The sequence below is a fragment of the Enhydra lutris genome, unplaced genomic scaffold (genome assembly GCF_002288905.1).
Source record: "Enhydra lutris kenyoni isolate GAN:26980312 unplaced genomic scaffold, ASM228890v2 scaffoldscaffold13, whole genome shotgun sequence".
Lineage (NCBI taxonomy): Eukaryota > Metazoa > Chordata > Mammalia > Carnivora > Mustelidae > Enhydra > Enhydra lutris.
Window position 1 is genome coordinate 50,742,778 of NW_019154097.1, and position 286,641 is coordinate 51,029,418.

The 286,641-nt window shown below is 46.8% G+C and overlaps 5 protein-coding genes and 1 long non-coding RNA gene across 12 annotated transcripts; 2 read left to right on the forward strand and 4 right to left on the reverse strand.

Annotated features, from left to right (window-relative positions):
* The first annotated feature begins 22,805 nt into the window (after positions 1-22,805).
* On the forward strand, positions 22,806-91,803 carry LOC111145506 (BAI1 associated protein 2 like 1). The gene is made up of 15 exons (XM_022500398.1): positions 22,806-22,847; positions 25,187-25,262; positions 30,454-30,540; positions 66,639-66,700; positions 66,810-66,881; positions 68,188-68,325; positions 68,999-69,151; positions 70,873-71,040; positions 73,690-73,837; positions 75,852-76,059; positions 76,719-76,796; positions 78,156-78,336; positions 88,055-88,060; positions 90,720-90,757; positions 91,217-91,803. Exons 1-15 carry the CDS (start codon positions 22,806-22,808, stop codon positions 91,290-91,292), a joined length of 1,533 nt encoding a protein of 510 aa, XP_022356106.1. The 3' UTR covers positions 91,293-91,803.
* A 1,368-nt stretch (positions 91,804-93,171) lies between these two features.
* Positions 93,172-102,173, reverse strand: LOC111145757 (brain protein I3). The gene is made up of 3 exons (XM_022500942.1): positions 101,873-102,173; positions 101,224-101,326; positions 93,172-93,586 (listed from the first exon to the last, which is right to left on the reverse strand). The coding sequence occupies exons 1-3, from the start codon at positions 102,012-102,014 to the stop codon at positions 93,454-93,456; spliced, it is 378 nt and encodes a 125-aa protein (XP_022356650.1). The 5' UTR covers positions 102,015-102,173; the 3' UTR covers positions 93,172-93,453.
* Positions 102,174-111,345: 9,172 nt separating this feature from the next.
* On the reverse strand, positions 111,346-121,511 carry LOC111145759. 2 transcript variants are annotated; one of them, XR_002640496.1, is made up of 3 exons: positions 120,928-121,511; positions 116,223-116,367; positions 111,346-113,345 (listed from the first exon to the last, which is right to left on the reverse strand). It is a non-coding gene; the product is annotated as an uncharacterized LOC111145759 (long non-coding RNA). The 2 variants fall into 2 exon arrangements; XR_002640495.1 differs by having other exon boundaries at positions 115,563-116,367.
* A 79-nt stretch (positions 121,512-121,590) lies between these two features.
* Positions 121,591-146,645, forward strand: LOC111145565 (tectonin beta-propeller repeat containing 1). 3 transcript variants are annotated; one of them, XM_022500500.1, is made up of 25 exons: positions 121,591-121,714; positions 125,166-125,504; positions 125,982-126,164; positions 126,418-126,540; positions 127,025-127,150; positions 129,012-129,186; positions 129,292-129,392; positions 131,374-131,475; positions 132,749-132,894; positions 134,860-135,347; positions 135,485-135,630; positions 136,451-136,606; positions 137,095-137,244; positions 137,362-137,519; positions 138,403-138,530; positions 139,432-139,534; positions 140,688-140,784; positions 140,853-140,932; positions 141,835-141,891; positions 142,316-142,493; positions 142,815-142,950; positions 143,820-143,912; positions 144,515-144,621; positions 144,775-144,894; positions 145,027-146,645. In XM_022500500.1, the coding sequence occupies exons 2-25, from the start codon at positions 125,280-125,282 to the stop codon at positions 145,237-145,239; spliced, it is 3,591 nt and encodes a 1,196-aa protein (XP_022356208.1). In that variant the 5' UTR covers positions 121,591-121,714; positions 125,166-125,279; the 3' UTR covers positions 145,240-146,645. The 3 variants fall into 3 exon arrangements, with proteins under 3 accessions (XP_022356208.1, XP_022356210.1, XP_022356209.1); XM_022500502.1 differs by lacking the exon at positions 141,835-141,891; XM_022500501.1 differs by lacking the exon at positions 121,591-121,714 and having other exon boundaries at positions 125,218-125,504; positions 145,056-145,217.
* A 470-nt stretch (positions 146,646-147,115) lies between these two features.
* Positions 147,116-149,685, reverse strand: LOC111146020 (basic helix-loop-helix family member a15). The gene has a single exon (XM_022501386.1). The coding sequence runs from the start codon at positions 149,646-149,648 to the stop codon at positions 149,085-149,087; it is 564 nt and encodes a 187-aa protein (XP_022357094.1). The 5' UTR covers positions 149,649-149,685; the 3' UTR covers positions 147,116-149,084.
* A 2,116-nt stretch (positions 149,686-151,801) lies between these two features.
* LOC111146192 (lemur tyrosine kinase 2) lies at positions 151,802-235,356 on the reverse strand. Of its 4 annotated transcripts, none has more exons than XM_022501631.1 (14): positions 235,248-235,356; positions 211,482-211,603; positions 208,060-208,204; positions 200,130-200,203; positions 196,320-196,438; positions 196,051-196,138; positions 183,633-183,766; positions 172,329-172,413; positions 170,960-171,081; positions 166,072-166,221; positions 160,955-163,937; positions 157,107-157,239; positions 156,567-156,809; positions 151,802-155,623 (listed from the first exon to the last, which is right to left on the reverse strand). In XM_022501631.1, exons 1-14 carry the CDS (start codon positions 235,333-235,335, stop codon positions 155,595-155,597), a joined length of 4,515 nt encoding a protein of 1,504 aa, XP_022357339.1. In that variant the 5' UTR covers positions 235,336-235,356; the 3' UTR covers positions 151,802-155,594. The 4 variants fall into 4 exon arrangements, with proteins under 4 accessions (XP_022357339.1, XP_022357340.1, XP_022357338.1 ...); XM_022501632.1 differs by having other exon boundaries at positions 211,482-211,598; positions 235,240-235,356; XM_022501630.1 differs by lacking the exon at positions 151,802-155,623 and having other exon boundaries at positions 156,268-156,809; positions 200,130-200,200.
* Positions 235,357-286,641: the final 51,285 nt, after the last annotated feature.

Genomic DNA, 286,641 nt, shown 5'->3' on the forward strand with positions numbered 1-286,641 from the left:
GCCCAACGTGTCGGGAGGGCGTAGGAGAAGGGGGGGGAGGGGGGGGGTCTGTCCTCTCCCTGGGGGCTGCGTCCTCCGGCCGGCTGCCTTCGGAGTCCGAGACGCGCCGGCGTGGCCGCGGCGCCCGAGGAGCAGCTCTTCGTTCCTGCGGGCGGGGACGGGGCGAGCGCCGTGCGGGGCTCGGGCCGCGCCAGGGGCGCCTCTGGGGGGCGTCGCGGGCTCCCGGCGTCGGCTCCCGCCCTCCCGGACCCTGGCGCGCGCGGCTCCCCGAGCCGCTCGGCCTGGACACACCGACTGCTCCGCGAGGTTGCGGTAAAATGGACCTAACCTACAGGAGAGCGTTGACGGTCACTCTCTTAAGGCGGTTCTCCAATAACAGACACAGATTTAGGATTAGTGGCCAGTTTAGGAAGTTTAAGTACTCGTAAATGAATTCCAGTTGAAATAAGATATGTGCTTAATCATCGGCTATTAGTAGACGACAAAACAACTTTTGTTTTAATTCGGCTTGGGCTCATTGAACACAAGCTCTCCAAATTCATTTGTAGCCATTTTTAAGGCCAACGGCTTGGTCACCTTTATAGATTATTTTTTTTAACCCTAAAATTGGGTTTCTAGATGCGCAAAGGCTGAATACCTGAAATCAGAGGGGTTTATTGACTGTTGTAGGATAAGAATAAAGAAGAGCATGAAAATATATTCATAATCATAAAAAAATTTGAACCTTCGGGTTCAAAACAATTGATTCCCTTCGTCTGGATACACGTATCGGTAACGTGAATTACACTTTTTGGCTAGATACGGTGGACACAGTTGACACAGCATTTTTGGTCTAGGTAAGGAACTGTGTTGTCTTAATGGAGAGCAATTTTTAGAAATCCCGGAAATTGTTGATTGTTAAAGTTTTACATTTGTATTGAGCTTGTTAATATTTCCATAATCCTGAAGATAGTGTGGCAGGCAGTGTGAGGTGTTGACAGTGTGTGAATAAGACACTCTTAGATTTAGGGAGTTGGAGCTACTCTGATGACTGTCAGTTAAGGAAAAACCGTATCCAAGCGAGGAATGCAGATCGTTGTCGATTTCAGGCAGTCTTAAGTATCTAGTGGGGCAGAAAAACATGTGAACACCTAAGTTGCCTCCAAGGAGACAGGCACATATATCTTTCCAATCTGGGATGATAGATCAGTTTGAGACAAGCAATCAGATGCTCTGAAGTAACTCTTTTTCTCCCACTTCTTCCTTTTACTTTAGCAATGACTCAGTGGAGGGGCTGTCCTCCAGTGAATTACAGTGCCACAAGTGCCAACTCCAGAGAACTAGGGCAGGATGCAAAAGTGTAGATTTCAGTTTGGGTTATACATATTTATAGACATTAGGCAGTGTAAATCATTTTCGTACTTTGCAAAGTTAAAGTGAACGTCAGAAACTAGTTACTGACCACTTTCCATTCCCAGGTGTCTTAAAACATATTAAAAGCTCGCAAGTGTCGATTGTGACTTTAATCACCATTTTTTCTTTAATGTTTTGGGATTGTGTTTTTTATGTTGAATGGTGGTAAAAGAATTTACAGCTCCAGACAGCAAGTTTATGTATAGTCTATGAAGTGAATACTGCTGGCTCATGCTTTGGCTATGATGGAAATGTGTAGTGAAGTTTTACATTCACAAGTCTGATTGAAAGCCTGAAAACCTTCACCACCTCCTCATTGAGTTCTTCCCTACCCCACCCTCTGACAACCAAAGCTGAAAACAATTTAAGTTTAATATCATAAAAAGAATCTCACAGTGTGATGACTCTAGTTATTTTATTTAATTTGTTTATTCATTTTATTTTGAGAGAGGGAGGGAGCAGGGCAGAGAGGGAGAGAGAAAATCTTTTTTTTTTTTCTTTAAAGATTGCATTTTTTTAAAGATTTTATTTATTCATTTGACAGAGATCATAAGTAGGCAGAGAAGCAGGCAGAGAGAGAGGAGGAAGCAGGCTCCCTGCTGAGCAGAGAGCCTGATGCGGGGCTCGATCCCAGGACCCTGGGATCATGACCTGAGCCAAAGGCCCTAACCCACTGAGCCACCCAGGTGCCCCGGGAGAGAGAAAATCTTAAGCAGGCTCCACACCCAGCAAGGAGCCGGGATGAGGGGCTCCATTTCATGACCCTGAGATCTTGACTTAAGCATAAATCAAGAATTGGATGCTTAAATGATTGAATCTAGTGTTTTGGGTTTTTGTTTTGTTTTGTTTTGTTTTTTTTTAAGAGATTTCCTTTATGGGACACCTGGGTGGCTCAGTTTGTTAAGCAGCTGCCTTCAGCTCAGGTCCTGATCCCAGCGTCCTGGGGTCAAGTCCCGCATCAGGCTCCTTGCTCGCCGGGGAGCCTGCTTCTCCCTCTGCCTGTCACCCTGCCTGTGCTCTCTCACGCTTGCTCTCTCTCTGACAAATAAATAAAATCTTAAAAAAAAAAAAAGATTTCCTTTATGTTACCTAATAACCTACAGTGTTTTACTAATGGAAACATAACCTAACCAGATGCATTGACAATAGCACCTGGAACTGAGATTTAATGACTTGCTAGTATGGATTTTAGATTTTTTTTTTTAAATACTCAAATTTCTCCAACTTTGAAAAAAAGAATAAATTCTCTGGAAGAAGTGAGGGATTATAAACTAGTGTAATTCTCTGTAATGCAGTATCAAATATCTTTCAGTATTTATTTACACATTTGCTCAGTTCTCTAAAATGTGTCCTTAGACAAATGATTAGTGGAAACCCATGCTGAATCCCAGGAGGATGTGTGTTTTATGGCTTCACAAACAAATGGTATGATAATAACCCCCCAAAAAGTCAAGTAATGTTACCATTGCTAATTAGAGGTCAGCCAAAGATCCCTCCCCATCTCTACATAGTATGCCCATAATTTGCCCTTAGTGCTTGCTTGTGATTTTGCATGGTTTTCTGATGAGTACATGCTTTAGTGGTACAAGGAAGAGGTAAAGTTAAAAAAAAAAACAAAAAAAAACCCTTAAGTAAGAGTAACCACACCTTCCTAGAAGTTAGAACAGATAAAGTCTTAGGAAGTTGAGGAGGAATGGGTATGATGTCATCCATCCCTTACCTACCTTACCCTTGCTAAATAAGCAGCAATGAAGGGGGAGAAAGTCACTTAAAAAGGAGGGGGAAAGGGGCAGGTAAGTCTTTGTTTAAATGTCACCTGCTCAAACAACTCTTTAAAATTGTTTAAAATTGCCATCCATCTCCCAATCCCACTGACTTTACCTTTCTCACATAGTGCTTAGTATCTTAAGATATTCTGTATGACAGACTTGTTTATCTCTCATCCCTCTCCAACTAGAATTCGAGTGCCCAGAGGAGAAGAGCTTGGCTTTGTTACATTCTGAATGGTTACTGACAGGTAGTAGGTGTGTGAGTTTGTTGATTATATGAACATTTATTTATTTAGTGAATACCTATGCTAGGCTCCCTCACATCCCTTGACACTTTCCATAGAGCATTTGTTTCAATCTAAGTATATATCATCCCTCGAGGTGGATGTGGATTTTGTTTACTGTTGAGAAACACACACCCAAAAGTCTAGAGGGAGCAGTGTCCACGTGCCATTTTCCCCGCCAGCCTCCATTCATCTCCTTTTTGTATAGTAGTTTAGTTTCTAGCAGTCAAAAAATGCACAAATCAAATGCCTTTTCGTATTTGGTGATCTAAGATATCACCAGAATTTTCTGCCATTTTGTTCATCATCTTTGTTTTGAACAAAAATTTGTTTAATAAAAAAATGAGGTACTTTTGTTTTATCGAGTCAAACAAGCCTCTCGTCATGTATACTAGGTTTTGTTTGTTTTTATTTTCTGAACTTGGGTTTAATTGGGGATATGGAAGTAAAAGTCCCTGCCTAGATGGCTTCCAGTGCAGATTATGGTATACAGGTCTAGCTTGTGAAGGTTTCATTCGCCTTGTGTGTTTATTGCTGTAGCTGTATATACTATTTGATATCTTCATCTGTTCCCATATAATACTACTTTCTTCAGGTTTGCTGAAGATAAAATGGGATTTGCAGAAGCCCAGACAGCTTGCTCCTGGCTCCATGATGACTATAAAAAGGGACAGTAAGAATCAGGTGCCAGGTAGCAACAGAAAGAGTTGCCAGGTATCAAATATTAAACTGAACAGCCCAGTATTGTAGCCTTTTGTCTGGTAAAATGAAAATACAAAGACAAACAATGGTTGTCTTTTTCTGTCATAACATTTTTTTCCTGATTGGAAAGAGATTTTAGAACTGTGATACCATTATTGCTATGTAAGACAGAGCAGTGTCCTTTATAATGAAGCTTGGGAAGCTGGGACCACTTGGCCAGGTGACACCATCCAGAAGTTTGAGGTTGCTTTTGAGTTTACATTTGTGATATTATTCCAGTATTGGGCATTAATTCTTTCCTGGCACTTATGTTTTAACGAGCCACAGGCAGACCTGCAGGGGAAACCTAACGTGCATGGAATTTCAACAAATTGGACTTTTGTTTTTATCAGCATTCCACAGTTATTTATTCTGTACTTCAAAAGTAAAAATTATTATAAAAGCTACACAAACATTAATTGAACTTACCTGTAGACATTTGCAAATGTATTTCTTAAACTTTTTTTTTTTTTAAAGATTTTATTTATTGACAGAGAGAGATCACAAGTAGACAGAGAGTCAGGCAGAGAGAGAGAGAGAGGGAAGCAGGCTCCCTGCTGAGCAGAGAGCCCGATGCGGGACTCGATCCCAGGACCTTGAGATCATGACCTGAGCCGAAGGCAGCGGCTTAACCCACTGAGCCACCCAGGCGCCCCTTTCTTAAACTTTTTATTGGACTATAATAAATATATCGAAAGGTGTGCTTTGGTGTATATAGCTCACAAAATCGTCAAAAAACTGAACATGTGTGTATAACGAACACACATATCAAGATGTAGACTATGACCAGCCTCCCTGAAGTCCCTTTTGTGCCCCCTTCCAGTCAACGTGTTACCTCCAAGATAACTACTGGCCTTAACTTCTAAGCACTGATTAGTTTGGCCCATTTTCATCTCCCATCTTTCACCCAGTGTGTTTGTAAGATATACCCCTGTCAGAGTAATTGTAACTCCTTTTTACTATTGTGTAGTAAGTAGTGCACTGTGCAATTACATCATGATTTATCTATTCTCTTGAGGGACTTCTGGATTGTTTTCAGACTACAGGATACTGTGATTAGTGAGGCTATGAACATTCTAGTCCATGTCTGGTGGGCATAGGCCCTCATTTCTCTTGGGTATGGACATGGGAGTGGAATTGCTGGGTTATAAAGTATTTGAGTAAATACTTTTCTGCTTTGGCAGAAACTGCCCAGCAGTTTTCTAAAGTGGTTGTACCAGAGTTCAGTAGCTTGTTTTTGGCAACAGTTGATATTCTCTTTCCTTTTAATTTTAGCCACCGTGGTGGTTCTATGCAAATAAAATTTTAAAATTCAAAACAAAACTGTTTTCCCCAGGTTTCGTTCAATGTCTGCAACCACAGCAGAAGCCCAACTCCCTGGGAGATACTTCCTGTCAGAAAGTAGAGCCTAGGACCTAGGGAACATGGGTCTGAGAGAGGCCATACAGCTGTGGTACTCAGTAGAGTAAAACATAAATTTAAGTTTAATAGACTCTAAAACTGTCATAGTTGCACACATCAAAAGGTTTTATTGCATAAGAGGTTTTGAGGGCATAGATGAGCCATGCTTTAACAAACTGGAATGCTGGGGGAGGGGGTGCAGAGTTATGGTTAATTGAGTTTTCTTGTTCCTTTGAGTATTAAAGTACCTTTCCTTTTCTTTTCGTGTGACTTTTCTAGGAAATGTACCTGCTTTATGTTATAGGCACAATTGACTAATTTTTAAAAAAGAATTACAGTGAGTTAAAATTAAATTAAGAGGTTTCAAGACTACTACTTTGTGAAGGAAACGACAGTTTTAATTTGGGTCTTTCCCCCCACTTAGATTGTACATGCTTGAGAACAAATCCCCCAAATCCTACTTCTTAGCATTTACCACTTTCATATTTTGTTCTTTATGTGTGTGTGTTGGTTTTAATCTCAGAGGATTTTTAAAACTGTATTTTTCTGATACTAGAAAATTTCCAAAATTTCTGTGACTATTCACAGGGAAAGTAAAAGTCCCCTGAATCTCACAACCCAGAGAGAATACTGTTAATTAAACTCTTACTGTCACACTTCCCGACAGTTTTTAGTCCATCTCTGTGTCAGTCAGTAGCCTGTGCCTCAGCAGCTTGCTGACTCCACAGTACTCTGTTCTCTATCAACAATTTATTGATCCAGTCCCCTTTTACTGGACATAAGATCGTTGCCAGCACTTTGCTATTAAAGCACTGTAGCAAGCATCATTGTAGGTAAAGCTTTGCACAAATCCGGGATGTTTTCCTTAAGCTCAATGCCCAGAAGGGAGTTGTGGGTCAAAGGGTAGTTACAATTTAAAGCATATTTGCCACACATTGCAAAATGCCCTCCGGAAAACATGCCCGAAGTTATGCTTAATCTGATTTTGTGAGAATGCATCTTTCCTGAACCCCAACTAAGTTGGTCTTTTAAAGCCACTTCCTTTTGTATAACCTATATAGGTTTGGTTTTTTTTTGTTTCGTTTTGTTTTGTTTTTGTAAAACACATAGAGCTATACTGTTTAGTAGCTTATGGACATTGATTGGGACAATACCTGAGATTTCATATCTTCTGCTGTTGGGTATAACTTCCCCCATAAACTTTGTACATAGAGATGTGTGCAGAATAATTACACTCCTGTGGCTCTTCAAGCCTGTGTACTTTTGTTCTTACTTTCCTCAGCCTTGATTTTAAACTCCTATTTCTGTTTTCCAGACCTTGAGTCTGTCTTTTTGGTTATTATTTTAGGGACTGTGTTCTGGTTTTAACAGCTGCTTCAAGTCCTTGTGGTTACAGGGGAGACTTGTGTAAATGAGATAAAAAGTTGCTGGTTCCTTTCTTATTCAAAAATAAATGAAAAATATTACCTGAAGGTAATCCCAATCCAGGGAGCAAAACAAATGAGCCCCCCTCAGAGATCTAACTGATGGCTCATAGCCTTCTGAAGCTACCTGTGCTTTAAGGAGAGCAGCCTGGGCAGTAAAGATGGCCTCAGGTTTGTTGCTTAAACTTTTTATTTGGTGCTTTGGAGGTTGAAAAGTCCCTAAACAATAGCAATTTCTTCACTAAAAGTACCAAAGTATAGCAGTGGTTAAACTATAGGGCAGGGGAGGGAGACTTTTACTTGTCACTTTTACTCCACCTTCTAGAGTATTTATACTCTCTTTGTGTGAATGGATTACTTTTATAATTTTAAGGTTTAAAAGGGCAGAAATTGATGTACCACTTTTAATGGGTAAAAAGCTTCAAAAACTAAGCTAAAATGTGCCTTTTTCTTTTTTTTTTAAATATTTTATTTATTCATTTGACAGAGATCACAAGTAGGCAGAGAAGCAGGCAGAGAGAGAGAGGAGGAAGTAGGCTCCCTGCTGAGCAGAGAGCCTGATGCGGGGCTCTATCCCAGGACCCCGAGATCACGACCCGAGCCAAAAGCAGAGGCTTTAACCCACTGAGCCACCCAGGCGCCCCTAAAATGTGCCGTTTTCTACCTGTTTTGCAAACTAACCTTTCAAAGATAAGCTTAATTTATTTATTTTCTTAAAGATTTTATTTATTTATTTGACAGAGAGGGAGATCACAAGTAGGCAAAGAGGCAGGCAGGGGCCGGCGGCGGGTGGGGGTGGGGGGAAGCAGGCTCCCCGCTGAGCAGAGAGCCTGATGCAGGGCTTGATCCCAGGACCCCGAGATCATGACCTGAGCCGAAGGCAGAGGCTTAACCCACTGAGTCACCCAGGCGCCCCTCTAAGATAAGCCTAAAGTCTCACTGTTTTTCTCTTAATTACTACTTATGGGAATGCATTTTTAACATTTACTAACCTGAGACTATGAATGCAACAGAAAAGAATGCAACAAAACTGAGAAACCCAAATTCCAGTCCTTAAACGGTTATCGCTTGAGTCTTGATCCTGATGTTGCAAGAAGCTGATCCCTTCAGGTGCCGCTGTATTCTTGAAAGGCGTAAAGGCATTAATAACAATCACAAGAAAAGGTACAGAAGTGGTAATAATAACCTCTCAGAAATAAGGCTAAAAGTTCAGATGATTAAAACACATTGTGTAGAATAATAATGGAGAGATTTGGAATTGGGGATCAGAGCAGATCTCAGGTGAAGCATTTTTGTATGTACTTAATGTCATTTTCCTCCATTTGACCTTGTGCTCCAATTTTTTCATCTATAAATAAGGACTATAGTAGTACCTACGGCTGGTTATTGTGAAGATTGAACGTTGTAATACATGAAAGCTCTTAGAACAGTGTGTTAGCAGTAGTAGCCTGTGTTTACTGGAGTGTAGACACTAGGAGAGCATTGATTTTCATCTATTTTGTTTACTGCTTATCCCCAGTATCTAGTAGAGTGACTGACATAGAGGCAGAGTTGAGTAAATATTTGATAAAAGAATAGCGTTGAAATCATTGGCACGACTTTTTCTGCCAATGAGCTATACCCTTCTTGAGGGTTTTTTGGTTGTTTTGCTTTTTTTTTTTAATCCCTCACTGTGCACAGTAGTAGTCAGAAAAAAATCTTGAATAGATACTGAAGATCTGTGGTTATCACACAGTTGTAGCTAAAATCCTCACCTTGGTGGCCAGGGGGACTGAGCTAGCTCTGGTAATAATGGCTATGATGTTTTGAGCATCTGTTATGGATGTGTCAAGTTTGCTATCCACATTCATTCTCCAGCTGTTTTTTTTTAATGCACCACAGTTGTGCCAAGCACTGTGGTTACCACTAGGAACCACATTGGAGAAGGGGAAAAACAAACAAACAAACAAACAAACAAAAAACCAGCCTGTGCTTTTCTAGAGTTTATAGCTTATGATAGGACAAAAATGCCAAGGTTTTAGTCTGTCCAGCCTTTCCCCTCTACCTTGGCTTGCCTGTATCAATTATGTTTCCTTGCTCCTCTCCCCACCCTCTTTCCCAGAGGGGTCCTGCCTTTACCAATTCAGTTCTTTGAACTTTGTTTTGTCTCACTGTTGGAAGAAAGAAAAAAATAAATGTATGTGCAGGTTAAGTTCAAGAGGTTTTAAGGTAAGTTGTAAGAAGTCTTTCAAAAATTGGTAAGAGAATTAGATGAGAAACAAAACCAAAAAAAATAGAAGTTTTGATTCTCCTTACTGGTATCTGAGAACTACATGTAATGAACTTGAAGTATTTTTAAATTATTTTAGGTTTCTGAATAATATTTCTCAGATTGCAAGGGCTGCAGTGTTTTTGTTTTTGTTTTTGTTGTTTTGTTTCGTTTTGTTTTTTAAGATTTATTTATTTAGAGAGAGCTAGAGTGGGGGCAGGGGCAGAGGGAAAGATTCCCAAGCAGGCTCCACACTGAGCCTGGATCCTGACGCAGGCTGGATCCCACAACCCTGAGATCATGACCTGAGCAAAAATCAAGAGTTGGATGCTGGATGTTTAACTGCCTGAGCCACCCAGGTGCCCCAGGGTTGCAGTTTTAATGCAAAACAAAATGACCCATCTCACAGGGTCTGGGTGAGGGAAGTTCAACTAGAATTACTCAAGATATGGTATAAGAATAGCATTTGGAAAGAACTGGTGAATTACAAAAAGAATGTCACTTGTATTTGAAATTAGCGTTTACTTTGATCTAGTAAAGTTCCTGTTACCTGTTAAGTACTTTAAGGGCTTTCTAAACAAATGCGACCCAGCACATGAGACATTCTTTCCTGTAAATTCATTGCTTGCTTTTTATTCCAAGACACACCTTTTAAAAACAATAAGTAGGCAGGTAAGAACACTCAACCAAATAGTCTAGTGTGCTCTATAGCCTTCAAAGTATTTATCTGTTGACAGCTGATTGGAACCCAGCAACTTAACTGCTGTTTCCTTCATAGATACCATGTATCTGTGAGAAAGTTATATATTTCTTTCTTTTTTTTTTTTTTTTTTTTTTTTAAGAAGGTTGTATTTATTTATTTGACAGAGAGAGAGAGAGACAGCGAGAGAGGGAACACAAGCAGGGGGAGTGGGAGAGGGAGAAGCAGGCTTCCCGCAGAGCAGGGAGCTGGACGAGCAGGGAGCTGGACGCAGGGCTCCATCCTAGGACCCCGGGATCATGACTTGAGCTGAAGGCAGATGCTTAACAACAGAGCCAACCAGGTGCCCCAAAGTTATATATTTCTAAGTGATATTCAAGTAATATTAAAGATATTTGCATTTCTTATTCCACCATGTCAGTCTGGATTGCCTTGGTACTTTTTTTTATACCTGTCTCCCTATTAGACCATGCATTTTCAAGGGCTAGAATGCTTTCCTCATTCATCTTTGTGTTCTGTATGTCCAGCATGAGACTGGGTTCACTATTTACTGTAGGTATGTAATGAAGATTGAACACATACATAATATAGTTGTTTCAAAGGCCCAAACATGAGAAGTACTATACAGAGTTAGTGGAGTGAAACCTAAGTACACATTATCTTGTACTTGCCACAATACCCTTCCTGCCCCCACCACCCATCGGGAAAAATACTGGAAGAGGCCCATTTGCAGATTCTGATTGAGACTAATGTAATAGTCCTCTTGGTACTGTAGCTGTTAGGGAGGATAGTGTTTCTGTTCTTCCAAATGGGAACATGCATCTCTGGGAGCCAAGCAAAAATGGATGTGGATTTCATCATAGTTGGAATTTCAAGAAGTGATTTTTACTTCATTCTCCTAGGTACTTCTCCCTCTGAAGTGCAAGGTCCAAAAGTTTCTTCAGATCTGGGGCAGGGTCCCCAAATCCCTTGTTCGGTTGAGGCCGGTGTGGGCCAAACATGGTTACAGTGTCTGATAGCTTGCTAATTGCCAAGGCTAGGAATGCCTGCTTTCGGCCCCAAAAGCTTTCTTCACACTGCCAAGAAATATATAACTCTATGGAGTTTTATATACATGTCGCCTATTGGACCTTGGACCCAGTATAATTGTCTGCACTTAAACTAGAAGGAAAAGTGGTTTCAGATAATTCTACGACAAATGTAAAACTTTTGTCTATTATTTAAAATAGAATGAAACTTTGTAGTGTTGAGCAGGATTCAGGCCATTACTTTTTCTTTAAGTTACTTTATCAAGGATGGTCATGAACTCAGATTGCCTGTAACATAGTTCTCCCTCCGCAATTAAAACAAAACAATTGAGTGCCTAGATTCTTATACTAGTTTACTGGGTGGGATAGCTCTGGGACTTAATATTCTTGAGAGACTTGATAATTTCATGCAAAAGTCTTGAATAGTTATAAGAGCACATGTCTTACTTTATCCCGCCAGTGTGGGATCTTTTTGTTTGCTTAACTTTGCTTTTTCTTCAGAAAAATCTTGCTGCCTTAGTGAGTAGGGAATAGAGAAAGTGGAGTTTATCAAAGAAATCTGAAATAAAATGCCATGAAGCTGTTATTGTTTCCAGCAGTGTAGCCTAAGAGGTAGCAATACATAGTTTTCTGGATGATCATACTGGTTCTCATCTCTTGCTTGGTTCTTAAGGAGCTCATGATCTAATAGGTATTTTCAGAACACTCGGAGAATATTCTTTCAGAAGCTAAGCCCAAAGAGCTCACCCTGTGCTTTGCTGGTCACTAGTCCAGTGCTCAGATCATGTCTCAAGGGATGGAGTCATGTAACTCTGAGGGTATCATGGCTTCATTTCTGGCATGCCTTTTGCGCTCTGACGGACCACTTTTGCAGAAATAATTACTTACAAACCAAAGCTTGGATATGGAGGAAGGGAAGAAAGAAAAGGAAGAATGCAGGCAAAACAACTTAGGTCATAGAGAGAAACTTTCATGGTGAATTTTCTCTGTGGGCTAAAGATTTCCTATGAAACTACCCTTATAGAAGAACCCAGAAATGACTTTTTTTTTTTTCTTTTGCCTGGAGAAACATTTGTCCAACTCTTCCCCAGTCATAGCTGGAAAGGCAGCTGCTAATCCAGCAAGGAGATTATTCTCAAAATAGCTGGGTTATCTTTTTCTACTAATGGATCTAATTGAATATCACTCTAGAAGGGGAAGTTGCTGCTAACAGCTACGTGGGAAAATGCTTGCAGACCAGTAGCACTTTTCTGGATGGTGCTGGACCCGTGTTCACATAGTGCATGTCCTGCATCTCAATACACGTGGCTCTCCATGGGCAGGCTAGTTAGAAACAACCAAGGAATGAACAAAGACACGTAGCTTTGCAGCATTCCATAGCATTAAGAGTTTAAAGCCTGAGCCCTTAGCAGCCTGGAACGTTAGGAAGAGTCAGGGCTTTTGTTATTGCTGTTTCTTTCCTTTAAAAAAAAAACCAAACACAGCTTAATTGAGGTGTAATTCATTAAAAAAAAATCACTCCTTTTAAGTGTACAATTCAGTGATTTGTTTCAGTAAATTTACAGAATTGTGTAACCACCACAATCCAATTTTATAACATTTTCATCATGCCAGAAAGGTCCTTTGTGACTGTTGCTGTCGTTCCTCATTCTCATTCTGAGCCCCAGGCAACCTCTGATATATTTTTGGTCTCTTTAGTTTGTCTTACTAGGTATTTCACATAAATTGAATCATATAATTGTTAGGTCCCCCAATAATGGGTCCGTGATTAAAGGAGCGAGACTGATAGAAAGTAAAGGTCAAGCAAAGCTTTATTTCGCGCCAAGCATCAAGAATCAGACCGAACGTTCGGGGCCGTGCCTCTTACAGAGAGAGGGTGACCTTTCTCTGCTTCACAGACTAGCTTTTAAGGGCAAAGGCCATGTGGTTGGGCCTGCCACGCACAGGTGGCCAATGAAATTGTAACACACAGAGAAAGCTGCACAGTCATGTTAGGTCGTACATAAGTGACCAATTGAATTGCAATTTACCCTAGTAGATATTTGAATTAGCCTATCACCTTGGTCAGAATTGGTGCCCAAAAGGTTTCCCAAAGGGTGGGGCCCATACTCCTTGGTAACTAGGGAGACAGTATGCACTTCCCCCACTGATCGGATGTCTCTACCTGGGACTGTTTTCCGGGACTTGTTTTTAAGTAAGTCCCTTGGGGGAAGGGGGGCAGGGACAGTTTAAGGGTTAAACAACAAGGTTATTGTTTAGCCTGGATGGAAGTGTTCTTGCTAAAATAAGTCCTTACAATAATATGTGGTCTTTTATTACTTCTTTCACTTAGCATGATCATGTTGTGTGTATTGGTACTTTATTCCTTCTTATGGCCGAATAATCATTTATGGATGTACCATGTTCATCTGTTCACCAGTTGGTGGACATTTGAGTTGGTGGACTTGTTTCTAAGAAGGTGCTTTTTTTTTTTCCCCAGATTTTATTTCATTTTTTTTTATTTTGGGGATGGGGAGGAGCAGAGGGAGAGGGACGAGCAGACTTTGCATTGAGCACCATACCTGATGTGAGGCCTGATCCCAGGACCCTGAGATTATGACCTGAGCCATAACCAAGAGCCAGTTGCTTAACTGACTAAGCCACCCAGGTGCCCCTAACAAGGTCCTTTTTTATTTATTTATTTTTTTTTTAAAGACTTTATTTATTGGAGAGAGAGAGAGAGAGATGATGATGAGAGAGGACAGGAGCAGGGAGGAGAAGGAGAAACAGGCTACCTGTTTCTGAGCAGGGAGCCTGATGTGAGACTCGATCCCAGGACTCCAGGATCATGACCTAAGCCAAAGGCAGTCGCTTAACCAACTGAGCCACCCACATGCCCAACATGGTACTTTTTTTTTTTTTTTTTTTTTTAAGATTTTATTCATTTGACACAGAGAGAGAGATCACAAGTAGGCAGGCAGGCAGAGAGAGAGAGGGGAGGAAGCAGGCTCCCTGCGGAGCAGAGAGCCCGACTTGGGGCTCGATCCCAGGACCCTGGGATTGGGATCATGACCTGAGCCGAAAGCAGAGGCTTTAACCCACTGAGCCACCCAGGCGCCCCCAACATGGTACTTTTTTAAGGGCCACATTACTGTGTGATACTTAAAAAGTAATTTAGAAGTCAGCTTGGAGAGTGGGACGCCTGGGTGGCTCAGTTGGTTAAGCCACTGCCTTGGGCTCAGTTCGTGATACCAGGGTCCTGGGATCGAGTCCCACATCGCTCTCCTTGCTCAGCGGGGCGCCTGCTTCTCTGTCTCTGCCTGCCACTCTGCCTCCTTGTGCTCTCTCTCTCTCTGACAAATAAATAAATAAATATGATCTTTAAAAAAAAAAATCAACTTGGAGAAACAGGATTAGGAAGGCAAAATTCACAAGGAAAACCCTGACATTTTCAGATTTTGTAAGTTTGTTATGACTTAGTAGTTACAGGGCAGAGCCTTACAGCTTTTGTGACCCTCTGTTAGAGCTGTTACTTTGAGGTAATGAAGTTGCAAGCGGTGTTATCTATCACCTCATGCCTGATTTTCCTAGCTAATTGGCCCACTGGGTCACTGTCTGTTGAGTGTGTTCAGAGGAGCTGCGGGCACAGGGTGCAGCGGATTCAGCCGTGAGCACATGTATCTCTTACGGAACAACGACAGCAGTAATGAAGAACTGCTGCTGCTGCTGCTGCTTCTGAGTACATTTTGGGCCTTAAATGATCCAGGCACTGTCCTTGATGCTACAGGTCGTCCTTGGCCTTTTATATGCAGTTCCTACGGAGGGAGCAATAAACAAATGTGCTGTATCCTGTGAGGTCGTGAACAGCCTTCTGAAGCGAGAGAAGCACGGAGCGGAGGTAGAGAGAAGGGAAGGCGGAGCAAAGTGTCTCAGAGGTTTGGTGCTGAGGACTGGTGGATGGGTGTCCAGGAAGAGTCTTCAGGCTGAAGGAGAGCAAGTACAAAATCCCTGTGGTGGGAAATGGCTATGGCCTGTTCCGAGAATAGCCCAGAGGCCATCGTGCTTCGAAGCACAGTGACTGGAGGCAGGGGACAGAGTGGCCAGAGTCCAAACCTGCTTAATTATGGGAAATATCCAGGCTTTGTGCCCTACCCTGCTGTTAAGGATAATGCTCTCGGGGCGCCTGGGTGGCTCAGTCGGTGAAGTGGCTGCCTTCGGCTCAGGTCCTGATCCCGGGGTCCTGAGATCGAGCCCTGCATTGGGCTCCCGGCTCATTGGAGGGCCTGCTTCTCCCTCTCTGTCTGCCTGCTGCTCTGCCTACTTGTGCACGCTCTCTGTCAAATAAATAAATATATATATATATATATATATATATATATATATATTTTAAAAGGGTAATGCTCTTTGATAACCTTAATCTATGACAGACAGTTGAGCCTAAAACCGTTGTAATATACGGGTAAACTACCTTTCATCATTTCTCCTCTCCTACTTAGATATTTCCAGTCATTTGTACTTTTTTAATGCTGACAAGGAAGCAGTGAAAGTTATTTTACAAAAGGTACTGTTTTTCACTCATCAGATAGGAGAAATGTATGACGAGTGTTGGCGAGAGTGTGGTAGAAGAGTACTTTCGTACAGTGGCTGTAGGAGCACACATTGTTGCAGACCCTTTCTCCAAAGTATGTGGTGGTGTCTTTTTTTTTTTTTTTTTAAGATTTTACTTATTTGAGAGAGAGTGAGCAAGTGAGGGAGAGTGAGAGTGCAAGCGTGCACGGAAAGGGGGGCAGAGGGAGAGGGAGAAACAGACTTCTCGCTGAGCAGGGAGCCCCATACAGGACTCAATCCTGGGACTCAAGGATCATGACCTGTGCCAAAGGCAGATGCTTAACCAACTGAACCACCCAGGTGCCCCTGTTTAAAAAATCTGTCACATACCCTGTGCTTCAGCAATTCTTTGTCTAGGTATTTTCTTCATACCTGTGTGTACAAGGAGACGGGTACAATCCCTTGCCACATAGTTGTAACTTGTAAGCCATCTAAAGCCATCTAAATGCCACTCAGAGGAAATAAACAAATTGGTTTACTTGATTGTGAAGGCTGAGAAGTCTGGAATTAGAATTAGAAGCTTATATTGCAGTCCCCAGGCGGAATGTCATCTTCCTCAGGGAAACCTTAGTTTTATTCTAAAGGCTTTTCAGCTGATTAAATGATGCCTACCCAGATTATTGAGGATAATGCTTAAACTGGTTGTAGATGTTAACCACATCTATAGAATTCCTTCAAAGCAACACCTACATAAGTATCTAATTGACTGGGTACTATACCCCTGTCATGCAGACTCCTAAGGCTAGCCATCACAATGGGATACCATACAGAAGTTAAATAGTTTAGACTAGTCAATATTTAACAAGGTGGACAGGTCTCAGGAACATAACACTGAATTTAAAAAAAAAAATGTAAGAGTGAAATGTATTATGATACCATTTATTAAAATGCATAAAGGAAACTTGTGTATCATTCATGACTAAATACTTGTACATATAAAAGTGTAAAATAGAAAATGAACAGCATTTTTTTTTGTGTATGTATGTAAAGATTTTATTTATTTGATAGAGAGGCAGGCAGAGAGAGGGGGTGGGGGGAGCAGGCTCCCTGCTGAGCAGAGAGCCTGATGTGGGGCTCGATCCCAGGACCCTGGGATCATGACCTGAGCCAAAGGCAGAGGCTTTAAGCCACTGAGCCACCCAGGCCCCCCAATGAACAGCATTCTTAATTGATGGCTCCCTAGGGAGACTTGACTAGGGTGGTTAAAGCATCCTGTGGTTTGGTAATGTTGTTCTGAAGTGTTCTAATTCCTTGATGCTGAAGGAAATCAATATGGTAGTGTTAACCATTATTCCTAGGGGGAATCTTTTTTATTTTATTTATTTTTTTAAGAGAAAGAGAAGAAGGTGGTCAGATATTTGTTTGCTTGGGTAGAATTGGTCAATATTGTGCTGCTGCACGATATTGTGCTGACTCATAAAAAGTCAGGAGTACTATTACAAGAAGTCATCTAAAAAGAAAATATCGTAGAGGGGCACCTGGGTGGCTCGGTGGGTTGAGGCCTCTGCCTTCAACTCCGGTCATGATCCCAGAGTCCTGGGATCGAGCCCCACATCGGGCTCTATGCTCAGCAGGGAGCCTGCTTCCTCCTCTATCTCTCTCTGCCTGCCTCTCTGCCTACTGTGATCTCTCTGTCAAATGAATAAAATCTTTAAAAAAAAAAAAAAGAATAAAAAGAAAATATCATAGAGACTCCCATAATTTCTCACACTAGAATAGTGCTCTGTCATACAGGTATTTTCAGTTCACTTTATTGAACAATCTAGTTCGAGGAATTGTATTGAGTCCTGAGGGATGAGTGCAAAGGTTAGCAGGAAGGCCGCCCGGGCATGACCTGTGGGATCTGATTCAGCAAGGTTTTTAAATTTAGCATCTCAAAGCTTTGGTGTCTCATCCATAAAATGAAGATAATAATAACGATGTTGTTAGGATCTAATGAGACAGCCCATGTAAAATGCTAGGCACAGAGCCTGAAAAATAGTAGCACTCCATAAACGTCAAATGTATCCCACAGGGAAAAAAAAAAAGAATAAATTGTTCTCAAATGAGTAAAAAACATAATAACACCTTCAATTTCCTTTGTACCCCACACTTTTCTAGAGGTTTTTGTATTCATGGTTTCTCTCATCCTGATGTCACACTTAAAGGTAGAATAGCCAGTATCATTTACTTTCATGTTACAGACAGGAAGTGAGGTATCTGGAGACATCTGTGGAAATGGGAATGTTCATCCATTTGAAGAGTTGACTAATATTTTAAACTTTTGTCTTGGAATATTAATTATTACAGTTGATTCAGTGTGCACTGATTGACAAGTGCTTGGAAGAGCACATCAGTGTTCCATAAATACTTATTATCTCATTGAATCTTTATACCCCTTATGAGATCCAAATGATCATTATTTACATTTTATAGAGGAGGAGATTGAGGCTTAGCAAGGTAGTGATGTGATTAGCTCAGGGTTTTTTTTCCTTTTATTCTCCAAAGTTTTTTTCATCCCATGTTCCCCTGGCCCATTACTGGTGGGATGGCAGGTTACAAATGATAGATAATACAAATTGATACATACTGCAAGTTGATAGCTAGTAGCATAGATAGATAATATAGATTGAAGGAGAACCCAAACACTATTCACATTTGGCTGATAAGCATTTTTGTGTTTTATGAATTTGAAGCTTAAGTACTTCTGCTGTAACTTAATACTTCAAACAAAACATCTCTGTTGTCTTATTTTCCTTTACTTGGCTTATGCTCCCCATTCAAGATGGGTATGAAAAATAGGACTCTTCTGACCATCTGCTAGCCCATAAGCAGCTGCTTTATTTCCAAATTTACTCACTAATATTTTCCTAAAGGCAGGGGGTATAATCAAATACTGATGATGTTAGTCCAGGAACAGCAGCTTCCAACAACACAAGGAAGTCTTGAAGAAGTAAGATTTTCTACAAATGATGTCTATCTAAGTATTCTCAAACAGTTAATCCTTATTAACAGATAATCTTGTCACATGAAATTTAGAATGCGTCCTGATTAATTTAAGCATTTGATACTGCTGGATTAATTTGTATGAGATTGTATAGAATAAAATAATATGGGAAATTTCAAGGATAAATGTTACCTGAAGCGCATCAAAACTCCATCTTAGAGATCCTTAAATCACTTTTAAAAGCTTATTCCAGTGTAAATATTACCCACATTTTTCAAATGAGAAAAATAAAACACTAAAGTAGCAAATAATTTGTTCTTGGTCATGTAGAGAATTGGAAAAAGGAATGTAAAGAAACCAGTTCTCAGAAATTTAAAGTCAGCTCAGTTTAACTATCTGACTAGTCATAATTGTATTAATTTATGCTTCATAGTCTGTAGTTCCCTACTGGTAAAGGTAATAATTTTTCAAAAATGAAAGAAAAATATGAATGGTGAGGAAGTTAAAGCCATCATGAGATCGCATAATTATGTTTAAAATTATAATGTGTTGGTCTACAGGAAGCAGAGGAAAAAAGCATGAGATAAACGGACCAACTAGAAATCTAGCGGAAAGTGCCTTCTAGGTTCTGAATGGTCTGTTCCTCACCATTTTATTTGGAACAGCTAATCGTTAGTTCTCCAGTCCCGTTGATTGAACCTAGAACCTAGAACCAACTCTTCTTCATAGGAGACTCAGTACAAGTAGAACAGTGATGTCGCAGGTGTTTTAGTTTAGACTACCCATATTGCTCTCTGAATGGAAATGAAACCCATTCTGGTTGAAACTGGTTTGGCAAATTACCCTCCTTGCCAGGCAGTAACAGGTAAAATACATACGAAGCTTTTGCTTTGATTATAACAAAATAGTGTTTCTTGGACCATTAGTACCTTTTATAATTTATTTTGTTTTTGTACTTTGTATCTTAAACCTTTTATTCTTAGTGCCAAATCTACATTAAAATGGATTTGTCCATTATTACTGGTGATTTTCTTAAAATCCTAGACTATAAAAAAAAATTGGGTTCTTAATAAGCCTTACCAGAGCATATGACCTTTGACCCAACAGCTGCCCCCTTTAAAAAAAAAAAAATGGGACCCATTCAATTCACAAAGACAGCCACTGCTACTTATAAAACTTTACAGATCGTGGAATTCAAAGGCAGACTGCTTTTTTGTTCTTGGATTTAAAAATACATGTACTTTGAGCTAAAATAACTAGATTAATGGCCAAGAGCCAGGGTAGAGATGGATTTTCCACTGTTCAAAGGGGCCAGAGTTTCCAGGGGAAAAAATTTCTGTAGCTAAAACTAAATAATAAGGAATTGAAGTATATGTTGAACTTTCAAGCTTAAAAACTTGTATTTTTCTCTGAAGCTTATTGTAGTCCCTTGTTTTAGTAGTTAACTTTTTTTTTCCTCCAGTAGCATCATTGGGATAGTGGTTTATGCTTGGTGTTAACTTTGGAAGTTCTCATTAATTCATTGTTTTTCATATTTTAAGATAGGACTTGCATGTAAACCTTTCAGGAATTATATCAAGAAACCAAATTATATTTTCCCCTTATTTGGCTGAACTAAGAATAATCTTAACACAGATCTAGGGTTCTTTTTATGACTGCTTATATGCTGGTAAGGGGGTTAGCTCTGTATCTGTTTCCTTATATTCTTATCCACTGAGACTCAGCATCATTAGGATAAGAATTTAAAAAAATTTTTTAAAGTTTTATCTTTTAATTAAAACTTAGGTTTTCGGGGTGCCTGGGTGGCTCAGTGGGTTAAAGCCTCTGCCTTCAGCTCAGGTTATGGTCCCAGGGTCCTGGGATCGAGCCCCACATTGGGCTCTCTGCTTGGCAGAAAGCCTGCTTCCTCCTCTCACTCTGCCTGCCTCTCTGCCTACTTGGTATCTTTGTCTGTCAAATAAATAAATAAAATCTTTAAAACAAAAAACAAAAAACTTAACGTTTTCAATACCAGACTTGGTCTCATAAGATTATTATAAGAATTTTTTAAAAGAAATATTTGAAAAGTAGTTTTATCTTTTTATTAAAAAGTAATTATTTTCTAATGAAGTTACTAGATTTTAAAAAATTACTGAAACTCATACATTGCTGATGGGAATGTAAAATGGCACAAGCACTCAGGGAAATAGTTCAGCAGTTTCTTAGAAAGTTGAACATACAGCTACCATGTGACACAACAGTTGAACTCCTAGATATTTATCCTGGAGATATGAACACTTATGTTCACAGAAAAGCCCGTATGTGATTGTCCATGTCAGGTTTATTTGCAACTGCAAAAGACTGTAAACAACTGAAATATTCAGTGGGCAAATGTATAGATTGTGATACATTCATGCTATGGAGTACTACCAGCCAAAAAAGGGGATAAATTACTGATAACTCCCAGCAACTTGGATGGCTCTTATGGACAGTGTGCTGAGCGAAAAAAACCAGTCTCAAAGGTCACATTCTGTATGATTCCATTTATATAACATTCTCACACTGATAAAATTACATTGATTGAGATCAGTGGTTGCCAGGACTGTTGAGGAGGGTGTGGCTATAGAGGGGTAACATGAGGGAGGTCATTGTGTTAATGGAATATTTCTATAACTGTGATGATACTTAAATCTGTATATGTGGTAAGATTTCATGGGAACAATGCACCCTCTCCCCCAAATGAGTGATACAAAAACCAGTAAATACAATAAAGTCTGTAGTTTAGCTAGTAAGTGTTGTACCATTGCCAGTTTCCTGGTTTTGATACTGTACTATGTTATATAAGTTACATTTAGAGGAAGCCTACCTGAGAATTCTGTGGAGTTTCACTTCTGTGAAGTTACAACTTCTTGTGAATGTTAAATGATTTCAAAATAAGCTTAAAAACAAAAGTGGGACTTGAGAAAAGATGATGGACGTAGCAGCTGTGGCCACAGGTCCGTGTGATCAGGTATTGAGCCTTACCGTCTTACAGAGAGACTGGTAGAGGAGTCATCCTTGGCTTTGGGGCTTTATGGCTGTTGGTCGTGAATGGGGCTCAGACAAGGGGCTCTAAAAACACGGGATGCATGGACTGCCAGTTGAGCAAAGCAGATTGGCCATTTTTCCCCCTTTTTCTTCTAAGAATGCATTGAATTGACAGCAACGGATCTTGAAAAGGAGGTGAGGGGGGTACCATAAACCCATGGTGTTAAGGCTTGAAGAAGACTTTAAGAAGACTTAGCAGTTGATAAAAGACCTAAGAAGATTTGGGGTGATAGAAAATGGACAGAGGAGTGGTAGCTGCCTTAAGAAAACCTAAAGAATCTGCAGTGGGAGAACTGATGAAGGCTGAACCATTCATCCCCAGAGGCTGAGGAGCAGTCCCACAGAAGGTGGGGATGGAGGAACACCCAGGGCTAGAGTAGGAGTTACACAGTTTGGTTAAACTGCTAGTTTTCCTTTCCTACCCCAACCACCAGTACTACCAGCAGCTCCCTCTGCCTGGCAGACTGGAGATTTAAACTTAGGGTATGTTGAATCAGAGGAGTTCTCCATGTGGAAACACCATTTCCAGGAGGAAATAAATCCTGGAGTTGGAGTAGAGAGGAGGGTAGTTCAGTAAAAATCAGTCCAGTAAACTGTGGAATTCCCAATCCACTCCCCTTCGTGATGGGGAAAGCTGAGCCGGTGATTGTCTCTTCCTCTACCCTTAACAGAAAATGAGAAACTTCTCTGAAGAGACTCAGTGGACCCTGGTTACTGTCACAGGGCCAGTTTCTCTATAGCTGACTTGTCCAATCACTCCAAATGAACCTGCTAGTCAACAACCACCCTTTGTTTACACCCACACCCACAAGCTTCAAGCCACCATTCTAGGGCTTTACTCTCAAATACGAACTGGCGATCAGGTATCACCAGATGTTTGAAAGCCTCCAACATAAAAGACAGATGGATACCAAACAGTGAAAAGAAACAGTCAGGAGATAATATGGGAAACTGGAAGGTATTATTTTCAGTTTATTCAAATTAGAGACAATATTCACAAAACAAGAACAGGATGCTTTTAAAAAGGAATAACCAGGGGTGCCTGGTTGACTTGGTTGGTTAAGCATCCAACTCTGGGTTTCAGCTCAGGTCATGATCTCATGGGTCATGGAATTGAGCTCTGCACTGGGCTCCACACTCAGCGGGAGAGTCTGCTTGAAGTTTCTTTCCTTCTGACCCTTCCCCTGCTCTCATGCTCACTCACTCGTGCTCTCTCTCTCAAATAAATCCTGAAGAGAAATGGGGGTGGGGCATGGGAGAATAACTAAAAACTCTGAAAGAGCCCTAGTGGGGACTCTGCTCAAGATTCTGTCTCTCCTCCCTCTGCCCCTCCCTGCCCTTGCATGCACTCCCTGCCTCCCTCCCTCTCTCCAGAATAAATAAAAAATGAAATAACATAATAAGAGTTGGAATGTGAAGTTACCTGTCAGAAATGGGGAAATAAAAGTGGAAAATTAGAGAAAAAAGGTAAAATGATTAGAGAAGAAATCAGGATATGTAAAATATTCATCAGAATTCCAGAAATTAGGGAGAGAGAAGAAACAAAATAGGAACATTTTTCAGACCTAAAGGATGTAATTTTTTTTATATGGAAAGGGTGAATCAAGTGCCCAATAAAGTAAATGAAAAAATTCGCACACCAAGACAGACCACTATGTAGTATACAGGGCTTCCAAAAATAAGCATCCCCCTACAAATTCCTATACAAAGGAAGAAGAAATGATGGCTGACTTCTCAATAGCAAAACTGGATGTTAAAAATAGTGGGGCAATATCTTTAAAATTCTAAAAGAGAATCACTTGAGCTCTGTAATACTCTACCCAGCAAAATATCAATCAAATATCAAGGTAAAGGTAATTTCAGACACATGGGGACTCAAATTTATCTCTTATGCATCATTTCTTAGGTTGCTCTTGGAGAATGATCTCCAGCAAATAGGAATAAATGAAGAAAGAGGAAGGTGTGGAGTCCAGCTAATGAGAGCTCTAACACAGGGGATGGGAAAGGGATATGTAAGGGTAACAGTGTGGCAGGGACAGTCAGGCCAGACTGAGCAAGAGGACAGAGAGTCCTTGGACGAAGTTCTGGGGGAAAATGGAATGGAAGCTTAGCTGACAACTTTGTGTGTTAACTTTGTGCGTTGAGAAATACTGATAGACTTCTGCTAGATGTGGTAGAGCATGTCGAAAAATTTAAGGTGGATTCATGGAAAACTAAGCGAGGAGGAGGGGGATGAAATGATTGTTAATCCCAGGAGAAACAAAGACTGTACCAAGAAAGGAAACCTAATCCTTAGTACATTCCTTTCATTGTATGACCGATATTTACAAAGTCCTAATAACCCTGACTATCGACTTACCAGGAAATTGCTGTTTAATTATGTAGGAAGGATTGAAGTAGGGGAAGAGGGGTGGTGTGGAGAGCTGAGCCCTCATCTACTATAGTAGAAAGCCAGTGGTTATCATCCAAAATTTGAAAAATCAAGAATATTATCCCAAACTTTGGAAATAAATACAAGAATAGCGGGTTAGTTGAAAGTGCTCTTGGGAGTAAGTTCAGGTTTGAGGGAAGGTTGAGCCTGGGGTTGTTTTTCATGATAAGCCTTTATCACTGTTTGATAAAATAAGTTATTATGTTCTCTCTGTACTGATTTATAAAGGAGAAGCTTTTTATCCAGCAGAGCATGTATATCAAGTATCTGCCTCTTTGAATGTTGGGTATTTTTCATTCTTTTTATTGCTTGGTCCTCTACAAACAGGGTTCACATTTTGAGGGGTGGGTAAGGAGACTTGAGTGGTCTGCCTGGAATGATTAATGCTGTGAAGCTCATTATTCATAGGTGTAATGTATTTGTAGATACATTCATTCGCCATGTGTTCTCAGTCAAGAAGTCAGAGCCCATAAGAATGATCTATTGTCTCTACTTTGATTTCGGATATTTTAAGTTTAGAACAACTGTCTAAATAATTGACTGTCTCAATACTTACCATAGTATTTGTCTCTATGTTTATGACTTTATAGTGCTACAGGAATGACACTTTTAGAAATGAAAACCATAACATTTTCACAGCTATGACATCATGAAATCCAGGATAGGGAAACCGTGCCTTCCCATCTACTGTGTGCATAGGACCTACCACTTGGTGGTTACTACATGAGTACTTACTGAATGAACAAGATCTCTTAGAAATTTCTGTTCAATTGGTAACCAAGACATTGCTCATATAATTAAGTTTCGATCATGTGCACCTGTTTTTAACACTAGCCTGACAACCATTAACCTACTTAAAACCCAAAGGAAGCATCAGCTTCTGGGCCCATAGTCCCTGTGGGGTATGCTTGTAGGTATGCATGTCTGCTACTTGCTCCATTTACAGTAGGTTCTGGGCAGCCCTTGGGCAATGGAAAACTGACAGGATTACACACGCCTTGCTGGTGCAAGAACCCTGTTCCATCCGTAAGGAAATATATGCTTTTTATTATTTCGGAATAAACGTTCATGGCTTTGTAGACTGTACTGTCAAGCATACTTAGGTATCCCAGGCTATTTAGGGACAAAATCTAAAGATGATTTGATTTACTGTTTGCTTACTTATTAATTTGTTTGTTTTATTTGTCAGAATGTTATGGAACAGTTCAATCCTGGGCTACGAAATTTGATAAACTTAGGAAAAAATTATGAAAAAGCTGTTAATGGTAAGTCTCTTTTTTGAATTTATAAATATAGTGCACATAGAAAAACTGTTTAGTCGATATTTTACTTAATTATTTTGAAGTGCTTAATAGCGAAATTTTAAAATATCTTTAAGTTGGTAGAAATTATTTAATTCTATGGAAGTTTGCAATGATAGGATATTAGTGTATTTGAAATGAATAAATGGAAGACGATGGAACAGTCTTTTGACTGTTGTGATACATTTAATGATCAAATCATGGTTATTGATGTGACTCAGTATTTTATATCATTACTGTCAATATGTTTTCCACTTTGCAAAGCAAATTCTTTGTGAACTAATAACATATGAAATGCGTACTTAAAATATTTATTAGTATTTTGTAGCAGAGGAATTGTTCTCTTTATAAAGAATTTCTTGCTTTTGGGTGTATAACTTTTGATAGTGATATCAGCACATTTTTATCCTGAATGGAAAAACATCTAAATTAAAGGTTGAACTTAGATTCTCATTTCAAAATGAGTGCTTCCTGTAAAATGAATTCAAGCATTTGCTATTGTCTCTCTTTGTGAACCAGACTTGCTTGCTAGTTTCAGGAGGTTTCATTTGAGAAAGCTGACCTGCATCTACACATGCATTTCCCTACTAGAAAGTGAATGTTATCAATGATCACCTTAAAAACTTGAGATGCTGGGGCGCCTGGGTGGCTCAGTGGGTTAAGCCTCTGCCTTCGGCTCAGGTCATGATCTCAGGGTCCTGGGATCGAGCCCCACATCAGGCTCTCTGCTCCGCAGGGAGCCTGCTTCCTCCTCTCTCTCTCTCTCTGCCTCTCTGCCTACTTGTGATCTCTATCAAATAAATAAAATATTGTTTTAAAAAAAAAAAAAAACTTGAGATGCTAATAATCACCAAATTCTAACATGGTCAAAACAATTCTCCTTATGTAACAAGCGTCACCCCCAAAATATTCAGACCCCAGTTTCACCCTCTACCCTGGTTCACTAAGGCCACCAAGTAATGTGAGTAAATTTAGTTTCCAATAGTTTTAGATTTGAAGACTTCAGATCAGGATTTGTGTCTTTTATGTATAGCTTGTTTCTCCTATTCACCATGGCCCACTTTTGGCTGCTCCCTCTTGAGATTTTTGAGAATAAACCCCTGGACTTACACACTTTGAGCATAAGCGTGCCCCAGGAAAAGGGGGTATGGTAGCTAGACTTCGGATGACAGGTGTCCAGTTGTCATACTCATAGAAAAGTAAAGTGCTTATTTACTATCTTCAGTATCAGTGATTTCTGTAGGTAACCCCTCACCCCTTCAAAGAGCAGGACGGAGACTTGTTTTAGAATTCTTGCACAGCTGACTCTCCCTTGATGGCTGCTTAGTCACAAGGCCACAAAGTCATTGCCTTAGATGCCCGTGTGAAGTAAATCACCATGACCTGCAGTGTTTTGTTTTGTTTTTGTTTTGTTTTCTTTCTAGCACTTGCTACCTCTCTGAGGCAGTTATATAAGGTGACTCAAGGACCTGCCAGCAGCTTAGTCTCTTGCTAACAAGGCTTTTCCCCAAAGGGACTATTCTGCACTTTTAAAGTATTCCCAGTTTTTTTTTTCTTGCAGGCCATCTGTTTTTTACTGAAGCCATTGAGAAATGAAGATGAATTTGTAAAGTCCTTGGTAAGAATTTGTAGCATAGTTTAGGATGCTAGATGTGCAGTCAGCACTTAGGTCATAAATCAAGACAACACGCAGAGCTAACAAAGAGCACGGAATGAGCAGTGTCACAGGAATTTGAATAGTGAAGGTTGGTGGGAAACAGAGCAGGCAGTGGGCCTTGTAGGAGGTGTGCTAGCTGACAAATGTTAGGTTTCAGGCAGAAAAGACCTCATCCAAGCCTAGATCTGAGGTCCACACTGGTATGGGTGGGAAGCTGTTGGGAAATAATAAAATGCAAGTGGAGTAGGGTCAGGTTCTTAATGCATTTGAATGCAGCATCAGTTACCTGTTGTCAAGTTATCAAGGGTCCCTAACTTGGTGGCCTAAGACAACAATATTTTATTATTTCTCAAGATCCTGTAAAGGCAGTGCAGTTCTCTAGCCCCCAGGGGTTCCATCCTACAGCTGTAGTCAGCCAGGGATGCTGGGCTCCTTCCCTCCCTCTTGGGAGCATAGCAGGCTGTTGCAAGAACGCAAACACCTGAGGGAGTTATGCTTGCTGGCATCCCATTGGCAAGTCAGATGACCAAGCCACACAAGATATATAGGCGACTACAAAGGTTGGGAATTCTGGGAGGTGTGGTTTATTGAAGGCCATTACTGTACAAATCTATCATGAACTCTGTGGCGTATGGGCTTACACTATGGGCAGTGGAGGCTATTATAAGTTTTGATCAGAATTGTAACCTAATGAAATCATATCTTAAGAAAAAATTCTCTGGCAGAAGTACATAGATTGGTGAATTAGTCGGTCAGCCACTAAAATAGAACAAATATGCTTTGTTTCCTTAAGACAATAAATGGTAGAAACTCTCTTAATGTATTCACAAAGTGGGGATGGCAAAATTATGAGAATACTGTTTGATTCTTTATTAAGTTCTGGATAAATTATATAGTTTTTAAAGTTAACTCCACTTTATGGTAAAAGCAAGAGTATTTTGCCATTCTGAGGTTAGTTTTAAACATAAGTCATCAGTTAATGAAAAATGTCAATGTAATGCGTGAAGGCAAACCAAAAATTTTGTTTATATATTGTGTAAACCTTAATGCTGTTCTCCCACTGATCTGCTTTTCAGCTTTATCAGTATCTTAAAATTTAAAATCTTCACATTAAAATATTGCACATACTAGCGTGACAGTTTATTGGCTACCAACCTTGTTTTTAGGTGGAGTCTTCCCTTTTTCAGTTATAGCTGAGATCAAAGAGTCAAAAAGCACTATAACTGAACTGAGGAGGTGACCTTTGCTGTAGTTTCATGCACTCCCTCTGATTTGCCACTGACCTTGGGCATGTCCCAGCATATCTCCACTCCACTCTCCTTCATGAAACAGGGTGATAAAACCACTGACCAATGTCTTCATATTCTTGAAAAACTTAACTAATGGCATGGAAGGTCCACATAAATGCTACTTGTTATTGTTCTTTTTTACAATTATACTTTAAGGTTATTCTCAGACTTACGAAGTAACTGTATAATAGAGTGTTAGAGTTGTTAAACTTGTACACATATAGTAAAAGCCAAAAAATCTGTAACTTTTTAACTCAACAAGAAATGCTGAAATGGATGAATTTGCCATGAAAATACTACTTTTTTGGCCAGTAATATCTTCAGCTGGACTTGTACATAATTTGTTCTGTGACCTCCCCCTTTTTATACTTGAAATGCCTTTTTAATTCACCATTTTAAAACAATACCCATCATAAAATAGGGGGAAAGTAGTTGGTTTGGCCTCTGGTTTTCTTCACAGTAAAAGGAAAGGAATCTTAGAGATTCCTAAGGGCTCTTTTAGCTCCAAAATTCTGTGTTCTTCAAAGTTCATCTTTGAGTGAAGTAAAACAAATTTTCTTCAAAATCACCCTAAATAGGCTAGGTCTTGCTGAAAAGCCTGGTGGTTGTAAAATGAAAGAAGGAATTTGTATTAATAACTTTTTATTTGTTTGTTCAGTGGTCATGCTATTAAGACATTTTATTTTTATTTTTTTTTAAAGATTTTATTTATTTATTTGTCAGAGATCACAAGTAGGCAGAGAGGCAGGCGGGGGGGAGGGGGAAGCAGGCTCCCCATGAGCAGAGAGCCCGATGAGGGGCTCAATCTGCGGACCCTGAGATCATGACCTGAGCCGAAGGCAGAACACACTGAACCACCCAGGCGCCCCATTAAAACATATTATAGATGACCGTCCTTTGTTTCAGAAAGGATAGCTACCTTGCCAAGGAAGTCATGTTATTAGAAGTGAAGGTGGAATTCAAACTCAGGTTTCTCTTGCCCTCAGTTCCTCTCCCCAAAGAAAAAGAAAGGAAAAGAAAAATCAAAAACAGATTTTTGTACCTTATAATATAGTCATCAGAATCAATTTGAAAGGAGAGCTACTATTTTAAGATGATTAGTTTCTACAGCAATGAAAGTTTCCCTTGTCTCTGCCAGAAAGTTGGTGGGGGCAGGATAGAACCTTCAATTATTTTTCAGGTCATTCTTTTGTGTTTTTAGAATGATAATGTATTTCAAATCTCGTAGGTTTTTTTCCCTGACAACAAATATATTATTGGTTGTGGCTCAGAATACCTTTTTCTTTCTTTTTTTTTAAAGATTTTATTTATTTGACAGGGAGCAAGCGAGAGAGAGAGAGAGAGAGAGAGAGAGAACAAGCACAAGCAGGGGGAACGACAGGCAGGGGAGAGAAGCAGGCTCCCCACTGAGCAAGGACTCTGATGTGGGGCTCAGTCCCAGGACCCTGACCTGATCATGACCTGAGCTGAAGACAGAGGCTTAAAACCGAGCCACCCAGGTGCCCCTCAGAATACCTTTTTCAGGGGTGCCTGGGTGGCTTAGTTGGTTAAAACCTCTGCCTTTGGCTCAGATCATGATCCCAGGGTCCTGGGATCGAGCCCCACATCGGGCTCTCTGCTCAGCGGGGAGCCTGCTTCCTACTCACTCACTCTCTCTCTCTCTCTCTCTCTCTCTCTCTGCCTACCTCTCTGCCTATTTGTGATCTCTGTGTGTCAAAGAAATAAAATCTTTAAAAAGAAGAAAAAAAGAAAGACCAGGTTCCTGGGGCACTGCATACAAGTTCTTCTAACAATGCTGCAGACCTATAGAGCTGTAGAATAACCGGCTGAGGAAAGATTTCTTGCTGGAGTGGATGTGTTGCAGCCCTAATTTGATATTGAAAACACATCCACTCTGGAACTGGCATCATGATGAAAGCAGGGCCTTTTCTGGACTTCCAGAGCCTGCTATTGAAGGTTCCCCGGGATCCTAAGATGAGGATCTGATAGGGTTTTCCACTGAGTGGGGGCCTCTGGAAGTGCAGTGGAGAGATCCCTGTCCCTGGCACAGCTATTAAGCACCAGCCCCACCTTCTGAAAGCCACCCTTGGCACAGCCCAGACCTTCCTGTAGCCAGAAGGGACTGAGAGGTATTTGGAAGCAAACCTCCATGGCACTTTCTCTTTTCTTTGTCTAAGTGATGATTTTTTGTGTCACTTTCCTTGTCTAGCTATGATCCTTGCGGGAAAAGCCTACTACGATGGAGTGGCCAAGATTGGTGAGATTGCCACCGGGTCCCCCGTGTCGACAGAGCTGGGTGAGCCGACTGTCCATTATATACAAACACAAGTCAAGCTGGTTGCAGGGCCTTTCCTCCTGTGAGCCCTAACAGGAACATATGAAGTGGCCCAAATCCAGAATAGTAAGAGCTAGCCCAGTACTCCAGTGTGTTCGCTTCTAGGATGATCGAGTTTGCTGTGTCTGTGGAAAGTGGAGGCTTAGTTAGAGGGCAGGCCAAGGCCAGTGGCTGGCCTCCCTGCTCCCTAGGAATTGGGCTTCTGCCTCTAAACTTGGGGCCCTAGCCCTTCCGCTTGGATCCCTGGAGCATGAAGCCCAGGGAGCTTTGACCTACATTCTTAAGGAGATGGGCACGGTGGGCCTCCTGACTCTGGCAGGAGTGTTTCCTGTGACTCACCTAGCAGAAAGTCAGACTCCTTTACGTCCTGCTCTTGGCTCTCGCTGCTTCCACAGTTGCTCTCAGTTGTGATTTTTCCGGTTTTGCTGGTATGAATTGATCTCCTGTGCGCACCCGAAGGGCAGCCACACCCTCAGCACCACCAGCCTCCGAGGGTATCTAGGTTTCTGTCTACAGAGTCCGTTCACTGCGCCCTCTCCTAAGGGGGGAAAAGTCGCTGTTTTTCCTTTTCTAATAGCCCCACACATAACCATCATTTTAAAATCTTGATTAAAGAATGAAATATGTTTTATTTTAAATATGTTTTATTTTACGAGGGGTAAGCTGTCTGGCTTCAAAATGTCTGCCATAATTTGAAATGTTCAGAATAGCAGAGGAAAATATTGGTGGAGTGTGTGTATTTAAAGAAAAGTGTTTTGGGGCACCTGGGGGGCTCAGTGGGTTAAAGAAAAGTGTTTCTCCGATTAAAAAGCAGAAAGGGAAGCTGGGGTCGGGGGGAGCTTGTGGGGAGCATACATTTAGGATTCAAATAATTCACATCATTTCTGTATAAAGTGTCTTAAGTGTTTTCAAGATTGCTTGGAGAACTCTTACCTGACCCATAAAAGTGGAGGAACAAATTCAAGGTGTGATAACAGTGCTGGGATTGGGGGCTGGGCTGCAGGATGTGAAGTGGAACTGGGCGCTCAGGAACATTCTCTGACAACTTCGGTTCTTGAAGGGTTTGTAAAGAGTCTTGAAACCTAAGCCTGAAGTGATGTCGTGTGATAAATAAGTCCATACTGCTCTATTTAGTAAAATAGAATAGTTATATGCAGAAATTTTTCAAAGCCCTGACTTGTGTTCGGTTGGTGCCGTCACTTGTGTGTGTTCTGGCAAGGTATGGACTCTAGAAACTCGGTCCTCACCAGAATCCGTTTAATAAAATACATGCTTCTTTGTGTAGACAGAAGCAGATAGTAAAACTTACTGGGATGATGGAGATGATTAGAGGTTTCCAAAAATAGGATTAAATTAAAAAGAAACATCCTATTTGTGTCAGGCACCATGGGAAAACGTATGACCCCTACATTAAACCATATGGTGCTCTGATTCACCATCGTTCAGTTTGCCTTTTTAATGTTTTATGGTTCTCGCCACTGTTTAAATAAGATTTCTGTTCCACACCTTACTTTATTCAGCTGTGAATTCATAACGTTGAGTCAGCCATTTCCACAGCAACTGTGTTGTTGCAAACACGGGCTGAAAACTTCTTCAGTTTGGACAAGGAAACTACGTCGCAGTGGTGAGATTTCTTTCATGTGGATGTGCGTTCTCTTTGGAGGGAATGGAAATAACTTCTGTGTTTTATTTTTGTTTCAAGTTGCCTTTTTGCTTATAGTCCCCACGTCATATAGTTAGTAATTTTCTGCTCATCTGCAGCAATTTTACAATAAAGTGCTGCTCTAGCAAGCTTTGCTTTTGGACGCCCCGTGTTTAACTTGTTTTCATGTGCCTGGTTTTTTATTTTGTTTAAAGTGTAGGCTAAAATACTACCCTATGTCTGTTTAAATCCCATGTATGAAAGACTAATGAAAAATTCATAGATGAAAGAGCCCTAAGGTAGATTCTGTTTCTCTCATTTTTCAAGAAGGTTTTTTTGTCTAATTACGGACTTTTGGTGTTGGTATTCCTACTTTATTATGAAACATTATAAATCCCATCTGATAAAACTGAAGGGGCATTTCATATGTGAAGATCATGAATCAATTCAAAATTTTCATTCTTGAAGAGTATTGTCTCTGAAAAACCTTTGTGTGTGTCCCTCCCCTCCATCCCCAGCAAACCCTAGTTTTAACCCACTGAGCCACCCCGGCGCCCCAAAGATTTTATTTATTTATTTGACAGCAAACACTAGTTTTAAAATTTCAGTTTAAAAATTTTGCTCAGGAAGGAAGTGAAAGGGATGCTGAAGAATTCTTATCCTTTCTAAAACTGAGATTATAAGAGTAGTTTTCATTTTAATATTGAATTCAAATATTTTTTAATGTTGCTGTAGGACAACCTTTGTGATTTTACATACTTTTTTACGTGAAGTTTCTGTTATTTATTCTGATACTTTTGTACTTTGGGAGGTGGATGAAGAAAATATCCTCTAGGTAAAATATTGACCTAATTCATAGAAATTTGCTGTGAGGATTCTACTTGGAAAACCTGGCCAAATGTATTATGAGTGTTAATTACAGTGGCAGAACTGAGCATTTCAGTCTCTCTTCTCACATTAGGGGGAAAAAAGATCTAAAAGCTGGAGGGAAAAGGTGATTCACCTTTTGCTTATTTTATACTTGTCATTTGGATTGGCATCCACTAGGAGCTGTAGCCATGCCATTTCTGATTCCTGGCTACGGGTGTTTCCATTTAGATATCCCTCTTAACACATCAGCTCACCAAATACTATGTGAATAATTTTAAGGTGCTCTTGCCTAAAAGTAACACATACCCAATTAATAGTGGCTTAGGCATAAAGGATGTTCATTAGCACACATAAGAAGGCCAGAAGTAGCAGATGCCTACTTAGGTAATGATTACTAAGAGCTTAGGTTCCTTCTCTCTTTCTTTTCATCCTCAAGCTCAACTCATAGTACCAAGATGGCTGCCATTGCTAGTCTTAGGCATCACATCCTCTCTCCTCCCATTGTATCCAAAAGCAGGAAGAGGAATTTCTTCTCAGTTGTGCCCTTTACAAAGAGGAAGCCTTTCCCTGGCAGCCCCAGCACATAATATCCTCTCATTTCTCATGACCCTGCAGCCAGAGAGCTTTCCCCAGCATTGTTAGCCAAGGAATACATCTGAGGGGGAGAGGACATAGCTGCTAGGAGGACAGGTATTAAAGGTCTTGTTTCAGCAATTTTCAGTGAAAGGAAAGGCCTTATACAAATGTCCTTGCTTTAGCTATGCCTCGAACTGCATAGTGCTTCTGGCATTCTGTGTCTCTGTGGGATTATGTTTTTCTCCCACATGGAGTATGGTTTCACTAGCATGTATATACCTCAGACATTACAATTGTTACTTCTCCTGGATACTTGCTTTTTCTGCTGAAAACCATAGCCATCTTTTGCAATCTGTTCCTATTTGGGACATGGAAACAGAGGAAGAGTTAGGGATTTTGGGGCAGTTTCTGGTTTTCTGCCCTTTTGTTTTTCTTTTCAGCCTTTGGGTGACTTGTAATCATGAACTCTGAGGTGCATTTTCTCTGCCTCTGCTACTTTCCTTTCTTTCCTCCTCTCTTCTTCCTCTCTGCCCATGTGTCTGTGTGACCTTACAGCCTCATTTTTAAGAAACTGGGGGACCAGAGGAAAAAAGTCACCTGTAATTTTACCACTTTGACACAAGTACTTTGTCACCACTATATTCTTTTCTGGTCTTTTCTTCTCTTGAGGATACTCATATACAGCATGTCTCACGGCATATGTCGGGTGCTGGCTCTGCCCGGCACAGGGCCCAGCGCCTGATAGGTGTTATTTAATCTCAAACACCCAACAGCCCTGAGTTGGGTGTAGACACTTTCACTATCTCTCTAGGTGAGACCTGGAAGGGAAGGGTGTGCCATAGATCATACAGTGGGTAATAGGTGGTTCAATTTTAGATTCTGAGTTCCTTGCCTTTGCACTATACCATGCTTGACTGAGGCAAAGAGAAAAAGAGCCAGCCAGCCAAGAAGGGGCCGCTGAAGAGGAAGAAGATGGGAACCCCACAATGGGGACCTTTTCAAGAGGGAGATGAGCAGGAAGCAGTGTCAGTGGCCAAAGACTGCAGAGAGGCTGGCAGCTGTGGTGATGAGAGGTCACTGGTCCCCTCGGAAGGGGTGGTGATTTCACTAAGGTGCTGACCGGAAATGCCAGGTGTCATGTTACAGGGTTAGGAAGGATGGAAATTACAGAGAAGTTTACATATATTTATGTATACATATACACATGTGTGTGTGTAAAATGTATGTTAGATAATATAGCATATATGGCTTTTATAGGTCCTGCTTGACTTTTGCACTTGCACTTCTGTGCCTCATACAGAAACTTAGATCTCATTAAGTGCCTGCCTGCTGTGTGTCCTGTACTTCATACACTGCCTCATCTCATCCTTGGGAGCCTCATGGATGAATTTTTCCTTCATGATTGGCAGGGTGGGCAATAACCCAGTGTTTTCCTTGATGTGACTAATACGCCCTAAGGGTAAACTTGGCAGTCACCTTCTTCCACCTGGTGGGTAACCACGTTGGGTCCTGAGTCCCTGATGATGTGCTCTGTAGCCAAGCAAGACAGAATAAGGGTTATAAGAGTTGGTGACTCCTAGAGAGTATGGTAGGTGACATCGGTGTCAATGTGGGTCATAGAGTGCCTCCCTCCCCAACTGAAGCATAGGAAAGATCCTAGAACCTAGGACAAGGAGGCCAGGCTAAATTTTATTTTCCCTTGAGACGCTGGCGGATAGCAGGATGCCCAGCACCTAAGAGATGCTCAGTGAGCTGCTGTCGACTTGTGTGACTTCGGGCAACATTTCATGTCTGTGAGCCATTGGCATGCCCACGGGGGATGACGGTAACCCCTTCTGAACTGTGTGAAGATGAAATGAGATAATGTGCCTTGTGGACTCTAAAGTTGCGAAGACCAGAAAGATGACTCTCTGCTGCCACTTCTTATGCACAAATATTTGAGAACTCAAAAACCGTACAATTTTTTTCATTGACATTCTCTTGTGTAGCGTTAGAGTAGGTGATGTAAGTGTGTAAGCACATACATTTTCCTTGATTATTCCTGATTATTCATGAACCAGTTTTTCGGTTCACTCCATTGTATCTTTGTTTTCAATTTCATGAATCTGTACTCTTACCTTTATTTTCTTTTTTCTACTATCTTTGGGTTAATTCTATTGGTATTTTTCTGAATTCTGAAATTCATTAATTTTACGTACAGACCTTGTTTTGTTTTTTATTATTTTTTTCTTTTAAGATTTTATTTATCTGAGAGAGATCAGAGAGGGAGAGGGAGAAGTAGACTCGCCACTGAGGGTACAGCCCAGTGCAGGGCTCAATCCCAGGACTCTGAGATCATGATTTGAGCTCAAGGCAAACACTTAACTGACTAAGCCACCCAAGCACCCTGCAGACCTCCTTTTAGATGGCAGTGCAGGACCATAAAAATGACCATGCAAGTTAAAAACCATCGAAAGCCTTCTTAATAATCAATGGAGAAAATTAAGAATTGTCCCATGACCTTTAAAAATGTTTGTCAAAAACACTAAAAATTCTTATTCTCAGTTATAAGTGTATAGGGAAATGAAAAATATAGTAAAATTAGTATTTATTTGGTACACAGTAGTTTAAAGCATTAGAAACACTGGTAATTAAAGCATCTTTATTTGTAAAACGAGTGGTTTCAACACTTGTCTCCTCCTGTAACTCAGGATAAGGGACAGGCCTCTTCTCTGTGCTTTTGCGGGTTGTCATGCTCTTCCCTAAACTTGCATCAGTTTCCAACATTTTATCCTTTGTGATTTCGATGGGATGAGATACCCTCGAGAAGTCTTTTCATGTGAAGTTTCCTTTGATAGCACTTCCTCTGAAACATCTTCATTGTTCTCACAGCTGCTTTGCTCATTGTGTTAAGTTCGGGCTTCACTCAGTTCTTGTGGCCGCACATTCAGAGTCTCCCAAATGACCACAGTGTCAGCACTCCCACAGCCAGCTACTTCTTTAACTCTGTTTACTTTTTTTTTTTTTTTTTAAGAGATTTTATATATTTGTCAGAGAGCGAGAGCGCAAGGAGGGGAAACAGCAGGCAGAGGGGGAAGCAGGCTCCCCTCGGAGCAAGGGGTCCCATGCAGGACTTGATCCCGGGACTCTGGGATCAAGACCTGAGCCCAAGGCAGACCCTTAACCGACTGAGCCACACAGGCGCCCCAGCTCTGCTTACTCTTGTTATTACTATCATTCATTTCTTTGCTGTACTTTCTCTTTCAGTGATGCATTTTTAAAACCTGTCACATGGGTTTATCTCTGGGAAACGAGGCAGCACAACCACTGCCCTCCTTTGCTGTTTTCTGTGCCATACATTGTAGCATTAGAAACACTTCTTTTCTGTGAATGGATAATATTGTATAGGTATATGGTGTTTTATTTGTCCATTTATTGGTTGGTGGATACCTGAGTTGTTTCTGCTTTATAACGAGTAGAAATAATGTTGCTGTGAACATTTGTGTACAGATTTTGCGTGTAAATGTTTTTCTTAGATGTACACTTAAGAGTGGAGTTCCCGGCTCATAGAGTAACTCTCAATTTAACCCTTTTCAGGAGGTGCCAAGCTGTTTTTGAAAATGAATGCACTGTTTTACATTCCCATAAGCAGCGTGTGAGGGCTCAATTTCTCTACATCCTTGTTAACACTGTCTTTGATTATAGCCATCCTAGTGAGTATGAAGTAATATCTAATTTGGGTTTTGATTTACATTTCCCTAGTGATGGAGGATGATGAGCATCTTTTCACATTCTTACTGGCCATTGTGTATCTTCTTTGGAGAAATGTCTATTCAGATCCTTTGCTTACCCTCCCCCCTTTTTTAAGATTTTATTTGTCAGATAAAAAAAAGGGATTTTATTTGTCAGAGAGAGAGGGAGCACATGAGCACAAGTGGTGGGAGCAGCAGGCAGAGGAAGAAGTAGGCTTCCTGCTGAGCAAGGAGCCTGATGATGACCAGAGCCAAAGGCAGAGGCTTAACCAACTGAGCCACCCAGGTACCCCATCCTTTGCCAATTTTTAATTGGGTTGTCTTTTTATTATTGATTTTGCAAGTTAACTTTTTTACGATTTTATTTATTTATTTGACAGAGAGAAATCTCAAGTAGGCAGAGAGGGGGAAGCAGGCTCCCCACTGAGCAGAGAGCCTGATGCTGGGCTTGATCCTAGGACCCTGGGGTCATGACCCGAGCCTAAGGCAGAGGCTTAACCCACTGAGCCACCCAGGCGCCCTGCAAGTTAACTTTTAATTTGGGTTTTGTTTTCATGTTTGATTCCTTTTATTATCTATGCAGTAGTTCCACTGTGTGAAGTTCTTGAGTTGTAAAGTTCTGTTGATGGTATTATTGTGCCTCTTGATTCTGATTCATGAAGGATTCTTTCTCTTTATAACCGTTTTTTTTATCATCTCACAGTTCTCTCCTTATGTTGGGGTAACACCTATGGAGGGTGTAAAAGTTTTGTTCCTACTGAAACTCACCAAGAAATGAAAAGGGGAAATGCCAAGCAATGGTGGGACTTCTGTGATTTAAATATATTTAAATAATATCTTAAATATTAGTAAATAACATATCTTCTTAGAACATAAAAATAGCTGATATAATATGACATCATTTAATGAAATTCTTGTAAAGTATTTAGAATTTTCAAAGCAGTAGAAACAGCTTTCTATTTTCTGTTTTAGCCATATGAACAAAGGTATCATGCAAGTTTCGCAGGGTGAAGTGACTCAAACATTATGGAAAATATTTTAATGTAAATATCCAAAACTTATAAGTTATTTTATCTGAAATCTGAGAAATAATAGCATTTTTTTAAAAAGATTTTATTTATTTATTTGTCAGAGAGAGGGAGAGAGAAAGAAAGGAGAGAGCACAAACAGGGGGGAGTAGCAGGCAGAGGGAGAAGCAGGCTCCCCACCGAGCAAGGAGCCTGATGTGCTACTGATTCCAGGACCTCAGGATCATGACCTTAGGGTAAGGCAGATGCTTAACAGATTGAGCCACCCAGGCATCCTGAGAAATAATAGCATTTTTAAATTTTCTGTAAATCTGCCAGAAATACATCCTCCCCCCCCCAAAAGCCCTATTCTGGTCATTTTCTCTTAAAAATGAAAGTCTCTTTACGAATAGGCTGTTCCATTGTAGAGAATACTCAGAAAATGTGTCATTGTTTTTTTTCTTTTTTTTTTTTAAAGATTTTTTTTTTTTTTTTTAATTTGACAGACAGCTCACAAGTAGGCAGAGAGGCAGGCAGAGAGAGACAGGAGGAGGAGGCAGGCTCCCTGCTGAGCAGAGAGCCCGACGCGGGACTCGATCCCAGGACCCTGAGATCACGACCCGAGCCGAAGGCAGAGGCTTTAACCACTGAGCCACCCAGGCGCCCTGTCATTGGTTTTTTTCAACTGCAGTTGAAAGTAAAATAGTAGTGATTCAAGAGAATTATCACATTTTAGTCATTTTTATGTTAAATGCTCTAAATCACTTGAAGATTACAATAAGAATTAGCATATATTTTTGAAGTCTCTTTCAAATTCATTTTGCTAAAGTATCACCTTTTATTAGTTGTGCTTTTTTTTTTTTTTTTTTTAAGATTTTTCATTTATTTATTTGAGGGAGAATGAGTGAGAGAGAGCATGAGAGAGGAGAAGGTCACAGGGAGAAGCAGGCTCCCCAAGGAGCTGGGAGCCCGATGCAGGACTCGATCCTGGAAGTCCGGGATCATGACCTGAGTCGAAGGCAGTTGCTCAACCAACTGAGCCACCCAGGCGCCCTATTAGTTGTGCCTTAACTGCAGGGGCGAACAAACCCGAGCCAGAGGGCTGGCCAGCGCCTGTTTGTAATTACAATTTTTTGGAAGCTGACCACACCCACTTTCTTACGTGTTGTCTGTGGCTGCTTTGAGGCTACTGTGGCAGAGCTGAGTGGTTGCAGCAGAGAAGTTTGTCCCACATGCCCCAGCTGCTTTCAACCTGGCCCTTTATAGGCCTTTTCCAAATAAAAAGCAGTTCCTTACCACCTGCTAAGTGCTTGGGTTTAATTAACATGCATTAACAACCACAGCAGTATGTCCGCAAGAGCACAACCATTTTGCCTTGTTGGGAGGAGCTAACAACAAAGAGCCAGAAACCAGAGCTCTTAGTCAGGATTGGTAGGTAAAATATTTTAATCCACTGTGTTTAGTTGTTAAGTCATAAATTACGTGAAGAACTCATTGTCAGGTATGTGCTTGTAGTGCACACAGAAATCTTTACTCCGTGTACACAGTTCACCCCAGGAACAGTACTCATTTGAGAGGGAACCGAAATGTGTATAAAAGTTCCAGATTTGCCCCTAAATCAAAAATGTTTATTTTAAAAACTTAGAAAATATTGAAAAAAGTAGAAAGGGAAAACAAAAATGGCCACAGGAAAATCTTTTGGCAAAATATTTAAAAGAAAGTTTGAAATTGTTTTTTCATTTTTAAAGCATGGATAAATAAAGCCCTTTATCATTTATTTCTCAAGAAATAATGGGAGACTTTCTTTGGGGACTTTAGAGATGTACTATGAGGTTCTTACAGCTCGACATTAAATAAATTTAGACTGTTATTTTGTTCCTGTTTAGTTAGCTATTGCATTATTTTGAATCATTTATTAATTTTTTGGCCCAGTTTCTTATAATCCTCTGTTTTGTGTCCAATTTATCTCATCACCAAGAAACCTACAAAAATCACAGGTTTTCTTTTGTTATTGATACAATGTTTATAGGTCATGCAATTGTTTATTTTTTTAGATCATGCAACTTTAAGAAATACATTTGTTATAGTTTTGTCAATGTCAAAATCAGTCTTGGGTCTTAAAAATAAGAGCAGAAAAAAGTATTTGAAGTATCTTTAAAGAAATTTTATAAATTTACAACAATATAACAAGTATATTTCTAAGGTCTGAAGAAAGTAAAAGAATTCATACCAGAATCAATGAGAGAGCTAAGTTGAGCCAAAACAGTTATTTTTTTTTTTAAATTTCTATATTTTAGAGAGAGAGCAGGGGCAGAGGGAGAGGGACGGGGGAGGTAGATTCCCCACTGAGTGGGGGACCCGTATGCAGGCCTTGATCCCGCAATCCTGAGATCATGACCGGAGCGGAAACCAAGAGTCAGACGCTTAACCAACTGAGCCACCCAGGCACCCCCAGAGCAGTTATTGTTGACCAAAATCCCTCATCTTTTAGTTGCAGGTTAGGCTCCCTTTAGAGATCAAAATCCTTCCCACAAAAATAGTGAACAATCAATAGAGAATTTATTTTATTTGCTTAACATAGTACCTGCTGTATGCAGGTGCTGTTCTAAGCATCTTACAAATTACTGACTTCCAAACTCATTGTGATAGCCCTCTGCAGTGTGTAGTATTATAATTATTTCCGTTTTACAGATGAGGACACTGGGGTACGAAATGAGTAACTTGCCAAGGTCACCCAGTTGGTTAATGGCAGTCCGCCAGCTATATGATTTAATTTTCTACCTATCAAAATGGTGTACTTTTTCTGACTTGCTATATTTTATGGCAGTCAAGATATCCTATCCTGCTCATTATAGTTTGGCAGATAAAAGGTTGTGTTAAATAGTGAAGCATCATGTAGTCTGAAACCAATTCAACACGTATAATTCTGCATTTTGTGTTTTCATCAGATATTATCAGGATTTTCTATTTTGTACTTCAGAGCATTTATAACATGACTGTTATTTTATTGTTATTTTCAGTTTGGGATTTAGAAAAAGATTATCCTGGAATTGCACCTGTGAAAATTACTTTTGGACTTTGCCAAGTGACTTTTATCATTTCAGTTTTCAACTGTCAAATGCTTACTCAACACGTCTTTCTCCCTTTGGGTACAAGAAAGACCTTAGCTTTAGTAATGATAGAGAAAGATAGTATTGTGATTTATAAATAATCTATAAAATATCTGTACACACCTACCATGTAAGTCCCCATATCATAGGAATACTGGTTTCTGTATAAATTCCTAAAACTTTAAGAGGAGGTTCTGTATTATAAATTGTACTTTACAAAAACTATTATAAGAAAAGCATTCTTTTTCTTAGCTTTGAGGTAACTAATTATATGTGCAAATGAAGTACTCTAATTAATTAAAACTAGAGATGTAAAAGCTAAGTTGTCAAATCAAGATTAGTCAGTTTAACATTTAATGCTTCCTCATTGCATGGTGAGCACATCCTGAATGTTAATCTGAAACATCATTGCCTGTTTTTCATAACTTTATTATATTATACTTACATTCTTGTAAATTTTTGAATTTTGAAATATGTGAAGGGAAATTTTGCTTGAACCCAATTTTCACAATTATTCAAATTGGTCGTCTTCTTGAAAGATGCCGTGTGCACTCTCAACACAAGATGGAGAAGAGTATAGGAGACCCTATTCTCATGTTCTCAGCCTTAGCCCAAGAACAGCTGGTCCGGGGGCCTCAGCAACTGCACAGGCCACAGTGAGGGGCAGTGCCTTAGAAGATCCAGGGGGCTCTGCTTCACCACCACCACCATCATTGTTGATGGGAACTAGTCACATCCTCTTCCTTATGCTGGAAGATGTCGTACTGTGTTCGTGGCACTGAGCTAGGCCTGAACTTAGGTGTCAGAAATAAACTCACTAAGTTCTAATACACAAATAGAGGAGGGGAAGGGACTTTAGAGCATGCCAAGAAAAAGTGGCTCTGGTCAGATGCACAGGAAACAGCAAAAAGGGTGCGGCCCCTGTGACTGGTTGAGGAAGGAGGATAAGTAAATAAAAGGGAGAAGAATCTGCCAGAGATAGGTGTAGTTAGAATCATGATGGGATTGGCGCTTGGCTTGACCCTGCCCAGATACACATGGCCAAGCCGACGGTGATGCCAGGGTGGAAAGTGACAGCCATGGTGTGGGGTTTTCGGTAGGTTCTTTGCTAGTACAAAGAGGGTTCTGACAGTTTTTGATCTTTAGCTCCTTGGTAATGTATTTTCTTAGGTACTCTTTCCTGTTCCAAATGACTTAACAAAATTATTAAAAGTAAGGATGCCAACAAGCACATGCAAAGATAACCAACGTCATTCGCTATTAGGGAAACGCATATCATAACCACAGTGACATACCACTTCATGCCCAAAAGACTGGCTATAATTTAAAAGACAATAACAAGTGTTGGCAAAAATTTAGAGAAATTGGAATACTTCCTTATATGCTGCTGGTGGGAATGGAAAAATGCAGCACCTGTGGTGGAAAAGAGCCTGGCAGTTGCTGTGGGCGGAGGGAGGGATGTATGAGGAGTGACGGCTAACGGGTACAGCATCTCCTCTTCAAGGGGTGCAGTGCTTTTGAACGGGACAGTGATAGCATTTGTACAACATTGTGAATGTACTAAATGTTGCCACTAATAAATTTGTGTTATGTGTATTCTACCATACAGACATACAGAAAACAAAAAATGCGGGGCACCTGTGGGGCTCAGTTGGTTAAACGACTAACTCTTGATTTTGGCTCCAGTCATGATCTCAGGATCATGAGATCGAACCCCACACCAGGCTCCATGCTTGGCACAGTCTGCTTGAGATCTCCCTCTCCCCTCTACCCCTCTGCCCACCCAAGTGCTTGCTCTCATGTGCAGTCTCGCTCTCTCAAATAAATAAATGAAATCTTAAAGCTTTCTTTTTTTTCTTTTTTTTTTTTTTTTCTGAGAAGTTGCCAGTATAGGGTATTCTGATTCATACTATAAACAATATAGTAGATTAATTCAAGAGGCCAATTGCACCTGCTTCCTATTCCCCTTGAAAATGCAGGCAACCCAACAGCAGTGTCACAAACATCTAATTATGACCTGTTCTCCTCAACTTTTCAATAGAAATAGGCAAACTTGAATTAGGACCTCAGTTGGTCAGAAAATTTTTTTTTTAAAGATTTTATTTATTTGACAAAGAGAGATGAGAGAGGGAACACAAGCAGGGGGAGTGGCAGAGGGAGACGCCCGCTTCCAGCCAAGCAGGGAACCTGATGCGGGGCTTGAACCCAGGACCCCGGGATCATGACCTGAGCCAAAGGCAGACACTTAACAACTGAGCCACCCATGTGCCCTGGTAAGAAATTTTTGAGACTGTCTGCTCTGTGCTATACAGCACGTCTCACATGAACTAGCTCCTAACCTCACCATAACCTGGGGAGAGTTTTAGTTGGCCCAGACCCAATATGAATAGCACAGTAAATGAATTTTGTTGGCGGTCATGGAAGTTCAGAATTCAAAAGTCTCATTTAATTCTCACAACAGCCCTCTGAGGTAGGGATAGTATTTCCATTTTATTGACAAGAAAACAGAAGCTTAGCTTAAGTAACTTGTCAGACTTAACACAACTAGTTCAGGGTGAAGCTGGGGGTCTGTTGATTCCATGGGGAGTGGAGGGCTTTCCCAGACTCAGGGAGCAGAGGCACAGCACAGCTTTAAAAATCTTGTACTTAAGTCTGAATTTGTGATTTTGTAGTCCTTAAAGAGGACCCCACAGAAGTTGAGTTTCTGTGTAAGGAACAAATTATGAAAGTAGTTTGAAATCTAGAAGACTGGACACATGACAGAAGGATTTAGATCCTCTGTGCGTTGTTTCTTTTTCTTAAGTCCAGTGGAAAGAAGAAACTGGAAGCCAGAATTTGATTCTGTATAGAAAATAGCCCTGGGACATGTCCCTTTGTAAAACTGAAAAGGAGCTGTGACTATCATGCTTCCAACAGTATCTCCAGAAGGATTCTGATGCTGGGGGAAGTGTCCTGACCGCCATTTAGCAGTGTCTCCTGGAGAGGGGAGGCTGGTGAGGCAAGGAATGTGAGAAGTGGATATTCTCTAGGATGAGCTTAGAATGATTTGTTGATTGACTAAAAGAGCAAATAAGATAAGGGTTTGGGGGTTCTTCCATTCTAATTCTATGAACCAGGTTTCTCTAGGCTCTCTTAAAAGTGTCACTTCCAATTTACACCATTCATAAACTTGGTCCCACCTTCAAGGTATCTACAACATAGTAAGGGACATTATGAAAATATATACATACATACCTGTAATACCGGACTGAGTGCTAGAGTGAAAGATACACAGGCTACAGGATTTCATGGGAAGAGGTGCTTACACCTGAGTTGGGGTGAAGAAGGTAGAGGGAAACCCGAGTGTCAGGGATGCTGTAACTTTGTGATGGTCCACACTGGAGGTAGAAAGGTGCTGGTTGATAGAGGGAGCAGTGTGGGGTGGGGGCTGTGTATTTCAATTTGCCTCCTCTAACTTAGGACTAATGGAGAGGATCATGGGTGTGATGGGGACAGATTAGAATTGAGGCCTTGTTAGTTTGAGTGCTAGGCTACAGATTGTGTTGGTATGCCTCATTTCAAATTGAAATAATTAGGATTATTAAGACTAAAAAATTTTGAGTTATTAAAAGCTGACTAATATTTTAGGAGCATGGGTTCAAAGACAAAATTAAAAGGTGACTACAGAGCAAACTGAATGGCAAGCCCTTCACTGCTAAGAAGTGGACTCATAACAAAGAGTCCAGAATAAGTCTGTGCCTGGGACTCCTGAACGCAGTGACGCTGACACCTGTGTGACTCAGGCATTTTAACTCAGCCATGCCCGATGGTCGGCTCCCATTTGTGTAACCGTGGAAATCTGTGACATTACTAAGGTCTCTCTTTTCTGCGTCTGTGCGCACGTATATGATTAAGTATTTTAATCTCTCACTTTTCTACTCAATCCTCCCTAACTTCCCATTTCAAATTAATATTTTAAATAACTTGTGGTCTTCGAAGAAGTTTAGGACTGTACTTTCATTTTACAATGAATATTAAAATACACTTTTAAAAAATTAATGCCTTTACTGAAAAATGAACCTGATAAACACTTTTTCTACCTCTATTTTCAGATGTCTGTTTTTACATAAGTAAACCTGTGACTATATAAACTATTTTGTGTACCACTTTTTTAAATTAGGCATTCTACTTCTGTTTCTTTGAATTAATAAATAATCAGTTTACTTACTGTTTTTGATGGCTGCCTACATTTTGCTACTTTACATTACCAAGATGGAGAGCCTGTGCTGGGACGCGGATGGTGAGTGTTGTGGTATCAGGATGAGTACAAGATTTGTTTCTTCTTTGCTGTTGTGAAAAATTGTCCCTTAACTGGGAAGAAAAAAAAAAAAAAAGTCATCCTGTGGTATTCTGAAAAGCACATAAAACCGAATACTTAGTACTTAAGGGATTATAGTAGTTTTTCTTCCCTCACTTAAATCACAATATAAATGAGCATCTACTATCTGGTAGGTGTTGTTGTAGACACTAGGGAGAATACATAGAAGTCCCTGCTGTCCGGGAACTTACATTCTAGTGGCTGGCAAATGAACAGGTCTAATATGCCAGGTAGTAAAAAGGTAAGGTGCTGAGTGATAGAGGGAAGGGGTGGTATGGGGCTGGTTTAGGGAGAGTGGTCAGGGGCATGCAGTAGGGAGGGAGCTCCACAGGCAGCTGTCTGGGGAGACCATTCCAGCAGAGTCCAGCAAGTGCAAAGTTCCTGAGGCCTTGTGAACTTGGGTCATGGTGTCGAAGCCAGTCTTGTTGAGATGCAGTTAAGGATAGAGTGGGAGGGGATGAGAGTGGGAGGGGAGGAGTCTGTAGGTATAGCAGGTACGAGGGCGGGGCCAGGTCAGGTAGGGCCTTGTGGGTCTTGGTAAGAATGTTGCCTTTTAATCTGACTTGGGGGTGGGGAGCCTCTAAATGTTTTGAACTCAAAGTGTGACTTGGTTTGACTTACATTTAAAAGCTCCTTGCTGGCTTGTGTGCAAGAATAGAGCGTAGGAGGATGGAAACAGGGAGACCGGTTGGGAGGCTGTTATACCAGTACAGGTGAGAAAGAGTAGTGTCTTGGACTGGGATTGAAGGAGACAGTGAGGTTTGCTGTGCATTAGATGTCAAGTGTGGAGACTGGGGTGTGGTGGTATGGGGTCAGGGTTTGCTTTTGAGTGGATTTGGGACACCTATTAGACCAAGTGGAAATGTCGAGGCAGCTGCTGGAAACGTGAGTCCGGAGTTCATTGTGTGAGTATGTAGTTCTATATCCCTGTGAACAAGTCAGGCCCTGTTTCGCTTGCCCAACGACCTTGACACTTAACACTCCATGCCCTGGGGCGTCCCTTGGTTGGAAACCAACAGTTACTGAGGACCACAGCATGCCAGGTGCTTCCCTTCTGTCTTCTTGTTTGAGTCTCGCCAGGTCCTGTAAGGGACTGTTTATTTACATGTCCATCTTACAAATGATAATTGCAATGGATAATTATCTTTTTGTGCCTCCCAAGCTCCTTTGCTAAAACATTTTTAGTTCCAAAGTTCATGCGCATGGAGCAGGTAGCCATTGACCACGCTGTTTGACTGGGAGTTAGGTCCCGTGTGTGTGTTTGGACCTTGATCGGTGTTGAGCAGGGCTCATTTTCATGGGGTGCCTTGGGGAGTCATTCTCACCGCTTTGGTTTTACTTCTTGCATGACCTAAACACTCTGAGCTGAAATAGCTTTAAGCAACCAGGCCCCCCCCTCACCCACTGATACTGCCCAGCACCCGAGGTAGCCCGTTCCATTTTCAGGAAGCACTAGTAATTAAAGTGTCCTGGCTGATGCTGAGTAGACATTTCCTTTCCCTGTAATTCACACACACTGGGCATCATTCCATCCTTGGGTACCCAGTAGAGAAAATGTAATTTCTCTTCTACTTGGTTTCTCGTTGCATATTTGAATGAGGATGCAGAGTAGTTAAGAGCACAGGCTTGGGGTCAGATGCGAGTTCAATTTCCACCTCTTAGTGCATTTCAATTTGCCTCCTAGAATTTAGGACTAATGGAGAGGATCATGGGTGTAATGGGGACAGATTAGAATTTCAGTGCCACCTTTTAGTTCTCATGTAAACATGGGAGAATCATCTAACCTCTTAATGCCTCAGGTTCCTCCTCTGTACAGTGTGGGTAACAGCAGTACTCCCTTCTAGGGTGTGAGGACTAAATAAGGCTGTCTCTGTAAGGCACTTAGCACAACACTTGGTACGGAGGAAGGACTCCGTCGGTCCCATGCAAACTACTGCTCTCTCTGAGGATCTTACAGTCGTGTGCTGGTGCTTGTCCTCTTCCCTCTAAGGTCGAAGGTGAGGACAACAGTTGAACTGCACAGTTAGTCTCTTTTCTGTGTTTCAGTTGTTGTAGATTAAGAGATACAACAAAATGATTCTGTATTTTGTAGAATCTACCTTAAATTCACATCATTATAAAACCACCCAACATCTACATAGGGTATGTGGTTTTAGATCAAAGGAATAAATGGCTTTCCACCCGAGAGTTGGGAGCAGTAGTCTTTTTTATTGTTTTTAAATTTGCTCAATTAGAATTGGTTGCTTAAAACAACCAAAACCCTTCATTCTTCTGAAAGAAATTCTTCAGTTAATTTTTTTTTTTTTTTTAAGTAGGCTCCATCACAGGGCCTGAACTCACGATCCTGAGATCAAGACCTGAGCCAAAAATCAAAGAGTTGGACACTTAACCAACTGAGCCACGCAGGCACCCCTTCACTTACCATTTTTTTTTTTTAAGATTTTATTTGTCAGCACACACAAGCAAGGGGAGCGACAGGCAGAGGTGAAGCAAGCTCCCTGCTCAGCAAGGAGTCCTGCGGAGGGCTTGATCCCCTTAAGGAACCGTGATCTGAGCCAAAAGCAGACACTTAACCAACAGCCACCCAGGCTTCCTACTTAGAATTTTTGAGATGGTTTTACTTAGTAATTCTGAACTGAAATAGTCTTAGTGCCCTCTTTACCTATGTATTTTCCTCTCTTTGTGTTTTGGGGTCCTGTTTCAATTTTTTATTTTTTTAATTTTATTTTTAGAGGGGGGCAAAGGAGGAGGGAAAGAAAGAATCTTAAGCAGGGGTTCAATCTCAAAACCCTGAGATCATGACCTAAGCTGAAATCAAGTTGGACACTTCACATGTCCCCCTGTTTCAGTATTTTTAAGAACTTTAAAAAATTTCAGGTGTAGCATTTTTTAGGGTTGCATGAAAATGTCTATAGTTAATTAGTGATCCCATATGGAATAACTAGTTGTCAGTTTCATTCATTTTTTTTAGTTTCATTCATTATTGATAATACACCTGCTTTCATTTTTGTTAGTATCAAAATGGTTGTATTTTAGCCTTAATCTACTAATCGATGAAAGAGGAAGATGAATAATTAATGTTAACACACCTCAGTATAATAGCTTGTAGAAAAGTTCTAATCTTCTGATGCTTCTTTACATTCACATGTAAAGAAAACAATTGCTTGTAATCTGTATATGGATGCAAAATTGATAAATTATTTCTCTATGTTATATAATTGATAAGCTTGAATAAATTAATGTCAACCTTTTAGCTAAAATAAGAGTGGTACATTAAAAAACCCACCTTGGGAAGTATTTTTCCTTCATTGCAAATCCTGTGCTCCACCTTGACAGTGCTTGTGTACAGCATATGGGCTAAATTAGTTTAATAGCTAATCAAAAATGAAGTGGGTAATAAACATTTAATGTGCTTCCTGAATCAAGTTTGTCAATCCTAATGACAGAATTAGCACCTGAGCTCTGAATCTTCCCGTACCTTTACATAATACTTGGTTATAATTTTCAGAGAGGACATCTCTGCTAGGTCCTACCTTAGGTATGGACAGACCAGATTGCTGGTATTAGGCACGCGTCTGTTCTCTGCCTCACTGAAAAGACTTGAGTTTAAAATATCTAGATGTTTTCTTTATTTAAATTTTTTTATTTTAAAGATTTTTGTTTATTTGAGGGGGCAAAGAGAGCATGAAATGGGGTAGGGGTACAGGGAGAGGGGAAAGCAGAGTCCCCTCTGAGCAGGGAGCCTGCTGCGGGCTCAATCCCAGGACCCTGGGATCATGACCTGAGCTGAAGGCAGACGCTTAACTGACTGAGCCACCCAGGCGCCCCTCTAGAATGTTTTCTAATGATAATTCCATTGAGATTTTAAGTCCTTGTGCAAAGATAACAGTAATATTTTCTTTTTAAACCATTTTTATATATAAATTAAGAATTCATATGTTGTACAGCGTTTATTGGTTTCCATTTATTCTTCCTTCAAATCTTATTATGAGTTATTTCGTTTCTTAAAAAAGAAAAAAATTGTTTAGTGTGGCTGTCTCTAGCTACCTTCATATTTCACTTTTCTTTTATTACAGACTTCCAAAGTAAATGGTTTATACTAACTTCCTCCTTTTCTGCATTATCTTTCCTTTCTCACTTTTTAGCAGAAATCAGGAAGCTGGAAGGACGCTTACTCTGTTTAGCCTGCATCTTGCTCTTGGCACTTTTCCCTGTTAGGACCCTTCATCCTCACAACCTGGGTTGCCAGCTGTCCAGCCCTGAACCCACATAGTCTGGTGTACTGTAGTTTCTGGTTTGGCAGAATGAAAATTTTATAAACAAAAATGTCCCTTGTTTTTTGGGGTTTTTTTGGTGAGGGGTTTCCTTAATGGGTTGTTTATGGCTCCGGATTCTGAGACCAGACCTCAGTGTTCTTAAGCCTTGGTGACAGAAAACAAAGGCGGCCAGAAATCTGCTCTGGAGGCTCCAAGGACGGAAACCCGCCTGCATGGTGCCGGCCCTGCCGAGAGAACTTGTTCTTCCGGGGCTGAGCTTCTTCAAGGTGGATGCCAGGTGCTTACACTCCAGATACAGCTGGGGTCTCTACTTCCACAACAGAAGCTTCTCCAATCTAAAACCAGTTGTTAAGCGGGGCGGGGGGTGGGGGGGCGGGGTGGAGAGGGCAAGTTGAGGACCAGGCATAAAGTTTCAACAGAAATCATTCTTCCTATAGGAATTTCTGTAATACCTGTGTGTTCAGCAATAAATTCAAATATTACAGATACCACCTCATGATGGGTCGAACTTGCCAGAGTTTTCTTTCCTTGCCCCCACTGTACTTCTTTATATGTTCTTTCACGGCAATTACCTTTCATTCACTTATTCAGTGTACTTATTTATTGATCAGACTTTTAAGAACTATTACGTACCAGGTGGGCACTGGCATTACATAGGTGACTGGGATCAGAAGATGAAGTTCTTGTCCACGAGTAACTCCCAGAAATATTCAGACACTGCCTGTGTTTTCCTCCGAACTGGGTACTACTTCCTAATTATTGCTAGTTCCAGATGGCTGTTCTTTTGTTTTTGATAAATTTGCTTTTTTTAGAGCAGTTTTAGGTTTATAGAAAATTGAGCAGATCTTACCCGGACTTCCTACAGACTCCTCTCTCCCTCACTCAGTGATGAACCAATATCAATATATTGTTGTCAACTTACGTCCATAGAAGGTTTACTGTTTGTGTTAACATGTGTTAACATATGGTCTAATGACATATGTTCATCACTGCGGTGCCCCTCCCCCCCCACACACTCTTTGGAAGCCACTGATCTTTGTATTGTCTGTGTAGTTTGCCTTTCCCAGGATGCATTTAGTTAGGATTTCATAGTACAGAGTCTTTTCAAACTGGCTGCTTTTACTAAGCAGTATACATTTAAGCTTGCTGCATGTCTTTCTGGGGCTTAATAGCTTGTTTCTGTATTATCCCCGAACAATAGTCAGTTGTACACATGCACTACAGTTTATCCATTCATCTTGGTTGCTTCCAAGTTTTGGCACTAGGAAAAAGCTGCTGTTAACATTCGTGTACTGGCTTTTCTGTGGACAAAAGATTTCAAGTCATTTGGGTAAATACCTAGAAGCCCGGTTACTGGATTGAATGGTAAGACCTCATACCTTTGTGAGAAACTGCCATGTTGCCTTGCAAAGTGGCTGTGCCGCTCTGCGTTCCTACCAGTAATGAATGAGAGTTCCTGTTGCTCCACATTCTCAGCGTTTGGTGTTGGCAGTTTTCTGGATTTTAGCCATTCTGATAGGTGTGTAATGGGTGTCTCGTTTTAGTTTGCAATTTCCTAATAGTATATGATGTGAAGCATCTTTTCACATGCTTATTTACCATATGTTTATCTTTTTTAATAAGGTGTCTGTTTAGTTCATATTTTAATTGAGTTTGTTTTCTTTTTGTTTTAATGGTTCTTTATGTTTTTTATCTTTTAGTATCTATTTGTATATATTTTATCTTTATGTATCTTTTTGTCTTAATGGTTCTTCATGTGTATTTTGAATATAAGTTCTTTATCAGATATGTGCCTTGTAGATGTTTTCTCCCAGTCTGGCTTGTCTTCTCATTATCTTAAGAGTGTCCTTTACAGACCAGCTTTTAATTTTAGAGAGGGGGGAGGAGGGACCGAGGAAGACAGAATCTTAGGCAGGCTCCATTCCCAGCGCAGAGTCCCACATGGGGCTCAGTCTTACAACCCTGAGATCCTGACCTGAGCTGAAATCCAGAGTTAGATCCTTAACCACCTGAGCCACCCAGGGCCCCACAGACTGGTTTTTAATTTTAATGATGTCCAACTTAACCAGTTTTTTTCTTTCGTGGATTATGCTTTTGATGTTGTCTCTAAAAACTTACTGCTAAACCAAGGTCATATAGATTTTCTCTGATGTTCTTAGAGTTTTATAGTTTTTCATTTTGCATTTAAGTCTATGATAGATTTTGAGTATAATTTTTGTGAAGGTGTAAGGTCAGTGATAGGATCACATGATTTTTATTTTCTTCTTTAGCTTGTTGATGTGATGAATTACCTTGATTGACTTTTGAATGTTGAACCAGTCTTGCATACATAGAATAAATTCCACTGGTCATGGTACATAATTCTTTTCATACATTACTAGAAATTGTTTGCTAGTACCTTGTTGAGGATTTTTGCATCTCTATGAGAGATACTGGTTCATAGTTTGTCTTTCTTGTTTTTTTTTTTTTTTTTTTTTTTTTAAGATTTTATTTACTCATTTGAGAGAGAGGGAACATTAGCTGGGGAGAAGGGAGGGAGAGAGACAAGCAGACTCCCCACGAGTGTGAAGCCCAGCATGGGGCTCAGTCCCAGGACCCTGAGATCATGACTTGAAGTCAGATGCTTTAACCAACTGAGCTACCCAGGCATCCTTTTCTTGCTGTGTCCTTATCTGGTTTTGGTTTTAGGTTAATGGTGGCCTCATAGAATAAATTAGAAAGTGTTCCCTTTGTTTCTATTTCCTGGAACAGATTGTAGAGAACTGGTATCATTTCTCCAAATATTTAAATATTTGGTAGAATGCACCAGTGAAACCATCTGGGCCTGTTGATTTCTGTATTTGGATGATTGTTAATTGTTGATTTGATTCCTTTATTAGATTTGGCCTATTCAGATGATCTGTTTCTTGTATGAGTTTTGGTAGATTGTGTCTTTCAAGGACTTGGTCTGTTTAATCTCAGTTATCAAATTTGTGGCATAGTGTTCTTTATATTCTTTTAATGTCCAAGGGGATCAGAAGTGATGGCCGCTCTTTCATTTCTTTCTTTCTTTTTTTTTTTAAGTTTTTATTTATTTATTTGACAGAGATCACAAATAGGCAGAGAGAGAGAGAGAGGGAGAAACAGGCTCCCTTCTGAGCAGAGAGCCCGATGCAGGCTCGATCCCAGGACCCTGGGATCATGACCCGAGCCGAAGGCAGAGGCTTAACCCGCTGAGCCACCCAGGCGCCCTGCTCTTTCATTTCTGATACGAGTACAGGTTTGGTTCTAGATATTGTGGGTTTGGTTCTAGACCACTACAATAAAGCCAGTCAAATACATTTTTTGGTTTCCCAGTGCATATAAAAGTTATGCTTACACTTTACGGTGGTCTTTTATGTGTACAATAGCATAACGTCTTTAAAAAAAGTACATACCTTAATTTAAAAATATAGCTTAAAAAATGCTAACCATCATGTGAACTTTCAGTGGGTTGTAATCTTTTTGCTGGAGGAGAGTTTTGCCTCGATGTTGATGGCTGCTGACTGATCGGGGGGTGGCTATTGAAGGTTGGGGTGGCTGTGGCGAGTTCTTAAAATAAGGCAACAGTGAAGCTTGCCACATCAGTTAACTCTTTCACAAATGATTTCTCTGTGGCATGTAGTGCTGTTTGATAGCATTTTGCCCACAGTAGAACTTCTTTCAAAATTGAAGTCAATCCTTCAATCCCTGCTGCTCCTTTGTCAACTTAGTTTTTTTTTGTTTTTGTTTTTGTTTTTGTTTTTTTAAGATTTATTTATTTATGAAAGAGGGAACACAAGCAAGGGTAGCAGCAGGCAGAGGTAGAGGGAGAAGCACGCTCCCTACTGAGCAGGGAGCCTGACACAGGGCTCCATCCCAGGACCCTGGGATCATGACCTGAGCCGATGGCAGACGCTTAACCATCTGAGCCACCCAGGCGCCCCTTGTCAATTTAGTTTGTGTAATATTCTAAATCCTTTGTTGTCATTTCAACAGTCTTCACAGCATCTTCACCAGGAGTAAATTCCTTCTCAAGAAACCACTCTTTGCTCATTCATAAGAAGCAGATCCTCATCCATTCAAATTTTATCACAAGATTGTAGCAATGCAGTCCCACCTTCACGTTCCACTCTTGATTCCACTTCTCTTGCTGTCTCCACCACATCTTCAGTGACTTCTTCCACCAAAATCTTCAACCCTCAAAGTCATTCATGAGGGTTGGAATCAACTTCTTCCAAGCTCCTACTAATGATATTTTGAAGTTTTCCCATGAATCACAAATGTTCTTAACGATATCTAAGAGGGTGAATCCTTTCCAGAAGGCTTTCCATTTACTTTGCCCAGATCTATTAAAGGAATCCCTGTTTATGGCAGTGATAACCTTATGAAATATATTTCTTAAATGATAAGACTTGAAAGTTGAAATGACTCCTTGGTCCATGGGCTACAGAATAGATGTTGGGCTAGCAGGCAGGAAAACAGCATTAATTTCATGGCACCTCTCTATCAGAGCTCCTGGGAAACCAGAGGGCTTGTCAATGAACAGTAGTATTTTGAAAGGAAACTTTTTCTCTGAACAGTAGATCTCAATGGTAGGCTTAAAATATTCTAAACCATAATGTAAATATGCTGTCATCCAGGCCTTGTTGTTGCATTTACAGAACAGAAGCAGAGCTAACTTAGTATCATTCTTAAGGGCCTTAGGATTTTGGGAATGGTAAATGAGCATTGGCTTCAACGTAGTTACTAGCTACATTATCCCCTGGTAAGAGAGTCAGCCTGTCCTTTGAAGTTTTGAAGCCTGGGATTGACATCTCCTCTTTAGCTATGAAGATCCTGAACGTCCTAAATGGGATCTTTCTTCTAATATTAGGCTATTTCGTCTACACTGAAAATCTGTTGTTTAGCATAGCCACCTTCATGAATGATCTGTCCTATCTTCTGGATAACTTGCTCAGCTTCTGTATCAGCACTTGTATTTCTACATCACTGTGTACTTTTATGTTATGGAAACAGCTTCTTCAATTAAACTTCATGAGCCAGTCGGTGCTAGCTTCAAGCTTTTCTTCTGCAGCTTCCTCACTTCTCAGCCTTCCTGGCCTTAGGGAAGGTTAGAGCCTTGCTCCGGATTGGGCTTTTGCTTAGGGGAATGTGGTGGCTAGTTTGATCTTCAATCCAGACCACTAAAACTACCTCAGTATCAGCAAGCAGGTTGCTTTCTTTTCTTATCATTTGTGTGTTCACCGGAGTGGCACTTTGAATTTTCTTCAAGAACCTTTTATTCAAGAACCTTTTCTTCGCGTTCACCACTCAGCTAACTGTTTTGGTGCAAGAGGGCCTCACTTTCAGCCTATCTTGGCTTTTGACATGCCTTCCTCATTAAACTTAATCACATCTAGTTTTTTATTTAAAGTGAGAGATGTGTGGATCTTCTTTTCACTTAAACACTTTAAGGCCATTATAGGGTTATTAATTAGCCTGATTTCAATATTGTCTTTGTCAGGGTTTGGGGAAGCTTGAGGAGAGGAAGTGAGGTAGGGGAGCTGTTGGTTCATGGACTAGTGAGAGCACATTTATTAAGTTTGCAATATTATATGGATGAGGTTCATGGTGTCCCAGAACAATTATAATAGTAACATCAAAGATCATTGGTCAGAGATCACCAAAACAAATATAATAATAATGAGAAAGCTTGAATAATTTTGAGAGTCACCAAAATGTGACAGTCACAAAGTGAGCAAATGCTGTTGGGAAATGGCACCAATAGACTTACTTCACATGGGGTTGTCACATACCTTCCAATTTATAAAAAATGTAATATCTGGAAAGTGTGATAAAGCCAAGCATAATAAAACAAGTTATTCCTATGATTTGTGTCTTCTGTCTTTATCTCTAGGTTAGCCCAGCTGGAGGTTTACCAGGAGTATTTTAAAGAACTAGCTTTTGATTTCGTTGACTTTTCTTTGTTGTTTTCCTGTTTTCATTTGTTCCTGCTCTAATTTTTATTAGTTCTTTTCTTCTGCTTGCTTTAGTTTAAATTGTTCTTTCTCTTTTTCCTAAATTGGAAGCTCTTATTATTGACTTTGTGTCTCTCTTTTCTAACATACACATTGAATGCTATAAATTTCCCTCTAAGTACTGCTTTTGCTGCATTGCACAAACTCCCTTTGAAATGAGGCTTCTTTTGTTCATTTTCATTTCTTTATGTAGATTCAAGTTTCTGGCCTATGATTTTCTCTGGAAGAATCTCAAACTTCAGTTTTCCTCTGATGTCCTTGTTTTTATTTCCCTCTACCCCCTCTTGTCTTTAGGTTTCCTTCAAAATCCTTCCAAGTGAAGTCAGATGTAAACCCTGTTGATGGGTGATATAAATAGTAAAGCAATTGAGAAGGCAGATAATTCTATAATTTTAGATTTAAATCTCCATTTTTTGTTCTGTGGGGTGTTCTTAATTTTTAGTGGGTCACAGTACCTGTGGTATGATCTTCAGAAGAGTTTCTTAGCCTTCATTTCCCCCTCCCCCCAACTTACTTGAGACAGGAAGGCTAGAGGGCTAGATTTAGCTAATTGTCTTCCCTCAGTTCAGATAAAGCTTTAGTAAAACAGTTTCTCTTGAGGACTAGCCTTCCTTGTACAGGACAGAACAAGAACAGAGCAACACTGGGTGGATTTCAAAATGGTTATTTTCCCCCTCCCCTACCAGAAGCCCCAGGATTTTCTCTAGTCTTCATAGTAAGAACTTGGTGGGGGCTTCTAGCAGTAATAGTCATGAAAGTGTGAGACTCCCCCATAAGACTGAGCACGCTGGAGTATTTAACTCAAGCTGCTCCAGGTTGAGCCTCCAGCAACTATCAGTTACAGTTGCAAAGTTTCTAGCAGTACTGGCCCCAGTATTGGTTTCTGCTGCCGGTAAACTATGATTCTCCATATTGCCGGTCTCTGGTGGCAAATCTTTACCTGTGAACATAATTCTCTAATGAATCTAAGAAGCACTATTGTTTTTCGATTTGTTCAGCTTGTTTCTTGATGTGAATAAGAGAGTGATGATTTCCAAGCTTTTTACATGTTGGAGCAGAAACCAGAAGTACCCCCAGCGGTTCATTTCTAACCAACAGTGAGTGGTTGGTCAGATGTTACCTGTTCTCTAGTGGGTGATTCCTGATACAGTTTAACTATAGATTGTCAGTACTTAAAACTGAGGTGTCAAGTATTTTGTTTAATAAAGGGAAAGGCTAGGAGGTGGAGGAAAGTAGAGTATACTGTATGTGTTCTTTTTTGATAATAGGAGATGGACAGTTTCTCCTTTGGGGACCCTAGGAATGGGGGAAGAAACATAAGAGGAACACTAAGCTGAGTTTAGGAGAGGTAGGTGTCCATTTGTCTTTTTTTGTAAGTTTTAATGTGAGTTAATTTAAGTTTAAGATGTTTAATTCTGAAACATTTTAAGCATATTAAAGTATAGGAAAGAATACATAGATGTGTATGTATATAAGGAACAAAAAATGTTGAAACAAATGTGGTAGCTAGTTCTAAGTTGACGCCTTGTATGTGGACTTCATTTCCAGAAGACAAGTACTCACCCAAAAAGAAAGCCATATGGGTCTGTTTTGGGGTATTATGCACTATTGGACTGATTTGCTACTCATGTCTGGATGAACACACCTTACCAAACAGTACTTCTCTTCAGAGCACAAGAAAGCACTAAACTCACCAATCCTGTGAAGCACATATTTAGTTACCACCATACGGCTGAGAATACCAATGCTCCATGAGGTTACCCGGAGAGAGGAGGTGAAGGAACTTACCAGAGGCTTGTCTGGCACCATTGCATCTTCCTGCAGATGCTCTGACCTTTGCCCAATTTTTGTGCCCCTGAAGTTCTCTGTGGGTGATTACAGTCCAGAGCACCTCACTTTCTGAAAATGCTTTCAGTCTTTTTGCTTTCACAGCACTCCATTCTTTTCCACCTTCCTTGACCAACCTTTCATCTTAACGAGTTCTTCTTCCTAAACATCTTGTGTTCTGTTCCTGAGAGATCAGCAGTAGCTCCTGGCCTTTTATTACAAAAGAACAATGTCCTTTGGGCAACCTATTCTAGGCCGATACATAAAAGTTCATTTGTTCTGTGTCTAAAAGGACTCCTCTCCTCTCCAAGAGGGAAAAAAATGTTTAGGTTTGTAGCTACAACTTCTGTTTGACTCTGAGAACTCAACATACTTCTTCATCAACCAGCATGGGATTGACCACCAGAGGAAGATGAAATAACTTTATTCTTCTTCAAAAATAAATAAATAAATGAATTTCATACTGACTGAAGAATTGGTAGGAAATAAACCTGTATCAGAAACCCTAAAAGGGAATGAATGGTCAGGAACACAAGATCTTACCTCTGAAATGCCAGGTCTTTGTGATTAGATTCAGGAGGTACTTTCTTGGCTAGAATGCTGTCTAAGTCATTTTGGGTGCTGTGAATATCAGATCTGGGCATAAAGTGTTCATCTTCCTCTCATTTGTGACACTAATTTTGATGGCCTAGTGAAGGGTTTGTCTGATTTCTTCACTATAAAGTTAATTTTTTTTTCTACTACTGCTACTACTAAATTATGGGGGGGGCACTTTCAGACTATGCAAATATCTTATTCCTCATCAACATTTGTTCCTTAGATTTAGCATCTGTTAATGAATTTTGCCCAGGCCAGTGTTTACTTGTTATTGCGTGATGGTTTTCTAACTCTAACACTCCCTCCGTGTTTACCATTTGGCACTTGGCGTTTTACTTTTAGCGGGAACCCTGCTTTCTTGCCTCTTTATTGTTGTGGACCTATGGATTCCAAGATTTTTTTCAATGATTTAAAACTTATTACTGGGCACCTGGGTGGCTCAGTGGGTTAAGCCTCTGCCTTCGGCTCAGGTCATGATCTCAGGGTCCTGCATTGGGCTCTCTGCTTGGCGGGGCGCCTGCTTCCTCCTCTCTCTCTCTGCCTACTTGTGATCTCTCTCTGTCAAATAAGTAAATAAAAAAAAAAAAATTAAAACTTATTACTGTCCTTAATTACTTTGGTGCTCAAACTGTCCTGTATTTTGGCCAGTAGGAGCTCCTTCAGGCTGACTCTCATCCATTCATTCACTCATTTATTCATTCATTTATTTTTGTGTACTTCCTCACTTTCTTGCATAATGGTATGTTCCAGGCTCACTTTGTCTCTTCTCAGGTGTGGAATCAATGGCCATTTTTTTCTGAGGAGTGATACTTCCTTTTATAGTGGAGAACGATATTAGAAGGTACAATTTGAATATTATGTATGCTCATTGCTATTGAGGTATCATCTTGGTCCTTTCAGCAAACAGAGCTAGGAAATATATACATATATATCATGTATACTGTAAACATACATATATACAAAAACAGACCTATGTATATACATATATATGCATATATACACTTGGACATACAAAAATAACCATATGCACTTATATATTTTGGAAATGTGTGTGAACATTGGCTCCCAATAACCTTAACATATTTATATATTTTCTCAATCTATGATATATCTAAAACAGTTCTGGAATTAAAATTTACATCCATTTAATATAACACTGTATATTAATTATACTTGAATTCAAAAAATAAAAAGGAAGTCTTGGGTGCCTGGGTGGCTCAGAGGGTTAAGCTCAGGTTGGTGATCCAGGGTCCTGGGATGGAGTCCTATATTGGGCTTGCTGCTCAGTGGGAAGTCTGCTTCTCCCTCCCTCTGTCCCTATCCCCAGTTTGTGCTTTCTCTCTCTCCCTCTGTGTCAAATAAGTAAATCAAATCTTTAACCAAAAAAAATTTATTTAAAAAATGAGGATCCTGAAGAGATAATTTGCACACCCATGTTTTTATAGCAGCATTACTCACAATAGCCAAGAGGTGGAAAGAACTCAGGTGTCCGTCAACATTTTTTTCCAAGTGATGAATGGATAAATAAAATGTGGAATATCCATACAGGGGAATATTATTCGGTCTTAAAAAGAAAGGAAATTCTGACACATCCTGTAAGGTGGACGAACCTTGAGGACAAGGTACTAAGTAAACCAGTTACAAAAGGAAAAAAGTTGTATCAATTTATAATATATTACAAATTATTTATATTAAATAAAGTATTATTAGAATTATAAAATAATATATTTTGGAATACCCCCTCCAAAAAAACCACTAAAAGGAGTACAAAGTTTATAGGTTTGCCATTCACCCTGTCTACTGATTTTTTTTTCCTGTGCTGAATATTGTGATAAAATATTGTAGAGACTCAATTGTTTGATTGTGAAGTTTTATTCTAGTAGGCATACTAGTGGATAACCCTGATTTGTAGAGGCTTAATCGTAGATTTTTTCTGGTGGTTCCCTTAGTCCTATGATTTAGTCTTACTCCAAAGGTGTGTCCCTACTGGATGTCAAGGGGAAGTCTGTGGTATTTACCAAGCCTTTCTCACTTGGTGGGACTTGAATTCCCAACTCTGTATTCCTAGTACTGTGTGTCTACTGAGAATCTCTGCTAAACTCCACATCTTTCCAGTTGCTGATTTTCTTAGAGTCTCACCCTATATGTGTGCAATTTAGGTGTTAGCCAAGGATTTGGTAGGAATTTATATACAGATTTTGGGTCTTGCTCCATTGTATAAGTTTATTCTACCATTTATCAATTGTAGTGTTTATAGATGTTTGAGTTGTTTCTGAATTGAAGATACGAATAAAACTGCTATGAACATTCTTGTGCTCGTCTGTTGATAAACAAATGTGCTCATTTCTCCTGGGAATATATCTAGGAGTAAAATTGCTAGGTCACAGAGTAGGCAGATTGGTTTATCAGATACTGTCAGTTTTGCCTTTTATGGAATGTTTTATAAATGAAATCATACAATATGTAACTTTTTTAGTCTGGCTTCTTTCTTTTACTGTATTTTGGAAATTTATCCATGTTGTTCTGTCAGTAGTTAATTTCTTTTTATTATTAGATAGTATTCCATTAAATTCTTGAAATGAGTGTTTAGAGCATTTTTTTTTCACCCATTCTTTTCTGATATGCATTTGAAGGCTACAAATCTCCTCTAACTACAGCTTTAGTTGCATCTTACATGTTCTTATATACTATATTTATTATTTCACTTCGAAATAATTTTAACTTCTATTGTGATTTCTTCTTTGACCTGTGGGTTATTTGAAAGTCTGTTTCTTCATTCCCAGTATATGGACATTTTCTGGTTACCTGTCTGTTAATGATTCCTAGTTTAATTTTGCTGTGGTTAAAGAGCATACTCAGTATGATTTCAGTCCTTTGAAATACAGTGAGCCTTTCTTTTGATCCCTTTTTAACATACTGTTTGCTTTAAAAATGAAATTACCAGATACTGTATTCTATATATGTTCACTAGATCAAGTGTATTTATCATTCAGGTCATCTATATCTGTAGTGATATTTTTGTCTGCTTTTGTCTCATTTACTAGGAGAAGTATATTGAAGTCTCCTATAATTATTATTGACTTATCTATTTCTTTTCATAATTCAGTTTTAGTTTAAATATGTTGAGACTATGTTAATGATGCATACAAATAAAAAAGTTTTCTATCTTCCAGATGAATTGAACTTTTTCCCATTATGAAATGATTGTTTTTATATCTAATAATGTTTCTCACCCTCTTTGACTACTTTGCCTTGTTTGGTTTTAATAAGCCTACATCAGCTTTCTTTTGGTTAGTATTTGCTATGTATCTTACTCCATCCTTTTACTCTCTATCCCTGTATTTAAGGTATATCTCTTATAAGCAAAATATAATTGTATGTTGTTTTTTTTAATCCTAACAATCTTTGTCTTTTAATTGGATTATATAGTCCATTTACATTCAGTGTAATTACTTTTTGCTCTATCTGTGTTCACGTCTTCAGTTGACCTCTTTTTGACTGGTTGTTTTTTTCCCTCTCTATTCACTTGGTAGTTAGATGCTTTATTCTTTATTCTTTTCATGGCAACCCCAGTGGCATTTTTTCTTATCAAAGTCAGATGCGACTTGGCACTTTACTTTCATCTCAGACTATGAAAGAACTTTGGAACACTATATAATTCTAATGTATAATTTCTGTTTGTCCCACTTGTTTTCATAGGATGTTATAAATCACAATCAGTGGTAGAATAATTACAGTCTCCATGCAAGACATTAATTAGAACTGTGGTACTACCACTGGCTAAGTCAGAAGCTAGGCATCTGGAGGAATATTGGATGAAATGCTTACCCGATCGTTTTTTGTTTTTTTTGTTTTTGTTTTTGTTTTTGTTTTTGTTTTGCATTGTTCCTCTATGCATGCTGTTACTGGTATAGTACTGACACTGATCAGAGGAGAACACCTCTGACTGCATCTAGGGACTGTGGGTGGGCAGCTACTGAGGGCTATTCTTAGAGGCGGGCAAAGCCTTTCAAGTTTAGTCACATGTTCATGGTTGCTAATCTGCCTCTGTACTAATTCAGTACTGGTGACTCTAATCTGTAGGATACACACTTGTGTATCTAACATATCCCATCTGCGTGTAGTTTCCTTTTGCTTCCATTATATTTTCTCCTTATCACATTTGATATTTTGAGAATTGTCAGAAAAAAATATACCCTTTTTCTAACTACATTTTTGGTCAGGTTTACTTTAATTCATAAAATGCGTGTAACTTTAGGTCCACAATAGGTTGGCTTCCACCTTGTCATTTTTTGTCTGATTCCACTTGAAATAACATGGAGGATGTAATGTGTAACTCAGTCAATGCTCTGTGCTTTCTGGAAATGGAGTATTCTGATTATCCATGATTGAATATAAATGGAAATATGTATGCCTGCACATTTAGCACCTGTTCTATGCTGCTCATGTCCATTAATACTCTCCATTTGGTTTCTCTAAATTTATACCACGAATTGATGAAGAATTATGTAGCAGAAAATATATTAATAGTCCAATGACTAATCTATACTTCAAATGAAAACTTTCTATGTGTTCTTATCAGTAATACTCTCTAATTTTATTTAACTGGTTAAAAGTCCATTCTGTTTATTGACTAAATTCATATCTTTATATAGTATTGTCCAAATTTTTAGACATGTTTGTTCATAGCTCCTAAAATTGGAGTGATATCACTGTCAGCTATTTGTATGAATTTTAGGGGAAAACTGATGGTAGACATTGACTTTTAGCAATGTCAAGTTCATGATTTTGAAATATGTATATATTTAAATTACTTTAATATTGCCATTTAAGAATGTAATTTACTCAGACTGAGTCATATTACTGTACTTACTACGTGTTTCTTCCCAGAATGTTTACTCAGAACCTAAAAGGGAAAAAGGAAATGGTTGATCCAGTACATACAGTGCTATGATTTCTGAGACCAGCACATTGGTTCCTGTTTGGGTGTGTATTTAGTTCTGCTCCATTAGAATCTGGGCTGTGCTCCACCCGCTCCTTGAAAAAAATTTTTTTCTTCTCAAATGTAATTTATGAAAAATTAGGTTACAGGGCTAGGAGTAAATAAACGTGTGTGATGCCACATTTTAGACATAAAGTAACACTTGCTGTATTTAAGAATAAACTTCTGTAGAGTGAACATAAAGGCTGTTTTCATTTTCTGTTTCAAGATACACTTTTGGCAGCTCCCATAATCACAGTAAAGATGTTTTCTAATCCTTCTTTTGACCAAGGACTGCTGCTGCCATAAAGTCAGCATTTAAATTCCACGAACTGTGAGGGACAGGAATAACAAGGATAAGGTCAGGTGTTCCGTTCCTGCCCACAGAGTGAATGGGCTGTTTCAGTGAGCCTTTCCACCAAGCTGCCTGAAGGGAGAAAACTGCCCCGGGTGGGAGGGGCCTCGGGCCTGAGCACCAGGTTCGGCAGTGCTGCCTTTCACCCGAGAGCCGCACTAGCACATGCTTTAGTTTTGGCAACATGCTTCCCAGAGATCCACATTATACAAGGTTGTAGTGATAAAATTCATGATGGTTTGGGAGGAAAAATGAGTGCCTTGAATGTAGCCTGAATCACTGTGATTTAAGCACAATTATTTTTAGACTTTTTTTAAGAAGTAGATCTGACTTGCCAAGAATGGAGTGCTTAATTTTCAAGTAATTGAAGTGGAGATTTTGTTGCTGTTGTTTTTCATCTCCAGCCAGGATTTATTTATGGGTTTAAAATGGATGTGAAAGTAACTCAGACTATTTCAGTATCTGAAATCACTAAATGATAAAATGATGTATTAATATAATTATATTCTTGGTCATGTGAAGGCTTCCTTTGTGAAGAACTCTGATTTGTTTCATGTTGAGCTTTAGGAGAACATAATTATGGGAGAAATGAAGTCGGTGTCATTCAGGATGGAGAGTGGGTATCTTAATACCTTGGTGTGGTAGGGGTGAGTGCTGGGGATGTGTCTGCCCTCACTCTCAGGTTTATCCAGCAGGCTGTTCTGTTAGAGGTTCCTAGAACCACAGGCTGCTTAGGGACTTATAAGTTATGTACCTATAACCTAATGAGGAGACTCTCTGCCCCCATCATGCCGTGGTTATTTTAAGCAGCGTTGTTCACAGTGGGCTTCGTGCTGAGGAGTTGGTTTATCTGGGACACCATGGGGACTGGGGAAATGACCTGGTTCAGTTGATTTTGAGGGATCTGTGGCATCCCTGAGGAAGAGGGTCTGGAAGAGAACAATTTGGGAGTCAAGAGAAATGATAAGAGCTCGAGGGGCAAGACCTAAGAGGTCCAAGTGGTGGGTTTGAATGTCCAAATGGTGGGGGACAGACTAGGGAGCCTCTTTCCCCACCCCTCATGGGACAAATGATTGGGCTCACAGAGACTTCAGAAGCCATTCCCACATACATTCTCTCCCAGGCAGGGAAGGGCTGGCACATTTGTTGTTCAAGGAAGCAAGATGAGTAAGGGGCGTGATTTCACCCTCGAGGCTGGCCCAAGTGATGACACACATGCACAAGGGAATGAGTCTTTGTTGTTGAGTGTGACATATGGGTGAAGTGTCAACCCCAAGTGACCGGCTGTGAGCTGGCAGCCAACAGCTGGGATTGGAGAATATGGGGTAAATTCACTTTTAGACATGTTGAATGTGAGGTACATAATGAGACATCCAGGTGGACATGTTCAGGAAGAGGCTGAATTTCTTAGTCTGAAGATGGGGTAGGGGGACGAGACTGGCCGTTGAGAGTCATGTGTCCTTTTTTTTTTTTTTTTTTTTTTTTTTAAGATTTTTATTTATTTATTTGACAGAGAGATAGTGAGACAAGAAACACAAGCAGGGGGAGTGGGAGAGGGAGAAACAGGCTTCCCGATGAGCAGGGAGCCCAATATGAGGCTCGATCCCAGGAACCTGGGATCATGACTTGAGTCTAAAGCAGACACTTAACAACTGAGCCACCCAGGCGCCCCGAGAGTCACATGTCTTAACTCTTTCTAAAACGGAGCACCATAGTATCATCTGTGTAAAGGTGATAGCTGAAGTCACAGTCTAGTTGGTATTCTTTCTCTTTCCCTGTACCTACCACAGTCTTAATTTTAATTCTTCATCTGGAGCATTTCAGTTTACCCAAGGAATTCCTACCAAACTGTGGGAGGATCTACCCAACACATTTTGTTACACATATGGTCTGGTGATTGTTCCAAATGATGCTGTTTGAACACATATGGTCTGGTGGTTGTTCCAATATGATACTATTTTTTCCAGTTCTTAGTTATCAGACCCATTTGGTTCCTATAGATAAGTGAACAGGGAGAGGCTCTTGTTCACCTTTATCAGAGTTTAGGAGCAGAGATGCATCACACTGTCTCAAACTGCAAGAGATGTACTTTGGAAATCAAATGGTTGTCTTGCTCCTTTTGGAGTAAAGCTCAATTCTGGAACATTCTCCATATGACTGTACTTGTTTCAAAGAATTGATGTAGTCCCTGGAGATATGAGGCAGAGCACTGTCCTTGCTGCATTTTCCCATGGTATTAATATTTTCCAAAATGATATAAGAACTAATACGAGAAAAAATAACCTTTATCTTTTATGCCTGACGGATAATCAGATTACTCTGGGGATTAGATAAAAATAAGTCATTTGTTCCTATAGTTAGTTACTATAATGACCATGATAATCTTGCATAAGAGAATTTAAAAATCAAATCAGATAAATAGATTCAGCTTAGGGAATGAGAAAATATAGAAAGCATGATATGAATTTGAAGACAAAGTTGGCATTCTTTGGATGAACAGTGTTGTAGAGTAAGTTTGCTAGGTCCTGGGTCCCTCTGGCATCAGCCCAACCACGGGCATGCAGTTGGTATTTCTGACATGCCAGGGCCTGATGCTTCCAGGCACCAGAGGACAGCAGTAGATTGTGCTTCATTCCATTATTTTACTTTGTTTAATATCTTTACAAAATCCACACAGTGACTTTTCTCCTTAACATCTGGTTTTCTTCACAGGCCATGTTCTCATAGAGATTTCAAGTACCCACAAGAAACTCAATGAGAGTCTTGATGAAAATGTATGTAAACTATTTTTATACTTATAAAATAAAGTATATTTAATTTCTAAATTTTATGTTGCTTAATGTCTCAAATCTGGTGTGACTTTTTAATTGCTTTTGTTAACAGTTCAAAAAATTCCATAAAGAAATTATACATGAGCTGGAGAAGAAGACAGAACTTGATGTAAAATACATGAATGTGAGTACATGGTTTTTTCCACCTCCATGTTTGGAGGTGGGTATGGATCATGGGGGCCTGGCGTTCTGGGAGGCTGGGCCCGCCTGATCTCTGAGCCGGAGGAGAACTTTCTCTCGCTGTTTATCCAGCAGCAGAAAACATAGACAGAGCTTAGTGTTGAGTATATACACAGAAGGCATGAAACTGACAAGGTCCCTTGGAGCTGGGTGCCCTGTTTGCTTTAACACCTGGGATCTTTATTAAAAAGCAGAGAGGAAAATATTGCAAGGAATCCTCCTGCTTCTAGAAAGCATTGTTTTCAAAGAACACGGGTATAGGGACAACATCTGCATCTGTATTAGTGTAGCTGCAGCTGTTGCTTTCACAAACCAGCACTTCACGATGTGGGATGTGGGTGGGAGAACACCATCTAGGGCTCCCCGGGGCTCCCAGGTCCATTCAGCAGAGACTGCTCCTGTGTGGTGTCCCTTGCCTATCACCAGGTATTGATGACTCCAGCTGTTTTCTTCTTCTGCCTGACCCTCCAGCCGTGTCACATGGCTCTTTCCATCTCTCTTATCTGCTATAGAATAGCTGCTTTCTTTGCCATTCAGAGTCCCCTTTTCACCAAGACCCCCATGCAGCAGTAAGCGGCGTAGTTACCCTGAAATCACCCCACTGCCCCTGTGTGCCTGTGCTCTGTGTACTCTGGAGGAAGGTGGCAGGATAGCCGACAGCGGCTGAGGGGGATGTAATGGCAGGCATTTCCCATACATTATCAGATTTTTATCCCTACAGAAACTCCATAATGTAGCCATTCTTATCCTCACTATACAGATTAAAGGGAAAACATGAACTTTAGAGAAGTAAATAGTTGCTGAGATCACACAGGAAGTGAAGGACGTCACCAGAATTCTAACCCAGGTCTGTGAAGCTCCAAAAACACCTTGCTCCACAGCACCCACGATAATCTGAAGTGCTTGCACTTGTTCATTCTGTTTTTTAAAATTGTAAATCATAAAACAGAAGCATGTGACTTACTATTGTTTTTTTAATCATCAAAGCATTTAACGTTCAGTGTCCTAAAAAATTTGAGAAAACAAGGAATAAAAGAAAAGACGTTCTTTTCTTCTAAGAGCTCCCCTTGGGGTCAGTGGCCCCTTGTATGAACAGGGGACTTTAGGTCAGACAAAGCTACATGCTGAAGGGAGGGAGCGGTATGAGGTGAGGGTGTGCAGGGCGACGCCCAGTGGAAATGTCAGCCTCTGTAACTGCCCAGCAGCTGGGGTAGTGCTGCACTCAAATCAGCACAACGTTTAACTTACAGGCAACTCTCAAAAGATACCAAACGGAACACAGGAATAAATTAGACTCTCTGGAGAAATCTCAAGCAGAGTTGAAGAAGATCAGAAGGAAAAGTCAAGGAGGACGAAATGCACTCAAATACGAACACAAAGAAATTGAGGTGAACTCTTCAGCACTATTTTATTTTGTTGACAATTTGTACACTATACAGGGATGCTTACCTAGCTCAGTCGGCTTGTATTTCATCCACTCACAGCTGTGCTGCTGTTGAAGTTAAAAATGAGCATATTTTACTTGGTTTGAGCTGAAGGCCACAGAGTTTTCCAGAGTTAATAATTAGCCTCCTAAAAACATTGGGCATTTTCTCCTGATTTGGGGGCGGTGGCGGGGGGAGGTGTTGGTAAGAGATGTGCCATGATTAGCATTACTCTCCCCATGTTACAGATGAAGAAAATGGGGCTTAGGCCAAGTCACGTGGTTGTTACTTAGAACTAGGGATTAAATTTGAACTTTCTGGTTTCAAAGTCCTTGATTTTCCAATAGAACACAATCTTATCCCTGAAGTATGAAGTAATATTTTGTGCAGATTGCCCAGGGCAGAATGTAAGGCCTTTGGCAACGTCCTTCCACACGAGTCAGGGATCTTAATGAGAATGGTGATACCTGCTCAGGTCGGGTTACAACTTTGTTATTTTATCTCATGTTTATCTGCATTTAGTGTTTACTCCATTTCAAAATAAACCAAGTGTAAAGATGGCACAAGATAAATGTCTGGCTGTTCAGCTATTTGATTCCTCATGACATACTTGTATAATTATTATTTATTTTCCTAGTATGTAGAAACCGTTACGTCTCGCCAGAGCGAAATCCAGAAATTTATTGCAGATGGTTGCAAAGAAGCTCTACTTGAAGAGAAAAGGCGCTTCTGCTTTCTGGTCGACAAACACTGTAGCTTTGCAAATCACTTACATTATTATCATTTACAGGTGGGTTTGTGACAGCAAGTTTTGTTGCGTCATTAATAATTTAATTTCGTATTCAAACGCCCTTGGAATGCTTCGCTTTCCACATGTGTCCCAGGGTAAAGCGGTGGGCCTAGTTTGCCAAGGAGAAGAGATGCCCAAAAAAATACCTCTTGGCCCATGTGGTTATGTAAACGTTCAGAAATGTGGATGAAATGATTAAATATTGCTTATAAGATTAATTTGGTAGTATGTATTTAGAATCTTTCATAAAATAACGCTTAATAATCGAGAATTAGTACTTTTTTCTTTTCTCACCTACAAGTCAGCTTTTCTCAGACTCTTTCTAATGCATCCTCAGCTCAGTGTCTTCACCAGAGCCATGGGATGAGTCCCAGGGGCCCCAGGCCCACCCCACCTGGGTAGTTTGAGTGTCTGCCTTGGGAGTCCATGCACAGAGGTGTCCCTGGAAGTTCTGTCCCAGCTGCAGACCCACTCACAGCATCAGGACAGTTGTGGTTCCTTTTTCATTCCTCTTTAAGGTGTTTCCTCGTGATCTCATCACCTGTGGAAGTGGCTTTACTGCCCTCCTTCCAGCACACATGGTTGTGAGGTTTTACCCCCAGGAATCATTAAAAGATACATGTTACTTTCCTTTCGTTTTTTTTTTTTTTTTATTATTATAAATTTTATTAGGCCTGTATAAGCATCTAAAACTAGCATTGAGTGAAGTCAAATATTCATTGTTATTTATAATAATTTAGGGAGTACTCCATGGTAGAAGCTTCCTAAGAGCTTGAAAATAAGGCAAATTCCTCTTTTTCAGGGGAAAAAAACTTGGCCTTGTGTGTACCCATCGGTCATCTGTTACACATTCCATAAAGTTTTGCAACTTTAAGGACCATTCATCTACCAAATCTAAAGCCCTAAGATCTAACATTGTTACAGGAAAGGAAAGAATTGCGGTATTGGACGATCACTTTGTACTCAGTTCACCAGTGTCCATTTCCATGGTGAGGGTGTCCTGGACAGGGTCATAAGTTAAGTGACCCTGAAGCTCTTCCTGTAGCCTAGCCCTGCCAGTGATGCGGTGCTAACTCTGTCGCAAGGCAACCTGGCCTGTTTGCAGAGAGCTCCAGTTGGTGGCAGACGCTTATGCTTAACCTTGGATTCCAGTTACGCTTTTTAGCAACAAAGTCCACTTCTTTTCTCCACTGGAAGAGTCTTCACCTCTCTGAAACCCACTTCTGTGCCTTCCCTTTTTCTGGCTCCAGCATCCTAGTCCTTTTAGTGGCTCTTTGGACAAAGCAGGCCCAAGCAATCAGCGTGTCAGGGCTACAGTCCGAGGCCATCAGTGGTTTGGGGTGAGGGTTTTGCCCTCTGTTAGGAGTGGGAGGAAGAAAACACTGATCAGCATCTCTGGGGCCACTCGGGAAACAGTGGGGCTTAATAAGATTGCTCCACCCTTCCATTTTCCCATTTGAGCTCATTCTGTGTCAGTCTCCAGCTCTGCCTTCACTCCGAGGGAGAGGGCAGCTCGTGTAGAATAGGGGCCCATAGCTCTCACAGCAAATAGCACAGGGCGGAAGCTCATAGATAGTTAAGTGCTCCCTGAATTTGACACAGAGCTCTCACACTTCTGGTGGCAAGCCAGTAAAACATAATCACTAATATCTGACGTGACTTTTCTCAGCTCCTTGAACAGTACACATTTGTGTTTTGTTATGTTTCCCTCTGATTCGCAGTCTGCAGAATTACTCAATTCCAAGCTGCCCCGGTGGCAGGAAACCTGTGGTGATGCTACCAAAGTGCCTGAGAAGATCATGAATATGATCGAGGAAATAAGGACCCCGAGCTCCACCCCCGTGTCCGGGACACCCCAGCCCTCACCGATGATCGAGAGAAGCAGCATGGTAGGGATGGCTTCTCTCCGAGATTTCAGTTGTGTGTTTACTGATCGGACTGGGGCCAAATTTGCACAAAGGATAAAGGCCTTCAGTGGTGGCAGTCACAGGTCCTTCCCTCTTCTAGGGCCTCCCTTGTCTCACCCTGATCCCCTTACCTTCAGACTTGACATTAGCTGAGCAGTGCTCAGCACTGCGTAGTGCTGTGTCCAAACTCTATTATCCTTGTTTTGGAAATGTTATTGTTACTGTTTTTAATTGTAAGGATTCTAACTTCATAAGTTTATCGCCAGGGAAGGAGGCATAGGTGTCTTAGAAAATAACTAGCAAAGGTCTGGTGCCATTCATCACAACATAAGGCACTTCAGAAAAAAGTAGCCACCAAAGTATGCAAGGTAATGAAATCAAACATTGTAGTTTGCCGCTGCTTGAACCTTGGCTTTATTACTTTTTGCAGACATGGAAATTTGGCTCCTGTGCATAGTTTATACACATGGGTCCACCCTAACCTCTGAAATGAAAGCAAAGATGCTCAAGGCCATTCGACAACCTACAGAATAGATCCATAACCGCATGGGGAATAAGAGAAGGGGCTGTCAGTGGGCCAGAAACGAGTATCAAAGAGAGAAAGGCAAGATCAGTGTGTGGAGAATCAAGAGAAAAGAAAATCTCAGCCCCGAGCACCTGCAGGGCAAGACTGTAGCAGAGGGCAGAGCAGTGAGCTCAGAGCCAGTGAGTGTAAGAGAGGGCAGAGAATGGCATGTCGCGTTCCTGTATGTGGTCGGTTCTAGACGGTTCTAGATGATTCACATCCTCTAAGCTGCTCAGTTTCTTCCTCCTGTCCCAACCAGTAGGCAACAGGGGCTTTTGTCCACTGGCTGAAACTGTGTTTCTGCAGAAGAGGCCAGGCACCTTCCTGGCTGTGTCTTCCCTGTCCCCACCCACCTCACTGCGGTTAGTCTGCGATAACGAAAGTAGGCGGTATACAGACTAGGATAAATAGGCAAAAGAATAGGCAATGCTGTACAATACAGAGATGGACAGATAACCAGGAATCCCTGAACAAGTGAGGAAAACCAATATCATGAAAAGACACACTGAAAGAAGAAACGGGAATAACCAATATTGGAGGCAACAGAGGCAGTAGGGCAGAGGAGAAATCTTAAAGAAATGAAAAGATACTATGTCCCCAGAGGAGAATCAGCTAAATATTTTGGAAGTTAAAAATGGATTATTATTCACAATTGAAATGTCTGGGATTTGCTCCAGCATATTCCAGGCACAAGGGAAGATGGGTGTAGCATATACGAAACAATATTGGCCATGAATTCTTAATTGTTGGAGCTGGGTGTTGGGTACAGGGAGATTTATTGTGCTGTTCTTTCTCCTTTATACATGCTTGAAATTTTTCTAAAATAGCTTTTTAAAATTTTCCTTCCCCTTCCCCCCCTTCTACAAAGAACATAAACAAGAAAACCTCCACACCAATGGATGGGCTCATTAACGGAATGGAACTGCTTGGGAAATTAATCCAAAGAGCTCTCCCAAAACACAGAACAAAAACAGAGAGAGGATGTAAACATAATGTTAGACAGATTGGAGATACCCAATTGCCTTCTCACAATCATCTCCAGATGTCTAATGGGGATCTCAAACTCAACTTGTCTAAAACCAGATGACTGATTTTCTTACTCTAAACAGGCTCCTCTGGTCTTCCCCATCCAGAAGATGGCAGCTCCATCCTTCCAGTAGCTTGGGCACAAATGTGGACTTCTCTCCCTCTCTCTCCCCACTCCCTGCCTCCCCCGACCCCACAGCCAAACCCTGGGCATGTCCTGTTATTTCCACCTTCACAGCATATCCAAGTCCAGCCACTTCTCACCCCTCCACTGCCCTGAATATGGTCCCTGCAGAGATTACTGTAGTTGACTCTGCCTAGTCTTTAACACAGCAGCCACAGTGAGCCTGGACAAATGGGAAAAAACAAAACCTTGAGAGATTGTGGTCAAGTTGCAGAAGGGGCTAGAGAGAAATTTCTAAAAACTTCCAGAGGGGGTGGGAAATAGATAACTTAGAAAAGAGAACACCACTGGTACCAGATTTCTTTTTATCAAAACAAGATGTTAGAAATCAATGGAGCAATGCACTCAAAATTCCTTGGAAAAGTTATTTTAAACATAGAATCCTAGGGCACCTGGTGGCTCAGTTGGTTAAGTATCTGCCATCAGCTCAGGTCATGATCCCAGGGTCCTGCTTCACAGGGAGTCTGCTTATCTCTCTGCTCCACCTCCCACTCTCAATCTCTCTCTCTCAAATAAATAAATAAAATCTTCTTTAAAAGATAGATTAATGTAGAATCCTGTAGCTAAGAAGCACCTAAGAGGGAACCTAAAATCCATAGAGACAGAAAGTAAATTAGTGGCTGCTAGGAGGTGGTAGGAAATGGGGAGTAATTGCCTTAAAAAAAAAAAGAAGACAAAAATGAAAAAAAGAATGTGATATTCTTGAAATAATAATTCAGAATGGGGCATTGCCATCCAACCAAGAGAACTTTGGGAAGAAAGTGGAATTTAAAGCATGTTAAAATAGTCCTGGGAATCTCTATAATTCCATCGCTGTGTTAACACTAATATTAAACTAATGAGGAATTTTTCACAGGTTGGGAAAGATTATGACACTCTTTCTAAATATTCACCAAAAGTGCCCCCAGCTCCTTCAGCCAGAGCGTATACTAGTCCTTTGATCGATATGTTTAATAACCCAGCAACAGTTGGACAGAATTCAGAAAAGATAAAGAATTCAACAGGTAAGATATTTATTTTGATTTCTTTTAAAATACATTTTAGGGGTGCCTGAGTAGCGCACGCAGTTGGGCATCCGACCCTTGGTTTTGGGTCGTGATCTCGGGGTCGTGGGATTGAGCCCCCAGTCATTCTCTGGGCTCAGTGGGAAGTTGGCTTGAGATTCTTTCCCTCTGCCCCTCCCTCTGTTTGCATCCCCCCTGTCCCAAATAAAGTCTATAAAATTAGCTTGGTAAAAATAAATAAAGCACCTCTTTAAATTTTTTTAATATTTTGGATAAATGTTACCCTGAGGTAGAGGTAAATAAACATATATGGTAGCACACATTTAACATTGCCTTGTTGAAAAAAACATTTTTAAGATTTTATTTATTTATTTGACAGACAGAGATCACAAGTAGGCAGAGAGGCAGGCGGAGAGAGGGGTGGGGGAAGCGGGCCCCCTGCTGAGCAGAGCGCCTGATGTGGGGCTCGGTCCCAGGACCCTGGGATCATGACCTGAGCCACCCAGGAGCCCCCCCAATTTTTTTTTTCTTGAAGATTTTGTTTATTTGAGAGAGCACGAGCAGGGAGGAGGGGCAGAGGGAGAGGGAGCCTGATGCGGGGCTCAGGCCCAGGACCCCAGGATCATGACCTGAGCTAAAGGCAGAAGTTTAACCAACTAAGCCACCCAGGCACCTCTGCCTTATTGAAACTTATACTTCAAAGTAAGTAAAGGTCTGGGTTTATTATAAAACGATAAGACATTTTATAAGTGACACATTTCTTCGACAAATTCTAATTCCATGTACTGACTGATGTTTATAGGAAGGAAACTTACTATCAAAGTTGTTACATTTTAAAATGGGATATAATGTACAAAGAACCTCATATCGTGTGCCATATTTGGTGGCAATTGTAATGAAATTTCTTCTTCAATAAAACAAACTATAAAAGTTCACGTGACAAAATTATGGTTATTCATCTTACCAGTAAGCTTAGTATTTTTCATCATGTCAAACAGAGAACTTCATGCTTTCTGCACACTTAAGTTCTAACTGCTTAAATTTCTTAACTCTGTTGATGGTTTTTCAATAAATCAGGATAAGTTACTGTTTGCAGAGATTTCGGAGCTTTGCTTAGGCTCCGCTCTGTGTAGACAGAGTCTGGCACCCAGAGACCCCTCTCCGTGTGGGGTATCTCACGGGCCTCTAAGGCATGAAAGTCATGGCGAGCGATCGAGATCAAGCTGCGTGCTAGAGAGAGCCCACAGACTGCAGCATTTGCAGCTGCTGAGTGAGATCAGAGAGGAGAGTTTCAGGAGAGCAATTTTGTTTCTTTGGAGTGGTCGGTATCAGCTGGTGCGGGAACTGAGACCCAAAGGTATAGCAAGGCACTCTTCACATGGTGCAGTGACTGTGGAGTCAGGCCACCCACACCCCATGCTGGCTGCTAGCTGGGATCCTGGTGAGTCACTGCAGACGGTAACCGATAGCTGCGCCTTCCCTTAGAAGCCGTGAAGCATTGAGAGTGTGGACTGGCACTTAGGGAGGGTTCTATAAACGTGCTGGTCCCTGCTGTATTTGCAGGTGAGATGTTGAGCAGTTGCACATTGAGAACATCTGCATTTCCAGTCTCCTCTTGTTCTTAGTGGGATTTGCATTGATGCCCTACGCTGCCTTGGGGTTCGTGTTGGGAGAGGAGGGCAAGGAAAGCATCGGACTCTCTAGTGATACGTCATTTTGCCTCTGATTAAATCAGAGTGCGGGTGAAGCTTGCCACCCACTGTGTCCTCTCCGCCTGGAAAAGAGCATTTAGCCCCCAGGGTCCTCCTTGGTGGGGGACCTCAGGCTGCGGTTCTGCCTCAGTTCCTCATGGTCCCTGTCCATCCAGGCAAAGTTGAAGGTGTGGAAATACAGCACACGCAGAGCAGCAGCAGGAGTGCTGGCAGGCAAGAGTGGGTGGCTTTTCTAGGGTTTGTTTGTTTGAACTTGTTATCAGTCCTTGAAAGGTGACCACTGCTGTGCTCATTTTCACCAGATTCTTCAGATGATCCCAGTTTACAGCGATCAGTTTCTGTTGCAACTGGACTGAACATGATGAAGAAGCAGAAAGTAAAAACCATTTTTCCACACACCGCCGGCTCCAACCAGACCTTGCTCAGCTTCGCCCAGGGAGACATCCTCACGCTGCTTGTCTCTGAGGAGAAGGACGGCTGGCTTTATGGAGAGCATGACACCACCAAAGTGTAAGTCACAGGACAGACGCTGTCCCCACAGCGGTCAGGGCTGCCCAGGGCTTCAGAGAGCTGTCATGTCTCCTTTCAGTGGCAACTTGTCTGTGTGGTCACAGGAGCATTTTTACCAAAGTTAGGTTCATGGTTTAGTTATGCTTCTAGTTTACTTCATTGCAGTTACTCTGTCCCAGGCTATTTTCTGTATGTGTTTGTGTGTCTGTGCATATATAGATGAATTTGATACTTGAACAGGTCATATGAAGTCACCTCTGAAAGTAGTTTAAATAATTCTTGTTTAAAAAAAAAAAACAACCTTGGATTTCTCAAGGATAATCTGCACATCATGTGGATTTTGTTAAGATTTAGCTCATAAATAGTTTAAATGCCAGCATCATCATTTCAGCCATGAGTATGTGCATAGGCCTTACTATAAGCTGGTTAAATTGGTTTTCTGGGTAGATTATTCGGCTATTAAATAAATGTGGAAAAAAGCCAAAAAAGTAATCCAAATGAAACTAATGCTGTATATAAAATGCACATTGTGTGATGTGGTGAAAATGGACTGGTCTGCCCCTGAGCTATGTCTGAGCTGTTCTGTACCCTGCTTATCCTTCACTTGTCAGCTGCTGACCCCACAATCAGGCCTTTTTTTCCTCCTTCCTCACCTGTAGGAGGGGCTGGTTCCCAGCATCCTACACAAAGTTGCTAGAAGAAGATGCAAAGGAGGCCATGAGCGTGCCCACACCAAGGTAGGACCTGACTGTGGCTCCTGTTTCCCAGTGACAAAAACTCACCTTTGATCTCGTGTTTCTGGGCATATCAGAATTCTATCTAGATTGTGTAGTAGCCCCACAGGGAGACCTCCAGTCATGTAGGAGAGTACAAAAGGAGGACTGTTACCCCACAGTTCTTCCCTTTGTGGTTTCTGCTCTGGGGACATGCTCCCAGACTCTGCTCCTCACCCTCCTGTCAGCCCTCTGGAACCACCCACTGCCTCCCCAACCCCCACCCCCCACCAACTCACTAAATCCAAGGTGAGCGTCATCGCCATTACTGCTTAGGAAGTGCCAAGTTGCCTTACGCTGACTATCTTGTTTAATTCTTATAACAACCTTATGAGGTAGGTCCCCACTTTAAAATTGAGGACACTGAGGCACAGAAAGATGGAGCCAAGGCTGGAACCCAGGAAGGTCTTTTCCACGCCTAGCTATGAATATTTATATGTGTGTCAGCCGCTGAAGTTGGTTACCCTGTGGGTCCTCAGAAGTGACACATCCAGGGGCACCTGGGTGGCTCAGTCGGTTAAGCGTCTAATTCTTGATTTCAACTGAGGTCACGATCTCGGGGTCATGAGATCCAGCCCCAAGTCAGGCTCCCTGCAGGGCATGGCGTTTGCTTAGGTCTCTCTCTCTCTCTCTCTCTCTCTCTCGCTCTCGCTCTCGCTCTCACTCTCCCCCTTCCCCTTCCCCTCCCCCCGCTCCTCCCCCCTCTACCCTTCCTGCCACAAGAAGGAAAGAAAGAAAGACACATCCACACTGCACTTCTCATCTTTACCCTAAACTGGCTTGTCCTCAGTGTTTCCCATCTCAAACCCTCTAACCCATCCAGCTGTCCCTGCAGACCTTTGAGCACCACACTGGATGCCCCCTCCAAGTCCTGCTGTGTGTCATCGTCCCTGGCAGAACAGCTCACCTGCCGCCAGGCCAAGGAGTGAAAACTGCATTTTGTATTTATGATGTTAAAATGCTGAGGGTTCTTTTGGGGGTTTTGTTTTGTTTTTGTTTTGTTTTGTTTTGTTTTTCAAGTCTGAAATGCTCAACGCTTTGGTAAGGCTTTTGCTATAGTCTTCATTTTCTTACTGATCTTAAACTAATCAAGAGCCAGTTCTTAATTCAGTTTTTTTGAGCATACATTTATAAACCAGTAAAAACTTCACGGTATTTTTCTTGTAGCATATTGTGTGCACACACGCAGGTCTCGTCCTCCCCTCTCTCAGGCCCTGTCTGATTGTTCATCTCCTGTAGTTCTGGCCTTGGGATATTTAGGGTGTTTGAGATTCAGGTGGCAGGATCTTATGTAACTTGTATTCTCTGCTTGTTGGTCGGTAGCCCGGCCCCGGTGAGAAGCATCAGCACGGTGAACTTATCTGAGAAAAGCAGTGTCGTCATCCCCCCACCTGATTACCTGGAATGTTTGTCCTTGGGAGCAGCTGCAGATAAGAGAGCAGATGTCTCCAAAAGTATCTCTACCTTTAAAGCACCGGTGTCCAAGCCAGAAGCCACATCTCCTGTGAGTGAAGCTGCGGGGTAACATGCCGTGTACCCCGACCGTGAACGGCGGTGGTGTCCCTGGGATGGGGTGGGGGCTGGCACTCTTTCCTGTCTCTTCACTCCCACCCTCTCACACAGCCGTTCAGCTTCCTGAACTTAAGTCCTGGTGTTTGTTATTTTATCTGTAAATGTAGTTCCTCCGATGGTATCAGGTATATTCTCTCCTCGCCTTTAGTCCTAGCGGCAGTCTGTCAGTCTCCTCACCACTTTTTCTGTATTTTCTTTAATTTTCATACCATTTCCTGAAGGAAGACGAGGGTAAAAGTGGTAACTTTATCTTCGTTGTCTTCAGAAAATGCTTGCTTTGTACCAGGTACTGGGTAAACAGAGTATCATGTACACTCTCTGTAATCCTAAATAACCCCGTAAGAAAGGTGTTGGCTTTCAAGGTATAGAGATACACAGGACCAGTTTGGGGCTCTTTTGGAACTTATAGTCTAGTGGCGGGAAGCAGACGATGAGAAATAACAGTTACCAGAGATGGAAGCTGTGCAGAGAATTAAAACAAGGTGAGATGACAGCGGGTTGGGGCGACAGCTCACAGGGATGTCACCGGTGTGCTTGCAGGTGCTTATGAAGGGGAGCAGCATTTGGGGAGGGGGTGGTGTGGAGCTGGACCTTGAGGGGAGACAGGCCTTGGTCGCTGGCATCCCGGGGAAGAGAGCTTTAGCCGGGGTGACTTCCCAGAGGGACTGCACAGCCCAGGGCAGTGCTCCCTGCGTTTTCCTATTGATCCGGGCAGCACACGACTGTGTCTGCACCCCTGAGGAGGGGACATTGAAACTGAGACCTGAATGGCAAGGAGTCCATCATGTAGGGGTCAAAGGGAGGAGATTCCCGGACGCAAGGAGCAGAGGAGGGCACGTACTTGGCCCACTCATAGATTCCGAGATGACGGAGAATTGAGAAAGTGGGGGGTCCATGTTCTCATTTTTTTCTCGGGATAGGTTCTACTGTCAAGAAGGGGAAGGATGGAGGAGAGGACAGTGACGGGGAGGGTGAGAAGAGCACACATAGTGTGTGGGGCCGGGAGCAGGGAAGGCAGTGAGCAAGAAGCCGTGGGCGCGGGCAGAGGTGCGCACAGACTGGGCAGTTCCTGCTTGAGGATGGCGACTGGGTGGGGAAGCGAGGGCATCAGTGGGGCGGTGGGCGGGGAAGCGAGGGCATCAGTGGGGCGGTGGGCGGAGCGAGCAAGTGTAAAGAAAGCGAATCCGTGAAACAGGTGTTCTGAAGAGTGAGAACACGTGTGTGTTACAGAATATGGGGACTGCGGGGGTAATGCTGATACCCATTTACGGTTTGGGGTCATGATTGAAAACGAAGCCAGACAGTGTGGTGGTTCCTCCAGTATGTAGCTGCTCGGGCTCCGCCGAGAAGTACTGAACCGGTCGAGGGTTACCAGGTGGTGGTGCTGGGGGAGGAGCAGGGAGTTCCTGGTGTTTGCACAGGTAGGGTTGTGGTGTCCCACACCCTGGCATTCAGACGGGACCATGAACAGATCTGGAGGGTGTGGGAAGGGAGGCACAGTGGGGCGTGCAAACCTCTGTGAGGCTGCATGGTGGCTAGAGTGCAGTGGGAAGGAGCCTAGGAGCTCAGGGTCAGAGAGTGGGCTAGACTTCCGGGGGCTGTACCGCTGAGCGTCGTGCCCAGGGCTGCACGGCCGCCAGACGGCCCCAGAGCCTGCCTCACCTGTGCTTTTGGCAGCTTCCTCCCAGAAATAACCCTGGGTTCTGTTGGCGGTCCGCAGGCAGTGGGTGCATTGATACCGGCTACTCTTTTATTTTATGGCCATTGTATGGTCCTTTCTGTAGTGCAGGGAGAGGCATCTCCCTGCTTCTCATGGGATACGTGGCTCCACAGCTCTGCCCCATCGTCAGTGCTACTGGTGGCCTTTGTTCAGCTGGGAATGGTGTATGGGTGCGGTCTCTGGAAACACACACATGGAATGGGAACTCGTAAAATATGCCTTGCATTTCGTTGTGAGCCTTCAGGTGTTTTGGAATATGCCTACCTCATCATAAACTGCAGTGGTGCGTTCTGACCTGGAAAATGCAAGGTTTTTCAATCTCACTCAAAAATGTCTTTGGCTCAGGGCGCCTGGGTGACTCAGTAAGTCAAGTGTCTGCCTTCAGCTCAGGTCCTGATCCCAGGGTCCTAGGATCGAGCCCTATGTAGGGCTCTGCTCTCAATAGAGAATCTGCTCCTCTCCCTCTGTGATCTCTCAACGTCTTTGGCTTCTCAGATAAGCACACTATATGATACATTGTTTATTCCTTTATCGTTCCAAGTTATCCCAGATACGTAACAATTATTTTCAAGAGAATGACACACAGCTGTTGAAAATGGAGCTTTTCCATTCTGTCATCATGGAAGAGAAATTGCTTGGATGGACAAAGATATCAAATGCTGTTTTATTAAATGCCCTAGAACATTTTAAAACGATATTCAGACTCTTTGGAACTGATCTTAAGACATTTTTAAAAAGCAAAAATTCCTTTTGCTGGGATGGGAAAAAAAAAATCCTTAAAACTGCATGTCTCACAGCTCAGGATCCAGGAATATGAGGTATTCCATTCTGGGGTGACCTGTCTATAGCGCCTTCTCCTGTTTTTGATTTCCAGCTTTTTTTTTAAGGGAAAAATTCAAACATAATAAAAGGTGGAAAGAATAAAGCCTTTTTTTTTTTTTTTTTTTAAAGATTTACTTGAGAGAAGCACTCATGTATGTGCATACAATCAGGGGAGGGGCAGAGGGAAAGGGAGATAGGATCCCAAGCAGACTCCAAGTTGAGCACAGAGCCTGAGGTGGGGCTTGATCCCACAACCCATGAGATCATGGTCTGAGCTGAAACCAAGAGTTGGATGCCTGACTGTGCCACCCGGGTGCCCCCCAAGTCTTTTTTCATCTTGCCCCTGGCCGCACCCAGATCAATTTGATGCTAATTCCAAACTTCATTAGTTCATGTCTAAATCCCTTAAATATAATAATACCTTTTATTTTTACATGACCAAAACACCAATTATCATAGCTTTAGAAATTGGCAGTAATTCTTCAGTATCATCAATCAGTCACTTCAAATTTCTGATTATCTTATTAAAAATTGAACAGTATCGTTCGAATCTGGATCCAGGCCAGCTCCATACATTGCAGTTGGTCACTGAGTCTCATGACGAGTGTTTTTTAATCTAAGGTCTCCCCTTCTCTTTTTCCTCCTAACTGATCTGGGAGAACCAGATTATTGGCCCTGGAGGGTGGCCCCAGCCTGGATTTCGCTAAATGCATCCACCTGGGGTCCTTCAGCACATTCCCCTTTCTCCTGTGTCCTCCACCTGGATCGGAGTCAGTGTTACTGTTTTCTTTCTTTGCCGGTTTTGTTGGTTTTGTTAGAGCATTTCATCGGTGGTGGTAGCAAGTCCATCCAGAGGGACACACCTGTCTGGTTATCTCTTCTTTTGTGATATTAGCAGCTTCGATAATAACCACCTCATTCCATTACTTTAAGGTTGTGTCTTTTAAGATAAAAGAATCTTGCCCCAAGTCATTAATACTGAAATTATAAGTGAAAACACTGACATTTTAGGGCACCTGGGTGGCTCAGTCAGTTAGAGGTCTGCCTTTGACTCAGGTCATGACCCCAGGGTCCTGGGATTGAGTCCTGCATCAGGCTCCCTGCTCAGCAGGGAGTCTGCTTCTCTCTCTCCCTTCGCCTTCTACTTCCCCTGCTTCTGGGCTCACTTGCTTGCTCGTTCTCTGTGTCAAATAAATAAAATCTCTAGAAAAACACACACACAAATTTTAGCCAACACAGTCTCATTTTAAAGAACAGTTTAATTTTCAGTATTTTTACCGTATTGGTAAAGCTTTATGACGGAAGCATTGATGCAGTTCTTACTATACTGAATTGGATACATTGAAAAATCCTATTTATTAGTATATTCAAAAATTATATTATTTAGCATTTGGCAGTTTAAATTTATTTTAAATTTATTTTTAAATTTTATTTTTAAACAACTTTGGCTGGATCAGAATAGACTGGCCATGTCAGGGGGCCGCCCCGCAAGTGCTGAGACTATCGAGTAAACTGAGGGTTTGGGGCAGAGTGCAGCTTTAGGCATGTAACTTTCTCCTGAGGGCTGGGGTGGCGCTGCTGCAGGGGGTGGGCCTGTGTCTCTGGCCACCTCGTGGAAGCTGCTGCCCTTCCAGCCTCGACCTGGGTGCAGGAGTCCTTGGCTCACTTCCCGAGTGCACCTGGTCCTCGGTGTCCCAGGGCTGCCTCCAGACAAAGCTCCACACCCCAGGCCCCCCTCCCCAACACAGACCACTTTCACTGACCAGTAATCTATAGTCTCCTCACAGAGCGCAGACCTGATGGCTTCACTGGTGAGTTCTGCTCTACATGCAAAGAATAGCTAACACCAGCCTTCTCAAAGTTCTGCCCAAAAATCGAAGAGGGGACACTTCCTAACTCATTCTGAGGCCAGTGTCACCCTGATACTCTCTGGTCAGGCCCATTTCTGTCTTTAGGCTAGAAGACTTTAGTCTTTCCATTTTAGCAGCCTTTAATGTTTGGTTTCATATAACATTTAAAAGCCCAAATATCTAATGAAGATGCCCTTCTTTTGTGGATTCCAGTGTGATTTTAGTTGTCATTGATTTTGTGAGTGTCAGAACAATGAATGTTGATGAACTCTTTTCTTAATAATTGAGACCTTCCGTTAAGAAGGCATGTTCAGCATGGGACGCCTGGGTGGCTCAGTCATTAAGCGTCTGCCTTCAGCTCAGGTCATGATCCCAGGGTCCTGGGATCGAGTCCCGCATCGGGCTCCCTGCTCAACAGGAGGCCTGCTTCTCCCTTTTCCATTCGGCCTGCTTATGTTCCCTCTCTCGCTATCTCTCTCTGTCAAATAAATAAATGAAATCTTTAAGAGAAAAAAAGAATTGTACACTTTAAAAAAAAAAAAAAAAGGCGTGTTCAGCACTTCACAGAGGTACAGAGTTAGTACCTGCAGTGCGGTCCCCTAACCTGGGTAACTAATGTTCTGCGGTACCAGACTGCTGTGACCAGCCACACTTCTTTCTTAAACACAGCCAAGCGGCCGGTGAAGGTGTGCTGCCTAGAGGGGATCCGTGGATCAGAGTGAGACCTTCCCCCTGGAATTCATCCATTGAGCATTGACTGACAAGCTCCTGTGGTCCAGGGAAACAGAGAGGAATAAGGCAGGCCTAGAAGCTGAGTCCATTGAATGGTGTGTTTATTGAAGCTGTGCAAAGAGGCGACAGAGGAGGGAGGGAGGGAGGGCTCAGGCTCCTGGCAAACATCAGAGGGGGCATCTTGGAGGCAGGTATTTGAGCCAAGTTCTAAAGGAAGAGCTCTGACAAAACACAGAGCCTTCCAGATGTGTGTTCTGGGAACTGAGGTGGCTGGGTATGGTCCAGGGCCATAGCCAGATAAGTGGTGGGATGGATAGGCCAGGAGAGAAGCACACCGAGCCAGGAAGTGTGGGCTACATGTTATCCTTCCTCCATCCTCCTGGGTGGTATCTGCAGGTGGTGGTATCCTCGGGGTGCACCCTGGAGCCTCAAGATGGGGCAGGAGGCTGTGCAGTTGTCCAGGGAGAGTGGGCAGCGGGAGTCATGATCAGTGGAGATGGGAAGGGGTGACAAATTAATTCAAGAGGTAAGGACTGACAGAGCCAGTGACCAGCTGGTGTAGCCTACTTGGGAGAAACCATTGTTCTCTCTTAACTCTGGAAGCAGTTCTGGTTTGCTCATGTTCATGTATTTTAGAGCTGCTTTTTTTTTTATTTTTTAATTTTGAGCTCCAGATTTTTGACATGCAAACATTAAAAAAGGAAAACATTTTTGGGCAACCCTCTCAGGTCCCCTCCCTCCTTGGGAGCTTTGTACTATCATTCGATAAACTTTCCTTAAAAAGGTGGGGGGAGGGAGGAAGGAAGGAAGGGGAAGGAAGGAAGGAAGGAAAGAAGGAAGGAAGGAAGGAAATTCTTATCTGCACTTAAGTTACACATGTAACTACTAGAAAAACATTTGTTTGGGGGGTTCTGAATAATGCAAAATAATCAGGGCCCTATAAGTATGATCATGAAGTTACTTTATGGATTTTTAAAGTACCTACAATTTGAAAGACCCGTCTTCTCACTTTTGGGAAAAAAAAGTAGTTTTCTTCCATGGATGGAAGAAATTTCATTATTTGTCTACTGTATTAAACATAGAAGGAAGTGGCATTATGGTGAAAATCTTTTCTAAAATTCTAATACGGGGGCACCTGGGTGACTCAGTTGATTGTCTTCCTTCAGCTCAGGTCATGATCTCAAGGTCCTGGGTCGAGCCCCGTGTCAGGCTCCTTGCTTAGTGGGGGGCAGGGAGAGTCTGCTTCTCCCTCTCCCTCTGTGCTCTCTCAAATAAATAAAATCCATATAAATAAAATTTTTCTAAGAATCTAAAAAAAATAGAATTATAAATAAATTGATAAATTATCCCACTCTTGAGACAGAAATAAGGATGCTCTCCAATTAACATTTATTGATAACCGTGCACTTAAGTAAACAGATAAATGTTTTTTTTATCTCAAATGTTGCCATTTGCTGGATAAACAGATGCTGAAAAGAAGTTTCCTTTAAATCCACCTCGCAGTCACAGCTGCAGGTCTAAGTTAAAGAACAAAGTCCGAGTTTGTAAAAATTAAAATATCTAATCATGACACCTTATTTAAAATAGCTTATTTAAAAGTAACACTCTTCCTGCTTATAAAAATAACCCAGGGAATTTTTGTTTTGCTCCAAAGTATCTGTAATTTCACTTCCAGGATGACCACAGTTAGCACCACATTATATCTCCTTTGAGAAAACTATAGGCAAATTAATTTTAAATATTTTATCCTCCCTTCCCAGCACCCGCACATGGGAGAATCAGAGCATTTGCTCCTATCAGAAAGCATCTGTGAGTGCCAGACGAGCCCCAGAACTGCCCCGGCTGGTGTGTGATGTGAACAGGGCCGATTTCTGACCTCCCAGGCTGGGAGGCCAGGGGAGAGGGGGAAACACAGACGGAGAGCAGCAGGCCCCAGAGGTCCTTGCCCCGACTGGTCCTCCAGTTCTAAGACCTCGACTGTCTGCTTCTCAGTGCCCCACCCCCATCTGAACACTTGGTAAGACAAATACCACTGTCCTCTTGTGCTGTTCCTGAGGCATCAAGAGGTTGCTTTTTTTGTCTTTGTGATCTGGAGGATAATGGAAAACAGTTAATGAAGGTCACAAGAAACTATTAATTGGCTTTTAAAAATCAGCAAAGGCCACAAGGTTTGAGGGCCTCCCTGAGCAAGGCTCCCCCTGCCATGGCTTCAGCGGCTCCCTCCCCCATCACCCTCTTCAGGACAGTCACTGTTCCTTATCTATAAGACCATAAAGAGGGTAATAACCCAAAAATAAGTACACAGTGCTTCACAGATGCACAGTGAGATTAAAAGACTGATTTATATTCCACTTCTATCACGAACATGTTTTGAAGTAGTATTTCAAGATCCTCTGCAAACTGCAGAAAAACCCCACAACTCCATCACGGGAGGACAGCCCGTGTGCCTCCGCTGCGGACCCCGTTCTTTCAGAGGGGCTGCTGCCTCACTATCTAGTCAGATCTGGGGCTCCAAGAACAAAACTGAAACACGTAGGCCCGCCCCAGGGAAAGACAGAAGAACTGATTTGCTCCAAAGAAATGACCTCAGGAGCAGGGGAAGCTCCTGTCATCAGAACAAGCCTCCCAGTCTCAGTAGCCTCTCGCAAGAGCAGCCGGAGGCACAGGATCTAATCCTCCCATATCAGGGCCTGGGCAAAGGCGGTAAGTGGAGAATTTATGGCCAGACAGAAATGTCCCAGATCTGGGCTGCCCAGGACAGTAGCCGTTGAGCACTGGAAAAAGTGGATATGCAACTAAGGAGTTTGTGTTTGTATTTAATTTTAATGCGAATAGTCATAGGGGTAGTGGGGTATACCCATGTTGGACAGTCGGGTACAGAGCGTCCAGAACAGAACGGTGTTCCGTTTAAAAGCCGCAGCTAGGAATGTACTGGTTGAGAAGCATGGAGCATGACTGCGGCCTGCCCGGTAGCCCCTGAGGGCTGGGCATATGGTCCTAGAATTTTGTATCTCAAAAGTTCTTCCGCCAAAGAGCTGATCATTTATTTTTCCTAAACTAAGATGTTTAAGCCTGCTGATGATGGTAGGGAAAGGTACGTCCTATGTCAGCCAAATGCTGGGATCCACGGCAGCTGGTAAAGCATCTTAATGCTTTTATACGTATTTTTTGATGTACAGCCGTTCGTTAATGCCAATTACATGTAGGGTTTTGGTGAAGCACCAGGATCCTTCGGCTTAAGTACACCGAACACCCGGGCCTGGGAGCCGCCTACTGTAGAGGAGGGTGTGCTCCTGCATCCTCCACCCCACAGTTCTGTGGCGGCCCCGGCATGTTCTGCCTGGGGGCTGGGGGGCAGGTCCCCGGGACCGAACTGTCACCGCAGCAGAGTTGTTGCACATGGAGAACTGGGCTCTAAAACGCTCCTGGAAAACTCAGCCCCGCTCCACACACACTTGCTTCTCAGAGCGATCGCCGCCTGAGCGAGAGGCCCGGGGCGCGGCTTTGTCTGCACCCACTCTCCAGGGTGGGCACCTTGGTTTCAAAAGAGCCCTTGCCCCGGGGCGGTTGGCTCTTCCCTGTCTGGCCTTCAGTGTCCCCATTTGAGGAATAAGGGGTTGAACTAGTTCGGAGGTGATGATTCAGGAGGTCCGTGCCGCCCGCAGCCGAGAACCAGCATCGGCCGTGAGCTGTCAGGGCTGCTGGCGGTGCCGTTAAGAGCCGAGCTCCAGCGGCTTCAGACCAAGGGCACCACCGGTTCCATGGGAGCGGCAGCCCAGGGAGCGTCGCTACGGAGGCTGCCTCAGGGCCCTCTCATCACTCATCTTGGCTTCCGGTATGTGGGCTCCCCACTCAGCATTCTCACTGGGCCACAGAGGTCCCTGTCTCACCTAAGTGTCTACCTGTGGCCAGAAAATGGGCTACGCTGGGTGGACTCAGCTGACCTGACCACCCATAAGCCGGGACCAAGGAGTCCCCTTGAAGGCACATGGGCACGCGGTAGATACCCGAGCAGAAATCTGGATAGTGGGAGAGGGAGGGGGAACGGACAGCCTGTGACAGTGCCCACTCAAGGTGGACTCGGCTTTCAGGTCGTCTGGGGCGAAGAATCACAAGATGCGTCCCCTTTCTGCCTTTTCCTACTCAGCCATCATCATCTGGCTGTAGGCTGTTGCTGGTCAGGCCTAAGGCCTTCACTGCCCTTACTGTCTTATGGGCATCCCGGTCCGTGCCGATGACATGCCTCGCCCGTTTGGGTCCTGGTTTCGTCCCTCGATAGCCCCGCCTTGTTGAGGTGCTGGTTCCCTGGAGGGGACGCCTGGCAGTGCCTACGAGCCGTGCCTACGAGCCGTGGGTTCCGGCTTTCTGTGAGCTGTGTAGTGCGGACTCCCAGCAGGGCCCGCGGGGTGTGACTCCTTCTGCCTGTTGCCTTCGTGACCTTGGGGGGCTCAGCTCTGCAGACACGCACTCGCACGTGCTGTGTGCCCGGAGCTGTGCATGTAGAGAAGGTGGCTCCTGGCCTGCAGAGCCCCGTCAGCCTGTGCGGAGAGGCCGAGGGCCCACAGGAGCCCTGTTGGGACAGGCCCGGTCCAGGGACCCAGGACAGAGGACAAGACAGGATTGGGGAGTACAGAGACCAGGGACCCCAAGCCCCACCACACGGCCCAGGGGAGGCAGCAGAGGGACAGGCTTGGTTGGAACGTTTGGAGGCAGCACAAGAGATGGGGCTGTGTGGTCAGGTGTGAGGTGGGAAGATCCTGAAAACGCTTCTGAGCGGTGTGACATTTGCTCCCTGATGGAAGGAGGGCAGTGCCACGTGGCCTGGAGGCGCGCTTCACTGGCAAAAAAGGGAGCGGGAGGAGGGGCAGGTTTGGGGACAGCAGTCAGTTGTGACCACAGCAGTGGGCTCAGTGCAAGTGGGTTAAGGGAGAAACCTTTCTGAAAATGTCTGTGTTTTTGTTTTTGTTTTAAAGTAAACACTGAAGAATACCATATATGGAAAATGTGTGACTTTTCACAAAACAGCATGTAACCAGCACCAGATCAAGAACTAGAATGTTATCCGCCAGCGGCCTCCCCCAGCACACACACCCCGTCCCCTCTCCCAGTCCAGACTGGCCCATCTGGTGTGGTCCTCCCACGAACCCCCCGTGCAGCGTGCCTTCGCGGCGCCCTGTTGTCGTGAGGCGTTCACCGGAGGGAAGGCAGTCGTCCCTTCTGCTGACAGACGTTTACGCGCTTCTGACGGGACTGCTCGGAGTGTCCTGGCTGGGCGTGGGGGAGTGGGTCTCGGCCCGTGTGCACGCGCGCTGCTGGGACCAGGGCGCGGGGTTCCCACCGGCCCCAGGTTTGCCCCAGCACTAAATGGCTCCAGGCTGTCCTGAGGGACTCTCGCCGTTCTCCCTCAAGTCGCTGCTGCTTCTTGCCACTTGATTTTTGGAGGACTCGGACGCCCCTCTGCCGCCGTGTGTTTCCCTCAAATGTCTGGGCCAAGTACTCGGACGGCAGAGCTCATGAAAATGTAGCCAACCTCGCTGCACCGCTGAGCTGCGCCAGTCGCGGCTCAGGAGGCCCTCCTGGGAAAAAGCCGTCCGTCTTCCCCCGGAGGGCTGCTTGTGGGTCCTCAGGGAGAGTTGTGTGTCTGGTTTCCAGTTCAGGGTGCAGAGCTGTCCTCGGACTTGCAGGTACACCTGGCAGGGAGACAGTGCCGCCCCCAAGGAAAGGGAGCAGGAAGGTGGTTTCCGGTGAGACTGTCAGAGAGCAGGAGGGCTGTGCGCCTCTGGGGCCAAGCACATGCCCCCTAGAGGCCACACCTGGGGAGTCTGGCGGGGCAGGAAGTGTGCTTTCCCGGCGGCGAGGCTGCAGGCCGCCTCCTCCCAGCGGGACCTACAGCCTCCCCTGCAGGGGGCTTTCTGCCCAAGGCCCTACACCGCTGCCGCCGGGGTCTGTGCACGTGCAGCGCTGCAGGGCAGGCATCCTGGTGCTTTTTAAATAAATTATAAATTAGTCTGTAACCATCCTGAAGTATGAGCACTTCCCCACTAATGACTTACTCGGACCCCTGCTGGGGAAGCACGGCACGCCGGAGGAAGAAGCCGGAGGAAGAAACCAATTTGCAGCCATTTAAAGCCCGATTAGGGCGTGCTGAGGGGGCAGTGGAACGTTGACACGGCATCAGGGTGCCTCCTAATGCTGGGGCTCCCCGCTGGCATGACCCTGCTGGCCCCAGGGCTCAGAGTCAAGCTCTGAGGTCCTCAGAGGCACAGAGACAGCAGGCGCGGGTCGGAAGTGGCCCAGGTGCCCGCAGCCCTTCCTCTGCTTCGGGAGTCTATGTCCAGCACCCAAGAGCAGCATCCAGGGAGAGCGCTGACCTGGACTTCCTTCTCCGAGTATGGCCTTTGACCCCCCAGGCTGGCAGCAGGAGGTGGGAGGAGCTTTCAGGTCCTGAGACCACAGGAATCCCAGGAGCTTTCAGGCCTGTCAGGTGTGGCCCAGGGACCTGTTGCTCGGACGGTGTTACACCGCCCTCTCCTGGGCGCCACCTGGAGAATTAGCCCCACAAGCTCGGGCCAGTCATTTCTTGGAACAGCCAGAGCAGATTTAAAGCAAACGTGTAAAGCCCGCAAGCTTACAGAGTGAAAGACAGAAGGTCCATACTCACCCCTGGTCCCAGCCACACTGGGAGACCCCTAAGCCCCGGCTCTGGCGGTTCCTGAAGGCAAAAACAGTGTTGCCATCGTTCCATCTCCTCTTTGCCTTCTGGAACTTTCTGCCAGATCTCTGGCTGCCTGTTGGCATCAGTCTGGGCACCAAAACCCAGCAAGGTCTTATTTTTACTGTCTTTTCATGGCATCATTCAGGATGAGGCTCCAAAAAACCAACCGCGGCCACTACAGTCACGCGGCCGGAGCGCCACTGGTGAGGAGCCGCATGTCCTGGCCTCAGGGTCTGAGTTCTTCCAGCGCTTGTGAGGGTCCCTCGTTGTCTTAGGTCTTCTGTTCTTGCCCTGATTCTTTATGTGACTTTAGACACTGAGATGGTCTCAGATGGACAGAGACTGCAAGGCACTTTGTAGAACAGGCATCAGCCAGCGATAGAGACCCTTATGCTTGAGATGGCTTCACCTTCAGGTCTTGTGAAAAATGCCCCAATTTCACGAGCCTTCCGTAAACTTCGTCTTTATCTTCACAGAACAATGCAAATGGGACAGCAAAGCCTCCTTTCCTCAGGTATGTTGAACTTAGTCCATGGGGGCCTTCAGTGAGCAGCCCAGGAGGCACGACCCTGAGGCGCCTCAGGCCTGGGGCGGGGGGGGTCTGAGAGGGATGCGGCCACCTTCTGCTCATCAGTCTGGGGAGGAGGGCCTGCAAGCTCTGCCATCTTTGCCCGGGACCCCGGGACCTGAAGGGGGACGGTGGGGAGGAAGCCTGGTCACAGGTGCGCTGGGCAGCTTAATCCAGACCCTGTCCTCGGTAGTGCTCCCACCCCAGCATCTACAGCTCTGGAGAGCTGAACGGGTGGGTGGCAAGGAGAGAACTGCCACAGAGAAACGCTCGTGTTCAGAAAACGTCCAGAATTTTATACAGAAGCCATAGAATTTCAGAATGAGGACAGTAGTTCGTAGCGTTTTTAAAATGAAATTTCCATCTCGTAGTATTTCTGCAGCCGTCTTTTTCCTCCCCTTGCAGCGGAGAAAACCCCTTTGCCACTGTGAAACTCCGACCGACGGTGACAAACGACCGCTCCGCACCCATCATCCGATGAAGGCGGGCTTGGGAACGCCTGTTCCTCCGACATTAAGTTCCCACTTGCAGAATGACCGCTGTCGGGCGCGCGCTCTAACTGTGGTAAAGCTTCGCCAAAGGGTGCCTGGTTTTAACTCTATTCTACTTGAGCAGATCAACGCGGTCTCTCAATTTAACATAGTTGGGTTGATACTTCTTTATCTTCTTAAAGACAGAAATGTAATAGTTTAGTGATCGACTCAATCATTTAAAATATCTATTCTGTTCACCAGAAGGCAGTAAATTTGGTTCCAATCCTTACTGTATCATTTTTTAAATGTTCTGATTTTTTTTTTTAATAGCCAGAGTAAGGGATAGTCTGTGCTTTCATGACTGGCTTTCCGCACCCGGATGCGAAGGAGACCACAGTTTCGTTTTATAAAGCATGTGCTCTTACCTAGCATTATGACGTTTATCTAAAAGAAATGATGTGTAAATTTGCAGCTTGGCATGCAAATCCTAACTGTAAGCAATATAAATTATGAGATTATATAAAAAGCTTTTAACTTAAAAATTTTAAACTGTTTAATCAAATGTAGAGCTACATAAGGTGGAGGAATCCCCAGGCTGCCCTCGACTTAGACGCAGGTGTAGAGCACACAGACGTTTGGCCTGCTCCTGTCACGGCCATGACGTCCAGTACTCCTGCACCTGCAGAGCTCCCGGGCTCGGCGGGTCAGAGTTACGGACCGGACTGACCAGTGACAACACACCAGGCCCTGCTGCACTTGGGCCTGACTCCGAGCGTCCCACGTGCGGGCGAGGGCCTGCTGGGAGCAAGTGTCCCCGCGGCGCTAGCTGCCCGAGGTTGCCTCCGTCGCTGGTGAACTCTGAAACGTCCCGGGGGCCAAGTCTCTCCATTTCTGAATCGTCCTGACCCCTGCCCCTCCAAAGAGCACGTAGGAAGCCAGAAGCCTGAGGGCTGTGGCCCGAGAGGGGAAGGTCTGCCTTTCGTCTGAGAGCTGCCATCATGCCCTCAGAATCGGGAAGCCCGCGCCAGTGGCCGCCTTCACCTCTGGCCGCCAGAGACGCGCACTGGTTCGGAGGAGGGCAGCAGCGCGCCGCACGGCCGGCCCCTGCGCTGTGCGGGCGCGAGGAGGGCCTCGTTTATCACAGCAACTTGGGTCTCGCCATAAATCCAACCTTTTTCTGTAAGCTTCAAAGTGGTCACAGTCAAATGCAGGTAAACCAGTGGAAGCGTGGGACGTTTCACGTTCTTGGTCCTGTCCTGCCTGCCCGGTGAACCCGGCCACCCCACCCAGGGCCGAGCTCTGTGGGCAAACGCCCGTCCTGAGCAAAGACGCGCCAGCCGGTCCAGTAAAGACAAGACAGAACGACATCTCACTCGGGGTGTTGTCGTGGTCCCCTGTGTCGTCGTCGTTTCCCCCCCCCCACCCCAGCTTCTCCCGCCATCTGAGTAAGAGGAGGGTTCATGGAAACGCAGCGGTCTCTGTGGTGGGGGTGAGGCCGCCCTGACCTCCAGGGCTCTGCTCTCCGGGATCCTCAGGCTTTGTTATGGAGATTCTCAGGCGCCTGGGTCTCAGCCCTCACAGAATGGGGGGGGCACTCACCTGCCTCACGAGGAGGGGAGGGGGAGGGCTTCTTAGGTCCTGGCACAGAGGTGCGTGCTCTGTAAATGTCAAGGTGTTATGTTTTGTTATATTAATAAAATTTGGAAAGCACACTCGAGAGCTGTGGCTGTCTACGGAGGCCTAGACGAACACGGGCCAGGAGCCGGACCGCGCTGAAGCCCGGCGGCAGGGACGTTGCTCTAGTCTGTTTGGTTACAGGAACTTTCCAACGTGTACACAAGTTTGTACAGCAGCGGTGCGTGCGCACTGAAAAAGCAGAACCAGGTGAACAATGGTATGAATTTCATTTATTTAAAACAGTATTTCTCACCTTCCTCAAATTGAAGACTGCAAAAAATAAAAGCAGTGCTTGAGCTGTCATTCACCCCAGAGCAGTGCTGCTGTGTCCCCACGCTGTGACCCCTGCGCCCACGAAACCGCAGCTCGCGCCACCGATCTCCCCGCGCTTCACAAAACAGTCCTGAAAGCTGAATCAGTAAAGCTACTGTACATGACATTTACATCAGAAAAAGACAGCCGGATGGAGGAAAGCCAGGCGTGGTGTTCCCTTTAAGTGAAGTTTGCTCCACAGTTAGGGCATCTCCGCTTCCTCAAGGCAAAACAGCAGATGAACCCAAATGGGAATAAGATGATGGCCAAGAAGATGCCCAGGAAGGTGAAGGAGTCCTCCAGAACCCCGACTCTGTGGAGAGAGGAGAGGGGCACTCATGTCAGGGCCCTGGGCAGAGCCACACCTAGGGAGGCCCTTCTGTCCTCAGCCCCCCACACAAGAGGGGACAGAGACCGTGAGCACGTGGGGCCTGCGGTGCCTCAGTGACCGTGTCCCCAGCTGTCTTCGCCCTTCCAGCAACAAACCCACCCAGCTGTCACGCGAGCGGGTTACGCAGGAGGCGGCCAGCTACTGCTCTCCGCCGCCACTCCAGGGAGAGTTACCGGAAGGAATCATCACCTCTTGACAAGAACATTCACTTTCCATGTTACCTACTATGTTATCTCCGCCGTTACAAAAGGGGAACAAGAAGCAAATGCTAGTTTCTGTAAAAATCCTAGACCAAGAAATTAGACCAAGGAATCTGAATCATTTTAGGGTATTTTTTTCCCCACTGTTGAAAAATTTCATTCTTCCATCCTCTAGAGGGAAATTTGAAAAACTGGTATTAGAATTCTGTTTGGGGAAAGGTTACCATAAATTTTAGTGAAGGATTAAAATCAGCCATATTTACAAGGTCTCTAAGAAGACCACTTATCTTGAGAAATTTAATCTCCATTTCTTCTTCACAAAGTCAAGTTTATACCTTCAGGGTGCACCAGACACGTGCCCAGGGGCTGTTACCCCAACCATGTGCTTGGAGTGTAGGTTGAATGACCTGAAGTCACCGCTCCCATTCCAGGGTCACTTTCAGAGGCCCCAAAGGTGGGAAGTAGGAGCCATGTGCTCAGCTCTGTCACTGCTTCTTAGGCTACTTCTGGAAAGTTCTGGACAGAGCTGAAATTAAAATAACAGCCAGCTCAGCCCTAATGAACAATGCCTCACATTCCAGAGAACCAAGTTCCTCCCTAGGCAGCCAGGGACACCTCCAGCCTCATCCACCACGCTGTGAGCAGAGAGCCCTTGTGAACAGGCACTTCACCAGAATTCACCAGAACAAACATGCCAAAGCCCCCAGGGCTAGTACTGAGGAGGAAGAAAAGGGACTTCAGGGAGGAGCTCCAGGGCTGACAGGAGGTAGACCAGTAAGCAGACACCCCCACCCGCTCCCTGCTGCCCTCCCAGAGCCCGCCTGCCAGCGTGGGGCGCGAGCCCCTCCCTCCTCGGCCCACACCTCCGCTCCTTTGTCTTCAAATGCTGCGGAGGACCTCCTGTGCCCACAACGCTTTGGGAGCAGCTGCCCCTCCTTTTGCCACCTTGTGCGCAGAGACGGAAGGTTCAGCTCAATAGAAGGTCAAGTGTCAAGGTGAAGCAGCCACCAGAAGGCTTCCAACACTCCAAATGCCAAACCTGCCACCGCCCCTTCTGATCACAGTTTCCTGCCCACAGCAGTGGCGACCCCGCTGGGCCAGGGCTCCAGCCCGCGCCCTCTGTCCTGCCGAGCAGGCGCCAGGCCAAGAGTCACGAGAAACAAACTAGACTGAGGAAGCCTGGTTTGCAGCAGCTTAAAGCAAAGTCCCACGCGATGCCCACTTCCCGTCCTACCCACTCAGGAAGGAGCTGCCTAAAACGTCTGCAAGGGACAGGACCCTGTAGCGCCGCTGCCCAAGGGGCTCGTCCTAAAACACCAGCTCCCCCAGTAAGCTCTGCAGAAAAGAAAAGGAAGTTTTTTAGTTAATTTGAGGAAACTCTTCCCCCATCCTGGAGTCACAGCGCAGGAGTCCGAGAAACCCCGAGGTAAAGACCCTGTCGCACTGTTCCAGTGGGCGCTTCCGTGGACCGTCCGGCCACAGGCAAGGCCGGACCCGAGGGGGAGCCAATCAGGCCTGAATTTCCGTCAGCAGAGTTGCCTGTTCTCGTCTACGTTGCTACACAAGTCTTGTAATCGGAGTCCTCTAAGGACTGCCAAGGTCGCCAGGTCCCCACACTGTTCCTCAGTCCCTGGTGGCTGTCCCTGTCCCTGGGAGCCAGACTCAACGGTGCAGACCCCACCTCGCACCTGCCCCGCCTGAAAAAGCGCCAGCAGCCTTGCTGCCCAGGGCTGAGGCTTCAGGGAGGTCCTGGGCCACACACGGGGACAGGAACGCACCTGCTCTGTCCACCGTCCTCGCCAACAGCTCCTGCAACTATGGAAGCTCATCAAGCCACTTTCCCAGCAGCTGGAGGTGGCCTAGGACACCCCCCCCTCCCGGCTCGGAGCTTTGGTACCACCCAGGTCCCCCTGTCCGCCTCTCTCTCAGCCTCTACCTAAGTCCCACCCATAGTCGAAACCCCAAGAATCCCACCAGTTCACGCGCAGTTAGAATGCCCAAGGGGAAAGCGGAGGGCAGCAACGAACCAGGCCTCACAGCTGGGTCACAAGCACCAGCTGAGAACCTTCCAGAGAAGCGTGCCCTCTGTAGGAGTGTGGAGGAGGCCTTGCCCAGTGTCCCCTCCAGGGGCAAGTGAGGCCCAAGGACAGGGACTTACCTGGCCAAGCACCCACCCAGGCTGGACACTCCAGGTCAGCCCACTTGCGGATCGAAGCTGTTAGCACAGCCCAGAACCCAGTGTGTCCGCTCGAAGGCTCCAAATGTCTGGGAGGAGGCCAGGCCCGAGGCATGTCCTGCTGTCCTCCAACCCTCCGCACCCAGAGCCGTCTCCCCGCAGTGGAGGGGCGGCGGGGGCAGGAGCTATGGGTGCGGCCTAGCACACCTCCCTACACGGGGCGCCCGGCAGAGGGCAGGCGGCTGTCGGGCAGCGCGCCCACCTGCGTCTCCGAGACCGGGCTCTCCGCGGCCCGCAATGGAGGAAACGCGGGGGGCGCGTGCACCCCCAGGCCCTCTCTGCCCAAGCACTAAGCTTCCCAGCAGCAGAGCGGTGGGTGACGGCCGACGAGGGCCCCCGCTCCTCTGTCCTGCCTGAGGAGCACTGTCCGACGCATACGGGGGCGCCCCTCCCCTGGCCCACCTGCCCGGGTCAGATGGCTCACCCCACCCGCCTTCACCGCACTCTAAACACGGCCTGGCCGCAGGTCCCCGGGAAGAGCAAGGGCCTTTCCCTTCAGGGACGAGGGACCATCCCCTCCAGCAAGTCCGCGACCCAACCACCTTCCACAGGGTAACGACCCGAACCCGACACACTTTCAAGCCAGTGGGAGCCTCCAAGCATGGGGTCAGCCCTCAGGTACCACACTCGCCACCCAGGAGTCCACACGCCTCTTCCAAATGACAGAAAGCCCTGGGAGAACTTGACTATAGCTTTGTAGCGAACGCGCCTGGCAGCCACCTCTGACCTGAACGACCTCATGGCCATTTGCGGTCGTAATTCATCCTCTTCACGTGAATATTCATGTCTTGCTGCAAAAATAATGTTCTCACCATGGGTACTGCCCCCAACTCAAAAACCATGCTGGCGTAACTTACAGTTTTTAAAGATCCAGAATCTTCAGAATAGAGAAACGCAATCTGATCTCTGGGCCACTTTTGATGGAGCAAGACTCCAGGTGGCAGAACAAACCCGTCCCCAGTGCCTGTCCCCATGAGGCACCCCAGAAGGGAAGGGACGCCCCAGGACAACCCTGACCCAGGCTGCCTCCTGCAAACGGGGTCACACACTCTTCCTCTCCGACTACCCCCCACTCCTGCCCCGAAAAGCCCGGGTCAGTTCCGAACGAGCTTCAACTCTCCACTGGCTCAGAACCCAAACCGACTGAGCAAGCCGCCCCCGCTGAGGCCGGAGGCCCGCCCCACTCTTGAGCAACAGGGGGGGGGGGGGGGCCAGGGAAGGATGTGGAAACTGGAGAAACTGGGAACTGACAAATTCTGAAACGCTTCTTTAAACTCCTGACTCCGACCCTGTGGAGAAAGCGGCCACTTGCCGTCTGACCAGGGCGGGCCTGGGTAAGGTTCTCGGGGAGCAGAGGACGGGGCTCCCAACTCCCGAGGGACAGCAGACCGGCCAAGAGAGGCCGAGGGGAGTGAGGGCCGAGCGGCCCCGGGACCGACCATCAGCCACCAGCAGACCCCGCAGTCCCGAGGCCGCCTCCCGTATTCCTCACGGCAACCCCGCCCCAGAGCCCCGGGGCCTTCGGGGCCACAAGCTCCAGCAGGCCCCGCTTGTCCTGGCTGCTCAGGACACAGGGCACGATCCACCCCCAGGAGCAATCCCAGACAGGCCCTCCCGGGAAGCCCAAGTCTCCTCAGGGAAGAGAAAGCAGAGACTTCGTCCCAGCGGCCTTCAGCCCGGAGCTGAGGCTCGGGGACCAGATGCCCAAAGCACACAGCCCACCGCAGACCTCACCCCGCTTGGAGGCGCCCCGTCTGGCCTTCTGCTGTCCAGCAGCCTCCACTACTCACGGGCCTCCCGGAGCAGAAGCGCACAGGGCAGGTGCCCGGGGGTGGGGGGCGGCCTGCAGGAGGTGCTGCGGAGCACCCCAGCCCGGGCCTGCACCCACAGAGGCCCCAGCACTCGCGAGCTGCGCACCCTGGCCAGCGCCGCCCAGGGCACGAGTCCCAGGCACTCCCAAGTGCTGCCCTGTCAGGCTACAGAGAACCCACAAGCCGGAGGCCGTGGGCAGGGCCCAGCCCACCCCTCAGGGCAAGGCCAAGGCCAGAACTAGATGCCCCATGAGCTGGGGCCCCAGTAATAGGAAAGCCCCTCCCCACCCCCCGCCTGCGGCCCACTATCAGACACCCTAGGTTCTGTCACAGACACCTTCCTCTCAGGACCCCTCCACACACCCACCCTGTCCCCCCATGCCCTGGATGTAGCCTCAGCCTGCCTCTGCCCCCCACCAGGGCTCTTCCAGGGTCGCCAGCCCCCTCCCCGCGGACCACCCCAGGACCTGACCGCTCGGGCTTCTGGGTAAGCACCCAACCCTGACAGCTGTTCTTGAGCCTCTCTTAGCTTCCAAGGCCCCACTCATTTCTGGATCTCCTCATACCGCTCCAGTTACCCCCAAAACTAAATACCCAGAGACACCCGGGCGGCTCGGTGCCTGCTGCTTTACACACGCTCTGGCCTCTGACCCATGCTGCCCATCGAGCCTTCCCGACAGGCTGCCCCGCACAGCCCACGGTGAACCCAGCCAGACCCGGGCTCCCAGACTCCGGGGGGTGCCACCTCCCCCCTCTGCTGCATCGAGGGACAGCCCACGCCCCCCAGGGGAGGATCGGCCGCAGAGAGGCCGGGCCTGGCCAAAGCCCTGGCTGGGCAAGAGGGCGCCGAGTCCAGACAGACGGGGGTGAAATGAGAAGCACGCGCACCCGCCGGGCTCCAAAGAAAAGCGTTCTCGGAGCCCACTAGAAAGGGAAGATGGGGTCAAGCTGCTTAAGATGATGGCCGAGCTGACAAGTGACACAGGCCTCTTACGCCAAGCCTCACTCAGAAGGAATCACAGACGTGTGACTTGGGCAAATCCCTGCCAAGCTACCAGGGAGGGAAAGGGAACCCAAGCCCCGATGCCAGACAGTGCCCTCACTGGACTGTGCCCCAGGGGACACCTCTCCACTCTCCCCATAGGGGAGCCACCCCAGGGCCATGTACCCACTCCCCAACCACAGGAAAGCTTCCTTAGGAAGCACCCGGCCTCCCCCACCTTCCCACTGCCCATCTCCCAGGCCCCCCGCCCGCTGCCTGGGAAGCCGGCCCCACACCCCACCACTGCAAAGGCAGAGAAAGGCCTCCCGGAGCCAAGGGGCCACCCGCTCTCCAGCAGCAGAGGACACGGCGGGCAGCAGGTGGGAACACTCATGCCCGAAGTGCCCAAGTGCTAGGGGGCCCTTACTGCCAGCATCCGTCCTTCTCAATCCACAGACAAGAGGGATGACGGGGACAGGCCAAGAGGGAATCAGAGCCTTTGGCCCCAACTCAGTCCCCAGACTTGCTCTCAGAGCTCCCCCCTCCTCACTCCTACCACCCAGAGACAGGATAGTGATCCCCACGTGAAAAAACCCATCCCCGCGGCGGGTGCCGCGTACCTCAGCCTTCAGGAAGCTGACCTTGATCCAGATTCTGCGGGACTAGGGCTCTGGGACCCCAGTCAGCAGAAGCCACAGGCCTCTGACTCTGGGGAACGGGAAGTAGCCGGGGAAAGCGCTCCCCACTCGGGAGCAGCCTCAGGGGCCTTACTGCTACTCTCTCACCCCAGACGCTTGGGCCAGGAAGGGCTTCACAGAGCACCCCAAGACACCCCCACTTCCCGGGCAGGAAAACAGAGCCGAGATCCGAATGCAGCGCCTGCAGCAGGCTGGGCACCGGCTGGGATGTGACACTCAACCATGGCATAGAGACACTGAAATGCCAGCCAGACTGCTCTGCCCCAGACACCTTTCTGAGCCTCCTCCTAAACTGGGGAGATCACTCCAAGATTCTCCCGCCCAAAAATAGGTCCTTGGAATCCTCCAGCTAGCCCGACTAGAGACTCTGTCACCGCAGGACTGTGTACACAGCCAGGGCTCTTAGCACCCAACACCAGCCTCAAAGCCAAAGACACGGAGTTTCCCATCACCCCCTTCTGCACACAAGCCCCCGTGAGTCCCAGGGGCTCTCTTCACAGGCGACCCGGCCCCAACCCCTGCCCGGCCCAGTAGCATTCCTCGAGCTCTCAGGCCACGTCCCTTCTTCCCACCCTCGTGCCTTCAAATCCCAACAGCTGTGATGCCCCCAGGCGCCCACAGAGAACGGTGTCCACGAGGGTGCAAGTCATGTCTTTCCCCCAACCCCCTTCACGTTCCCCCAAAAGCCGTATCAAAACACACACCTGTCCTGAGTTTACAGACGAGGTCCCTGTCCCACAGGCCCCCGCTACTAGGCACACGGTTGGCTCTGGAGTCCAGCCTCCTACCCGCCATCTCTGTGCGGCCCTCCCTCTCCCACACAGTGACCCCTGTGACTCTGAAACCTTTAACTTCCCCCCTGACTCCACTCTGGGCCTTCCAGATACACCTTTGACGTTAAGTCTAAATGTAAACCAGCATTTCTCAATTTCATCTCGGAGACTTCGACTTCCTTCTGCCAGACAAGCTGAAGACCCGCACTCTTGCATCAGGCAAGCAAGGACCAAGTCTCAGCTGAATCTGAACCCTCACGACCCACACACAACAAGCACGTAGCTAGCTGCAGTTCCGACACCATAAGGACAGTTGTGAGACCCTGGAGGCTTTGGTTTGAGAATACGAAAAAGAGCTCCTGCCCCACACAAAGAACCATGGTGTTTCCATCACCCTCCAGCTAACGGCCTGGCGTGGGTGTTGCTCCCCTGGCCTCCTGGACCTCCGGATCCCTGGACTCTCTGGCCATCTGAGTCAGGGCTCTCCTGCCAGGGCACTTTCAGCTGCCCTTCCCAGGAAAAGGAAACCTCCCACCACCTTCAAGAATCAACTTTAGTGTACGAGCTGCCCAAGCGAGCACCACCTTCAAGAATCAACTGCTGGTCCCAGAACCAGGGACAGCGCGTGTTACCATTTCTGCATCCCACTCAATTGGGACTCAGGGACCCCAAAACCACTCAACTCTGCAGGAAAGAAAACCCCTCCCTGATGACCCATGAAACAGTGTTGACACCTAAGGACAAATGAACCCACTCTCTCCCACACCGCAGGTCAGCAGCTTGTCCCAAGACTGACCCACCTCCCAGCGAGTCTGCCCTTCCTGAAGCTCTGGGGGCCAGCCCCCGGCCTGTGACATACCTGCAGACTGGGCAGCCTCCAACGACAACGATGGAATTGGCAGGGTACCTGGTGACATTTCGACTGTGGATGTTGTAGACCCTGGGGTGGTGGGTGGGTATCCCTGTGGGCAGGAAGGCACATCAGAACGGGGCAGGGAGGAAAACTGGGAAGTCTGAGGGCTACTTCTCCTGCCGTCCCCCCACCCCGCACCCAAACTTATCCTTTCCAAAATCCAGACAACGGCCCGCCTGTACTAAGCGCCCGCTACGGGTTTTACCGGGAACTAATTTACAGACGGCACCTGGTTAACTAAGTTAATAGGAAACAAGGCCACGGCGCTTCGCGGGATGGAGGGCCCAGGGCTCGCGACCCCCAGGCCGGCTGAGGGCCCGATACCGGGCTCCCGGTGCGAGAGACTCACTCGCCCCCCTCCACGCCGTCCCCACGAGCTCGGCGTCCCCTCGGCAGCGCCCGCATCGGCACCCCCCCACTCTCCCGAGCACGGCCGGGCCGCGGCCCCGGCCACAGCGGCGTCCGGAGAAAAGTTGGTTTCGGGGTTAAAGGTCGCCACAGGTCCGGGCCCAAAGTTTGGTCCTAGGGCTGTGGGCCCGGCGCCCAGCCCCGACCCCGGCCCTCCCCGGCCCTCCCCGCCGGCCGCCAGGCGCACCTGTGACGAGGTAGGGGTAGGGCGGCGGCGGGGGCGCGGCGGGGATGGCGCCGTAGCCGTGCGGGCCGCACGCGAAGTCGCCCTGGCCGGCCTCCAGGTTGTAGGCGGGCGGCCGCTCCTGCAGCAGGGGCTTGTGGTCCATGGCGGGCGGCGCCCACCGCGCCCGGCCCGGCTCCCGCCCGGACTCTCGCAAAGACTCCCGCTCCCGCGCTGGCTCGGACTCGCGCGGACGCCCGGACCCGGCGGCGGGACCCGCTCCTCCCGGGCGGCGGCAGCGGCTGCGGCTGCGGGGCTGGGCCCCTCTCGGAGGCGGGCGCCGCGGGCTTCCCCTCCGCGCCTCCCCCCCTGGCCAGTCACAAGACCCGGGTCACGTGGCGCGGCTCCCGGCGGGGGAGCGGCGCGGGGCGGGGCCGGAGCGGCGTCTTAAAGGGGCCGCGCCCGCCCCTGGCCGCCCTGTCGGACACTTGTCGGCCTTGACCCCGCGCTCTTCCCCGCCCCACCTCCACGGCCCAGAGACCGCCGCCTGAGGGGACACTCCGCGCCACAAACACGACTGCAAAGGAGATTTCGCACTCGGGTCGCGACCTCTATGGCCCGCGGACTCCGCCCCTTCCAGCGCCTGGGCCCGCTCCACCCATCTCCGAGTGAAGACCCCCTTGGCCAGCTGGACATCTGATTCCCCGAGCCCACTCACCACCGGGAAGTGTAGGGGCCCGGGGCGGCCAGGAGAAGAGGCCAGAAGGGGCGAGTACCCCGGCCGTCTCCTGGTGGTCACCGCTCCGGGGCAAAGGGGCCGGAGGCTCCGCGTTCCGAGCGACCGGGGATCCCAATCAGGGCGGCGACCCGGGTCAGTGGAAGCGCAGACTCCTGCAGAAAAAGCAGCACGTGCTTTTTCTCAGCCTTGCCTGCTCACGCTCAGCTGATATTCATTCCCTCGGTTTTCTTCTTGATAAATTGGGTAATTTCTAGGAGTTGTAGCCGCTGATAAATAATTCCCCGCTTGGGGACAAAACTCTAAATATTGAGCACCTACTACGTGACAAGCACTGTTCCTCCGTCGTTCGTCGGTTTTGCTAATCGTCACAAAACCCCGGGAGATACTTATTAGCCCTAGTTTGCAGCCGGGGACCGAGGCTCAGACAAGGGGAGTGGCCTAAACTTGACGCAAAGACCAACCACTAGGTTGGGTTCCCCCACTGTAGCAGTCTCATTGCGGCGCGCTAATGCTTGGTGGGTTTGTAGTAACACTTGGAAAAGAAGGCTCTCCAAGCTTAAAGCCCCTTACATTCGTGGCTCCTCTAGGTCTTTCCAGGGCCTTCTGTAGCCTTTGGTGTTTCCCATCTCCTTTCATGGGACCTGCAGAGTGATCCAGCAAGAGGACAAAGGACAGCTCAGACCCCACCATATTTTTAACTTTTCCTCAGAGACCGTCTTATCCCTGGGTCACAAAGTTTAGCTCTTCAAAGCCCACTCCTGTACCAGTCGTCATCATCATCTCGGCATCCTGTTGGGGAGAAATGAGGGGCGGGCCTGACTAGCATTAGGGGAGAGCCAGGTCAAGAATGGAGACGGGACAAGAGTGGCCCAAGACTTTGTAGCCAGCAGGGGTGCTGGCCTCGGAGAGAGATGGCCCCATAGTGTGAGAGCCCCACCAAGGAAGAATAGGGGTGCATCCCCAACCTCACCAACCAGTGAAAAGTAGGCTTGGGTCAAGCCTACTAACATCTGGGCAGCTGTGGACACCCGTACGGGCCCCTATCATTCCCGGCCTTGCAGCTGCTCATGAGGTAGTTCAGTGAGGTCCTTTCCGTCCAGACTAAAGTTGGTTGATGTCCTTTCAATTTCCTGATTAATTTTCCCTTCATGATATGCCTTTGTTTACTAACTCAAACTCCACAGAATCCTTGGCCTCTGGCTCCCTTCTCCTCCAATGATTGGTTCCCCCACCCCCACTGCACCCCAGCAGTGTCCCCTACCTTGGAAATCCATATTCATGAATGAGGGTGTGAGCTTGGGATTTCCCAACATCACTTTGGTGGACATTGCTCACAGACACAAAATAGGTCCTGCCGCATCATTCAGGAGCAAGTTGAATGTGACCTGTTATCCTGGGTTCTGTCTTGAAAGGCCTGGGGGGTAGGGTAGGGACAAAAATGACAGGCGGGGGACACACAAAAGAAGCCCTCTGGTAGGGAGTGATAATAAGCTCACAATGGCAGTGCAGCAAGGCTTGTGCAGTGAGAAGGTTAGAAGTACCCCTGAACCCTGGGTACCCTAAGAGGGCCAGGGCAGAAGTGCCGTTTAGAATACCAGTGGTGGGGTGCCTGGGTGGTTCAGTGGGTATATCCTCTGCTTTCAGCTCAGGTCATGAGCTCAGGGTCCTGGGATCGAGCCCTGCATCCAGCTCTCTGCTCAGCCGGGAGCCTGCTTCCCCACACTTCTCTCTGCCTACTTGTGATCTCTGTCAAATGAATAAATATTTTTTAAAAAAGTATTTATGGAGCACATACTCTGCCCAGGATGCAACAAAACTGGCAACATCCTGCCTTGTGGAGCTACACTCTAATGGGGTGGAGGCGGTCTCAGAGAGTGGGGAGTGCTACAGGGTGGAAATGAGCAGGGTCAAGGGCATGGGGGTGAGGTGGCCAAGGTGGTGCACTGGTGTGTGATCTCGCATCGGTGTTTGGAGTGGGTGCCTTGAGAAGGTGAGCAGAGCCTGGAGGGAGGTCGGAGTTAGCCGTGAGACCAGAAGGACCAGCTTCTGATTGTGCTCTGAGGGGAAGGAAGATAACAGCATTTGTATGACCTGATGGGAACTATCTGCATAGGAAGGAGGAGGATGTGGGAGAAAGAGGGGAGAAGGGGCCGTGCTGGGATCCCAGGCTCACCCACAGAAACGGGAGAAGGTGGAGCACGTGGGTGCCCACGCGGCTGGACAGGGGTGGGGCGGGGGGTTCGGTCTTCTGACTGCTTCTGTTTTCTGTATGACACGGGAAGCAAGGTCAGCAGTGAGACCGAGGCTAGGGGAGCGGTGCTGGGGTTCCAGGAAAGAGGAGGAAGTAGGGGAGTCACTGAGGAGAATGGGCACTTGGCTAGGCTAGAGAGCCAGGCTCTGACCACACGGCAGTGTAAGAGCGGACCGAGGTCAGTGATGCTACGTCAGAGCGGGACCGGGAATCATCTCACCCGTGTTACTAAAAAGAGACAAAGCAAACCAAGACTTAATACCCTGCCACACTGCAGTTTCAGCCCTTCCCAGGAGTGCAGTTTTAAACCAGTCAATCTGGAATCTCCTGGCCAGCAGCGGTGAGGTGACCCCCGGGACAGAACCCTGCTATCCCCCTAAGAGGAGGCTCTCTCCTTGCCCTGTCCCCTTCTGCCTACGAAAGTGTCTCCCATTTTGTGCAGCTCTCCGGACCGCCTTTCTATCTGCAGGATGGGATGCTGCCCCCTTCACAAGTCACTGACTAAAGTCAATTTGATCTTTAAACCTACTCAGTCGAGGTTATAAACACCTCAGTTCATCCCTGGGGCCATCCCATGAAGTAGAGTGGCCCGCCCCTCCACTGCTTGACTCAGAGAGGTCCAGTAATTTTTCTAAGGTCTCTCAGCCAGGAAAGGTGGATCTTCCGATCCCACATCGGCACTCTTGCCACTAGCAATCCTTATACACTGCTTCCACACAAAGTGCACCAAAAAGCCAGCCACTGCTGATTTTTACCAGAAATGCTCTCCGATTGTAGAAGACTTGGAACATATCTTCCTCTGAGCACATTTTTCAGAGAGCTAAAATTCTACACGTTTATCTCATGCGTACATCGTTTTGTTTTTTTGTTTTTTGTTTTTTTTATTTTGTTTTTTTTTTTTAGTCTTGCCCCATCCATAAAAGTGAGTAAATGCGATTTTTAACTGCTATGTGTACAGGTCTTAGGAGCATTCTGCAAGGGACCTGGTCAGGCAGTGCACGTGCTGGCCCCTGCCTGGGAGGTGCCACTGTCCTCCAGACCTTGACAGTCACCAAGGACTGTCCTCAGATGTAGCCAGGGGAAACCAAAACAAGAATCGTGCCCTTTTTCCAAAACGCTGATCACCCATCAGGTGAGTGTCTTGCACATTCAGGAAATTAGCATCTCGCATGGTTGGGATTGTGGTTTAAAAAAAAAAAAGTTGAGAGAGAAAGAAAGAAAAAGTAACAGCAGCAGATATTTCAAAATCCAAGGCGGTAACCAATTACAAGCGCCTGGCTCAGAGAACGCACTCACTATTTGCTAAATGTTTATCTTAGATAAACACTAAGTTTTAAGTTTTATGGGAAGTCTTCTAATTCTACTAGGCAAATATTTCTAAGTATTTCATAAATTAAGTACATACGTTCTATGCACACAGGTGACAATTTTATGCTGGGTCACATGGTAACTCTCATCATAATATATATTACATAATATATATTACTAAATAATATATATTACCATATTTAAATCCAAACAACAGCCTTCATTCTCTAAGAAGTGGTCCTCCCTCCATCAGTCTACCTGGTAGAACACACTCATACAATGAAACATAGAAAATGTCTCTGTAAGTCAACATTTTCCAGCAATTCTCACAAGAACAGAGAGTAAATTCTGGATAGCAAGTTTCTAGCTAAGTAAGTTTCCAAGCAGCTGTAATCAAACCCCCTGAAAAGCAGCTTCGTATTAATGGATGTAACCGGTGTATCTGGACTAATAGGCAAAAACAGGGAAGTCAAACACATTTGCGGCAACCATGTGCAAAATTAATCTAATGCCTTTTATAGTTAACAGAACATGGTGCTTTTCCAAGACTTCTTGACTGGGGGCCGGGGGGGTGGGAGAGTCCAAAAAAACTACAAATTTGGATGTTGAGGGCGGCACACAGAGGAAGTGGGCTGAGGTTGGGACAATAGCTGGTTGCTGTCCAGATTTCCACAAACAGAACAGCTCTCAGCTGAGCTCATCACTTAACCTTTGTAAGCCAGGCTTCCTTAACAGTAAGACTTGAAGCATCCTCTCAAAACTCTAACAATGTCTCTTCTGTGGGGGCATTTCTACCTTCTCACCTTCCACAATGACAGTATCCCCATTTCTGAATGGAACTTACCGGGAGAAACCCAACCTTTGTCACGCTGTTAAGTGTTGGGTACTACGTGGGGATTCAGATCAGGGCCAGGATAGTCAGATTTTATGACCCACAATTGACATATACGGAAAGCACCTATCTCTCCACTAAGTGAGGCCCATTGTGGTTTGGGATAGGGTGTTCTCCCTGTTTCCCCAGGTGCTCAAGAACCACTGACCTTGCCCGAGATCATGCGGCTGGTAAGGATTTAAACCTAGATCCTCCCACCTCCAGAACCGAGCTCTGGCCCACAGGACCACGAAGTGCATTCCTCTTCAGGCTAGAAATAGGTCTGGATCATTCTAGACAGCCATTCCTGGTTTTAAAAAGCCAAGAGTGCCCAGAGTGTAGGGAAGATGAACATGACTGACGCCCTTCGGGACCTCACTCAGCGGTTTTCGTGATTACTGAGTATCATTCAGCGGGTGGAGGGGAATGTACCTCCAGAACTTTTCTACCCTCTTCCAGAAGTCAGTGGAAGTTACTCAGATGTGCATAGGTATTTCCCTTTGAACTCTGTCACCATTGTTTATGACAGTAAAGAGAAACCAAGTGCTTGTTACCATTTAGCACAGCACCGAATTCAGTGACAACTGGGCCTCTTTGGTTGGGGGAAAGCACAGGACCACTCCCAAACTAAGATGAGAGGTCACCTCCTTAGAGCCGTGAGGGACCTCTGTGAGCTGCCCCAGCTGGTGATTTTTACAGCCCCTTGCAGGGCCTCTAAGGGTTCTGACCTTCCTTCTCTCAGCCTTTATTCTGTTTAACCAGTGACACCCAGAACTTGGTTCTTCTGCAAGCCGCAGAGTGATACAGAAAAGGCTGAGGCTTTGACATGGTTTCGCAGTTTCATGAAGGAGCTCTGTGAAACCAGCCAGCTTGGAGGGCTGAGGGGGCTGAGGTCCCCTAGAAGAGAGGCCACCTCCGCTGCAAGGGCCCTCCCCATCCTCAGTCCCTCTCTCCTGGCCAGCCCACCCCACCCTGTCCAGTGGCCCAGTGGCCCCTACCTGCCGCTTGCACCGTTGTCATGGCTAGCTTCAGGGGGCTGCCCCTGGGCACAGAGAGGGAGCCTGAGGACGGGGCTGGGAACAGCCCCCTTATGCTCCAGCAGAAGACAGGCAGTGGCTGACATGAAGGAGTGATGGAGGAGAAGGCCCCGGGGGAGGAGCCATCGCGGGGCAGGGAGGCCCAGGAGGAACCAGGCAGAGGACAGAACACAGCCTCACAATCCTTCCCTGTTCCAAGATTCTCAGGTTCCGAGCATGAAGTCCCACCACTAGGTACCACCCACAGGACTTTGCCTCTGGCAGTTAAGACAAGCCCATTTAAGATCATTGCCAAGGGCATTCTTGATTAAATCCATGACTTACGAGAAGTAGGAACTGTAGAGCTATCCAAGTAAAGACAAAATGTAACTGGCACCAAAGACAAAGGCCTATGTCCCATTTTGTCCTGTGTCCCTGTGTCCTGTGCACCTGTCAGTAGGGACAGGTGCAGCAGGGGATTGTAGCCTGCACCATGAGGTGAGAACGGCCCCCTGAATTCCAGGAACCAAGCACCCTTCGAAACCATCATTCATTCATTTCTGTGGGTCATTTCCCTGACCTTCCTCAGTCGAGTTCCTTCTGGGGTTCCAAGGTAGACCTAAGATAAAGGAAAACTACTCTACGCCTCCACCAGGAGAAAGCAGGTACCCAGAAGCTGTGCGTAAAGCTGGTGTCAGGATCCAGAAGAGCAAGGGCTGCTGGGAAAGGCCCCACAGGGCCCACTCTGTCCATGGTGGGTCCTGTGTTCACTGGTCACCAGCACTTCAGCCTGAGTACTGTGGGCCGAAGGCTGGAATGGTGTGAAATGTGGACCGGCTCTGCACTGCACACCGCACACCATGCTGCCTGCGAATCCGTTTTTCAAACCTGAGCTCTTATCTGAGGATCACATCATTACAGTGAACAAAACCAAGTAGTGGAGAACAATCTGTGGTTGGCGGTGCTATCCATAACACAACCCTCGGCCCTCTTTAGCTTCAGAGAAGCCCCCCACAGTGAAAACACATCCTCCACCCACATGCCTACACACTGGAACCAAGACCTATACCGCCTGTCCTTTTTAAGAAACCCCCTGAATAGCCCGAGATGTAACTGTGAGGTCTTTCTTTTAGAGGTGACGGAGCCTTCTTGCCCATCTCAGGGCTAGTGGCCTTTGTCACCTGGCTTTCGTCACCTCCAGGCCTCCAGAGGGGGTCCCAGCCCCTAGTCCCTCGGGGCATCCCTCCCACCAAGCCTGGGAAGAATCACCCTTCAGAGCCACCGCACTCAACCACGCCAAACAGCTCCTTGCTTAAACCCAGCAACGGTTCCCCAGTGCCTGCAGCACAAAACCCCAGCACTATGGCGTATCGTCCAAGAGCTATGGCGCCGTGAGCAGCACGCTCTACATGGCTTAGTCCTTCCCTCCTCCTCGGGGCTTTCCACGTCACTCACTTGGCATCTTTTCCTGGGACCCGAGTTGATTGGTCCTGCTTCCCACGCAGAGAGTCCGAGAGGTAGGGCGGGCCACCCTGCGGGTTTCTGATTAAGCACACGGCCTCCAGGAGATCAAGCTGTCCAGATTCCAGGCCTCCATTTCCTTGACCTACTGACATGGAGCCCACCTAGGCTTCAGTTTCCTTACCCGTCAAATGGGGTAAGAATTGTAGCAACCACATCGGATTTTTGTGAGAGGTGAATGCGTTTGTGTGGGGGGTGGAGGGCACTGAGTGTCAGGCAGTGGTGCATGGTCTCTGTCTCCGAGCACTGGGTGCTGCCCGGAATCTTGTACAGGAATCTGCACATCAAACACCGACATCAGGTAAAGAAGGACAGTCCCTCTGCACCCATACGTATCACAGTAAAGTTTAGAGCAGATCTCTTCATCCTTTCCCAGGGGTTCCATGCATGTGTGATTTCCCAGAGCTGACTTCTCCCCTTGTGGACAGTCTACGTTTTGTTGTACAATTTGCTTTTTCTTCTCACTTGAAGATCTTTGCACCTCCATGGAGATGCCCAGGCCCTTTGTCCTCTTACTACAATAGAAGAGATGTCCCTGTTTGTTGGAAGGCCAGGCCCCCACTGAAATTCCGGAACCCAGATTCTTCCCGAGCTGACTAGGTTCCTAACTGTCCCAGAGCATCAAGCATGAAGAGGACACCCACATTCCCTATACTTTTTTAACGCTCAGTGTAAGCTCTTATGAACCAAATTGTACAAATCTTTCTTTTTACATCTAAAACCCAACTAAAGTAATTGTCTCCAACAACTTAACCTGTAGTTATAAATATGGCATGGTTAACTACTGCAAACACCACAGACAGCACAGAAGGCATAGACTAATTTCCTAGGCTAAATATCAACATCATCTTCAAAATTTCTTTTACTTTTTAAAAAACCTATCATTCTAGGATTATAGCTATATTTATTTTTATATTTTTCCAGGGCTAAAGGCCCCAAACAAAAAGAATACCATCTCTAAGCAGCTGAATTAAAGCATTTTGGTTACAGATGGATTCTTGGCGAGGGCTGGATCTAGGCCATCAGACTAAAGTTGCTTTTTAGAAATGCCATTTCCTGCATTGGTCAGATCTAGAAAACCCACACCTTTCACACAGGTTTTAGTTCTTTGCAACCTTATGTCTCCCCTAAAATTATGTTGTTTTTTTAAGATTTTAAGTAATCTCTATACCCAATGTGGGGTTCAAACTTACAACCCTGAGATCAAGAGTCACATGCTCGGGGCAACTGGGTGGCACCGTCGGTTAAGCATCTGACTCCTAATTTCAGCTCAGGTTATGATCTCTGGGTTATGGGACTGGGCCCCGCATCGGACTCTGAGCTCAGTGGGGAGTCTGCTTGGGATTCTCTCCCTCTCCCTCTGCCGCTCTTGACCTAGCTCCCTACTCCCCTTACCGCTCAAGTCACCTCCCACCCCGCACGCACATGCACTTTCTCTCTAGAACAGTCGCATGCTTTACTGACTGAGTCAGCCACACACCCCAAAAATGATACATTTTTAAAATCTTGCCGGATGGTATTCCAAAACCCACCTCTGGGTTTTTATGATTGATTAACCTAGTCCTGTCATGACAAAACAGTGACTTCACCTGTCAGCGTTACTAAACGTTTATGTTTGCCTTATTAGCATTGTTTTAAGTGTTTTTTTTTAAAAGATTTTATTTATTTGAGAGAGTGAACAAGAGCAAGAGAGCATAAGCAGGGGGAGGGGCAGAGGGAGAGGGAGAAGCAGGCTCCCTGCTGAGCAGGGAGCAGGACACGGGGCTTAGTCCTGGATCAGGACCTGAGCTGAAGGCAGGCACTTAACCAGCGAAGCCACTCACACACCCTGCCTTATTAGCATTGCACAAAAATTAGAAAGGCCTCTAGAAATTTTATCATCCAGAAATGAAGGATTGAATCTTCATGGTGCTGTCTTCCTTTGACACTTGGGTGAATGACATTATTACCTACCTGGGAATGCGTGGTGAAGCCCGTTCATTACCCGGCTTTTGTGTGTGAGCACTGGGGCAGGCACCTGCCCGTTCTCAGGAATAATCACCAGCACTGACTGGTCCTGCTTTTTCTGGGGTCACTGGCTTTGTTCCTTGGTCCCTTGCATTTAGCTATTTCTACTTACACTGACAAAAAAAAGTACAAGGCACTGCTTTATCATTGGGGGAAATCAACATGCACACATATATTTCTTTCTTTTTTTTTTTCCACACATATATTTCTAAGTGTGTATACCTACATTAGAAATCTCTTACTGTATTCATTTTCTAAGCTACACAACAAAGTACCCCGTATTTAGCAACTTAAAACAATGTCCATTTCTCATCTCACAGTGTCTGTTGGTCAGGAGTCTGGGCACAGCCTTGCTAGGTCTTCTGCTCAGGGTCTCTCAAGCCTGCAGCCAACATGTCGTCAGGCTATGTCTCCACTTGGAAGTGTGAGTGGGGAAGAATTCACTGCCGGGCTCATTTGACTGTTGGCTGGATTCGTTTCCTTGCAGTTGACTGCTGAGGGCCCCAGCTTCTTACCGGTTGTTGGTCGCCCTCAGATTCTAAAGGCTGCCTGAGTTCCCCCGCCACGCGGCCCTCCCCAGAGGCCGTTTACAACATGGCTGTTTGTTTCTGCAAGGCCCGCAGGAGACAGTGTCTAGCCTCAGGAAAGCCCAAGTCCCGCTTAAGAGGGCCTTTATCTAATTAAGCCAAGCTTACCCAGGATCATCTCCCTTCTAATTAACTCAAAATCTACCGATTTGGGACCTTAATTACATCTGCCAAATCCCTGCATCTCTGCAGGATTCTACTAGCTAGAGGAAAGCCACAGGCCAGCCCGCATCAAAGGAAGGGACAACAGAGGGGGCAGAGATCATGGGGACACTCTGGGGTCTGTGTCCACGCCTACTTAGTGAAAGCAGTGACGTTAAACAATCTCTTACAGCTACGCTTGTGCACACTTGGGAACGTGTCCCTTGGGCTTCGTTACGAATGCACGGCTCTGCCCTAACCCCAGCCGCCCTCTCCCTCCAGGCTCTCTGAGCTCACTGTTACTCAGTCTCCTGTCTCCCCAGCTCCAGCCACCCTGCCTCCCTGGTGGTCCTGGGCTGTTGCACTTGACATTCCCACTATGCACTGCACTCGTGTCCTCACTCCTTTATTCAGGCCCCTGCTAAGATGTAGGTCCATCAGAGAAATCCTAAAACTGTGCAGGGGCAGATTAGTGATGAAGAACACAGGCTTTGAGGCCACACGCCTGAAGGCTGAATCCCAGCTGCCTCTGGGCAGGGTGACCTCCCCACGTCCCAGAGTCATTCTTGGTCAAGTAAGGACAACAGTCTGGGCCCTTAGAATGGCCTGGCTCATACACCTAATTGTCCACCTCCCTCCTTTCCACCTGGGCTGAGAGTGGACTCCTGCGTGGTTTCAGGGCCGGCCTGCCTGCCTTCTTGGCTGTCCAGACACCCTGGTCAGGGATCCCACCATGCTCCCTTCCCTGGTCCTTTTTGGTTTCTGGAGAAACTTCCTTTATAAACTTCTTTCAATTTCATTTCTTTTGGAGCAGGAGATGTATTGGCTGCCTATGGAGGCCTCTCCATATCTAAATCAAATTCATTCTCGCTCCGATTTCTCCAAATCACTTCCACTACCTATCCCACCTCCAACCACTCTCCAGTATTTACTAAGTACTTACAATGCCTAAAGAACTATACCAGGTAGTGAAGTAGCTTGTCAAACCACCCCGAAGTTCACGTTCCTAAAGCTTCCTTTGATGATCTTCATCATTTAGGGATATAGTGACAATAACTGCAAAATACAAATTGGGAAAAGATCACAGAGCACTTCACCCTTAAAACACACACTTGGAAATACAATGGGGGACTAGAAAGAGGAATTCAGGAATTCTATAATAAGACCTAATGTTAAGGGCAGTAGTAATATACACCTGACTTTTTTTTTTTTTTTTTTTACATTAATGGATTGATTTTAGAGATAGCATGAGCAGGGGAAGAAGCAGAGGGAGAGGTCCAAGAAGACTCCATGCTTAGTGCAGAGCCCAACATGGGGCTTGATCCCATGAACTTGAGATCATAACCTGAGCAGAAACCAAGAGCCAGACGCTCAACCAGCTGAGTCAAGCAGATGCCCCCAGCTGTTTTAAGAGATTAGACTACAGGCTCTTTCGAGCAGGAGCCTGGAGTATTTAATTTTGTACCTGCACCCACTGTCCTTGGCCTGCTGTTGACTGGCTTGAAAGTAACTCAAGAGCTGCTGTTGGGACTGATTCTTGTGTGAGTGACCTCAGCAGGTTCCCTGCGGCCCTAGCGACTGCACATATGACACCAGCAACTACACAAGTGGGTGAGGACACCACCACTGGTGACTGGGGTTTGCTACCCATCTCACCCCCAGGTCCAAAGCAACTCAGAAGGAATAGTGGAAATTGGGTGTCGTCCAGGGCACCGGTCCCAGCCCTGCCACTGCCTGGCTCTACAGGGAAAATGGATATGACCATTTCTAACCATTCAGTGTGTGAACTACCTTCTGTTGCCTAGAAGATCTGGGAATCTTGGTAGGGCCCCTAAAAGGTGAGATCCTTGCTCCCTCAAACCCCAAGTCCCTCAGACATAGGCAAAGCAGTTGATGTTGGCCAACTGGATACTTGAGCCTGGGACTTTGGGTCCGCAGTGAGGGGCTGAGAGAACGGACAGATTGGAATGTGTGCCGCCGGTGGTGGGTCCAGAGCGGAGTGGGGGCCATGGCACCGGAGCAACACCCAACAGCGCCAATGCCTGCACCCTGGCGAGGCTGGCGCTGTGGCAAGAAGGGCACGGCGATGGTGGCTCTCGGGGCCCGCATTCCTGCTTGTTTGCTGAACATGGTTTTCCAGCCCGCTGTCGATGCTGTGAGTTACACAATTCCCACTGCCATGGATACCCTTCCACCTTTCAGTCTGCAACCCCCCAAATTTGAAAATTAGCGGTGTGAACACTAGCAAATTACTTTTTCCTTGTGCTGTCAGATGGGGCTGGTGACAGCTACTGGGACTGTCCCAATATAGACAGTGCTCTTCTTTCCCCTGGGAAGCTCCCAGAAAAGATGTGGCTGAGGTGGGCTCAACTTTTTAAGAATAAAAATGAAATGGATGTCAATTTGTAGCATTTATTAACTTGGTTTTATGTATATATTTCAAATCAGAGATACACGTATAAAATGTTTAGAAAATGTTTTTTCACTCTTACTTTTCTGGAAATGCTTCAAACATCTCCTCGTGTCACTGTCACCATGGTGTCACTATCATGCCAGCGTTCTCCTGTGCCCTCAGATTTCTATCATTTTTTCTTTTCTCGGGGTTGTTTGAGTTACAAAATTCTTGAAAATCCTGTGTGATGCTGTCACTGGCAAGTTAATCTCATTCATGTAAAACTAGGACTGTTGCTTTCACCATGTGTCCTTTGGGAAAAAAACCTTTTAATTTAATTAATTATTTTAAATGCTCAGGGTTTTCTGGATTTTTTCTTGAGAGAGAGAGAGAGAGAACATGAGAGGGGCAGAGAAGCAAAGTGAGAGGGAGAAGCAGACTCCCCACTGAGCAGGGAGGCGGAGCCTGCCCTGAGGAGGGGGCTCAATCCCAGGACCCTGGGGCCACAACCCAGGCTGAAGGCAGACGCTTAAGCAACTGAGCCATCCAGGCACCCCAAAACGAAACCTTTTTAAATTATAAAATATAATAGAAAAGACTGAGACATAAATATTGTGAATTATCATAAAGCAGAACTTATATAATCACTGCCCAGGTGAAGAACTAAAATACTGGCAGCAATCCCAAAGCCTCAGTATGTCCCTTTGGTCCTCCAAAGGCATCACATCCTAGTTTTTATGGTAATGTTATGGTAACCATTTACTTATCTTTATATTTTTACCATAAACATATGTCGGCAAACATAATTCTTGCCTATTTTTGAACTTTGCATATAAAAGGGGCCATATGTACTCCTTTAGGATAGCTTTTTTTCTACTCACCATATGTTCTAGGTTCATCCATGTTATTGCATCTAGTTGTACTTCATTTTTGTTTACCAATAATATTTCCTGTATGACTACATCACATTTGTTCATACATTCCACTACCGACGGACACTTGGAGCTATTAGAAACTGCTGCTAAGAACGTTCTCACATGTGCTCCTGGTGTTTCTATTAGTAAAGGCACTGCTGGCCACGGGGAAGGCCTATCTTCAGCTTCACTAGATAGTATCAGACTGAATTCCCCAGTGAGAGCACCCATTTGCACTTTCACTTGGCCTATGCGGTAGGCAACTCCTTGTGGCTTTAACTTGTATTCTGCTTACTGGTGAGGTTGAGCACTTTTTCCTGTTTATTAGCCACCTGTATTTCCTCTTTCTTCTTATGTGCCGTTCAGGTCCTTCACCTTTTTCACAATTTAAATGTTTATCTTTTTCTTACTGATTGGCAGGAGTTCTTTCTATGTTCTGGATCCTAGCCCTTTGTTGATTATGCGTGTTGCAAATATCTTCTGCTCTGTGGCTTGCCTTTTTACCCTTTTAATGGTGTCTTGATAAAGAGAAGTTTTTGATTTTAGAGTAGTTGAATGTATCCATCTCTTCCATTATAGTTGGTGCTTTATACATCTTTTTTTTTTTTGGTAGAAATCCTTCCTTACCTCAAGATCTGTGAGATATTTTTATTAGGGGGCACTGGGTGGCTCAGTTGGTTAAGTGTCTGACTCTTGATCTTGGCCCAGGTCTTCATCTCATTGTTGTGGGTTCGAGTCCCGTGTTGGGCTCCACACCAGCTGTGGAGCCTACCTTAAAAAGAAAAAATTTTAAAAAAATTAAGTTTTTTCTTGTATTATCTTCAAGAAATTTTGTTCTTTACATTTTAAATCTATAATTAGAGTAGCCATATATCTAGCTTTGTAACTCCTGTCCTGGCATCTCCTCTAGTTGGCATCTCTTCTAGTTACCATCTCCTTTCACTCTTTTGAAGTGTCTAAAAATTTCCTTAAGCGTTTCTTCTTGGAACAAGTTAGCAGCAGTGAATTCTAATTCTAGCCACAAGAGCTTACTGGTTCTTGGACAGGTATGGAGAAGCATATTAGAATGTCTCAAAAGAGCCAGCTTGGGCCTGGCTTTCATCCCTAGTGGTTGGGTGGCACCTATCCTTGATGCACTGCCTGCCTGGAAGAGATGTGGTAAGCCCAGCAGAGCTGAGGCCAGGAACTTCTTTATCAGCCACCACCCAGGGCCAATCCTACCTGTGCGGCAACCATCAGTGGAGCTCCATTTCTGTGCTGGAAAGAGAGCTGATGGGGTTTGAGATAGGAAACCTCACTCCAGAGTTGGTTAATAATAAATTTCCCTTGTGTAAATGATTATAAAATGCAATGAAAGACATTTTAAGTACAAGTGGCTTGTTTGACAAAGTATATTTCTGGAATCAAATATACAATATGTTTCTTTTACATACAACATAGACTACGGTTTGGCTTTGCACATTCTGTGTGAGTCTGCTGCCCTTAGAAGTGTCTGGGGTGTTTGGCTGACTCAGTTAGTACAGAGGGTGGATCTTGATCTCCAGGTTGTAAGTTCAAGCCCCACACTGAATGTAAAGTTACTTAAAAATTAAAAAAAAAAGAAAGAAAGAAAGAAAGAGAAAAAAAGAAAGGAAAGAAAGAAAGAAAGAAAGAAAGAAAGAAAGAAAGAAAGAAAGAAAGAAAGAAAATAGTTGTTCCAATACTGTCAGCCAGTAGTCGTCACGGGGTCTGGTGCAGAGTGATACGTACAGGAAGTGCAAAGGAAGTATTGTATGAGAAGCTTCTGACCCAAGAGATAAACAGATCTGTACACTTGCTGGTACATAAATATTAAGGACTTAAAGGCATGAGTGCCAGCTTTACGTTGCTTCCTGGAGCAGAGTTCATGTGAAGCAAATTAACCTGAGTTTTCTTTGTCTACTCCTGACCCATGTACTTTACCACTGACCTTATCAGTTTATCCTCCTTAACCTCAAATGAACCACCTTTATACACACAATTCAAATACAACCCTACAGGTTATAGTCTTTCCTGGCTTCTAATGTAGTTCTCTACCCACCATTGGACCTTTTCAGCTCCAGTGGAAAAGGTCTCTTGGCTGATTTGAATCCCCAGCAGCACTAGGACTAACCTAATGTAAGCACTCCAAAGATGGCTGTTGAACAAACACTTGACTTGGCCATGTCTGTGTGAATTTGTAAAACTAGGCAGAGATGAGACAACTGGGATGGTTTCTAACCCCTGGCTTCCAGGTTTAGCTCATTGTTTGTTTGAGTTTTAGATTTTAGGTATTGTAGGTTTCCTCTTAGAAATGAAAACATCACTTCTTCACTTTAAGGCCCTGTTGCCTATGTGAATCAGGACATACATATACGTGAACTTTCAGTTGTCCTTTTCAATAGTTGGTTTCTTCTGCCAGAGATGGTGGAAATATCACATTTTTAACTGCTTCATCTAGCATCTGAGTAACTGTACAGTGTGGATTATCAGGAGTGAGTCACTATTGACTGAGCAGTGAGAAGGCGTACGTAGCTGAAGTCCAGGAGCAAGGCTGTTTGGGGTCCTGCCTTACCAGGTTCTCACCAGACATTTGACTCATCAGCTTTACATAAGGGTGGAATGACTGTAAACAGAATTAAAGTGAAAGTATCATGAACCACTTGTGATAAAGAGCTTACTCCTAGCAAATGAGTTTCCATAGAGAAAGGAAAAATCCAACAGTAGTCAGCAAAAAGAAATCCCATTAGAAAGACCTTAGAACAACCTTACCACATCCATTTAACACATGTGGAGCCTACTGGAAGCCATGTTAAGAAAGGGCCAAGGCAGCCATGCTTGTTGGTGGTGGAAGTGGGGGATGAAATGGACAGAGAGCGATGTGTATGGGTCAGTTCTGCTAATCTCTGCTGTATTTTGCTCAGGCTCTTCCAACATTTTTCAGTGCATGGCTTACCCAGTATATGGGGGCCTGCAGGAGGGATATTCATTCCTTTAATAAAAATCAAATACCTATTATATGTTAGGCAATCACTAAGCCTCGGAAATTCAATAGGAGTAAGAAAGTCACTCCCTGGGGCACCTGGATGGCTCAGCTGGTTAAGCGTCTGCCTCTGGCTCAGGTCATGATCCTGGAGTCCTGGGACTGAGCCCCATATCGGGCTCCCTGCTCAGCAGGAAGTCTGCTTCTCCCTCTGCCTCTCTCCCTGGCTTGTGCTCTCTCATTCTCTTTCTTTCAAATAAATAAATAAATAAATAAAATCTTTTCAAAAATCATTAAGTCACTCCCTCAAATATACTGCAGTGTGGTCAGGGATACAGATAGAAAAACAACTGTAAGACAGTATGTGGGGGGCTAGAATCAAGAACATATAAAACATGAGGACAAAATAACCCACATCTGCTTTCCTTTGGGTTTAGTAAGAGCTGACCTTTGATCTGAGACTTAAGGCTGAATGAGAACGGACAGTGGAAGGAGGATGGTAGGGCATGTGGGACAGGAGGGGCTGTGTAGAAGAAGTTTATGGGTCTGATGGGGCCGGGAGCACAGCAGCAAGTTCTGCCAAGGCTGGAGCTTAAAGGTTCACAGAAGCTGCCACAGAATTGAGGCTAACGTGGAAGGTAGACATGGTGAGGAAGAGCCAGCCAGTTGGAAAGCCTGAGCTCTCTCCTGTAGCGGACGGGCAAGTGTTGGGGAAATCCAGACCGCCCGGCCTGTCATCTTCCCAGCTATTCCTCCCTGACCCAAGTATGAGAGATGGATACAGTAATGTCCATCATCCTGAAAGCAGACCTCTATCAACCACCTGGAATGCTGCTAAACCCACTACTGCTTCTAAAACTCTTAAGACTTGATGCAAATGGCCAAGTGCCTTGTATCCAAATATGCAGAGACTATAGTAACAATACTAGTAATATGTGAGTGCTTGTAAGCGCTTTTCATATGCTTTCTCACTTCGTCCTCCCTCCAACCCAAAGACAAAGGTGGTGTTGTTTCCATTTTACTGACGAGGACACAGGCTCGGAGGTGAATGACTTGTATAGTAAGTGATGGAGTGGGGATGTGAACCTACTGTGTCTGGCCCAGAAGAGAAGTGGCAAGGAGGATAGACGAGAAACAAGAAACGAAGATTAAAACAAAAGTGCAGAAATGGGAACAAGCTATGGTGAGGGCATAAAAATGCAGGCCTCCTGACAACTGAAGAGAGTCGTCAGCTTTGCAAAGACTGAAAGGACTGGGGTTGGAGGTGGTGGCAGAGGGAGGACTGTGGGTCCCCAGAAGTTCCACTGCATCAGACTCTGAGTCTGACAGGGAAACTGGTATTAAATTCCATCACAGCACAGGAGCTCTGCAAGGCCACAGAGCACTTCTAACTCAACACTTCTTTTAACGTGGACACTGAGGCCAGATAGGAGAAATGGCTACAAACTGTCACCGACAGAACAGTGTACAGGTCCCTCTACCTCCAGACTAATGCTTCTGCCGTCTGGCAGCCACTTGTCCTCCTGCTAATAAATATACCCTAATTTTCCTCTGGGGAACCAGCCCCCTTGTCTCACTGAACCATCCTGCCGTGGGTCTTAGTCAGCTGGGGCTGCTCTAACAAAAACCTCACAGACTGGGGGGCTGAGACCACAAACACGGATCCCTCGAAGTTCTGGAAGCTGGAAGCCCAAGATCCAGGCACCATCAGGTCTGGCGTCTGGTGACAGCCTGCTCCTGGTTGGTGGACAGTCACCCTCTCACTGTATCCTCACAAGGGGAGGGGGCGTGGCCCTTTCTGTGTCTCTTTTCATAAGGGTGCTACCTTCTTAGGACGGACCCCCATGACCCAATGACCACCCCCTCCCAAGGCCTCTTCACCAAACAGCATCCCACTGAGGATGAAGGTTTCCATGCATGAATGTCAGGGGGACACACACAGCGCATTGACAACCCACATCTCCAGACTAAGCCAGTCCACAAAAGCTACACTGAAGGCTACACACAAGACCACAAAACCATCCCGATGACTCAGAGGCTTTTCTGCCTCCTACCCCCGCCCCGCCCCCGCCCCGCCCCCGCCCGGTGGAGCAGGCCCATGGGGAGCTTCTGCGGCTGGTCTGCATCCTCAGAAAGGAGCAAGAACGAGAACCAGAGCGGGAGGAAAGGGAACTAGGTCCAAGCCACAGTGTTTCGGCCTCTAAGTCCGGCTGCACCTGGCCTGCCATCAGCCTCGTGTCCTGTTTGGTTTTTCCTCTCCTTCCTAACTGCGGGGGGGAGTAGGGGGAGTGGCCCCCCGGGGTGCCGGGCCTGAGGGACGGAATGAGCGCCAGCAGGCAGCAGAGCACTCACATCTGGGCTCGCACTGGGTCCGAGGCCGGCCACCTCCCGTCAGGAGTCCTGTCACCGGCACCAGCGGCGTCTGTTACCGCCACACCATGCCGTCCTCGAAGAAGCACAAGTTTGGAGGAATTCTCCCAAGAAGATTAAAGCTTTCGGTCTGTGCGCTCGAGGACGACACGTCCGTTAGAAGGGGAACCACCTAGACACCTGTCCACCTGCGCCCGCCGGCTCGCCTCCTCCCGCCTCCGGTCGCCATAGCGCCGCCCCCCGGGGCCCCTCCCGGCCGCCCTCTCCTCGCCTTACGTTCTGAGAACCCAAGGCTGGCGGGCGGGTCCTGAAGGGCCAACGGGCCGGGTTCTGAGGTACAACCGCCCGGTCCTGAAGGGACGACGGGCCGGGTTCTGAGGTACGACGGCCGGTCCTGAAGGGACGACGGGCCGGGTTCTAGGGGGCGGCAGGGGGTCTCTGGGAGGTTCTGGAGGCGTCGGTGGTCTGCGAGACCGCTTGGCTCCCCGCAGCGCGCACAAACCACACCGCACCAGGCGGCCGCAGCGCCTACTCCACGGCGCCCCCGGAAGTGGGTGGGCGCGCGACCCCCGGGCGGGCCCGTGATGCGGGGCGCCTCAGCCAATCGCGTGCGCCCGGCCTTGCGTCACGGCGAGGCCGGCCAATGGGCGCGGGCCTCACGGCCGCTTCCTGCCCGCCCGCTAGCCCTGGCCGCCGGGGGAGGGTCGTCCCGCTAGCCCCGCAGCGGACCAGCGATCGCCGCGACCCCGCCCGCTGGGCACCCTCCCAGGTGAGTGCGGTGGGATGGGCGCCCCGGCCTCTCGGGACAGGTTGGGGCGGCGGAGGGCAGGGGATCCTCTTCTCCCTGCCGCTGAGTTGGTGGGAAGAGGCTGTGCTCGTGCGATTTCCTGCACACCCTGCGGGGCGCCGTCGCCGTCCCTCGGAACGCTCGGTGACGCCCCCGCTCCAGCCTTGGCGCTGGAGTGACTTGGGGAGCGGGTTTTTGGAGCCTGCGGGTTTAGAGGATCGGGCAGCGAGGAGCCCGTTTGTCCCTCCCCTAGGCAGCGGTAGGAGCAAATCTGCTTGGCGGATTAGCACGGGCAGACGGTGAGGGCTGGGCGCTCCCGCTGTGCCTCTGGTGGCCGGGCAGGGGCCCCACCTGTCGCCCAAGTGCACGGAACCGGAATGAAACCAGGCTGACCCGCCGGCGATGATGCGGGGTGGGATGGGGTGGGGTTCATCCCCAGATTGCGGGCTCGGGGCATCTCCTGCCCAGTGCGGCCGGTGGACCCTGCTTCGGGAAGGACTCGACTACCGGGCATGTCCTGCCATTTTCTCCCGCGTCTTTGGACCCTGATGTCGCTTTCCAACAGCCCCCGCAGGTGGCAGACAGTAAGCGACCATCAGAAGTCAGGGCTCTCTGTTTGCTCAAGGGGTGGGAGTGCCAGGGTGTGATAGAAAAACCAACAGGAAACCTTTCAGGAAGGAGCCCTAAGGCAGACTCCGGGGAATAGATGCTCCGGGAGCTCACTTGGTCCCTTGTGTCCCTCCCTCTGCCATGCCCTGGTCCTACTCCCCCCTACCCTTACCTTCTCTTGAGTACTTTTTGGTCTCTGAAGGGATCTGTTAGTAAACCTCTGCAGAAAGGCAGATGGCTCTGACAGTGGTGAACAGGTGACTTCTTCGTGGATTGACTGAAGCTCCAGCAGAAATTCATTGTACAGAAGTTCTCCATGAACCCAGGATTGCTTTCTTGGGAAGCGTTCACCCTAGCTCTACAAAACAAGGAAATCCCAGGATCCCAGAATCATGGGACTTAACGCTCAAACCTCCCTTTTAAGAGTCCTCTGACCTAGTGACCCCAGTGTCCCTGGATTGGTCACCTCACAGCCAGGAAGTGGCATATGGGGAGCTGGGATGGCATCCTGGCAAGAAGAGGGGTGAGGCTGACCTAGAATGTTCACCCCTGTCATCTTTAGCTGAGAAGCGATGGTGCCTTTCTGTCCACTCTGAAGTGAGTTTGCAGACATAACCCCCATCCTGTCCTTTCTCTGCAATTAGCTGCCTGAAAGATTCAATTATGTCTATATGGAAATTAGTGCTTAGTCATTTCTCTGAAGGGAAGTGTACCAAGTAAGCGAAAGTTGCTGTTCATTGAACTCAACCTAGAGATAGCCTGACTTCATTGGTTTCTTGTACGGTGAACTCTGACCTGAGAGATGGCTTTGAAGAGTAGATTTAGGAGCCAATTCCCTTCACCCCCAAATTCTTCCTTTTCCACCTAGCAGCTTATGATATTCAAACACATGGCCAAGTTTAAAGAATTATAAGCCTACCATGTCGCCCAAGTGCATACGCCCACCACTTAAATTCTGCTGTTGATCTTTGTACTTGTTTTATCCCATACCTATCCACCTATCATGACCTTACTTTAAACCTGAAGTCATTGATGTCATTCAGCTTCCCTGGGGCAGTATTTCCATCTGAGCAGTGGATGGAGGCAGTAATGATTATCCGTCCGCTTTGGGTGACCACCCACTATACATGCAGAGTACTGTTAGGTGCTTTGGAAATGAAGAGGCTGAAGACTCAGCCTGAAGAGAAGGATTTGATTTTTTTTCTGTTTTCTAAGGGATGGGAGATCAGCGATAGTTTGTTAAGAGCAGGTGCCAAGTAATAAAACAATCCCAATAACGCGCAGAGTTCTTGCTGCGGACTCAGCATGTTCCTAGGCTCCATACCTGCATTACCTCACTTCATTCTTTTTTTTTTTAAGATTTTATTTATTTATCAGAGATCACAAGTAGGCAGAGAGGCAGGCAGAGAGAGAGGGGGAAGCAGGCTCCCTGCTGAGCAGAGAGCCCGATGCGGGGCTCCATCCCAGGACCTTGGGATCATGACCTGAGCTGAAGGCAGAGGCTTTAACCCTCTGAGCCACCCATGTGCCCCTACCTCACTTCATTCTTACAACTTCATAAGTAGGTCCATATTCTTTTCCGCCTTTAACAAATTAAGAAATCGAGGTGTAGAGAGGTTAGTTGGCGCCAGAAAGGGATGGAGCCCAGACCTAGATGCCAACGGTCCACCATGTAGATGCCGGATGGGGAGAGCAGAGCCCCCAGGCTTGGTCAGACAGGAGCGAACGGGTGTCTTGGGGTCAACACACCAGCTCTTCCATCTGGCTGCAGGTACCGGTTTTCAAATGGCTCCAGAAGGCCGGTGTTGTGACTTCCCGTGTGTTTGACCAGGCCTAGGTGCCAGGCCAGAGAGGTCAGAGTTCTGGGATGTCTCCCAAAGCCTGGCTCCTGTTCCTTCTGCTTCCCTTCTTCCTCGTCCCTTTGTTCCTTCCTCCCCAGCCAGCACTCTTCTTGGTGTTTGTAAGACATGCTTTGTTCCAGAAGAGCCTATGTGCCTGTAGCAGTCCCTCTTGTTCTCCGCCACGTCGCCTCCGTCCTGCTGTCCCAAGCGCCCACAGCCTTGGGTGGGCCGCAGGAGTTGAACAGCCTGGCCCAGCAGCCTTGAGGCACCCGTTCTGCCACTGTCTGTCTCCCAGTAGCTCTTCCCTCCTTCCTGGCCCTGGGGCAGTGTCAGGTAGCGCTTCTCACTGCTCCCCACCCCCAGGCCACTGTCTGTCAGTTCAGCTGTTCTGTTTTGCTGCTGAGATTCTGAACTTGTGGCCCTGCCTTGGTAGGAGGCTTGACTCTACCAGAAGTCAGGCTCCAGGAATCAGGCCCCGGGGGGAGCACCAAGCACAGTCAGCACTGGAGGTGTGGGCGTGGCCAGTGATAGAACTTATCAGCCGCCTTGCCAAGCCCCACAGAGCAGAAAGGAAGAGGACAGAAAAAGGAGCAGGAGTGGAGGATGGCAGGTGGAGAGGGGTAGTGAGGGAGGTGATGACCCAAGGAGGTCGAAGACAGGACCCCCACATCCCTGCCATGTAGCTACAGGGCTCCACAGGACCTGGCCAGGGTGCCAGACCTATATGGGATTGTCACCGTGGGACCAGCGTAAACGAGGGGACTGCTCACTATGGGGCAGAGGCCTCCCAGGAAGGCAGCGATGGGCACAGGACTGAACTAAATCCGCGATGTTTCCTTTATTCTTTTGATAAAAGAGATAGGGAGGAAATGTTACCAAATAGTGATACCCATTAAATTTGGGGAGGTAGGTGCTTGGAACATTACAAATTTTTTTTTCCCTCTGTACATTTTTGTGCATTTGAAAACAATGCCCATGATTAGAGGGAAGGCGAGAACAGAGAAGGAAACGTGCTCCAGACTCTGGACACCGAGAGCTGGCCGCAGACACTTCCCCGCCGGCCTCTTGCCTCTGGCTCTCCCTTGGCTGCCACGGCCATGCCCAGCTCCGTGCTGTGGGCTGTGGATCTCTTCGGGAAGGTGTACACGCTCTCCACGGCTGGACAGTACTGGGAGCTGTGCAAAGACAGCCAGCTGGAGTTCAAGCGTGTCAGCGCCACCACACAGTGCTGCTGGGGCATCGCCTGCGACAACCAGGTCTACGTTTACCTGTGCGCCAGCGACGTTCCCATCCGCCGCCAGGAGGAGGCCTATGAGAATCAGGTGGGGTCACCTGTGCCTGGGCGGGGGGGGCTGCGTTGGGTCGGTTCTCTGGGAAGGAAATCGCCCCGCCCCAGACGTTCATGTCCTTTATTCCACTTGAGGTCCGGGTTGTATGGACACAGAGCCCTCCTTGGGTCTTTATAAAGGCAGGCTGGCCGGGTCCGCACAAGGGTGGTCTGCCAGTGGTTCCCAGGAGCCTAGGGCAGGACCTTGACCTCTACTGCCTGCCATTCAGGGCTCTGTGTCCTGCGGCAGGTTTTCTGTCCTTGGCGGCCGTGCCCAAGTCCTGGCTCTTGGTGACGAGCCTGAGGAGGCTCTGATCCCTGAGCTCTGGGCAGACCCTCTGCCCACTCTCCATCCTGGAGCCCAGCAGGAAGGCCTCCTAGTGGTGGGGTCCCATTCACCCCAGAGAGGTCCCCAGCACCCTGGGCCGGCTGGCTGCAGGCCTCAGGCCTGTCTCGGCTTCCCGGTCCTCAGCGCTGGAACCCCGTGGGCGGTTTCTGTGAGAAGTTCCTGCCAAGCGACCGCTGGCAGTGGAGTGACGTGAGTGGGCTCCAGCACCGGCCGCTGGACGGGGTGGCGCTGCCCTCACGGCATTGGGAGTGGGAGTCGGACTGGTATGTGGATGAGAACTTCGGAGGGGAACCCACCGAGAAAGGGGTAGGTGAATCCGGTTCCCACTGGAGCTCCCTTGTGGGGAAGGGGTGCTCTGGGCTGGAAGCGTCCCCCCATGCTGTCCCTAGCGCCCCAGCTCTGCCAGCACCCTGCATGCCCCCGCTTGCTGCTCGGGGCAGGTGACTCTGGGCGCTTCGGGTGGTACCACTGTCTCCCTGCCTGCCTCGGCTCTGTCCTTCCCCAGGAGCCTTACAGAGCCCCCCTCCACCCCACCCCCCACCCCCGCGTGGTATTTCAGGGGTGGACGTATGCCATCGACTTCCCCGCCACCTACACGAGAGACAAGAAGTGGAATTCTTGCGTGCGGCGGCGCCGATGGATTCGGTATAGGAGATACACGTCCCGAGATGCCTGGGCCAAGGTCTGCGCCAGGGTGGGGCCCCAGGGTGGGGCAGCCATCCCCCTGCTGGGAGGGTCGCCCCAGAGAGCTCGGGAACAGCCAACATCATGGAGGCCTTACACTACAGGACCAGGTTCTGGGATCGGCCCCTTCTAGAGGGGTCACAGCAGTCAGGCCACCGCAAGGCACAGAGCTGAGACCTTGCATGTGTACGTCTGTCTTCCAGGCTGGAGCAGTAGTGACCCCTCGGGGATAGCGTCCCAGGCCTGGTGGCCGACAGAGGGAGGACAGGACAGAGGGGACCCAGGGCCAGGAGCTCTTTGTCCTAATGTTGCCTTCTCTATGAAGTCAGGCAGCTGTGGGCCCAGCTGGAAAATGGAAGGCAGTGTGCTGTGAGGTGGGAGGGAGGGATAGCCTCTCAGGTGTCCACTGGGAGGGAAACAGTGCCATCTACTGGCCAGGTGCCCATAGGAACTGAAGGCCTCTGCCACACACCTCGTTTCAGATCCCTTCGAAGGATGACCCCGAGCAACTGCCTGACCCCTTCAATGACCTCTCTGTGGGGGGGTGGGAAATCACAGACGAGCCTGTGGGCCGCCTGTCCGTGTGGGCTGTGTCTCTTCAGGGAAAGGTAAGGCCCGTGTCCCCCTGTGCCTAGGATGGGAGGTGGCTGAGGGAGGCTGGCCACAGGCAGGCCAGGAGAGACGTCTTCAGGTGTCCTGCCGGAGGAGGAAAAGGGGTGGAGGGCTGCCCTCCTCACCTCCTGTCCTTACAATGGGTACTACCCTGGGCAGGTGAGGCGGCATGTTAGTGGGGTCCCCACAATAACCCCTCCTGTGAATTCTGCTGTCCTGTGGTCCTCCTCCTGCCAGAAGCCTCTGACATCCCACCCCATGCCTGGTCCTGGCCTGTCCCTTCTCTGAGCTCCCAGAGCATTGATGAGTGCTCATCCTGAGCTCAGATGCCATCCACAGTGTCTCCTCAGACAGATTCTAAGATCCCTGCCTATTCCCTCCTTGTGGCTTCCACACAGCAGTCTCCAATGGTATTGTGGATGGGGGAGGGATGTACACATGGCTAGGTGAATGGACAGATGGACAGACGGGTGTTGGATGAGTAAGTGGATGGGTGGCTAGATGGCTGGCTGGATGGGTGAGTCGGTAGATGGCTGGGTGATGGGTAGGTGGGTGGGTGGGTGGATGGGTGAATGGGTAGATGGATGGGCGATGGGTAGATGGCTGGGTGATGCGGGGGGAGGTCAGTGGGTGGGTGGGTGGGTAGATGGACATGTGTGTGGCTGGATGGATATTTAGAGAGGAGAGGAGATTCTTCTGTCAGGGAGTTCATGAACTAAGGAGTAAAGCCAGCCCCTGATGTCAGGAACAACATGGGTGGTCCTGCCTGCTGGTGACTGAACACTTTAGCTGTGGTGTTAGAGCAGATTTCATCTCTCCAGTACATTTGACCACAAATTCATCCAAATCTCTGGTTGGCTTCAGAATAGACATAGTAGGTTTTGATCAGGCTTACCTCTGGGTCCTGTTTGGCGTGGGCTTAGGTCAAGCCATAGTTGTGGGTTTTCTCTGAGCTGTGCTGAGGGATGCTAGGGAGCTGGCCTGGAACAGAGCCTCCATGGAGGGGCTGGGCCCACCCTGGATGCAGAGAGTGGAGAGCAGGGGCGTGAGAGCAGTGTGTGTGGTCATTGCATGCTGGCTGTTGGCCACTGCCGCCCCACGCCACTCCTGGGGACCTTGAGAGGTATGACTAGGGTCCTGGGCTCCAGGGGGAGCTAAAGAGAGGGGACCCCCCCAAACCACCAGAGGGAGGCTGCCCAGGTTCTGTAGTGGGGGCTGTAGGGGTGAGGTGAAGGAAGCCGTGGTGCCCTGTGTGAAGACAGGCTGGGAGGGGGTCCCCCACCCTCCTGCACCAAGGTATAGCCCCCTCCAGATGACACGAGACAGTTTGGACAACATGTTCAAGTGGCTCAGTCTTAATATTTTATTATATTCATTGCTTTCAGGTTAAGGGGGAACAGAAGTGGACGTTTTAAACATTTGTATGAAAGGGGTTCGGGGGGTTTCCCATCTAACCCCCAAGGACACCACTTTCCCTGGAGACGGTGTACTGAGAGTATATCGCCACTAGGGGGCACAGGACACCAAGCTGGGGCCAGAGGTCTCCCTGAGGCCTTAGGTGAACGAGGAAGGGATTCTTGCAAGCTGTTGATCCAAAGGGGTTTGTCTCCCAGGATGGCTGAAATCCAGGGTTGCGTATTTTCAGCAGGGGCGGGGGGCATCTAATCTGGCATGAGGATCCTGAGGGTAGTGAGGGCAGGAAGAGCAAGTCTGGATAGTCAGGGCCCCCTGGCCCTTAAGACTCTACGCCTGGCTCAGGTGTACACTAGCAAACATAGCCAGCCTCGGGCAGCTCTTCTGACCCGGAGCCCTGGCCGGACCCTGTCTGACCCTGCCGTGGGTTTCTTCACCACCCAGGTGTGGTACAGAGAGGACGTCAGCCACCCTAACCCTGAAGGCTCATCGTGGTCCCTCGTGGACACCCCAGGGGAGGCGGTGCAAATCAGCTGTGGGCCCCACGACCTCCTGTGGGTCACGCTCTGGGAGGGGCAGGCCTTGGTCCGGGAAGGAATCAACAGGAACAATCCCAAAGGTGGGCAGCCCTACGCTCCATACAGGGAGAGGCAGGGGACACCCAGCTTCTCCCCAGCGCTCCTGCTGATGGGGGCCGCCTGCTCTTTCTTCTGGGGCTGGGTAGGAAGTTCCTGGTCTGTAGTGGAGCCTCCTGCCTCTGAAAACGGGATCGTACACGTCTCCGTGGGAGTCAGTGTGGTCTGGGCTATCACCAAGGACCGGAAAGTAAGATGGGGTCCCTGGGGGCTTGGGCCAAGGGCTTTGTTTAATTTCTTTACTTCCTTTGTTTCTTATTCTTGAAAAGAATCACTGACCCTTATGGGAATCAGACTTAGGGCTGTGCATTTTTTTTGTTCTTGCAAGTGTGGTCTCAACCGCTATAGGACAAATCCAGGCTAACACTGTCCATTTTCTGGGCTTGAAGGCCTTGGTGAACTCCACCGTATGCCTGCACCCCATACCAAGTGCAGAACAACTCTATTTATCACTCAATAGACAGTGACATTTCAGAGTCAGATGCCAACTTTCTGAAACGCTCCCCTAACTGTATATGTCCCTTTGCTGCTATATATACAGTGCTTGTCATTTTACGTCAACAAAGAAAGTCCAATAAAATAAGCACATTTACGGTTATTTCCATGGTCTCTTTAACCTCATCTCTCGGGCATCCCATAGCATGCCCAGGGGATGGATTCCCCCACACATCTGAGTCTCTGTCCATGCAGAAAGTCCCTGAGCCCACAGTTCAGGTCACCTGAAGCCATCCACCTCCCACAAGTCCATAGCCTCTCTCAGAGCAACGCGTTCAGTGAGCAGATCGTCGTATTTACTTGAGCCATTTGCTCAGTCTTCAACCAAATGTTTGTGCAAACCTTTTTTGGGTCAAGGAGACATTTTAGCAGTCTACAAATTGTTATAAAAGGGATTTGAGGGTTTCTCATTTAACCGGTCACCTCCCTGCAACCTGCCTCAGGAACTGTGGTTAAACACGAGTGCTAAAAATGTGTGATCCTCTCAGTCTCAGAATTGCTGGGGTCTTGCTCACGTGGCCATCCAGAGTGGGTAAGGACAGTTGTGGGGAGCACAGCAGAGGCAGGGGTGGGGGAGTCAGCCATGGGGCCACATGTGGGCTTGAGGGAAATTTGGTTGGATTGTGTGTATTTTTATAAGTCAACATGAAAAAAATGTCAGGACTTTTATCTTTTTTTTTTTAAGTAATCTCTACACATAACACGGGGCTCAAACTCATGACCCCAAGATCAAGAATTGCATGCCCCAGTACCCAGCCAGGTGCCCCTAAAAGAAGGCTTGAAGAGACTATTTCATAAAGCTATTTTCATGTATTTCACATATAAAAAATATCCAGAATAGGTTATTTATGTCATAAGTTTAGAAAAAATGTTGTTTTTTTTTTAAATAATGTCGTTAAGGCCATTATCTTTTTTCTTTTTTTAAGATTTTATCTATTTATTTGACAGACAGAGATCACAAGTAGGCAGAGAGGCAGGCAGAGAGAGAGGGGGAAGCAGGGTCCCCGCTAAGCAGAGAGCCCGATGTGGGACTCAATCCCAGGACCCTGAGATCATGACCTGAGCCGAAGGCAGGCTTAACCCATTGAGCTACCCAGGCGCCCCAAGGCCATTATCTTACATAGAGCCAAGCTTGAGTGGACCAAATGGCATTTTCCAAGCATCAGGCTAGGATGGGGACTGCATAGAGGACCATGGGGGAGAGATGTCACTCGCCAAGCTCACAGGTCAGTGTCTGCACTAGAGATGCAGACATTGTCCAGGAGACATTGCCCACCTCCTGGCTCTATGTGCAGTCAGACAGCTGATAACCTGCTGCTCCTGCCTGATGCCAAGAGGTGCTAAATTGGTAGAACATTCTAGAAAGATTCAGGCAGCCTTGTCTCCTGGAGGGGCAGTGCCCTCTGCCAGAGAAGAGACAGGAAGCCACGAGGATAGGTATGGCTGAGGGCAGGTGACCCTCAGCAGTGTAGGACAGTGCCAAGCCCAGAGGGAGATGCAGCAGGAGTGTAGGGAAGAGGGACCTAGGTCACATCTCCTTTCTCAGTGATATGCTGTGCTCCTTCGTGGCTTGAACCGAAGGACCAAATTATCCATTTGTTCTTCCAGAGCCTTTGAAAACCGTCTTCTGTTTCAGTGACCCTCCATGGGGGCCTGTCGATTTCTGACTTTCCCAGGTGTGGTTCCGAAGAGGTGTCAACTCGCACAATCCCTGTGGCACCAGCTGGATCGAGATGGTCGGAGACATGATGATGGTGAACGTGGGGCTGAACGACCAGGTGTGCACAGGACCCTGAGCCATGGACCCGACCGCCGGGGTCAGCAGCTCACCCCCAGTAAAGGTCTCAGAGTGGGGCCTTGCGCTGCCCCCGCCAGCCAGGCCCCACTCCAGCATGGGGTTGAGGGGGTGCCCCAGCTGCTCCTTGGGCTCCCAGCCTGCAAGGACTGGCTCGTCCCAGGCCCCTCCCCCAGGATGCTCAGCACAGTGGTGGGGAGCTCAGACCGGGGGCACACACCCCGGAGACCCGAAGGGTTTTGTCGAGCATTATTTGGACCAAATCAGCTCAGGAAATAAAGAATGAAACTGATCTTCCCAGTTTTACAGACGTAGCATCTCTTGAACGTCCCCCGTATATTTGTGCAGCGTGGTGGCCTCAGAGATGAGGTTTGGCTGCTTTTCAGACTGCCTGTGGGAAGGTGACTCCTTTCCCAAGGCACTGCCCTAGCTCTTTCTGGGGGTGCTAGCCTTTTTTTGCCCCCACCTTGTCCCCCACCCACCCTAGTTGGCAGGGTGCACAGCAGCCAGGGGTAAGACGGGTGCTGGCCGGTGTGCCAGGGCACTGAGGACGGAGGCCAGCCTGCCACGGCCAAATGAGGGAGACACCGCAGCCCTTCCAGCAAAGCCACCTGGACCGCCCTGGGCAGGCTGTGGCCCTTTAGGCACCCCCCACAGGCCAGGGCCCATCAGCTGCGCAGCACACCTTCCTTCCTTGGCACCCAAAGGCAGAGGGGAGGTTGCCCACCCAGCCACCTTTCTCACAGAAAATGAAGTCAGGATCAAGGAGGCTATCTTGCATCTTTAAAAAGACCCCGACTGTTCTCTGGGTTCCCTTGGGGAGCAGCTTTTTTCCCACTGGAGGCTACACAGGAGATGGGGACACAGGTAGACTCTGTCCCAGCACAGTGCCCAACGGCCCTGCCACCTCCTCTGGGCTCTGTCAGCCCAAAAGGGTCTGCCTGAGGCCGGGGAGCCAGGACAGGGTCCCCGCTTCTCCTGAGCTTGGTGCTGCGCCCTCCCCCAGTCGTCTCCGGTCTCTGTTCCCTGCATCTGACCCGTGCGCTGACCCGTGTCCTGCCGTCCTCAGCCCCCCAAGCTGTAACACTCGTGGGTGCACACACACCCCCACTGCATGTATGGGGGGGATACCTGCCTACATCTGCAGACATGTCCTCCAGCCTTGGGGTGCTCTCCCCCACACCCCCCAAGGGACGCCCAGGGATCCTTCAGGTCTGTGCTAGCCTCTGACCCAGCCGTGCCTCTCTGTGTGCTAGGTTTGGGGCATTGGCTGTGAGGACCGGGCCGTGTACTTCCGCCAGGGTGTCACCCAGAGCGAGCTCAGCGGGAAGACGTGGAAGGCCATCGTCGCCAGCCGAGAGAGTGACCGATCCCACTCTGGTAGCTCTTCAAGTCTCCTCAGGTGATCCCAGGGGCACTAGGGCACAGAGGACACAGGTCGGGAAGGGCCATCGGTGGCCTCAGTGGGCAGCGTCTGGGGAGGCTGCGAGTTGGCCTCGCAGTGGGGCACTGGGCCCTATGAGGTCTCTTCCTCCCTGTGCATGGTGCTGGACCTTGGCCTGAGGGTGGCCTCTGGGAGCAGGCTGGGGGCAGGGAGGAGGTGGCAGGTGGGTGAAGGTGGGATGTCTGTCCATGTTGGAACCGGGGGTTGTCCCTGAACAGCGCTGGCCCACTGGTTCTGAGGTCTCAGGTCTGGGAGAGAAAAGGCTTCTCAGTGAGGAGGATACCAAGTCCCGTCTGTCAAGTGAAAGCAGAGAAGAAGACAGAGGGTCTCTCTAGTCTAGAATAGGGACCTCAAACTTGGCCATGCACTAGAAGCGCCAAGAAGGCTTGTCCCTGCGCCGAAGTCCAGGCCCCAGCCCCAGAGCTGCTCTTTCCGTAGAATTTTGAATTCAGTAGATTTTGCGTTGTTTGCATGGTCCCAGGTGTGCCCACTGGTACAGCTCTGAGGACCACGCCTTGAGAGCCATGTGTATAGAAAGTGTGGATGAGTCCCGGCTCTGCCCACGGGCATGAACGGCAGGCAGATGACTTGGCGTCTCGGTGGGGGGCGGTTGGCAAATGCCTGAGCTCTGTCCCGTGAAAGCCCGCAGTGCTTACCTGCCCAGTCCAGTGGCTCAAGGGCCCTTGGGACAGTGCTCCACAGCAGCATGGCCCCCCCCAGACCCCAGTCCACATCCCTTCGCTCCCCCAGCATGGCAGTTTTCACTCTGTTGCACTGAACGCCCAGGGGGCTGTCCGGGCTGGCCTTTCCTCGTTAACCTGAGGGTTTAGGCTCTCAGCTGGTAGTACTCAGATACTGGAATCAGACGAGAAGCTTCCAAAATTACTGACGCCAAACCTTACTCTTGGCAATGGCTTCTTAAATACGACATCAGAAGCACCGGAAATGAAGGGAAAAATAGAGACATTGGAATCTCATCAAAATTAAAAGCTTTTAGCATCAAAGGACACCATCGGGAAAAGGACAAGACAATCCACAGAATGGGAGGAAATATTTGTGAAACCTGTATTTGACAAGGGTCCAGTACCTAGACTGTATAAAGATCTCTTACAGCTAGCACCAAGAAGACAACTCAGTTTAAAAAGGGCAAAGACAGAGCGACCCCGTGACCCAGCACTCACCCCCCTGGATCTATACCCAGAAGAATGGAAAACCGACGTCTGAACAAAACTTCGTATACGGATGTTTGTAAAGACGTTATGCGCGGTAGGCAAAAACTACAAACAGCTCAGATGTCCGTCTGCAGACGAATAAATAAAGCGTGGCGCATCCGTACAGCAGAATATTCTTTGGCAACGAAAGGAGGTACTGATCCCTGCTACACCGGGGGTGAACCTTGACCTCACCATGCAAAGCAAGCGAAGCCAGTCACAAGAGACGCTGTATTACGCGATGCCATTTATATGCAATGTCCCGAAGAGGCAAATCCATAGGGACACAAAGCAGATTAGTAGGTGGGGAATTGGGGGTGGGTGGGGTGGGTGTGGAGAGCTGCTCCTTAATGGGGACAGGGTTTCCACGTGGGGGTGATGACAAAGTTCTGGAATGAGGTGGTGGTGGTCATTGTGTAACCTCGTGGGTGTGTTTAATGCTGCATCGTTTGAGATGGTAAAATATTATATCACATGTATTATGCCACGTTAAGAAAATAATAATACCACCAGGTTTCCAGCCCCAGATAAATGACATGATCGACCTGGGCTGCGACCTGGGTGTTCCAGCTTCCTGGGAAGTAGCTGTCCCTGTGTGTGTGACACGGCATGGCTGTGAGTTGTCTGGGGTCACAATGGATGAGGCAGGCCTGTCTGCAGCAGCGCGTGTCCTTCCCTCGAGGGGTCACGGGTCTGCCCCTTTTGTCCCCAGTGCTGGCTGCTTCTTTGGTGACGAGGTAAGGGGCAGTGGTGAGTCCTGTGCACCGAGCGACACGGATGCCTCTTTGGAAGCCAACAGACCGGGGCCTGACCAGCCTGTTCCTGCAGAGTCTGTGGACGGTCCCAGGAACTCCAGGGATAGCTCGGCCTCAGGCCCAGGCACTGGCAGGACCACAGAGCATGCCGTGGAGGTCCCTGGCCCTGCCACTCAGACTTCTGGGCCCGAGTCCTGCCCTGGCCTGGCCTCCAGCCCAGCCGAACTGCCCTGGACCAATATTGACCTGAAGGAGCCCAAGAGAGTACCCGGCCACTCGGCTGCTGGCTTCCCAGAGACCACCGGCCTCTCCTCACTGGGGCTCCTCCCACTGGGTTTGGAGGAGCCCTATGGGGCCGATGACCACCCTCTGTGGGCCTGGGTTTCAGGAGGAGGCTGTGCCGTCGAGGCCCACGCTGTACTCAAGTGGTTCACCGTCCAGTCAGGTAAGCGCAGGTGTCTGGGGGCCCAGCACCCCAGAGGGTGCTCCTTGTGGTGGTGGGGAGCAGAGGAAAGAGCCCTGGCCTGCTGCCCATCTGTGGGTGGGCCGGGCACCTTGCCCTGAGGCTCTGCTGGCCTGCAGGCCTGTCCCCGTCGGTGCAGACGCTCTCCTTGTCCATCATGCCGGCCCAGACAGCCGCCTGGCGGAAGCAGATCTTCCAACAGCTCACGGAAAGGACCAAGCGGGAGCTGGAGCACTTCCGGCACTACGAGCAGGCCGTAGAGCAGGTGGGCAGTTCCCGGAGGCACGGGCCTTCAGCTACCACCCACTGAGCGCCTACAGTATACTGTCCCGAAGGGGAGGTGGAAGAGACAGAGACGCGTCCGTTCCTCTGTCCACCCAGCTCGGAGGTGAAGCTGTCCCTTCCAGGCCCTGTAGATTCAGGGATGAAGACATGAGTCTATCCATCCTGAAGAACTCGGGCTCCATCATGCTAGGCACAGCCTCGGCCCTTGGGACCCAGATACCAGCCTCAGTGGGAGGCATGGGGAGGGGAGTGCTGTCCTCCCCTTCCTGCCCGAAGGGACCCCAAGAGCCAAGATGGTGTGGCGTTTGATTGAGATGAGTGAGAACAGGGTTGAGGGCTGGCCTGGAGCCCCTGAGGCGGAGCCCACCTCCTGGACGCCCACGTCAGGTTGGGAGGCCGAAGTTACACTGGAAACATGGCTCCCTGGGCCTTGGCTGCTGGTGCAGAAGTATCTCGGCGGCCCCAAAGTGTTGGGCCTCCAGACACAGGCCAGGTGTGGGCCCCAGCTTTGGCACCGACTTCTTAGGTGACATTGGGTCAGGCACAGACCACCCCCCCCATCCCCATGCCTCAGATTCACCATCTAGAGCATGGGATAGCAGTGCTGAGCCCACAGGTGTTTGAGAATTAGGAGGGTGTGCAGAGACAGCGCCGGCTTGGGGGCCTGGCACCTGTTGGGTTGTGAGTTCCACCTTGGTCACTAGGGGAAGTTAGGGAGCTGGGTGCGCATGGGGCCGGAGTCCAGGGCCCCGCGGGCCTGCCTGTGACTCTGTCCTGTGCTCTTGGGGCCTGTGCCGCAGTCAGTGTGGGTGAAGACGGGGGCCCTGCAGTGGTGGTGTGATTGGAAGCCCCACAAGTGGGTGGACGTCCGCGTGACCCTGGAGCAGTTCACGGGGCTCGACGGGGCTCGGGATAGCATCCTCTTCATCTACTATGTGGTCCACGAGGAGAAGAAGGTGCGTGGGGGGCTCCCAGGGGAGGGGGCCCAGTGCTAGCCCGTGGGGACAGCAGGTGCGGTTGGTGGCCCGCCGGTGCACGGAGGCCCCTGCCGCAGCCTCCACTGGCCTCCTCCTCACAGAGCCGCAGACAGTCGCTGGGCTGTCGGCTCGGGGAGTTAAAGCCCCTCTGCCCTTCCCGCTGGGGTTCAAACCTGGTCAGTTGGGTTCTAAAGTGGTCTTGTCGATGTCAAGAATGTCACTAAGGCACTTGCTCACGAACTAGGTTTCTCTACCGAGCACACTTGGTCCCGGAGCCATCTTGAACCCACAGGCCCCGTGGACCCCTAGGAAGCCAGGACCCCCTGGCTTTCTGGAACCAGGGGGACCCCAGGCCTTCCCTGTCCCTCTACTGCGGCAGGGGCTTTACCCAGAGGCCCTCCGTGCCTCCAGCCCCACAGGTCCCCCTCTGGCCTGGTGACAGCTTGCCCTCCATCCTCTGTAAACAGTACCTCCATGTGTTCCTCAACGAGGTGACAGTGTTGGTCCCTGTGCTCAATGAGACTAAGCACTCCTTCGCCCTCTACACGCCTGAGAGGACCCGGCAGAGGTGGCCTGTGCGCCTGGCTGCTGCCACCGAACAGGACACGAATGACTGGGTGAGTGCACGTGACCAACGGGCCGGGCTCCAAGGGCAGCAGCGGTCCTGGGGCCGCCTGGACTGGGCCTGCTGCCGGCCCCCTTCCCAGCGCTGACCGGCCCTCTCCCCGCACCAGCTTGCCCTGCTCAACCTGTCCTGCTGTGAGAGCCGGAGGGTCCACGGCCGCCCCTCCCCGCAGGCCATCTGGTCCATCACCTGCAAGGGGGACATCTTCGTGAGCGAGCCTAGCCCAGACCTGGAGGCCTCTGAGCACAGGCTGCCCTGCGACCAGATGTGAGTCAGCTGTGCGCTGGACTAGCTCAGGACCCCCAGAGCTTTGCTTCTAGAAGGGATGTTCTAGAAGGTTCCCACAGGAATGGCCGGCTGGTTCCCAGGGCCTGAGTCTTCCCAGGCCTGGTGGAGGACCCTGGGGGGGCCAGAAGCCTGGCAAGGCTCAGGCACATCTCAGCACCCTGAGCAGGTGCTGTGAGTTGGGGGAGGTGGGAGGTGGCTCTGTAGGTGGCAGGGGATAGAACGAGGTCGCCCACAGCAGATGCTGGTGGTGCCGTTCTGGGGCATCTGGTATTCAGGGTGGGAAGGCAGGTAGGGACCCAGGAGGGGACACAATGGTCCCAATTCGACCCAAGGTTTCCCTAGGTCCTCTGAGGCCCCTGAGGATGAGGGGGAACATAGGTGAGACTTGAGGCCCTGGGTGCCCAGCACCCGGATGGACAAGTCAGATGACCTCCGTGGACAGTGGGCAGGACCTGGGCACATGGGAGGGTGACCCTGGTGGCACCCTGCACCTGTCCCCCTGGGAGGCCATGCTATCACCCCGCGGGGTGCTGGCCCAAGTTGTGGTTCATCCAGATGGGACGGCCCTGCCTTCTGCCCCCACGTGCCAGGCCCAGAATCCCAGAGGCTGTGTGGAACGGGCCGCTGGCTCGGCGCCCCCGCCCGCCGACTCTGAGTCTCCTGCACCCACTCTGGGGCCGTGTTAGCTCTGGTCACTACCAGATGGGAAGCCAGGCAGGTGCCATCATCCTTAATAAAGTCCACCATTCAGAGCCCAAAGAGGAGTCAAAGTCGGATGTTCGAGGGAGGCCACAGAGCCGGAAGCAGGTGTAAGGCTGGCACGGTGTACGGCATCTCCGTGACCTCTCTCCGCTCGCTCCAGGTTCTGGCGGCAGGTGGGAGGCCACCTGCGGGTGGTGGAGGCCAACAGCCGGGGTGTGGTGTGGGGCATCGGCTACGACCACACGGCCTGGGTCTACACTGGCGGCTACGGCGGAGGCTGCTTCCAAGGTGAGAACGGCCTGGATGCAGAGGCTGGCAGGACCAGCTCCCCGAGCCCTACCCATAGCCTTCTCAGGCCAGTCCCTCTTCTAATCCTGCCTGGCTTCCCTGCCCCACTCTGGAGCCACTGGCCCAGTGTTGACTCTCAGCTGACAGCAGGCTGACAGGTGACCTTCACCACAGCCAGCCTCCACAGAGGATGGTCCCAGAGCCAACCCTCGAGGTGTGAGAGCCCAGAGACCAGGCCTGGTCTCCAATGCGCCTTCCTGGGCACCCACAGCTGAGCTGGGGGCCTTGCAGGTTCTAGAAAGGCAGCTGCCAGAGCCTCCACTGTGTCCAGCCCCTCATTTCACAGATGATGCCTCAGGGCACATTGGGATAGCCCCACGCCCTGGCTCTCCTGATTCCCAGGCCTGAATTCTAGCCCCTGGGTCATGCCTTCTGGGATGAGACCTTGCTGAACCCCTGTTGGCTCCCTAAGTTCTGGGAAGTAAGGTCCTGTGTCTCCTCCTGGGAAATGCAGGCAGAAACAGACTTTCGAGTGGAATGTTCGAAGCCACAGCCCACATGCCCTACAGTGAGGGACAGCCAGTCCTGGAGAACCAGCTGTGGTCCACTAAGACCATGGGAACTGCACATCTTCCTCATTTCCTCATGAGGCAGGAATTAAGTTTGTCCTCACTTTACAAATGAGGAGACTGGGGCTGGTGGACGTTATGTGAGTGTTAATAAGGAAGGAGCTGGTGGGTCTTCTCATGGAGGGTCTACAACCCCAGAATAATCACACAGCGAGAACCCCAAGCCAGGCCCGTGAACCCCTCTCTCCTGGCCCTCCCCACCTACCCTCTGCGGCCTTCAGGGCTTCGGACGGAAGCCTGAATCCCCAGCCGGCAGCCTCTTCTCCCCCCAGGCCTGGCCAGCAGCACCAGTAACATCTACACTCAGTCGGATGTGAAATGTGTCTACATCTACGAGAACCAGCGCTGGAACCCCGTCACAGGCTACTCCAGCAGGTAAGCAGCTCGGGCGCCGGCTGGGGGCCTGTCCAGCCCAGGCCACCAAGGTCTCGACAGGAACACAAAGGTGGTCTGTGGTGGCCTCACTGTCGGGTCCTCGGGGGGGATCCAGCTCATCTGAGCTCCGCTCCATCTGGGATGGGGAGATCACTCGTGACCTTTCGATGTCACCCTCGCGGCTTGAAGGATTTCCTGGTGTGTAACTATTTGTGGGTTTCTCTGTTCACCCCAGTAAGTCAGGGTTTGAGCTTTGCTGAGGCAGTTAGTACACGGTGCCAAAGTATATCCCAGAGACCTCGACGTGGGTTGTGTGTAGCTCCCCGCTTCCTCCTCAGTCCTTCAGAAGAGGGACAGGGCCGCCACGTGCTCTCTGGTCCCTGCAGAGCATGCACACCAAGGGCCACGGCTCCTGCCACCCGAGCCCCATGGCCACCTGCCCGACACCACCGTGGGGGGCCTGTCGCTCTGTGAGTGTCCAGGTCGGCTGGGCTGCTGTCAGCAAGCACCACACACTGGGCAGACTAAAAGTGGACATTCAAAAAAATAAAAAAAATAAAAAATAAAAAAAAATAAAAGTGGACATTCATTCTCTCCCCGTCCTGGAGGCTGGGGAGCCTGGAATCAAGGTGTGGGCGGGGCCACGTCTGTCCAGGGGCTGTGAGGGACAGTCTGTTCCCAGCCTCTCTCCTGGAGGCCTCAGCTATCCCTTGGTTTGGGGCAATGTCCCTCCTGTCTTCACATCACTTTCTCTTCGAGAAATTTGAACTCAGCAAGGACACTGTCATATTGGTTTAGGGCACACCCTAAGGACCCCATTCTGACTCGATTACCTGCAAAGACCTTTCCAAGTAAGGTCACACTCATGGGTACCGGGGATAGGGCTCCAGCATCTTCTGGGGGCACAGCAACCTGTAAGGGGAAGAGGCAGGCTCTCAGCTCTTGGGTAGGTGGCCTGGCCACAGGTGCCGCCCGGGCTGCCATGTGACGGGAGGTCAGCAGGTTGCTGTCCCCACCCCGGGGCAGTTCTGGTTTTGCCCCTCACCCCCTTGGAGATGCAGGTGTCCTAGGTGCTCATGTCTTGTCCGTCGCCAGCTGGTGCTGGCCGGTCTCCTCTTCCAAGTCACCCCACCACCCTCATTGTCCACCACAGGGGTCTGCCCACGGACCGGTACATGTGGAGTGATGCTTCAGGGCTGCACGAGTGCACCAAGGCTGGCACGAAGCCCCCATCCCTGCAGTGGACCTGGGTGAGCTCCGGGCTGCGGGGCGGGGGCTGGCACTGGGGGCTGCCCCGGCTGACCTTCCTCTCCTCCAGGTTTCTGACTGGTCTGTGGATTTCAGCGTTCCCGGGGGAACAGACCAGGAGGGGTGGCAGTATGCCAGTGACTTCCCTGCGTAAGTGTCTCTCCACTCGAGGAGGGGCCCTCACCTGCCCTGCCGTCCCGGGTTGCTCCGGCCCCTGCCAGTACCCGAGCGCAGCCGAGGAGCAGACCCCTGTACGCCCACCTCGGCTGCCAGCAGGGTTTGGAGCCAGCCCGAGAGATGAGCTCAGGTCAGCACGCCCGCTACACCTAGAGCTCAGCGGCAGGCTTAGGGAGGACAGCCGCGGCTCCCTCAGTGCCCTGCTCTGTCCCTGTTGCCCTGGGGGAGGGTTCTGGGGGGATCTGGGGAGCTTCAGGCCAGGCCCAGGGTGATGGTGTGGGTGGCTGGAGGGAGGTGTCGGGTGAAGAGGCAGCTGGAGTGAGGCCAGCGCTGTCCTGAGAAGCAAAGGGACAGGTGGGTGACAGGTCCACCAAGCCGGGAGGCCCTGGTGGGCAGTAGGCCCTTCATGGTGCACAAGTCATATCCACGTGGAAATCCAGAGCTGTGGGAGCCTGAGCCAGGGTCTCTGAGCAGGCCCAGGCCCAGGGATGAGCCAGGTGTCTGGGACGGGCGAGCCCATAGGCATCCCCTCCAGCCACAGCCAAGCCTCCCCTTGTCTTGGCCTCAGCTCAGCTGTTCCCCAGAAGGGCTCTGATGGGCCCAGTGGTGGGGAGGGCTCAGAGACCCCAGCTAGAACCCCTGGTCTAGCAGCCTCCACATCCTGGCCCCTGGAGACCCTGACCCCAGGGAGACCTGCGCCCCAGAGACCCCGGCCAGGCAGACCTTGTGTCCTGTGATCCCTGCTGCCTGTGGAGCCCGCTCTGGCTCACACGGAGGTTCTGCCCCTAATGAGTGGAAAAAATGTGTGTGCAGACAGGGTCCTTTTCTGGAAACTTCCACAAAGTGGTCTTGATTTCGGCGTCTTTCTCTTGCAGCTCGTATCATGGGTACAAAACCATGAAGGATTTTGTCAGGAGAAGGTGCTGGGCCAGGTAAAGACCAGAGTGACATGGTGACTGGGGCTTGTGGACCTGCCCTTCCTATGGGGCCCTCCTGGGCCAGTCTCCATGGAAGAAAAGCAGAGGGAAAGAGAATCAAAGTAAATGTCAGTGCAGGAAATGCCCTTGGGCTCCCAACGCTCTCTGGTTTCTGAAGTTTGTTTGCAAGAACAAATAAGAGAAATGTCACTGGCAGGCTCCGCTCTGAGCAGGACAGGCAGGTCAGGATGGGAGGCCTGGCTGGGGGTGGGGCAGGGTGCAGCCTCCTCTCCAGACCTCTCATTCCTGCCCATCGGAAAGGGGGCGCCTGCAGAGGCCATGTGGGCCAAAGGGTGGCCTGCTGCCCACCTGCACATCTCTAGCAGGGGGCTTGCCAAAGCATCAGACCCCCCAGGCTCTGCTCTCTTCCACTGTGCAGAAAATGTAAGTTGGTGACCAGTGGGCCCTGGCTGGAGGTGGCCCCTATTGCCCTTGGGGACGTGTCCATCATCCCAGAGAGCCCAGGTGCCAACAGGAGTGGGCACATCGCCCTCTGGGCCGTCAGCGACAAGGGGGACGTGCTGTGTCGCCTGGGCGTGTCGGAGCTCAACCCCGCGGTGAGCACCCTGCCTCCGGGGGCCACTGGGCCCGCCGACCTGTCAGGCCCCGGGCCCTCCTGAGGTTCTGGCAGATTCTTCCCGAAAGAGAACTCTGGACTGCGGTCCAGCTGGGCTCAGGCCTCCCGGGGCCTGCCCAGGACAGTCCCTGGGACCAGTGGACACTAGATGAGGCCTGAGGGGTCACTGGGTTCTGTGGTCAGTTGTTGCTGAGGGTGAGGTTGGTGTGCGGAGCTGCCAGCTCCTGGGACCTTGGGCAGGGGGAGGGGCACAGGCTGGGCCCCAGCAGCCCTCACTGTCCCCCTTGGCTCCCATCCCCAGGGCTCCTCCTGGCTGCACGTGGGCACGGACCAGCCCTTCACTTCCATCTCCATCGGGGGCTGCCATCAGGTGTGGGCCGTGGCCAGGGATGGCTCCGCCTTCTACCGGGGCTCTGTGTCCCCCACACAACCAGCTGGTGAGCGCCGCCCCACCCGGAGGATCTCCGCCGGTCGCAAGTAGGGACAAAGTGGGGCTGTGGCTGGTCAGAGCGAGGCTGCATGTGCCTCTGCTTCCAGCGGGGAAGGAAGACAGGTCTCCTCATGTTCAGTTCAGCTGGACAAGCTTGGAGTGAGTGCTGCCTGTGGACCAGGCCCTGGGGCCGAGTGAGGACACTCCCCAGAGGCCTCACCCCCTCCTGCTGAGACTGAGTCGGGGTGGTCATCCCGGCGACGGGGTGGTCCCTTGCAGCCGCCCTGCACCAGCCCCCGCCTCCAGCCCAGGGTATTGCTGCCTGTGGGCACTTTGCATGTCCTGCCCTTCGGGATGCCCTCTTGAGGTGGCCCCACCTAGCCTACTGCCCACTCAGGGAACCCTCCAGGGCTGCAGGCCACGCTGGCTTGTTCTTGACTGGGTGTCGGATGTCCAGACAGTGTCTGGCACGGGGGCGCTCGGATGGGTGCTGGCTTGCACGGAGCTGCCCTCCGCATGGGGACAGGGGACTTGTGCAGTGGTGATGCCTGGCAGCCCCGAGACAGGCTGTCCACCCCATGCCAAGCTGAGCACCTTGGTGTCCCTGTTCCGAGATCGTGCTGCTGGACCCCACCGTCTCCCGCCATGGCCTCTGAGCGCCCTGGGCGAGGTGGGGTGTTGGGGGGTTGCTCTGCTTGGCTCTCAGCTCCCACTGGGCCCTGTCACATTTGTGTGGCCCAGCTGGCCTGGGAACAGAGCCCGGCCAAACCTGCCTCGAGCCTGCGAGCCGCAGGGGAGGCCACGTGGACCACAAGCACAGGGGGTGGCAGGTGTGGTGTCGCCCTACTGCACCCTAAGTCCCACCTTGTGCCACAGGGGACTGCTGGTACCACATCCCGTCTCCTCCCAAGCAGAGACTGAAGCAGGTGTCCGTGGGGCAGACGGCAGTGTACGCCTTGGACGAAAATGGCAAGTTGTCTCTGAGCCTCAGTGGCCACCAGGGGAGACGAGGGCTTCCCTGGGCACCCCAGTGGGACGAGACCCTCGCCAGCCCCAGGGCCCCGACACAAAAACTTTGTAAGCCACCATGAGAGGCCGTCAGCCTCGGAACCAGTCCCTGTCCCAAGCTGTGCCGGGCGGCGGGGATGCCAGCTCGGCCTGGGGCCTGCAGCATGGGAGCCCCCCGGGCAGCGTGGGACTGGCAGAGGTCACCTGCCCGTGCCTCAGGGCTGTCGCCAGTTCCCTTTCTTCCTTTGCAGCTGTCGTCACCACGAGCAAAGCAAGGAAAAGGGTAGAGTTGGGCCTGGAACCAGGGCTTTGAGTCCAGACCCTGTTCTCTGTATCTGTCTAAAGAATTCCTTGTCCTCCGTTTCTCATGCGTAGAGAGAGCCTGACGCCGCCAGCCCAGCACAGCGGGACGATTATGAGGCTCAGGCCGAGTCCAGTGTGGGGAGGGTAGAATTGGCCCCGGCCCTGGCTTCTCTCTCTTCCTGGGCTGGTAGGAGCCCCAGGAAGTGTGGGGATAGCTTCCGTTGTCTCCGTAGCCACACTCTGGGCCCTTCTCTCTCCAGGGAATCTGTGGTATCGCCAAGGAGTGACGCCCAGCTACCCGCAGGGCTCCAGCTGGGAGCACGTGTCCAACAACGTGTGCCGAGTATCCGTGGGGCCCTTGGACCAGGTCTGGGTGCTCAGGGTTGGGGGGCCGGGGGCCGAAGGTGGACGCTTGCTCTGGGGGCTTGGGGTGCTCGGGGTTCCTGCTCTGGTCTCCCTGCGCCGTGCCCGCAGTCCCACTGGAGATGGGGGCTGGACCCTCACTGGGTCTGTGTTTCAGGTCTGGATTATCGCCAACAAGGTCCCGGGGAGCCATAGCATGAGCCGTGGAACTGTGTGCCACCGCACAGGCGTGCAGCCTCGAGAGCCCATGGGACAGGGCTGGGACTACGGCATTGGGGTGAGCAAGGCCTATGTGGGGTGGCTTACCTGACCTGGGGTGGCATGGTCACACTGCATGCTATGGGACCTGCTGTCAGGGTGGGTGGGAGGCCCCAGACAGAGCCCATCAGGGGTCCTTGATCTCCCACAGCCATGGGTGACGAGGCGCTCTCCTTCCAGGGGGGCTGGGATCACATCACCATCCGGGCCAATGCCACCAGAGCCCTCAGGAGCAGGTCCCAGGAGACAACCACTGACTGGAGTGGGGAGCCGGGCCTTCCCAGCACGCCCTCGAGGGTGGCTGGAGCCCCACACGAGGCCCGTGGCCCTGTCTGCTGCTGAGGCCACCTCCCCCCTCACCTGAAGCAGGTTTCATGCAGGTGTTAAGGATCAAGGTGGATACGTGAGCCTTCCTGTCTGAGCCATTCTTGAATGTGGATCCTGGAGGGAACCTGGCGGGAGGTCCCGGCCACCTCAGAGGCACTGGCTGAACCAGCTCAGAAATGTGAAGCTTTGTGGGTGCTCCTGCACGGGTCCCTGTCTGCAAGGAGGGCCACGGAGTGGGCTGGGGGCCACTTCACTCCAGCCTTTCCCACCTATCCGTCCCCACTCTGCCTCCCGCCTTTCAAGAAAGGGAACCTAGAGCCCCCCAGGAATGCTGCTCTGGGGAATCAAGCCCATGAAACCCCAGGGCCCAGACCCCGCCTACCTCCCGACGAAAATGGCTGTGGGGCTCACTCAGGGCCGCTTCGCCCTGTTCTGGGATGATTTTTCAGAGCCAGATGCGGAAATACGGTTTAATTTCAAAAGTTAAGAGTTGGCAGCTTGGAAGGAAAGGCTGGGGAGGGGTGTCTTTCTCCTGGGTGGGCACAAGCCCTTGGCGGTCCTGGCAGAAGCTGTCCGTGCAGAACTTGCTGACATCTGCCCCCAGCCAACCGTCCCCCCCGCCGTGGGATTGGGGGCTGCTCCCTCTGTGATCAGCCAGGAGGGGCTGTGGGGACATGGGGTGTGCCGGCCGCAGCCCCAAGCCCTACACGCCAGGGCAGGAGCCCGCCCCACCCGGGACCGGTAGGAAAGCACCTCCCATCCTGCAGCTTCTCTTTCTTTTTTTTTTTTTTTTTAAGATTTTACTTTTAAGTGATCTCTCCATCCAGCATGGGGCTCGAACCTACAACCCCGAGATCAAGAGTCGCAGGCAGTACCAGCTGAGCCAGCCAGGCGCCCCTTCTCTGCTGCTGCTTATGTGATGACGGCCCCATCTGGGGAAGCCTCAAATGTGCTTCCTGCAACCAGACACGTTGCCTGGAAGCCATCAGAGCCCAAGCTGGCCTCTGCTCATTTGGGGACAAAAACGGACAGACTCCAGCCTTCCCCGGAACTCCCATCAGGAGGGGTCAGATGTGCCTTTGATCCCGTCTTGCAGGGTGGGGCTCGTCAGCAGAGGCTAACTAGAAGGAGGTTTCCTGTGGGGTCCCCTCCTGCACCGGAGGGGGCTGACGGTCTCTGCGTTTGCCGGGAATGATGGAGGTGCGACCGGGAGGTGTGAGTGCGGGTTGGGGACGCCGTCCTGGGTGTTCACACCTGTCAGGTGGTCTCCGGGTGGGCACTGCGGGTTTCTTCTGTAGCAGCGATCTGTCATCCTGTGGTGACTTGCTGTCCGTAGCTGGGTGGCTGTGTCCTCGCTGCTGAGCACTCACCATCTACCTGCTCAGCATCACCGAACCGTTTTGTTTCCTTGGCTGCTTTATTCAATAAAATCTCACAGTGGAGCGTAAAGGACATGCTATTTTTTTATTGCTACCTTGTGAAAACACACAGTTCCCCACAGTAGCAGTCGTGGTAGAATCTTTATTTTTGTTTTATGAGACAGCATTCGTTTCATTAGTACTCTGAAGGGACCATTAGGAGAAATCAAAGCAAATTTGGGTCACTTAAGAAACATTTTTACCACAATTACAGCAGGGGCACTGGCCGTTCAGTTCCAGGTAGGTTTTCCCACACAGAAAGGTCACAGTTCTGGCTCCTCAGCTCCAGTCCGTGGGGATCTCGGCCTCCAGAGCTCACACAGGTCTGGTCCACAGGTGGGTGCGGGCCCGGTGACAGGGCTTGGGGCCAGTGGGTGGCTGGCTTTGGGCTTCCTTGCGGGGCAGATGTGCCCAAGACAAGGACCAAGGGAGCAGACCCAGCAGCAGGCCTCACTGGCCCATCACCAGACCCTCTCCCTCCCCCCCCCCCATTTAACACCCCAAAGCTCGACTGGGACCTTTAAGCATCCTCTGTGATATGGCCACAGGGTATGCAGACGCCCTCTGGCCACGAGGGGGAAGAAGGACCGGACATCTGGGCCCAGGTCACCCTCTGGAAAGCAAAGTGGATGCAGGTGCCAGTTTGGGACAGAAGGAGCTCTGAAAGCTGTCACCTGCAAGGTGGGGACCCACAGACCCTCCCACCACCCCTGGTCGTCAGGCAGTCTCCCGGACAGAGCCTCTGCTGGGTGCCCCTCCCGCTGCTTTCAGCTCAGTTTGTGGGTTCCTTCAGCAAGTTCGGGGGGTACACTGAGCTCTGTGGGCCTTGTGTTGCATCCCAGCTGGCCGGGCCACGCACAGGGAGCGTGAGCCCCATCAGTCCAGAGCTCCAAGCGGCCCTCAACCTCGGCTCCCATCAGCAGAATGTCCTGAACACCGACCTTTCCAAGGGGCCGCCTCGAGGGGCAGGCCAGGAGCACCTGGGGGGGCCCCCACCTGACCGTGCTGAAGGATGGCTAGGACCAGACCACGCCTCCCGGGGCCGCCTTCCAAAGGGCCCAGCATGGGGCCTGGGGAGGGTCCAGCCAGCGTTGGACCCGGAAAGTGAGGACCAACGTGGCTAATGGCTGCTCTGAGGGCTGCCGCGTGCTGTCCTTGATACTGATGCCAGGCCTGGCAGGGGATGAAGCAGTTGGGGCCGGGACCCCTGGGGCTGGGAGGGCGACAGCCCTGTGGCAGCCCTGCTTCCATGTTGCTTGGCCCCCACCCAGGAGGGGGGCTTGGTCCCCGGGGGCTTCGGGGACAGCTCTGGCCTCATATGCCAGGCCAACTTGACCCTCGCCGCAGCCTCTGTCACTGCCGTTCCTGCCTGAGGCTGCCAAGCTTGTCCTGTCCCCTCCCCATACTGACTGTGGGCACAGGGATGAGGGAGGAGAGATGCCAGGGGGTGTTGAGAGCAAAGTCGCCAAGCCTGTCGCTACAGAAGGAAGCTTGGCCTGAGGCGGCCAGGGACCTGCCAAACTGCCCAGGCCCGCCTTGAAGGAGCAGCACCAGGCTGGGGAGGGGAGCTCCTGCCACCCCAGGCTCCTTCCCACAGAGAGCCCTGCAGGGAACCCCAACTCTAAGCAGGGCCCAAGAACACCCTGAATTTCTGTCAGACCGCCCTCTGCCACTGACATGACCCCAGCAGTGACCAGTATGATAGCAAGCAGCAAACCTGAGTGGGACACGGAGGTGGGCTGCTCAGGGGAGGCAGTGCCTCCCAGCCTCCCTCCCAGACCTGTCCCCAGCCCCACAGTGCCAGGCCGCGTGCCCCTCCACAGTCAGGAGCCCCCACCCAGCAGGAGCGAGGACAAGGTCCCAACCGCTCTCCCTGCCAAGGTCCCTTTAGAATTAATTTGAAGTAAGCGGATTAGTATTTCTAGGGGTTTTGGGGTTTCTACCTGACACACGCTGAATTACACGAGTCAGTCATCTTGGCTTAGCCACACTCTGTGGCCGAGGGCTTTGCTTGCTCAGTGCCTCAGTTTACCCCGAATGAGGAGGCTATATTGGAGGTTGGAGGAGGACCCTTCCAGAGCCTGGGCCTCTGCAGGAACTGGGGAAACTTACCAAAACTGACCTTTTCCTGGAATCTCCCCATGCCTCAGGAGGGAGTTGGGAGTGAAGAAAATTTAGTTACAAAGGCCTGTCCACTGTGGCCCTAGTCAATTAAAAAGCAGGTCCTGGGACCTCTGCGGAGGTTTGGGCTTTATGCTTCCCGGAGCCATGGCCCAGACCAGGCCGCTCACTGGTCTCGTCCCCTGAAGGCCAGGACGTGCTCCACACAGGCAGCTGAGTGTTCAGGGAAATGGAGCCACTGGGGCCACGTCCACATGGGCTGTCACCACCAATCTGGGGCTCTTGGCATGGAGGCAGCAGGGCTGGGGGGAGCGGGCCTGGCCACTGCCCCCCAGGCCAGGTGCTAGGAGCCCTCTCGGAAGCTGTGGATCTGTGTGGAGTACCTGTGCAGGTGGCCCTCGGGCTGGGGCTCCGTGGCCCCCAGGGTGCCCCCAGCTGCCTGCTGCTGCTGATAGTGCTGGTAGAGCTTGGGGCCCGGCCCATCCAGGCCCGGGAGGCGACCACTGGACATAGTCAGGATGGTAGAGGTCAGTGACTTGATGTAGTTCTTGGCCAGAGTGAGCGTCTCGATCTTGGAGAGCTTCTTGTCGGCCCGCACGTGCGGGATGACCTCCCGCAGTGCCTGGAAGGCGTTGTTCAGCTTGTGCATGCGCTGCCGCTCACGCTCGTTGCTCTCCAGCCGCCGCTGGATGCTGCTCTCTCGCCGGCCACCAGCTCCGGAGGGCCCCGGCCGCCGGCGCCCGGCCTCAGCCCGCGCCCCCTGTGCCCGCGCCGTCCTGCTCCGCAGACCCTTGGCCAGCTCCGGCCCTGACCCCTGCTGGGGCCTGTCCGGGGACCGTTCCCCTGCAGTGGCCTCTGTGTCCTGCGATGGCACCCGGCGCCTGGGGGGCCGGTTCTTGGTCTTCATGGCTCCAGGCTGGTTGTCCCCACAGGTGGTAGCTCTGAGGGAGGCCCTTGGAACTGAAATCCAGAACACAGGCCACTGTGTGGTCACATGGCAGGCTGGTGGACGCTTAGGACGCCCAACAGACTCTCGGGGCAGCCATGCCCGGCGGCCCCCTCACTGTCCAGTGGCAGCTGACCACGTGGTGCACAGTGACCCCAGGCCCCTTCCCCCTCACACATGGAGCCCTCACCCCAAGCCCCTCGCCATTCCCGTTTGACCTCACAGCGACCCCCCACACTTCTCTTTGACCTGGTGTCCACTCTTGACTCCACATGCGCTGATCCCGGGCCCATTCTCTGGCCCCTGCCCCTCATTGCCCCCTGGGCTTAGGTGGCCTTCAGCACTTTTCTCAGACCACCCAGAGACGTGGCAGGACTCCAGCTCAGGGAGGAGGTCTGCCAGAGGTTGCTGTGCCTCCCCTGCGCCTAATCGACAGGTGCCCACTCCAGCCACCTCACTGACCGGCTGACCGTTGGATGTCACACATGCAGGGAAGACATTGGGGCCACAACCGCTGAGGACATGGGGCAGCTGTCCGCGGTCAGAGATCGACAGTGGCCAGAGCCTGACACAGCCCCCAGTCCCACTACGTGGACGGCCCACCCCCACCTACGTTTCCGCCCCCCCCCACGCTGACCCCACCAGGTTCCGCCCCTCGGTCCTCGCCCCTCGGCCCCACCGGGATCCCCCACCCCCAGTTACCTGGAGATCCGCAGCCGCACGCGCCGGGGCTGCCCACGGGGGACAAGGACACGTCGCTTTAGCCGCCCCGGGCGGGGCCGCGGCCGCATGTAAATGAGCCCGCGGGGCGGGGCCGGGGCGGGGCCGGTGTGCGCGTCTCCCTGCCCGGCGGCGGGGCGGGGCGGGGCGGGGCGGGGGCGCACCTGCGGGCGGTGGGAGGGGGGCCCGGCGGCGCCCCTGCACTCCAGGCGACCGCCGCCTGCCCGCCGCGCGGAGCCCCGGCCTGGAGCCCATTCGGCGGAGTGGGAGACTGAGGCGTCTGCGAGCCCGCGGGCGCGGAGGGAAGCCCCGGGACCGCGCCCGGCCGCTGCACCTGGCCTTGAGGTGAAGGCTGGCATCGCCAGCCGAAGCCCGGAGAGTTGGCGGAAAAGCCATTTTGCAATAACAATGCTTTCTCAAAGGGGCAGCAGCCTTTGAAGCTCCGGGGGCTTCCCGAGCCTCCCCCCCACCGCCGACGGAGGACTGCCAGCACTCCGCAGGGCGCAGGTCCAGGGGCGAGTGGGCGGAGCCCTGCCCCGCGGAGCGCCTGCTCGGCGGCTGAACGCGGGTCACGGGGACATACGTGGTGGTCATCGGTCTCACGAGGTCTCCAGCGGGGCGAGAGGTGCACTCAGCTTGGGCTCAAACCCGCCTTCCATCCACCTGCTTTACTTAATCGCCGGCCCGCCTACCTCGGTTTCCTTACCCTTCAAAGGAGCGTGAAAAGTTGTTTAAAGCAGCCTCTGGCTCAGAGGTTTTTCCAGGCTGATGGGACACACCTGCAGGGCCTTGAGGTCCCGCGGGGGCCTGGCCCCCCGCCCCTATTGACCAGCAGAATCAGGGTCAACGCTGATCTGGCACTTCTTAGAGGGGCTCACAGGGGTGCTCCTGGTCTCCATCTAGCCCTTAAGGGTCTCAGGGGAGTTAGTGTGATGGAAGAAGTCAGGGGCCAGGCCTGCTTGGTAGGAGGCTGTTACTGTCCGCTGCTGGCGGCTGGGGCAGGGGAGGGAGGGCCACAGAGGCACAGAAAGGCTGGTGCTGAGCTGAGTAGCCTCTTGGCTCACAGCTTGGTACAGGTTGTGTATCAGAAATTAAAGTGCCTCTTTCTGAAACTCATCAGTAAAGGCTTCCAATTACAGATGCACTTTGAGGAAGCACAAGCATATTTGCAAGTTCCATTTTCCAGTGATTATGCAGACTTTTGCCTCCTAGGGAGTGTGGGGGATGTAGGCCATGGAAAAGGGCACACTTTCTCCAGGGACCGGGGCAGTGAATGACCCAGGGCCACTGGCTGCTACTGCCCAGGACAGGGCAGTGCCAGGTCACCCACCCTGGGCCTCATAAAGCAGGGGGAAAACCCAGGGAAGAAACGCAGCAACAGGGTTTATAAATATATAACTATATTTATTTTGAATATTAAATAGTTTTTAAATTACAAGCAATTTATTGAATCACACTATGCATCAATATACAGTAAAAATCTTACAATTTAAAAATGTACACAATTTAAACTGAAAGTTCATTAGCAGTGATATTGCCATGAACCTCTCACAACTGTGTCAAGCACAACAGGGAAGCCGCGTGGGTGTGACTGCCCCCATGGGTCCTCACTTGGAGAAGGGATTCAACAGTGGAGGCACGCACGGCCCATTGGTAAGGTCTGTCTGCACTTGTGTGAGCCCGAACAACCTAGGTCAAGCCATTCAGGTAACAGGTTGTTGGTAATTCAATACTGTCTACACATCTTTCAGAATTTATCTGTGTACTGAAGAGGAGTTTCTTTGTTAATAGCCAAAACCGGAGCCAACCCCGCTATTAGGAATATCGTTTATGAGACTGCAGTCTGAGGTCACGGAGTTACCCATTCTTATTTTAAGGCTACTTCTCATAAGGCTACTCTTCTGAAGCACCCATCACCGAAGCCCAATGTTTGGAGACTAACACTGGGTTCACTTCCGGAACTGTCGAACGATGGGCTGAGTAGGGTAAAACCAGAAGCTGCCTCCCTTGTGCCCCAGGCCCTCAGGACAGACATGCAGTAAGTCACTGACCCTACAGGTACCCTATGGAAACTATGAATACCAGGGAGAGGTTTTGAAAGGCGTTTTATGGCAGCAAGACATACAAAGACTTTTCTAAGATAAAATCCATTTCATTAGAAACAATCACCTGTACATTTAAAAATAGAACGAATGCTCTGTTTTCAATTCAGCTTTGTGGAGCTGCTTCACCCTTAAGATGAATGGCTTCTTACCCAGATGCACAGTCCAAGTTCCAGAAGGATTTGGGGAGCACTTTATCATTTTTTTTACATTTCTTTTTCTGGCTTATGACAGGATCATTCGATAACACAAATTAACATCTAGCTAAGAAGGAAATGAAGGTCAGATTATTTTTATTATAGGATTTAAAATATGTAAACTCCACCAGAGTAGCACTAATTAAAACCTGATAGATTCCAAAGGCAGCCAGGAAATACCACTGTGAACCAGGTAGTATCCATCTCACCAATATTATCTGGAGAATGACACTGATTCATTTCATTGCATAACTTTTTAGAACAAGTTCCGTGTGAAAACCCACTGTTGGTAACCAACGTAGTAAAAAACAAAAACAAACAAACAAACAAAAAACCAAAAAAAAACAAAAAACACAAAACACAAAAAACCTGACTTGAACAACAAAGCACATGCTGACACCTCAAAGATGGGCTGAAAATTCTAATCTACATAATTGGTTTCCCATGTATTGCTTGAGATTTCAAAAGAACTTGTTGACTCACGTGTTTATTATAAATATAAAATCTTCCCCACCATGCAACACCACAGTAAGATTTACTACTCCAACCCACCCCCCCCAACTCAATGTATAAAATGCTTTCTTTTGGCAATTATTCATGACAGTAAGATAGACCTAAAATAAATTAAAATGGGAATTAGGTTGTTAAAATCTCCTTAATCATAGTGAAAAAGGTATAGCCCCTGAATAGCAATAAATTTATCCCGGGCTGATTATACAAGAAGACTATATATTCTATGGATCTGCTTGACTTTAGTCATTAAATCTGAACTTGTTATAGTTTGAAAAAACTTGTATTAATTATCACCTCTCCTGTAGCTCTCAACAAAGACCGATGGATGTAAAAATTCAGGAAATTCAAGAAGTCTTCATAGCAAGAAATTCAGAGTTATGATAGTTTTGGCAAAATCACCTTCTAACGCCCTATTAACTTTTTCTTGTTCAGTCTGCACATCCCAAGACCCCACTCTCCTGGCTGTGTTCCCCACTCACACCAAGTGGAGGGTAAAGGAGGCTCTTTCTCCATTCTGAGTTCTTGCTCTGGAAAGTTATTGCTAATATAAAATGTTAGTGGAGTGAACAATAAAGGTCATAATTCACTTTGTAAACTCTAGCCAATATACACTTGCATCTCACGCTAGGACCAGCATCGCTGGGATTTCTATCACGCAGCCCCAGTGGACCTGTGTTACACTGGAGTTGGGGAAGCAAATCAGCACCGGAAAACATTTGGGGTGAAGGCCAGCGTGTGGTGGACACAGATCCGATGCCCGACCCCGATATACACGGCTTCATGGCGAACATGCCAACCCTCCTTCAGCACACGCTGCTCTAGCCCCTGGAAACTTCCTGATGTCAAGGCAGAACTCAGACTGCAGAATGAGGTCAGCTTTTTATCGTGAACACCCCATTATTCCTGGCAACATTAGGAGGCAACGCTGGACACACTCGGTCCCTTTCAAGGCAAGGGGAGAACATGGTGCTTAATGTGGAAGGGAAGGGTCAGTGCAGGTGAGTCCCAGGGCTGCGTCTGGGTGGGACAGCCACGTGTGGCTGCCCAGGGTTCCAAGCAGGAGGACGTGCTGGCTGCGCAGGCTCTGCCACTGTCCCTCGTCCCTCCTCCCGGCCACGGGATGTAGTGTATCTACTCGGTTATGGAGCCCAGCTGCAGCCGGCCATGACACAGAGTAGTTCTTCCAGGAAAATTCACCTCCGGACGTTATTTGAAAGCTCAACTCTAGTGTGCACGAACAGCATGAACTCAGACTGTCCTCGGCAAGCAGAGCCCCGTGTGGGCAGCTTCCTCTTCAGAGTTCGGCACCGTCTGTAGGAAGGAGCTACAAGGACACCAAAGCCACAGCTGCCTGTGTTTCCAAACACCAAGCAGAAGAGCCGGCCTGGGGGGCAAGTGGCACAGGGGCCACAGCAGAGCGCGGCACAGAGGGAGGGCCTGCGGCTCCCCAGAGAGGGGGCAGGACACCGAAGCTGAGTTCCGGGGTGAACCACCTGTCAAGTTTTACTGAAGGGTTTAAAAAAATGGGGCAGTGGGGTGGGAGAATCACAAGGAGGAGCTCCAAGACCCCTCAGCTGCTCAGAGAAGCCTCACCTGCTACAAGGAACCTGCGTTATAGAAAGAGACAAATGTGTGTTTCATTCGGTCAAACAGAACGAAGCAGTCTTTTTGGACTCATCAAAAATATTTCCTATAAGAACAAAAAACACTAACATTCGAATCATGTATCATTTACGAAAAAGTACCATATGTACAATTCCAACAACTCTAGACAGCAGAACACTCAAAATATTTAAACTTTACAAGTACCATGCAGAGCAAACAAACTATAAAACAGAGAAAGAAATCAAACTAGTGGATAGCACCAGCTTGACCTGCCTTATTTTCCTTGAATAATTTAAGATTCTGTACAATATCAGGTACTCTTAGAACATTTATCCACAGTGCAATTACAGAAAGCAATTAGTGATTTCTTTAAAAATAATAAATATGGCTCACTGGTGCCCATTCCCATCGTGCTCCTCTGGGCCCTCGCACCCAGAAGGGATGCACAGATGTGCAGTGAGAGAACACCCCACATGGAAACCAGAAACAACTCAGAGCCTACAGTTCCCCACACACTGGAGCAGGGTTGACGCTCCCCAAGGACGACCAGGGCGCGAGCACCTCTGGTGCGTGAGCGTGGCCACCGGGCCTCCCTGGCCGGGCTTCCTGCCGTGGGCACGGAGCCGACGCAGCTCCCTCCTGGCCGCCTGAGTCTCTCTCCTGGGCCGGGCCCGCTGCAGCCGACGTGGAGGGGATGTCACTGCTGGGCTCCGCACAGGAATGCCGCCCTGGGGGAGCAGCCCAGGACCTGGGAGCGCATCCGCGTCCACCTAATCCTTTTCTCCGTCTTCACTGCTTCCTATTTCAGGGAATACAAGCAAAGGTGGGTTTGTGAAGTGATTGGCACAGGTAAAAATAGTGTGGACAGCCTCTGACCCGCCCTCCAGAAAGAGGAACTGAAGCTGGGAGTGGGGCTGCACACCACCTGCGCGAGCCGCGGAGCTTCCTGGGACAGCAGCACCTGCCACACTCCCGGCACACACATCTGCTCAGCTCGCACGCGGCTCAGGGTCCGTGCTTAGGGCACAGGAGAAAGTCAGCCCCGATCTCTGACAGATCCCTAGGTAATGGGCATTATCTAATCGGCACAATTAAACAGAGCACGAACACAAGTGAAAGCTCTTTATATTTCATAGTTAGTATTTGAACTGCAAACTTCAAATCAAAAAAATGTACCTATTAACATTTATCTTCCAATCTGGTTATGGGGAACAAAGGATCCACATGTTCAGATAATACCACTTCAAATGCGCCCTTGCCCGTGACTTCCCACCCAGACCTCTGCTATCACACAAGACCAGGACTTAATGGCAAAATCAATACTCCCCGGGAAGAGCCAGAGCACATCTGGGCTCAATCCCAGTCTCTCCGGCCAAGTGTTTTTAAGAACGGCTTCTCTCTGGGGAAAAGAAGCAAAGATGGGTGGGGCGGGGGGGGGGGCAGTTGTGGCAAAAGTGGAAAAAGGAGGAAAGAAGGTGGCAGACACGCTGGAGCCATGCTGCCACCGGGGCCGCCTCGCCCGACAGGGGCTGGGAGGGAACAGCTCAAGTAGCAGTCAGTGTGCGGAGGGACAGAGGCCCACACACGAAGGACGTGGCCTCAAGGCTCATGCTCTCGAGGCTGTGAAGGCTTTATAGAAGAATTTTCTTACCATCTACTCTGCACTAGGAAGGCATCAAGCTAAAAAGCACGCAAGTCTAGCAGGGAAGGTCTCACAGGCTGGCCCCCAGCCCTCCTCTCACCTCCCTGTTCGATGTCCGAGTCCGTCAGGTGTGTGAGAGAAAAGCTGGCGATGTTGGCGGGAGAGATGGAGAATCTGGAATACAGCGGTGTGTGAGGCCAGCTCTGCTCCGCGCTCCGGGGCGGCGGAGGCGGCGAGAAGTACTTGGATGTCTGAAGAGAAGGCTTGGAGCTAAGAAGATTACTTGTTGTCTTCGACATAAAAGGGTCAGGGGAGAAGTCATCATCCCACTCAAAGCCTCCACCTAAAAGGAGAAAATAAAAACAGTTCTCTTTTTATGATTTCATGATAAAGAACAGAGAGTTGGGGTGGGACGGTGGGGGGGGGTGCCGGAGGTGGGGACAAGAACACAGGTGTGCTCTACAGATCAACCAAAACCGACTTGGGCCTGACAGATGGCATAGCTGCTCCCGAGGGAGGGGTGGGGGTCGAAACAGAGCCATTTAAAACAATCCATGACATTTTCCTCCGAAAAGTTCACCTTAATTCACACTGTACTGTTTTTTAGTTTCTTTTTAAACCCATCAATGAAGTGACATACCTTCTTCATCAGTTGAGCTTTCCGAATTTATGCACCTGCTCAGGTAGGGGGAGCCTGAAGAAGGTGCCGGGCTGTTCAGCTCTGGGCCGTGTGCATCTCCTCCGCAGTGCCCCAGCTCTTTGGTTGGGGTCTCCTGAAAAGTCAAAGAGAAACTGCCATCTGCAAAAGCCAGCTGGTGAGAGCGACCCCCTCCGGTGTCCACGTGACAGGCCGGCACCATGTCTGACCCACAGGGTGGGTTCCGGGCCTGGGCAAGCTGCAATACAGACGCACAGCCCTGTCTCCCCCCACGGAAGCGGCTCTGGCAGCCGGGCAGAACGCACGCAGCAGCTGCTGGAGGCCTCCGGAAAGTAAACAGTAGCAGCCAGCTGGGAAAGAACGGCAGAACTCAAAGTACACCAAAGCAGCCACGGTGTGCCGTCCTCCCACTGCCCCTGCCTCAACGGCTCTGGGCCTGGACCCAGCACAGCTCGAGATCCAAAGTGGCCACTGGGGTGACAGAGAGAGCTCCAGAAGCCCTTTGGTTCTGGTTCTGAAGCAGGCAGGGGGTATTCTGACCCTCGGGGGCTGCCGAGGGGAGAATTCCAGATTTTTTCCCCTCCATTCTCTTGCTCCCTAGCCCTGAGCAATCCTGGGGTGACAGGCACCTATTTCCTGAGGGAGGTGACCTCCCTCTTCAAAAAGAAGGAACTGGGATCCCAAGAGGGTGAGGAGAAGCCCATTGCTTCTCAGCGGCATAAACCGTGCAGTAGGGCATGCTAACGAAAGCCCCTGCTCTTTCGCTGGAGCACAGGGCGGGGGGCTTCCAGGGACACCATGGAGAGGGAGGAGCTCAGGAAAAAGACCACCATGGAGAGGGAGGAGCTCAGGAAAAAGACCCCATCAAGTTTATGAGCTCCCGCTGTAACTACCTCTGAGCTGCGCGTGGTAGAGCTGACTCCACAGCACACCAAAGCTCTAAGAACTGAACCGCAGGGCAGACCACTGCCAAGACCCATCCTGGCCAGGGGAGGACATGCAGAGGACAGATTCAAACAGTACAGCAAAAGCTTTGGAAGGGTGACCCCAATCCACAGGACGACGGTTAGAACTTGTGACCTGAATCCCAATGGGTAAATGCGTGCTAGAACAGATATATCCGTGGTTTCCTTAGAGTCTAAACAAGATGGTGTCATGTCACACACTAAGGATACAATCTAAAATCAGTCAGGACACAAAGAATCAAGAAAACCTCAATTCACAGGGAAGGCGACGATCAACAGATACCATGCCAGGACGACACAGACGTTGGGATTCTCTGAAAAGGTGTTATGAAAACGTTCCTACAGGCAAGGGCAAATGTTCTTGAAGTGAACATAAATAGATGAGAGTCTTGGCAAAAGAACAGATGATAAAAATCATAACAAAATACAAATTCCAAAACAAAAATATGGCAGCCGAAACCTAAAAACCCCATAGATGGACTTAATATCAGAACCGAGATGACAAAGAGTGGATGCATTTGAAGGAGAGCAACAGAAATGAGCCAATCTGCACAGTAAGGAAAACTGAAGAAAGAGCCAATGGGCCACACACAGCAGCCTGACATTGGCGTACCAGCAGGAGGGGACCCATTTAGGGAAGTAATGGCTGAAAAGTTCTTGAATTTGGTGAGACGTAAGACTACAGATTCAAGATGTTCAGCAAATTGGAAACGGGGTAAATTCAAAGAAATCCATGGCCATAATCCAACTGCCAAGAAGAAAAATTTTCCAAAGAAAAAAGTCCTGACAGCAATCAGACATAATACTGAGAGAAGAGAACGGTCAATTCAGAATTCTATATTCAGAGAAAATATCCTTAAGGAATGAGGGAAACGAAGATAATCTGTTGTCAGTAGGTTTGATTTTAAAAAAAAAAAAAAAAGGGAAAAAATGGCCAAACAAATTTCTTCAAACAGAAAGAACCCTATCAGTCTCTCCTTGAGTTTCTTAAAACATGTTTGATCACTGGGAGTGAAATGAGGAGCACTGTGTGATGGGGCTTGTGAGTAGACTGTACCAGACAATGGTAATAAGGTTTCTGCATCCCACCTGATATGGTGACTCGAAGTAGATTGTAAAAACTATGTGTATTGTAATCCCCCAAACCACTACAAAACTATACTGAGAGAAGATACACAGTAAAAAATGCAATAGATAAATTCAAAGATTAATATTAAAAAACGCTTAAATTACCACAAAGAAGGCAGCAAGAAGGAAGCAAGAACCAGAGAAACAAAGAGAAACAGTGAACAAAATGCTACACCAAAATTCAATTAAGACCAATTTTATTAAAAGTGGCTTAAAACCATCAATTAAGAGAAGTTTTTCAGAGCAGATAAGAATCTCTTTGCTATTCACAAGAAACTAACGTCAAACATAATGATATAAGACTGAAAGTATGAGGACGAAGAAAGATACCTCATGCAAATACCAATGGAGGGAAAACCGGAGAGGCTACCTGAGTATTGGACAAAGGAATACAGAAGGACATTACAGAACAGCAAACAGGTGAATTCGACCTTTGCAAGATCTGGTGATCTTAAATGTGCATGCAGCTAACAACAGAGCCACAAAACAGAGAAAGCACAAATGAACAGAAATGAAGGAGAGAGTCAAATTCACAACTGCAGCTGGAGACTTCAACACTTCTCTCTCTCTCTCTCTCTCTGGCCACAGATGGAACTCCGGGCACACAGGAAAATCAGCAGCAGCGTAGAAGAAGCAAACACTACCAACCATCTACACCTGATGGGCACATTCTTTCTTTTTTTAAGATTTTTTTCTTTTTTAAAGCTGTATTTATTTATTCTATTCTATTTATTTATTTATTTGAGAGAGAGAGAGGAGAAAGAAAGAGCATGTGCAAACGCACAAGCAGGGGGAGGGTCAGAGGGAGAAGCTGGCTCCCCACTGAGCAGGAAGGCTCTCCAGGGTCATGACCTGAGCTGAAGGCAGATGCTTAACCAAATGAGCCCCCCAGGCATCCCTTAGGCACATTCTTTCAAGTACACACGGGAACATTCACCAAGACAGACCTGGCCTGGCTCTTAAAACAAACCTCTGTAAGGTTAGAGGAACCGAAACCAAACCAAACGTGCTCTCTGACTGTAACCGAATTCGCCTAGAAATCAATTAACAGATATGAGAGCATCTTCAGCCCTTCATTTGCAGAGAGGCTGAAGTGTGAGCTCACAGAGCGGCGCTCAGTGAGGCACAGGAGGGTGGGAGGGTCTCAGACTCTGCCGCTGCCTGGTCCTGATCTACAGGGACCGTGGGTGGCCTGCACCTCCTGAGCCACCTGTGAGCCACGGACTGTTCCAGCCTGCACCTGCGTGCTGGCTACTGCTGCCAGCTGCTGGGTTATACAAACTTGGTCTGTGAAGAGTAGCTAATTTCAGTAGAACTCTGCCAACAAACACAGAAAGGGCATCCAGGTCTCCTTCTCTTCACTTAATAGTTCTTTGTCCAAACTGCATTTGTGCAGTTTGGAACTGTGGTCTCAGAACTGTGACCAACCCCAATTTCCTATTTTATTTATTTGAGAGCAAAGGAGAGAGAGTGCACATGCACATGCACACAAGCGGGGGGCGGGGGGGGAGCAGTTCCCTATGAGCAGGGAGCTCAATGTGGGGCTCGATCTCAGAACCCTGAAATCATGACCTGAGCCGAGGACGGAAGCCTAACCCAGATCCCCCAATTCCTATTTTTGAGGAATCATAAAACAGTTGGTGGCCTCAAAACAGCAATCAGGAAAACAAAGCACACTCGATTTCCTCACACACCTTGGAATTTTTCTAATATAACAGTTTGGAGATTAACAGGTACCTGGTCAAACAGATAGACTGTGACATCATCAAAAAATGTCACTGCCTTCTTTTCTTTTTTCCAGTCATCTGGGGGCTGATCAACCGCACCAGCGGCCGAGGGTTTCAACAGGCTCCGTAAGTGCCTCCCATCTTCGTTGCTGAGGATCACGGGCACGGGGTGCTCGGTCTCGTCCTCCGACTCGGAGCTGAGGCTGTGCAGGTTGAAGGCCCGCAGGTCCTCGTCGGAGTCGTCACTGTTTTCATCTTCCTCGTCTGCGTCAATGCCGTCCTCAGAGAGGTCGAGCATGCCCGACACACCGAGTTTCCCCAGGTATTTCCCTTCGATATCTGGCTCCTTCAGCTTGGGGCCCTCGGCATGGCCGCACAAGGACTTCTCCACCGTCAGGTCTGAGGCGCTGCTGGAGCAGAGGGCGGAGTTTGCGAAGGCGAGGAGCTCGTTGGTGTTGGTTCCAGTGGAGGCGAGCGTGCAGGAGCGCTCCTCTTGTGCCTCAAAGTCCTCACCGCTGCTCAGCTCAGAGTTCAATAAACTCAAGGGACTGCCAGCCTCGTCTTCAGGAGGAGGCATCTGCTTGGAAACATCAGTTGCCGCCGGTTCCGAAGTTTCTCTCGACCCCAGGTAACTGGCATCCTGCGAGGCAGGTAGACAACTTAGGTCTGGCTGGCGCTGTCCGGTTTCCAGGCGACTGTCCTTGGCGCCAGGACTTTGCTCTTGGATGACTGGCTCAGGCAGGGGCTGATCTGTTACCAGTTCCAAGGCTGAGGCTGAGGGTCCTGGGATCCCCTCTGACTTCTTATCCGGCTCAGAGTCGTTATCTGAGAAGTAAGCAGAGTCTCGGTATGAGCTCTGAGAGCCAGCTGCGAAAGTCTGCAAGGCCACTTCTGTACCTCTGTGGCCATCGGCTGTGTCTGAGATGACAATGACCGGGTTGGGAGGCAAACTGCCATGACTGTCGTCACCCGCTGTGGCCGCCTCTGAGGCTGAGGTGCCGTCAGCAGCAGGGTGCAGAGTCCATTCAGGGGACTCCAAGTTCTCTGTCTCGTAGCCACTGTCTGCAGGCTTATCGGGGGGCAAGAGTTTCTGAGGCGTGTGAGAGCCTAAAGAACCCAATAAAACTTCATGGACATCCACAGAATCCAGAGAATCTGGGGTCTCCACAGACTGCTCTGAAATCGGAATGGGTGTTGACAAGCTGTCTTCTAGAAGGCTGTCTTGACTGGTTGAGTCTGAGGAGAAGGCGGACACCAAGCCCCCCTCTTTTGTAGCATCTTTACAATGCAGCTGACTCAAAGTCTCCACAGCTTCTGAGTTTTTCTCCAGCAGACTATTGCTGTGATGGTCTTCTGAAAGGGGCTGGTTTTGTAAGTTCTGTCTCAATTCTGGAAGACTACTTCCTATACTCACCTTATTGGACAAAACGTCATCAACGAGAACCGAGTCACTTTTGGTCAGTCTCAAGGCCTCTTGACCTTGATGGGTCAAGTCATGGGACCTGTCGCCAGTGCCATGTGCTTTGGCATCAGCTGAGGGAACTACAACTGTGATGGCCACAGAGTCTGGACTGATTTCTTGACAGAGACAGTCTTCGTGGACACTGACGTCGGAACATGTGGGTTCTCCCTGCTTTAGGAACGTATCTGGAGGTACATGGTGAGGCGTTCCTTCTGTTTCGAGAGAGGTAGGAGGTACCTGCACTTCCGGGGACGACGGCGATGAGGTGTTCAACGTGTTGTCCTTCAACACGACATCTGTATCTTTACCCTTTGTGCTTAGGTTTTCCTGCAACAAAGAAAAGTCTGGTTTATTTTCAGCAAGCTTAACTTCAGGGTCTGAAGAATTTCTATGTGGAGTTTCTAATATTGTTTCAGCAAAACCAGCATTTTTAAGTTCTGTTTGAAGATCGTTTACATGTTCTTTGCTAGACAATGAGTCTTTTAATAAGTTTTTCTCTTGAAGAAATAAAAAGTTTTCCGACAATTCTTGAACAGTCAGTGGATCAAAATTATCCTGGTGCAAAAGGTTTTCTGATAAGCATAGAGGCTCACAGTCAAAAAGCTTACGGGGCTTTTCTTTCTCCAAGTGGCACGTTGTTACTGACTCTCTAGAGGGATCCAGACTTGAACTTAAAGCAGTCGGCTTCAAGTCCGTTTGAACTCCGTTTAATTCCATTAAGTCAAATATTTTTTGGTGACTGGGCAGATCCTCTGATTTGTCCAGATCATTAAATATACTGTTGAATGGGCTCTCCGGGGCCCTGGGAACATGTACGTCCTCGGGGATGCTGGAATCTTTGGGCTCTGCACTGCTTTGGAAGAAATCGTCATCTGTACTGGACTCCTCGAATTCAAGATTCTTGAGTGTCAGGAACTGGGACGTCTCATCACTGGTCTTCTCTGGGTTATCCATCTCCGTTGTGAGCAGTGCGGGCGGGTAATCGAGCTCCAAGTTGCTACCACTTTTTTCTTCCAGCTGGATGTAATAGTCACTTCCAACAGAAAGGTTGTGGGCATCAAACACAGGAACCACTCCGGGGGCCCCACGGGGGACATCCTGGCCACTGTCATCCTGTTTCCCTGGCCCGGGATCTGAAAGTGAACTCTCAAACACTTCAACTGGGAAGAAGATGCTTGTGTAGGACAAGGCTTCGTCTGGGGCGCCCCGACCGCGCTCGTCAAAGTGATCGTGCTTAGCCGCCTCCCAGACATACTCGAAGCTCAGGCCCTGGCTGGTCTCAGTCACGGTGAGGACCTCCTCCATCTCTCGGCCTAGCCGATCCCGGGCGAAATGGTCAAGAATTGGGAAGGCGGCATTACTTGAAGAGTCTCTGCTATGTGTATTTGGTTTAAGAGCATTCCACTGCTGTTCGAAGTCGACTTCCGAGTCCCGTTGGCTTTGCATCCGCAGGTATGTGAGCAGTCTATGCACGTCCTCAGCCGCTGGCCTCTTGTCTGGCGACAGCCAACAAAACTGTAAAACTTCATACCTGAGTGATAATTAAGAAGTAATTAATGGATGGACAATAAATTGCTTTAAAATAAGAAAGGACTTCACAAGGATTCCTAAGCCAACTCTACACCTCAGAAGTTTCTATGCTATGATCACTGTTGACCACATCAGTTCATGGGGAAAAAGGAAATAAAGAAATATAAAAATCTCGCCACCTAGTTTTTTGTGTTCCCAGGACACTTCACAGTATCCATGTCTGTCATTTGTTTTTCTGGTGTGTATCCAGTGACTTAGTCCCAGAATTTAGAAACAGTTGTTTGTTTGTTTTTTAAGATTTTATTTATTGGGGCACCTGGGTGGCTCAGTGAGTTAAGTAAGCCTCAGCCTTCGGCTCGGGTCATGATCTCAGGGTCCTGGGATCAAGACCCATATCGGGCTCTCTGCTCAGCAGGGAGCCTGCTTACCCCCTCCCTCTGCCTGCCTCTCTGCCTACTTGTGATCTCTCTCTCTGTCAAATAAATAAATAAAATATTTTTTAAAAAAGGTTTTATTTCTTTATTTGAGAGAGAGATAGTGAGAGAGAGCATGAGAGGGAAGAAGGTCAAAGTAGAAGCAGACTCCCCATGGAGCTGGGAGCCCGATGCGGAACTCAATCCTGGAACTCTGGGATCATGACCTGAGCCAAAGGCAGTTGCTTTACCAACTGCGCTACCTAGGCGCCCTAGAAACAGGTTTTTTTTTTTTAAGATTTTTATTTATTTATTTGACAGAGAGAGATCACAAGTAGGCAGAGAGGCAGGCAGAGTGAGAGGGGGGAAGCAGGCTCACTGCTGAGCAGAGAGCCCGATGTGGGGCTCGATCCCAGGACCCTGGGATCATGACCTGAGCTGAAGGCAGAGGCTTTAATCCACTGAGCCACCCAGGCGCCCCTCCTAGAAACAGTTTTAATATGATCTCTTCTTTCAGAAATTATTACAGGCATCCTGTGTAGTCAAGAATGGACTTGTCTCACATTTTTAGATTTACTTACTTTATTTTGCGAGCATTCTCGGAGACAAATTCTGTCATAACTCATCTGTAACTATTCCACCCAGTAAAAAAGTAATACAATGTTATGTAGCACATGGTTTCCTTAGATCAGAAAAGTAGCTGAAAGTGGAGGGGAAGGGGAGAATATGAAGTCCAGAGAGCGACCAGGAGCTGGGTCCTTAGATCAGAAAAGTAGCTGAAAGTGGAGGGAAAGGGGAGAATATGAAGTCCAGAGAAGCCAGCGACCAGGAGCTGGGTCTTCGAAGGGTTGATTGAATACAGCCGACATCTCAAGCCGGTGAAATGAACAGAAGGGGAGACAAAAGATGACTTCGAAGTATTAAACGTCTAGAGTCTGGGTCCAGTTATCCTGGGTGAAATGGTTCCAGCAGCGTGGGGAGCTGAGCGATGCCTAAAGGCAGGGGGTGGCGTCGCTTCAGAGGCCGTGTGCACTGGGCACATGCTGGTGCAGAGGCTTAGGAAGAGGTAAACCTGATCTGAACTGTCCATGCGGTAAGAAGTGGTCCGAAGACTCGTAAGAAGTAAATCTATTTTGCAAATGTCAACATACATTATGCAAATTAGCTTCTGCTTCCTATTTAAATATTATCCTTTCTATGCTCTTTTCTCCCATTATTAGGTATCACTTACAAAAAGAGTCTCATTTGAAAGCAATTCTGCAAGAGGAAACTTCCCTTAATATTGACTTTTCTAGGGGCGCCTGGGTGGCTCAGTGGGTTAGGCCGCTGCCTTCGGCTCAGGTCATGATCCCAGGTCCTGGGTTCGAGCCCCACATCGGGCTTTCTGCTCAGCAGGGAGCCTGCTTCCTCCTCTCTCTCTGCCTGCCTCTCTGCCTACTTGTGATTTCTCTCTGTCAAATAAATAAATAAAATCTTTAAAAAAAAAATATTGACTTTTCTAAAATTAGTTCAGACTTCATTGCATGTTAATTCATAAACCCCTACTTGTTCTACACATTTAAAAAAGAAAAAATTAAATTTTAGAAATAGATGTTAAATCTATAGTCAGTTGTAAATAATATACTAATGTCTGCTTTTCATAACATTTATTGTTTAAAAATAGGGAATATGCAACTAACACCCCAAGAAAGAGACAAGAAAACGTAAAATGGAGTCACCCACCATCTATCAGAGTAAGGCTGCTCCAGCTGGGGTTTAGGGAGCTTTGTCTCTCTCTCTCGAATCACTTGATTGAGAACATCTAAGTTGGAAAGGTTGGAATAAGGCTGAGCAGCATTATCAAAAAGCTCCCAAAGTGTCACCCCCAGGGACCTGTGGAAAAAAGAAAACAGTTATTTCTTCCCTTCAGGAGAGGTCTTTCCACAACATTTTCATTTGTACGCTCATTAGTGACTTTACGGACAAAGTGTGTACTGAAAAGGTTATTAACGATAGCTCTTTCACGTGATTCTTAAAAAAGAGGCATTTTCAATAAAATGAGGACAAGTACACCTCCTCATATTTACTACTGAGTACTCTAGAAGTTTTGGCCAATGCAAAAAAAACCCCAAAATTAAACAGGTGACAGGCACAGTTATAGAGAAGAGCTAACGTGACTGTCAACTTTAAAATTCAAGAAATTATTTGAAAGATCGTTAGGGTTATTTCAGAGATCAGCGAAACAGTGAGATACAAAATAAATATCCTGAAGTGGACACCCCCCCAAAAAAACCCCAAAACTCCCATTCACAACAGCAGTAAACACCAGAAAATAGAGAAACCTTTATATTAAAAGATCATCTCTTCTTTGATGGACCCACACATTTCCTAACAGTGCGAGTTTGGGTGCTATTATGAAGGGACTTCTTGCTGTCATTCTCCGCCCTATTTGTGTGTCTGCCACCTGCCCGAGCTTCTTGATGCCTCCAGGTTCATGGCTGCTCCACAGGAAGGAGGGAACGCCCCATGGTACTCAACCCATTCTCTCAGGCCAAATGCTCTGTCACCATGGAAATGGCCTCTGCAGGTCAGTCAGATGTACACTTACTCTCCACCTCCTCTATGCAGTCTCTGGGTTTCTATCCCAGCACGAGCCTTTGGTCGTGTAGCAGCATCTCCTAGTCACTGCAGTGGCCCCTAACCCTGGCTGGACCACCTGTGTCCTCTGGGGATACAGAGGTATTTAGGCCCTACCCCCCAAGGACTCTCAGCGGGTAGATGCAGGTGTAGCCTAGGAAACTGTATTTTAAAAGTTCCCTAGGGGCACCTGGGTGGCTCAGTGGGTTAAAGCCTCTGCCTTTGGCTCAGGTCGCGATATCAGGGTCCTAAGATGGAGCCCCGAGTCGGGCTCTCTGCTCAGCAGGGAGCCTGCTTACCCCCTCCCTCTGCCTGCCTCTCTGCCTACTTGTGATCTCTCTCTCTGTCAAATAAATAAATAAAATCTTTAAAAATAAAATAAAATAAAAAGTTCCCCTGTGGTTCTGACATCCTGCCAGGTTTGGGTTATTGATGGTTTACATGACTTGGATCGACACCTCCAGATGCTTGTCTGAATAATAAACTGCACTGAACAAATGTCTATTATGTGACTCTGTGCAGTAACATATACCTTATGAGTTAATTTCTCTACGCCAGCTTCACAAGTCAGTGAAAAAAATTAGCACATTCAGTATCTAAATGGAGAAATCACTTCTACTGGAGGAAATAAATGGACCCAAATTTCACAACTCAATTCAAGAAATTCAAGAAATTCAAATTCTTTTCCCCGACACAGACTTGCCAGAGGCAGAGGGCCGTTCTGGATACAAAAGAAGTTTAAGACACTATTGAGGACTTCAGGGAGTTTACGATTTAACTGAAAAAAATAAGAAATTCAAATGAAACACTAAAGACCACAGAGATAGTATATAATTAATGGCAAAATGAGTGTTATGGCTACCATGTTTGGTGTGATCTTGGGCATATAACTACTTGTGTCCATTTCTCCAAACCCCTGATTTAACTCACTTTCCCTCTCCCAACAGGGCCCATTCCCAAACCAAAGCCCTCTCCAGCCCCCAGCCCACCCTGTTCTTCAGAGAACACGAAGCATGGGCTTTCTCAACCCCCCACTCCACCAATTCTAGCATTTCTGAGCACCCCCTACTCATTTCCTCAGGCCACAGAGAAAGATGAGACGTGCCTGTGCCCCGGAGCCCTCTACCCTGTGTGGTGTCCTCCAGGATAACTGCCACCGATCACTGCCGCCGATCCCCAGCTATTCGATTCTTCACTTTGTCCTGGCTCCTGGGCCCTTGAGGACCACTGGTCTCACCCCTCTGGGAAGAAAGGTGTCCTCTAGTTCTTACCCTCTCTTCCATAAACTCTCTGAGAGGCCCCTCTTGTTCCCCCAGTCCAGGGCAGCATGGGCCCTGCCTTGCGCTGCAGCTGGCACTACCGTCGGCCCTACCACCAGAGACTGATTCTCAAAGTGTCAGCAACGGGGGCGGGCTCTGTCTCTGGGAACATAGGCCAAGTCTGCAGGTTCAACACGCTGCTAGGAGCAGTAAAAATATGGACGAAGCATACAAAGCAGCTTTTTAAAGGCCCCAAAGACGGGCTACCAGGGAACTGCCAGGAAAAACTCTAGAACTTGAAGAACTAAGGAGAACACTAAAACCACCTTTGAGCCGGTGCCTTTGCTAAAGCACAGAACTTGGGCTTTTGGGGTCTTGGTTTATAAGGCAATGCAGGTGGTGGTGAAGAGGCCAAAACCCTGGGCCTGCCCAAGCTCAGGGCAATCACAGACCTCCTCACAGTGAGATATACCTGCCCCCTGCCTCCTCACAGGAGCCTGAAAGGCAAGCTGACTCGGCACTGAGGTGCTGTGAGTGTACGTGTGTAGGAGTGTGAGTGTGTCAGAGTGTGTATGTGTATGTAAGGGAGGTGTGGTCCCTAACAAGCTGTAACCACAGCACTGGCCCCTGACTGGATTTGCAGCCCAAATTCACATCACTTTAGTGTTAAAAAAAAAAAAACCCTAAGGCTGAATATGTGAGGCTCCCTCACGTGGCAGGGACCCAACACAAGCAAGGAAGTGTGGGTCCTCTCTGGAGGAATGCTGCCCAGTTCTAGGTTTCCCAGCTCCTCACCCCAAGGAAACAAGGCACCACTGAGAACCAGCAAGATAAAATCCACCAAGACTTCAGCGACCGGAATTATCTGATGCAGATCCTAATCAAATTGTTTTAAAAATGCTGGGACATGTTTTTAAAAAAAAAACCAAACAGAGTTCCTAAAACTGAAAAGTCAACAGCTCAACTACAGAAAACTTAACAGAGAGATTTAACAGAAGAACAGACACAGATGAAGAGAGAATTTTTAGAAAGAGGAAGAATTAGTGGCTGGAGCACAGGTCTCAAAATTATCTAGAGTGTGGCCCAGAGTGCCAAAGAGATAGAATGAAAGGAGAGATGAGACAGCAGGAAGGCATCACACACATCTAAATGGACTTCCCAAAGAGAGAAATGGAGCAGAGGCAGTATTTGAAGGGTAGGGCTGAGAACAACGCCAACCTATAGATCTGAAAAGCCAAATAAATCCCAAACAGAAAAACATAAGAAATCCACACCCATACATATCATAGTGAAACTACAAAAAACAAAAGACAAAGAGAAGAGTTTAAAAGCAGCCAGAGAGAAAAGGTCACATTACCTTCAAAGAGCTTAGGTAGACTTACGGCTGACTTCTCAATAGCAAGGGAAGCCAGAAGACAGTAGAATGATCTCTTCAATATGCTGAGAGAAAGTAACTGTCACCAAGTAAAAATATATTTCAAAAATGAGGACAAAATAAAGGTATGTTCAGACCTACAAAAAACTGAGAGTCTGTTACCAGCAGGCCCTCGCTATAGGAAATTCTGAAGGACATACTTCAGACAAAGGGAGAATGATCCCAGATGGAATGTCTGAGATTAAAAAAAAAAAGAAAGAAAGAAAGGAAAAAAAAAAAAAAGAATGAAGAGGAAAGTGATTTAATTATGTGGATAAACCTAAACAAAAAAGTGCTAAAAAACTAATCATAACATCTTGTGAGGATAAAAGAAAAAAAATACCCAACAATAAGATAATAGTTTGCGTGTGTGTATGTGTGTACACAGGTGCGTGTGTGTGTCCATGCAGGTGTGTGGTGTACAGTTAAACCAAGTTAAAATATGTTAAAGTATCCTGAGGTCCTTGTATTGTTCAGAGGGAGGGTCAAAATATGAACTAATAGTACACTAAAATAAGTGGAATATACATGTCATAACTTCTAGGGTAACCTTTAATAAAAGTATAGGGCTAGCACATACTGCTCCCAAACTAACAGGAAAAAGCAGTTAAAAAAATCAATCCAAAAGGAGGCAAGAAGAGAAAAAGAAAATAGAAAAAGCAGGATAATAGCACGAAAAAATGTATATCTAAATTAAGAAAGCTGTAACAAAAACTGTTAGTCAAAGACGTAAACACATTTTTTTCAACTTTCCTTACACTGATGTCCTATAAATCACAGTATTACATATTGGTCCAAACCTCTTTCTCTTTTTTCAGTCATTTTAATAAATATTTAAAATGTCTATTATATTGGCACGCCTGGGTGGCTCAGTTGGTTAAGGGGCTGTCTTCGGCTCAGGTCATGATCCCAGCGTCCTGGGATCAAGTCCCACATCGGGCTCCTTTCTCCGCAGGGAGCCTGTTTCTCCCTCTGCCACTCTGTCTGCCTGTGCTCGCTCTCTTTCTCTCTGACAAATAAATAAATAAAATCTTTAAAAAAAAAAAAATGTCTATTATACTGTAGGTCCTACAGTAGGCAAGAAAATAGACCGGGTTCCTGCTTTTATGGTCCTTAATACTGTTGAATGGATAAGAGAAAAGTTAATTATATCATCACAATTTTGATAATTACTATCATGTCAATAAGCTGTCTTTACCTCACCATTAGCCTTGGCTGTGCTCCTAAATCTTGTTCAATTATTTTTCTTTAAGTACTCAAGGGGAAAGAAGTTAGGATTCTGCTACTCAAAAGTCTAACAGAACGGTAAATCAATACATACCAGATATTACTATACTTAGTTTGATCTGCAGTTAGTAGTCTGTCTTGAAAGCTGGTTACTAATTCTGGAGCAGTCCATCGCAGAGGGAAAATTTTTTTATCATCCGTTTCAATATAATCCTCCTGTTTTGTCAGAAAGCATACAGAATTTTACATTCTATTATGCCTTTGAGTGAACTCAATGATTTAATACCAAGTTATTCTCAGAAAACACATACTGAACCCAAAAGACATATCAGAAAAATAAGTGGGCATGGAGAGAGATTTTCTGGGCAGAAGGTAGGTGAGGTTTTTCTCTGAAGCCTCCTGGGCTTCGCGAGCTGCTCTCTGAGCCACGAACGCTTGCTCAGTCAGCCTTCCTGGAAAAGGAAGGTACGCCGCGTTTGACACACAGAACACAGACTCTGAGCAAAACATCTTTTAAAACATGCCGGGCCTTATGCCCTGAGTAGGGCAGCAGTGCCCAAGGTTAAAGAGTAAGAGCACGGACTGGGTTCTAAGTCCATGCTCAACCACTCAAAGCTAGCTACCCGACTCTGGGCAAGCACCAAGTATGCTAAACAAGCCTTTTCCTTGATCTATAAAATGAGGATGATACAAACCCACCTCCCTTCACGGTGAGGATTAAAATTGATACTGTGGGCAACTACTTCATGGCGCTTGGTATACAGCAAGGGCTCAAGACGCTAGAGCAATTACATAGACAAATTACCAACTCACATTCGTGTAATATACGTTAGTTACAGGGTACTATGAAAACATGACCCCTGTGGTCCTATGCTCACCCCAGCAGTCAGACATGATCCTCGTGTGCTCTGCGGCTGGCATGAAGCCGAGACAGTCACATTCTATGCCCCGTATCATGCTACCTCATTCAGCTGGGCTACAAAAAAATACATGAAAACCTCACCTACTTCTTATTTTGTTTGGGGATATATTTATGGCAGAGTTCAAAAAATCTAAATTCCAAGCTGCTTATAATTTGAGCCAGAATTTTACCGGAGAAATATTGATATGACATGGGCAGTGTCATAATGATCATGACCATGATTATTACCCATGTGTTCATACTAAAATATATGAGGCACCATCAAGCTATATCAATTACATTGTGTAAAAGTCTTATTTTTAACCAAAGCCTTTGGAAAGCAACAAAACCTCAGCAGAGAGCCACCGATGTAGACAAACCACACGTCAGAAGCCAACTCTGCTGTTAAAGTGACTAGAATAAACCACTCTCCAAAAAGGCACTGTAACCAAGATTCTTAACCCCCACTCTTCCAAAACCGGGGTGGCCTTTGGTGATATGACCACCTCATGTCTATGAAGTTAAATCAGCTTCAGGAGAGAATCTTTAAATACTGACTTACCTTATACCTGCTGAATCCTATTCCGTAATCTCCCACTTTCACATTCAGGTCCGAGGTAAGAAAACAGTTCCGCAAGGCTAAGTCACTGAAAGCAGAGAGAGTGAAGTGAACACAAGGACAAGGGGAACCCGCAAGTAGGACAATGTCACCCCAAACTGCTATGAACAAGGCCTTCTCTATGAAGCAGAGTGGTACGTTGAGCTTCCTGCTCAGTAATGTCTCGAAATTCTTTTTTAGGGGCGCCTGGGTGACTCAGTCAGGTAAGCCTCTGCGTTTGGCTCAGGTCATGATCTCAGGATCCTGGGATCGTGCTCTGCATCAGGCTCCCTGCTCAGCGGGGAGTCTGCTTCTCCCTCTGAACCTCTGCCTTCTCATGCTTTCTCTCTCTCTGTCCTTCTCTCAAATAAATAAATAAAAATCTTTAAAAAAAACAATATTCTTATTTATTTGTTTATCTGAGAGAGAGACAGAGATAGTGAGAGAAAGCACAGGTGGGGAAGAGAGGAAGAAGCAGGCTCCCGGCCAAGCTGGGAGTGGATCCCAGGACCCTGGGATCATGACCTGAGCAGAAGGCACCTCCTTAACCAAATGAGCCACACAGGCACCCCTAAATTTTTTAAATGGAAAAAGGATTATATATCATATTTTTCATTACTAAAATCCACAGAGATGATCAGATTTCTTTTTCTTACAAGTAACTGCTAAGGCGGGGAACTTGGGTGGCTCAGTTGGTTAAAGCCTGACTTGTGATTTCAGCTCATGGGTTGTGAGACTGAGCCCAGCACTGAGCTCCACGCTTGGTGGGAAGTCTGCTTGAGATTCTCTCCCTCTGCCCCTCCCCCTTGCTCACTCACACTCTCTAATAATTAAATAAATCTTTTTTTAAAAAAAAAAGTAACTGCTGAGGTTAAATACCAACCATATCTGTACTTTGTGCTGCATCAATACCATATTTCCTGGTATCTTAAGAGTGACCAAGAGGGGCACCTGGGTTGGTGCAGTTGGTTAAATGTCTGCTTTGGGCTCAGGTCATCATCTCAGGGTTCTGGGATCGAGCCCTGCATGGGGCTCCCAGCTCAGCGCAGAGTCTACTTCTCCCTCTCCCTCTGCCCCTCCACCCTACCTGTGCTCTCTCTCTCTCACTCTATTTCAAATAAATAAATAAAATCTTAAAAAAAAGCGTGACCAAGAATTTTAAAATACTATGAGCAAGTGTCTGAGTAATTTTTTACAGTAACTTGTATTACTTGAGTCTAATGGTAGTCTACTTATTATAAGATGAGTAACATGACAGCTTCAAGCACCCAAAACTAATCAACATTACAAATGCTAATTTTTTAGCTTCTTTTTCAAAGACATGTGAGCATTAAAAGGAGGCCCTTTCCAAATTACTTCGCTTTCCTGCAAACCCCACCTCTCCACAGGGAGGGCAAGAGCACATTTTCAGGACTTATTGGAAACAAATTACATAGGTTATTTAAGAACAGGTTAATTCTCAAAAACATACACGTTGAAAAGTAAAAACTACTTTTTCTGAAGGAAACTTCCATATAGACAACAGAGTAAACACTTTGGATTTAGGTATAAGCCGCTTTTTATCTTTCAATCTTTTTATCTTTCTGATCATCCACTGGCATAGGAATTCAAGAGTCCACTAAACTAACTAGAAAAGCAGACCCCATTTATAGTTTCAAATCATAAAGGCATCAAAAACTTTCTGTAGTCCAAAACTCAAAATGTTTAGACGGGATTTTAGAAGGCAAAAGCTTACATTAATGATTAAATTCTTCATTTTCCAAGATTTTAATTTCTGAAGTGTACATGCCCAACACAGGACCGTGATGAGGCTGATGTAACTCTGGGACAGCCTGCCTGGGACGTAAGGGCACTGAGCCAATCATACATTAATAGCTAAGATTTATAAAGCACTTACTCTACGCTGGGTATTGCTCTAAGCTCCATACATGTATTAACTCATTTAATCTTCACAAGGAACCTTGTAAGTGGACGCTCTTATCTCCCCCATTCAGAGCTGAAGAAATAGTAACTTCGCCAGAGCTGCAAAGCCAGCAAGACGCCGTCCCCCGTCAGTAACCATTAGTGACAATGCACCAGCAATCGGAGCGCTGTCCTGGTCCCCGGCGAACACGTGCTCATCTAGACGGCCAGCTGGTGCTAGTCAGGCAGCTCCACGCCGGGTTTACTAGCGGTAATTTTCACGGTGTTCCCCTCAGAAGCCTTCATTCAGGCCTGTGGTGTCTGGGAGCAAGAGAGAAACTTCCAATCTCAAGAAGAAAATCAGTCTCTCTGTTTTGGAATGAAGGGAGGCAGGAGAGAGGCAGAAGCAATACACCCACGGAGGGCAGAGAAATGGAAATGCCCTGCGTCAGGCGGCACGGTCCACTGGACCGACAGCGGCAACAGGACAGTGCCACAGGTTCTGCCGACAGAGGCTCTGTCACCCAGCACCACTGCTGGGCATTTCCAGTTTCTAGAAACAGATCCTTCTCAACCTTCCCCACATCTCTCTCCTAAGACCAGAATTAAAAGCTGGGTGGCCCGGCACTCCAACGGGGCCCTGTGTGTGTCCCCAGCAGGCGGGCAGCGGCCTCAGCCCTTGGCTCCTTCCCCGAAGGCCATTGGAGCAACTGACCCCTGGGCAACAACTGGGCTGCCCTGCTCCCTCCCTCCTCTCCCCTCTCCTTCCACATGTTCAGTGCAAGTCTTTAGACAGCAAATGTGAAGGTTACGGAAAAGATGAAAAGCCAAAGTCACATTAAGTAAAAGGCCATTGGCTTGGAGTGTAAAAGGCATCCTAAAACTCTAACACAATCCAACTGATGCTCTCAGGGGAAGGAGAAAGGCTTCTCCTCGCCTGAAATCCGAAGTAATGAGGACCCAAACTGGAGGAGGCTGGAGGAGCTTCCTCTAAACCTGCCCCCTGCTTCCCCCGCAAGCGTGGGAGCATCACACACAGCACAGCGGGGTTGGGGGTGGGGAGTGGGGGAGCGACCAGGGCGATCTGGGAGCTCCTTAGCAGCACTTAGGAGCAGTGTGACTTGAGGCAAGTCATTTAACATACCCGAGCCTCAGTTTACTCACAAACAGGGATGCGCTGTAGGAGCTAACTCACGAGGTTTCGTGAGGATAAAATAAAGCGATATATGAAATGTTCTCAAAATGTTAAGGCGCTGTCCAGTTCTAAGATAATGATATAATTCAATTCGGAACTGGAAAAAGCAAATGTTCTCTGAAGCCTAACATGCAAAGCTAGAGAAGAGAAAAACACAAAGGTGTAACTTAACAACACAGGTAATTCTTGACGTCAATGGCTGCTTTTGGTCAGGAAACACAAACATACCCAGTATATTCTTCCTTCAAGTTGAAAAACAGGTCTAGTGGTGAGGCTGCCACATGATCTGACAGCCTCTGGCTCTGTCCCCTCGGCTGGCAGTAAGGCCGTGGCCTCCACTGTCAGCAAGGCCGTGGCCTCCACCGTCTGCGACAGCCTCAGCCGCATGAGCGGTGTGGAGAGCTGCGGGAAGTGCGGGTCCGCAGACCTAAAGAGCTCCCCATCCTGACTCCCAAGGAAGCGTCACTACGTGTTCTCAGCTCAGCCAGAGCTGGAGTTAACCCGGCCCCTGAAGGACCGCTGGACTGGAAACAGCTCAGAGAGGCTGCAGCCATTTTCAAAATCACCCACACCTCTGTTCATGTTATTTGTGCTTTCCCAAGCAAGCGGAACTCCTGATACACAGAGGCACACACAAGAAGCAAAGTCGCTGAAACTGACTGCTGAGTATTCTTCTAGGGCGTGGCACACGTTATCTTAAGTCCTCTAGACAACAGCGCTTTAGGATAAAATTATCCCCATCTCAGAGAAGAAACGGGTTCAGAAGGACTGAGTCGTGTGGCTTATCTTGGTACAGCTGACAGAAAGGTGAATTAGCAACCTGAACCCCTCATTCCTGCTTTGCTCACCAGACCACTCTGCTCTTGGCAGTTTCTGAAGTTTAAAAAAAAAAAAAAATCACTAAGGGTTTTGAAGAAACTGCCACTTATCATTCGAAGATGGGACGTAGCTCAAAGCGGTACAAGTTCAAGATGAAAGCCAGAGGACTGTGATATGGCACAAAGGACACATGTTTGACTGCTTTCACGCCAGTCTATTAGGTCAGTCCTTGCTAGCTGAACAAGACTCTATTTACTGAGCTTCTCCTGCAAGTCAGGCCCCTACTAGGCTCCGGGTATATAGAGGACACCTGTGCTGTGAAATTCTGGGTGGACGCCAAGGAGAAGGTCTGCGGCTAGAATGTGGGCCGCCACTGCTGGCCTGGGTTTTGAGAAATGGTGATAAAATGGGGACAAAGCCTTCAGTTCTCAGTTTTTTCCAGGGTTGGGCCAGAGCTGACACTGAGCCGGACACTCAGGCTTCTATGGGTCTCAACCTCTGGTTACAGCTTATCTCCTCCCTGAACATGATTACGAGACCGGACGAAATACATAAGGAAGTAGTTTTCAGGTTCTGGACAGTGAACAGCCCAGGTTTTCACCCTGATGAGAAACCAAATAGCAGAGGTGAGCCCCACATGGCCTCCAGCTTTCTGTTTAGGGTCTCTTTCCAAACCACGGCACAGAGGTATGGAGCCCAGAGAGCAACAGCTTCCATGGACGGCAGAAACAGAGCCTGCCAAAGAGGCTGAACCGTAGGGGAGGGAGTAAGTTCAGAGAGCGGGCCAGCACCCCAGAAATCTGCACGGGGTCCCTCTGAGTCTTTGTCTGCGGTCGACTCCTGACTTGTGTACATGTGTGTCCTGGGAGAAAATGAGGCTGACAGGACACTCACAGAGCTGGGTACTGGTCAGAGGGGAGAAACTTCCCTCAATGGCCTGGTTCCACCCCTCCAAGTCCTTAAGAAGGAGGTTACTCTGACATCAGGCAGGCAATCCTCTAGGCCTGTCCTAAAGGTGCCCCACCAGGATGGAGCTGAGCTGCCAATCAACGGCCCACTCTTCAGAGTGGTACTTCTCACACTGGGTGTGCACTGGAGTCACCTGGGAGGTGAGTGAAAATGCACTAGGCCTGCAGTGGGGCTGGCAGTACCCCTCAGACAACCCCCAGAATCCAAGCCCGGCCTAGAAGGCCACATCAGATCAGGGTCAGGGAAGGCCAGCGTGGTTAACAAGTGACAAACCAGCTGGCTTCAGAACACGGCAAGCACTCTGCCGGGGATCCCCGAACAATAATTCTCCCATAAGGCCTAGGGTCATCTAGAAAACTGGAACATTTAGTACTTTACACCTAAGGATTTTAGGCTGAGGGCGAGGGTCCCAAGGCAAAGGCCACCACCCGAAGACCCCTGCTTTCATGTCCCCCCCCGCTCCGTACACAGGCACTCAGCCAGCAACAGGCGTTCCTTCCCCGAGGGCAGAGCACACCCCGCCCGAGCCTCGAGCTAGTCCTCTAGTGCACACGCGCAGGCCTTCCGCAGTAACCGGGTTACGGGGATCCTAGGCTTCTTCCGAGGCTTCCCCAAGTGCTACCATTCTTTCTTTTTTTTTTAATTAAAAAAATGTGGTCTTTTTCTTTTAAACTATCTTCCTCCCCCAACTCCACCCATTCCGGGTTAACACATACTACCTAACTGGTAGGTATAATCTTTCCGTATTTTTCCATATACGCAGTGAATCCACAAGAAAATACAGATAAGGGGAATAAGGAGCATCTGCTTTTAAGCGACATTATTTATGCCTACCTCTCTATCTTTATTTCTCACCCAACAACATCAAGGCTGGAAAACCCCCCAGGGCAACCAGTCACCCAGCAGCTCTGCATCTTTCTCTACAACAGCCGTGTGGTACTCCACAGCGCCGATGGCCTGGGGCTGGTTCTTGGTCCCCCCATGAACGCTTACTTTGTCGTGTTTATTTAATTTGCTGCCGCCTCAAATGACGCAATGACAGATCATTCTACGCCATGTCCTTAAGTTCCGGGGCGCTTCTGTCCTATAGAAGTGAGTCTAGCAATAGGAATGTGTATTTTTAATTATACAGTTATCACCCTCGTAGCTCTTCAAAAACTGGTAATGATTTACACACTACTCAGGACAGAAACTTGCCCACATCCCTACTAGCAACAGACGCAGCGGTTCCTGTAGCTCTGAGGTTCCATGCCTTTAACATGCCTGTCCCTAACTACCGAATGGGATCGACTTTCCATCTGCTGGCCCGTCTGTCTCTGCCCATCTGTCTCGGGTCTCACATCCTCTCGCCAATTCATAGGCACCTGCTGTGTGTCCTGAGCAGTCGCCCTTTGGCTGCAACTCGTGTTGGCAGCTACACCTTCCCAAGTCTGTTGTCCCGACTTTGTTGTGGTGTCTGTTGTACGCAAAATATTTAATTTTTATAGAACAGTCAATAATGGGTGTAACAGCCTTTACTTTACAAGGAAAAGAGGGCCTTTCTGGTTAGGAGGCCTCGCTCATCGCTGGGTAACACATACAGCTTTCCAGAATTCTGCCAGTATCACACTTATTTTTTTTGGGATTTTGATTTTCATGTACAGGACGGTACACAGGTCCAGTAATTTCCCAGATGGGTAATGAACTGCGCCCGCATTTAACAGGGAAGCCATCTCTTCCCCCCTGATTTGAGTTTCACTTTGAGCACACACTCACCTGCTCTATGTACTGTCTGCTCTCCACCAGTCTGTTTCTCCATCAAAACCAAACCAATCTCTATCCCAGTGGGTTGCTGGGAGCAGGCTTGCTTTGTTGCCTCAACGATTCACTTCTTTTTCATACTCTACTTACTGGCTCTTCTAGACACTATTTTTTCATGTGAAGCTAAAGATAATTTTTAATCCCCCTCCACCAAATCCTCTGAGGACTCTTATTGGGATTATTTATGAAGTTCATGTATTAATTTTGAGTTAACATGGGCGCCTGGGTGGCTCAATCAGTTAACTGGCTGCCTTCAGCTCAGGTCAAGATTGCAGGGTCCTGGGATTGAGTCTGCATCAGGCTCCCTGCTGAGTGGGGAGCCTGCTTCTCTCCCTCTCCCACTCCCCCAGCTTGTGCACTCTCTCTCTGGCTCACTCTTGCTCTCAAATAAAATCTTTAAAAAAAATTTTCAGTTAACTGACATTTTTGTGTTGTCTTCCCACCATAAAATAGGGTTCACGTTTTATGTCCTTCAGTAAGACTGCATAGCTTCCTTCACATAGTCCTATATCTTTTTTTTTTTTTTTTAAGATTCTATTTATTTTATTAGTCAGAGAGAGCGAGCAAGCAAGCACAGGCAGACAGAGTGGCAGGCAGAGGCAGAGGGTGAAGCAGCCTCCCTGCCGAGCCAAGGAGCCCAATGTGGGACTCAATCCCAGGTCACCAGGATCATGACCTGAGCCGAAGGCAGCCGCCCAACCAACTGAGCCACCCAGGCGTCCCTCATAGTCCTATATCTTTCTCACATTATTTATTCCCAAATAATTTATAATCATAACAAATAATTTTTGTAGCACTGGTGAAAAAGGAATGGGGTTTTTTGCCCTATTTCCAGGTACACTTTAATGTATCTATAATCAAATTACAATGTATCTATAATCAAACTACAATAAATTCTCTCATTAATTTTTTAAAAATTTTTTTATAGATTTTATTTATTTATTTGAGAGAGAGAGAGTGAGAGAGAGCACAACAGCTGAGGTCAGAGAGAGAAGCAGACTCCCCATGGAGTTGGGAGCCTGATGAGGGACTTGATCCCAGGACTCCCAAGATCATGACCCGAGCCGAAGGCTGTTGCTCAACCAACTGAGCCACCCAGGCACCCCATCTCATTCATTTTGTTTTTTAAAGAAACTAGTATCTCGCTTTTTTCTCAGTATACAGTATCATGTCACCAGTAATAAAGAGTGACCAGTGATTGTTTAGGGTAGCTTACTGGATAAGAGTGTGGGCCCCGGAGAACATAGCTCTGGTTTTGAATACCAGCTCTGCTCTATGACCAAGATCTTCCGAGTGAAGAAGATGAGACTAGAGCAGGTGAGGCCCCATGTCTGGGACCCTCACTCTTTCATTTCACACACACGGGTCAAATGTCTGCAGACCTTCAGCTCAAGCCAGATTCCGCAGCCTGTGTAAGGAAAGTCTTTGGATTTTCCTCATGGGAGCAAGATGATGGTACTTTTTCTTTTCATTTAATACCACTATGTGCCACATACTACCTGTGGCTTTGATATAAACTGATCAGTCAGGGAGAGCTCCCCTCAACTTGGCAGATGGGGTGCTGCCCAATTCATGGATCATTTAATAAAGCCAATTAGATCTTCAAAAATAAAATGTTTAAAGAATATTCTTTACCTCGAGTTTTTGTACCTGGATAACATCCAAATCATGTACTTTATCATCTTTATATGTTCTAAAGCACACAATAAACCATATTTATTGCCATATAAAAATTTTTCCCTTGAAGACTCATCTTTAAAAGAGGAAATATGAGAAGGAGTTTAGAAAGATACAATCTGAAGACTTTGCAGGCACACAAATTAATGAAATACCCTAATATTCCACCAGCTGAAAGAAACACTCAGCTAGGGGCGCAGCACAAGCCGATTAGGAACCAGATTTCCACACCTCTACCACTGTGGTCACAACACACAGTACAGATTAAGGAAAAATCATGTAAAATCATGTAAAATGCACCTAACCCTAGTGTTCATGTATCATGCTCCTGCAACACTGGGTGACCGCACTCTGAGAGCCAGACAACTTCAGGGCTTCTCAGCAAAAAATTACCTGAACTTTAAAACCAGGAAAATCCTAAAGAGGCTCTCTCGTGAACAGTGGTGACCTGTGTACTCCTCAAGGCCATGACCACACAGGTCTTCAGCTACCTGAGCCACCAAAAGACCCATACCACCAGCTAGAACCTCTGTGTACTTAGCTCACTGTGGTGACCTGTGGCATCTCACTGCAAACGCTAAGGCAGGCTGACAGACAAGGGACAGCAAGTCCCAGGCTCTGGGCCAGAAAGGCAGAAGGCTGTGGCACGCAGCATACTGGCAGCTTCCGCTGCTTACACGGCCTTCACGGATGTCACATGTAAACTTCGGAGATGCAGGCTACCCAAGACTCAGGCATACGTCTCCTCTTAAATAATAAGCAAAAATACAATTTAACTGGGGGTGCTTTACTAGAGCAGTTTCCAAAACAACCAACAGCTTTTAGTTGGACGTGTGGGCTATTCTATTTTCAACCAACACCAAAAGCCTGACTTTGAGTCAGCCAATAAATATTCTGAATTCTGATTTAAAAATATGCTATATGGTTTGTTATCATAAAAAAATAATTTAAAGCACAAATTTTGCCCCAAGTAGGAATTTTACATAAAATATAGCTACTTAAGAGAGAGAAAGAGTGAGAGAGAGGGACATCTGGGTGGCTCAGTCGGTTAAGTACCTGCCTTCCGCTCAGGTCATGATCCCAGGGTCCTGGGATTGAGCCCCACATTGGGCTCCCTGCTCATGCTCAGTGGACAGCCTGCTTCTCCCTCTTCCTGCCACTCCCCCTGCTTGTGCACACATACTCTCTCTGACAAATAAATAAAATTTTTAAAAAGAGAGAGGGAGGGAGGGATGGGGACAGTTGCCAATTGTTTAAAGAATATTCTTTACCTTGAGTTTTTGTACCTGGATAACATCCAAATCATGTGATTTAATTTATCATCTTTGTATGTTCGAAAGCACACAAAATTCTAAATTAAATAGAACTTTAACCTATAGAAACTCACAGGAAAAGAACATTTACTGTGATGTCTTTGCCAATTTTTAAAATACAGTAGCAGGAACACTTTAAATGCAATTTCTAGTTGCTGAACTTTAAATGCAATTTCTAGTTGCCTCTGAGGCCTTCATGCTGATGTCTGACATGACACCCTCTCTAAATGTCCCAGCCTCCAAGAACTAAAACTCCTAAACCACCTTTTAGAGACTAATCCACCATGTCTTACAAAAGAGGAATACAAATATGCTGGGTATTAACCTGTTAGAAGAGATTAAAAAATGAAATCCAAGATTTCTCCATTATAAAGCAAATAGATATTTACATTTTGAAGTTTCGTGTAAGGGATTCTGCCTCGTGCTTGAAGAAATCCATAATCTTTGGGGTATTTTATAAAGCCCTTAATCAGAATGACTTGCTCACTATGCATGTCAAGTGAGATACAGATGTATGGAAAAATGTTAATATTTTCTTTCTTCCCTACCTGGAAACAATGTTGACAATTTGATAGGGTACTTTTCCATGTCTGCTCTCATATACACACGTGTGCACACACACATGTACACACACTCACACCTCTACAAATACAAGGTGTTTTCTTACTTAAAAAAAAAAAAAGGAGTCACACTATAAACATATTCCTGTGCAATCTATCTTTAAAAAAACAGAATACTCTAAAAAAAAAAAACAAAACTTTATAGCCCTTGAAGTCAACACACACACACACACACACACAGGTGCCCCTTTTCAGCTCTTTGGGTCACTAAGAGTTAAATTATTTAGTTAAAGTCAACTAAAGAGAAGCTGGTTTCCCTGGAGACCTGGGAAATAATTTCAAATATATTTTAAACATAAATCAGAGCACAGAAGGCTAGAGGAAAGTCAGCAGAAATCTCCTTCTGGGTTCACAGAACCATTACCTCAGACAGGACTCAAGCCCTTTGTTGTTTTAATTACGAAAATTACATCAATGGTCTGAGCAAAATGTAATGTGCTCCAAAGAGCTGTGGCTATTCAAATCTGACCAGAAAGGTTTCTACACAAATGTGTTACACTGACGGGCGTGCTGCTCACACACGACGCCAGACCACCTACAAGTGCCCCGGGGATGGGGCAGGCTGGGGGAGGAGAAGCAGGCCTCTCTGAGCCCTGACCCTCCACAAAAAGATGATGCCAGCCTATCAGATCCTCCCTTCCTCACCCAGGAACCTCGAAGTCAGAACCACAGTCTGAAGCTGACACGAACGGGACGCACAGGGAGATGTCAGCTCGGCGACTGGCACCGTCTGCTCTCAGCTCTGAGCCAATGGTTTCATGTTCTCTGAAATTCCGGAAATGGCTTCTAGACCTCAGGCTGTAGGAAGACATTCCGTTCCCCAGTTTTGGTTTAACCAAAGCCCAACTCTGCCCTCATGCCAATACCGGGACGGACAGGACAGCTTCTACTCATCCGCCCCCTGACGTCCTCTGCAGAACCTCGACAACCGGTGCCGCCAGACAGACCCACCTACACCGCCGGCCGGACCCACCTGTGCAGGAAGTGCAGCTTGTGCATGGCGGCCAGGCCTGCTGCGATCTCGCAGGCCATCCGCTGCAGCAGCATGGTCTGCGAGTCCCCCCTCATGTGCTCTTGCTCGTTGCGCAGGTAAGCTTTCAGGTCCCCCTGCAAAAGGGAGTCCAGGTCAGCTTCCAAAGGGACCAAGGTGAACGGACTGGCAACTCAACAAGGTGCCTTAGCTAATGTTAACTACTAAGATTATTTACTAGAAATCACTTAGATTTGACCTTGATAAAGAATCTAATTCGAACAAGTCGCAAATTACAAAGAGTAATTCCACCCAAAAACTTTAAAGTACAGAAAACACTATTATCTTTAAGGATCATACTTAGCTAAATATTAGTTTATCTTTAAAGAAACTAAATATTAGTTCATATAAACACATGTAAAACAAAAAGTAAAAATAAGGTAATTTTTTAATGATGCACAATATAAACTAAGTGCAGACGTAGAGACGTTTCCAGGTAACTGAGATGATATGCTGCCATGTGCACTGCCTTTACGGATTTCTAGGAAACACACGGTTAGGGAACATTACGTCACAAAGGCTATCATCAAAGCACTTGTGAGCAACAGAGAGGGAAAGAACCAAAGAAAACTGGATGGGAGAGGAAGGGGAGAAAGCATGCTGAGTGCTGGCCAAGTCTCTGCCAGCCTCACCCCTCCCCAGGGCCCTCTGCTGCCCAGCCACTCTGAAAAAGAACATTCCAGGCCCTCCAGAAAAATTCATAAAGTTACGAAGCCTATTCAAAGGGAGGCAGCACGGGCAGGAAAATGAACAAATTCATACCTGGACACTCGACCTGCAAACACTGAAATGCCAAGCTCTCCAGGAGCTCCTGCCAGACTTCCCCATGTTACTCTGCGTCTCTGAAGAGACTTTAATCTAGGAATGTATGTTTTGGGGAAATACACGTTTAAGGAAATAAAATCTTCCATGTTCTCCTTATCACATTTTTAAATATTTATTGATCAGACTCAATTCCAAATTAAGTGTTACATAAACGGTTAATACAACGGTTAAAGCAACTCAATAGCTTTCAGTGTGCGTTACACCTGAGTCAAGGAAAAATGCCTGTGGGGGGGAACCAACTAAGGAGCAGAACGCTCTTCCTACCACCGTTAGGAAAAACAGCCAATTTGTCAAATTCCCGGAGTAAAAACCTTAAAGCACAAATATTTGGTTACACACATCTGCCGACTTTTAATGCTAAGCACATTACACTATAAATTCCAGGTCCACTCCAGGAATCTTTCATTCCCAGTTTCAAGGATTTTTCTGTGAATGACAATGCTGAGATTAACAATCACTGCCATCGGAACTTTTGAGCAGTGTGCCAAGCACCGTGCTAGGAGCTTCTACACTCACTGCCTCAAATAATTCTTGCAATTTGAAACACTTCCTGGATGTGAAAATGAGGCCCAGGGTGGAGGCAAAGAACTGTGCACAAAGCCACAGCCAATAAACAGGGGGGCTGCGCTCCTACGTCTTGGTTTTACCAACCTGTCAAGATCCTACTTAGGGATGCAAAGCGAATCAACTTATTTTATAAGAATGAATGTAAAAGAACTTATGCCAACCCTATGGATTTGCTGGATTCTCCCAAACTTAATGGAACTTAGGTGGGGCAGGGGGGGTGGGGGGGGCTTGGGGTGGGGATTTCGTACCCTCAGAACCCATGTCTCTGACCTCTTATTTCCTCCCAGACATGATGCTGGAATTGCAAGCTGCTCCAGAGCAGAAAGAGACCCTTTCCTGCCTTTTACAAACACGGTGTCCCTGCCTGCCCCTATCCCGCCCCCCCACCCCAGGCTAGCCTCTACCCGGCGGTGGGAATGGTGGAATAAAGACGATTCTCACATTACGTTAACCCAGACAAACACCAGCAAAAAGCTCAGGCCTACGGGCTAATGGGATTTTCAAAAGGTGGCCCATGCAGAAACTAAATATGAAAATAAATAGTTTTAAGTTTATTTACATTACCAATGAAATGGCAACTTAAATCCCATTTGTCTAACCCCTCTCCTGCAATATCCATCTAAGGAAAAAAATCACCCTCACACAAAAGTAGCATTATGCTACGTCGTGTCTGGCCAATTCTCAAAGCAAACAGAAGCTTCTGGCAAACACTGAACACTTCACAAGTGACTTTGGCCATGAAGGCAGAATGGCAGAGTGGGTGTAGGTATTTTTCAAGGTTATCTTAAGTACAGTTTACCCTTGGACCAGGCAGGGGTTAGGGGCACCGAGGCCCGAGCGGTCAAACATTCACATATAACTCTAGACTCTACAAAATGGAACAAATAACAGCCTGTTTATGACCAGAAGTCTTACTGTGTAATATGAAGGGCCACTTAACACATATTTTGTACGTTACGTATATACTATATTCTTAGAATAAGGTAAGACAGAAAAAAGAAAATATTTTAAAAATCATAAGGAAGAAAAAATACACTTACAGCACTGTCCTGCACATATCGGGAAAAATGGGCGTCTAAGTGGACCTGCGTGGTTCAAACCCATGTTGTTCATGGGACAACTGTATACTCATTACCACTCGCTGTGTTAAGAGGTCTTATCTCCACAATTCACTCTCCAAATTTCACCAGAAGGCAAAATAACAAGCAGAAGGGGGTGCTGCTTAGGAATGTTCATGCTCCTAATGTTTCTGGCTTGGCAAAACTTAAAAGGCTCTCCCCACACCCGTGCCGGAGGTGAACTTAGCAGTTAGCACAAGCCAGGCAAACACCCCTAACCTGGGTGAGGAGCTAACATCAATGAGTGAGGAGGAGCCTGGTCACTGTTTCTCCTGGAACGGTGGCAGTTTGTGCAGGACCCAGGGTTAGTTCTACCATCTAGAGAGATCCTCAGAGCTCTCCTGGCACCAGTGTTTAAATCTTTTTTTTTTTTTTTAAGGTTTTATTTATTTGAGAGAGAAAGAGAACGAGCGGGAGGGGCAGAGGGAAACAGAAAGAGAGAGAGAGAGAATCTCAAGCAGACTCCACACTAAGTGCAGAGCCTGACGTGGGGCTCAATCTCATGACCCTGAGATCATGACTTGAGCTAAAATCAAGAGTCACATGGTTAAAGGAGTGAGCCACCCAAGTGTCACTGGTACCACTATTAAAAAAAAAAAAAATCAGGGGTGCCTGGGTGGCTCACTGGGTTAAGCCTCTGCCTTCATCTCACATCATGATCTCAGGGTCCTGGGATAGAGCCCTGTATCGGGCTCTCTGCTCAGCAGGGAGGCTGCTTCCTCCACTCTCTTTGCCTGCTTCTCTGCCTACTTGTGATCTCTCTGTCAAATAAATAAATAAAATTTTTAAAAAATCATCATATAGCCTTTAATTACAGTAAAAAATATTTATATTAAGTAAATGCTGAAAATTGATTCATTCTGTCCAAAACAGACAAAACTGTATTGAGATATCTGGTTTACTTAGGTTTCAGTGGTACTTAATGAGTAGAGAGGGATTATTTGGTCCCTCATTTAAAGGAGAAAAAAAAAACCATGAAGAACAGCAGTGTATTCTGAATTAAAATACACTTTCCTTTATCCAAGTCTTAAAAAATTCTCAGATCCTCCCCAAAACCTCCCAAAAAGACTAGAAAAGAACCATGTATGACACTAGATGGCAGCAAAGCGCTGTACCAAGAACTCTGAGGGAGCAGGGACAGGGAATGGCCTCCTGCACTGAGTCACCCAAAGACCTTCACACGGACCCTTACACGTGTCCTCTTGACTTCCAACCCAAACCGAGATGAGGGCTCTAGCCAGCTTTCTGCAGGACACTGAGAACAACAAATTTCATCATAATGTAAAAACTCCACAAGTCAATAGTTCAATCACTGGAAAATTAGAGCCATTTATAGGCTTAATAGGATGACTTGGGGGGGGGATTTATGATTTATAAACAAAAATTTGAATGAAAGGACGCAAGACAGGCATAAACTGCCACAACCTCAGCTCCCACCAATGAACGAAAACACCCACGTCAAAGTGAAAGCCCTGAGCACCCGTCCGGTGACCCTCCTGCCCGCCCCGGGCTGCTTCCTCCACAGGCAAGCCCCGACCTGCCAACATCCACACTCTCTTCTGCTCTTATGGATTATTCGCCTGGTGCCCAAACACCCCTCAAATAAGTTGAACCAAGAACCAAACAAGCCTCCCTCTGCCTCCACCTGCCTCTCGCACTACCATCCCATTTCCCTCTTCCCTTCCCAGATGAGCTCTGTTCTGGCTGGCTCACCTCCTGCACTGCCACTCTCTCAAGACCAGCCCCCCAGCCCCCACACTCGGTGGCAGCCGCTCCCACGGTGCCCTCCCACTGCGTCTCACCAGCACAGCCAAGATGGGGCCGTCTCCTCCTATCTCACTGTGCTGGTGGATCTTCCTCCTCTCGCTGAGCTGTAAGTGCCGGCACAGCCCAGGGCTCCATCCTGGTTCTCGTCACTGCAGACACTCATTTCTAGGTCACCCTATCCACCCCATGGCTTTAAAAATCATCTCCAGGGGCGCCTGGGTGGCTCAGTGGGTTAAAGCCTCTGCCTTCGGCTCGGGTCATGATCCCAGGGTCCTGGGATCAAGTCCCGAATCGGGGTTGCTGCTCAGCAGGGAGCCTGCTTCCCCCTCTCTCTTTGCCTGCCTCTCTGCCTACTTGAGATCTCTGTCAAATAAATAAAATCTTTTTTAAAAATTCAAAAATAAAAAATAAAAATCATCTCCAACACATTTTTCAGGCTCAAAGCCTCCGTCCCCTGAGCCCCAGACTCTTCCTCCCAGCTGTTGACTTAATGCCCTCCCCTGGAGGCCCTAAGAGGCACCTCAAATTTAATAGGCCTGATACGTAACTTGGACAACCTGCTCCATCTCAGGAAAAGCCATCCCTGTTTTCCCAGGAGATGAGATCAAAACCGAAGACCTCCTTCTTGGGTGTGCTGTTTCTAGATTCCCACATCCAGCCCATCATCAAGCCTGGATCTATTTTCACCGAGAACCAGGGCCTCAGGGCCCAGGGCCACAGCCAGACATGAGAAAGGAGAGACCACCAACAGGGCCCAGGGATACCCTCTCACCCAGGTGCCCATCCCCTGTCAAGCCTCATTGTGGTAGGTCATCCTGTAGCACTAGCATCCCCTCTACTGCCCCTGGGTTAGGGACACTGTCCACATGCACCTCCATTCCCCTGTAACTCCACGTCCTCTCTTCTACACAAGCTCTAGGGGGGCAGGGACATGTCATTCATCTTCGTATGACCAGCACCTAGAAGGTTCCCTGGTGCGTGAACTTACTTAATAAATATATTTATAAATAAGACATACCCACTATTTAGGCATCTTCTGTACAAAAGAACAATTCTACAACAGAGGCTCCCCACTGGTCGAAAAAATATATACAAGCATTAAACCACCTGGTATAAAAACACACAGAATAAAATTAAGCCGTCAATTAAAATCTCCACTTTGCCACTGGTAATTACGTGACCTCAGGCAAGTCTATTAACCTGACCAATAAGGAACAGAAAGCATGGCGCTGAAGCCAGATAGACCTGGGTTCCACTCTTCAGTGAGGGCCCTCATCTCTCTCAGGCTGTTTTCCAATTGTAAAATGAAGCTCCTGCCACCGTCTCACAGGGCTCTCAGCGAAGGGAGTAACAGACATTCCCAGGCCCAGCACAAGGCCTGGCACAGACAAGCTAGAGCCCTCCCTTCCTCAGGACTCTTGGTGGGCATCGGCCAAGGTGCCTTCAGCTCTAAGTGCCCACAATTCCAAGTGTTACAGACTCTTGATGAGAGACGGAATAAAGCAAACCCCACAGCGGAATATGCCACGCATCGAGAATCCCAAATGGACTTCTTTCCCATTCTCACGTGGCCACTGCTAATTCCTCTCAGAAACTCACTCTCTGCTTTATCAGCTGATTATCATAAAGGAACCCCGACATCAAGAACGCCCCCTTGCAAAGAAAATACCATTTCTTGCTTCAGGTCAGGCCACAGGATCAAAGAAACTGGTGACTCTTGAGAAAGATTAAGACGGAGCAACGTTGTCTGTCACCTCAGCCTGCAGTCTGGGCTCCAGAGGTCTGTCTCTGCTCTTCATGCTTCCAACTGATCTCTCCCAGCAGACGCCAACCTCCTTCTCCAGTCTCCATGCCCTGCGGAGCACTGCGGGCTTCTCTGCCTGGCTCAGGCCATTCCTGCTAACACGGGTCTTTCCAGCCACTCTGCACACTCCAAGCAAACACCTTCTCCAGTGATCCTAGTTAGAGCTGCTGTACTTTTTTCCCCCTGAGGTCAGGAGAATGCACTACAGACTGAGCTGCCAGGTACCCCAGAACCGCTTATATTTCTATACACATGACTCAAACCTCTAATCATTAATTATGACCACTTAGTATAACTAACTAAAAATGAATAAAAATAACTACCATGTCCTAAGCACTTACTACGTGCTCCCAAGTTTATATTCATCATCTTACTAATGGTCAGGGTTGTCTACCCGGTAGGTGGTATTATCCCCATTTGACAGATGCCTACACTGAGGCTTAGAGGAGTCAGGGAACTTTCCAGGGTGATACACAAGTGGCAGAATGAGCACCCAAAGGCAGGCCAGTCTGGCTCTAGAGGCAGGAAACACAAGGGTCCCAGTGAATTGCTTGTGTTCCCAACGGGACCGTGCAGGAGCGCAGTGACTCACCTCTGTGCAACCCGGGGTGCTGGGCACAGCCCCTTGTACTTCATGGGTACCTGGCACACTCCTGCTGAATGAGTAATCCTTCCCCCCAAAACAATCTCCTCGCCTGGTTATTCACGTGAGAGCACTGTGTACCTGCCATGGCAGCAGGTTACAGACAACACCCTACCGTCATCTCTCCGCCCATGAACGCTGCGCCAGCAGCATGAGAAACCGCTGGCTGCCGTCTAGCTACCAAGCTCACTCAGAAGAGTTTTCATTTTCTTTCATAAAAATCCAAGATAAAGTGCTTCTCAACAACAGCCTGGTAATTCCATCTCGCAAGAATTACTTAAGTGCAAAAATATTCTCTCCTTTCCACTTAAGTGATGTTATCGCTGAGTATGATCAGTGCCCGATGACGACTGAAAAGGCCAATGTTCATTCAATAGCTCTCGACCTACTAAGACGTGTGAAGATAGTGGCTCCATTCACTGTGGCTGCAGCTGCTTATTACCGAGCCTGAGCTATTACCCTCTGTCCTCTGGACCCCTGCCAGTGGGCGGCTTTGCCTTGGATGACGCCCCTCTGCTCGGGATGGCCTATTTCTGGGAGGGTTGTGGGGCGTCCAGGCTGGGAGCAGGGCTTAGTGCTGAAGCAAGGCTTTGGTGTGTCAGGGGGACGTCTCTGCTAGTGGGGGTCCCTCTTTGGTTCACTGGGATGACGCTACGTGACGCTTCCTGCCACACAGCCACTGCACAGACTGAGCCCGGACAACTGGACTTTAGAGCTGGTGACCCTGCCGAGACCCCGGGGCTTGCTGCTGCTGTGCCTGCTCCCTCCGAAGCTCCCTAGTGCCCAGAGGTGATGAGCACGGGAACTGTCCGCACAAACATGACCCCTTGCTGCTGGGCAAGGTGGAGAGTTCCCTGGGTCAACAGCCTCTATTTGGATGGGAGACTGGCCACTCCAAGCACTGCCAGATTTCCCAAGGGCATAGCAGCATCCTGCTAGGACAGGTGACACCCGGGACAGCGCCTTGACCAACAGCAGGTGTGTGTGTGCGGTAAAAAATGTGTAACATAACATGACCATCTTAGCCATTTCTAAGTGTGTCCAGTTCAGGGGCATTAAGCACCTTCGCACTGTTGTGCAGCCGTCCCCACCACCTGTCTCTCCCCAGACACTCCGCCCCCTTCCATTCTCGCTCCCCATCCCTCCCACCCAGGCCCTGGCACTCACCATCCCACTCTCTCTGTGAGTCTGACTTCTTGAGATGCCTCACGCAGGTGGAATCACGCAGTCTTTGTCTTTTTGTGGTTTGGCTTATCTCGCTGAGCGTAAGGCCCTCAAAATTAATCCCTGTTGAAGCAGGTTCCAGAATGTCCTTTCTTTTCAAGGCTCAGCAATACTCCACTGTAGGGAGGGACTCTATTTCCTTTATTTGTTCATGCACTGATGGGACGCTTGAGTTGCTTCTACCTTTGGGCTGTTGTGAATTACACGGCTATGAACATGGGTGTCCAAATATCTCTTTTGAGGTGCTTTCAGTGATTTTGGATAATATGTATACTTAGAAGTGAAATCACTGGGTCAGATGGTAATTCTATTTTAACTTTTTCAGAAACAATTATTGTTTTTAAAGTTTTACTGTTGATCAGTGTACCACTATTGAATTAAAGATAGCGATTAAGTCTGCACTGCTAATGAAAGCTGCCTGTGAGGGGGAAGGCTCCTTCCACACGTCTAGCCCTCAGGAGTGGACACGTCCCCATTATGATTTAGGAAGTTCACAGAAAATATGTTTCAAGTCATAAATCTTAAACGTGGAGAGCTGTTTGCATAATCTTTACCGCAAAATACGAAAGCCAGTACAACATAGGCAAGTTAATATTCTCTGAATACTCAAAGTACTTGGAGAATACACATTTAAATGTGAAACCTAGAAGTACTGGGGAAAAATTTTTTTAAAAAGATGTTAACAGAGGCCTCTGGGGGGCTCAGATGATTAAGTGTCTGCCTTTGGCTCAGGTCATGATCCCAGGGTCATGGGATCAAGCCCCACAATGGGCTCTCAGCTCAGCAGGGAGCCTGCTTGTCCCTCTCTCCCTGCCTCTCCCCCGGCTCTCTTGTCTCTCAAATAAATAAAATCTTTAAAAAAATTGTTAACAAAAAGCATGTATTTATTATATTTATATAAAAACAATGTATAATGATAAAGATAAAAATATACTCAAGAATCTTACTATGGGTATTTATGAGAATTATAAAGGTGCTGTTTGTGTATTTTGTTATCTCAGAGTTTCTTTATAAAGCTGGTTAAATTCTTCCTCCCAAAAAGAATAGGTAACTTTGTGAAAAAATAAATTAAAATAGCACAAAAACTAAACCCATCCCCTGAACCAGTCAGAGGAAAACATCAAGCTGAGCACCCAGGGGCCTTTCCCATTCCAGGAACAACAACAACCTCTAACAAACTTCCAGGAACGCTCAGGGAGGGTGAGGAATAGGAAATACCCGTATGTATGAGAGAGATTAACCCAGAAACCTGGTATTTCAAGTAGACACGCTTCTTGCCGCATTTCTATTATGTTCAACTCACGTAGACTGTGGTGACTTCTACTTAAAAAAAACATCAAGAACTTAGGGATCCAGAAAAGCCACCAGAGAGTGTCTCAGAAAACAAGAACTCCGACAGCACACTTGTCTCGTCACAAAAAGCTGCATCTTTATGTTTTTTTCTCAAGTGCTGGCAGCACAGTAATCACCCAACACACTGGTCACCCTGAGGCCATTAAAAGAAGCCATTCTCATATTGTAATAACCGAGGACCATAAATATTATAACTGATAATGTTAAGATAATCCAAACAAAATACACATGCAATAAAATGATCAGAAACATCACTGAGAACTCCTCCGTCTTAGTTCTCACGCCTCCATTCAATAATTTATCAGGCTAAATAACAATGATCACATGTCCACTCCCTCTACGGCGAAGCTCTAGAGGACAAGGACCTCACTTTCCCTCTGAATCCCCCTGTCCTTCCACAGCAGCTGTTCAACAAATAAGCATCCAGGGCTCTCTGACGTCCCAGTTTCCTTGGAGGAGGGTTAAAATATTAATTTTAGACTTAGTCAAATTACATATGCACATTATAACTTCCAGTGTGATCATACAAAAAACTAAGAATGGTATCTAGTGGGGGAGCTTGGGTGGCTCAGTAGGTTAAGCATCTGCCGTTGGCTCAGGTCATGGTCTCAGGATTCTGGGATCGAGCCCCACATCGGGTTCCTTGCTCAGCAGGGAGTCTGCTTCTTCCTCTACCCCACTCCCTTGGCTCGTGTTCTTCCTCCCTTACACTCTCTCTCAAATAAATAAATAAAATCTTTAAAAAAAAAAAATCAAGAATCCAAAAGAAGGCTAGCAAAAAAGCAAGACAGAAAAACTGAAACAGGTAGGTAGGAAAAATAATATAAAACAGGTACATAAAATTCCAAATATCTCATAGATACAATAAACATAAATGGAGTACATGTTCATGTGAAATGATCAAGACTGACAAATTAACAGAATTTTAACAATACGCCATTTAGAGTGATATAAACCAGAGAAAAGGACTGAAAAAGATAACCACGCAAATTCCAACCAAAAGAAAGCTGGGATAACTATATTAATATCAGTAAAAACAGACTTAATCCTTAGTAATGCTTAAAAAGAGACCCTTCATAATTACAAAAGCTTAAAATTACAAGATGTTGTGTATCAAGTCTAAATGGTATCCTTGATTCAACACTCAAAGCAAATACAACTGGAATAATAAGGAAAATCCATAATCAAAGGAGATTATGTCTCTCATAAATGGACAGAAAACAGACTCAGACTCCTCTATCAATGCCCTCCCCAATCAGATGGATAGAGGAGACCTAACAACCTCATAAATGTGACCCAAAAAGAGCCACTGAGATATACCTGTATAGAATACCAGAATATACATCCTCCCCCACCTCCCACAGGACCCTACAGATACTAAAAAAATACACTGATCCTAGGGTGGGGAAGACTCTAGCCGAGGAGGGAGATGCCACTGCCCCAGAGCTGACGCATAAGGTGAGTGAGAACCACTCTGCTCTTATCAGTCACTGAGGTTTGGGGGTTACTCTGATATAACCCAATGAAAGCTAACAGACCAAGGTTATTAATATTTCTTTGGAATTAACCACCTTTGCCAATGAGCGTAATATTCTAATCACATTCAGAAATTAAAACAAGGGGCACCTGGGTGGCTCAGTTGTTAAGCATCTGCCTTCGGCCCAGGTCATGATCCCAGTGTCCTGGGATCGAGCCCCATATCAGGCTCCCTGCTTGGCAGGGAGTCTGCTTCTCCCTCTCCCTCTGCATATATGCCCTCTCTGTCTCTCTCTCTCTCTGATAAATAAATAAAATCTTAAAAAAAAAAAAAAAAAGAAATTAAAACAAAAATCCACAATGGTTGCTGCTCTCTTTCCATTTTACCAGTTGAAAATATTATCTGAACTAACCGGGGACTTATCCTGATGTACTCCCACTTTTCTGTGGATAGTCTTAATGTTTTAATGTTCTGAAAACTGAGACAATGGCAAGGAAGTCAATTAAAACCCAGCTTTTAAAAACAGATGATTATAGGAAATTTTCATGTAAGAGTTATTATTCATAAAAACTGCACAGAAACAGTTTTTCCAACTATAAATCTCAGTAAGTAATACGAGCATGCTAAGAAATGAGGCTATTAATTTTCGGTTAAAAAAAATCATCTCTTTAGGGGCACCTGGGTGGCTCAGTTGGTTAAGCAACTGCCTTCGGCTCAGGTCATGATCCTGAAGTTCCGGAATCGAGTCCTGCATCGGGCTCCCTGCTCAGCAGGGAGTCTGCTTCTCCCACTGACCTTTCTTCACTCAAGTTTCTCTCTCTCTCTCTCTCAAATAAATAAATAAATAATTTTTTAAAAAAATCACCTCTTTATTTAAAAATATAAATGGCACACACATTCACTATTTTTAAAAACCGGACAGGTCGGGAAACCTGGGTGGCTCAGTCGGTTAAGCATCTCGCTTTGGCTCAGGTCATGATCTTAGGGTCCTGGGATTAAGCCCTAAGTTAGGCTCCCTGTGGAGCAGGGAGTCTGCTTCTCCCTCTCCCTCTGCTCTACACCCACCCCCTTCTCTGCTTACTCACTCTCTCTCGTGCTCTCTCTCAAATAAATAAATAAAATCTTTAAAAAATAAAAATAAAAAATTAAAACCTGACAGGTCACGAGTACTCTGTAAGATTACGTTAATGGGGAAAAGTGTTTCAGAGTGCCTAGCTGAGTCAAGACCTCAAGCTCAGAACGGTGATCCTGAATCCACGCTCTGGCTATGCCATGTACTCGATAAAAAACATTCTCTTCATCTCTGTGAACCTTACTTTAATCATATATACATATATATATCTAAAGCGTAGACAAATATGATTAAATGTAATGCATGCAAACAGCTTAGCAGAGTATGGAATATAAAACACATTAAGTGTCAGTTGATACTATTTTCAAAGGCAATGACGTAGTACATCACAAAGTTTTAAAAATGGGGGGCAGAAGTGAAAGCAGTCCCTCATCCACCACTTCTATGTGTCAAAATCACTTGGCTATACCTCTTTAAAATGCTTGACCTTGAATTCCCACTAAAAACTTACCAAGTCACAGAACTCGAACACCAGGAGATAGGGAATTGCTTCTACACACTGTCCAACACACTGAAGAACATTTGGATGCTGAAGAATGCTGGAAAATAAAAGTCACAGTGTTGTTCACTAGGGAGCGTGCTAGCAGAACTGCTCAAATAGTGAACTAAATTTTAAATCCATGATGACTAAAATATGCTAAATAGCAAAGTCATTTTAAAGACCTGATTTCCAACAGACTACAGACCATGTTTACAGAACGCATATTAAGGTTTACTTACTAGTAAGGTTCTCCATTTTTCAAAAAAGTATCTTGTTCCTTTGGGCTTGCACTTGCTTTTAACTCCTTCACTATTACTCTTGCTACGCTAGTGCCCGTGTAAATCTCTCCAAGGAGGACCTAAAACCAAAGAACAGTTTTTCACTTCACTTCCTTCGAAATGGTAAAGAAGTATGTCTCATTATCAGGAACAGAGTACGGGAAAATAAATTAAGCAACAATTAGGCCTTCTGCAATGAAAATACTACCTCAGAAAAAAACTTGAAAAATGAAACCATTTTCTTTCAGTATGAAACTGTTCACTGGGTACTGAGGCACTCATATACTTATCTGTATTTCTTTCTTATTTATTATAAAATTGTACCATACTTTCACGGATATGACCAATGACATCACAGAAGAGTAATTTATAAGTTCAGTTCAAACATAACTCAAATTTTTCCCAAAACACTTCAACTGGGTTTTGTTATTTTGTCTCCTTCACATAAGAGAAAGTAAATGGACACACAGGCAATGTACAAATACACTCTCATTGCATTATAACTTTAAAAATCTATGGCATTCCAATTATTCCAGACCTTTATCTTATACTAAAACTTCAGTCAAAACACAAGAAAAAAAAAAATGACACTGAAGTGAACAGAATACAAAATGAATGAAAATAATGGGGTGCCTGGATGGCTCAGTTAATTGCACAACTGACTCTTGATTTTGGCCCAGGTCATGATCTCAGGGTGGTTAGGATCAAGCCCTGCATTGGGCTCCACGCTCAGCACGGAGTCTGCTTGGGATTCCCTCCCCTCCCTATGCCCCTCCTGCTTGTGCTCTCACTCTCTTCCTCTCTCTCTAGAATAGATAAATCTTTTTTTAAAAATGAATGAAAGGGACACCTGGGTGGCTCAGTTGTTAAGCGTCTGCCTTCAGCTCAGGTCATGATCTCAGGGTCCTGGGATTGAGTCCCGCATCAGGCTCCCTGATCAGTGGGGAGCCTGCCTCTCCCTCTGCCTTCCCCCTGCTTGTGTGCATTCTCTCTGTCTCTCTCAAATAAATAAGTAAAATCTTTTTAAAAAAATGAATAAAAATAAGAGCACACTACAAGTAAAGCAACAAATATAAATACTGACAATACAAAGGCATTTCAAAACATAATATTTAAGATGAAAATAATGAAGTAAAACTTTTAATTTAAATTTAGAATGATCAAAACTAAAAGCCTTCTTTTTAAAACAGTTTTTAGTAGTTTTATCAAGTAGATTAATTTTAATGCCCTGGAAGTAGACAGTAAGGCTTTGAATAGAATATAACATGTTTACTAAGAATGTAAAGGCAGAACAATAAACAGAACAAGGAATTATTTTTTTTTTTAAAGATTTTATTTATTTATTTGTCAGAGAGAGAGGGGGGGAGAAGGAGAGAGAGCGAGCACAGACAGACAGAATGGCAGGCAGAGGCAGAGGGAGAAGCAGGCTCCCTGATGAGCAAGGAGCCCGATGCGGGACTCGATCCCAGGACGCCGGGATCATGACCTGAGCCGAAGGCAGCTGCCCAACCAACTGAGCCACCCAGGCGTCCCAGAAAAAGGAATTCTGATAATTAACCAAGTCATATACTACTCACTGAATAAAATATCCAGAAGTGAACGTCCTCATTTTAACACCAAATCCACCTGCACCTGTATCCGCATGCTGTTTTTATCCCCTTTTCAAGAGCACTCTTCCAGTAACCCCTTCCTCTCTCCTGCATTAGCAGTTTCCCCACTCTAAAGAGGCTAAAATAGCTGCACATCCTATAAAAACCGAAGCAAAGCAAAGCAAAAACAAAACAAAAACCCAACACCTTCCCTTGGCCCTCAGATGGTCCCAAACAGCTCGTACTCCATTTCTCTGCTCCCTTTTACAGTAAGACTCCTTGACAGGGTTGTCTAAATGTGCTGTCTCCACTTTCTCCCTTGTGCCCACTGCACGTGAGCACGTGACCTCTCTACAGCCTCTTATGACAACCCCATGGCCCTCACATGCTGGGCCCTACCTCTCCCAGTCCTCATCTTAGTTTGCCAGCACCATTTACTACCATTCATCTTCGTGGCACTCCCATTTTCACGGACTCTCGGAACACCCCACTCTTCTGCGCCCCTTCCTACTCACTGGCTGTCACCTCAGCTTCCATCACTGACCTGCGCTGACCTCTCCTCGCCGCAGACCCTCAGGGCTTGGTCCTTGTGCCTCCCCCTCTTCTTGACGTTCACAGTCTTGGTGATTCCAACTAGTCTCATTCCTCTGAATAACAGCTATAGACAGAGCTCTCCCAAATGTGTATCTTTGGCCTGGAACCTCTCCCTTGAGCTCCAAATGTATACCCCAACTGCCCACTCCGTACTTCCATCTGGATGCCTACCAGCCATCCCATCTAACTTAACCAAAAGCAACCTCCTGATTTCCTCCTCCATGCCTGGTTCTCCTTAAATCTTTCCCATTTCACTTGCCAGCAATTCTGTTCTTCCCACCAATCAGGCCATAAGCGGCATCCTTGATCCCCCTCCTCCAGACTCCACATCTGATCGATCTCCAGTCCTGCAAGCTCGTATCTGAAAAATCCACACTGACACACACCCCTTCTCACGGCTCCCTGCTATCATTCAAGTCCAAGCCTGCCTGCATCTCCCCCTGTTGTGACTACTGCAGCCTTCTGACCAATTTCCCCACCTTCCCCTTCGTCTTCCATCACATAACCCCCCAAGTGATCCCTTTACCGGAAAGCCAGATTGCGGCAGTCCTCTCTCAGACGCTGGAGTACTTTCCCAGCTCACTCCGAGTAAAAGTCCCTAAATGCATATACTCTATCTCACATCACCTGGTTCCCCCACACCCCTCTGAGCCCGTCTCCCACTCTGATTGTCTGTGGTCTGATCACGGCCACCACACCACGGCAACACCCTGCCACAGCCAGAGGTCTCAGCTTCATCAGGGCAAGGGTTCTCGTTTGCTTGCTGCCACACAGGCCAGGCCTTCACCTACTTTCCTCCACACTGAACCCTCAGCACCAAAAACAACGTATGATGCACAACAAGTTTTGCTAAATGGCTTAGAAGATTTGGTCACTAATAAAGGTTGGTTGACATCAAAGACACAGGACTGACAAACAACTTTAATGGAAAGCCAAGATGCATAAGACGGCTGATCACTGAACAAACACCTCTTCTTGTCTTGACCACCCTGCTTATGAGGCAATCGCCACTCAGGAAGCTTTAACACAGAACGACTGTTAGTTACATCACAGAAATAGCTGCGATAATAAGATTATTCCTTCTGAATATCCCTTGGTAAAAAGATCAACATGCCACTGTTTCTATTTGTCCTTTGACAGCCTATGAGAAATAGAGGACAGTTCTTTGCCATGGTTTCCATTATAATAATACTATGTATCTACGATTCTAAAGTGGTTTAAGTATTATAAGGAAGAAATGGGGAGAAAGGGAGAAGAATTAAAAAAGAAGAATTAAAAAACAAATAATTTGCCTTAAGGAGGATAAAGAGCTTCTAAAATTCCAGTCTCTCATCCCTTCTTACTGTTCTATGCCAACAATTAGGAAAGTATCTGATATATAAATAAAAGACCTCCTTGGAAAAAGGCATACACCTAGAAACCCTGAAGTTCAAATTCCTGTGTGGTTTCAGGGTGCAAAGAGTAGACTTAACTGGTACCATAGCAACTAAGAGAATATGGAATGTTCTACAATACAACTCTTCATTAGCTTTAGATTCTAAACATTATAAGTAGGAGGGGGGAAAAGAAGATGTAAACAACATTTTACCTTTCCAAACCAGCCATTTCCAATTTCCTGAATATAGTTTAGACTGTGGCGGGCAACTTGAGACTTCAAACCTTCTGTAGGAAAAAGAATATAAAAAATAAATATGGGCATTTAACTGAAATAAAATATTAAATACATAATCTAAAGAATAAACAGAAACATAAATTTAAAGCTTGTGCTAATTAAGGTAGAAATCAATTCAAATAAACATACCATCATTTTCAAGCTGATATGGCCAAAATCGTTTCAAGTTTTAAAACTGACAATATTTTTCTGAATGCGTTTCCTACTTGATTATCTTTAACACTTCGCACTGTTTTCTCATCTAACCCCTCTCTATTCTATAGCCACTAATCACCATTCCAATGGCTTTTACTTAGTCCTTAGTTTCACGGTGGAGGTGAAAATCTTGTCAAAATCTGTCATTGTCAACCTTATCAGAACTCTGGAAGCCAGTCAATGACTTCTGGAAACCAAATCAAACCAGGAGAAAGGCCACTGAAACAGGGTAGAATTTCTCTGTGTCTTTGAATTTATCAAGGCCCCACCCGTCCCAGCCCCCAGCGCAGCAGCCAGTCTTAATGATGGCACATATTCTAGTGTGAATCCCAGTTCCAGACAGAGCGCAGTGAGCCTTATTATTCCCAAGGAACTGTGTTTCCTTGTTCTGGAAGTTTCCCTGAGGGACTGCCACATTCCCTTGGTTTCACCAAACTCAGAACTCTATCAGGACTGAGGGCTCCTCAAAAACATATTCCTCAGAGCCCCTGGGTGGCTCAGTTGTTAAGCATCTGCCTTTGGCTCAGGGCATGGTCCCAGGTCCTGGGATCAAGCCCCAATATTCAGGCTCCCAGCTGGGCAGGAAGCCTGCTTCTCCTTTCTCACTCCTCCTGCTTGTGTTCCCTCTCTCGCTGTATCTCTGTCAAATAAATAGATAAAATCTTAAAAAAAAAAAAAAGAGTTCCTCAAAAACAGTGAAAGCCAAATGGATGACACTTCTATCTGGGGCAAAATGTAACAGTAGAGGCAAACAGTAGACATGCTGAAAGCTTTAGTGGAAAAGCAGGGGAGTGAGATTTGGGAGATGAACAAGGGCTCTGAAAAGCTATTGCAATATATGGAGGAATCCTGAGAGCCACCTGCGTGCCCAGGGAAGGACACACACTCACGGAAGACTTGAGAAGAAGTGAACTTTCACCTCTAGCTAGGTCATGCCTAGCACAAGCAGGAGGTGACGACTAAGGCAGAGCTGTAAGTAGCCTGGGTGAGGAGTGTCCCAACATGGAGCTAAACAGCAAAGACCCAAAGAATGCTTTTTTTGTTGTTTTCTTTCTTTTTCTAAGTCTATCGTATTATTCAAAAAGGTCCAATTTTCAACAAAAAAGTACAAAACATGCAAAGAAACAAGAAGGCATGGTCTACTCACAGGTACAAAGGAAATGTAAAACAAAGTGTCCCTGAGAAAAGACAGACAGTGGCCTTACCAGGTAAGAATTTTTTTTTTAAGATTTTATTTATTTGACAGACAGAGATCACAAGTAGGCAGAGAGGCAGGCAGAGAGAGAGGAGGAAGCGGGCTCCCTGCTGAGCAGAAAGCCCAATGTGACTCGATCCCAGGACCCTGGGATCATGACCTGAGCCTAAGGCAGAAGCTTTTACCCACTGAGCCACCCACGCGCCTCCAGTAAGATTTTAAATCAACTGTCTTAACCACGCTCAAACAGCAAAAGGAAATCGTGGACAAAGAACTAAAGGGCACCACGAGAATGATGTCCTGATAAGTAGAGAAGATCAGTAAGTAGATTCAGATTAGTAAAAGAAACCAAATGCCAATTTGGAGCCAAAAGTAAAACTGAAACAAAAAAATTCACTAGAGGGGTTCAACCAAAGACGGGAGCAGAGAGAAGCAGCAGTGAACTTGAAGAGAGTTCAAATACAATTATCTAGGCTGAGCAGAAGAAAAAAGAATGAAAAAAAAAATCAATGAGCGAAGGCTAAGGGATTTGTGAGACACCACCAAGGAACCATATACACATAAGAGCCCCAGAAAAAGAGGGGGAAGGGGGGCAGAATGAATATTTGAATACATAACAGTTAAAAAAGGTCTGAAGCTGATAAAAGGTATGAATCTACACATCCAAGACGTTCAACCAATTCCAAGTAAGATAAACTCAAAGAAACGCATACTGAGACACATCATAATCAGACTGTCAAAAACCAAAGATGGAGAATCTTGAAAGCACCAAAAGGGACCCACTCATACATATGGATCTTTGATTAGATTAACAACGGATTTCTCACCAGAAACCATGGAGGCCAGAAGGCAGCAGGCTGGCATCTGTAACGTGCTGAAGGAAAAGAACCATTAAGCAAGAGTTCTATACCCGACAAAACTGTCTTCCAAAAAACTAAGGAGAAATTAAGACATCTCCAGATAAACACAAGTTTGGGGAGATTACTGCCACCACGCCTGCCCTACAAGAAATGTTGGAAGGAGTCCTTCAGGCTAAAGTAAAGGGACACTAAACAGTAACTGGAAGTCATATGAACAAATATAGATCACTGTTAAAACTACAGAGGTAAATATCAAAGCCAGCAATATTGTATTTTTAGTGTGCAGCTCTTCTTTTATTTTCCTATGTGATTTAAAAGACACATAAATTATACATCTGGGACGCCTGGGTGGCTTGGTCGGTTAAGCAGTTGCCTTCGGCTTGGGTTGTGATCCCAGGGTATTGGGATCGAGTCCCACATTGGGCTCCTGGATCAGCAGGGAGCCTGTTTCTCCCTCTGCCTGCTGCTCTCCCTGCTTGTACTCACTCGCTCTTTCTCTTTCTCTGACAAATAAATAAAATCTTTAAAGAAAAAAAACTTTAAAAAATGAAAAATCTATGTTAACGGGTACATAAGATATGAGGATGTAATTTGTGATAACATAAAAAGACTGAATTGCAGAGTTTTTATATGCTACTGATGCTAAAAGTTGGTATCAACTGAAACACAACTGTTATAAATTGAAGGTAGTTGTGATCCCCAAGAAAATATCTAAAAAAATATAAACAAAAGGGAATGGGAAGGGAATCAAAATGGTAAACACACAAATCCCAGTGGCCTATTTTGCAGAAATGGAAAACTGATCCTAAAATTCATACGTGTGGGGTGGCTCCGTCAGTTGGGCATTTGCCTTCAGCTAGGGTCATGGTCCTGGGGTTCTGGGATTAATCCCCATGTCTCAGACTCCCTGCTCAGCGGGGAGTCTGCTTCTCCCTCTCCCTCTGCCTGCTTCTCCCCCACTTGTGTGTGCATTCTCTCTCTCTCTAATAAATAAAAAAATCTTTTAAAACAATAAACAAAATAAAAATCATATAAAATTTCAAGGGACTGAATAGCCAAAACATTCTTAAAAAACAAAGTTGGAAGATTCATAAACGTCTCAATTCCAAAGCTATAATCACCAAAACACTGTGATACTGGCATAAGGCTAGATACAGATCACTGGGATTGAGAGTCCCGAAATAAACACAAACAGATATGATCAACTGATTTTCAACAAGGTGCCAAGACAAGTCAATGGGGGAAGAACAGTCTTTTCACAAATGGTTGCTGGGGCAACAAGCTACCCACCTGAAAAAGAATGAACCTGGAACCTTACTTCACACCATATACAAATATTAATGGGTCAAAGACCCAAATTTCAAAGATAAAACTACAGAAGTAACAGAAGACAATATTGGTGAAAATTTTCATGGCCTTGAGTTTGACAAAGGTTTCTTAAGTACGACACTAACTAAAAGCACAAGCAACAAAGGAAAAAAATAAATTGGACTTCATCAAAATTTAAAACTTTTGCATATCAAAGGACACTATCAAAAGAGTGAAAACACAACCGAAAGAATGGGAGAAAAACTTGCAAACCAGATCATTATTGTGAAGCTATTAAATAATTAAGACAGTGTGGTACTGGAACAAGGAATTGACAAATTACTGAAATAGAAGGTCTGCAACAGACACATACACATACAGTGGGGTTTGTTTTGTTTTTATTTGGGAGAGAGAGAGCAAGAGAGAGGAGCAGAGAGAGAAGCAGACTCCCCACTGAGCAGGGGCCAGATGTAGGGCTTGATTCCAGGACTCCAGGATCATAGCATGAGCCAAAGACAGGCGTTTAACTGACTAAGCAACCTAGGCGCCCCTACATATGGAACTAAAAAGCAGAGAAGAATGAAAGGACCAATCAGTGAAGAAAGCTGAGAAAAATCCAGTAATCTACCAAAAAAGATTCATGGATTCCCTAACACCACACTCAAAAATTAACTCAAGGTGGGTTATGGATTTAAATTAATTTAAATGTTAAAGCAAAACCTTAAAACACTGTAGGAAAAAAAAAGTAGTTAAGTATCATTTTGACCACAGAAGAGGAAAGGATTTCTTTAAGACATAAAAAGCTCTAATTTAAAAAAAAAAAAAAAAATTAATTTAAAAAATTATTTTAAAAAGAGAGAGATTGCATTTCTAGCTTAAGGGGCTGTTAAATTTGGCTGTTAAAATCAGGAAACATTAAAAAATTCTTTTTTCATGTATATTTGACTAATTTTTTTCTTTAGTGTACATTTTGATTTCTCCTTCATTTTCTGTTTCCATATTTACTAGTTATTTTCTTAGTGGTTGCCATGGAAATTACAGTTATCACTCTAAATTTATAACAATCTAATTTGAACTGATACCAACTTAGCTTCAATAGTAATAGCATATACCATTTGACATCCAAATAGCAGGAACATAAATTAGCACAACTCCTTGTGGCGGTTTTAAGCTGGCAATATCCCCCAAAATTATGTACCCTTTGACCACCTCTGAAATTTATTCTACAAATATACCAGCCCAACATCAATGTACAAACCAACACAGGTACAAGCTTTATTTTTAATAGCATAAGATTAGAAATAATAGCATAAGATTAGAAACAACCCAAATATCCATTAATAGGTTGAATAAATTGTGCTAAGTCCCTACAATTTAAATAGCAGAAGCTTGTAAGCAGGAATAAATAAGCTCTCTTTATGCACATGGAAAAATCCCTAAGGTACATCTGTAAGTGAAAAAAGCAAGATGCAGAATAATGCATTTAAGCCCCATGAGTAAAAAAGTGTGTGTTTTGGTGGTAGGTGGGGGGGAGGGGATGTTGGGGGGCAAGTAAATGGGAATATTTATATCAAAAAAGTCTGGAAAGATGTATAAGAAACAAAGAAGAGTGGTTATGTAGAGAGTGAGGGTAGGAGCTGAGGCCAGATTCAAAGATTAGAGGCTTTTCACTACATATACCTTTTTATGTTTCGATTTTTCAACTGTATGACTATATTATGTATTTGTAAAATAAAATACATTTTAAAAAGAAAATAAAGGAAAAAATCTCTAGATTTGCTCTTGAATATATGGTGTACTTTTTTTCACTTTATCACAAATACCTTTCCTCCTTTTACAGGACTACATAATACTCCACTGGATGGACTTACAATAACTTAACAAGTTATTACCCACACACATTTAACCTGATGCTGCAATAAATTCTTTTGTAGGTATTAGCTGCATACTGATCTAAATTACTGCGAGGGGAACTGTGGGATCAAGGGTAAACACATTTAGATACATATTATCACAGACTATCCTTGGGAAAGAATGTCTCTATCAATTTACAGTCCTGCTAGCAGGGAGTGTCCAAGGGCCTGTTGCCCACACATGCCCCTCACCCATCACCACCTTGCTTCCTTTCTTCTCATCTCTGTTTAGCTGTTATCATCTTATGTTATGCTTGTATTTCTTTAATTAATAGAATTCCTATTTCTTATTGGCCATTTGAATTTCTTTTCATGAATTTCTCTTTTCACATCCTTGACTTATTCTTTCCTATTCAAGTGTTCTTCTTCTACATTTGTTTGTAAACTTAGTATATATTAATAATATGAGGTGTTTTTTGTTTTTTTTTTTTTACCTTCTTTGTTGTTTACAAATATTTTTACTACTTGGTCAAATTTGTTTAGTGTCTTTTCCCATACAGAATATTTCATTTTATGAATCAAACTTGGCAATATTTTCCTTTATGTTTCTGCATTTGGTGTCAAGCCGGAAAGCCCTTTTCTATCCCAAGATCATAAAAATATTCTGTGACTATTCTATGCAGAGAAATTGAAAAGAATTTCTTCCTGTTAAGAAGGAATTTAGAATAGAGGGTTCTAGAAACACAGAAAGGTGTATGAATGTAATGAGGATGGCTCTCCAGGTCACTGCCATTTCTGTTGTGCCCACGACCGTGCTCTGGTCCATCCCCACTATGTCTTGGACAGAAGTCATCAGGCTCTTCTCTGTCATGCCTTCCTGTCCACAGTAAGGGGTCAACACTGCCAGACTCGGGGAAGCCAACCAGAATGGCTCTCCAAGGGTTTTCTTTCTGGCCGAGGAGAGATGTTCCTTTCCTCTGGTAGTAAAGCTACAAGGATCTGAACCTGGAGTTGGCAGCAGCCACGCTCCGAGCCGAGGAAAGAAGGTGGTGTGCAGGATTTAAGCTGATACGCAAAGAGGAGAGAAACAAGGACTGAACAAAGGAAAGCATGATGGTGTCCAAGTTCCCAGCTCCAGTTGCCTCTAAGGTCTGCCTAACCCCTACTCTTTCCATCACCTCGTTCCAGCATCAAAAAAGGACCCCTTTCTGTGTATGCTGATCTGAGTCAGGATTCTATTACTTGAAATGAATTCACTAGTGTTAAGACTCCAAAATGATAAAAGCCCTAGAGAAGTCTCTCAGGGCCTCCCTTAAGTACAAAGGAAAGCCTATGATCAAGAAAGTGAAGAGAAGGGACACCTGGGTGGCTCAGTCAGTTAAGCAGCTGTCTTCAGCTCAAGTCATGATCCCAGCGTCCTGGGATCGAGTCCTGCATTGGGCTCCTTGCTCAGTGGAGAGCCTTCTTCTCCCTCTGCCTGCCTCTCCCCCTGCTTGTGTTGTTTCTTTGTCTCTCTCTGACAAATAAAGAAATAAAATCTTAAAAAGAAAAAAAAGCGAAGAGAAGAGAAATTACTTCCATCTAGAGAGAAGTATACCTAGGTTACTTAAGTGATCCCAAGGGTATGTTAGACTCCTATTAAATTTCACTATTTTGGTTGAAGGAAGGGTATTGTTATTTACTAAAATTAAAGGTAAATACTACATGTTAGTTTTTTAATGTTGCATGTATTTATATATTTAATGTTGCATATATTAAATATACCTAACCATACAGACATTTTATAGGAAATGCATTAGCTGTGTCATATTTTATCTTATGTCTTCTCTTAGTTACGCAGGCCTACAGCAGTGCAATCAACTGGGGGTTTACGCTGCCCTCAACTTACACCACTGTACGCAGAACCATGAGAGGCAGGAATGGCATGCAGACCCCACAGCCTTCTCTTAGAAATCTCAGAGATCCCTGATGCTCAAACTGCCAGTCATATTCTATTTTACAACAATAAATCGATCAACATTTAATCAAATCTCTACCTCAGGATGAAAAGTCAATCCAACTAACATATCCAAATATACCCCTTCTCCCCAAACACAGGACATCCAGGGGAAAGACGGCAGTGTCCTACTCAGCAAGACGAGCAGTGACGAGAACTACCCAAGCAAAGGCCAGGAGCTCTGTGTTCCATTTCAATGAACAGAGGAGACCAGTTTATTCTGATATCAGACTCGGGCCAAAAGCAAAGGACTCAGCTTTTGCAGGCAGGCACTGGACCAGACCACTACAATTCAGCTTCCCCAAGGAGCAGGAGGAAGAGAAATAAACAAGCAGAAGAGAGAGGCAATCCAAGCATTTTATGGTTAGCATCAAGGTTCCCACTCTCACCTCTTGAGAAACGATTCACGAAACCATGACGCTGGGACGTAAGGCCTTACCTACAGAAGGCTGGAGCTGGGACGGAGCTGGTAGTGAGATATTTGGTACTGAAAGTGTGAAAACTTCTGCCGGGGACTGAACAGAGGGAGTATCTTCTGCTGGTGGTGTGAAATCTATCTCATCATCAAAATTATCTTCAAATTCCTAAAATAAAAGAGGAGCAATGTTATATCTGATATAAACCAGCCTGAGAGCAAATATTAAAAACATATGCTAACATCGGACACATGAGCATTTACTCACTCATCTGAAACATACGGTCTTAAATTTTTCCCCCGGTTTGTACCTACTTAAGTAAGAAGCATATATAATTGTGTTCTCCATTGCCAAATAGCAGAATCAACCAGGTTTAAAAATAAATCATACATATTTTATGCAATTCCTTCAACTGAGAGCTTGAAGTTAAATGCAAACTCTTCTAAAATGACCATGGAACTAAATACTCTTTTAGGTTGGAAATTTTAAGTTACTAGAACTTTAGCTATCCTTTTTTTATTATTCACTTTCACATATCTCTTTGCATACGGAATCCAAACAGATTCATTTTATTTTAAAACTATATATGAACTTCTAATTGAAATAGGATTTCAATCAAGGTAAGGACAGTTAAAAGACTCAGAGAAGATATTTTCAAGGAAGTCCTGTTTCTCTGGGAAGAGTAACATTGGAAAAATTACTAAACTGGGCAGAAAACTCATCGGTGTCTGAATGAAAGTCTAAAGCTGTGTAGCATGTATGTACTATTAACACAGAGAGAATGTCTGGTTTTCTTTAACTTTAAAACTTCAACTTTACAACTCCCCTGGCTGCACCTCCAACCCCTACAAGGGAAAAACCAGAAGTTGTGAGGGTAGATTTCTCTGATATAGTATGTATGTTCTCACATGCATGTGGGACATTATTCTCATATCTGTCATCTATGTTGTCAAATGCATTAGGACACTTATTGTTATCTGTAATAGGGGAGGGGGCAGGATGAACAAGTACCATAACTTCAATCCGTAAAGCACCTCTGAATGGAAGAGCTTTGCTCGATTCCCCTTTGGACATTCCTAAAGCTTCTCTCATTAAAAAAAGACTTGGAGCGCCTGCACGGCACAGTCGGTTGAGCGTCCGACTCTTGGTTTCGACTCAGGTCTGATCTTGGGGTCGTGAGATTGAGCCCTGTGTTGGGCTGCACGCTGAGCATGGAGTTTGCTTGGGTTTCTCTCTTCCTCTTCCTTTGCCCCTCCCGCCTGCTCGCTCCTTCCCTTTCCCTCTCTCTCTAAAATAAATAAATCTTATGGGGTGGCTGAGTGATGGACACTGGGGAGGGTATGTGTTGTGGTGAGTGCTGGGGGTTGTGTAAGACTGATGAATCGCAGACCTGTACCCCTGAAACAAATTATACATTATATGGTAATTAAAAATAAATAAATCTAAAAAAACAAAACCAAAAAACCCCACTTTATCCATCACTCCTACCTTAAAAACAATGCCACTCGAAACCCTGGCAGTATCATGACATACCATTGGGCATCCAATGATTTTGAGGATTCGTAGAAGTAAAGCAGTGTAATAATAAACACGGGGCTACAGAGAAGACTGGGTCGCTATTCTAGCTATATCACGTGGGAGCCCAGATACACTCTGGCCAAGTCGCTTCCACTGCGAGGCAGCAGCTTCCTGGTCTGTAAGACGACTTCCAAGGGACCAAGTCTCTAACACTGCCCAGTTCTAAATCTAAAGGAATGGACACTCGCCTTCAGTCATGGCTTAGACAGCTGGAGAGGATCCTCTCTACAGTGTGCTCCTGGGGCCACGTGCACCAGAACCATCTGGGTACACTTGACAGAAACACTGATCACAATAAACGCCCTCGGTCAATACTGAGATCTAGTCGGGTCAGAACAATCGAAGGCAAGAATGAGGCATCATGACATTTGAGAGAGCCTGGCTTTCAGTTTCAGCAACACTGATCACACTTGATCTTTGTCCCCAGAAGACAAGGTATCTGTACACAGTCCCTCAGCAAGACTGAGGGTCAAGGGACAGAGGTGCTCTGCCTACCACTGTGCCCCCATGCAGTCATTAAGTTCCCACAGACGTGTCTGTAGTGATTCTAGGGCCTGGGGGCTGAAGTTGTAAATAAAACCCTATGTATGTTTGAGGTAGAATCTTCGAAGGAAAATGGCCTGTGCTAGTAAGTCTTTTCCTTCAGCCTCCCTCTACTCTCATCTTTCCACATGTGTAATGTTAGTGTTGAGCCAAAAGGACAACACATCTTATCTCTCAGAGCTGCTGTCACACTCAAGGTAGAGAAAACACAGAAACAGTGTGAGGTCTACAAAGAAGGTTCATGCGTCCACTAAAAAGAGGGTTGTAGCTAGAAGACAGCTTTTCCCCGCAATATGAACCAGTGGCCCTCAGGGCCCCCAGGACAGCCCCAGGACAACTGGCAGGGCTGGACATTAACGATCATTTTCTCTGTGTGCTTCCTTCTTTTTCTTCAAGTATTCCTCTTTAACGAGTATTTGCTGAGCCCTAATGCACACCAGCAGGCATGTGGTTAAGTTCTACAGCGGGATATCCCACTTGGTTTCCAGCAGATTCTACCAATCTGCAGCTCAAACATCAGCCCTTCTATAGTATTCCCTGCCACCCCCTACCCCCACCAGAATTTACAACTGGTACCATTCTCTCTCCCCCACCGAGAACTCAAGGGTTCAGGTAAAATGGAAGATGCTCTTTCTCATACGCAAAACACACTGGGGATCCCTTGGCCTCGATAATCTTCACAACCACAATGCACCAGCATATAAAAGTTGGAGGGAAAAAAAAAAATCAGCCTGCTTTTCCTTACAGGCCTCACAGCAAGTGAATTCAATCACTCTGTATTCCTCACTTGGCGAAAATTAAAATAGGCAAGTGGTTACTGTCAATAATGCTCTGAAGCAAGGTCAGCGAACTACAGCTGGTGGCCCAATCCAAGCCACCTTGGTGTTTGTAAATACAGTTTTACTAGCACACTGCCACAACCTGGGGCTTCGTGTCTCATGCCCATGTTGAGGAAGTGCAACAATGGTGGGGTTGAAGCGGAGGGGTCGTGACAGAGAACATCCAGCCCCCAGGACTGCCTATTTACAATGGCAGAATATATTTACTTTCTAGCCCTTCCAGAAAAATTCTGCCTGCCCCTGCTCCCGAGGCCCTGGGTGTTACACAGCCCATCTATCTATTGATAAATATATCAGAGGATGAATTTTTTTTAAGATTTTATTTATGTGACAGAGAGAAACACAGCAAGATAGGGAACACAAGCAGGGGGAGTAGGAGAGGGAGAAGCAGGCTTTCCACTGAGCAGGGAGCCCGATATGGGGCTCAATCTCAGGACCCTGGGATCATGGACCTGAGCCGAAGTGTTCCCACCATCTGCACTCACCTTGAAGTCTATTTCCGGGTCCTTACAGCAGGAGACACAGTTTGCAATTAACACTATTAATACCAGTAAACTGCACACAGACAGGATCACAAAAGATGAGACTTCTGCAGCAGGTGCCTCCCCTAGAAAGAGAAGAACTATTAATGTATAAAGCATATTAACAACATGGATATTCCAGAATCAACTTTAATATGCAAATCAAATCAATAAATTTCCCACCCAAGAATTAAGAAAATAATGCCTAGATGCTCAAAAGGAAGTAGATGACCAATCCAGGATAAGAAGTCAGGGTTTAAAAAAAAAAAAACTTTGAATAAGGAAACAATTTTTGATTTACAGAGGTGCTACAGGGACACCCCAAGCACCCCCATACACCCTTCACCGGGCTTCCAAATCTTACGTCCTCACAGCAAAGTGATCAAAACTAAGACCACAAAAACCGTACAACACTATTAAATGAACTTCCAACTTTACTTGGGTTTCCCCCAGTTTTCCCACATCCCTTTTCTTTTCCAGGATCCAACCCAGACTACCAGCGCTGCACTCACTCCTCCTGCCCCTCTGACTCCTCTAGGCCCTGACCTTCCTCACTCTTCCTTCGAGTGTCGTCACTTGGACACTTCTGAAGAGTGCCAGTCAGCATTTTGTAGAATGTTCCTCGGTTTGGGCTGCCTGATGTTGTCTGCCTGATAACTGGACTGAGGTTACAGATAGGCAGGAAGAATCTAGAATACCAGAGCAAACTACTCTTCTCATCACATCAGGAGCACACAGCACTGCCACAACTTACTCCCAGTGATGTGAACCCCCCAACTCTTGGCCCAGGTGTCACCACTAAGAAGTTACCAATTTTCCCCTTCATGTATTCCTTAAAAGTGGGTGACGAAATCCAGGCACTCACTGGGAAAAGGATTTAAGCTGCACTCCTTGGAAGAGGGAATACTACAGAACTTGCAGATATATGTTAAAAATGCCACAGAAAATCACATTTGGGAGACATTCTGAGGCTGTGCAAACACCCTGTGTCTCCCTAAAGCTTGGCACACTTATTTTCACTTTGTCTCTGCACTTTACCTGCCGTAATTACCACTATAACATTCTAACGGTTATCTTCTATTCCCTGGTTCTTTCTACACTTATTACTTGGAATTCTTCCATAAGGAAGATTTGTCGCTTCTCCTTCAATTATTTATCTGGTCATTATTTAGTTATGAACTCATAGACATTTATTTTATATTCTTTAGGTTATAATCCACTGTTAAAATTACTTTGTAGCTCAAATTATTCCAGCTTTGGCCCCTGGCAGCTCTTTCAAGCTGACTACTGGGTTTTTGGACATCTTTCCCTTTCTCCAACACTGTCTCATTTTCTGGTACTACCAGAAGCTCCAGACTTTTCTATTGTTCCCACTCCAGTTTTAGAGCCAGCCACTTCTTCAGGGAACCTTGGTCTAATAATAAGCAGCCTCCTACCAGAGCAGGGGTCTGCAAACTGCGGCTTGTGGCCTGTGTTTCGCATGCAAGTGGGGGGACTCCAGCTTAGAATGAAAGAGTGTTTTTCAAAACAAAACAAAATGTAATTTTACTTTCAGTAAAGAGTTATGTGGAAAACATCATTTTCGGTGCGGCTGGGTGGCTCAGTGGGTTAAGGCCTCTGTCTTCGGCTCAGGTCATGATCTCAGGGTCCTGGGATCGAGCCCCACGTCGGGCTCTCTGCTCAGCGGGGAGCCTGCTTCCCCGCTCTCTGCCTGCCTCTCTGCCTACTTGTGATCTCTGTCTGTCAAATAATAAATTTATAAATTATTAATTTATTAATAATTAAATTAAATTAAATTAATTAAATAAAATCTTAAAAAAAAACCATCATTTTCAACTAGGGCTATTCTGAAGCTTTTCTTTGTTAGGGTGAATTGTGATGTCTCACCTAGTGGTGTTTGATTAAGAAATAAACTACCCCACCCCGCTTGCTTTTTTGTGATATATATGTAAGCTTGATGTTCCAGGGCACCAAGAGGAAGCATGGAGACAAGTAAAGGAATGATGTCACCGTTTTCCTGAAGTGAAACTATGCCACCAGAAGAAAGTAAGAACTAACCCAAACTCCTTTGTGGTCAAAACACATCCTTTTTAAAAAAAAAATTTATTTATTTATTTGAGAGACAGAAAGAGAATCTCAAGCAGACTCGACACTGAGCATGGAGCCCGATGCAGGGGTCGATCCCACGACCCCGAGATCAAAACCTGAGCTAAAACCAAGAGTTGGATGCTTAACTAACTGTGCCGGGCAGGTGCCCCGCAAAACATGTTTCTGTAGAGAACATGACCTCTGTGAAGAGCAGAGAAATCTAAAATCAACAGCAAACAGGACTAAATTCCTTTCCAATAACAAGAGGTCCCTCCGGGAAACGACAGTGCTGACACCCGTGCCGTTGCAAGCAGGGCTCGGGCTGGCTGAAGCCTTGCTCAAGTCTGTGCTAAAAAAATAACAGTTAACCAAGGCTTGTCAAGAATCTGCAAGCCCCAGAGGCGCCTGGGTGGCTCCGTCAGTTAAGCGTCAGACTCTTGATTTCAGCTTAGGTCCTGATCTCAGGATCGTGAGATCGACCCCCGCATCGGGTTCCAAGCTCGGCAGGGAGTCCCCTGGAGATTCTCTCTCTCTCTCTCCCTCAGCGCCTCCCTCGACTTGCATGCATGCTTTCTCTCTCTAAAATAAATAAAATCCTAAAAAAAAAAAAAGAAGAAGAAGAAGAAGAAGAAGAATCTCAAGTTCTAAACCAAAAAATCTAAAACAGAGGAAAATCCATACACTGAACACAGAAAATAACTGGTGGTTCCTCTCAAAGTCAGCTGCCCCTAAGAGCAAGGACTCCCGAATCAGACGCCCGGGTGCAACGTGGAAAGCCAAGTGCAGAGCGGAGAGCCACTAAGAAGCACCTCTCCGTGAACGGAGGCCCAGACAGACAGCACTTCCTCTCCTCCTTCTGGCAGCTCCCGGCTCTCTCATCCTGCAGGGCCTCTGCTTCCCACCGGTATTTACTCTGACAACTTTGTTTCACTCCCTTGACTCATATAATGACGATTAAATAGGACTCCTGAGGCTTAGGCAGCAAAGCACTTTTATAATACACTGTATTTTATTGATTTTTAAGATGCCGTTTTGTCCAACCTCACTTTAACTTTCCTAAATGTCAGAGGCATCTTACACTCCAAAGAAAGCTGGTTTAACTGGCAGCATTTCTTCTTTCTTAATGGCACAAAAATAAGGGTGTGTCATAATCAATCATATCTGAGGTCTGATAAAATATAATACTACTCCATTTGATGGTCATGACGCCTCTGAGGGGATGTGACCAGCTTCACATCACAGACGAGGACAATGATAAGCCCAAACACACAAAGCGGGAAAGTGGCAGGGCCAGACTCTGGATCCAGGGGTGCTGAGAATAAATCCCCCTCGCTTCTCTTGATACCACATGGTTTTGCCTCAAGGAGGTTAACTTTTAATACTTAAAAACAGCTTAACCTAAGTCCTTTGAGCCAAAGTCCATTGCTATTAATTAAAAGCTCATACTTCTAGGGCTCTCCTCCAAACTCCACAAAGTGGCTATTAAATTACCTTTTCCTTTCTTTTCACCCATAATTTTTTATCATCACATACTATCTATTTATTATAAAATTTGATGAGTACTGCCTGTGGGCCAGCTCAATTATCTGGTTCATAAAACTGTCTTCTGTGAGTCATTAGGTAGGCATGAAAAGTCAGACTCGTGTTAAAAATAACTAGTTACAAGGCGTTTTGCCCCACCTTGATAATGTACTTATTTCTGTTAAGATACTGCAGGGGCATCTGCTCTCCCAAACTCAAGATTTCTTCCGTGTAGGTGAGGTCTACCGACCCTCCCGTCCTCCAGTGCCACTGAAAGGCCTCTACAAATTACCACCTAAGAAGAAATTCACCAGGTAGGCTCAAGAGGAAATTTTTACAGCTGTACCACTTTTAAAGAGTATTTTATTTACTGTAATTTTTCTTTTGATGAGTCCAAAGCACTGTGCTTTAAAAAATTCAACGTACCAGTGAAGGGAAAACTTCCGTAACATGAGGAAATCAAACCCATCTGTGAATAGGCTGGAAGGTAAGATGCGTTTGCACAAACCACAGAGAGGAAGTAAATTCTAGATGTGAGGAACGACAACTAAAATCCCCAGGCCCCAGTGGTTCCAACTACAAACTGGGCCCCTGGAAGGTTCCTGATTGCAACAGTTAGGAAACTATGAAGAAAGACAGCTTTCCTTCCACATTCTCAGCCTACAGCATTCAGAAATGCATAAAATGAACCAATCACCTACTAAAGAAAAACAGCAATGACCACAGGAGTGTCTCTACTCTTTTAGGCAGCTTTACAGATTACAACCGAGAACAAGGATAATTAGAGGTTTGGAGTAGTTAGTATGTTTCCCCAAGACACTGATTAAAAAATACTTGGCATCTCTAAAGCCCATTCTTTGAGTTTTCATTTTACAGTTTTCAAACCATTTTAATAGATATCTAGCACTTGATTTAATAAGCAGAAAACTTGAGATACTCTAAGAGGTGGGTATATATTACCTGTTTTATAGACCGGTAATTTGGAGAATGCAATTTCACGGCAATGACTCAGAGTAAGTCAGGAGTACTACCCGATTATTAATTCAACCATTATAAATCCCTGCCTAGAACCTCCATCAGAACTTGAACTCCTATGTAATTAACTAAAGAGTTACTTGTGAATCTGTTTTTGGATTAAATAAAATTTTCTTAAGGTCCACAGATTAAAAACAAGTGATGGTTTGTGGAAGCCCATTAGGGACTAAAAATGCTGATAATTCTAATTTTGTTATTCCTTCCTCAGTCAGTAGCTGATACACTTTTATAGAGAAGTTTCCTCATATTTACTGTTTGGTTATCCAGTGGTAAATTCAAACCCTCTAATCCCCTGATTTGTTCCTCTGACCACCACTTCCCATCTGAAGCTCTTTAGGGAACATCAAGAGTCACCTCATTAGCATAAATTCAAGTGCGGTTGAAAGGGCCTTGTTATTAATAACTAGAGATGCTCCTATCACCTCATCACGTGGGAAATTACAAGGGTTTTAGGAGTTCTGTGGCAGGAAAGGGGACAAAGGCCAAATATATATTTCCTATTACATCACAGATATGTATATACGTTGGAACATGGATCGGGAGACTCTATGACCTGCCTACTGTTGGCTTGGGTACGGCCTGCAACCTAAGAACGGTGTTTACATTTTTAAATAGTTGCTTAGAAAAGAACAAAAACAGGAGAATAATATTGCTGAATGTGACATTTATATCAAGTTAATAATGCAAAAAGAGACAACCGGACATTAGTGCCTCCCGACAGACAACCACCACCACCTGCTAAACCGAAGACTGAAAGCAAACAACAGTAACGAAATACCAAGCCTGTACCTGACAAGCCCTCTAGCTCTAAATGCCAATTCACAGGAAATAAAGAGAATTGTGGAACATATCAAATACCGGCACAAGAATGTGATCGGCAAAGCAGAGGCTGCGAGGACCATTAAGGAGAAAGACGTGCGTTATGAGACATGGAGGAGAGACTGAAAGATCTGACCAGACGGAGCGACGGACTGTAGTGAATGGGCACCGCCTGAATCATGATTCGAACTCAAAAAGATCATGACATCTGAGACGACTGGAGATCTGAATGAACACTGGTAACTGACCATATTAAGGAAGTATGACTCACTGCTCCTAGGAGTGATAATAATAACATGATTATGTTTTTAAAAGCAGTCCTTACCTTCTTACAGATAGTGACCTATTTAAAGTTGTCTGGAATTTGCTTCAAACAGTATGGGGGCAGTGAAGTGATGGGGTAGCATGAAAAAGGACAGCCACGAGCTGACAAAGGCTGAGCGAAAGCCACAGGGGAGGTCAGAATAGTCGTGTCTGTCCAGTCTTGCACAGATTTGTATGTTTGAGGTTTTCCATTTATTAAAGAATTTCTTCACATCCATTAAATAGAAAGTTTAAATGGGGGGGGGAATAGATGGAACAATTTACAGTCTATACTCTTGCCTCCTCTAGGACCGTGTATCAGTTTGAGATGCTGTAACAAAGTACCACAAACTGGGGCATCAAGGCCAACGTGATGGTGCTGGCGGGTCTGACCCCTTCTGTGAGCTGTGTGGAAGGATGCACTCGGGGCCTCTCTCCTGCCTTCTGGGAGATGCCCATGTTCTCTCTGCATCCCTCCTCCTGGTCGTCCCTCCGGATCTGTTTCCACATCCAGATTTCCCCTTTTTATAAACACAAAGTCATGTTGGATTAGGGCCTAAAGATGTAATTTTAACTTGATTACCTTGGTAAAGACCTGATCTCCAAATAGGGTCACACTCTGAGGTCACAGGGGTTAGGACTTCGACATATGACTTTGGGGGAGCAGGAATACAAGTCAAACCATCTCTATGACATATGTTTAAAAGAAAACAAGAAAAAACAAGAATAGATCAGAACAGTGTGTGTGTGCACAGTGCTATACTCCTGGCCAACAGTGGTCACCAACAGGGAGGAAAACCGGGTGGCTGGGGGATGAGGAGAGGCTGTTATATCCTTTTACAGCTCTTGAATTTTGTCCTGGGGCTTCCCACAGTCTTTAGCCTTATGCCCACACTCTGTAACAAGTCCCAACGTCCGCTGTCATCAGCTGCCATTTGCCCTCTGCCTTGGGCTCTCCTCACTCCTAACTCTCTACTGCATCTAGTTTCATCTACCATGAACCACTCTCAGTCCTTCCAGGCAGATCCTCTGCCCCTCCAGAGTCTGCAAGTTTACACCCCCTACCAGGAACCTCCCCCACTGACACACACCCCCTCCACTAATTCAGCCTCACCACTCAGATCTCAACTTGGAAAGCGTCCCCGAAGTTCCACGGGTCAGAGTCCCCGCCTCTGGAGCCCCAGTGCGCCTGTATTGTCCACCACAGAGTTTATCGCACTGAGTGTTTCAAAAGCCCAAGTGTCCTCCCCTCAAGACTGCAAGTTAAATGGGGTCAGCAACCAGGTCTGTATACTCCAGCAATGACTTCAGGGCCCAGGACAGAGCCTGGATTCGGTCAGAAGGGGGTGTGGATGGAATCAGAGAGACAGCACATAAGAGGCTTGAGAAAGGGAGGGAAGATAAGCAAGAGAGAGAGAGAGAGAGAAATCCATAAATCTTCTACTTGTTATGAGAAGAAACTTTTATTTCCAGGGTCAAATAAGATTATAAAAGTAGCATTCCTTCAGTGATTTTATGCTCTTATCTGGCAAAGATTTTCTTCCCATTACTAATCACACCCCAATAGGCACTATACTGGGATGGTTCTGACTTTTCTCACTATTAATAGTTTACCATTTATTCCCTAGGTCACAGACAACTTCCACATTCTTTGTTTACCCATTTTGCAATTCATGTTTAGTAATGTAACTATTCAGTTGTTTTCTTTAAAAAACAAGTTCTTTCCAAAAGCAGACTTTTCCCAACTTATGTTCTCCTGTGATAATGAGTATTTATTCACACCTGTGTTCTCCACACAGCTGCATTTCACTGGAAGCTGTCAGAGCAGGTTCGCTCTGCCCAAAAAGGAGGAATGCAAAGGGGCCCTCTCCCCTGCAGGAGCCCTGGGGACATGCTGGGCTGAGGGGAAAGCCCAGAGCACAAGGGGGACTCCACTGGGACACTGATAAGAGGAGGAAGAAAAAAGGAATCTTAACAGATGCCTTCTAAGATGTGACTCTGAATTTGCTTTGTTCTGAACACCGTGTACTCATCTGCTCAGGCCACCCTAACCGTTCCGCACACACCAGTGACTTGAACGACAGAAATCCCATGTCTCACAGTTCTGGAGGCTGGACATCCAACATCAAGGTGTGGCAGGGTTGGTCCCTTTTGAGCCTTTCTCCTTGGCTTGCAGAGGACAGCTGTGTTCACACTATGTCTTCACATGGTCTTTCTGCACATCCATGATATCTCTTTGTAGTTGCGTATTAGATTAGCAACTAAGGAGTTAATGGCCTTATATTAACATATTCACTTTTTTAAAGACCTCATCTCCAAATACTGTCACCTTCTGGGGGGCTGGGTATGGACAGGGACTCAGTTAGGTCCATAACACCGTGCATCCAATAATTCAGGGACACCCCCCCGACCCCGGCAGGAGATCCATCTTGGGCAGCACCCAGGACCAGTATATGCTGCCTTCCTCTTTGGCTTCCCAGGAAGCAGCAGGTTGGGAATGGAAAGGATCAGTGAGACAAGTGTCAGAGGCAGATGTCACCCTCCCGGGTTCTCTCTTCTCTGCCCTCTGGCCTCCGGAAATTCACAAGAGATTTATATGTCTACTTAACAGTTAAAACTGGTGGCCACTGGGCTGACTAGACAAAGGGAACTCGGTACAACTCAGGGAAGTTGGGGACCAGAGATCTTCCAAACTGGTCCTGACATAAAGTCCACTTCTAAATACAAAGTTTTGGCTTTTTCTTTTTCTTTTTTTCTGTAAAGTTAGGACTAATAATTGGATCTTTTCCAATATCCTGACAAGTAGCTTTACATCCTGGAGACCGAGTAAAGTGAATCATCAGCATACTACTTGGGGGAAAAAATTTAGACAATGATCGCAGATCACACATTTCGACTTAAAACCTCGAAACGACACACCCATCTATCATAAAGCTTTCTCGTGCACAGAATCTTAAGTCACTAAATGTTTTCCTTGCCTCTTAGTGTAACATATTTATAATAACATTAAATAATCTAGAACACCCCTAATATATTCTAATATTAAAGAGAGAAAATGAAACCTAGCACTAAATATGTCCAAGGACACAGACAGTAAACAGCGGATTGATGATCTCGCCGATGAATCAGAGATTCCACAAAGACCCCTAAGCCAGAATATCAACAGCCTAGAAAAACAAACCGCACTGTGTGCTAATCACAGTGAAGTGTTCTTTTTGTTCAAAAATGACTTTCAAGGTCAGCCAACCCAACTGTTCTCTCATACTTGCAGAAAGGTTATATAATTTGAGCGCTGACTGAATACCTGTGAATGAGATCATTTTGTATGAAGTTCCTGCTGTTTCTCTCAGCCTATTCCACCGAACTGTTACTAAAGTTTCATTTCATTCCAATTTAAAAAACACCAACGAGGATGAAGACTACCACAAAGGACTTTGTCTAACGTGGTAACAGTTCCGCCAAAGGAATGTCAGGTTCACAGGACTCCTGTGAGACGACTCTGCCCCGACCCCAGGGAAAACCATGGCAGGGATGATATTTTATGAACCAGAATCTTAATGAAGTCGATGGCATAGTCAGGCTGTGGAGTCATCGACAGTGCTCAGATGTCTGCCACAGCTCTGAATCAGGGTCTTCCTGCAGTCCAGGAAGCCAGCTCAGGAACAGGCAGCATCTGGTCCCAGAAGTAGAAACTCATGGCCAGTTTCCCAGGGCTTCTTCCCCCATAACTGGTCACTTCAGTGCCCGGCTAATATCTAAGGGAAAGGACATTCTGTCTTTCCATATGACTTCCTGTTGAAATGTGGAGAAATGTACAGGTAGATCAATGGTAGTACAGGAGTCACAACACTTAGCCAACACAATTTCTGCACAACAGGACCCAAAGGATGGGAGAAATGACCTAAATGTGTGCTCCTTACCTCCGTGGTGAGGGCAGTCCTTAAATACCCTAGAAAAACATGTCTAGCTTTTCCTTAAATTTTCCTATAAGACTGTGATATAGAGTCTATGGTCTCAGAAACTTTCTAGCTTCCTAATATCTCATTTAAACTCCTGCTAATACAGTCGTAATGTATTGTTAGGCTGTATGTCTTTGAAAGTTCTCCCTTCAGAGAGGAAGCAGATTGTGATGGATGCAGCCCAAATGGCCATAGGGATGGCTGGGACTTAAGGACGGGTACAGAGAATTCATTATATTCTTCTGTGTATGTTCAAAATTCCCCTCAATAAAGTTTTATTTTTTAAGTACTACCTTTGTAACGAAGCCAGAAACTGCTTAAGACACTGAGCTTGACAAGATTCTATAGTACATGCAGGCAATATTACCTAGGGTTTCCTCTCTGATAATGCTTCACTGATACGTCTTTATCTTTAAAAAATAGACCCAATGACAATTTAACCCAATATAACCAGGTGCCTCCAGACACTCAAGTGTCCAGCCCAAGAGAGAAGATCTATAGATAATTAAAAGAGCCAAGGGGGTGGGGTGTCTCCTATCCACACACCTGCCCCATCACCCTACTATGAAGTCCACGGGTCAGCAAGTCCCGCCCAACACATCCTTCATTCAACAAATGTTTACTAAGCATCTTCTACAGAACAGGCATTGCTATAGGTTCTGGGAATCTAGAAGACCCCACACTCACAGTTTACATTCTTGTGCAGGGAGACAGACTAAATACATAGCAGGTAAAAATATACAGCACCTCAGACGGTGATGAGCAATACGGAAAAATTAAGCAGCAGACTGGGGAGATTCATTATTTTACGTAAAGTGACTGGGGAACACATTTCTGATATTACAATTAACCCAAGAAATGACAGCAGTTTGGCCCCAAGTGGTTATATAATTCATGCTGATACTTAAATGGTGCTTACTACATGCCAGGCACCATTCCAAACTCACCCAATCCCACAACAAGCCTTTGAGGTAGGTACTACTATTTGCCTCATTTTAACATGGAGAAACTGAGTGATGCAGAGGTGAAGGTGCTTCTCCAAGGTCACAGCACCTATGTGACACTGTTATACCAATAAAGCTATCCAAAACTAAAGCTCTGTAGAAAATCACATATGTTGAGTTGTTCTCTTATGAATTATGTGTTAACTGAGAGAAGGGGCCCAGGAGAAAACACGGATGACAAAGAAGGATGTCCCTGATGACTAAGCCCTGGAAGGAAGCCAGGGCTGGAAAAGGATGGGATTTAGGGCATAAATCAAGAAGGTAGTCTCAAAGAGCTGGGAAAAAGAAAGGTGACATTCGTCTAGGACTCTGTGTTTCTCAATACCTATCTGTGAATCTTAAAAGTATACACAAAATATTTGCTCAATGAGCGTTATTCTTGGGATCCGCAGCACTCAGCAGATTCTAAAAAGGGTCCATTCCTCCACGAAAGCATATAATTTGATGGTATTTCTCATGTTTACAAGTTTATGATTACATTTTCTAAAAGAAGTATTTTTATCACTTTTAATTAAACAGTGCAACTTCATTTCACAGGTGGAAACTAAAACTAATTTTTTAAAAGATTTTATTTGAGAGAGAGAGAGCGAGCGTGAGCACAAGCAAGGGAGGGGTAAAGGGGCAAAGGGAAAGGCAGAGTCCCCACTGAGAGCTGAGCCCAATGCGGGGCTCAATCCCAGGAACCCAGGATCATGACCTAAGCTAAAGGCAGATGCTTAACCCACTGAGCCACCCAGGCACCCCTAAACTGTTATTCTTAAATTTTTTTTTAAAAAATTAAACATGAATGTGAGTTTTGGGCCTCTTTATAGAAGTCTGCACTTCAGTTTCCTAATTTTCAATAAACAATTACCTTTAGTAGTTCAAGAATCAATTATATGACAACTACAGTTAAATTTCATCTCTGGGGGTGCCTGGGTGGCTCAGTCACCTGAGCCACCAACTCTTGATCTCTCAACTCTTGATTCTGGCTGAGGTCATGATCTCAGGGTCATGGGATCAAGCACTGGGTCAGGCTCATTCTCAGTGTAGAGTCTGCTTGGGAATCTCTATCCCTCTAAGTCTGCCCCCAGACCCTGGCTCACAAGCTCTCTCAAATAGATAAATAAAATCTTTAAAAAAAATTCATCTCTGGGGGCGCCTGGGTGGCTCAGTGGGTTAAAGCCTCTGCCTTCAGCTCAGGTCATGATCCCAGGGTCCTGAGATTGAGCCCCGAATCGGGCTCTCTGCTCATCAGGGAGCCTGCTTCCCTTCCTCTCTCTGTCTGCCTCTCTGCCTGCTTGTGATCTGTCTGTCAAATAAATAAATGAAATCTTTAAAAAAAAAATTCATCTCTGTACTTTCAGATAGTAAATAGAAATAAACAGGGACACCTGGGTGGCTCAGTCGGTTGAGCAACTGACCCTTGATCTCTGCATAGGTCATGATCTCCGGGTGGTGGGATCCAGCCCTAAGTCGTGCTCTGCACTCAGTGTGGAGTCTGCTTGACATTCTCTCTCCTTCTCCCTCTGCTCCTCCTGCCTGTGCTCTCTCTCTCAAATGAATTAAGAAAGGAAGGAAGGAAGGAAGGGAGGGAAAAGAAAAGAAAGAAGTATCCAGAGGAGAAATGACTGCAATTAGTCTGTGTGCATGTGTGCATCACACAAATGAAAGCATTCTGAAAGTACTAAGCAGTGCACTTGGTGAATGGCAGCAGGGCGGGGGGTGGGGGTGGTGTCTGGCTGTTAAGGGCCCTCCCTCTGGATTCTGTCCACCACTGACTAGCAAAATGGACTCGAACTCACTACTGAACTTCTCTGGGCCTCAGGGCCTTCACCTGTAAGCTGGCACATCAGCTTTAAAATTCTCTATACAAGGATTCATAATTCCAAAATTTTATGAGTCTACCAAGTACCTGTATGGTTAATACCAGAAATCAGATCTTTTAGTAAAGTTAATTTTCTTTTTCTTAAAGAAAACGAAGATAAACAACAGATTTCTGGAGTGCACCCGGGCCCCAGGCCTCCGGTAGAGCACTCCCAGGGGACTATTTCGGTAAGTTTGTTATTTTTCTGTGCCTCACTAGCAATCAGTGTCCTGGTGTTGCCTTTTAATAATAGTCTAAAGTCAGAGTCAAGTGGGGCTCTGCGCTGTGACTGGCAGGCCGGATCCTTGGAAAGTAACCATTGCTGCTGACACAGAGAACCATCCTACACAGGCACACTGCCAGGTGGAACCAGGAAGAGGATTTTTTTTTCCCCCTTGTGGAAGGAGCACAGGCTGACTTTATCGGGGGTTTGGGGAAGAAACAGCAATGTGAAAAATACTTTCAACTGAAAAAGTCGGTTGAGCAACTGACCCTTGATCTCTGCAGCTCATCTGAGAGGCCACCAATAGACCACAAGGGTCTGGTTTCACAATTAAAAAAAAGCTGAAACTACACAATTTCACAATTACTAACTGGTTAAAGGAGCTACTACAAATGTGCAAAATGATTGCACACTCATCCTCCTCGACCTTCTAAATCTAAGACGCCTTAGAGATTTACTTCCTATAATTAAAGGTTGTGATGTTATCGTGTCAAACTAGAGTCTCCCGGGCAGTAGAACAAACAAGGAAAAAGACATTCTTGGGACGGACTTTGACCATGGGCCTCAAGGAGGAAAAAAAAAAAACCCATAAGCTTTTAAAATATTAAATAATAGTGTTTTCACTTTGGATAAAAGCAACTTCCCTCTCAAAAATCACTGTCATAGATGGTTGTAACTCGGTTATTTTTCTCCCACCCAAGGCATACAGATGTTGCCAAAAACAACAGTCCTGAAATATCTGTACTAGTATGTGAGCCCAGGATGTGTTCTTAATCAAACTGGATTTATTATACTATCATTACAATGTAGCAGTTTCAGAGATTAAATTGTGTACTTTCTTTAGCTCATCATAAGGCTATTTTGTACATACCAATACATCCACAGCAAATATACAAAAATGTATCAACTGGCTAAAAAAAAAAAGGAGCTTGTTGAAAATATGAAATAGGGGCATCTGGGTGGCTCAGTCGGTTAAACACTTGCCTTCAGCTCAGGTCATGTCCCAGGGTACTAGGATTGGGTCCCTCATCCTTGGCTCCCTACTCAGTGGGGAGCCTGCTTCTTCCTCTCCCTCTGCTTGTGCTCTCTCTCTTTCAAATAAGTAAATAAAATCTTAAAAAAAAAAAAAAAAAGAAAGAAAGAAAAGAAAAGAAAGATACGAAATGGGTTACAAATCCCAGGCTAGTCTAAAATAAACTAGCTTAGAAAAATGAACTTTTTGAGGGCGCCTGGGTGGCTCAGTGGGTTAAGCCGCTACCTTCGGCTCAGGTCATGATCTCGGGGTCCGGGGATCGAGTCCCGCATCGGGTTCTCTGCTCAGTGGGGAGCCTGCTTCACTCTCTCTCTCTCTTTCTGCCTGCCTCTCTGTCTATTTGTGATCTCTGCCTGTCAAATAAATAAATAAATAAAATCTTAAAAAAAAAAATAAATAAAAATAAACTTTTTGAAAGCAAGACGTTAATGACACGATATTATCCCAGAAAGAAACAACCCTGAAAGTTACTGAGCAGGTCATGAATCCAGGGCTCTCACACTCTCATGTGTACATCTCACCTAGGGAATCAGGAATGTCCCTGAGTTATGCCTCCTCTAGCTTAATTTCCTTGCTGAGCTGAGCTCCAGCAGGCAAAACCCTGGTCAGTCCGGGGCTGAGACCACGAGGCTCTCAGCTCACAGCTCTGGCATTTGACCGTCAGGCTACCAGCTCGCAGTTTCTACCGATTATTTATACAGGATATTTATAAAACATAAAGAGGTCATTATTCATACTGACCTCCAGAGAACAGGCTGAAATTAAAAAAAAAAAAAAAAAAAAGAGGGGGGGGGGTGCATTTAGAGCTGTAACTGTTCTGCCCTGCAGTGTTTAAATTCCTTTGCAGTTATCGCATACCTACTTTTCACAGTTAGATTCCTCAGAATGATATTCACATACCATGGTCAGGAGCAGAAGTCTCTCCAGAACTTAGATGTTGACATTAATTTTTAAAATCTAAATTGTTCTTCCTCCCTTGAGTCTCACTAGTTACCCAAGCCAAAGGATTTCCATCAAATAACTGATTTTATCTTATCTCTAGTACAAGATGAAATATTTATGTTGTGAGGGTAGAGAAATCACCACAAAAAGAAAGTACTACAAATGCAGATTTCCAGGCCAACCTCCAGAATTCTGATACCGTCGATTTGTTTGCCATTCAAAAATCTGCATTTCTACAAATGCCTTGGTGATTCTCATGCAAGTCCTGTTTTATAAAAAATATCTTCACTTTTTCCTGAAACGCTTTCAGCTCATCGGGTATCGTGGCATTTACATCAAAGCAAGGGGGAGGCCGAGCTAGTAGGAAGCATACAGGTGAACAAGATTCACCACAAATAGGGGTGCCTGGGTGGCTCAGTGGGTTAAAGCCTCTGCTTTCGGCTCGGGTCGTGATCCCAGGGTCCTGGGATCGAGCCCCACATCAGGCTCTCTGCTCAGCAGGGAGCCTGCTTCCCCCTCTCTCTCTGCCTGCCTCTCTGCCTACTTGTGATCTCTCTCTGTCAAATAAATAAATAAAAATCTTAAAAAAAAAAAAAAAGAAAAAAAAAGATTCACCACAAATAAAAATTGTTGGTGCTGGGTTATGGGTACCTGAAGATCCACTATATCATTTACTCTACTTTTGAATATGTTTGAAATTATCCAGAACAAAAAGTGAAAAGAAATGAAAAACTCTGCAAACAGATCAAAACAAGTCTACAGCTCCTTGTCAACTTTTACCAATCAAAAAGTTACCAATTAAAGGAGTTACTTACAATCCTTTCCAACAATTGCCAAAGCTGACAGACCCGTGCTGAAATAATTCGCTCAGAGATTAGGCTGCTTTTTGAGACAGTAAATCACATCTATCTTTCAAATATCTATTGCTCTAAAAATAAAAATAACATCCTGCCAATATCATTATATCACAAACATGGGATGTAGAGTGCTTAAGGTAATGCTGACAGTTGGTTAATCGGTGGTCAAGGGACAGGAAGAACCCATGGGCAGGGCCCTTCCAAGTCATTTGTTCCTAAGAGGTCCTTTGTCCTTCCAAAATCTCTTTCTCTCTTCTTCCCAACACATAGGATTAGCTATAGGAAGTAGAGGATCAAAGCCCCATTACACAGGGATGCCTGGGTGGCTCAGTGGGTGAAAGCCTCTGCCTTCGGCTCAGGTCATGATCTCAGGGTCCTGGGATCGAGCCCCGCATCGGGCTCTCTGCTCAGTGGGGAGCCTGCTTCCTCCTCTCTCTCCCTGCCTGCCTCTCTGCCTGCTTGTGATCTCTGTCTGTCAAATAAATAAATAAAATCTTTTAAAAAACAAACAAAAAAACCAAAAAACCAAAAAACAAACAAATAAACCCATTACATATGCCCCAGCAGCAATGAGCAAATCCAGGACCCAGATCTTGTTTCTAATATCATTCTCCAAAAAAAGGTACCAGCCTGAAGATAAGGCTAATCCTAGGGCTGGACAGGGAGAGATATAAGATGAGCCTACAGCTTCGTCAGTGCCAGAAAGTAAGAAACTGCATTAAAAAAAAAAAAGTGGAGGTAGTGATACCAGAGCCAACAAGGAACTCCCAATGGCCAAAGCTGGCACAATTGAAGCAGCAAAATAAATAACCTGATATTGGATTATAACCCCAAATGTAAAATCGATATCAACTCTGATATAAATAATTGAGTAAGAAAATTAATGGGGAAGAAAGTTGAATCTCCCATACTGGAGAATTCCAGATAATGTGTGTAGGCACTTGTCCAGGAGGTGGAGCCTAACTCACCGCCCCTCAAATGTGGGCTGTACATGTATGCACCATGGAGAAGGGAAGGAAAAGAAACTTCACCACGGAGAAAGCTGACAAATAGGTGATCACAATCAGGTGATCACATGACCAGTCTGTTGAAAGCATGTACTCTTGACACGATGTGATTAGAACAGCACTTTATCTCTGTGGTCTTCCTCCCAAAAACATGTCACCCCAGCCTAATAATGAGAAAAACATCAAACTCCTCAAGAACAGTCAAGATCATCAAAAAAGAGGAACACGGCAAAGGAGCCGAAGTAGACGTTGACACCTAGATGTAAGGTGGTATCCTGGGACAGAAAAGGACACTAGGGAAACACTGAAGAAATACGAAGTATGGACTTCAGTTAATAATCACATATTCGGGGGCGCCTGGGTGGCTCAGTGGGTTAAGCCTCTGCCTTAGAGTAAGGTCATGATCTCAGGGTCTTGGGATCGAGCCCCACATCGGGTTCTCTGTTTAGCAGTGATCCTGCTTCCCCCCCACCCCCCCCCCGCCTGCCTCTCTGCCTACTTGTTATCTCTCTCTCTCTCTCTCTCTCTGTGTCAAATAAATAAATAAATAAAATCTTTTTTTTTTTTTAATCACACATTCGTATTGGCTCCTTATCATACAAATGTAAGACGTTAAGAGGGAAAACTGGGCAAAGGATATGCAAGAACTCTTTGTACTGTCTTTGCAACTTTTCTCTAAATCTAAAATTGTTCTGAAAGAGGTTTATTATTTAAAAATAAGACAACTACAAATGGCCTCATTCCAGGCAGTGGGCTGTGGATGGATGAAAAGCAAAGTCTGCAGGAGAATGAGAGGCTGTAAGCGCACATCCTCTCCTTTTGGCTCACACACTCTCCAGAGGACTGGTCTGTGAACTTCGGTCTCCAGCCCCATCCTCACCCACAAACTGCTGAGCATCCACACCCTGTGAGATACCATGCAAACACCAGAAACACCGAGGAGACAGAACACAGTCCTTGCAGTCCGGGTCAAGAGACGAGGCTTAAAGAAATGAGTGGCATTTGCTAAGTGCAAATGGTAGACTGGTAGAGCCGATCCAAACTTTTTTTTGATCAAAGCCCGTCAGTAAATTTTCTTCACATTCCTTTCATTTCACGCACACTGATTTACAGAGCATTAAAAATATGTTAGTGTACCAATATATTCTGTACCTTAAAAAGTCACATAAGTCAAAATTTTTAAAGAATGAAATGAAAGTAAATAAAAACTGAAGCTCAAATGTTTTCATCCTGCACCCAACAGAACATCTTGTTCCACCAGTGAACACTCTGGTAGGAGTTCATTGCGGGAGGCAATCTCTAGGATCTGGGCAAGAAGAAAGGTCTTGGTAGGGAGATTGGGGCAGCAAAGGGCTGAAAAGAAAAGACCAGAAACAAAAAGACAACAGCAGAGAGGTGCTGGAAGAGCCAAACAAGAGAGAGAATGTAAGGAGAGCTGGGAATAATTTACAAATGAGAAGCAGATTAATTTTGCTCTTGAAGTGCCACTAAAGGTGGACAGTGGAGGCAGGGACCACAGATGCCCTACGGCGGAAATCTGGTTGCACTGACTTTTCCTGACTAAGGCTTCCCAAACTGGGTTCCGATGCCAGAGGCCAGGGGCTATTCTAGCCATGGCACATGGGTCTTGGCGCACCTATCTGACTTGATGGTAATTTAGGCCTTTTAAAAAGACACGTTACACAGTAAAATGCAAAATCTGCCAAACTGTTCAAAATACTGCCAAGCTGTGCCACCACTATCCCTGCAAGCCCCAGGAGGGCAGAAGAGTACAGGGGCTTAGCACTGGCTTAGAAACCAAGATGGGCCATAGAGAATGAGAGGTACTCCCCATGCTGTGGTTTGGGGCACCTGAGGCATCTAGTGTCAACAATCCTTATCTTTCCCATTTGACTCACAATAAAGTTAAATGAAATTTGGAATCTCTGCATTGTGCTAACCTTTGAGGGGAGAAAAATATCTTTTTTTAAACACTGAGGTTATTTTTCTGATATGCCTGTTCTTTGTGGCAAATAACTGCAATGCCAAGGCACGGTTCCAAATTAGTCACTTGCTAACAATTTAAAAATACTTCACTCCAATATTTTGCTCTGACACACCGATTTTACCATATTTTCTCCATTTTTTCTTACGTGGTCTTTACCTGATGATTTACAGAAAAGTTGAGACCTGAAACTAAAAACAACCCTAGATAGGAGTGTTTTAGACCAGGATCATTTGTACAACTTCTCCTCTTTCTAATATTCCTTTCCTCGTGCCTGAGTAATAAATAAACCTCTTAAGGAAAGCCTGGCTGGCTTAGACGGGGGAGCATGTGGCTCTTGATATTGGTATCAACTCATGTTGGTATCAACTCAACTCTTCGACTCGACATGGTTATCAACTCATGCTGAGTGTGGTGATTACTTAAATAAGCTTTAAAAAGATAATAAAATAAGATAAACAGACCTTTTAAGAAAAGAAACAAAAGACTACAAAAACACATGACTTTTTAAAAGAGAGGGAGGAAGAAACTCAGTTATAGTCATCTCTCCAAACGACACCTTCTAAGGGCCCAGCTTAGCAGGCTGTTTTCAGGGATGCTTCATTCAAATATACATTTTGTTTGGGATCAGCTAACCTGCATTGCTCATGGTTCCTTTAGGTACATTAAAACCAGAAACTGTTCACATGCAAGAGCTTTAATAATCTTGACATTTGAAAACAGGTTTATTACATAAAAGTGGACTAATCCAGATCATCCTAAAAATTTCTAGCACAATTCCCCAACATTACGAGTTTCAAGAAGTAACAATACCAGCCTATGTATTATCCTTAAATCAGCCAGATTTCTCTGTGAAAGAGCTCTTCTTTACCCATCATACAAGTTATTTTAAGTTTTTAAATCCAGTAAACTCTGGGCATGCCATGATAAGCAGCTACCACTTGGAGTTCATTCTCTGAACCATACCACTCACCATTGGTCGATTCCATGGTAACCCCTCAATTTTACAAGGAAATCTGAAGCAATGAAGAAGCCTAATGTAGCAGGCATGGCACACCACCATGACATGACCTCCCACAACTCTTAGGGTAAATATCATTATCCGTTTTCTGAGTTGAGTTCTGAGAAGCTTGGAAGGTCAAGGAACTGGCCCAAGGTCTCAACACTATTGAAGTGGCAAGGGAAGGCCTCCCATCCAGACCAACTCCAAAGTCCAAGCTCTGTCCTCCCACAACATCCGCTCTTCTTATGATTGGTTCATGACTTTCACTCTTTTTTTTTTTTTTTTTTAAGATTTTGTTTGTTTGACAGACAGAGATCACAAGTAGGCAGAGAGGCAGACAGAGAGGAAGGGAAGCAGGCTCCCTGCTGAGCAGAGAGCCCGATATGGGGCTCGATCCCAGGACCCTGGAATCATGACCCGAGGCGAAGGCAGAGGCTTTAACCCACTGAGCCACCTAGGCGCCCCCATGACTTTCACTCTTAACAGGACTCAAAGGTTGGCTTAATATGTCCACCTACAACGACTCTTTTGAAGACTCATTTGTTGCAGAACCCCTTACGGTTCTTTTACATTTTACATTTTTACATTTTACATTTCATTTACATTATAAAGTCTTCTTTGTGACATGTTACAGCTGCTATCTAAGTGACACAGCAGACCTGAGGACTCCCTAAATTTCAAGAGAATTGCATGAACAGTCAACACATTGATATCGCCCAAACTGTAGGGATTTGATAACTTCAATGCTGATCAGCTACAAAACTGTTGGACAGGCTTCCTAATTTCTGTGCAAGTGAGCATATTTAGTTAACCCCAAAATACCACGAACTGAGAGCAACTACAACACTCCCAACCGAAATCAAATCACAAGCCCTACAGCCATAAATCCTGAAAATCTCTGCATTGAAATCCTGTTGAAAATCATTTTTATTTCTCAGAAGCTATTGAAATAAACACAAAAATTCACACTTTTAGAAAGCACTTCCTTTACTGCAGAATCTTTTTCAAGATCCAAGTCTGTTTGTTTAATCTAAAATGAGAGCCCCGGTTTCACAAGCCGCTGTTTAATAAGTAGCCGAGTCCCACCGGCTTCACAGACTTCCGTGAGCTCCTTTATCTGGAACTGCTAAAAGCTTCCTCTGTACTCGGTGACCTAATATGCCACAGAACAATAGAAGTGGGTTTCCTTGTCTAACCACTATCCTAATATTAATAACAAACTGGACTTAGAGGAATGCCTTCACAAATACAAACAGACGATCTTTACGATGTGAATCCCAAGAATCTTACAATAGGTACATAAATGTTTTCTAGGAGAAGAATGATCTGATAACTATGACCAGGAGAAAATAATTTCTCAACTTTAACCTTAGTTCGGTAATTTCACTATGTGTGAAAACAGTGGACTCTCTCCCTTTATGGAAGCTTCCTAGTGAGGACCAAGGGGATCCATCTGCCTAACAAGGGCCCTTGCAGAAATAGACATTCTCAGCAAGAGGCCCCCAAAGAGGGTGTAAGCAACTCCCAGAGCAATAGAGGCCCAAAATAAAGTTCAAGCAAGAAATGTCTTCCTTGTACACCTGAAACTAATATAACACTGTATGTTACCTAACTGGAATTAAAATAAAAACTTAAAAACAAACAAATGAAATGCCTTTTTGCCTGATGGGCAAAGGCAATCCACATAACTTACAAAGCTTAATTATGACTGAATGGGTAAGTATCCTTTTCAACCTCCAAACCTAGAAATGAATTTTGGCTTAATTTTAGTTAACTGACTTATTTCTTTCTGCACGCAAAGGTTAAATTCAAGCATTTTTCTCAACCTATTTTTGATATGCCGTGCTTTCTTCAAGGCATTATTAACCAGTTTGAAATTCAAGGAGAAAGAATAATGCCAAGGAGACAAACGACACTATGCGATGGCTCTATCCTTAATACGAAAATGGCCAGTCCTCCCAGATAATCAAAGGCTTGAGAGTTACTATGTTTTTAACACTTAACTGCTCTTTTATCTAGCATATATGTTCAAGAGGGGTTCGTCTTTGTTAACCAGTGAGATCACTTCCCAGGATTAGCTCAAAGGTTTCTTTATTCTTCTTGGCCTAATACATCTTCATCAAGAATCCATCTCTGTTACCGGGATTAATAATCTCTTTTGGACAGAAATACAAACCCCCAAATCTATGTATGATTATGCATCTTTTCCACAGAATTTAACCTTAGGAAACTGTCATTCATATGCCATATATCTAATCATATACCTTCTGATCAACAGAATATGAAGGGAAAATCTGCAAAAGCTGCTACAAGTTAGCAAATATTTATGCTTTGTTTATGTCAAAATCTGGTATTTCTACTTATGGATTAATTGTCCTGATTGTTTTGTTTTACAACGCTCCCAAAAAACCTCAGATTTTATGATTCACAGCTCCACAGAAGAGTGGAAGAATGGAATAAAAGTCCTGTTAAAAGGTTTATAGGCAGACACTCACACAGAACCTGTCTTTCAAAAAATATAAAAATTTAAGTGCAAAGTCATCTGGAAACTTCTTGAATCCCTCTCACGAAATACTCTCTGTCCACTATCCTACTCTAGTGCTAATTTTCAATTTCACCATCGGTTTCTTTCAATATCAACATCAACATCTTTCTATTTGGCATTTTATAACTTCCCAGGTATGTTTTGTGACTCTTACCTGAGCAACATACACTTCGAATAAGATTTATTTTTCTTATCTATCAGATCAGAAAACAGAATTCACCTAACAAATATTTGATCTAAGGCAGTGGCAAAAATTTAGCAATACATTACATGGTACAATGGTAACAGTTAATACTCAACTAAAGGACACTCAATGACATAACCGGGTGTAGCTCTGGAAACAATTATACATAACTTTCATTGTAGATGTGTTTGTCTTTACGGGGGAAGGTAACTTCCACATTGTGTACCCAGTGAACATCATTTAAAAATAACTCTTAACCTCAGGAGTATGCCTAAACATTTACAAGGCTTGCTTGAAGTGGGGAAGTGGAAATATCACACAACTAGGGGAATCCAAGACCTGGGTATTAGATGTGGCTCGGGGGACAATTTAGCTGTGTCACCTTGGCTAGGTCATTTGACCCCCAGGGCCTCAGTATCTTCAACTGCAAAACAAAGATATCCAACTCAATTTTCTTTAAGGCCTCTTCCAATACTAAAATTTCACGAATCTACGAAGTTTCAGTCTCTCCTTAAAGATAAACACTAGATCTTACCCCAGATTTTTTTTTCCTTTAAGGAAAAAACAAAAACAAACAAACAAACAAACAAACAAAAAAACCAACTTGGGACACTTTCCTGGGATAAAGTTTTATCTGGGAGAATAACCCACAACTGAAAACGATGTTGAGAAAATGGGGAGAAAAAAAGAAAATCACACCCTGACGTAGCTAAAATAGAAACTTCAATCACCCTTGGGTCATTCTGTCAATAGTTATTCAAAGGCTGCTACTCTAATCACTGGCTTCCTAAAATAGAAATATTTACAGAGTTGTTTCCTTCTCATCCCCAGAAATTCAATCCGAATAAAAAGCACAGCATCTAAAATCAATTTACAACTTCAGAACAAGTTGCAGGGAGCGAAGGAAACTCCGCACGTCTCACCAAGTCATTTGCATTTAAGTAGGATTAGGGCTAAGAAACGGTTCTTATTATAAGATGTGAGAAACGCACAGGAGACAGGTGACATCTGAAAGGGAAGCAGAACTGCCAGAAAAGGATGTAGGCTGAGAACCTTCGGGCAACAGGTTCAGAACTGGTACCGCAGCCTACCCCGGGAGGGGTCGATCGGCAGCTCGCTTGCCGCCCTCCCCAGCCCCAACCGCATCGCCTCGCCCCCGCTTCGGCCCTGGAGAGGCTGCCCGCTCCCCCACCCAACGCCCCTGCGGCAGAAACCTCCCTAATCGCGCGCTTCCCCGGGCCTCCCGCCCCGGCAGTCTCTCCGATTCCTCGGCGACGACGCCGGACCGGGCCCGCAGCCTCCTCCACGGCCACCCCCGTCGCAGTGGCCCCGAAGCCTGGGTTCCCGCAGCCCCGTCCCCGCAGCTGGCCCGCTCACCTGCACCTGTTTGCGGAAGTGGCGCGGCCCCGGCACTGCCGGCGGCCAGGAGCAAGAGCAGCAGCAGCAACGCCGGCGGCCCCGGCATCTCGCCCACGGCGCGGCCCCGGGGCCGGCTCTCGGGTCGCCTTCCGTCGGTCTCTCCGTCAGTCGGTCCTGCCTGCCTCAGCGGCACCCGCGCCGGCTGCTCCTGAGCACACGTCGCTTCGGCCAAACCTCAGCCTGACTCCTGGTCCGCACCCGCCGCCCGGGCCACAGAAACACCATCCTTCCCGCCCGCCCGCCTGTGCCGCCGCCGCCGCCACCTCTCAAAAGCAGCAACGGCAGCAGCCCTGCGGAGCGGCGGGCCAGGGTAGCCGCGCTCCCGCCGCCATGATGGGCTGCGTCATGTGACGTAGGCGGGGGCGGGACGCCGTGACGAACGGCCCATCCAGCCAATGGTCAGTACCACACCGGCCCGAGAGGCCCCGCCCATCAGTCTGAAAGAGGGAGGGTGGCAGCCGGTGCGCCCCCTGCAGACGGAGGAGTGCGTGGGCAGCAGGTAATGCCGACAATTATTTTAATTTTTTAAATACAGGGAAGTATAAAAGACACAATAAAAAGCATCAGAATCCATCTGAATTTTTTCAGTATTTTAAAATGAGCAAAAATAGACTTGTTTTTGTTTTCTGCCTTTTTTGTCATAGCCGTTTTAGGCCATTCTGCTTAGGTTGACCTATACATCCTACCGGCCATCAAAGACACCCGGGCTTTCATTTCAGTTCAAGAAGAATGTAATGGCTCTCCCCTCACACCCACTGACTCAGCTCCTGAGCTTAAGATGTTCCCTTTGCCAAGAGTGCCCTTCCTGTCCTCTCTTGGCCACCTGGCACGCTCTTTCCACTGTCAAGAGTCACCTAAAAGCTGACGTCACCTAAAAAGGCCCCGCCCAGCTCCCGGAGAAATGACTGGCATCTCCTAGTGCCCCGCCCTGTCCCTAGACAGACTGCTATCCCAGCCGTCATATTTCATTGTTCCTGTGACTGGAAGCTCCCTGAGAACAGGCACTGTGCCCACGTCAATGGGAGTACCCTAGGGGCTGGCACGGGGCCTGACTCCGATAGTTGTTTTCTAAAGGAATAGTGCCCTGTCCTGGTGCTGGGCACTCCCAGCTGCCCACTTTTCCCTGCCAAGAGACAAGGTCCAGCCAACAGGTGAGGAGAGACCATAGTCCTGCTGAAAACGTACAGAAACTTCCAGGCAGAAGTAACAAAATACTTAGAAGCCTAGAGGTTGGGAAAATGCTGGGCTTTTCTGAAGAATGTACTTGTACCAGTTTGTGCATGAGAGGAACTGATTTGGATCTTATCAGATGGAGCTCTATAAACTGCCAACAGGGGAGCCCAGTTCTTGGAACTCCTCAAATGTCCATCCTAAATGTCAGCTCTTGGCAGTGCTAAGCCAGCATTGGACACACAGACCATGCCCCAGGGAATATTTGCTGAATGATTAAGGCAAGCCAATAAACACCTAAATAAACAAATAGCTGGAATGTGAAGAAGTACTGCTTTAAATCATCCCTGCCTGCTGACCTCTGTTTGGGATAGGGGAGGTAGGCAAAGGTCTAGAAAAGAGATGCAATCACTCTGTTGTGTTTCTGCTTCTATGAGGAAGCTCTAGACTTTGAGTTTGAGGAAGCCAGGGAATGCTCATGCTGGGTGTTGGGAGGAGTCACAGCTGGACTTTGGCAGCCATGTTGGCCCAAGCAAGGCCCTGCCTCAGAAACCTTGTGGTTAGTAATCATAATTAAAGTGCACCCCAACAGCACCATGTTAGACCACAATCCCAAAGCACGTTTCATTACTATTTGAGCAAAACCCAAAGTTTAAAAAAAAAAACAAAAAATCTTTTTTTTTTTTTCACTTCACAGACCAGGAGTTAAGGTACACATTCCTCAGAGGGCGTCTAATGGAATCATTTATCCTACCATCCACCTCACCCCGGCAACTTTTGCCAGTGCTTCTCTCAAAGATTTCCAGTTAGAGAATGTATAAAACAATTGAAAACTTGTTTGCTTTGTTCAGTTTCACCTAGGAATCAGAAAACAGCCTTCGGCACAATTTGGGATTAGATCCCTAAACTGAGAAACAGTACTTTGCTATGTGTTCCTATAGCTGTTCTTACCTGTGTTCAGCCTTTTCCAATTTGCCAAGCCATCACTTGGGCAACGCTACTGGCATTCTTGTCCTGCCAGCAAGCTCGTACTGAGGGCTGGATGCTGAGGGATATGGAGTCGGTTTAGTACTGGGTGAGCAGGCATCTCTGGGGGTCTGGTGTCCAGCAGATACCGTAAATGCCGGGCTAAGCTGGGTGCATGCATGAGAGTTCTGTCGGTGGTATACAGAAACCAGCTGGTATCAGCTCATGAGAGCCAATTGTTAAATCTCTGGGAATTTTGCATGCTAGTTGTTAGACACAGTCATTATTAAAAGTTAAATTATGTACTTCTACAATTAAATAAATCATTAAAAACAAAGACAATAGGGCACCTGGTTGGCTCGGTCATTTATGCTGTGGACTCTTGATTTCAGCTCAGGTCATGATCTTAGGGTCCCGGGATTGAGCCTCAAATCAGATTCCATGCTCAGCAAGGAATCTGCTTGAGGGTTCTCTCTCTCTCCTTCACCCTCTACCTTTCCCCCTCTCTAAAATAAATAAATCTTAAAACAACAACAACAACAACAACAAAAAGGCAAAAAGGACAAGCATTTGCTGGATGAAAAGCATCGAGAACACTGGTAAAAACTGTCAAAATCAACTTCTTCAAAACTAGAAATTAGCCAAAGGTTTGCAACAACACAAGGAGGATTTGATAAAGAAAAATGGCTAAATGTCAGTAAAAACTTTGAGTTTTGTGGCGTTTTCACTTGCTGTATTCCCATTCTTCTCCCCCCACCTCCATGGTAGCCCTAAAAACAAAACAAAACAGTAGCCTCAGGGTGCCTGGGTGGCTCAGTCCATTAAGTGACTGCCTTCAGCTCAGGTCTTGATCCCAGCATCCTGGGACCAAGCCCTTCATCAGGCTCCTTGCCCAGCGGGGAGCCTGCTCCTCCCTCTGCCTGTCACCCCCGCCCCACCCCCGCTTGTGTTCTCTCTCTCTCTTTCTGACAAATAAATAAAATAAAATCTTTTTTAAAAAGGAAAAGAAAAAAAATAGGGAATGAAGTATCAATGGGGACTTTGAAAAGCAAAACCCAACATATTCCTGGAAATCTATAAAGCTATGTGCACATGGAAGGCTGTGTATATGCCAAGGAAAGACATGAGAAGCCCTAAATCACCCATCCCTGGCTGATCTTGAGACTCTGGGCAAGCAAGATGTGAAGGCAGGGCAAAATGTTAAGCTGCAGAGCACAGAAGACATGCCTTAACATACACAGAGAGACCCTTAGCAAAACTGAGGAGATATAGTGATCCAAGGCATTTAAGAAAATCTTCATACAATCATTAACTAAGCATTAAGCTAACTGAACAGAGACTTCAGTGGCCACACATAATAAAAAATACAGACTTTACAAAATTAGTCCAGGAGAGTCACTAAACAAAGAAATGGTGACAGCAGCAGTCGTTGCAAAACAACAAACAGCAACCACAAAACCCAACTCTGGGGAAGGGAGATACTAGAGAAAACTGGTTTCCAGAGTTGCCCTATTATGTGATTTTAAATGCCCAGTTTAAAAAAAAAATTGCAAGTTGGGGCGCCTGGGTGGCTCAGCGGGTTAAAACCTCTACCTTCTGCTCAGGTCATGATCCCAGGGTCCTGGGATTGAGCCCCGCATCGGGCTCTCTGCTCAGCAGGGAGTCTGCCTCCCCTTCTCTCTGTGCCTGTCTCTCTGCCTGCTTGTGATCTCTGTCTGTCAAATAAATAAATAAAATCTTAAAAAAAATTGCAAGACACAAAAAGAAACAGGAAACAATGCACCATACACAGGATTAAAAAAGCAGTAAGGAAAAACTTACCGTGAAGAAGCTGAGAAGATGGACTTAAAAAACGAAACTTTAAATAAATAAAAAACCTAGCAAAATCCATTGAAAAATAAATAAAGAGCTATTACAAATATATTCAAGGAGCTAAAGGAAACCATGTATAAATAATTAAAGATTCATTGAAAGACAGTAAAGAAGGCCTGGCTAAATGGAAGACATCCCATGTTCATGGATCAGAAGACTTAATATTATTAAGAAGGCAATACTCCCCAGTTGATCTACAGATTCAATTCAATCCCTATCAAATGCCAGCTGACTTCTTTGCCAAAACTGAGAAGCTGATCTTAATATTCATATTGAAATTCAAGGGATCCAGAATAGTTACAACAATCTTGAAAAAAAAAGAACAAAGTTGGAGGACTCACCCTTCCTGATCACAAAGCTAGAGTAATCAAAATAATGTGATATTGGCATAAGAATAGACATACAGAGCAAATAATATAACTGAGAATAAACCTAAATATTTGTTGTCAATTGATATTCAAGAAAGGTGCCAATACAATTCCTTAGTTTCTCAACAAATGGTACTGAAGCAATCCATATGAAAAGCATGAAGACAAACCCCTTCCTCATGCCATACACAAAAATTAATTCAAAAAGGATCAAAGACCCACATAGAAGAACTAAAACCATAAAACTCTCAGAAGAAAACATAAATATAAATCTTCATGTTCTTGGCGATGGTTTCGTAGCTATGAACACCACTAGCACAAGTAACAACAACAACAAAATGATAAATTGAGCTTCATCAAAATTAAAAACTTTTTAAAAAAAGATTTTATTTATTTATTTGACAGACAGCGATCACAAGTAGGCAGAGAGACAGGCAGGGGCGGGTTGGGAGGGCGGGGAACAGGCTCCCCACTGAGCAGAGAGCCCAATGTGGGGCTCAATCCCAGAACTGTGGGATCATGACCTGAGCCGAAGGCAGAGGCTTTAACCCACTGAGCCAGCCAGGTGCCCCCAAATTAAAAACTTTTGTGCTTCAAAGAACACCATCAAAAAAGTGAAAAGATAGTTCTCAGAATAGGAGAAAGTATTTGTGAAGCAAGTAGTTGTATTTCAAACATATAATGAACACTTGAAATTCAATGATAAGAAGAGGGAAAATCCAATTAAAAGTGGGCAATGGATATAAATAGACACTGTTTCCGAGATGTACAATAAAAGAAATGAAGGGGCGCCTGGGTGGCTCAGTGGGTTAAGCCTCTGCCTTCAGCTCAGGTCATGATCTTAGGGTCCTGGGATGGAGCCCAACATCGGGCTCTCTCTTCAGCAGGGAGCCTGCTTCCTGCTCTCTCTCTGCCTGCCTCTCTGCCTACTTGTGATCTCTGTCTGTCAAATAAATAAATAAAATCTTAAAAAAAAAAAAAAGAAATGAAAAGGTGCTCAAAATCATTTGACATCAGGGAAATGCAAATGAACACCACTTCACACATTAGATGGCTCTAATCAGAAAGACAGATAATCTTAGGTGTTAAGGAGAATGTACAGAAATTGGAACCCCCTACATTGCTGATGGGAATATAAAATGGTGCAGCAGCTTTGGAAAATAGTCTGAGAGTTCCTCAAAATGTTAAACATCGAGTTATCATATGATCCAATAGTTATGCTTCTAGATATAGATCTAATACAGTTAAAGACATATGTTCACAAAAAGTCTTGTTCATCAATGTTCACAGAAGCACTATTCACAATAGCCAAAAAGTGGAAACAACCCTACTACCCATGAACTGATGAATGGACCAACAGAATATGGTATGTCTTTATAATGGAATATTATTCAGCAATAAAGGACAGAAGTACTAGGGTACCTGGGTGGCTCAGTCAGTTAAGCGTCCAACTCTTGATCTCAGCTCAAGTCCTGATCTCAAGATCATGAGTTCAAGCCCCATGTTGGGCTCCATGTTGGGCTCCATGCCTACTTGAAAAATATAAATAAATAAATAAAGGAGGTAACTACTGAGACAGCTACTACATGGATGTAATTGAAAATACAATGCTAAGTGAAACAAGCCAGTCATAAAAGGTCATATATTATACAACTCCATTTTTATGAAATATCCGGAAGAAGAAAATCGATGGGGACGGAAACTAGGTTAGAGGTTGCCTAGGGCCAAGGGGTGGTGGGAAGAAATGGAGGGTGACTGCTATCAATTCTCATTATTTTACTACATTTTACTGTTACCTATGCTTTGAGCTTATTTACATATATTATAGTTGTATAGTAAAAATACTATATGGTAATATACTAGTGGACACCTCGTCCCAACTCCAACTTCAGAGATACCATGTTTGTAGCTTGAAGTAAGCCACAGGGTAGGTATTTACACCATGGAAACTGGCAAATGATACCGATCAGGGCTGTTTGTTACACACACTAGTGGTCTTGCTGTTGGGGACCCTCTATAGGGTCTTTACCATTGTCCCTCGCTGGCTTGAATCCCTTTTGTGATTACATTACTTTAATCCAGCCTTAGGCAAATGAGGAGACCATGCAGATTGTAGGTGGGAGTCTTCCTAGTTCTCTGCCGATCAACAAAGGCCACATGCCTCATCTCTGACTGTCCTTGTAAATGACTTTGTGGGAAGTCCTCACCTTTCTTTGCCTACTAGATCCTGTGCCCAAAGCTGTCTGAGTCAAGGACAGCTCACCAGCCATAACCGCCTTTCAGAGCTCTGAGCCACTTCCCATTTTAGGAGAGTGCACACTAAAATCAATCAATCAATCAATCAAAATAAGAAATGCTGAAGGAAAGCTCAAATATATGCTTAAGTTTACATCTAACAAATTAACCTTTCTCATATACATAATGTATAATATAATATGACAGTGCTCTCTGCAAGGTAATTACAGGATTTACAAAAAATACACAATAGACCGTGAAATTCAGGAATGGGATAGCACTTTAAGATCATATTATGAACATTTTTTCCAAACTCATCAGTGTATATGTTTTTATTTGGAGGTGAGTTTTATTTAACCACAAGTTACAAATCATTTTTTTATGTGTCAGGCAGTACTCTAAGCACTTTATAAGTAATAAGGCTTTAAACGTTATCAAATTTTAGAATATTTTCACCATTTTGGAATATTTTCAGCATCCATAAAAGAAAGCAGCACCCATTAGCAGTCACTCCCCATTCTTCCCCTCCTCCAGTCCCTGGCAACCACTAAACTCCTTTTTCTCTCTATGGAATTATGTAATGTGGACACTTCCTTGATTTTCCTTTATTTTATTTTTCTTTGTTTTGTTTTATTTTTATCTTATCTTACTTTATTTTTCTTTATTTTTAGGGGGGCAGAGGGAGAGGGAGAGAATCCCAAGCAGACTCCACACTAAGTGTGGAGCCCTATGTGGGGCTTAATATCACTACCCTGAGATCACAACCTGGGCCAAAATCAACTTACCGACTGAGCCACTTACCAACTGAGCCACCCAGGCGCCCCCGGACATTTCCTTTAAATGAAATCATACAATCTGTGGCTTTCTGTGACTAGAGTACACTATTGTTCCCATTTTACAGATGAGGAACCTGAAAAAAAAAGAGAAGTCAAGTACTTTGGCCTAGGTCACGTGGCAGAGGCAGGAGCGTAACCCAGGCAGCCTGGCCCCAGAGTCCTTGTTAATCCTCAAAATCAAAACCGCATAATGTCAAGAGCATACCTGGGAGGCCTTTTCTGAACCAGGTGTGGGCCATATTACCTAGGCGTGCCTCTCGGGTGAGAGACCCTGGTGGGGAAAGAAATGGGGGTACGGGAAGAGTTGGAGGTGGGGAACCAAATCCTGCCCTGAAAGCAGTAGTTGCTTAAAAAAACAAATCTGTCCAATGAGAAAGACAGTCTCTCCTCCTGGGATGAACATTTGCATTTTTCTCTCTTAGCCTGCCCAGCCACTGAATCCCTTCCTGTGTTGAGAAATAAAAAAGGGCCATAATCTGAATCTTGGTAGAAGGAAGGTTACCTTCCATTCTGAAGACCAGGGGCCAGACATCCTTCTGGGGGCTGGCTGCTTTATCATCCCGGCACACAGTTCCCAAGGCAGGGCCTGGTGACTTTCCACTGCACAGCCTCCTTGGTGGCTGCCTATGTCCTGGGTCCAAGTCCAGAGCCCAGACCCAGCACCTCTGTGGCTGTTTGCTGCTCTCCTGTCACTTCCTGGTCCCGTACAGCCTCTAGGGGGATCAGAAGAGCCTTGCAACCAACTTTCAGCTAGCTACGTCAAGCTTCTGCAAAGACCCTTGCTTGACCTCGCCTTAGGGGTGCAGCCAGTGCCTGGGAGCTGCTCCCGAGCCAGGCCCTCACGTACTCATGGGGCATCCCAGGTGTGTCAGTCACTGTGTCGGGCACTGGAGATACCATGACGGGCAAGACCAATGCTGTCCTTGCACCTTGGCACCTGTGCTCTGCTGGGGACAGAAATCGCACAGCTGGTCACACAAGTAATGGTCAGTGCAGTGTGGCAATAGTGAGAGGTGGTGAAGTGTAAGTAGGCAAGGCGGCCTGATCCAGTCCTGGGACTCAAGGAAAGCTTCTCTGAGGAGGTGTTACTTGAGCGGCAAGCCCCAGGATGAACAGAAGGTAGTTTATTACGGGAGGAGGGTGATAGGGCTCCAGATGGAGGAAGGAGCGTGGGTTTTAGTGTTTCATCTCTCCTGCGTCAGAGGGGATACCGTCACTATCTGGTAGAAGGGCAGGTGAGTTTTGACGAGGAAAGGGAAAAGCCCAGTGTAGACCCCGGGGATTGTGGGACTGGCTTAGGAAAAGGGCAGGGTCAGGCTGGAAAGCCCCTTCCCAACATCTCTGCTCGTTGGCTCCCAAATATCCTCAGAGGGGCCTCCCTGGCCACCCATCCCTGCCACTGCCTGACCCCAAGCTCAAGGTCATTACTCTTCACAACCCTGTTCACCCTCTGACTCTTTCCCATATATATGCTCATGGTGTATCACCTGTCACCCCACATCAGGATGGAAGTCTCCGGAGGGGAACCCTGACTGTTGAGTTCCCTGCTGTGTCCCCACTGCTGGAAGACCACTGAGTGGCTGAGGGTCCGGGTGTGGCATGCTGGAACCCAAGCATGTCCGCGATGCCCCCTCTCAGTGTGTCTGCAGAACAAGTCAGCCAGAGGCAGGGCCCCGGTGGCCACGTCCACTCCTGCTGGCAGTTTTTGCAGGGAAATCTGGCACAGGCTTCTCTTTCTTCCCCTCCCCCAGCTACACACAGAGCTTGTGGTGGACTCCCCTGTGTCCCTCCCACGTCCACTCTACCACCACCACCACTGCCCAGCTGGCTCCCCAGGCTGCTCTCCAGAGATGTAACACGTGGCTTCTCCAGTTGCCCTTGGGGCCATTGCCGGTCTCCCTTTCCCGACCCCTCCTCCTACCACGTCCACCTTGCCCAGTGCCATCATCCTAGACAAAGGTCCAAGGATCACTTTTCTCCTTAAAGGTACCAAGCGGGGTCCTTGTCCACCAAGGCCTCCCACCGGCCTGGCCAGGAGCCATCCCTCAACCTCCCTCCTCACACCAGACGTCTCACCTGGGAACTTTTACATCTGTTCCCTTTATCCAGAAGGCCTTTCCTTCTTGCAATGTCCTTTGTCCATTTTCAAGACCCCTCTCCCAGTTCCTCCCCAGCTCTCTCCCCTCACCTCCCATAGCCCCCCCGCTCTGGCGCAGCGCTGTGTCCGATGTCATAACGGTTGGCCTGTGTCCATCCCGAGCTTCTCTGGGGCAGGCCACACGTTCTGGTCACATCTGCTCCTCACTGATCATTCCTCAGTGATTTTGACAAATACAGGAGGTGACTGTGATGTGTTGGGTCATGTCCCAAGCACAGGAATAAAGAAGAAAATGAGGTCCACATTCTCGGGGAGGTGGTGTTCTAGGACAGGGAGAACCAAGACTGCTTTGGGAAGCCCTGCCTGGCTCAGCTTGGCCATCAGTCTCGGGACCCTTGCCCCAAGCCTATAAAACGGAGGCTGATGTACAAGGGTAGCTTCCTGCATCAGCTCCCGCCAGGCCAGCTGGGACAGGTCGGGAAGCAGGTATCTGGAGGCTAGCCTGGGCACTAGGGAGTTTTACCAGTGTAGAGGTGGCACGTGGGTCCGGAGTGGCTGGGCAGGCCAGGCAGAGGCCTGTTGGCTTGCCTGGACCAATCAGCCCAGACAACACCATCCTCTGGCCCTTCTTCAGCCCTGAGCCACAAAGAAAGTTCAGGAAGCAGGGCCTGGGAACTCTGAGGCAGAGGGAATCCTAGAGGAGGCTCCTCCCGCAATGCCACCCTATCCCACGTGAGGTGCCTGGAGTGTGTCCCAGCAAGGGGCACCAGCAGAAGGAATTTTCCTTTTTTTCTCTCTGCCTTCAAATGCCAGGGAAATAAACACTGATTGGGCCCCCAAAGGTAAGGAATTGACTCCTCTGGAATCCCGCTCCCCAGAACCCAGGGTCAAAGCCACCTAGATGATAAAGCTAGACCCCCTGTGTGTGGTTGGTGCCTGATTCTTCCTGTGGCTCCTTTTCAGGCTCAGTGCCCAGCAGGAAGCTGGACTCACAAGCGGAGGGGGGGAGGCACCTCCACCCCAGTTGCTGGGGCCCAAGTCAGGGAGGCGCAGGTGACTTCCTGCCCCTCCCTTGGCCCCACCTGTTTGTGCTTGAAGCTGTTCAGGGTGGTTCTGCCACCTGCCAACAAGCTCGGCCAGAATGTGTGGTTCCTTCTCTAAACCTCAATGGATTTATTATTTAATAGCAGAGGGAGGTGTGGCTATTTCTTTAATTGTAGGGTTTTATTAGAAATAGGCCTTTTTACTGTTCCTTACATACCTGGTTGCAGCCATGAACCACAGCTCTTTGAGGATAGCACATGTGTGTCCCTCTCTGGGATTTTCAGGGACAAGCCACACACAATTCCAGACTCCGCTCAGGATGCTCAGACATGTGTCGAGTCCTGAGTGACACACAAGGCATTTCCAGTGTGATTTCTCATTATGCCCCAGAGTAACCCTCTGGGGTTGGATCTGTGCCCATTTTCTAGATGTGGGAATTGGGGGCATCTTTGTTGTCCCCGAGGATGGTAAGGTATGGGATGGTATTTGAGCAGCAACAGGATGAAAGCCTGGCAAGCCAGCCTCATAGGGAGGCTGGCTTGCCACCATGCATTTCACTTGTGCCCATGGCCACAGTCTCCTTCCTCATGCCTGTTTCCTGTTGGAGAAGATTACTCCTGTCCCACCTGCTCAACTCAACCCAGCTTGGGGGGGCGGGGGGTGTAGTGGAGATCCCAAGGAAGGATGGGGCAGAGGGGGCCTAGGTGGCAGGTCTGTCATAGGTCTTGAGCAGACAAACCTCAACTACCTCTTTAGCTGGAGAATGGGGACTTTCTGGCCCCCCGGAGGTATCAGCACAGGTGTGTGCGACATCTCTGGGTATCCCTGAGAACAACCCCTCTCCTCCTCTGTTTGTGGTGTGTTTGCTTGGGTCTTGCTTAACGACACCCCAGAGTCCTTTGCAGACAACCATTCTGTGACTTTCTTCTTATTGACAAGGCTAGGGGAATATAAACCATGGAAGCTACTGATTCTTATGGGGAAAACCCATTGCCAACTTCTTTACACTTCAAAAAAGCATTTCGGGGAAAGGACATGGGGCCTCGTGAGCCATTTAAATGGAGGCTGGGTGGGAGAGGTGGAGGAGAGTGGCAGCTGTCTGCAGAGTGTGTCGCGGCTGTCCAAAGAGGTCTGGCAGGGGATCCAGGGTCCGGAGGGGCTGCCTGCTGGGTGTCTAGAAGAGCCTGATGGCCCTGCACAGGCCCAGAGCTAAAAAACTCCAACAGAGAGGCCTGAACTGTGGGGGATTATACTGCAGGGAGGCTGGATGATAAAAGGAAGCGCAAGGCAGGAGAGATATTTAGCCTGAAGACAGAGGCCAAAAGGCCTTAAAAGGCAGGAAAGGGGATGATGCAAATGTGACCAGACCTGGGAGTGACCATGTTAACAAGGGAAAATGTCATGTTGCCATGTTAAGTAAAAGGAGACAACATGATCTCCAATTCCTCTGCATATTCAAATTGGTATTCATGCATATTCATAAGGACTAGAAGGAAATCACCAAAACATTAGAATACTAACGTGGTTATCTCTGAATGGTAGGACTATGGATGTTTCTTCTCTTCTTCTCTTCTTTCTCTTTCTTCCTTTTTTTTGGGGGTGGGGTATTTTCTCACCTTTCTGTAATGAGCCTGAATTATTTTATAGGGAAAAGGGAGGTTTTTTTTTTTTTCTTTGTGTGGTTATTTTTGTTTTTAAGCTCGTGGATTTTGCAGACTCAGTCAGAGCAATATCATGTCAAGGACAGAGACTGTGTCACCCGCCTAGCACCCACACTGTCACCACAATTAGAGCATCATGAAGAATTTTTTTTTAATATGCTTTACATCGCGGAAAATATTCCAGATGGCACTAAAATGATAATACCCATTCCTAAACATTTATATTCGCCGGGCTCTGGCGCCGCCACTCCTGGCCGAGCCAGTCCGTGTTTTATTTTACACCTTGGGCTCTGGTAGCTTCATTATGCACTGTTATCCCCACCAACTCCGAATCTGCTGCCTGCTGGGAGGTGTTAAAAAAAGCCCTTTTTTAGAGAGATAATTGAATCGGCTGAGGGAAGTGGAGTGTTTTATTTTTGGTGGGGACGGTTGGCTATGTTCCATGTATTTCTTTAAATTTTACTTGAAAGATTGTTGCCGGGTGGGGATGGTGGATAGCTTTTCGATTCGCTCTTCTGCATTGTTTCTGAGCAAGGGATAGATGCAGGGAGACGATATGCTATCTGCTGTGTCTTTATTCAAATCTGGCTGTTTTGTGTCTGTGCTCTGAAGGGAGCTGGAGCCTGTAGCTGGCTTCTTAGGGGACGAGACATCCTATGTGATTCTGGAATATATCTAAGTCGAGTCTTCACCTTTCCACAAGTCACTAGGGGTCCAGGTCACCATGCCATCGCGTGTGCCGGCTCCTTTGTATAAGAATGGGGAAGAGATAGATGGCTGGTTGTTTCTCTCTGTATTGATTACAATGATCAATGAATCCAGTGAGCTGATGGTCTGTTCAGACCATAGGTAACTTGGCTTTAGTTACCTTGGATCCAGCCAAGAGAGTCTTTGAAGACACTGAGCTCTGAGCAAGAAAACATTTTCAAATGATTATTATGGTAAAATATGCGTTACATAAAAATGTGCCACTTTAACCATTTTTAAGTGTGCAACTCAGGGTCATTAAATACACCCACACTGCTGTGTAACCATCGCCACCATCCATCTCCAGAAACGTCACCTTCCCAAACTGAAACGCTATATCTTCATTAAAGAATAACACCTCATTCCCGCCCACCCAGCCCTTGCAACCACCACTTTACTTTCTGTCTGAATTTGACTGCTCTAGGTACCTTACACGAGTGGAATCATGTAACGGTTGTCCTTTCGTGAATGGCTTCTTTCATCTAGCACAATGTGTCAGAGTTTCCTTCCTTTTTAGGGCTGAGTAATATTCCATGGTATGGATAAACCATATCTTGTTTATCCATTCATTCATTCATTGATGAGCCCTTAGCTGGTTGGTTTCCACCCTTCGGCTGTGAATAACGCTGCTAGGAACATGGGAGTACAGACACACGCTCGTGTCCCTGCTTGCAAATCTTGCGGGTATAGATCCAGAAGTGGAATTGCTAAGCAAGCACACATTTTAATAGAAACAGAAATGAGGCCAATTGGAAAAGCCCTCTGGCTCCTGATGCTTGGTGTCAGCAGCGCCCGCCTTCTGGAGGGACCCTAGGAAGTTTAGAAAAATGCAGCAGCACCAATACGGAGAATACGGGGTTTGAGCTGGAAGGGTCTTGAGAAGTCCGAAGCCCAAAGCTCTCTCTTTGTGGGTAAAGAATCTGCCTTGAGTCCGAATCTTGCAGAGACATGTTTCCTCTGTCCGGCTCATGGTGCTTGGACCCTTGTCCTGTTGAGGATAAAGAAGAAGGAAGGCAGAGCTCTGGGGTACGTGTTGCAGGGGGAGTTTTCTGCTTGGATCAGGAACCACTTGCTGCCCATGACAAGCTCACTGCATAGGTATAGGCTTCTTCTCAAAACTAGCAGGGGATTTCAAGAGGCGACACCCAGACTTCTATATCCACAGGAACAGGCAATAGAAAGCATGAAAAGGTGCTGTTGATTAAGTCCTGGAGATAAGCCACTGTCCATCGGAGATTTCCTTCTCAGGGACAGACAGCAGAGGTTCTCTTCATTAAACAACAGTCTGAGATTCTGAGAGATGCCTGAGAGGGTTGTAGTGGCCATTTATCATTCTTCCTAGCCACCCAGCATGGTTGTGGGAGGCTGATGATCATTTTCCCAGCCTCCTTTGAGGCTGGGGACCTGCCACATGACCATATCCCACCAATCAGGTGCACGGGTGTCTTGCTAGAGGCTAGAAACTGCGACAAATACCAGGTATATTCACTTTGAAGGAGAGTGGCCAAATGTAATGCCTACACAGACAGAATCAAAGGGATTGCTCTTTGTTCCTAGCAGTGATGTCTCCATTAAACCTGTCTTGTAGTGTGCTTGGGGCTTGGCTTCTGATGGTGCAGACTCCAGTCCCGGTTCTCCAGCCTCCCTGGAGATTCTGAGTTATCCACTATCCTTTAATACATCCCTTTTGGGCTCAAGCCAGTTAAAGTTTGTTTCTGTGGTTATGACTAAGAACCCAGACTGATTCATCAGATTACTGGTTACCAGTTAGAATTAGGTTCAGCTGTGAATAATGGTGACTGTCTCCTCCCCCAGCCTCCAAGTAAGAGAACCTTAAACAAGTCAAAAGTTTATTCCTTTCTCATTTAAAAGTCTGAGTGAGCAGTCCTGACAACACAAAGACCTCAGGGTCCTGGCTCCTAGCTTCCTACACTCTAGGGCATGGCCCCATCCTCATGCCCCAAGAGGGTGGCTGGAATTCCAGCCACCACATTAGTACTCCAGATTGCAAAATGGAAGAAAAGATGAAGAAGAAGCAGCAAAGAGTTTATAACAGCTATCTTTTAAGGAAAGTTCCCGGAATCTTAAAACTCATTCACCCTTCTAGAACTCTACATTGATGGTGCTTGCACAACTTTGTGAATTATATTGAAACTCACCAAAGTTACCTTTAAAAGGGTGAGTTTTATGGTATGTGAATTATATCTCAATTAGGAAAAAAAAAAAACCTAATTGGACAGAAATTAGACACATTGCCCCTACCTAGCTGCAAGGGAGGCTGGGAAATGTAGGCTTCTTTCTAGCTGGCTGTGTGGTCAGCTAAGAATTGGAGCTTTCAGTTACTGAGGAAACCAGCTGTAGTGAGAGAACACAGAGGAGGGTACCCAGACACTTAGTAGGTTTAAATCTTATCCGTCAACACTCCCGTGCGACCCAGAGTCCTGGAACTGGTTCATGCCTTTGTTTTCATAAAGGGACATCTCCTGGCTTCTTAAGACCAAGGTCCAGTTAACTAAGAGTGGGGATTTTTAGCATCCAGAGCCTTGGCTGGAGAACACAACCCCAGATGGCCTAGAAAAGTCAAGGAGAAGATGTATTACGGATAGAGGATTTACAGGATCTGCTCATTTCAAGAGGGTTTCTGTGAGCCATTCTTGGGATTTAGGCATCAGAAGTCAGTGTGATTCCCCAGAGCAGAAGTATCAACATCACCTGGGAATGTGTTAGAAGTGTACATTTTTAGGCCGCAGAGGCCTAAAGCTCCTGAAACAGAAACTGGAGGTGGAGTCAACTATCTGTGTCTCTCGCAGCCTTCCAGGGGCATCGGATGCTAAAGTCTGAGAACCACCACTCAAAAGTGCACCTACTGGGACACAGTAGCTCAGCTTCTCACAGAGCTGTCTTCACTGTGTTGGTTGTGTTTTGTCCCAGTAGTGCAGTCCTCAGCACCTAGGACAGTACCAGGCACATAGTAGGAGCTTAATAATTATTTGCTGGATGAATGAATGAGATGTTCTTGGCTCTCATGAAGGAAACAATTCACTGAAACTCATTGTCACATCTGCCTTTGCTATGGGGCCGTGGCTCGTCACTCCCCAATCCCTATCCCCTAGAATGTGCTCCACGCGAGGCATTTATTTCCAAACTTAGGGCAAAAAGAGCTTGCTTCCCATGAGAAATGGATATTGTTTCAGTCGGGGTCCCATCAGGTTTCAGATGGCAGATTCAAAATAGGATGATCTTAGGAGGGTTTGTTTACAACGGAGCTATTTACAAAGGTATGGATAACAGCAGCCAAGTTGTTATCAGCCCTGGCTGGAAGGAGTGGGGGGAAGGAGGGGTTACCAGAACCCAGGAGAGGAGAGAGAGGTACAAAAGGATGACCGTCTGTTGAGGGAACAGCCAGCCCAAGGTAACTTGACCTTGAAGGGGTAAGGGCACTGGGGGTGGCAGGGAAGATAAACACAGTATTTGCCTTTCTTCACCCAGCATGGCATCCTCCAGGTTGATCCGTGTCGGAGCAGATCCCAGAACCTCCTTCCTCTTTAAGCTTGAACAATATCCCATTGTTCGGATGGGTTGGTGTACGGATACACCACATTTTGCTTATCCATTCTTCGGTCAGAGGACATCTGGAGAAAAGGGAACCCACAGACACTTTTGTTGGGATATAAATTGGTGTAGCCGCTGTTGTAAACAATATGGAGGCTCCTCGAAAACAAAACAAAATAAATAGAATGACTATATGACCCAGCGATTCCACTTCTGGGTATTTTTCCAGAGGAGGTGATTTCACTATCTGGAAAAGATACGTGGGCAGAGTAAAGAGCTGTAGTCCCTCAGGCAGGAAGTGATAGACTGAGGCGGTGAGAATAGAGAGGAGGAGAAATGAGAGGACTGGAGAAAAGACCCCCCCACCCCGGGGACAACTCACAGAACATGGTCGAACATGGGATGGAGGGAAGCAAAGGGGAGAGACACGGGGTGGCCTCTGAGTTTCTGGCCCATGCAGCTGGATAGACTGAATAGTTGCATAGACGCTTTGCCATGGCGCAGCCCCTGGTCTACACGTATCAACTCATTTGAGTTACCGCAACAACCCAGCAAGGTAGGTACTGTTCCTATCTTGATTTTTCAGACCAGGAAACAGAGGCACAGAGAACTTCAGTTGTTTGCCCAGGGTGTCACAGCACGCAAGGGGTTGGGATGCACATTCCAGCAGTCTGGTTTCACAGTCTTTAAGTTAACCCACTATGCCACACTGACTGTGGTAAAAATCCGGCTAAGAGAAAGAAAAAAATCTGTTACCTGTTAATGACAACTGTACACAAACCCAAGGCCCCAAGAGAGATCCAAAGATCTTTCGAAGAGATTGTGGGGTTTAATGTTGCATCGGGTTTGTCCCCCTGGAATTCACCTGAGTTCGTAGTGTTTTGAGAAGAATAGGCCTGGAATCGTAAAGTCTCTGAGGCCGGCAGTATCCAGAGGTTTCATGTCCCACATGGACAGAGTTTGCTGTGGTGCCTGCAGGATTCTCCTTTATTGCTTCAAGATTGGCTGCCCCTTGGGGCTTCTGATTCTCTGCCAGAACTGCTCAGAGGGAGGGAACAGATGACCCTGATCCGGGACATTTAAAGAGACAACTTTGCCTCGATTCCCAGGGAGGCCCAACATGCCGTCACTGGTTTGACAGAAGGAAAGTTTTGGACGCTTGAAGCATCTACCTCTGAGCTCATTCCCTCACAGGCAGACAACGCTCATCACGTGCCTCCTTATTCCTGCCGTTTAGATTTCTTTGAGCCACTGAGGCAGCCCAGGTTACTCTGTCCCTCCGGGCTGTGACAGAGCAGACCCTGGGCTGGGTTCAACAGAAGCCATCTCCGCCGTGCCCCCAGTGGCTGGATTAATGCTCCCGGATAAAAGGCTAACAAAAGCTGACTGGCTGATTGAATGAACAAATGAATTAATGAAGAAGAGAGAGAAGGAAACATGTGTTAGAAATACAGCACAAGGTGCACCTGGGTGGCTCAGTGGGTTAAGCCTCTGCCTTTGGCTCAGGTCATGATCTCAGGGTCCTAGGATCGAGCCCCGCATCCGGCTCTCTGCTTAGCAGGGAGGCTGCTTCCCTCTCCCCCTCTGCCTGCTTCTCTGCCTACTTGTGATTTCTCTCTCTGTCAAATAAATAAATAAAATTTAAAAAAGAAATACAGTACAATTCAGCTAGATGGGAGGTACCAAGCCAGCCTAGGGGAGGTGAGGCAAAGAAGATTAGTTTGATTCTGGCCTGTGTTCTGAGGACAGAGCCACGTTCTCTTGAAAGGGGTAGCACGGGTGAGGGGTGTTAGAGGCTGATGTGGGGGCTCAAGGGCACATGTTGGTACCCGGAGAGGGCAGGTAGGGACCGGAGAGGAGAGCAGGGGCCTGGACATAAGGTTAGGGAAAGCCAGGTCCAGGCTTTGGACTCTGCCCTATTGCTGTCAAGAACCCCTGAAGAGTTTTGGGGGTTTTTTTTCACTGAACTTTTTGCCAGGGATGTTTCAAACACAGAAACACAGCGCAGGATCACGGCAGCCCCCATACCTGTCACCAGCTTTCGCAAACCTTCATGTCTTACCTCCACCTGCTCCTTTCCCCTCCTATATTCTTATGAAGCGAATTCCAGACATCCCACCTGTTCATTCACAAATACTTCATTCTGCCTCTCCAGAAGATAAAGGGACACACTTTATTTTTTTTTTTAAATCTGCAGGACCACCGTCACCAAAGCAGTCAACAATCCTTTAGCATCTTCAAATATCCACTTCCACCAAAGGTTGTCTTTTCGGTTTTTTGTTTTTTTAAGTAGCATTTTCTTTTCTTCTTCTTTTTTTTTTTTTTAAGTAGGCTCCATGCCCAACATGACCCCAAGATCGAGAGGTGTGCATTCTACTGACCAAGCCAGCAGGGCACCCCACCACCAAAGGTTTTAGGCACAGAAATAACGTGGTCAGACAGGATCTTATGAAGATAATGGAGGGTGGATGAACCGAGGAAGGGAAACCAGCTCGGAGGTTGTTGTGGCCATCACAGCGGGGGGTCAGGCAGGGGGCGGGGAGCTGAAGGGGCCTGGACTGGGCTGAGCAGCGGCGGGGTGGGGGGGGGGGGGGGGGGGGGGGGGTGGGATGGAAAGATGCAGATGTGAGAGGCGTTGTGGGGTACAGTTCCCCCTCCATGATGGGGAAACCGATAGGAAGCAGAAGTGTTGGCATGGAAAGGAAGACAAAAAACCCGGGACCATCTGACTTTCCAGGCCTTTCTAGAGCAGCACGGCACCTGTGCCTGCCCCTTCCTGCCTCCTTGCCTCTGGTCACATGGGTTCCTCTGCTTAGAAAGGCCTTCCTGCTCCCCTTCTCAGCCTGATGAAATCCTGCTCATCTCTCATGGTCCAGAGTTTACCTGTGGTCAAATCTCTTGTATGGTACATCAGCCATGCCTTTTATTTCCTGTGTTCTGACCCTTTCGCATCTGGGGACTTGCTGATTACTGGAGGGACCGCCTGTCCTAGGGCTGGCTAATCCCTAGACATAACATACCCCTCACCTCTGAGCACACCTTTCAAATGCTAACCAGCCACCCCACAGCCCATACTCCAACCCCCTCCTCTATGGGGCTTTCACACTCTGGGCCACCATCCCTGTGCCCTAATCCCCCAGGGCCAGGGACCAGGCAGCTAGGACACGCCCCAGAGCCCACTGGAATTATGCAAACTAGCTAGTCCTAAACCTGCAGAGCCTGCCTACCTTGCCTTCCCTGCCTTGTCCATTCCTTCCCACAAAAACCATGATAAAGGGTGTCTGGGTGGCTCAGTTGGTTAAGCGTCTGCCTTTGGCTCAGGGCAGGATCCTGGGGTCCTGGGATCAAGCCCCATGTTGGGCTCCTTGCCCAGCGAGGAGACTGCTTCTCCCTCTCCCTCTGTCTGCTGCTCCCCCTGCTTGTGCTCTCTCTTTCTTTCTCAAATAAATAAATAAAATCTTAAAAAAACATAATAAAGGCCCTTGCCCATGTCTCCCCCTTGCTCCTTCTGCCTTCTGACCGACCCAGGTGCTTCCTCAGGGGACCCTGTGTGGCATGCACGTAGGTAACACACTATTTTTACATGACAATCATCTCTTGATCTGCTGGCCTTAAGATACCTCAGATGTTCTATTCATATATAAAGCACACGGTTTTGAGCTGGGGTGTGCAGCACGTGGCATGCTCACAGGTTTTAGGAAAATTCCTTGGCCCTCCTGCAGAGCCCTCCCGTTGGGTGCATGGTTTTCTACCTCGGCATTACAGTGACGACATCTTTATGTATCTATCATGCATGATATGCTGGTAATTAAAACTTGGGTTTGGGGGAATTTCAACTGGCCCAAACTTCGTTCGGTGCAGACCAGCTTTGTGAAAACTGGATCTGTCTCTTGACTTCTGAGAACCTCAGCTTCCTCATCTGTGAACAGGGACCTAAAGGTCTTTGGATTATTGTAAGGACTCAATGCAATGATGTTTGATCCGTGGTCGCATAGCTGGGTGTTCGCGGAATAGTGAGAACCACAATTGCTGGCATTCTGGGTGCCTGTGTTTCAACACTCAGACATCCAGAGCCTCGGATAGGGAGTCCCAGACAGCTGACACACGTGGAGATGGTGGCTTCCCTCCAAGGAGGAGCCGGCAGGGCTGTGGGCTTGAGTCCCCCAGGGCTGGCTGCTTAGCCCTGCCTTTTGGTGTGAATACAGCAGTTACTGACGTGATTGCACTAGAATTTTCACTTAATTACAGCAAAAATGAACTTCCACCCCCTGGAGACGAAACCCACAATTAACTGGGAAGGGGTGCCCACAGCCAGTCCAGCACTGACCGTTCTGTAAGAGCAGTTAGACCTGGAGACGAGTTCCCCCTTACCCTTAAATTTCTTCCCTTGGACAGTCCCCCTAATCAAGAGGCCCAGGAAGTTACCGATGACCTAGCTTCCAGGAAGGATGGTAAGAGGACCATGAACATGGCCCTCACCAGTCCCCTTGATGTTCTGGAGGATTTACTTTGGACTTTTCAGACATGCCTTCCCTTACCCCTTCTTGGCTACCCTGAAAGGCAGTAATGATTTCAGAGCCTCTAACCAGAGCTCTTGGCTAACTAGTCTGTGCTAGTAAAAGTCCTGACATGACCCAAAGAGAGTCTGGCCTTCGCCTTCAGCTCCTGGGAGGTTATCTCTAAGCCTTGGAATGTCCTCCTGTCTGATAAGAGTGTCTGTTTACCTGGGAGCCTTGGGTCCTGCCAGAGAGCTAACAAGGTGATTTATGGTGGAGGCTTGGGGTCACGCAGCTCTATGGGGAGTCAACCACGTCTTTGTGATGGAGCCCCAATTAAAATTCTGAACACTAAGACTTGGGGGCTTCCCTGGTCGGTGATCCTCCACTCACGATGTTGTGTGTCGTAGCTGGGACATATTAGCACCTCCTGGACTTCCCCTGGTGGGGGACGACAGAAAGTTCTGAAGTGGAAACTTCCTGAACTCTACCTTCTGAAGCTCTTCCTTTGCAATCTGTATCCTTTGCTGTCATGAGATAAAATATAAAATAATAAAATAAAATCAGAATAATTGTGAATACAATGGCTCCCCGTGAGTCTATGAGTCCTGGCAAATTGCTAAACCTGAGGGTGGTCTTGGGAACCGCCTCACCTTGTGGTGAGGTCTTGGGGACTTCAGAGTGTTGGAGTTGATACCAGAAGTGAAAATGGTCTTGGGGACTGCTGGACGTCGCATCCTGCCTTCCCAGGGAGGTCAGGTAGTGAGAAGTTGGGTGAGGCTCTCCCCTGTGATCTGTGACCTGAGGAAAAACCAGGCCCATGGGGGGATCATCCCTGTCCACAGTCAATGGGGGCCTATCCAAGCACCTTCTTTTACTGAAGGATTTGAGACAAACACTGCCCTGTCACACTGTGTGACAGGAACTTCTCAACATCCTTCCCCACCCTCCTCCTCCTTCCTGGCAGACCTCACTTTTTATTCAGATGTTGATGTGATTTCCTGAAGATGAGAGGGGAGCCCAAGCCCAGCCACAACTCCATGGCTGGACTTGATTGGTGTCCGCCAGTTTTACTAATTCTAGTTCCTCAGCCTTTGTGTGGCTCACGAGTGACTGTGTGTCTCCCTTTGGAGGGACACTCATAAGAGAAAACAGACTATCCGCGGAAGTTACGTGTCCGGATGTGTATGCCCAAATAGCGTTGGCCATCTTGAAACCACTCAGCTAGGCTTCCTGAGGGGTCCGGAGGTCCGGCCAACCCACCCTTCCCTCCAGATACCTTTCTATGGGAGAGAACAAATGTCCTTATGGTTTAACCCAATCTGGGTTCAGGTTTTCGTTTCCTTCCAGGGGAAAACATCTGCTATGCCAAGTACCAAGGCCTCTGGGGACCAGTCTGTGAAGTGGGCACCATTACTCCTCCTTTGTTGTGGGGGAGGCTGAGGAGAGTTTGGTGGAGTTTGGTTGACTAGAAATGGGCATCCTGTGGGATTGGTTAGGGGAGCTCATCTGGCTTCTCTGGTTGGTCCTGAGCCAGAAAGGGGAAGTAGGGAAGCTGGTAGTTATTGATGAGTCCTAATGCTACAAGGTGGGGGAGATGTGGGTCAGAGTTCTGTTTTGCTACATGATCTGGACATTGTTGGTCCATAGTTATTATACTCAGGGGTGATTCATACCGGCTTTTTTTTTTTAAAGATTTTTATTTATTTATTTGACAGACAGAGATCACAAGTAGGCAGAGGCAGGCGGAGAGAGAGAGGGGGAAGCAGGGTCCCTGGGGAGCAGAGAGCCCGATGCGGGGCTCGATCCCAGGACCCTGAGATCATGACCTGAACTGAAGGTAGAGGCTTAACCCACTGAGCCACCCAGGTACCCCCGTGCCAGCTTTAATATTGGTTTGGTTTGGGGACTTGGCATTTCTTTCTATTCCCTCTCCCCTTGGAGTATAGGGTCCCCTCGATATACATAAAGACAACCCACAAGCACCAAGGCTGTGGGCTTCCTCCCCATGTCCAGGGAGGGGCTGAGGAGGTGCTTCTGGGAGTCTTTCTCCCAGAAGCCCCCACTCAATGGGCCAGGCAGGGGGAGCAGAGCTCCCCTAGTACAGGTAATAAGGACGTGCCTTTTCAGTCGAGGATTGAAAATTGTAAACTCAGCCCAACACCTGCATGCTTTTTATTACCATTCAGTGTCCATCATTCTAAACACCAGTGATAAAATACTCCTCTGGGGTGGGGGGAGGTACCGTGCTTTAAGTTTTATACTTGTAGTTGCAATTAGTGCTGGCTTTTAATCATACACGTACAAGTTCAAATGCACACATTTCTATTTCTCAAGCTTTAACAGCCATTGCATTTAACACGGCAGGTAATTCAGAGAGCTCCCAGTTAGGCACCCAGACCCCATCATGCAGGGATCCACCTCATTAATGGCTCCACGTGCTGGAAATGACTTTGGGTGCAGTTAACGGCACGCTCCTGAGACAGTGACTACGAAAATGAGACTCAGAACTTGAGTTTCTTGGGTTCTGTCCTTTCCTACGACCGCTTGAGCAGGTTTCATTGGCATTTAAGATTTAAAACAGTGGAAGGAGGGGCGCCTGGGTGGCTCAGTGGGTTAAAGCCTCTGCCTTTGGCTCAGGTCATGATCCCAGGGTCCTGGGATCAAGACCCGCATCGGGCTCTCTGCTCGGCAGGGAGCCTGCTTCCTCCTCTCTCTCTGCCTGCCTCTCTGCCTACTTGTGTCTGTTAAATAAATAAAGTCTTTAAAAAACAAAACAGTGCAAGGAAGCACAAGCAGCAAGGGGTGATGGTTTGATTAAGTATAACTTTTAATTCCCATGGGCATTAGCCTACTGAATTTAAGTAAATATCTTTAAAAACAGATATATCCTTCTTGCCTAAAGTTTCCGTTGTTTTAAAACTGAAGAGCAAATCCAGGCAATAATCATTTTTGTAGGTGTTCCCGAACACAATTGGGTCTGATAGGCGAGTGTTAAAAAACGATCTAATCGGGGTCATACGTGCAGGGGGACCACTGTGCCCCGGAAGCAATGACCAGAGGCTGGGTTTTCTCAGCTTTTAATTTTTACCTGAGCCAGCAAGAGGCAGAGGAGGAAGGAACATCCCTCAAAACACGTGGGCCAACTGTTGCAAACCAGGGGCTGGGGGAGAAGGCTTGGGGAGGGACTGTTTAATTGGTATGGGGTCTCCTTTGGGGTGATGGAAACGTTTTCAAAGTAGACAGAAGTGGACATAGCATGACACCGTGAATGAACTAAAGGCCACTGAATTGTCTGCAGTGACGTGATTGACTTTTCACAAACATGGCCATTCCAGGCCATGGGAAACAAGCCGGTCCTCCTGACCCGGCCCACTCCCTTCCCCAGCCCTGTCCTGACTCCCACATCTTCACCCCGAGGCCTGCCCGCATGGCCCCCACCCACCTCAAGCCCTAATTACCACCCTGAGAGGGTGGGAGCTGGACTTCCTGCCGGTGGAAACTTCCTGAGGCCCCACTCCCAGGGTGTGGGGGGAGGGGCGCGCCAAGAACACGTGGGCTTATGGGTCCACACAACGCCCCGTACCCCGCAACACGACAGGGGATCCAAGTGTCTGGTTATGTTTCTGTAGAGAACAAAAGTGCTCCATTGACTAAAACCTGAAAAACAAGCCCAACCCCAGGCCGAGGAGGGTGGCCCCACGGAGGAAAGCCAGGGACATTCTTCTTTTTTGCCCTTGGCCCAGAGATAAAGGCTCCTAATCTCCGTTCTCAGAGAAAAATGTTCATGGGAGAGCTTCAGGAGGAAGGCAGGAGCCAGGGACTAAATTGTGCTTTCTCAGAACCTTCTGAACTCAGAGGACCCCAGCAGAATGGAGGAGTGGAGGGGTCCCCAAGGGCCCCCAAGCCAGCGCCAGATGCCAGAAAGGGGAGACGGGTGACCACGGCGCTGGGGAAAGCTAGATGCTGGCCCTGTCTGGCCTGACTCCTTCCTGCACTGGGGAGATGCTGGGGGACCAGCCCTGGGACCTACGTGCCAAATGGGCACAGAGGGTTAGAGTGAGCCACCCAGCCTACCCCAGAAACTCCATGTCCCTGGAGCCCCCATGGCCTAGTCCCCACCAGTCCTTGCCTGGTGACGGCCACAGCCCACTCTGCCTCTTTCTTACTTACTGTGGTGGGTTCCGTAGTGTCCCCCCAAATTCACATCCACCCAGGACCTCAGACTTTGTCCTTATTTGGAAATAGGGTCTTTGCAAATCTCCTTAGTTAAGGATCTTGAGCTGAAATCATCCGGGATTGAGGGCAGGCCCTAAATCCAATGACTGGTGACCTTGTAAGAAGAGGAAAAAAGGGCACCTGGGTGACTCAGTAGGTTAAGTGTCTGCCTTCAGCTCAACTCATGATCTCAGGGTCCTGGGATTGAGTCCCATACCGGGCTCCCTAATCAACAGGGAGTCTGCTTCTTCTTCTCCCTCTCACTCTCTCAAATAAATACATGAAAATCTTCAAAATAAAATTAAAAAAAGAGGCACAGGGCAGAGGCCACAGGAAGACAGAGGCAGAGAATAGAAAGCCGAGGAAAGCCTCGGTCCTCCAGAAGCTGGAGGGTGCAAGGAAAGTTCCCCCCACTAACGTCCTCACGGGGGACAAGGCTCTGCTGATTTTGGACTTCTGGTCCCCAGAATAAGAAAATAGATTTCTGCTGTTTTAAGACACCAAGTTCACAGTTTGTTACAGTAGCCGCAGGAAACAACACACTTGCCATCCTGTCCTGATCTGTGGTCCCCACTCCTACCCCAGCAGCTGGAGGGAAGTCCTAGGTCAGACTGTGTTCCTTCCCACTGCCCATAGCATCAGGTTCCCACTGGTCTAGCCCCTACCTACCTCCCCACTCTCCGCTCTCCCTGGACTCCACCCAGGAACTGTCATCCCATCCTTGAAAACTTTCATTTCTGGAAACTCCTGTGCCCAGGAAACCTGCCTGAGCCTGTTCCCACCTCAGCACCTTTGTGTTTATCATTCCCTCTCCCTTAAACGCCCTTCTTCTGAATCAGCGGCTCTCCATGGGGTGACTCTGCCTCCCGGGGGATGGTTGGGGGTGTCTGGAGATGTTTTTGGCTTTCGCAGCTTGTGGGGGGGAGCGGTACACAAGGAGATGCTTCTGGCATCTCCCCACCCCTAGCCCCCCTGCACAAGGCAGCCCCCTACAGCAAGGAATTATCCCACCCCAAATGCCCACGGTGCCAACATGGAGAAACCCGGCTCTTGATCTTTCCATAGCCCAACCCATCTTTTTTTTCAGGCTTCGCTCAAATGCCACTTCCTCAAAGAGGCTGTCCCCAACCATCCTTTGTAAAGGGGGACCTCCCGTCACCCCCCTTATCACTTCACACGGTTTCGCCTTCTTCATGGCCTCTGTCATCATTTGAAACCATCTTGCTTGTTAATTTGTACGTATTGTCTGTCTCGTCCCGCCAGGACATCCCCGAGGATTTCCACAGCCACCACAGATGGAAATTTTTACTGACTAGCCACCTCCCACCTCTTCTCACCCCACACCCCCCAGGGAGTTGTTAATGGAAGGTTTGTTCTTTTCCATTTAGCCAACAGATATTTTTTCTCCTCTCCTGGGTCTCTATGTGGAGGTGAGCACTGCCAGCCTGGGCCTGTCCGGACAATCCTCGCTCCACGCAGTTTGACTGGCACCTTCTAGTCTTGCCAAGGCTGTGAGGCCTGCTGTGGTGTCTGTCAGCCTCGCCCGCTGTGGGACAGGCTGTTCTCCCTGAACACTGACAGTGTGTCTCCTCTCGGGCTGGACATGGAACCCTCCACCCAGGAGATGCGGGAGCCAAGGTCCCAGCACAGACCTTCACCTCCACTTATTCCAGAATATCAGGAAGGGAGCTGCCGTGGGCTGAACGGTGTCCCCTCCCCACCCCCAAATCTGTGTAGGGGAGTCCCAAAACCTACTATCTCAGAATGAGGCTGTTTGGAGAGATAGGGGTCTTTACAGTAGTGATTAAGTTAAAGAAGGTCATACGTGCGGGTCCCAATCCATTACAATTCATGTCCTTATAAGAAGAGGGGATAAGAGGGGCCCCTGGGTGGCTCCGTTGGTTAAGTGTCTGCCTTCAGCTCAGGTCATGATCCCGGAGTCCTGGGATGGAGTCCCACATCAGGGCCCCTGCTCAGCAGGTAGCATGTTTCTCCCTCTCTCTCTCTGCCTGCCCCTCCCCCTGCTTGTGCTCTCTCTCTCTCTCTCTCTCTCTCTCTCTCTCTCAAATACACACATAAAATCCTTTAAAAAGAAGAGGAGGAGGAGATAGGACACACACAGAAGGAGGCCCACATGAGGACACAGGGAGAAGACAGCATCTACAAGCCGAGGACAGAGGCCTAGAAGGACCCAAACATGGGGCCACCTTGATCTCTGACCTCTGACTTCTAACCCCCTGAACGATGAGAAAATTCCTCTCTGTGCTGGTTGTGGCAGCCTGAGTAAGCAATGCAGGGGCCAACCCAGGCTCCTGCCTTCCTAGGCAGATGGCCTCGCTTTCCGAAGTTTCTTTCCCCCTCAGTAAAATGCAGATAAGTCTGTACATGTGTTACTGTGCTGACGTGAGGAGGCAGATGAATCAGAGCCAACATTTCTCAAGCACTAAATGTGTGCCTAATGTTTGCTTGTGATTTATTGTGCCTTCTTCGTGTTCCATCCTCAGACATTTCTCTGAAATCAGTTCCGCCGTACCCGCCTTATGGTTCAGGAAACGGAGCCCCAGTGAGATCAGGTAAATTGCCCCAGACCACACTGCTGGACAGTATAAGGTATGGTTTGAACCCACGTTTTCCTGACTCCAGAACCAGGAGACTTCACCAGAATGGATACAACGTGCCCGGTACAAGGGTCTCTAGTAAGGATGAGTCCAGTCTTTCTTTACAATAGACTGAGTCTTGTCACATCTCTGACAGCGGTTGTAACTTTAAGCACTGTAGAAGAATCGAAGATCACATTTGTAGCTTAGAGCATTCAATGCCAATCTATAAACATTTTCTGAGCACCTACTGTGCCCTGAGCAGAATATTAGGTACTCTGGGGAGAGGCTCTGCCCTGAAAAGTTATCATTTTTTTAAAAAAGATTTTTTTTTATTTATTTAGAGAGAAAGAGAGAGAGAGAGAGTGAGAGCAAGCAGGAGGAGGGGTACAGGGGGAGGGAAAGACAGAATCCCAAGCAGACTATGCTGAGCTTGGAGCCCGACGTGGGGCTTGATCTCACAACCATGAGATCATGATCTGAGCCAAAATCAAGCCAAAATCAGATGCATAACCACCTGAGCCACCCAGGAGACCCTGAAAGCTTATCATTTATTTCTGAAAAAGCATGTAGTTTCCCCCCAGGGTTTCCTGCAAGGCTGGGGAGCATGTGTGTATTAGTTAGCTATTGCCGCATAACAAATTACCTCAGAACTTACTTTTGGGTTGATTTCTGTGGCTCAGGAATTGCAAGAGGGAAAAGCAGGGATAGCTTGTCTTTGCTTTCTGGATTTTCTTTTCTTTAGTATTTTTTTATTGTGGTAAAGTAAAGTAATGTTTATCATTTTAACCATTTTAAGTATACTGTTCAGTGGCATCAAAGACCTTCACAGGGTTGTGCGGCCATCCCCGCTCTCCAGTGCCAGAACTTTCTTTTATCATCCCAAAGAGAAACTTTGGACCCATAAACAGTAATTTCCTGTCCTCCCCTTACTCTGTTATCTTATCTTTGCTTCTTGTTTTTTTTTAAATTTTTTTAAAAAATTTTTATTTATTTATTTGACAGACAGAGATTGCAAGTAGGAGGGGAAGCAGGCTCCCTGCCAAGCAGAGAGCCCAATGCGGGGCTCGATCCCAGGACCCTGAGATCACGACCCGACCTGAAGGCAGAGGGTTTAACCCACTGAGCTACCCAGGTGCCCCTTATCTTTGCTTCTTAATGTCTGAGTCCTTCAGCTAGAATTCTGGAAGGCTGAAAGTCTTGAGCCTGGAATTGTATCATCATTCCCATGTCAGGCTGTGGAGAGGGGCTAGAACACCTGAAATCTTAGCTAGAACACCTTCATGTGGCCTGGGATTTCTCAAAGATGGTGGCTGGATTCAAAAGGCAAGGACTGAGATAGAGAGAGAGAGAGAATGTGCACGAGCCAGGAAGAAGCTATATCCTTTCTATGACCTCATCCCAGATATCACATAGCGGGATCCCATAGCGTCACTCTGGCTGTGCTCCATTGAATGGGGCAGCTAGAAGGTCCAGATTCACGGGAGAGCACACAGATTCCACTTCTCAAGAGGAGGCTGATCAGTCACCCTCTTTAACAAGAGTACGTAGGATGGATAACTTTATTGGTGAGGCCATCTTTGGAAAACACAATCTGCCGTGGACAAAGAGGCTGAATACATAAGTGCTGAGAGATATCCAAGTACAGATGTGACTGTGGAGGGAAGTGGCTAAGCACAAGGGAGGTAAGCTTGGGGCTTGACAGTCATATAGGGTTGATCATGGTGGGGAAGAGATGGCAGAGACAGGACGGGCTGGAGAAGACCGAAAGCCTTGGCTCCTCCTGTTTGAGACTCCTGCACACTTCCTAGCCAGAGCAAGGAAGCCGGTGTGTTATTTCATCCTGGGGGAGGGGAAGGCCTTCCGGAACATAAAAGCAAATGAATCACCCATGGAGGAAGCAACTAAGAAGGTATCTTCTGTGTGACATGGTTTATTAAAGGAAAAAAATCAGGAACTCCTTGAGTCCAAAGGTGGAGAATTGGTTAAATAAGTTCTTGGATACGTTTGTCTGTTGAAACATCATGTGATCACTAAGGATCCCATTCCTAGATAATACTTAAGGTTACACACACACATACACACATGTGCACACATATATACTGAGAGAATAGAAAACATATACTGGTCTCTACCTCCAGTTCCTGGCACAGAGCTTCTATTTCCTGAGAAAACTGGGAGCATCTCTGGTCTAATATTGGTCTTTGACCATGTCCCTGACTGGGCTCCTAAAGCCCTTGTAAATTTCTAAGTGATAAGAGCACTGGAGCATTTTTTCCTCTAATGAGGTGACCATGGGTGGGGTCCTGGATGGGGGTTGGTCATCAGAAAAAAACCAAGCCATTATTAGAAGCTTGGAATTTTCAGCACTTCCCCCACACCTCTCCAGAGAGAGGAGAGGGGCTAGAAATGGAGTTAATAATTGATCATGCCTGGGGCCTCTGGGTGGTGTGGTCATTTGAGCATCCTTGTGTTGATTTCAGGTCCTGAGAAGGGTGGGGGAGGTCATGATATTGAGCCCGGCACGGGGCTCTACCTCAGTGCGGAGTCTGCTTGAGATTCTCTCCCTCTCCTTCTGCCCCTCCTCCTGTGCTTTCTCTCTTTCTCTTAAATAAATAAATCTTTTTTTTTTTTAAGATTTTATTTATTTGACAGAGAGAGGCAGCCAGAGAGGGAACACAAGCAGGAGGAGTGGGGAGGGAGAAACAGGCTTCCCACTGAGCAGGGAACCCAATGCAGGGCTCTATCCCAGGACCCTGGGATCATGACCTGAGCTGAAGGCAGATGCTAAATGACTGAGCCACCAGGTACCCCTAAAATAAATAAATCTTTAAAAAAATCAGCTTTGCGCAGTGGCAGTATTGTAGCCAATGAGATTCATCCGAGGCGTGATTATTGCTAATTGAAAAAAATCATTGATCATGGCTGCATGAAGAAGCCTCCATAAAACCCCAACAGTATGGGCTTTGGTAGCTTCCAGGCCACTGGGAGGGTGACACACCCCAGCTCCATGGGGACAGAAGCTTCCAAAGCTTGCTTTTAATAGCCTTCAAAAATATAATAATATCCATATCCTTTAATAAACTGGTAATCATAATTAAGGCAGTGTTTCCCTATAAAGTCTGTGCAAATTAATTAAACGCAAGGAGGGGGTCATTGGAGCCTCCAGTCAGTAGCCAGCTGGTCAGAAACACAAGGGACAATCTGGACTTGAGACCAGCATCTGAAGTGGGGGAGGGGGAGGCCTTGTGGCTTTAACTTCAGGTTGGGCCCTTAACCCTGGGGGATCTGACACCATCTCCAGGTAGGGGGAAGCCAAGGTTGAGTTAAATTGGAGGACATCCAGCTGGTGTCACAGAGAGTTGCTCGGTGTGGGAAAAACCTCCCCACATCTGGGGACCAGAATCGTCAGCAGCGTGGAGTTTTCTGTGAGCAGTAAAGGAGACTCACAGGCAAAGGACACAGTTGAGAAGACTGGGATTTTCCCCCAATGTAAAAAGGAAAAATGAAGTTTTTCCTTCCCGTGAGGAAAAGGTGTACGCTGTGTTTCAGTGAGCAAAGTGGGTCGCAGATTATTGTAATTACACCATGCTCTGTCGAAAATCTCCCAATAACTCTATGAGGGGCAGTTAAAATATTCCCATTTTACAGGCCAGAAGACTGAGGCATAGAGAAATCCATTCATTTGCCTGAGGTGACAGGTAAGCCGAGGAGCTGGGCTCGTAACCCAGGTCTACCTGCCCTGGCGGAAAAATCATTCTGAGCCTGGGAATTTCCAAATTTTTAAGAAACCAATCCCTCAAAAATGAATGGAGCAGAGGGATACTAAGAGGAGAAAGCCCAAATGTTAGTTCTGGTTCTGTGTGGGTGGTGAGATGATTTTTCAAGCTTTCTACAAATTCATGTTACTTTTAGAGTAAAGCAAATTAAAAAAAAAAAAAGTATAGAAAAGAATGGGTTTATGCTATCTAGAAGTCCACACTGCCATGTTTTAAAGCCTTCTCTTCTCTTGGGGTCTCAAGGAAATTTGTAACCGCGATCTCTGGAGGTCCCCACGAAGACACATACCTGTAAATGCCCAGAGTTGTGCGGGGCACCGGAAGACACCCCCCAAACCCTTGGTGGTCAATGGCTTCAACCGAACTTTAATGAAAGACGTTTCTGAAATGAATCACCACGGCCCTAAGGGCAGCTACAAGGGACTCAGGACGACAGGACAACGCTGGTCTTTATTTTTCAGGAGCGCCCCCAAAGACGGCCCCTCTTACTCACACCTGGGAACCCCTCGCGGAGCTCGCCATCAGAAGGACCACCAGGTGGCGCCCGGGACCCCAGCTTGGCAACTGGTCCAGCGAGCCTTGACCCCGGTTACCATGGCTACACCTGGGGGGCGGGGCCAAAGTGGATCCGCAAAGGAGATGGCGGGTCTCACCTTTGCCACCCGCCAGTTTTCATTCCCCACCCCATCGCCCCCAATCCTGTCACACCTCACCCCAGGCTTCGGCTTAAAAGGTAAGTCTCTGGGGAGGAGTGAAAAACAAAAAGAGACATTTTTCAACATTGCTTTTTTTTTTTTGATTTATTGATTTACTTTAGAGATAGAGTGGGGGTGGGGGAGGGGCAGAGGGAGAGAGGAAGAGAGAGAATCCCAAGCAGACTCCCCGCTGAGTGCGGAGCCTGTCCCGGGGCTCAATCTCATGACCTTGAGATCATGACCTGAGCTGAAACCAAGGTGGGATGCCTAACTGCACCACTGAGGCGCTCCCTTTTTTATAATTTTTAAAAATTATGGAATAGCTCAAACTACTACTACAGGGAGTAAAATAAAAACTCGTGCACCCCCCTTCCCAGAATTAATATATGTTAACATTGTTGCTTTGCATGTTTCCAGTTCTTATTTTAAGAAATCCCCTTTGCATCCCTCCTGGATCTCATTCTCTCTGGATGCAACCCTTACCCTGCAGTTGACCTGTGTCCTCCCTGTCCATGCTTTCATACTTCCACTGCCTTGGTAAGCAGATATGAACAATAGAGTATTGCTTTTTGTGTTTTCAAATGTACATTTTCGCCCTGCAGAGTTTTCAAATTGCTTTTTTAACCCAACATGCTGTTGAGATTTGTTCTTGATAGATGTTTATTTTAACGGCCTTAAATAAGTCCTTTATTTTAATATTCCAATTTGGTTTTTAAAAAGTGTGATCACTTATATTGTTTCTAGTTTTTTTGTTTTTTGGTTTGTTTGTTTGTTTTTTGCTATTATAGACAATATTGCAATGAACATTTCTGTGCCTTGTTCCTGGTCCCCCATGCAAGAGGTTCTCCCTGGAATGTGTCTAGAAACACAAGTTCTGAGGTGTGAGGTGTGAGCATCCTCCTGCCCTGGGGGACTGTCAATTGCTCTAGGGGTGAATGAAGTGATTTCTACTCCACCACTCCCCAAGTAGGGGACAAGTCCCTGTTTCCCCACGTCTTTTCAGTACTTAGTGATGTCACCCTTTCAATTTTTCAGCATGATGTCTTCTTGCCTGTTTCTCCAGGCAGTGAGAAGTGACATTGGTCATGGTGGCCGATCTTTGAATTGAATCCCCAATGGACATTTTTTAATGTTTTGCAGTTTCTTCTTTCGCACAGACCAGTGCACATAGGCTCCTGCCCTGGGTGCCGCTGGTCTTCCGTAAGTGTTCAGAGCGCCATCGGAAGAAATGCCCTTGACCAGTCTCCTTGTCACCTCCCTGCCAACACAGTCTCCTTCCTCAGTGCATTCTTTTTTTTTTTTTTAAGATTTTATTTATTTATTTGACAGAGAGAGATCACAAGTAGGCAGAGAGGCAGGCAGAGAGAGAGAGGAGAAAGCAGGCTCCCTGCCAAGCAGAGAGCCCGATGCGGGACTCGATCCCAGGACCCCGAGATCATGACCTGAGCTGAAGTCAGAGGCTCAACCCACTTAGCCATCCAGGCGCCCCCCTCAATGCATTCTTAAGATGCCCATTCTAAGCAGAATCAACAGAGCAGAATCAACAGGTTGGCTTCATGGGTGAGTGACTGTTGAAGAATGTTATCCAGAAAACGTGACCGCTGATTGACCCATGAGCTGAATGGACCTTGGTACGCGGAGGAGGCTCCTCACCCCTTCCCCCACCCTTGGAATGTGGGTTCCGCTTGCCTTTCCTGTTCCCAGACGCTGCTCCGAGGTCATAGTCTTGAGATAATGATGTGCATTGAGAACACCTGCGTGGTATAGATGACTGAACCCAGTTAAGGCCTCTAGAGAAACTACTAAGATTTGGCAGGTGGTGCAAGGGTCCATTGTGTCTTGCTACTGCCCGAGACAATCTCATATATAAGTTCCTTTGGCTTATTAAACCTGCCACCCACCCAGCTGGAGTAGTCTGCCTCTTTCTTCAGGCTCCACACCCTACCACTGGGGCTGATTTCAGGTTATACACCGGGGAAGCTCCCGGGAGGGTTACAAACCAACCATGACCTGTGCATGGTCAGGGCCCCTCACTCAGAGGAGCCCCAAGTTTGGTTGAATCCCCAGAACTCATCATTTCAAAACTCTTAACAGTTTTTTCTTTGAACTTGTGTGTGTTGGTTAAGGTTTCATGGGGCAGTAGAGCATGCACACGAACAGAAGAGATGCCTGAAATAAATATGTCTGTGGTTGTTTGCCGCCCGTTTGCTGAAGAACATTCTGGATGCTCCGATGGACCCACGGCATGTGGCGGTGGCGGTTCAGTGAGATTCAAAGCTAGGATCAGATAAGCATGTTACAGCTAATGCTTGATAGGATGGGATGCTGACACCCCGGAGAGGCCACACTTCGCATTCAGACCAGAGCTTGCTTCCAATGCAGAAAGCAGACAGTGGTGGTTTAAGAACCATGGACATCCAAGGATGTCCTGTCACATCTTTCTTACTCTGTGATCTCCCCATGTTAGCCACCCAACGATCTTGAAAATGATGGCATGGAAGGAGAGGGAAAGATCAGGCAGCCCATAGTCCTTTTCCTTTCAATTTTTCCTTACTCATCAGTGAAGTGAATGTAGATTTTTTAAAAAATATTTATTTATTTGGAAAAAAAAGATTTATTTATTTGAGAGAGAGAGAAAGTGAGCGCACACTAGCAGGAGGAGCAGAAAGAGAGGGAGAGAATCCCAAGCAGATTCCCCGCTGAGCCTGGAGCCTGACCCAGGGCTCAAATCCAGAATCCTGAGATCAGGACCTGAGCCGAAACCAAGAATCAGACGCTTAACAGACTAAGCCACCCAGGGGACCCCGAAGGTAGATTTTTGCGTTTTCTTTACTTAGAATGATATTAAGTAGCAAATGAAAAACACCGTGACAAGTCGAGAGAGAGAGAGACCTCAAAAGGAAGGAGAAAGCTTTGTGTTTTAGTATCTTCTAACAGCACTTCCCAAACCCCTCCCCTGCTCTGCTGCTTCTTTTCCCTGTGATTCTTACCATCTTTTCACATCCTAAATATTTTATTTATGCACTACTGCCTGTCTCCCTGCTTTAGAACATACATTCTCTGAGGGCAGGTTTTGGGTTTTGTTCACTGGTTGTGTATCCCCAGGGCTCAGAAGGACTATCCGCCCGTAATGGTTGTCGCAGATATCTTGTATAACAAAATCAGTGTATTCAGTGAATACATCACTATGTAAATTAAAACGAAAACAAACCCTACTTGTCTTGGTGATTCTACTTCTGGGTATTTACCCAGAGGAATTGAAAGCAGGGACTCAAACGGATACTTGTACACTCATGTTCGTAACAGCCTTTTTTACAACAGCCAAAAGATGGCAACAACCCACATGTCCATCAGGGATGAATGGATAAACAAAATCCACACCATGAAATATTATTCAGCCTTTTAAAAGGAACAAAATTCTGATACGTGCTACAGCCTGAATGAGCTTTGAGGACGTGTGCCAAGTGAACTAAGCCAGCTACAGAAGGGCCAATACAGCAGGATTCCACTTAGATGAGGTTCCTGGAGGAGTCAGATCCATAGAGAGAGAAAGTAGGATGGTGAGTGCCAGGGGCTGGGGACAGGGGGTGGGGAGTTGTCCTTTGATGGGGACAGAGTTTCAGTCTGGGGAGATGGAAAAGTTCTGTTTGATGGCCAGTGGTGATGGTTGGCCAACAATATGGACGGACTTAATGCCTCTGACTTGTACCGTTAATAAATGGCTACAATGGAAAATTTCATGTTTGGTATATTTTACCATAATAAAACCCACCACCTTCTCACACACACACACACACTCACACACACACACACGCACGCACACATATGCCCACACATGCCACTTGTGTTGAAATTAGGTGGGACGTGTATCACACTGAGGGAAGCGCAGGTCCAGATGTCAGCCATGAGCTTTGGGGGACGCGGGAGCCCTTGAACGTGACCACCTAGCCTGCTCACGTGCAGAGCATTGCAGGAGCCACGAGGCCCTCTCCCCGACAGCCCTTCAGTGCAGAGGCATGAGGGGCACCCCATTTCTCTCCTGGGGAGTCTCTGAACTCATTCCCTCTATTGAATCAATTGCACCACCACCAACAAAGGACAGAACAAAGGAAAATCATCCCCACCGTCCTCCGCTCTGTTCTGTGTTCCAACCGGTTCTGTTCACTTGCAGGCGCATTTTTACACAGTTCCAGGCGGCACAGATAAAGCTTTGCATTCTGCTTGTTTGACTTTAAATGTTGTGGGCATTTTTTTATATATTGCTGCAGTCCTCGTGGTGGTTATTTTTAAGAGCTGCGTAACATCCCATCTGGTAGATGTACCATACTTTATTTTGCCATTCTCCTCCTTTTGGACGTGTGGCCTGTTTTCAGTCGTCCACAACTTTAAGGAGTGGCCTGGCCAGCTGAGCACTTTCATGCATCAAGATTTTAAGTCTCAAACCAGCAGGGGAGGGTGCCTCCTGGCCATACCCCAGAGGGTCTCTGGGAGCCCTATGAAATAGAGCAGAAACTCAAATTGCTACATTTGGGAAAGGACTGGCACCAGTAGTGGGTCCCCCAAAGACAGGCACAATGGAGCAGACACAGGTGCCTACACGGGCCACCAAACTTTTACAAGGAGAAGTTCAAGTTCAGCACCCCTTAAAACTAACTTCAAGGGTCCTGGGATCGAGTCCCGCGTGGGGGGGGCGGTCTCTGCTCAGCGGGGAGCCTGCTTTTCCCCCCTCCTCTCTCTCTGCCTGCCTCTCTGCCTACTTGTGATCTCTGTCTGTCAAATAAATAAATAAAATCTTAAAAAAAAAAAAAAAACAACTAACTTCAAGTTCACTGATTTGCCAGAATGACTCAGAGAACCAGCAAAGCCATGACACTCATGATTATGGTTTATTACAGCAAAAGGATACATATTAAGGTCAGCCAAGGGCAGAGGCTCCTGGGGCAGAGTCCAAGAGAATTCCACAAATGGAGCTTCCAGTTGTCCCCTCCCAGTGGAGTCAAGGACAGTGCTGACATCTTCCAGCAACAACAAGTGATAACATACAGGGAAGCCCCTCTAAGCCTTGGGGTCCCGAGACTGTACCGGGGCTCTGTCACATCAACATGATGGACTCGCCATGTGGCTGACCTTGAGTCTCCACCCTCTCCAGAGGTTGGAATGACATTGCGTGGTCAAGCCTAAATCACATCATTACACTTTCTGGCATGGTCTAAGGCCCCCAGGTGAAGGAAAACACTCTTACAAGGCAGGACATTCCAAGGGCTTCAAGATCACCTCCTGGAAGCAAGAGCAAAGGCGAGGCTTCTTTTTGGGCAGAGTGGGTCCTTCCTTGCACATCAAGTAATGCTTCTGGGAAAACAAAGAAGATGAGGAAAATCCAAAGTAGCAAGAGTACAGGGACCAGGCCCACTCATGCTCTGTTGTGGGAGTGTAAGCGATTATAACGTAACCTAGGCGGCAAAATACACTCGTGCTTGCTTGGTGGAAATAAACTTCGGAAAACTTCTAATATCCATCCAAAATGTAAATGGGCATGCTCTTTGAACCAGTAATTCCACTCCTAGTTAAAGCGATCACCAGACGAATGTGCCAAGCTGTAGGAGTTGTGTGTTGGAGTTTTATTTTAAATCTTGAGCAGTTGGAACAACAGATAGGTTCATTAATAGGAGATTAATTAAAATGATTATTGCCTGGGATTTCCCTGAATCCACAGAGTAAGCAAATGGCGTTAAACCACAATCGGCCTCACTCAGAATGAGAAGTACAGGTTCAAACTAGAAGGAAATGGTATTTTTTACCTTTCTATCTTCTCAAAGATAGAAGGTGGTACGTGATTGCTTAGGGTGCCGGGAAAGTCTACATGGTTGGTGGTGGTGGTGGAGGGTGACCAGGTCTGAGACCCAGAGGGGCTCCCATAGTACCAGCCAAGTGCACGGGAGAGAAATCAAACAAGAGCTGAAAGCAGGTGAGAGCAGGGTTTATTGAAGATGTAGAGAGAGCACAGAGAGACCTGGAAAGGAAAGGAGAATGAGTCTCATCTTTGCTTGGGTTTGGGGGCCTTTCCCAGGCATCCAGGGACTGGTTAGGTGTCCTCTGTAAGTCATTTATGCCCTGGAGCCAGGGGTCTTGGTGAGTCAGTGATCTTGGAAATTGTAGAAAGTGACCTTACCCAGTCACTCCTTAGATGTTCTCTGTTGTGCTGGAAGACTCCAAAGAGATCATTAACTCCTTGACCTTTATGAGGAAGACATACATGATCTGTTCTATAAGGCATGTGTAGGTGCAGGTCCTAGCAGGAATAGATGGGGGAAAAGGAGCAAAAAAGGCCATGCTTCATGGGGTCCCTTCAGTTTCTCTATCTCAGTGGGATGCTCAACCATGGTATGGTTGTTGCCCTCTTTGGAGGGCCATCTTGCAATATCCATCAGGCCCAAACATGCACCTGCCCTGTGAGGCATCCGTTCCATTTGCAAGAATTATGTCTCGAATACATGATACTCTACAAGGCTATTCATAGCATCATTGTTAATAGTAGTACAAACTGTTTAAAGACATTATGTAGCACCCAGAAACCGGAATGGTTGGCAGGTCTTCATTGTCCCAACAAATATTACTTAAGCGCCTACCATGACCAGGCATTATTTTAGGGGCTGGGAACTAAAACAAAGTCCCTCCTTTCTCAGTGTTAAGCTCCCAATTGGACAAGAAGGAAGATTTTAAAACAATTGTAATACTTAGATTATGAAATGTGCTAAGAAGAAAATAAAGCAAGATAAGGAACTGAAAAGGATGGGGTTGTATGTCTGCTATTTAATTGGTTAAGGAAGATGTCTCAAATGGAATTTGGGGAGAGAGCTGAAGGAAGCAGGAGTGGACAGTGCAGATACTTGAGGGAAGAGCTCTATGTAGGGGTTATAGCACGTGCAAAGGCCCTGAGGTGGAGGTGTCCTTGGTACATTGCAGGAATGGCTAAGTGACCCCAGTAATTTTTTTAAAAGATTTTATTTATATATTTGACAGACAGAGATCACAAGTAGGCAGAGAGGCAGGCAGAGAGGGAGAGAGGAGGAAGCAGGCTCCCCGCTGAGCAGAGAGCCCGATGCGGGGCTCGATCCCAGGACCCTGGGACCACGACCCGAGCCGAAGGCAGAGGCCCCAACCCACTGAGCCACCCAGGTGCCCCTAAGTGGCCCAAGTAATTTGAAGGGTAAGTGAGATATGAGGAAAAGAAATCAGAAGGCCATTGGGGCCAGCAGATTGGCAAGGGCCTGCGTCAGGTTAAGATTTCACCCCAAGAAGACATTGATCCCAGGTAAGGTAATCCATTTATTTAAAAAAAAAAAAAAACAGCTTTATTGAATAATTCATGTACCATACAATTCACTTATTTAAAGTATGCACTTCAAAGAGTGTTGGTATGCTATCAGTTTGGTGCATTATTAATTCTTTTTGAAGTGTGATAAAATACATACAACATAAAATTTGTCACTTTAGTCATCTTTACCTGTACAATTCAGTGGCATTCATTATGTTCCCGATATTACACAACTATCACCACTATTCGTTTCCAAAACATTTTCATCACCCTAAACAGAAACTCTGTACCCATTAAGCAACAAGTCCCCTATTCCTGTGTCCATCCCAGCCCCTGGAAACCTCTATTCTACTTCTGTCTGCAAATTCATCTGTTCTCGATATTCCACGGAAATGGAATCATATCGTATTTATCCTTTAGGGTCTGCCTTCTCTCACTCGGCATAATGTTTTTAAGGCTCTCCCACAGTGTAGCATGAATCAGAACTTTATTCCAAGATTTCCATTTTTAAAAGGACATCTGGCTGCCATGTGAGCTGCCGTGTGACAGAGCTCGGGGAGACAGAGGCAGGGAAGGGATGGAGGCACGGGGACCGGTGGGGAAGTGACTGCTGTCATCTAGGAGGAAGGGGACAGAGACTACCACCCACAGGGTGCACAGATGGAAAGGGTGAGAAGTGGCAGGTGCAAGATGAATTTTAAAGACAGCGCCTGTGCCTGGCTGGCTCTGTTGGTAGAGCAACTCTTGGTCTCAGGGTGGTGAGTTCAAGGCCCACCTTGGGCATGGAGCCTTCTTCTTCTTCTTTCTTTCTTCTTCTTCTTCTTCTTCTTCTTCTTCTTATTATTATTATTATTATTATTTTAGAGAGAGAGAAAGGGCAGGGGGAAGAGCAGAGAGAGAAGGGGAGAATCCCAAGCAGGTTCCACACCCAGCATGGAGCCCAATGTAGGGCTTGATCTCACCACCCTGAGATCAAGACCTGAGCTGAGATTAAGAGTCATCTGCTTAACTGACTGAGCTACACAGGTACTCCCATGGAGCCTATTTAAAAAAAAAAAAAAAAAAAAAGAATTTTCCTTGACAGTGGAGCCAGCAGGATGAGTGGGTCATCAGATGTGAGCTGAGGCAGAAGGGGCAGAGATGAAGAAACCTCAGTGACCTTGTAAGGTGAGGACTGGGAGTGCCGACTCTGGAGCTGAATGGGCTGGGTTCCATCCAGCTCCGTCACTCACGAGCTGTGTGTCCATGGGCCAGTTCCTTGACTTCTCTGTGCTTCATTATCCTCATTTGAGAAAGGTAGATAACAGTAGTTCCTACTTCCTGAGGCTGAAGGATTCAATGGGTTAACATTTCTTTCATTTGAAATTCCACTCATCTTTTATCGAGATATCATTGACGTATAATGAGTTCACATTTTAAAAACACTTAGACTAGCATTTGGGTCATACAAAATACTGAGTATATATTTGTAAGTAAAAATAAATTAGAAAATAAATCCTTGTTGAAGGTGGCTTGGCACTCCGATTAGCGGAGGCTAATCGGTCCTCAGAATTGGAGACAGTGTCTTGGGGATGCCTGGAAAAAGTCAGGGAGGCCCTGGGTGGAGTGAAAGGATGGGACCTTCCAGCCAGGTAAGCCAGCTCAGAGTCCATCAGAAATGGTCAAAAGGATGGAGAAGTGGTAAGCAGGGCCTTGTTAGCCACATATCTATAGAAGCCCTGGGTTCTGGCCTAGAACCCCTGCCAAAGCATGAATGAAGTGAGGACAAATATAATACACTGCTTTCTATAGGGCAGGGCAGGGCCCTTTCTATAGGGCACCCCAAACAAGGATTCTCTGACCTGTGAACCTTTTCCAAGTGAGCCCAGGAGAATGTGAAAAAGGAGATGCTCATAGCTGCATGGCTCTCAACTTGAACCTCTGGGAGAAAGCGGACCATGGGATGGTTCCAGTAGTTGAGAGTGGTGTGGCAGATGGAGATGAGCTGGTAGGACATTCGTTATGGATGTCCTTGGGGCCATCACCTGAGGATGATGGGCTGGGAAGGAGGCAGGGCTGGATCACAGGGGAAGCTGAGCAGAAGGTGTTGGCCAAGCCTGCAGCCCTCTTGGCCATGGGGACAACGAGCCCTTTGTTCTTGGAGGAAGTTTGAAGGGCCCATCCCAGTGGTCTCCATGTCTGGCAATGGGGCAGTTCCTCAGGAGTGTGGGTCATCTGAGTCATGATCCTGGGACACTGTTTGATCAGGCAGACTCTCTTCCTCCTGCCATCTTCTCTTCCTTGGCAGTGCAACTGGGAGACCTGGGGTCTGGGGCTGAAGATGGACTCAGAGAACTGGGAGTAAAGAGCCTCCAGCCTTGCTCTACCTTGGACCTAGACAAGGGACCCTTTCTGCACGGCCCAGACACTTGCATGCCCACTCTCGCTCTCTCTGTTCCTCCACTGTCCCCAAACCAGACCCGTTCAGAGAGGAGTGAGGCTCTGGAGTTAGCAGCCATGCTCCTCAGTGGCCAGGCAGCCTTGGGCAAAGCACTGCTTTTGCCTTTGACTTGCTCAGTTTCTGCACATCTGATACGGATAAAGGTTCTTGTTTCAACAGATCACTGTAGCTAGAGCCCAGGGGCTGGCATGAAGGTGGCCCTCATTATGGCACATCCCTGATCCGTGGGGTTGATGACAATGGTGTGCTCATGGGACATCTTTGCGTTACTCCGAGAGATGGTTGTGAGCCAACGGGAAATTTCTTAAGGGAGATGGATGCTCCTTATGGGGTTGTGAGTTGAACTGTATCCCCTGAAAAATATGCTAATGTCCTCACCCCACCCCACCCCACCCTGTACCTGTTCATGTGACCTTGTTTGGAAGTAGGGTCTTTGCAGCTGTGATTAAGATGTAAGTTAAGGGGCGCCTGGGTGCTCAGTGGGTTAAAGCCTCTGCCTTCAGCTTAGGTCATGATCCCAGGATCCTGGGATTGAGCCACACATCGGGCTCTCTGGTCAGCAGGGAGTCTGCTTTTCCCCCTCTCTCTCTGCCTGCCTCTCTGCCTACTTGTGATCTGTCTGTCAAATAAATAAATAAAATCTTTAAAAAAAAAAAAGATGTAAGTTAAGATGAGGTCGTATTGGAGCAGGGTGGGCCCTAACCCGATGCTGGCATCCTTAAAAGAGAAGAGAAAACAGAGACACACACACAGGGAAGTTGGTCCTGGGAAGACAGAGGCAAAGCCTGGATCGATGCAGCCACAAGCCAGAGAAGGCCAAGGATTGCCAGCAACCACCAGAAGTTAAGAAGGATTCTTCCCTAGAGACTTTGAAGGAAGCACGGCCCTGCCAGCACTCTAGCATCAGGCTTCCAGCCTCCAGCATCATGACAGAGAGAATGTCTGCTGTAAGTCATCCCGTTTGTGGTGATTTGTTATGGTGGCTCGAGAAAGCTCATGGACTGTCCAACCAGTAGCACCCTTGCCAAGAAGGTGGTGGGCGGGGCTCAACACATTTGCCAGGCACATTGAGAAGGGATGTGTCCTCTGGGGGGGCGGGGACAGTGCTCTTTGGGGACAGTGTCTGTAGGAGTCTGGATTGCTTCGGTCCAATGTTGTCTCCCAAAGACTTGAAAGGTTATCCCCAAATGACAGGCTGACCTCACTCCCTCATTGGCAGCTCTTCCTCTTTCTGCCTAAACAAGAAGGCCAAGATCCCTGTCCATCTAACAACAATGGATGAGAGGCACCTGGATCACTCAGTCAGTTGGCCATCTGACTCTTGGTTTTGGCTCAGGTCATGATCTCAGGTCATGAGATCGAGCCCCGTGTCGGGCTCTAAACTCAGTGCAGAGTCTGCTTGAAATTCTTTCTCTCCCTCTCCCTCCCCGCCCCCCACTTACTCATGTACTCTCTTTCTTTCTGAGATAAATAAATGACAATGGCTGAGACTGTTAACACAATCACAGACACAACCTTCAAGATAGGTTCCAGGGGCACCTGGGTGGCTCAGTGGGTTAAGCCTCTGCCTTCGGCTCAGGTCATGATCTCAAGGTCCTGGGATCCAGCCCCACATCGGGCTCTCTGCTCAGCGGGGAGCCTGCTTCCCTCTCTCTCTCTCTGTGCCTGCCTCTCTGCCTACTTGTGATCTCTCTCTCTGTGTCAAATAAATAATAAAATCTTTTTAAAAAAAAAAGTTAGGTTTCAATCTAAGTGATTCCATTGCAAAATATAAAATTAATAAGTGCCCTCAAGAAAGAAATGTTTTCAATATTACTTAAGCTGTTCCAAAACATCAAGAAGGACAATTTGCCAAATTCTTTTTTAAAACGACAGACCAGCCCTGATACTACAATCTAATAATCTAACTAAAATCTAGCTCCCTAAATAGAAGTCTGCAGAGACATCTCACTTTTGAATATCAAGGCCAACTTTAAAAAGAGACTTTTAAGAACTCAGCACTCCATTCGAGGGCTGCATCCCCGCAACTCAAGGCTGATTCAATGTCTGGAAAACCATCAGGATAGTGCACCCTTTTGAAAGGTCAAAATGAGAATCTGTATACTCATCTGAATAAATGCTTAATTGGCTAGGTTTCGGGAAGGAAAACAAAATTAGATTCCTACATTATTCCTTACAGTACAAAACTCAAATTAAGGGTGCCTGGGTGGCTCAGTCGGTTAAGCATCTGACTGTTGGTTTTGGCTCAGACCATGATCTCAGGATTGTGAGATTGAGCCCCACTAGGGGGCGCCCCACTTGAGATTCTCTCCCTCTTCCCCTCCTCTGCCCGTCCTCTACCCCACCCCCACTTGCATGCACTCTTTCTCTCTCTTCCCTCCCCAAAAAAGTATGTCTTAAAAAATAAAAGAAAAAAATACAAATTGGGCACCTTTTACCTATGGGGGGGCACAATTTTTTGAGGTTGGGAAAAGACTCAAAGTTGATAGTGTGGGCAAGGAGTAGCCCTGAGACCTCAGAGCCCAGCTGTCGAGCTTTCTGTGCCTCTTCCTGCCTCTCCATCTGCAATGTCAGGATCCCATACAAGGACATAGCTATCTGTCTGTCTATTCATCTGTCCGTCTAGGTGCACACTGGACACTGGGGACACGGCTTCCTGCTCAGGCTCTGGTGCTCTCTCAAACTCTTTGTGCCATGAACTATGTGGCTCACTGGGATCTTCATGAAGTTTCCCGTTTCGTGGTAGAGACAGATGCTAAGCACATAATCCCATAAATGCCTGGAAAACTGTGAGAAAAATGTCATACAGTGCGGGAAGAGGTGACCTAGCCCTGGCATCAAAGTAGGTGTTTCCCTGAGAGTCAGGATCGTGTTGAGGTCTGTCAAAGGGGAGTTAACTGAGCATCTGTGTCTATGTGTGTGTGTACAGTGTGTGTACATGTGTGCACATTTCTCGGTGTGTTTGTAGATGTATACTTCTGTGTGATCGTGAGGAGGGTTTCAAGAGAGAGGTCAGCCTGGGTAAAGGTCCTGTGGCAGCAAGTTCTCTGACGGAGATGAAAAGTCCAAGGGGGAAAATGAAGAGAGCTAGGGGGCCTGGTGCGTGGTGGGATCCAGGCTGAAGGGTTAGACCAGGTGGGATTAGGCAGAGCTGAATAGGCCATATTTGCGATCTTAGTGATGGTGGAAGATGGGGATGGCGGGCAAGAGGTGGGGGTGTCGGGAGTGGGGAAGGCCAGAGGAGAGATGGCGCTGGGCAGTGGTGATGGAAAGAAGGGGTAGAAAGTCACCAAGACCTGGGAAGGACTGACTTGACTACGAGGTACTGGGGACATGCTGGAGGGTGTCTCCATTCCCTCAGGAGGGGACAGGACTGGAACCAGACCCAATATGGGGGAGGACAAGCTCAAAAGGACAACTCGACAGTTAAGTGTGCAATTTCACCAAGACATCCAATGTCAGCCATGCAGAGAACAGCCTGGTCGGAGAAGGAAAACCCTCAGCCTGAGACTCATTGGCCTCTAGGAGCCCAGTCTATCCTCACTATTCACCGATCCCCTACTTGTGAATTTGCATGCTTGCTACATTTGATTTGTCACCTCCAAACCAATACTCTCAGCATCTTACAGTCATTCGCAGACGTTCCAAGAGTGGTGAAAAATTTAGGCCTCCTGTTGTCCGCCTTCCAATTGTGGTGGGACATGGTGGTGTTCTGCTTTTTTGCTTCGGGTAACTATAAACGAGGTCCCTTTCAAGGTCGGGGTGGTGCCAAAGTTTTTGTATTTCTGTGCGTTTTTTCTGGTGACCAGGCTGGATAAGATGGCCCCAAGTACAGTGTCAAAGTATTCCTAAGTGCAGGAAGTCTGTGATGCACATTACGGAGAAAACACATGTGTTAGACAAGCTTCATTCAGGCACGTCATGAGTTCACTGTTAATGAACCAACAGCATATATGAAATATGGCATCTTTAAACAGAAACACACAAAATGCGGTTACGTATTGATCAGTTGATGAAAATGTGATCGGAGACCAGAGGGAACCTAACCCCATATTTTCCCTGGGAGCAGTGGTTCCGTATTTGCTAGTTCAGTGTTTGTGGCCACTTTGCAGAAATAGTGGGGGGTGGTTGTAACGGATGTCCTGGGTGGGATTAGAGTATCAAAGAAGACAGCACCCAGCCTGGTGCAGAAGGACAGATTTGCAGCTCTAATGAGCAGGGGGTCACTTCACCAGCTGAGCAAAAAGAGCCTTCCGGCACCTCTCCGGTGAGGAGGACAGCTGAGAAGGGACTGAGATGCCCCTGACTCTGATGATGCAGAGCTGGTCATCTGGGCCTCAGTGGAGTTGGGGACAGAAAGCGGGTCTCCTAAGAGAATGGGAGATGGGAGGGACTCGGTTTAGATACGTCTTTGGGGGAGTTTGGCTGCAAAAGGAAGAAAGAAAGCTGGCATTAGCTAGAAGGGCTAAGGGGTCCTGGGAGGGCTTTGTGTGTTTTGTTTCATCAGAGAGGATCTCATGGACAGGGAGAGACGGTGGGGTCGAAGGAGGGAACGGGGAGGGGTCCAAATCTGGGTTGGGGGGGGAAGTAGGCTCACAAAGTGGAGCAGATAAAGGGGAGGGTGACACAGGTGGGGGCAGTCTGCATGTTTGGAAGAAGGGCTTTGGGAGTTTCTGGCTGAAGTTTCTAGAACCCTTGTGAAGTGGAAGGTGAAGCCACTGGCTGAGTGGGAGGGGATAGGAATCAGAGGTTGGAGGAGAGAAGGCAGAGTCTAAAATAGTTATTGCAGGGTGTGGGGGAGTGATGAGACTTCGAGGTTGCCCCAACGTGCGGAGAGCCCTTCAGGATGGCCCAGCGTGAATTTATAGCCAACCCACCCTCTCCGCCCCCTCCAACGGAGTCCTGATGACTCTCCAGCTCCCCCAGACCTGCCCTGTTCCCCAGCTGCTCAGGACCTGACCCAGGAGAGAGCACGTTGTCTTTGCTCCTAAAACCCCCACTCCCACCCCATCCCAGCCCCCAAATCAGCTGGCCACTTACCAGCATCACTTAAGTGGTACCGATTTAGCCAAAAGGGCACATACACTGAAATCCTAATTTAAAGACACGCCAGTATACAAATGACCAAAATCTCCGCCCAGGGAATCAGAAAGCAACCGTGGGATGTGTTTCCAAAGGGCCAGAGCTACCGGCAAGGGGCTTTAAAAGGAACTTTTCGGTCACTCTTGGTCAGCTCTTCCTGGTTTGGGAAGGCGGCCGGGAGGTTGGCTTTGGTCCCACGGTGCAGGTGGGAGGGAACCGGGGTGCTCTGGTCTCTGCTGTGGGCACCATCTGGGCTGGAGAGCAGCTTTTCCCACGTGGCTGGCTTTGCTTCTGAGAATGGGCCAGGGGATGGAGCATCTTTGATGTGGAGCCACAGGAGACCCACATATATGAAGCAAACAGACGAGAAAAGGCAGTTCAAAATAGATTCTGTCTACAGTGGAAAATGATTAAATGCCAGAATGGAAAAGATGGGCCAAAATGAGCCATTTTCAAGCCCTCCCTCCACCTCCCCGAGGGAATATGCATGCAGAGAACCGTGAGTCCAGCAGCAAGAGCCAGCAGACTCAAGAGGCATTTTCTAGAACGTTCTCTGCCTCTGGTTGGGGGGATATTGGGGTTGTCCTGGGTTGGTCTTAGTGAGAAGACTGTCTCCCAGGCCTTCGTGCCCGAGTGCAGTCCAAGAGCTGGTCCTTTTTCCCTGGGAGCAATGGTTCCATATTTGCTAGTTCAGTGTTTGTGGCCACTTTGCGGAAATAATGGGGGGTGGTTGTAACGGATCAGGCTCTCTCACTCCAACAGGCCCTACCCCAGGACAGTGATGAGCTGGGAAATTTCAGGTTCCATGTGGGCCACTGTGGCGGGGGCGGGGTGGGGGTGGGGGCGGGGCTCAGGAGAACTGCCACCCTAGCAGGAAGCTTATATACACTCCAGCCCCTTTGTGCAGGCCACCGACTCTGTCTCCCAGGATGGATAGAAGGCAGACCTGTGGGAATCACTCAGAACGAAGGCTTTCCTAGGAGAACACAGTGACATGCATGTCAGAACGTCCAGAAGCACCCTAGGGGGAAAACCGTAGTGGTTTCCAAGAAAGTGGCTTTTTAAAAAATAATCAGAACCATAGGCAACAAAAGGAAAAATAGATAAATTGGACCACCTCAAAATTGAAAACTTTTGTGCACCCAACGGAGTGGAAAAGGAACCCGTGGAACTGAGCGAAATATTTGCAAATCCTATGTCTGATATGAGGTTAATGTCCAGAATATATAAAGAACTCCCACAACTCAGTAACAACAAGGACCAAACCCCAAATGATCTGATTTTAAAAAGGACAAAGGACTTGAACAGAGGCCTCTCCAAAGAAGACATACAGGGGCGCCTGGGTGACTCAGTCAGTTAAGCGTCTGCCCTCGGCTCCGGTTGTGATTCCAGGGTCCTGGGATCAAGTCCCCCAGTGGGCTCCCTGCTCAGTGGGGAGCCTTCTTCTCCCTCACCCTTTCCCCTTTCCCCCTGCTCGTGCTCATGCTCTTTTTCTCTCAAAGAAATAAATAAATAAACACAAATCTTAAAAACAAAGAAGACATCCAAATGGCCAATAAGACATGAAAAAATGCTCAACATCACTAACCATAGGAACATGCAAATCAAAAACAGTGAGAAGGGCGCCTTCATGGCTCAGATGGTTAGGCGACTGCCTTCAGCTCAGATCATGATCCTGGAGTCCCGGGATCGAGTCCCAGTTGGGCTCCCAGCTCCGTGGGGAGTCTGCTTCTCCCTCTGAACTTCTCCCCTCTCGTGCTCTCTCTCACTCTCTTTCTCAAATAAACAAAGAAAATCTTTAAACAAACAAACAACAACAACAACAAAAAACCACAGTGAGATACCACTTCCTATGCACTGGGATAGCCATACACACACACACACACACACACACACACACACACACACACATATATGACCCAAAAAACAATTATATTTTATATATATATATATATATATATAAATATATATATGACCCAAAAAACAACAGGAAATTATAGGTGTTGGCGAGGATGTGGAGAAATGAGAACCCTAGCACCCTGTCGATGGGAATGCAAAATGGTGCAGCTGCTGTGGAAAATAGAATGACCACATGACCCAGCAATTCCACTTCTAGGCACACACTCAAAGGCCCTGAAAACAGGGGCTCAGAGGGGTACTTGTACACCCGTGTTCATAGCAGCACTAGTCACAAAAGCCACGCCATGGAAGCAACTCAAGCATCCATCAGTCCACGAATGGGTAAGCAAAGTGTGGTCGACTCAGACAACGGACTCTTACTCAGCCTGAGAAAGGAAGAACATTCCAACACCTGCTGCGACACAGACGGACCTCAAGGACATTACACTACGTGAAATAGGCCAGTCACAAAAGGACACATATGGTATTACTTCACCTGTGTGAGGTACTTAGAGTCGTCAAAATAGTAGAAATAGAAAGGAAGCTGGTGGTTGCCATGGGCTTGGGGGAGGGAAGACTGGGGAGTTCCGGTTTAATAGACACAGCTTTGGATTTATTCAGATTCATGGAGATGGACAGCCGTGGTGGCTATAGGACAATGTGAATGTAGTTAACACCATTGAACAGTGCTCTTAAAAATGCTCAGTGTCGGGGCGCCTGCGTGGCTCAGAGGGTTAAGTCTCTGCCTTCGGCTCAGGTCATGATCTCAGGGTCCTGGTCAGCAGGGAGCCTGCTTCCCCCCACCCCCCGGCCTGCCTCTCTGCCGACTTGTGATCTCTCTCTCTGTCAAATAAATAAATAAAATCTTTAAAAAAAATGCTCAGGGACTCAGTCCACTAAGCATCTGCCTTTGGCTCAGGTCATGGTCCCAGGGTCCTGGGATTGAGCCCTGCATCAGGCTCCCTGCTCAGCGGGGAACCTGCTTCTCCCTCCGCCCCTCCCCCCTGCACGTGCTCTCTCTCCTCTCTCAAATAAACAAAATATTTTTTAAAAATAAAAATGCTCAAGATGGTAAATTTTATGGTTTGTGTATTTTTTTTATGGTTTGTGTATTTTAATGCAATTTAAAAATAAGAAAAAATTTTAAATGAAAAAAGAAGCCAAGAAGCTATCAAACCTAAAAAAAAAAAAAAAAAAATTAAGCACAAGAATGCCTTCATTGATTTGGAGGAAATCTGGAAATCTCCCAAGGCCAAGGAATAGGTTTAGGAGCAGACATGGGGGTGGCATCGAGTGATCAGCAGACAGGAGCCCCTCTGCCGATAAGAAGGGGACAAGCCAAGGAAGGCCATCCCCTTTTCCCGTGCAAAACATCTTAGTCGACAGTGTTCCCTCTCGTTGGCTCTAAAACGGAACACGGACCACATGGCGCAGGATGAATGTCTTCCCCAGACGCCGGCCAGGTGGGCCCTGTCCCTGGCTCTGTCTGCGCACGGCAGGAACAGGTTAGCACATTTCACGGACTCCCCCCTCCCTTCTGCCGCCCGCTTGTCAACTTGCCTCACCCTGCGTCCTAGGGCGCAGCCCTGCGCTTGTCTTTGCCCTTGGCTCTGGGCTCGAGGAGTTTACACTTTCTGCTTAAATCGTAGGAAATTTGATCTGGCCATACACCTTCCCCAGACTGAGCCATTTATCTTGTTTCGTTTGCAAATACCATCTGCATTTTTTTTCTCAAGATAAAAGTAGGAAGAGGTGCTGATTCGGAGGGTCTGACGCTGGCCCCATTTGGACACCAGGACTGGGGTCTGTCCTGGAGGGACATGGGGGACACCCCGTAAGAAGGAGCACCCTGCTTCCTAGACAACCCCAGCCAGGGGTACCCAGGAGCACCTCCAAGGGGCCCTCTCCTGGTGGGCTCAGGAACCTCTTTCAGACCAGACCCTGGGGATGAGCAGATAGGAAGGGGCACTTGTAGACATTGTACGCACAGGTGCCACTGCTTCTCCCTGCTCCTTAGCACCACGTGCCCACCAGGCACTCTAGAGGTCCACATTGAAAGATCACTTAGCTCTCAGATCTGTCTTTAGGACCCGCAAGCTGGTTCCTGTGACAGTGTGGCTGGTGGTGGAGAGCCAGATTCCGGAGTCTGGAACTGAGTTTAACTACCGGCCCCGTGACCTTGTGTCCTCATTTGTAAAATGGGGATAGTGATGCATTATTCCTTCCTGGGGTCTGTTGGGATGTTTCCCTGTTTTTTTGTTTTTTTAAGATTTTATTTATTT

Bases quoted from the DNA above. Each gene is read 5' to 3' on its own strand.
- LOC111145506 (XM_022500398.1), top strand. From the start codon at position 22,806: ATGGGGGTGGGGCATGGGAGAATAACTAAAAACTCTGAAAGA. The intron at 71,041-73,689 runs GTAGGGATGGCT...AATTTTTCACAG, and splicing joins TGATCGAGAGAAGCAGCATG to GTTGGGAAAGATTATGACAC. The intron at 73,838-75,851 runs GTAAGATATTTA...CATTTTCACCAG, and splicing joins AAAGATAAAGAATTCAACAG to ATTCTTCAGATGATCCCAGT.
- LOC111145757 (XM_022500942.1), bottom strand. From the start codon at position 102,014: ATGGACCACAAGCCCCTGCTGCAGGAGCGGCCGCCCGCCTACAACCTG. The intron at 101,327-101,872 runs GTGCGCCTGGCG...TCCTGCCCACAG, and splicing joins CTACCCCTACCTCGTCACAG to GGATACCCACCCACCACCCC. The intron at 93,587-101,223 runs GTATGTCACAGG...CTCTCTCCACAG, and splicing joins GGAGGCTGCCCAGTCTGCAG to AGTCGGGGTTCTGGAGGACT.
- LOC111145565 (XM_022500500.1), top strand. From the start codon at position 125,280: ATGCCCAGCTCCGTGCTGTGGGCTGTGGATCTCTTCGGGAAGGTGTAC. The intron at 137,245-137,361 runs GTGAGTGCACGT...TCCCCGCACCAG, and splicing joins AACAGGACACGAATGACTGG to CTTGCCCTGCTCAACCTGTC. The intron at 142,951-143,819 runs GTGAGCGCCGCC...CTTGTGCCACAG, and splicing joins GTCCCCCACACAACCAGCTG to GGGACTGCTGGTACCACATC.
- LOC111146020 (XM_022501386.1), bottom strand. From the start codon at position 149,648: ATGAAGACCAAGAACCGGCCCCCCAGGCGCCGGGTGCCATCGCAGGAC.
- LOC111146192 (XM_022501629.1), bottom strand. From the start codon at position 235,335: ATGCCGGGGCCGCCGGCGTTGCTGCTGCTGCTCTTGCTCCTGGCCGCC. The intron at 157,240-160,954 runs GTACCTGTTAAT...TTGACTTTTCAG, and splicing joins CAGTCTATCTGTTTGACCAG to GAGACCCCAACCAAAGAGCT. The intron at 156,810-157,106 runs GTATGTCACTTC...TTCTCCTTTTAG, and splicing joins AAGCTCAACTGATGAAGAAG to GTGGAGGCTTTGAGTGGGAT.